This window comes from Myxocyprinus asiaticus, chromosome 6 (assembly GCF_019703515.2).
Source record: "Myxocyprinus asiaticus isolate MX2 ecotype Aquarium Trade chromosome 6, UBuf_Myxa_2, whole genome shotgun sequence".
In the NCBI taxonomy this organism is placed as follows: Eukaryota; Metazoa; Chordata; class Actinopteri; order Cypriniformes; family Catostomidae; genus Myxocyprinus; species Myxocyprinus asiaticus.
The window spans coordinates 21,428,309-21,655,241 of NC_059349.1; the positions used below are offsets into that span (position 1 = coordinate 21,428,309).

At 38.5% G+C, this 226,933-nt stretch overlaps 7 protein-coding genes across 21 annotated transcripts in view; 2 read left to right on the forward strand and 5 right to left on the reverse strand.

Annotated features, from left to right (window-relative positions):
* LOC127442181 (gastrula zinc finger protein XlCGF8.2DB-like) overlaps window positions 1-2,846 on the reverse strand; it is a 4,837-nt gene extending 1,991 nt beyond the window's left edge. Inside the window, exons 1-2 of the mRNA XM_051700024.1 lie at window positions 2,757-2,846; window positions 1,999-2,161 (exon numbers count right to left, since the gene is read on the reverse strand). Coding sequence (XP_051555984.1) covers window positions 1,999-2,083 — 85 coding nt within the window. The 5' untranslated portion in view covers window positions 2,084-2,161; window positions 2,757-2,846. The remainder of the gene's footprint in view (window positions 1-1,998; window positions 2,162-2,756) is intronic.
* A 4,782-nt stretch (window positions 2,847-7,628) lies between these two features.
* On the reverse strand, window positions 7,629-18,799 carry LOC127442561 (arf-GAP domain and FG repeat-containing protein 1-like). Of its 2 annotated transcripts, XM_051700688.1 has the most exons (12): window positions 18,486-18,799; window positions 15,176-15,269; window positions 14,976-15,091; window positions 14,673-14,817; window positions 14,365-14,521; window positions 13,921-14,037; window positions 13,573-13,714; window positions 10,377-10,456; window positions 10,189-10,284; window positions 9,935-10,087; window positions 9,579-9,667; window positions 7,629-8,488 (listed from the first exon to the last, which is right to left on the reverse strand). In XM_051700688.1, exons 1-12 carry the CDS (start codon window positions 18,650-18,652, stop codon window positions 8,429-8,431), a joined length of 1,416 nt encoding a protein of 471 aa, XP_051556648.1. In that variant the 5' UTR covers window positions 18,653-18,799; the 3' UTR covers window positions 7,629-8,428. The 2 variants fall into 2 exon arrangements, with proteins under 2 accessions (XP_051556648.1, XP_051556649.1); XM_051700689.1 differs by lacking the exon at window positions 13,921-14,037.
* An 11,242-nt stretch (window positions 18,800-30,041) lies between these two features.
* Window positions 30,042-39,635, reverse strand: LOC127442312 (probable flap endonuclease 1 homolog). Of its 2 annotated transcripts, none has more exons than XM_051700235.1 (11): window positions 39,484-39,635; window positions 39,150-39,225; window positions 35,325-35,427; window positions 33,481-33,535; window positions 33,187-33,248; window positions 32,934-33,070; window positions 31,418-31,478; window positions 31,116-31,247; window positions 30,768-30,913; window positions 30,433-30,574; window positions 30,042-30,352 (listed from the first exon to the last, which is right to left on the reverse strand). In XM_051700235.1, the coding sequence occupies exons 1-11, from the start codon at window positions 39,563-39,565 to the stop codon at window positions 30,296-30,298; spliced, it is 1,053 nt and encodes a 350-aa protein (XP_051556195.1). In that variant the 5' UTR covers window positions 39,566-39,635; the 3' UTR covers window positions 30,042-30,295. The 2 variants fall into 2 exon arrangements, with proteins under 2 accessions (XP_051556195.1, XP_051556193.1); XM_051700233.1 differs by having other exon boundaries at window positions 33,433-33,535.
* A 105-nt stretch (window positions 39,636-39,740) lies between these two features.
* LOC127442574 (uncharacterized) lies at window positions 39,741-64,291 on the forward strand. 4 transcript variants are annotated; one of them, XM_051700712.1, is made up of 10 exons: window positions 39,741-39,970; window positions 40,091-40,164; window positions 42,723-42,888; window positions 43,149-43,397; window positions 45,080-45,268; window positions 45,539-46,060; window positions 46,153-46,385; window positions 47,156-47,968; window positions 51,825-54,577; window positions 62,171-64,291. In XM_051700712.1, exon 9 carries the CDS (start codon window positions 51,841-51,843, stop codon window positions 54,559-54,561), a length of 2,721 nt encoding a protein of 906 aa, XP_051556672.1. In that variant the 5' UTR covers window positions 39,741-39,970; window positions 40,091-40,164; window positions 42,723-42,888; window positions 43,149-43,397; window positions 45,080-45,268; window positions 45,539-46,060; window positions 46,153-46,385; window positions 47,156-47,968; window positions 51,825-51,840; the 3' UTR covers window positions 54,562-54,577; window positions 62,171-64,291. The 4 variants fall into 4 exon arrangements, with proteins under 4 accessions (XP_051556672.1, XP_051556673.1, XP_051556670.1 ...); XM_051700713.1 differs by having other exon boundaries at window positions 43,149-45,268; window positions 46,153-46,677; XM_051700710.1 differs by having other exon boundaries at window positions 43,149-45,268.
* A 735-nt stretch (window positions 64,292-65,026) lies between these two features.
* Window positions 65,027-207,031, forward strand: LOC127441883 (rho guanine nucleotide exchange factor 4-like). 9 transcript variants are annotated; one of them, XM_051699417.1, is made up of 17 exons: window positions 65,027-65,745; window positions 68,977-69,006; window positions 145,402-151,920; window positions 155,979-156,302; window positions 157,281-157,410; window positions 159,036-159,089; window positions 187,689-187,834; window positions 197,509-197,685; window positions 197,981-198,175; window positions 198,757-198,936; window positions 199,032-199,264; window positions 199,671-199,800; window positions 199,884-200,015; window positions 200,230-200,473; window positions 203,792-203,869; window positions 204,115-204,362; window positions 206,059-206,205. In XM_051699417.1, the coding sequence occupies exons 1-16, from the start codon at window positions 65,566-65,568 to the stop codon at window positions 204,354-204,356; spliced, it is 8,994 nt and encodes a 2,997-aa protein (XP_051555377.1). In that variant the 5' UTR covers window positions 65,027-65,565; the 3' UTR covers window positions 204,357-204,362; window positions 206,059-206,205. The 9 variants fall into 9 exon arrangements, with proteins under 9 accessions (XP_051555377.1, XP_051555381.1, XP_051555378.1 ...); XM_051699421.1 differs by lacking the exon at window positions 155,979-156,302; XM_051699418.1 differs by lacking the exon at window positions 68,977-69,006.
* Window positions 207,032-207,489: 458 nt separating this feature from the next.
* LOC127441888 (endophilin-B1-like) lies at window positions 207,490-218,960 on the reverse strand. 2 transcript variants are annotated; one of them, XM_051699434.1, is made up of 11 exons: window positions 218,536-218,960; window positions 217,981-218,122; window positions 215,934-216,062; window positions 214,223-214,356; window positions 214,021-214,113; window positions 213,551-213,637; window positions 210,927-210,950; window positions 210,200-210,289; window positions 208,489-208,589; window positions 208,023-208,248; window positions 207,490-207,884 (listed from the first exon to the last, which is right to left on the reverse strand). In XM_051699434.1, exons 1-11 carry the CDS (start codon window positions 218,596-218,598, stop codon window positions 207,777-207,779), a joined length of 1,197 nt encoding a protein of 398 aa, XP_051555394.1. In that variant the 5' UTR covers window positions 218,599-218,960; the 3' UTR covers window positions 207,490-207,776. The 2 variants fall into 2 exon arrangements, with proteins under 2 accessions (XP_051555394.1, XP_051555393.1); XM_051699433.1 differs by lacking the exons at window positions 210,927-210,950; window positions 213,551-213,637 and having other exon boundaries at window positions 218,536-218,950.
* Window positions 218,961-219,480: 520 nt separating this feature from the next.
* Window positions 219,481-226,642, reverse strand: LOC127441889 (crystallin J1A-like). The gene is made up of 10 exons (XM_051699435.1): window positions 226,535-226,642; window positions 226,287-226,353; window positions 225,830-226,006; window positions 225,604-225,702; window positions 223,170-223,262; window positions 222,737-222,893; window positions 222,387-222,502; window positions 221,429-221,506; window positions 221,162-221,301; window positions 219,481-220,928 (listed from the first exon to the last, which is right to left on the reverse strand). Exons 2-10 carry the CDS (start codon window positions 226,351-226,353, stop codon window positions 220,827-220,829), a joined length of 1,029 nt encoding a protein of 342 aa, XP_051555395.1. The 5' UTR covers window positions 226,535-226,642; the 3' UTR covers window positions 219,481-220,826.
* Window positions 226,643-226,933: the final 291 nt, after the last annotated feature.

Sequence of the window (226,933 nt, forward strand, 5' to 3'; positions counted from 1 at the left end):
TCAAACCAATATTAACAATTGCAAAATTTGCACTAATAACATTAATAAATTAATAAATGTATTAATTAAATGCATTTAATGTATTTAATAAATAGTAACATTGATACACTTAATAATGGCCATAAAATATATAAATAAAATACAACCACATAAAATAAAAACAAAGGATCAGATGCCATTAAAAAAATATTTTTTATACTGTACTATAATTCACAATTTTCTGTCCTCCTGCTGAGCCCAGGTGTAGTCTACCTCCCTAATGATCAAATTTTTATGACGAACTGTCCTTGGGCTGACGGTTTGTACTTGATGGATAATATGTGAATAGAGACGCAGGGCTTTCTCCCCTTCATGTATTCTTGTTCATTGTATTTTATGACTTTTTTTGCCATTGACACCCAAGTTCCAGCTTTACATCTCACATACAGAGTTTGTGCTACAAATATCTGACGGACTCGGAGTTGTAAAATTTCTATCACGGTCTATTTGTATCTGTCATACTAGTTTATATATCTCTGATATGTAGTATATTTGATGTTGTGTCAATATTGTCAACATTTTCAGTTAAACATGACTGCATAGTAAGTGAGAGTCTGATAAAACAGGTGTTATATTTCATAATTTGCAGAGCTGGGAACCTACTTTTAAAAGTGTACTTAAGTTATTAATGTTTCTGACTGAGAGTGGCAGAGCAGGTCTGAACGATCTCTTTTTCATGCACACATAGAATGCGCGCAAGCAAGAGAGAGAGAAAAGTATACTGAAGATTGTCCGCTCTGATGATCTGAGCCAGAATAATCACATAAGAACACGAATACGTGTGAAAACTGATGCACAGTATCAAATACACAGATTGTATGATAGTCCTAACTGTGGAGAAAACAACAATATATAGACAAAGCCAAATCCCAGCATTTAGAGGCAATTTTGAAATCCCAGCCGGACGTTTTTTTCAGGTCCAAAAAAAAAGAGGACATGTTTGGGGAAAAAAAAGAGGATGTATGGTCACCCTATAAAAGATAGTCACATAATAATACATGCCATAATAAATTATTTCTTTAACCAGACATTTTATTTAACATGAAAATAATAGTTAATTAAATGCTAAGAAATGGAGAAAATGTGTTATCATGTAGTTACGCATAATATGAACTATTTCTCTCGCTGCTCCCATACACAGATAATGAGAAATGAAATAAACATATTCAGAACAGAAAATAAATCCCTTAAAAGGCAATATTAACTTATTGAATAATTTTATTATAAAAAAATAAAAAAATAAAAATAAAGGTAAATATCCTGCTGTGTTGTCTATTAACAACAAAGTGTCTGAAAAATTCTTTGTTTCATAGAATAGAATGGTGTTCTTTTATAATTTTCAGTTTTACCAATCTTGTAAAAGTAAACAAACTATGGTTGGTCACTTCACATAACAATCAGACAGTCTCTTCTTATCCATGTGAGCCGTAATAAGCTGCCTGACATAATAGTAGATGGTGGTAATGCACTATTTTCATTTGTGGTCTGCCGTTTTAAAAGAAGACGCTGCCTGATTCTGAGCAGGAGACAGAATATGCTGCATATTCGTCAGACGTTTTGCCGGTAGAAATTTGGCTTCTACGCCATAAAGAAGGTTAATAGTTATAATCTAACCAAAACATGATAGCGTTTGGTCGCGCTACACCGCTTCCTGCTGGAAAAAGTAATTTGCTACTGCAAAAACTACACTGTTTTAAAAGCAGCTGAGCTACTGTCAAGCTACTGAAATATGTAGTTAAGTTAGTAGCGTCGCTACTTGTAGTTAGCATCTCCCCAACACTGTATCTGATATAGTAAATATTAGTTCTGTCTTATTGTGATATTTTGTTTTTGTAACTGTATTTTTAAATTTTACTGCAACGATTATCCAACTACAGCTGCCAGATCTAGAGAACTGTTTAAAAAGTTGTCCTTTTAATGTTCCTCAACAGTCATTATGAATCAAGAATGGACACCAACCTCTTTGTTCCTCTGTATCTTCATGTTTTATTATCCGTGGCTCTGGATAACTCGAGTCTTCTTTCTCCTCTTTAATAGACATCATTTTTGCAATAGTATGTCAGTAGACTTCAGTTGTTAATCTTGAAGTTGTTGCTCTTTATATGCCACCCTATTCCTCTTTCTTCACATGTAGGATGATGGAAATATTTCCAGCATTTATAAGTCAATTGCAGTGGGAGGGGCTTCACTGAAGGTGTTATTTGTTATTGCTATGTGTGACTGGTGATGTCGTATGCTTATTTTTAAAATGTGCTACTTATTTGCTTTTTTGTTTATCATAAGCAACAAATAGCAATTTTTTACATTTAACCTGTTATTTCACTGAATTGTGTTTAAATATTGGTTTTCATTTGGTTTAAATGTACAATATCAATAGGTTTTAAAATATATTAAAATATATTTAGCTTTCCTCACAATGTGTTACTTTGCACAGCAAGAGAGCAAGCTAATATTTTGAATGGGATTCCAATAATCCCTCAAGACGTGATTTGTCTTGACATTTTTTGTTTTTGCTAGACTGCAAATACTGAACTAAACAAAATACACTAATAAATCTACATGCATAAGGAACATGTAGCACCCAAATAAGACATCATTTGCAGGCAGAGTACTCTGGCATTTTTCTTCTGAAAATAACACTTTTAAAATACAAATGTTTGTACTCTACTGAATAAAATTGTGCTTGATGTCAAAATGATCAAATTTATATTACTTACAGACGAATAATATCTCAGGCAAGGCGTAAAAGACAATATTTCATAGGCAGCTTTATGCTCTGCATACTACTTCCTGCTGAACTAAACAAAATGATGGCAGCACAACTGGTCAAGAAAATTATTTCAAAATAAGAGTCCTCAAGGAAACGCGCAGTACAGATATCAAAAGTGGTTATTGGTGATCAGTTATTTAATTTAAATGGCTTTCTTTTCACTTATGAGTTTTTGACTCATTATAATACCCCCGTAACATCAGGGGACTTTGCAAAGTTTTTGGTGCAATATGTCCTGAAGTTTGTATGCAACAGACAAGAACTTGTAACTGTGGTTCATTTGTTTTGGCAGTGCCCATTTGTAAGGCCTTGTATGTGATTTTAGTGTATATTGATGATCAGTTTGTCTTATTGTGGAAACATATTGTTTGGTCTCCTGTAGAATCATAAAAACAAACATAGTCATGTTTATAAGATAACCCTTATTTATTTTTTTTACTGGCAAAATTTCACATTCACAAATGTTGTTCCCTGCAAAAAAAAAAAAAAAAAAAAAAAAAAAAAAAAACTGCCTTATATATATATTTTTTTTAAAGGAAATGGAGCATTATATTGAAAGAGATTAACAAATAAAAAAAATGGTTCACACATAAATGTAAGGAGTTTGGCAAAAATGAATGAATTCACAAATAAAAAGAATAAGATGTACAAATATATGTAAGGAGTTTCAGAAAAATAAAGTGAATTCACAAATAAAAAATGAGATTTGCAAATTATTATTATTATTTTTTTTTTTTACAAATATATGTTTTAACTCACAAACACAACTCTGTCCAGCATTCATTTGTGGATCGCTTGCCTTTGTGAATTCTGAAACATTTCTTAGTTGTAGGAGAGCTGTAGGCAATCCACAAATAGATGGACTCCACCCATCTTCTACTCAAGCCAATCAGATAACGGCAACATTATTCGGACCAATCGTAGCGTGTTCTATCTTCAACCAATTACGCTTCATTTTACTATCAGGGCGGGACCAGAGTCACAGCGCTCTCACGAGCATATGTTCTAGTCAGTTAGTGTTAGTGTGTTTCTCTTAGGTCTCTGGACTACTCTTTGCTTACCAGTACATTTTATTAAAATATGACAAGACAAGTTGCCTGTTAGTTAATGTATGATGTAGTGGCAACACATTTTAGTAACCACCAGGTGTATGGTATCACAATTATTTTATTTCTGTCAGAGCAAGAGTCCATAATACTTATTTAAACAGTCTTTGAAAACAATCCTCCACATCAATAATGATCTTGGTTATTTTACATGTGACAAATGAAGCAGCAATACATTGAAATGTATACAGAAAATTACATAGCATGACCTCACACATATGTAGGTATCACATTGTGATAAAAGTAGAATGGAATGGAAATGACCAAATTATACACTGTATGCTTGCATTACATTATTTTATGCTTTTTCATGTAATGCAAAAGGGGAAAACATCTAGCAGAACTGTACCTGATTTAACAACAAATTCCTTGGATTAGTGTTTCTTCTAATTACTTCTAAAGCTAGATAAATGCTTTAATTATGGAAAGCCTTTTTGCTACTAAAGAACATTAATGGTAAGACTTTACAATAAGGTTCCATTTTTTAACATGAGTTAACGTGAACAAAAAATTAACAATACTTTTACAGCATTCATTAATCTTTATGTTAATTTCAACATACAGGCCTAGTAACACATTTTTTAAATCAAAAGTTGTATGTTAACATTAGTTAATCCACTATGAACTAACAATGAACAAATGTATTTTTATTAAAGGGATAGTTCACCCAAAAATGAAAATTCTCTCATCATTTAATCACCCTCATGTCATCCCAGACATATATGACTTTCTTCTGCTGAACACAAAAGAGTTTTAGAAGAATATCTCAGCTCTGTTGGTCCTCACAATGCAAGTGAATGGTAATCAAATTTCTCATAAATGAGGCATAAACATAATCCATAAGACTCCAGTGGTTAAATCCATGTCTTCTGAAGTGATGTGACAGGTGTGGGTGAGAAACAGATCAATATTTATTTACTATAAATTCTCCTCCCTGCCCAGTAGGTGGCGATAGGCACAAAGAATGCAAATCACATGAAAGTTGAGATTTATCGTAAAAAAGGACTTAAATATTTATCTGTTTCTTCTGAAGACATGGATTAAACCACTGAAGTTTTATGGATTACTTTTAGGCTGCCTTTATGTGAATTTTGGAGCTTCAAAGTTCTGGCCACCATTCACTTGCATTGTATGGACCTACATAGCTGAAATATTCTTCTAAAAATCTTCATTTGTGTTTAGCAGAAGAAAAAGTCATACACATCTGGGATGGCATGAAGGTGAGTAAATGATGAATTTCATTTTTGGGTGAACTATCCCTTTAACTAACTAAGATTAATAAATGCTGTAAAAGAATATATTGTTCATTGTTAGTTCATGATTCCTAATGCATTAACTAATATTTACAAATAGACCCTTATTGTAAAGTGTTACCACATTAATGGCTGTACATACAAATATTAGAAGGGCTCCCAGTAATTGATAAGCACTAAAGACAATAGTTAGGTGTCATTCAGCTTGTGGTTATTAAATTGGTTAGTTTGCACCATCTGTTTATATATGCTCCAATAGGTATGATGAATCTGTTTTGATTTTATAGTGTCACAGATGTTTTCTCCCTTTTATGTTCCTACTTGAAAACTTTAAGTTACAATACATAATACATACACTGATCTGCCACAACATTAAAACCACTGACAGGTGAAGTGAATAACATTTATTGTCTCATTACAATGGCACCTGTCAAGGGGTGGAATATATTAGGCAGCAAGTGAACAGTCAGTTCTTGAATTTCATGTGTTGGAAGCAGGAAAAATGGGCAATTGTAAGGATCTGAGCGACTTTGACAAGGGCCAAATTGTGATGCTAGACAACTGGCTCAGAGCATCTCCAAAACGGTAGATCTTGTAGGGTGTTCCCGGCATGCAGTCAGGGTTGGGAGGGTTACTTTTGAAATGTATTCCACTACAGATTACATGCTGTAAAATGTAATTTGTAACATATTCCGTTAGATTACTCAAAGTCAGTAACGTATTCTAAATAATTTGGATTACTTCTTCAGCACTGGTAGATTTTTTCACGTTTTGACTATAAAAACTCTGCCAGTACAGTAAGACAAATTACACGTTAAAAATACATTCTCTGAAAAACCGAAATATCTTATGCAGTGTTGTTTCTAAAACAAGATCAATGTAATTGATCTTGTTTTAAGGATTTTTAGATATTTTTACAGGAAAACAATAAAAAAATGTGCATGTAAAATGGCTTGAAATAGCATTTTAGCTTAGCGTAAAGCTGACAATTTACACAAGGTATATTTCTATTTCTTCTGCTCCAAACTTACTTCTCTGTCTGCTCGTATGAATGTAACACATCATAGAATGTGTTTCACTGCTGTTCAAATGCACTTTAGATCGCATCATTTATATGTATAAATGTTTTCCATCTGAAAGGACTAAATATTAAATGAAACAAATGACAATAAAATGCAAAGTAATCTCTTCAGTAATCAAAATACTTTTTTAATGTAACTGTATTCTAATTACCAATTATTTAAATTGTAACTGTAGTGGAATACAGTTACTTATATTTTGTATTTTAGATACGTATTCCCATTACATGTATTTCGTTACTCCCCAATCCTGTATGCAGTGGTTAGTACCTACCAAAAGTGGTCCAAGGAAGGACAACCGGTGAACCGGAGACAGGGTCATCATGGGTGCCCAAGGCTCATTGATGCGCGTGGGGAGCGAAGGCTAGTCCGTCTGGTCCAATCCCACAGAAGAGCTACTGTAGCACAAATTACTGAAAAACTTAATGCTGGTCATGATAGAAAGGTTTCAGGACACACAGGGCATCACAGCTTGCTGTGTATGGGGCTCTGTAGACGCAGACCGGTCAGAGTGCCCATGCTGACCCCTGTCCACCGCCGAAAGCGCCTACAATAGGCATGTGAGCATCAGAACTGGACCATGGAGCAGTGGAAGAAGGTGACCTGATGAATCAAGTTTTCTTTTAGATCGTGTGAACGGCTGGGTGTGTCTGCATCATTTACCTGGGGAAGAGATGGCAGCAGGATGCACTATGGGAAGAAGGCAGGCCGGCGGAGGCAGTGTGATGCTCTTGGCAATGTTCTGCTGGGAAACCATGGGTCCTGGCATTCATGTGGATGTTACTTTGACATGTACCACCTACCTAAAGATTGTTGCAGACCAGGTACACCCCTTCATGGCAATGGTATTCCCTGATGGTAGTGGCCTCTTTCAGCAGGATAATGCGCCCTGCCACACTGCAAAAATTGTTTGGGAATGGTTTTAGGAACATGACAAAGAGTGTTGACTTGGCCTCCAGATTACCCAGATCTCAATCCGATTGAGCATCTATGGGATGTGCTGGACCAACAAGTCCGATCCATGGAGGCCCCACCTCACAACTTACAGGACTTAAAGGATCTGCTGCTAACATCTTGGTGCCAGATACCACGGGACACCTTCAGAGATCTTGTGGAGTCCATGCCTTGACAGGTCAGAGCTGTTTTGGCAGCACGAGGGGAGCCTACACGATATTAGGCAGGTGGTTTTAATGTTGTGGCTGATCGGTGTATATTGTTAGGTGGGAAATATTAACATTCTGCTAACTAAACTGGATAGTTAATATTGTTCGTCCACCAATTGTTTAAATGGACCAAATATTATCCTTAATTTATAGACAACTAAAAACCCTTGCATGACTCACTCGATTATGTGAAAAAACACACAAACAAACACATGTAACACAGTAGTTAAAAATCATTTAATATTTTATACATATATTTATATATGTACACATTAACTTGTATACCTGTCATGGTAATTTTGATGTGGTCAAAAATCCATTGATGGACAACACTGCAGGTCAGACCTGCCATTTTCCAAGGTGCGCCTATAGAACCCGAAGGCAGATTATAGAAAAGCGTTCTCTACCACTTACATCAACTCGTTTTGTGCTGTAGACACCTGCTTTATCTACATAATTGCTTGTGCGGAGATCATCTGCCCTTACAATAGGTGTCAGGTTTAAATCCAAACCATGTTTTCCTTACCTCCTTGAGGTGGTTAGTGGTGTATATTCCTTACAAAGTGTTTTCACCCTTACAGAATGAAACATTTCTGCTTGAGCAGGTGCTAAGGACAAACTTGGTTGTTTGGACAGCTAATCACAGCATCCCTTGACACCATTTTGTTCTGCCATTCTGTCACAGTTTCTCTTTGTGAATAACATGTTTTTTAAAAGAATAACAAATGCTGATATGCACGAGGAACCTACTTTCTAGGCATAAAACATTACTTATTGAATCAAAGGCATATATGAGGAAGGACAATCGTGGACTTTTGCTTCAGTTCCAACAATTTTTGCCAGATGGGTGAGGAAGCCTAGCATCTGCAGATCCATAGCTCTTTCTCTAGAAATGTCGAAGACTCAGTGCAGTGAATACAAAATCTGAACACTTTCAGATTCTTAAAGACAATGTTTTAGAGCATTGGTGATGCGGAATGTGTGCATGACGCTGCCAAGATGTGGTGTCAAAAGCGCTCTAGAGAAAGGGGTTGGTAGAGGAACCTCCTGTGGGGTACGGTCCTGCTGGGCCTCCACCCTGAAATGAAGACAAATGTTAAGGCAAATCAGCACAGGTTATTAATTATTAATGGTTTCATGCGTAATTCTTGCCACCCAGCAACCTCTCCAATTAAGGACATATTAGAAGTACTGTTACCAACCATTACAAGGCAATTCAGTTAAATTAAAAGTAATTTAATAAGAAGAGTTGAGAATGCAATAAGACAACTGGAATGTGACATTCATTATTGTTCCATTTGGCTAATGTTTGCAAAATTACACCAACATAAAAAGTAATTAACTGAAGTGTGTCATTTTTTCATTGTGAAAATACTTATTCTATTAACTTCTTCAACTCTGGGGCATTTTTGGGCTGCCGCCTGCAATTTCTCACACTCAAATTTAAAAGCTCACAATTTACACATACTGTGGCCTAATTGCCAATTAAAAAAAAATTAAAAAAAATTATTTTCTTTTTTTAGAACCCCCATTCACTCTAATTTTTAGTTCATGCACCACCCCCCTTGTTTCATCTAATATCTTGGCCTCTGAGTGGACAGGAATCTCAATCTAGGTATCATTAGACAGCTGAGATCCTCCCCTTTGCAGTGATTTTATTTTTTTTATCACCAACAATGGATACAATTTTTCTGATGATTTGTTTAGCATGCTTTTCCTGCTGGACCGCATATTTTGTTCTGGACATCTAAATTCATAATTGATAGTTATCTATGAAAAGTTCAGATTTTAAGCATTCAAACGATACCACATATGCCTGACTTATGTATTCAGAGACTCGAAAATTTTAAGCATAAACTTTTTTCACAACATAGCACCACCTTTTTGACCTGCCGATGGGTCCGCAGAGTTGAAAAGTTTAATATGCAGAAATAACTCAAAACAAGCCAACATTGCTCTGATTGTCTAAGCATCCAGACACAGCAACATCTGGCTCATCCAATGGCTTGAGTTTGGGGCTGGACTATCTGTAATTGCATTTGGTGATGCTAGTGGCACACAAACTACACACTTCAAAATCAAATTAAGTTTAACTATGGACAAAGCAATGGATGCATATCTTTAACATCCATAATTGATATTTAGTTTCAAGCCAATGGCTTGCTTACCATGAATGGGTTGCTAGAGATCCCAGGCGCTGTGACTGCCTGACCATAGGTGCCCATAGGTTTGGCCTGTCCATAGGCAGGAAAACCACCTGAAAAGGGCCATATAAGAAACAAGGCCATAGAGCTGGTGTGTTATATTAACAGGCATTGAATTTTGATCACATTGCCAAAAAACACTGAACCTGCTACTCCAACACATACAACACCAAAAGTCACATCAAAGCATAAAGCACAAGAGTTGATAAACACACTCAAAGCCTTTCACATGACTTAAAATTATGCATAAAAGAAAGGCATAAGACACTGGGGTTTTGGGCCACCGTACACTCACAAAAACACAATGTAGTCACACATACCATTGGGCTGTTGGTGGTAGGCTGCAGGTGGGGGAAAGGGACCTTGGCCAGGGAATTGCTGCTGGAAAGTCCCACTAAAACTGGTTGGCAGGCAGTAACTTGTTGTGTTCCCAAAGCCAGCTGGCATGCTCATGGAGCCAGTGCCAAATGAGGCTGGTGTAAATAAAAGGGAGACCAGAGTAGGAGTAGCATCTACTCATTCCTTAAATGGACCGACACATAGCGAGCATGCTGATCTGATGGCTAGATTTTACCTGTGGCTGAAGCTCTTCCATTGGTTTGGAAAGGATTTGTTGACACTGGCTCATGAACCATCCCAGCAGCTACAAATGGGTTTGTGGAAGGAGCAGCTGGACAGTTAAAAAAATGTGTTGAGTCAATTTGTGTAAAAACTAAGTAAAACAACTAAATGAAATACACTTAAAAGTGCTGTGACTTTCACCTGCAAATCCCTGTTGCATGTTTGGTAGTCCTGGCTGAGTTGGATGTTGAGCAGATCCTGGCACAGCTCCAAACACATTTCTGAATTCACAAGTAATGAATGCACACACAAAGAGATGCACACAGATAAAGATTAAAAGCTAAAAAGCAATTTCAGTCTGGCACAGGGAACTTGGTATATTTGATATCATCTAGATTGGGATTCTGAACATTTACATTATCAGAAACATGGGTCACCAGTTGATACCAGGGCTGAGAATCGCCAAACATTTTTTAACGAATCGCACAGTTTTCTGTGAATTAACGCGATTAATCATGGCACATCATACTTTAAAATGAACATTAAAATATAATCATAAAAAATATGTTGTCTCAAAGAACTTACAAGAAATGTGTTAGTCATAATTTATTTTAATTTAAATATAAAAATATTGTAATATGTTAATTAGACACATTTTCTAATCTTTGATACAAGAACATCAGTTGACAGGCCGTAATTAAAAGTTGGGCAAAATCTTCTCTCATTTTCCAGTGGACTTTAATAATAGGATCAAATGAGCAGATTCAATTCATATCAAGCTTTAATGGCAAGACAAGCTTAAGTGTACATTGCCAATGCATTATTAGACACTATACATACAGATACAAAACAAATTGGGAAAAAACCTGAAGTGGGAGACCCACATTGACTCCATTGTGAAAAAGGCCCAGCAGAGGTTGTACTTCCTTCGCCAGTTGAGGAAGTTCAACCCGCCACAAGCGCTGCTAATCCAGTTCTACTCAGCAGTCATTGAGTTTGTCATCTGCACATCTATAACTGTCTGGTTTGGTTCAGCAACCAAGTCATACATCAGAAGACTCGTTCGGAGTGCTGAGAGGTTTATTGGTGCTCCCCTACCCATCCTGCTAGAACTGTACACACCCAGAGTGATGAAAAGTGCTGGTAAAATTATTCATGACCCCATTCACCCAGCACACTTCCTTTTCAAACTGTTGCCCTCTGGCCAGCGCTACAGAGCACTGAGCACCAGAACAGCCAGGCACAGGAACAGTTTTTTCCCTCAGGCCATCCACCTCATGAACAGTTAAAACGGCCCCCAAATACTTTCCTTTGGTCAATACAACCATGTGCAATGTTCAATCCATCCATTCCTACTTATATCCATATTTCATTTATATTCTTTAACATATCCTACCTCTAAAATACACTACACCACCTGCACATAACTGCATATCTGTATATAAAATATTCTAACAACATTATTGCTCTATTGTATATTTCTCTTTTATCTGCTGTATCTTATTTTTTTATTATAATTTTTATGTCACTATATGTTTAAATGTATATGTTTGTATGTATGTATATACGTTGCATTCTCTTGCACTGGAAGCTTCTGTCACCATGACAAATTCCTTGTGTGTGTGTGTGTGTAAGCATACTTGGCAAAGCTCATTCTGATTCTATATATACTTATATATTCTATTAGCTTTTTAAAATTAATATTATCTCTGTCTTGTTGTATTGTTTGTGCAGTGGAAGCTTCAGTCGCCAAGAAAAATTCCTTGTATGTGGAAGCATACTTGGCAGTAAAGCTCATTCTGATTCTGAAATTGAATGCTGAAATTTAGTTTGCTGAAGTTTTAAATCTGTAGCTGTTATAATAGCTAAGAAAATTATAAATTTACTGCCAGGCAAGTGCACACATGTAACTTATCAGCAAAACTGTGTATCTGCAAATTTAAAACAAGAAAATAAATATACAGCAATACTGTGCAAGAGTTTAAGGCATTTGTGAAAAATGTTGTATAGTTAAGATGTTTTCAAAAATAATGCCATAAATAGTATTATATATCAATTTACATCTTACAAAGTGAAGTTAACTAAAGGAGAAGATGTAAAATAATCATCTTAAGACAAATGTTTTGTTATTACAAGAATGACTGGAATTACGTGAGAATAAAGTTCTCATAGCACTTCGCATTCTCAATGCACGTTAGAAGCAAAACGCACCACGGAGTAAAAGCGAATCAAACTCAGAACACTCCTGAGATAGATGGAGTTTACATGGGATGTTAACTTTTTGCAAGCCGCTGTGAGACACCTGAAATCACAGAGCCTGGTGTGCCTTAAACCATGTGTATGCAGACTATATGTACAGTACATTTATTTCATTAAATTGCAGCCTTTTGGGGGTAAACTGAACATATCACACTTGTTAACTTTCTGCCCTACTGATAAGTATCCATGCGACTTTACATATTGATTGTAATTTTATAAAGTAAATTCAAGGTTCGACAAATCTTTGTCTCGGCTTAAACCTTTAGAATGGCCAACGAGGACTGATAAGTGAAAAAATGTATTTTGTGCTAGAAGTGAATTCCTTGTTGGTGATCTCCCCTCGGTATAGCCGTATTTTATGTCTCTTCATACCATCTGTCATTGAAACAGGCACTGAAGCAGAACATGCAGGTATATGTTCTCAGACATGCCACATCAAAACAAGATGCGGAGAGGCACAGGTGTGCTCACAAGATGGCGCACACACACACACAACGATTGACATATCGATTTCAAATTAGAAATATTTTTTTACCTTTTATAACAAGAAGAAAATCAAGCATTTTCAAGGAACATATTTAAATGTAAACATATTTCAAACATCAAGCATTTTCCAAACTTTCAAGTATGAACCCTGCACAGGAAGTGAGGAAAAACATTAGTGAAGTTTTAGGAAATAAAAAAAATACAGCTTTAGTTTTTTTTTTTTTTTTAACACGTTAAACAGTCAAATTAAATTACTTAGCAGAAGTTAACGTGTTAAATTTCACAGCCCTAGTTGATACATTTCAAGTTTTTGTGCTTACAATATTTGAAGTTATCAAATTATAAAACTGATTTATAAGGTATTTGGCAATACCTTTGTTATGGATTTTTGGAAGTATGCATGTAGCTGAAATGTCGTCAGAACTTCAAATGGTGGATATCCGTTAATGTCCAAGTTAACTTTTTTCTAGTCAATTAGGACAATGTGTAATTGGCTGCCTTGACAGCTTCTAAAAAATCTATTTTGAAAGGCTGGTTTGAGCCATGTATTTACATTTTATCAATATGCAGTTATTGTTTATTCTCATTCTGGAGTACTCCACAGCCTGACAGCAGATCTCTGTACTGTATGTAGAATAAAGTGATTGCTCACCCTTGAGGACCTCCACCTGAGACCGAGGAACTGAAAGCACTGTCAAGCTCAGCCAGGGCAGCGTAACGGTCCTCCCTTGATAAACCGCTCTGAGGTGGGGCAGGAGCCATACCAGGTAGTGGAGGAACTGATATGCCTCCTCCTGAATCCCCAAACAAATACAATTATTCCTGACTTATTGCATTAACAAAAGCAAAACCTTTCTAAATTGATCAGTAACAGTAATAACAATGTCTGTTTTATATAAACACATGATATAAATAAAATATGACAAATGACAGGAAATGGAAACATGAGGGTGACGGAACAAACACACAATGGATGGCCTCATGGGGCAGAGTATGGTACCTGTAGGGGGTTGCTGAATGGAAGGCTTTGAGGGGGGTGATGTGCCAAAATGTGAAGGTACACTGGTGTTTCCAAAAGTATCAAAGTTGGCAAAGTCTGTAGTGGAATTACTTTGTGCTAAAGATAGCATAGGGTGAACAAAGTTTGTTAATGAACATGACTGATGAGGAAAATTAAAGTCTGAAATCATGGTGCTGACATAAAATAAGGTGAACAAAAACACAATAGTGAGAGTTAAAGGCTGACTGACAGTGATCAAGCACACATATCTCTAAAACCAGGGGGTCCACATACAGGATTGTCTTTAAAAATATTAAAATGTTCTATTTATATTGTAAAATATATTTATAAATGTAGTACATTCATGATCTGTTATGAGTCTGGATGAGGGGTCACTGGGTCTGTTCTAACATATTAGTTTTAGCACTTATTCAGCCAAATTACCTGATGGCCTGTTAAAATGTGCAAAATTAGCAAAGTTTGAAGAGCTGGCAGTTTGAGTTGTAGGGGCAGCAAAAATATCTCCACCCAAATCAGACAAGAGGTCAAACTTCTTCTCCTGGCCAGCAGACTGGGCCTGAATACGACTTGTCACTGGGGACTTAGAGAGAAAAAACAGGATAAGGAATCAAGAGAAACATAAATGCAGAAAACTGAGGCACAACCTGGTATTAGTGAGAACTAACAGTTTTGAGATACCAAAAGAAAGCAAAACATAGATCTGGTTGTAGAAGACCTTGGTGCAAAGTTACCTGATTAGATGGAGTCTTGGTGAGATGCAGGGTTTTGAGGGGCGCAGGAAGAACCTCTGGGGTACTACTGGTACTGCTAGCAGATGAACCAGATATTGAGGCCTGAACTGAGGCTATCACCTTGGCCTGCTCTGGGGGAACGTACCTGAAAATGACAGTAACAATAAAAACACTACAGAAACAACAATTGTCTGCTGAAATTCTGATCTCAAAAGTCAAAAGATCACTCAAAGCAAAACAGCATGCAACACAGAAACACACTGAGGAAAAAGAAGTTGGACCTGACTGCAAACTCTTCCTTACCATCTTTTCTTCTCATATTTCTCCTGTAGAAACTCTTTGACTTTCTGGGGTTCACGGAAGTCTGGGATCACAGAAGTCTTATCATCATACAACCCAAGCCAGATGTGTTTGCAGACCTGAATACACAAAAAAGACACTATTTAAGAGAGAGAGACCTCAATATGTTCATATGTTGTGGTGAGCCCCTATTAAAGGAGTACCTCATTGCTGTGTTTTTGTAAGAACTCGATTTCCTGTTGGGTGAAAGTTGTCATTGAGATGGACTTCACTCTGTGTGGAGGGTTGAGTCCTCGTCTGAAACACAAATAACAGCATATGTTACATTGTCTCTGAAAGATGAGGCAGTTTAATCATAACTAAAGTAAACACAGAATGGTCACTGTATAGACAAATTAAATTATGTTCCATGTGAATGTTCCTTTATTATATTATAATACCTACAACAATGTCCACTGTCCCTGTCGTGAGGCAATGAGCACGTTTACATGCACACTTACAGCGTGCTTAATAAACCGACAATGTGTGTGATCATGTAAACGCATTAAATGGCTTTCCTTTATCAATGTAAAGTCAAAAATGGCGTAAGAATAAACCAGTTGACGCCCTTTACCCCGATGTCACGATACCTTGCATGTAAACAACTTTACCGGCGTTCTTCCTGGCTGATCCAATGCGCCCAAGTGTTGTACGCATGCCTCTTCACAGTTTTTCTTTGTCGGATTTTTTAAATAAGCTGATTTTTGGGAGTTATCAGTGTATTGGTGTGCATGTAAACGGGCTCAATAAAAGCTTTTTTTTTGTTCTGTTATATTTCATTCTTTAATGGAGCATGCAAACGCATGCGAGTCCAGCATTGCCGATATTTACAGTAAAGTGCAGAGCGGGACAATTCGCGTTGCATCTCCACATAATGGGATGACTTCCAAACAAGTCAAGAAAAGTTAAAAGAGGAGCTTTTTATTAAAACTGGGGTGACATCTGTGGTGTAGGTTTACAAAAGCCGACACAGAGCAAAAAAATGTAATCTGCAAACTATGTCCCACAACGATAATCACTCGTAATGCAAGCAATTTGTTTTATCTCCTCAAATGAAGCATGCAAAAGAATATTATGAAAGCCAAAATATGCGCTCCACATTAATTCGGTAATAATTTTTTTTACAACAAGTGTTTATATTTTTTTATCATTTATTTTCTGCATGAATTGTTTCTTTTTGTTGGATTTTTTATTTTATTTTATTTTTTACTTATGCATTATTTTCTTTGTTGCATTGCTTTGGGAAGATCTTGAGCTTCTTGAGGAATGTTTATAATAATAATAATATTGGTCAACAACACAGACTGAAATCTGGAAAAATTTGATATTTATCAATATAGTAATTGGTAAGAATGATAGAAAACCAAGCTGAGTGTTTTTCTTTTTTTTTTTTACTTGGACTATTGTCAAATTCCAAATAAAGACAAAATTATATAATACATTGTATTTTTAAGTATTTAATTTCCTGACTGAATTATCCAAAAATAGTCAGTACAATATAGTTATTTAATATATTAACAAATTTTTATTGATTTACCAACAAAATTGACTAAATCATGATATATACTAATATATATCTATATATATATATATATATATATATCACACATATACACTGGTGGCCAAAAGTTTGGAATAATGTACAGATTTTGCTGTTTCGGAAGGAAATTGGTACTTTAATTCACCAAAGTGGCGTTCAACTGATCACAAAGTAATGTCAGGACATTACTGATGTAAAAAACAGCACCATCACTATTTGAAAAAAGTCATTTTTAATCAAATCTAGACAGGCTCCATTTCCAGCAGCCATCACTCCTACACCTTATCCTTGAGTAATCATGCTAAATTGCTGATTTGATACTAAAAAAATCACTTAACATTATATCAAACACTGTTGAAAAATATTTGGTTCATTAAATGAACTTTGTGTTTGTTTGTGATTTGCCACAGTATGCAATATACTGGCATGTCTTACGGTCAATATTAGGTCAGAAATGGCAAAAAAGAAACAGCTTTCTCTAGCAACTCATCAGTCAAACATTGTTTTGAGGAATGAAGCCTATACAATGCTTGAAATTGTCAAAAAACTGAAGATTTCATACAAAGGTGTACACTACAGTCTTCAAAGACAAAGGACAACTGGCTCTAACAAGGACAGAAATTGATGTGGAAGGCCAGATGTACAACTAAACAAGAGGATAAGTACATCAGAGTCTCTAATTTGAGAAATAGATGCCTCACATGTCCTCAGCTGACAGCTTCATTGAATTCTACTCGCTCAACACTAGTTTCATGTACAACAGTAGAGAGAAGACTCAGGGGTGCAGGCCTTATGGGAAGAACTGCAAAGAAAAAGCCACTTTTGAAACAGAAAAACAAAAAGAAAATGTTAGAGTGGGCAAAGAAACACAGACATTGGACAACAGATAATTGGAAAAGAGTGTTATGGATCTTAACCCCATTGAGCTTTTGTGGAATCAGCTAGACTGTAAGGTGCGTGAGAAGTGCCCGACAAGACAGCCACATCTATGGCAAGTGCTACAGGAAGCGTGGGGTGAAATGTCACCTGAGTATCTGGACAAAGTGACAGCTAGAATGCCAAGGATCTGCAAAGCTGTCATTGCCGCACATGGAGGATTTTTTTTGATGAGAACCCTTTGAAGTAGTTTAAGAAGTTTCAAATTGTACTAGTAATTTTTCACATTATTAATGTCCTGACTATACATTGTGATCAGCTGAATGCCACTTTGGTGAATAAAAGTACCAATTTATTTCCATAAGAGTAAAATCTGTACATTATTCCAAACTTTTGGCTGCCAGTGTGTATATAGTGATATCAAATTAGTCAAATCGTGATATAAGATTTTTGTCATATCCTCCACCCCTAGTTTAGGTTATTATTGGGATTCTGGTTTCATAATAAACTGCATCTGGTCTCTTGTAGTCTCTGTGTCTGTGCCCATTATAGTACGGAAAAATCCACTATCAGTCGACCTCTATAGTGAGAAGTGCAATACAAATAGAAATATTCTATTCTATTCTGCAGAGACAAGAGAGGTATATTATACCTGACTGTTCTACCAGCCTTGCATTTTGCATAATCTAGTATGCATAAACAGTTGTAATGTTTGAACATGGGTGTGCCACAGTTTGATAAAGAACTTTTATGAACACAAACTTAAAACAGCCCTCAACTAGACATAAAGGATAACGAAAACATTGCAAACCCGCACCGATCCCACACTGATATATTTAAATGGGAGCATGAGGTTCGGCTGTTCTGGCTCTGAATCTTGTCCTATTTTTGTGAATGCTGATGTTATGATGTTAGAGAGGCAGCTGGGACAGATTCTGCAGATGATCTCTCAGATGGGAGGGGTTATTAAGCGTCTGTCCGTACAGATTCTCGCTACATGGGGAAAAACAACAGCTTCATCTACCATCTGTGCGAGGGCCCTGTGTTTATACACTTACAGTATTCCGGAACAAGTGGTACACACAAACGAGCCCACTGTCATGTTGGCGTAGGTCGGGCCGCGCTGGTCGCAATCAAAGCATTTCCTATTGGGAGGCAGGCTGGTCATCTCCCGAAGCATCTTCAGGTGTTTCTCCTCCTGTTTTCGCTTGGCACTCGCAGCCATCTCTAAATAATAAATCAGTCGACTCTAGGGCAGGTAGAGCTGTTAGTTGTTGGTTAATCTAGTGCATAAACACGCCCGGCAGCACTGGAAAACCGCTCCACATAGGACTGCCAGGAATAGCCATAAACGTCCTGTTCCTCGCTGCACTAAATTTGGGGCGCTGTAGTCTGTTAATGAGAATACTGCCACCTACGGCACCGGAGAGAGTCATGCTTTTACTGAGAAGTGAGCTAATATGGTCAATAATAAACAGAGCATCTGTTTTATAAAAGTATTATTTTACTGTTTTAGCCTTATCCCAGACCAAGACTTTCGATATGAAACTATGAAAATCCATTATAGGCTAAACATACAAATTGTTACACGTTTAAATCTATGATAATCAAAACAAAACGTGCATTAAACAAACCATTTCCATATTCAGTAAAATTACGACTGTCCCACAGTTGTGGTGGCAACATTTTCACCACACCGGGCGGAACGGCCTCCCCACTTGTAGCCTACACCTCAGCTGAACTTCGGCTGTCATAAAAATATGCGCACTTCCGACACACGCATTAATAGTATTTTTTAACTTTTTTTTCTCCCCTATTTGGAATGCCCAATTCCCAATGCGCTCTAAGTCCTCATGGTGGCGTAGTGACTCGCCTCAATCTGGGTGGCGGACGACGAATCTCAGTTGCCTCCGCGTCTGAGACCCTCAGTGCACGCATCTTATCACGTGGCTTGTTGAGCGCGTTACCGTGGAGACCTAGCGCGTGTGGAGGCTTCACGCTATTCTCCGCGGCATCTAAGCACAACTCACCACGCGCCCCACCCAGAACCACATTACAGCGACCACGAAGAGGTTACCCCATGTGATTCTACCCTCCCAAGCAACCGGGCCAATTTGGTTGCTTAGGAGACCTGGCTGGAGTCACTCAGCACACCTTGGATTCGAACACACGACTCCAGTGGTGGTAGTCAGTGTCAAATCTCGCTGAGTTACCCAGGCCCCCAAAAGTAGTATTTTTGACTGAACTGACTGAAAAGGAATGACTACTAGCCACTCTGAGTCATTGCTTTCCTGTTCTTGGTAGATAAAAATGATCAAACTGACAGCTCGCTCAAGCAATCAATAGGTCAGACTTCAGCAAACCTAAACAAATGACAGCCGTTTAAGAAACATACTTCATAATGCTTTGAATTTTAAATGAATCAATTGTTTTGAACTAATGCTTCAAAGCTTGTATCACACTGGTAGGGATGGGCGGATCGATACTAAAGTATCGATACTTCCGATACTTACACTGCCGTTAAAAAGTATGGGGTCACTTACTTATTCTTAATTATTATTTTTTCTTCACATTTTAGAATAATAGTAAAGTCATGAAAACTATGGAATATCATAAATGGAACTATAGGAATTATGTTGTGACTAAAAAAATCCAAAATAAATCAAAAAATGTGTTATATTTTAGCATCTTCAAAGTAGTCACCCTTTGCCTAGAATTTGCAGAAATGTACTCATGACATTTTCTCAACCAGCTTCTTGAGGTATCACCCTGGGATACTTTTTAAACAGTATTGAAGGAGTTCCCATCTATGTTGGGCACTTATTGGCTGCTTTTCTTTATTATTTGGTCCAAGTCATCCATTTAAAAAATATATATATATATATTTTTAAAATAAAATTTTAGTTTTATAATGAAATAAATTAATATGGTGGCACAATTATATTTTTGTCTACAAAACTCATTTCAAACATTTAAGCATACGCCTTCAGATCAAAAGATTTTTAAGATCATGAGAAACATTTCAGTCAAGTGTTTCAAAACTTTTGACCAGTAGTGTGTGTGGAATATCAGCCCTTTTTTAACAAGTGATCTTATTATTTAGATTACATGAATATTAATGCATCTCATAAGCTTCGAAGTGGAAAAATTATTATATGAGCGAATTGTTGCATGGCACTGGAACTAATTTTTCTTCCGCTCATCTAAAAATGGTAAAATACACTAGCAGTCAGACTACTGCTCCCTCTTGTTCAAAGAGGTAATGACAGAAAAACAGCATCTGGAGTTATTCACACTAAGTAATGACAAACGTAGACGTGACATGTATTATAATGGGCTTGTTTGACAATTTTTACAGGTTTATTTAAATGCAGAGTGGTTAAAACACTGATAATTATCTGTAATCCTCATTAATAAATGAAACCCTTATGAAAACTTACCATGGCTTTACTGTAGTAATGTTGTAACCATGTTTTTTTTTTCTTTCTTTTTGGCAGTAACCAAGGTTTTGATACAATTAACCATGGTTTTACTACAGCATTACTGTAGTATCCATATGGTAACTTGGTTTTAGTAATAGTAACCAAATAATAATATCTATGGTTAATTTTAGGGTTTTATATGTGGCTTATACTAACTAATTTTTAAAGGGTAAACAAAGCAGCCTAATAATTTTTTGTTTAGGCCCATATATATATATATATATATAAAGTAATAATAAAGTTACTAATTTTATTAAAAATTCAGTTTAATAGAGGTATCAGTATTAGTAGATATCGGCGATATTGGCCTAAAAGTACATGATATTAATTCATATGACCACCCGGTATACACAAACTCCTTACAAACTCAATTTATTTTTGAAGAGAGAAAAAAATATATATTTTGAAGAGAGAAAAAAAAAAAAATTTCTAGAGAGAATTTTTTTGTTGTTGTCTAGAACAGCAACAGCTCCGCCTACTGTACAGGGGTGAAATTGTTTTTCGTTATTATTTTTATGGACTCTGTCTATAAACCTTTCATCGAAAGTTTGTCTCACAAAATTGGATTTGGTGTGAACAGACAGACCTTTAACATGGGCCAAACATTTGTCTCTCGTGGGCCGCCTATTGAGGAACTCTGCTTCAAAGGAATATTCCGGGTTCAATACAAGTTAATCTCAGTCGACAGCATTTGTGGCATAATGTTGATTACCACAAAAATGTATTTAAACTCATTCCTCCTATTCTTTAAAATAGCAAAAAATCTGGTTTACAGTGAGGCACAATGGAACACTTACAATAGAAGTGAATGGGGCCAATTTCTGGAGGGTTTAAAGGTAGAAATGAGAAACTTGTAATTTTATAAAAGCACTCACATTAATTCCTCTGTTAAAATTAATGTATTATTTTAGCTTTGAAGTTGTTTAAATTGTCATTTTAGGGTTTTTTGACATTACATTGTCATTGGCAATGAAAAAAATTGGCTTTAGCCTAACTTAACACAGAAAATGTTAACATGCACATTGCTTATGTCTTGTGGTTATAATTTTGAAATAGTGAGTATTTTAATGTTTTCAGATTGGCCCCATTCAGTTCCATTGTAAGTGCCTCAGTGTTCCCCATATTTTTGCTTTTTATAAAGAAAAGGAGGGGCAAGTCAAAATTAATTTATGTGGTAATCAATATTATACCACAAATGATGTCGATTGAGCTTAACTTGTGTTGAACCCGGAATATTCCTTTAACAAGACATTTTATACAGTGTTCAAACTGAGTCCTTTGGAGGTCCCCTTAACACCCCCCTGATTATTGAATATCAGTAATTTAGGTGTACCAACAATTATAAATCAAATGAGAATTATGCTGCCTTCACATGCTATCGGAATGATCGTAAATACGAGTTTCCCACTCGGAAGTTGCACATGAACGACCCCTCCGAAACTCAGAGATAATTTTGATACCCGAGTTTCCCAGTTGGGGAAGAGATGTAAACTTTTAACATGGCAGAGGAAAGTATGGTTTCTGAAGAGAATGACAGGTTTTATTCATTTTTCTAAATGCAGCTATTTGTTAGCACTTACCGTTTAGGTCATATTCATTTATGTATATCAGCAACCATTTGATGCATGTTGTACATCTCTTTACTTTTCAAGATGGCCCCGTGGATGGCAGCCTTGGTGTGGAGCTCTCCAATTATTTTGTTGTTTTTGTTTGTTTGTCCTGTGGTTAGTAAAACATTTTCCAATCAGTTTTTCCAAGGATGAACTGCTGAACATTAGGCAGCACATACCAGACAATCTTTTCCCGGTTTTTACTCTTCGGAAGTTTTGCTGGACATTTTAGTCGGAGGCGCAGCTGTGTTATTAAAGCGCGCTATGAGGCGCAAGTGAGCCACGCTGGTCAAGGGGTTAAGCCGAGAGTGCGGCTTTCGAAACAATGCTGCAGAGTATTCATCTAGAGAATCTCCGCTCTCTTCTTAACAAAACAGACGAACGACATCTCCTCACCCGTACAAACAAGGACTTTTCAAACTTGGCTGCCTTGTGCTTCACAGAAACCTGGCTGAGTGAAGCTATTCCGGACAGCGCGTTACATTTGCCAGGCTTTTAGCTGTTCAGAGCGGATCGCATTGCAGAGTTAACGGGGAAAATGAGAGGTGGTGGAACGTGTTTTTACGTCAATGAAATTTGGTGTACAGATGTAACAATGTTAAAGAAGATGTGCTGTCCTAATTTGGAAACGCTCTTTATCAACTATAAGCCTTTCTACTCACCACGGGAGTTTTGCTCGTTTATTCTGGTGAGTGTTTATATTCCTCCACAAGCATGTGTGAGCGCAGTGCTGAATCAGCTGGCTGATCAGATCACAGACACGGAACAACAATACCCAGACTCACTTATTATTATTATTATAGGGAGATTTTAATAAAGCTAACCTCACCCATGAACTGCCAAAATACAGACAGCATATTACATGCCCCACCAGAGACAGAAATATACTGGATCACTGCTATACAACATTAAAGGATGCATATTGCTCTGTCCCTAGAGCAGCTTTGGGACTGTCTGATCACTGTCTGGTTCATCTTCTTCTGACCTACAGGCAGAAACTTGAATCTAAAGCTAAACTTGTAGTAAAGACTGTAAAAAGATGGACCAATGAAGCAGAGCTGGAAATACAAGCCTGCTTTGACTACACTGATTGGAGTGTTTTTGAAGCTGCAGACACATATATGGATGAGCTCACAGATACTGTTCCATCATATATCAGTTTCTGTGAGGATATGTGCATTCTTACTAGGACTTATTTAACATACAACAATGACAAACCGTGGTTTACAGCAGAACTCATGCAGCTTCGTCAGGCCAAAGAGGATGCTTATAGAAGTGGGGATAAAATCTTGTACAATCAGACCAGAAACACACTAACAAAAGAGATTAGAGCGGCTAAAAGATGCTACTCTGTGTGGAGAGGCCTGAAAGACAAAACTAACTACAAGACACTATCCCCCAACACTGTAGGAAATTAACAACTGGCTGATGACCTGAATGTGTTTTACTGTAGATTTGAAAAGCCCAAACTCACCCCCCTACACCGGCTCTGACCTTCACTTCACACAAACATCAACACCTCCTGCAACCACCCTCCTCCCCCCTCCTGCTACTCAACCTGCACTTAAGATCAGTGAAGAGGATGTGTGCCGAGTCTTCTGGAAGCAAAAGACAAGGAAAGCACAGGGCCCAGACAATGTTTCACCCACTTGTCTTTTTTTATTTTATTTTATATTGATTCCTATATTAACACATAAAAGCAAGAACATATACAAACAGAATCAATACTTAACCCCCTCTATTACTCTATTACCCAAAAATAGTACAGAGCATGTAGCGCAGCTGTAAATACCTATAAAACTGAGACATGGGAATCCCGATGACCCAAAATCTCAAAAGATCTCAACATTCCACTCTCATACAGGTCGCCGAGTGTAACAACCCCTCTCACAATCCACTCTGACCAACAGAAAGGGGACTTATTGATACATAATTTTTGGTTTAGCCATATGCTTGAGGCAACATTTAAATAAATGTCCGAATTAAATACTCTGGCCACTCTTGTCCAAATCATGTGCAAATGTGAAATAACGGGGTGTGACTTAACTTCTCCGGTTAGTTTAATAGAAAACCAGGGAGGGGCTCTCTCAGGTGGAAGTGACCAATGAGCCAAATGCCTGAGACCGAATGCATAATAAAAAAAAAATCTTGGGTAAGCCTAACCCACCTTTGTCAATCAGCCTATGTAATTTGTTGGAATGTAGTCTGGGACGTTTACCATTCCAAATGAAGGACTTCGCAATTCTATCAAATTGCTTGAAATAAGAGAGGGGGACATCTATAGGGAGTGACTGTAGCAGGTAGTTGAATTTTGGAATACAGTTCATTTTAATAACATTAATCTTCCCAATCATGATAAATGTAATGAAGCCCATCTGTCCACACTTTGTAATTAAAGGGTCAAAATTAACTCTAACTAAATCAGACAAATTTGCTGGGAATAAAATACCCATATACTTAATGCCCTGTTTGGGCCACTGAAAGGCACCCAGCTGAAAGGCCGTTACTGGGCAGTACGCAGTCAGAGCTAAAGCTTCGGATTTAGACCAGTTGAATTTGTATCCAGAGAACTTGGAAAAGGAATTAATAATTCTGTGGAGGCAAGGCATAGATCTAGTTGGGTCGGAGACGAATAATAAAATATAATCTGTGTAAAGCAGAAGCTTATGTGCCACACCTCCCGCCACCACCCCTGGAAAATCATCCTCCTTTTTTATCGTGGCTGCTAATGGTTCCAGGGCAAGACAGAACAATAATGGTGAAAGAGGGCAACCCTGCCGAGTGCCCCTATCCAGAGTAAAATAATCTGAAATTAATCCATTTGTTTGTACCGCTGCTACAGGGTGTCTATAAAGTAACTTAATCCAACCAATGAAAGTACTCCCGAACCCATACATTTCTAAAATCTTAAAAAGATAATCCCATTCTACCATATCAAACGCCTTTTCGGCGTCAAGTGAAATGGCAGCGACTGGAGACTGATCATTCGCTACTGACCACATGATATTAATGAAATGCCTAATGTTATCAGAAGAGCTACGGCTCCAAATAAACCCCACCTAATCTATATGTATAAGAGATGTCATAACCTTACTTAATCGATTAGCCAAAATTTTGGACAACATTTTTACATCTAGCTGGATCAGGGAAATTGGACGGTAACTTTTACACACACTTGGATCTTTGTCCTTTTTAAGAATCAGACTGATCCAGGCTTGTGTCATAGTTGGAGGAAGCTTTCCATTCTTTAATGATTCCGTATAAACTTCTAACAAATGTGGAGCCAGTTCTGTAGCATAAGATCTAAAAAAATTCAGCAGCAAAACCATCTGGCCCCGGAGCTTTGCCTGTAGATGAGGCCTTAATTACCTCGTCAAGTTCCTCCAAGTTTATCTCAAAATCAACATTTTTTTGCTCAGTCGTCAGTTTAGGAAGTTCTAATGGTTACACAAAGTTTCTAATATCTTCATCAGTAGACGAAGACGTAGAACTATAGAGATCAAGATAGAACTCTTTAAAAGCATTATTAATATCAGTGGCCGAGGTAAAAATTTCACCACCAGCAGATTTCGCTGAGGGAATGGTAGAAAAAGACTCTCTCTGCTTTATATATCTAGCCAAAAGCTTCCCTGCTTTGTCCCCCGACTCAAAATATGACTGTCTACCTGAATAGCCAAAACTCCACTTTCCGTGACAAAATAGCATTATATCTGTATTTCAATTGAGTCAATTTTCTGAGGCTATCAGATGACATTCTGCGCTTCAGCTCTGCCTCTGCACTTTTAATATTCCCTTACAACTCCACGAGTTCATGTGCTTTGGATTTTATGGTGAATGAGGCATACTGTATGATCCGACCCCTAAGAACCACCTTAAGTGCCTCCCAAGCCACGCCCACAGAAGATACTGAGGACCAGTTGGTCTCCATATAAACACTGATTTCGCTCTTTAACATTTGTTGGAAATCAGGATTTTGCAAAAGGGCTACATTAAAGCGCCAACTATATGATTTATTTTTCTCCATATGTGGCAACATCTCCAAACTCACCAGGGCGTGATCCGAGACTAAGATGTTTCCAATTGAGCAGTCGACAACAGATGAAATGAGGGACTTCTACTCTAGAATAAATCTTATGGACTGATGAAAAAAATGTATAGTCTCTACCAGATGGGTTCAAAAGTCTCCAAATATCTGTAAGACCAAGATTTTTACACATCCTGTGAAGCATCACTGTTGCTCTAGGGAGCTTACACACTTTTGCTTCACTATGATCAAGGACTGAGTCCATCAAAAGATTAAAGTCTCCTCCCAATATTATATCATGAGGGGTGCCAGCGGCTTGCAGCATCCCTTCAGGATCTTTAAAAAAAGCCCTGATCATCAACGTTAGGTGCATAAATATTAGCCAAAATCAACCTTTGCCCCTGAATTTCTGCTAAAACAATAATGACTCTTCTTAATTTATCTTTAATCTGTTTGAGAAATTTGAATTGTAGATGTTTACTTATTAATGAAATGACTCCCCTGCTCTTATTTGAGCCAGCACTGAAGAAAAAATGTCCACCCCATATCTTACCAAATTTTTCAGCTTCCTGCAAGGAAAGATGTGTTTCTTGAAGAAACACAATATCATATTTCTTACGTTTAAGAAAAGAAATAACCTTCCTTCTTTTTATAGGGTACCCCAACCCATTCACATTCCATGTGGAGAGAGACAACTTATTCATATTAACATTTGACATATTGATATAATAAAAATATAAATTGTGTGTCAAAAACAAGATTACACAGACCACATTCCCCATTAATGCAACAATCAAACCCTGAACTTCCCCCCGAACAAAACAAACAGAAAAAAGAAAAACATGCGCATTAACCCCGCGCACGAGAGCGCCAACCGGCGTCAATCCTTCTAAACTCAAAGAGTCAGAATTACATAACAGAAAATACTTTGTAAAACAGACCCCAGCCAACAGGCAGAATAACAGAAAAAACATGTAGACTCATTCACAGAACCATCTCGAAGGTGTGATCCTCCACAAAACAAACTCCAGCTGATATAAAGCCGTTCACTTTCCTCGGACAGACAAACAATTGTTCAGTGATATTTTGCGGTCATCCATAGTGTCCATTCTCGATCTGGCCGGGAACTTCAGTGTAAAAAACGATCTTCCGTCAATGCAAAAGTTTCTTGGAGTCATGCCACAAAACAAACTCCAGCCTCTAGGCAGAGCCAGCGCAAAAAGAAACAAAAATGGCACCCAGCTTCCTCAGATAATAGAACCGCGAGTCAGTCCACTAATATAAGAAACATCAAATGGCTTACTCCAATGTATTTATGAAGGAGAGTGCCTGTTTTGGACATGTAAATACTTTGCGACCATTCTTCGTTTCTATTCTCAGTTTGGCCGGGAACATCAGTGCAAAAGTGATCTTCTGTTGGTGTAAGAGTTTCTTACATTCCTTGAACCGATCGCGTTTCTCTCGTCGAATTCGCAAAGTTCGGGAACAAGAAAATATTGTGATTCTTCCAAGAAAGCTTTCCTTTGCTTCTTGCCTGGCGCAACACGAGATCTTTATCGGATGATTTCAGAAATTTGGCCGGAATCGATCGGGGCCTTTCTCCCTCAGCAGTTCTACGAGCCGGGACTCTGTGAGTTCACTCGATTTCCAGTTTATGACCTGTTATGTCGAGCAGACTCGGGAAGAGCTCGTCCAGGAATTTCACCATATCTCTGCCCTCTTCATGCTCAGGAATTCCAACAATTCGTATGTTATTCCTTCGGCTCATATTTTCGAAATATTCCAGTTTTTCCTAAATTAATTCCAAATCTGTTTTGGACGCGGGCGGATTAGCAGATAATTCCCTTTCTGATGACTCAAGATAATCGATCCATCTTTCAACTTCTGTCACTCTTGTAACCAACTCAGAGAATTTTGTTTCCATCACCGTAATCGATCATCGACGTATTACAGCAAGATCCTCCAAGTCAGCAACAACCTTTGTCAGCATTACCGAGATGTTGGACAGTTGATGCTGAATTTCATCTACCGACGTGCCATCCAAATCGAGTCCCCGGTCCGCAGGCTCGTCAGAGGCCTCAGCTTGATCACGTAAGTGTCTTTTAATGTCTCCAGAGTCTGAGGATTTTGACTTCTTTGCTATGTTTACATCAAAGAGCAAGTATGTAACTGGGTGTATCGAATCTCACCGGATTATAACATGAAAATAATAAAAAAACTAGCAAAGTTCGCAGAGCTCATGTCTCACACATCTGCTTCTCGCATGGCGTCACCTAATCCTCTTCTCACCCACTTGTCTAAAATCCTGTGCTGACCAGCTGGCCCCCATCTTCACACAGATCTTCAATAGATCACTGGAGCAGTGTGAAGTTTTGTGCTGCTTCAAACACTCCACCATCATCCCTGTCCCAAAGAAACCCAAAATCACAGGACTTAATGACTACTGACCCATCACTCTGTTATCTGTGGTCATGAAGTCATTTGAGGAACTGGTGTTGGCCCACCTGAAGGACATCACTGGACACTTTCTGGATCCCCTTCAATTTGCTCATTGTATTTCTATATACACTTATATTTCCTATTCAGTTTTTATTTTTATTCTGTTTTGTTGTTGTATTGTTTATGCACAGGAAGCTTCTGTCACCAAGACAAATTCCTTGTATGTGTAAGCAGCTCATTCTGATACATTTTTACACCGTAAACATAGTTTGTATTTGACCAAAATTCCATTATCGTCAGCATGCTGAGTAATATTTCAACTGTCATTTAACTCAAGAACGCACATGTGCATTAGTAGACCGGCCTGATTTTTATCCATGATCTGAACTAAAGAAGCACAATTTATGATAGCATTGTTGTCAGATTTTACTGCTAATTTGAAATATTTTCTTTGATCATAATCTTGACCAACCGTTTTGGAGATTTCGGCCTTTCCCCATTCAAGTACATAAGAGCTGTACTTATACTGCTTGTTGTATCCATAGAAAATAGCTGCCTGGGTGTGTTCCAAAGATGGCCTCCAAGTGAACTAACTTTGGTCTGGGCCCCCTCCTCCTTGGGCTCCAATGAGTAGGCTTTAACAAAGAGGACCTTTACCGAATTGTATTATACAACCATTGAACAGTCCATGCCCAAAAAATATCACGCCATTACCATGGTAATACCATGTCCAAAATAATGCAGAATTGGTAATACTATGGTTCTTTGATGCAGTATGTACCATGGTAGTGAGTGATCAGTTTATTCTGCACCATAATAATACACGGTTCTCCAAGATACTTGAAATAATAGAACATGTCTAAAAACACAGTATTATCATGGTGCCATGTCCAAAAAACATGGAAATACCATGGTACTTTTTTGTTTGTGGATCTAAGAAATTCAGAGAAATATACACAAACACACACATAGCATTGTATATAGGCAATAACATATGGAGTCACACAAACAGGAGCAACCATATGACATTAAGAAAACATGAAGCACAGTGTAGTTGTAGAAAAAAAGGGGTATTTTACTGTAATCCAATACAGGTTCCCAAAAATAAAAGTTGTTTCTTAATTGTGCATGATATAGACAAAAATGTAAAATATCTTTTCCTGGCACTGGTTTTAAATTATGTTTGACAAAATCAAAATATTCAGTAGAGAAAGTTAGCATTCAACACAGATCCATGCTAATCTTCATCATTAGATACTGCCATTATATTTCTGACTGTTCGGTTGAAGACATGGTTTAAGCAAAACTGTATTTTATTTAGTCTTTGATCGTTTTGTGCCACTGGATCTTCCAACATCTGCAGACTCAGCCTGGATAAGAAAACCAAGAATGTTTGTTAAACTGTTCAAGCAAGCAGTCCATTTACACAACTACTTAATTAACATCTGACCTTTCTTCTCCGTGTTGCAGGGAAAAATTCCTGAAGGTGTGACTGTCTAGTTGGCCCCATCTTCTCATCCACCTCCCTCTGTTTCCTTCTCTTTAAGAGAGACTCATGAAACTTCTTAATGCGTCCTCGCACTTTTTCTTCCCTTAAAAACAGTAAATAAGGTCACATAATAATTTAATTTAAATCCACACCTAGCAAAACTAAAAAAATAAAAAAATCCCTCAAGTCTCCCAGACAGAATCAGATAACATTGCACATTCTCATACTTCTTCAACTCCAACTTGTTCAGGTCTTGACAGTCAAAGAATGCATTATCAGTTAATATCAAGACCTACTTCAAAGGTTTTTCCTTGCATAGAAACTGCACCAGGCCCTCTTCATCAGGCTCATTCCAAACCAGTACAGGGGCGTCAATTTGTGGCGTTTCAAAAAACAGCTTGCGGGCAGCCTTGTACTCCCAGTTTAAAGGGATAGGGTGTGTCTTTAAGAATCAGAAACCGCAAATTACTCAGGATTATTCAGTAATCCAGGGCACAATTAATAAAATCTTATGTTTGTGAAATAATACTGATCAGTCCTTATAATGTTTACAGAATGTGAAACTTTATCAGTGCTAGACTGATGTCAGCGCTTGATTTCTCTGATGTGTAACATTGTAAATAAGATCTTTTCTGAACAGGCACCTTTCTGTTGACGTGTTCCATCACACCCTCAATTGTATGATGCTCCTTTATAAGCTTCAGTGCTCGACTTGGTCCAAGGCCCCCAATCTTATCACAGTAGTCACAGCCCAGTAAGATACATAGGTCAACAAACTGTGTGAGAGAAACAGAAGACAATTAAGCAAAATTGAAAACACACTTTCCTTACACCAAAGTCCTGTTTTTTAGACGGAATTGCACAAATAAACAAAACAATGGTTGAGCCATTGTTGTTATGTCGGGCAAGATGGTCAGAAGATCTGACAAAAGACTAAATATTTTACCTCTTTATGTGTCAGCTGTAAAGCTTCCAATAGCTTTGGTAAGGAGTACTCTGTCACCTCACTGTGAGATAAATGATATTACATACCAATGATATTTATTTATTATAAGTACATACCAATGATATTTATTTATTCATAATTACACAAAAGAAGTCACGTATCCCTATGCGAGCACCACCATAGCCATTACTCCAATTAATATGGCAGAAAATGCCTATCCATGAGTAGAAATCAAGTGCATGATTTGTGCCTTGTTTTAACTGTACATATGCAGTACTGTATATGCCATAGTATTACATAGTTCAATATTACATAATATATATAATAACAATAATAATATAATATCTGTCATAACATAATTACACATGTGTCGTGTTGGTAAAAAAGGATGGTGACAAACATTTTGGTTCCCAAATCATTTTTTTTGTGTCATTAGGAGGGCACATTACAGGCTCATATTAAAAATGACAATATGATAAAAACAACAATAATAGTCATTATAAGTAGTATTATTAATAAGATAATTTTGTTACAACATGTAGATAAATCAAACTGTCTCACACCAGCTGTGAGTTTATGCTGGTTCAAATATGTCGCCATCTATTAGTTTGTATGGATCTTCATGGACCTTCCATTTACTATTTTGGACAATCGTGGAAAATAAAGTTTTAGTAACTGCATTTAAAAAGAGCACTTTAATGTGATTCCACTTTAATGTGACTTTAATCCTCCACTGTAAAGGGATAGTTCACCCAAAAATTTAAATTCTCTCTAATCATTTACTCACCCTCATGCCATCCCAGATGTGTATGACTTTCTGTCTTCAGCAGAACACCAATGAAGATTTTTAGAAGAATATTTCAGCTCTACAGGTCCATACAATGCAAGTGAATGGTGATCAGAACTTTGAAGCTCTGAAAATCACATAAAGGCAGCATAAAAGTAATCCATATGACTCCAGTGGTTAAATCCATGTCTTCTGAAGCGATTTGATCGATTTTGGATGAGAGACAGATCAATATATAAGTTCTTTTTACTATGAATCTCCACTTTCACTTTCTTCTTCTTTTGTTTTTGGCGATTCATAGTAAAAAAATACTTAAATAGTTTCTCATCCACATCCATATCAAATCGCTTCAGAAGACATGGATTTCACCACTGGAGTTGTATGGATTACTTTTATGGTGCCTTTATGTGCTTTTTGGACTAGCAAAATTCTGGTCACCATTCACTTGCATTGTATGGACCTACAGAGCTGAGATATTCTTCAAAAACTGTTTGTTTGTGTTCAGCAAAAGAAAGAAAGTCATACACATCTGGGATGGCATGAGGGTGAGTAAATGAAGAGAGAATTTTCATTTTTGGGTGAACTATTCCTTTAAACTAAAACAATAACACTGCTTTTATTATTTAAATACATAGCCTCAGTTGTGTTATTCAATGGTCTCCTTCAAAATCTATAATCAGAATCTGTAAGTCTGCAATCTGCAAATTATTTTTTAGACTTTTTCCTCACCTGTCTCTCTTTGCATTAAGCTGGCGTAGAAGAACAGTTCCCCCAAATGCCAGTGTATCCATGTCCTCTGAGGCTACAGCATTAACAGTGCCACTTTTAACCAAATGGGCACAGAGTGCCTCTGCTTCACCCGGAGCCTGAAAGTCAAAATCACAAGAACCTTATGTATGTAGTAGTAAAACATTTAATCAAAATTGGAGAGAGGTTTTATTTGGATTGAGCTCAATTAATTAGGGAAAAGAAAAAGTCATACCATGATACATGGTACACCCATTAGCTGTAGGAGACGGTGACAGTCTTGAGTAAAGGATGAAACTGCAAAAGCATGGGCAGAATGTCATAGTCTTTAGTAAATTGGGAATATTGATGAGAAGCACCATTAGAAAAATGTGAAAAGCCTAACTCATTACAGTACGAGTTTGACAAGACCGAGTAGAATTTTTTTTTTGTGTGTGTGCTAAATTTAATGTAAAATAGAAAGTAATTTAAATGTATTTACTTGGTAGACTCCTTTTTAGCACAATGTTTGGCCAAACATTTATACTACCTGTGTTTGAGCTTGGTGAGCTGCCCCAGCCTGTGCTTTGAGCTCTTTTCTCCAGCTACAGGGATAAAAATACATTGATATTTTAACCTATGTTTATGTGAGAAATCTGTGACTTTTAAAGGTGCACATAGTAAGTTTATGTTCATGTCATCTTAGAATTACACTGACACCTAGCAGCGTGGAAGCAGCATCATTCAAACACACTGGGCTTCATTCATGAAACATGAGCAGAACGAATTTTTGTGTAAATCAAAAATGTTCGTACTTTCAAAACGTTAGTTGGTACAAACAAAATTTACACCTGCTCCCGACCATGTATAAATCGTGCGTAAGACAACCGAACGTGTTGTGTTCTTTCAGCCAAACTGTCACGACTACGTGTTTGATAGAAGTTAAATTAAATAAGTAATGAAAAAATTAACTCATATCTAAATGAGTGAAATTAACCTTAAAAAAATAACATAAATTAGTCAAAAAACAAACAAAAAAAAAACAAAAACAGAAAAAAGCTTTGTTTTCTTTTTAAACCATAGCCTATACTTATTTAGAGATGTTTCTTTGGTGCTTGCATTTATTTTTTGAAGTATATTTTTTCCCCAACTCTGCTTAGCCAGCAGAAGAGCTTAATTTTTCTCTATAAAATTAATGCCCTCTAATGTGACTTTGGACAGTTATTTTTATTTGATCTGAGTTATATATTTTAGGTTTAATAATTTAGTATAGGCATCTGTAAATTGTGTTCAGTTAATAAAATATGGTCAATGCTAATGCTGTTAAATCCATAAATAAACACATTGCGGGCAGGTGTGTGCACAATACAACAGGGAATAAAAATAGAAAAAGCCTGCGCACTGTTGTATAGGTTGCAAATCTGTGATATCTTACAGCGTTTTGGTCAAAGATCTTTTTCAGGCATTCTATTAATTTCTCTGAAGATTCTTCTAGTTGCAATTATATCACTGTTACCTTCATGATTTACTTGAGAAGTTTCACAAATTATGCTGGCGATGTGCTGCAAACTGAACCAGACAAGGTTAATGGTGGTGAACATCCTCCTCCCATTTTTTTCCACTCATGTCAAACCATTTTTATTGATTTCTTGAACTGTTTGATTCACAATAGAGCATCATATGACAGTAAAAACATGTGATGACAGTAAGTCCTCACTTTCTTTGAGACACTATTGTGCTTGTAAATCTAAATTTTACAATGTGAATGCACTGCTTTCATAAAAACTATTTTATTACTGTTCCGCATAGATGTTAACTAGTGAGTCTGGGGCATTCCTTATATGGCATTTTCATGTGCGTGGATCATGATAATTGTGAATGATTATAATTTACTAACACACACACGATCGATTTACTAACAAATCGGGGGAGTACGAAGTGTTTGTGAATCTGGCGGAAAGTTTTCGGGAAGGTCCATTTTATGAGCAAATTACTCTGAATTTACTAATATATTTATGAAAGTTTCATGAATGAGGCCCAATAGTTTTAAGTAATGCAATTTTAGAAATTAACAATTCACAGTCAGTCATGATTTATTTAATTCAAGAGTGAAAGTGTCCAATAATAGGGTGGTTATTGAGATTAAGTGAGTAGTATTTGGCTGGTCATGTGACCCTAACATGACAGCCTCCATGAGGGGACCCTCTCCATGTAGAATATAACAGTTAATTATATGACTAGAGTCTTCATCTCATGTGAGTCATCGCGATTATATACATATGTTTCAAAATAGTAATTTCTTTAGGAGTAAAACTTTTTTAATGAGAAAAAAAATTACTGAATGCACCTTTAAAATTTTACTGGGACCTTTAAATTTGCTAGTGCACATCTCACCACAGCTCTCTTTTGATTGGGAGGCCTGCCATCGAATACAAAGACAGGCTTGATGTCATGCTCCAGGAAAGTAAGCGTGCGGTAAAACAGGCCTGTGAGAGGGCTGCAACATCAGATGATCATAAATCAAGTTCTTAAGTAATTATTCAAGAACAGTAAACAGTCAGTAATAAAATAACAATAAAAAACAGCACTGAATAGAAATTGATTAAAAATAATTTAACAAAAAATACAAAGTAAATTCAGTGCAGCAGCAGTAGGCTATCAAGTATTCAAGTAAACATTCAGAATGAAATGCAACATAAAACTACTACTGGTCTTTTCTGCATGATTATAATACATTAATACTTTTTAATGCTACTAAAGTTACTCAGTCAAGAGCAGTGAGTGTTTCCTCGTTTTCTTGTTATGGTTGTTTGATTATTATGATGACACACTAAACGACAGCAGGTCTATTAGCTTACATTTATTCTTACACGTCCGACATTTTAATACAAATCTGCTTTTTTCTCCGCTGTTTACGTTCACTTTAGACATCACTCTCTGTGTCTACATGAATACCTCACCAAGATGGGCATTTTGGTGGTATTTTGAAATGTATTTGACCGTTCAGGTGCGCATTACCGCGAGCATGTTCAGCACACACACACATATGCCACCTGTCAATCAAACAGGGCGCAGCTGTTACTAGATCGCTTGTAAATTATAAAATTATGTGCTCTGGATTATTTTCAACAGCAGAATAAGAATATTACCTTTCTAATAAGTGACACAGGCCTAGGCTATCACAAATACAGTTATACAATATTTTTTCGTTATTGACGTTTTAATCAGCCTGCTTGTCCTGTTGGACAGATAAAATTCTCTTTCACTTGCCCCTTCAAAAATCCACTTGTCCTGGACAAGCGTTAATTTCGAGTCCTGATTAACTATTGCATTCAACATTCTCCAATAACAATTTTTTCTTCTGCAGTATAGCTCCTAAAGTAAATGTATGTTGTTTTAAAGGAGTTTTAGATATTACAGTGCATCCGGTAAGTATTCACAGCATTTCACTTTTTCCACATTTTGTTATGTTACAGCCTTATTCCAAAATGGATTAAATTCATTATTTTCCTCAAAATTCTACAAAAAATACCCCATGATGATAATGTGAAAGAAGTTTGTTTGAAATCTTTGCAAATTTATTAAAAATAAAAATAAAAAAAAAATCACATGTACATAAGTATTCACAGCCTTTGCCATGACACTCAAAATTGAGCTCAGGTGCATCCTGTTTCCACTGATCATCCTTGAGATGTTTCTACAACTTGACTGGAGTCCACCTGTGGTAAATTCAGTTGATTGGACATGATTTGGAAAGGCACACACCTGTCTATATAAGGTCCCACAGTTAACAGTGCATGTCAGAGTACAAACCAAGCCATGAAGTCCAAGGAATTGTCTACAGACCTCCGAGACAGGATTGTATTGAGGCACAGATCTGGGGAAGGGTACAGAAACATTTCTGCAGCATTGAAGGTCCCAATGAGCACAGTGGCCTCCATCATCGGTAAATGGAAGAAGTTTGGAACTACCAGGACTCTTCCTAGAGCTGGCCGCCCGGCCAAACTGAGCGATCTGGGGAGAAGGGCCTTAGTCAGGGAGGTGACCAAGAACCCGATGGTCACTCTGACAGAGCTCCAGCATTTCTCTGTGGAGAGAGGAGAACCTTCAGAAGAACAACCATCTCTGCAGCACTCCAACAATCAGGCCTGTATGGTAGAGTGGCCAGACGGAAGCCACTCCTCAGTAAAAGGCACAAGACAGCCCACCTGGAGTTTGCCAAAAGGCACCTGAAGGACTCTCAGACCATGAGAAACGAAGATTGAACTCTTTGGCCTGAATGGCAAGCGTCATGTCTGGAGGAAACCAGGCACCGCTCATCACCTGGCCAATACCATCCCTACAGTGAAGCGTGGTGGTGGCAGCATCATGCTGTGGGGACGTTTTTTCAGCGGCAGGAACTGGGAGACTAGTCAGGATCGAGGGAAAGATGAATGCAGCAATGTACAGAGACATCCTTGATGAAAACCTGCCCAAAAATAGGTGTGTCAAGCTTGTAGCATCATACTCAAAAAGACTTGAGGCTGTAATTGGTGCCAAAGGTGCTTCAACAAGTATTGAGCAAAGGCTGTGAATACTTATGTACATGTGGTGTTTTTTTTATTTTTTATAAATTTGCAAAGATTTCAAACAAACTTCTTTCACGTTGTCATTATGGGGTATTGTTTGTATAATTTTGAGGAAAATAATGAATTTAATCCATTTTGGAATAAGGCTGTAACATAACAAAATGTGGAACAAGTGAAGCACTGTGAATACTTTCTGGATGCACTGTATTTTGGAAAACAAGCCAAAAAAAGACTAATCAAAAACATATTTTGTTCCAGTGTATAATGGGCTAAGACTACACTCTCTCACCTTTATGTTCACTTCGATCCATCTTTAACTCACAAAGAAACTAACTTTCTCTTCTTAATAGAGCTGCGTATCACTGATTTTCTTCATGATAAGATACACACCGTGAACGTGACACATATATTATGATTCACTACATTCTAGCTGCAGCAAACGCGCGTCCCACGCCAGAGTGTTCATCAGCCAGGAGAAGATTCAATCTCTTCCTCGGTCGGTTCACGCAACTCAGACGCGGGGCTGACCGCACAGAGAAATGCCAGTGTCGGAGTTCACTTTCATAACCCGCTTCCTTATCTGAACTTTAATAAAGGATGCTTTAAAGATATAATGCCAGGGTGTTTCATTGCAAAACGGAATGCGGCACAATAATCGTTTTATCTCGATTATCTTGTTTTCATAATTGTTGGAAGCCAAAATCGTAATTGAAAATAGAATTTGATTAATTGCCCAGCCCTACCCTATTCTTCTCACCACTATTGTACAGAGCGGTTATCTGAGTTACCGTAGACTTTGTCAGTTCGAACCAGTCTGGCCATTCTCCGTTGACCTCTCTCACCAACAAGGTGTTTCCGTCCACAGAACTGCCGCTCACTGGATGTTTTTTGTTTTTGGCACTATTCTGAGTAAATTCTAGAGACAGTTGTGTGTGAAAATCCCAGGAGATCAGCAGTTACAGAAATACTCAAACCAGCCTGTCTGGCATAAACAATCATGCCATGGTCCAAATCACTGAGATCACATTTTTTCCCCATTCTGATGGTTAATATGAACATTTACTTAAGCTCCTGACCCGTATCTGCATGATTTTATGCACTGCACTGCTGCCACACGAATGGCTGATTAGATAATCACATGGATGATTGTTGGTGCCAGACGGGCTGGTTTGAGTATTTCTGTAACAGCTGATCTCCTGGGATTTTCACACAAAACAGTCTTTAGAATTTACTCCGAATGGTGCCAAAAACAAAAAACATCCAGCAAGTGGCAGTTCTGTGGAAGGAAACGCCTTGTTGTTGAGAGAGGTCAACAGAGAATGGCCAGAATGGTTTGAACTGACAAAGTCTACGGTAACTCAGATAACTGCTCTGTACAATTGTGGTGAGAAGAATATCATCTCAGAATACTATTCTGAGATGTGGGTTGGCGCTGTTTTGGCAGCACCAGGGGGATCTACACAATATTAGGCAGGTGGTTTTAATGTTGTGGCTGATCGGTGTATAAGTAATCAAGAGCCATTTTGAAGCTCATAACATTTACAAAAGATAAAGAACACAGATTTTAATACAACATTTTTAAACAAAGCCATTGACTTAATATTAGTTGAGATGTGACTTTATATGTAGAGTTTTTGTATGCAGATTTCACCTTAGCTTCAGATGGCCGGGGACAGCTGAGCGAAACTGATTCACCACAATAGATGTATCCAGTGCGATTATTTCCCCTGGAACACAAATATATATAACAATAAGGACCATTTAATTTAGTTTGTTTTAATGTCTACTGCATGAAACAGGTAACAAAACTATATTAAAGACAACTATCTTCTGAAGTGTACTTTCGAGATGCATTTTTTTTTAAAGCTTGTAACATTGTTATGTATCTTACTATTTTCTCTTCTTTCATGTTTGTGAATGTATTACTGGAAAACTTAGCTCAATTATCTGGTTCGTTGTATTATAAAACACTGCACTGATCTTACCAGAATAATCGCCGATCTCTTTGTTGCGGACAGACGTTGGCGCATCAAATCGGATTAAATGTGCCAACTTTGAGATCCCCATTTTAAATTACAGAGGACTGTATATCGTGATAGTAGTGCTGCTGTTATTGTCCCTCATCACACGGCTACATTTCCGCATGGTCCCAGTTCTCAGGTGATTGCTATGGTAACGTTCAATTTGCAGAGCGCTGATAGGCCTACGCGACTGCACGTCACAAACTCTCTTTTCGCAAATGCAAACCAACTGCCCAGTTCGCTTGCCGTATATGAGCTCAAAAGAGCGAAAATAGTTTTGAATGTGAGAGAAGATAGACTAGTTTATTTGTGTAAATGTTTTATGAGGCCAACTCGGCCTAAACGACATTTTTGTTTTTGTTTGTATACATTAAAACCTCATTTGCCTAGTAAAGATGGAGCAGGGACTGGAGATGACAGCAATGATTCCTGCTTTGCAAGAACTAGCCAGGTAACATCAATGGCTGCTAACAGTGCTGGACATTCTTCTGTTATATAACGTCAGTAGTTTATTAACATGTCCTTAATATTCAAATTCACGTCAGTAATAACCCACTTTTGTCTTTTCCAGTGCAACCAGGCTGTGCAGAAACCTCGTCAGATCCTGTGTCAGTTCATTGACAGAATACATCTGTGTTGATGTCGGTAAGATTGCAGCTTGCATTTGGTTGGTCTACTTGTGTGTTACCACTTTTAGTATAATAAAGTTTAAAGCAAATGCAGTGGTGCCTAAATTAATTTTGGACGACAATTGAAAATGCTTCAGTTTTGTCTCAGACTTTTGCAGTAAGGGCAGGCTCAAATCGCGGCAGCGGCACTTCCGGTGTCATGCTCAGATGCCACTGACTTTACGGCATGTGCCGCAGTATGTGGCTGGTGCCACTGAATTTAAACGGCATGTGCCGCTGTTTATGAATGATGCCAGTGAATTTCTACAGCAAATGCTGCTGGTTATGAATGATGCCAGTGAATTTCTACAGCAAATGCTGCTGGTTATGAATGATGCCAGTGAATTTCTACAGCAAATGCCGCTGTATATGAACGATGCCACTGAATTTACACGGCATCTTCTCTTGGACTGTTTAAAGGCTCGTTCACCTCTGGCCACTGTCCTTCTAACCAATTCATGTCCGTAACAGAAACATCTTTGCTCACAATAAGGGACTATCCTACTGATTTTATGAATGTTAACATTTTTTCAAAATGCTTTTTTATTGTTTTTATACTTTCACTGTCCTATTTATTACCTTCTTATATTTTACTGTAAATTACTATACATTAACTGCATTCTGGTGAATTTTGAATGCATTTGAATCGTAATGTAACCTATGAACAGCAAATCAAATTTTAGGACAAATATTCTTGGAAAAAAAGTAGCTCTCCTCGAATTGTTTGTGGTAATGAAGATGTTTGTAATATTTTGTACCTGCTTTTAGGAACCTCATCCTGTAAATAATAGCAATAAAAACTTCTTATAAAATAATACTAAGTATGCCAATAGAAAAAGCCTTTTTAATATGATCATATTGCATTATAGGTATGATACAATTAAAATACTACTGTTAGGCCTAACATTTTTATCATAATTGCTTGATAGTCCCTTACAGTGAGTTCTTAAAATTAACGAATCACAGACGTTATTCTCTCATCACTGGGAATACTGCACAAAGCAAACAAAGTCTTAATAGGCTATTGAGTAACTAAACTAAACAAACATCCTTTCTGTATTACCACCTGCTCATTTTGAAAAAAAATGTTAACATTCATAAAATCAGTAGGATAGTCCCTTATTGTGAGCAAAGATGTTTCTGTTACGGACATGAATTGGTTAGAAGGACAGTGGCCAGAGGTGAGCGAGCCTTTAAACAGTCCAAGAGAAGATGCCGTGTAAATTCACTGGCATCATTCATAAACAGCGGCATCTGCCTCGTAAATTCACTGGCATCATTCATAACCAGCAGCATTTGCTGTAGAAATTCACTGGCATCATTCATAACCAGCAGCATTTGCTGTAGAAATTCACTGGCATCATTCATAAACAGCGGCACATGCCGTTTAAATTCAGTGGCACCAGCCACATACAACAGCACATGCCATAAAGTCAGTGGCATCTGAGCATGACACCGGAAGTGCCGCTGCTAGATGCCGCTGCCGCGATTTGAGCCTGCTGTCTCTCGACTTTTGAACTTCTTTGTTTTTTTTTAGTCAGGTTTCTGTAGTCTTTTGCCTAAGATACAGTTATACTAATCTTTCCCACATTGTAGTTGCTCTGGAGTTGTGCAAGAAGACCAGTTCTGAACCAGTGTGTGTCATGCTACTGGACTCTGTGCAGCACATCATTAAATCCTCTTCATTTATGTTCATACACCCACCGTGTCTTTCTGATAACTTCTAAAACACAGAGAACAGCTGTACTAGTAGGCTGATTTGATTTAACCTGTTTATTTTAAAGGAACTGTTCACCTGACAATCAGAAAATGAAAATGCTTTCATCATTTACTCACACTCATGCCATCCTAGATGTGTCTGACTTTCTTTCTTCAGTAGAACACAAATTAAGATTTTTAGAAGAATATTTCAGCTCTGCAGGTCCTTACAATACAAGTGAATGGTGACCAACATTTTGAAGCTCCAAAGGAACATAAAGTCAGCATAAAAGTAATCCAGAAGACTCCAGTGGTTAAATCCATGTCTTCAGAATGGATATGATAGATGGGGGTGAGAAACAGATAAATATTTAAGTCAGTTTTTACATTAAATTCTCCTCACTGCCCAGTAGGTGTTATGCACGAAGAATGCAAATTACTAAAAGCAAAAGAATAAGAATGTAATAGTGGAGATTTATAGTAAACATTTCTTAAATATTGATCTGTTTCTCACCCACACCTATCATATCGCTTCTGAAGACATGGATTTAACCACTGGAATCTTATGGATTACTTTTATGTTGCCTTTATGTGATTTTGTAATTTCAAAATTTTGGTCACCATTCACTTGCATTGTAAGGACCTACAGATCTGAAATATTCTTCTAAAAATCTTTGTTAGTGTTCAGCAGAAGAAAGAAAGTCATACACATCTGGGATGGCATGAAGGTGAGTAAATGATGAGAGAATTTTCATTTTTTAGTAAACTATCCTTTTAAGCAGAATGTTGTGGACTGACAGCTTCAGTCACCAGCAATATTTGGTCTGTTTTCCACAGAGCTGATACGTTTAATGCAAGATCTAGTGCATAAGAATCTCATGCTCAGACCATCTCCCCAATGGCCAGTGGTGGTGGAATGCTTCTCCATCGCTTCTACAGAAGCTGCTGTTTACCTGACCCCGACCATCCTTCAGCTGTCCTCAAGTGCCTCGGCACAGGCGTGGTTAGTAACTTCATTAACAGTTCTGACAGATGTTCTGCAACGCATAATTTTTCTAAGAGAATTGGGCATCTTTGGGATACTACTTGTCAAAGCAGTGTCGATGGTGTTTTTAACTTGCATTGTGACTCTGGGAGGTTTCCCTGAAGACCATTCACAGCCATTTTTCTCTGTTTATTTATTTCTGCTGGAGTGCCTCTGAGGTGTCAGATCTCAGTGTCTATGCTAGGGAATTCCAGAGTCTTTTCCAATTTGTTTTCCAGCCAGAGCAAGGTGCTCATGGCAAGTTTCAGAGAGTTCACCTAAACATGCTGATGGAGAGGCTTGAGAAACTGGTGGTCGGTGAGACTCTTGAGCAGCTGGAGGTGAAGGCTACACCATGTGATGTCTTCTGTTTCATCCTGGAGTTTGTTCCCCCTGGATACGAGTGTGCGGTGCAGATCCGAAAAGAGAGAGTCACAGCAATTTGCAAAGCTCTGATTCAGACCACTGGAACTCAGGGACAGCAGGAGGTAATGACTTAAAGAACAGTTCACTTCAAAATTAATATTCTATCATAATTTTTTTAACCCTCTGGTCATTCCATACCCCTGTCACTTTCTTCCATGGAACACAAAAGGAAAAATTTAGCAGAATGTCCTGGCTGCTTTTTTCCGTACAGTGACAGTGAATAGGAACATGATCTGTTGAGCTCCACAAATGACAATAAAGCACCATAAAAAGATAAGAAAATTGGTCAATATGACTTGTGCGCTGTATTCCAAGTCTTGTGAACTCATACAATAGCTTTATGTAAGAAACAGACAGAAATTTGAATTCTTATTCACTTAAAAATTTGCTCTCCACAAGGGCTGTCAATAGGGCTGAGAAACTAAATTCGAATTTTTTACTTAAATATTATAAAAATTTGAATTATATTTGAATTTTAAAGAGATTATTTCAGGTAGGGGGAAATCTACAAGACTTCTGATTTTTAAATTGTTATGTCTCTTACGTCCACAAGAGGGCGCAACAAATCGCTATAAACCAATCAGCACTGTGTTTTATCTATTGTTTATTGCAAAGAACATATCTGGCTGTTAACAATAGTGCGTAAAATAATATTTTTGAAGTCAAAAGATTTAGCTAGTTCACATTCTCAAATCGTAAGTAAAAAAGTAAAACAAGAAAATAAATGCTTCAATAAACACTTATGTTAACTTGCAGAGTAGCCTAGTTCGGTGCCATATTAGGCCTACTTCCATGGTCTCAAGCTTCATAATATTATAAAAATGTTTTATTGATTCCAACAAAGACAAGAATAGATTTAACAAACAGAATTATACATACGGAATCAATTTATAACCATTTATAAACCCCCCCAAAATCTTGGTTAGACCTAGCCCACCTTTGTCAATCAGCCTATGCAATTTACTGAAATGTAATCTGGGACGTTTACCATTCCAAATGAAGGACTTTGCTATGCTATCAAATTGCTTGAAATAAGAGAGGGGGACATCTATATGGAGAGACTGTAGCAGGTAGTTGAATTTTGGAATACAAATAATTTTAATAACATTAACCTTCCCAATCATAGATAAATGTAATGAAGCCCACCTGCCCACATCGCTTGAAAACCCCAACTAAAGACCCCATTAAAGGGTCAAACAAAACTGATTTTCGCTTGAATGCCCCAACGTCGCAAGGGGGCTGCGTGAACTGTTGCTCTTGTGCCCTATCATGACACAGGAGGTCAACGGTCAGTGAACTTTTTCACTAAATAATGTATGGGATTTCAGTTTGTTTCTCACCAACCCTTATCGTATCCTTTCATAACAATCATGAGTCTCATGGAATAATTAATTAGTTTTCTAATTAAACTTTTGCATCCTTTTGAAGCTTGAAGATGTAGTTAACATAAAATTCCATTGTATGACATTACTGAGCACAACATTTTTTTCACAATTTCTCCCTTTGTGTTAAGAAAAAGAAAGTCATATAGGTTTATAACAACACAGGGGTGAGTAAACAATGACTGAATTTTCATTTTTAGGTGAACTAATTCTTTAAGAGCTGTTTAAGAAAATATCTCTGCATAAAATTTCTTCAGTTGTCAATCTGACTGTGTGCATCCATCTACTGTGTGACTTGATTATTATATTAAATACTTTCTGGGATTTCACAACAGCACTGCTTTACTAATGTTGTGTGTAAGGCTGCACATGCTGTGTGAGTTGGAGCATGCCTTCACTGAGCAGCAGAAAGAAAGCACAGAAGCTGGAGTAGCCAAAAAGCCTGAGGCCAAACTCAAATGGGAAGCCTGCCTACTCATGACCCAGAACTCATTCAGGGCCAAGGAGCTAGTCCTAGCTCTGTGAAGAGCTCTGCTCAACCTTAGCAAGGGGTAAGAGCATGTTACTTAGGTAGATTATTCTATTCATTTGCCCATTTCAGTAGAATGCACAGAATGTTTGTGTGAAAAAACAAAGAAATTAGCTAGTTTCTGTGTGTGCATTCACTGAATCTGGCTTTTGTGTTCTCAGTGTATTGTCTGTATTTCTGAATTATTCTGAATAAATTTTCTTTATATTTTTTTTTACATAGCAAATAACTAAAAAGTTAAATACTTAGACTTTAGAGTAAGTTTGTTATTCTAATGAAGACGTCTTTGCAGGTCTTTATGTGAGGAGCAGGTTGGGGAGTGTTGGCTGCATTGTGCTCATGTGGCCAGGAGATCTGGCCACCACCAGACACCTTTCAACGTCCTGCTCAATGCTGAGAACTCCCATCTCTCTGAACTCTTCATCGAGAAAGCCAAGTGGCTCTGGTCTATTGTATAACAGTTTGACTAAATATGTTCAACTAGGCTTAACTCCATAACCGAAAGTGTTGCTTGCTGTTTTTGCTGCAGGGTGACGTACATCAGGCTCTGATAATCCTGCAGAAAGGTGTGCAGCAATGTTTTCCTGATGACCAGCCACTCACTGACCCCAAGAGGATCCAGATAAAAGGGAATACCATGCTGCTGGTGGGCAGATACATAGAGGAGACAGCCAACTTTTGAGAGCAATGCTATTATGAAAACTTATAAGGTATATCAGACAACTAATAGAGCCTTGCAGTTTAGTAATCAGTACATCTATCAGGACATGCCTAGGATGCTCACCTTTGGAGCCAAAGTTTGAGTTCGAAAAAGGTAAGGCATGAGAATAGACTTGTTTCCCCAAATCCGAGATGATTAACTGCACTAAAATAGAACAGCTAACCAATTTCTTCATTCTGTTTTAGTGGGTTGCTCAGACCGAGCCCAGATGTGTGCAGAACTTACCAAGATCAATTCTGTTATTAGCGAGCACACCAGCAACCTCTCACCCTACTAGTTCCTCACAGCCTTTTCACAGCTGATCTCATGAATTTGCCACTCCAACAATGAGGTCTTTGCTGTTCTGATGGAAATAGTGGCCAAAGTTTTCTTGGCTTACCCTCAGCAAGCTATGTGGATGATGACTGCTGTATCAAAGGTCAGAGACCTTGGCTACAACTACGACTATCAAGTCTCAAGGAACTTTTCTCTGATATAAACTGTTTAAAGGGATAGTTGACCCAAAAATGAAAATTCTCTAATTGTTTACTCACACCCATGCCGAGCACAAACGAAGATTTTTAGAAGAATTTCTCAGCTCTGTTGGTTATTACAATGCAAGTCAACAAGGTCCAACATTTTTAAGTTCCAAAAAGCACATAAAGGCTGCATAAAGTAATTCATACGACTCCAGTGGCTTAATCCATGTCTTCAGAAGCAATATGATAAGTGTGAGTGAGAAACATTTCCCTTTAAGTCCTTTTTTTTTTTTTTTTTTTACTATAAATCTCCACTTTCACTTTCACATGGCATGAGGGTATTTTGGTTGAACTATCCCTTTAAAAACAAACAGAGCAATCAAAGAAACATGTTTTAAAAACATTCCTGCATGATCCTTTGGTTGAGTGGAGTAAACCTGTCAAGGGTTCCTCCATGAATCAAGTTAATGGATCTGGAGATATCCTCAATGAGACGGTACTTTAGCTTAAATGGCAGTGCTCATCTATTACTTTTAAATGCTTGTATATTTAGCTAAGTGGCCTTAAATTATACATAAACACACAACACTTTTGACTGCCATAATTTCAAAGCACTCTGATGCTATTAATGCAACATAGTAAGAATACCCTTGCCTTGTGGACTGTAAGGGCCACCTCTTTACTTGCAATATGAGCTCTAAGCTATAATTTAATCTTTGTTCCTTTCTAGGCTAAGACCCATGTTTTGGACATAGAGCAGCGACTTCAGGGAGTGATCAAGAACAGGAATAAAGTGATGGGTTTGCCTCTGTCCATTGAGGACCATGTACACTACCTCATTCAAGAAGCCACAGATGATAACCTCTTGTGCCTGATGTACCTTGGATGGGGTCCTTATCTGTGATGAACGTGATTGCACTTAAAAGATTTAGAACAAACTTGAACATAAGCTTTTTGTTCGGATCTGTACTTTCCCTCATTTGTTCAGATTCTGTTATGTTTATATCAGTGTTCATTACTATGTTCCTCAAAAGATTACATTTCATTCGTGTTTTCATATTTAATAATGAAATACTCTTAATACAGTTTGTATTGATGTTGTTCCCAGGGGGAAAAAATCTCAGAACTAGAGATTGTTTATTTGTCACAAAAAAAAAAACAAAAAAACATTCCTTATCTCACAACTAAATGTGCATTTTTAAAGTGGTAATATTAATTAAAATGTGCTCTGGTATTGTCTTTATAAAACTATGGTGGAGATTTTTTTCTGATTCAGATTTTATGCAGTTTTCTCCTCAGTGTGAGCTGGAGTCTTTGTATATTTCACAAGGATATTTTTTGAAAGCCCTTAATATCCTCATAGTAGAAATTGTCAGCGCTTCTGGCATATAAATGCAGTTGACTGGTCATGCTGTCTGTTATGAAGGTTCTCCTGGTTTCTGATTGGTTGTCGTAATTATCTTCACACGCGCTCTGACAGCCAGAGTTCCCACCTTGTCACGCGCGTGAAGACCACCAGCTCCCGCCAAACATTCTGATGCAGGTATGTATTAAAATGACGTGTCAGTTTGATCCATTTATTAGACGTATTCTAATGTCTTTTTTTGCGAATAAAATGTTTATTAGGAGGTGTACGTTGCTAAAATATAGTCGAACGTCGAAATGCAAGCCTGAGGCAAACGGCTAAACATGTAACGTCATTGCACATATATGAAGGGATTTTGCACGTTTTCATAAGGTTTTAGGTTTTGCGCGGGATTAAGAATTTTCGTCGTGGTGTTCGATGCATTACCGTATTACCTCTTTTTTTCTTTCTTCCCTTATACCATTTGTATTCTGTCATGTCAGCCAAATATCTGTGACCCATTTTATACGCTGTACAGCCCTTGTGTAATCAGAAATCTGTAACAGTTAAATCATTTTAATTGTAACGAATATGCCTCAGTTTCAACTCGATGAGACAGCTGACTATTTCACTATTCCAAGAAGCAAAATATCGTGGGCATTTGTAACATTTTACTTTCATCACCCACTACTACAAATGTACTAACAATAAGTAGGGTTCCCACTGCAATGTAAAACCTGGAAATATCAGGTAACAAGTTTTTTAAATGATTTCCATGTCTGGGAAAGTCATGGAAATTATTATATCATTTTCTAGTTGTTTAGCTTTAAATGTTTGCTCTCTATTAAAAAACAATTCATATCAAGTAATCATGATGGAAAAGGTGTGGCAACCACAACCATGTAATAATATAAGGGTTGAATTTTTAAATGGTTTTACTAAAAATATGAAGAAATTGCATATTAAATATTTGAACAGTTTTGTACTCTGTGTTAAACTTGGAATTAAATTTGTGGGTTGAGTAATGTCTTGACCCTAATAAATGTCATGTGGTGTGACTTAATATTTATTAAACAATGTTATATTAACATGCATAATATTTGAACAAGCTGTACAGTGAGTGTTTTTGTCATATCATTTCAGCACAGTATCCTTTAGGTGTTTGTGAAATTTACAGATTCATTTTTTATTTAAACCCCTTACAATTTATGGGAAAAGGATAAGAAAACTGTGTATTTTAGCTTATTGTATTAATGATTAATGTTCACTGATTAATCATAAGCAGAAATTAAATATCTAGTTTTGAATTAAATATTTTTACTGCCATAACTGGTTACATCACATGATGTATGGTTGCATCAAATGATGACAGACTGCATGACATTAAATATGGTTAAAAAAGACAACAGCACAATCATGAAACAAAATAAAGTACTTCGCTATAAATAGAAAAAAAAAACTCGTTCTTTCGTGAAACATTTTATAACAGTCCATTATAACAATGGACATCATATATTTAATTAATTTATATAATTCAGTTATAATTCATCTGGTCATTATGCCAAATATGATAACATTAAAGTTCAGTATTTTTTTGTGTGTGTGATTTTAAATAAATTTTCAAAAGAGAAGTTACTGGTGAATGGTCGCACCACATTTTAACTTTTTAAAAGTGAAAAAATGACCTATACCTAAAAAGATTGGAAAATTAAAGTATTACACACATTTTAGAGGAAATACATACTGTATATATGCATCATGCATTTGACCCATAATAGTTTTTGCCTCCATTTGGTACTTATTGTTTTAGCTGTCAAGAATGTAAAGCAAAAGTCTAAATGGAACCCTACATTATAATTATTTGAAATTTGTTTTTATCTGTTTTACTAAATATTTGTCTTCAACTGTATTATTTAATGAAGTAATGTTCATAATGGATTTGTAAGATGTAGAAGCTATAACATTTTTATTTATTTCATAACTAGTGTTACAATTGACCCCAAATTCACAGTCAATTTAAAATCTGGTAGCAACTAGCAGCATTTGTAATTCTTGTTAAATTTGAACCAGTTAGAATATTATAAAAATTCTATATAAGTTTAAATTCAAAGGCATCATCATGTAAAATAAAAGTAAGCCTACTGAACATCTTTAAAATAAAAATATAAAAATACTTAAAACGTCCAAATTTTTCATGAAGTAAAACGATCACACTGTTTTTCTCAGGCACAGAGAAAATCACAGAGGAGCTCGGAGCGTATGCTTAAAATTACATGTTTTATAAAATCTTTTTGATCTTGTTAAAATGTTAGTGATAAATTCTGAGGTTGAGATAGTAGTTGCATTTATGATTTAAGCACACATTAACATAAGTCTAAAATACAGTGCATCCGAAAAGTATTCACAGCGCTTCACTTTTTCCACATTTTGTTATGTTACAGCCTTATTCCAAAATGGATTAAATTCATTATTTTCCTCAATTCTACAAACAATACCCCATAATGACAATGTGAAAGAAGTTTGTTTGAAATCTTTGCAAATTTATTAAAATTAAAAAACGAAAAAAAAAAAAGAATAACATGTACATAAGTATTAACAGCCTTTGCTCAATACTTTGTTGAAGCACCTTTGGCACCAATTACAGCCTCAAGTCTTTTTGAGTATGACGCTACAAGCTTGGCACACCTATTTTTGGGCAGTTTCTCCCATTCTTCTTTGCAGGACTTCTCAAGCTCCATCAGGTTGGATGGGGAGCGTCGGTGCACAGCCATTTTCAGATCTCTCCAGAGATGTTCAATCGGGTTCAAGTCTGGGCTCTGGCTGGGCCGCTCAAGGACATTCACAGAGTTGTCCCGTAGCCACTACTTTGTTATCTTGGCTGTGTGCTTAGGGTCGTTGTCCTGTTGGAAGATGAACCTTCGCCCCAGTCTGAGGTCCAGAGCGCTCTGGAGCAGGTTTTCATCATGGATGTCTCTGCATTCATCTTTCCCTCGATCCTGACTAGTCTCCCAGTTCCTGCCGCTGAAAAATATCCCCACAGCATGATGCTGCCACTACCATGCTTCACTGTAGGGATGGTATTGGCCAGGTGATGAGCGGTGCCTGGTTTCCTCCAGACATGACGCTTGCCATTCAGGCCAAAGAGTTCAATCTTTGTTTCTCATGGTCTGAGAGTCCTTCAGGTGACTTGGCAAAGTCCAGGTGGGCTGTCATGTGCCTTTTTCTGAGGAGTGGCTTCCGTCTGGCCACTCTACCATACAGGCCTGATTGGTGGAGTGCTGCAGAGATGGTTGTTCTTCTGGAAGGTTCTCCTCTCTCCACAGAGAGACGCTGGAGCTCTGTCAGAGTGACCATTGGGTTCATGGTCACCTCCCTGACTAAGGCCCTTCTCCCCCGATCGCTCAGTTTGGCCGGGCGGCCAGCTCTAGGAAGAGTCCTGGTGGTTCCAAACTTCTTCCATTTACGGATGATGGAGGCCACTGTGCTCATTGGAACCTTCAATGCTGCATACATTTTTCTGTACCCTTCCCCAAATCTGTGCCTTGATACAATCCTGTCTCGGAGGTCTACAGACAATTCCTTGGACTTCATGGCTTGGTTTGTACTCTGACATGCACTGTTAACTGTGGGACCGTATATATACAGGTGTGTGCCTTTCCAGATCATGTCCAATCAACTGAATTTACCACAGGTGGACTCCAATCAAGTTGTAGAAACATCTCAAGGATGATCAGTGGAAACAGGATGCACCTGAGCTAAATTTTGAGTGTCATGGCAAAGGCTGTGAATACTTATGTACATGTGTTTTTTTTTCGTTTTTTATTTTTAGTAAATTTGCAAAGATTTCAAACAAACTTCTTTCACGTTGTCATTATGGGGTATTGTTTGTATAATTTTGAGGAAAATAATGAATTTAATCCATTTTGGTATAAGGCTGTAACATAACAAAATGTGGAAAAGTGAAGCGCTGTGAACACTTTCCGGATGCACTGTACCTGGTTTATGAGTAAATAAATATACATCCTTTTATATTTGTATTTGTCTCTATCAACAGTTATGTATATGAAAAAATGGATCTATCAAAAAGCGAAGATTCTTCGGATGACAGTAAGTGTTCAGATAAAAATGCAGCACATGGCCAAAGAAAATACACTGAAGGACACAAACCTCACAACTCCCCAAATACTGGATATGTAAGTACCAGTGAAAGCCCATGCTCACTGCCTATGCCAGACATTCTTAAGACACTCTCTTCAGGGTTTAGTGACACTCTCTCAGAAGGCAATGGACATCTCCGCAGCTCTGTTAAAAGGAGCAGAATGCATGGGTTGCAGCAGACTGAGAGCCCTGGATACAAAGATGGGACCAACCAGCGCCATCACCATAAGCTTGTGACCAGTGTCAGCTTTTCAGGATTTGAGGCGCCTCTACGGCTGCTTCACGAGAATCGAGAAACATCTGGCAGCAGTCATGAAATCATTGATTACCGTAATCTAACACCTCAAGTGCCCTTTGTGCCCTGCATAGCAAAATCTATTCCTAAAAAGAGGATCTCCCTAAGGAAGCCTAGAAAGACTATTAAAGACTTGTTCGTTCATAAAAGACATAAGGATGAGAAAGCTATGTCACCAGGTACACCGTGTGGGGTTGAAAGTGAAAATGTACCAAAATTGATACGGACGAAGAAGTATTTTAAGCACAGAGAACGTGCCTCTGCAGGGAGCAGGTATGATCGTGAACTCAGCGAGACATTCTCAGATTCATCAGGTGAATATTCAGCTGATGTTTGTGAGGATGCTGCCTCATTAAAAAGCTTTGGATCTCAGGCTGGTTGTGGAGAGATATTTGCTGATGAGGAATGTCTTATATCCCCTGATCATGACAAAGCTACATGTGAACCTCAGAGACAAAGTCCTACTGCTGCAGGCTTCCAGGGAGGTAAAGAGTGTCTTGCCTCACCAGCTCACCTCCTGGACATGTTTGGAGTGTGGGAAACCCTAAACAGAAATATACTCTTTGGACAAAGTTCAAGATCATCAGGAAATGCAACAGAAACCACAACACCTATTGCAAAATCTCCTTCCACAACTAAGCCTGGAAATGTCACAACAAATCCACCCAGACCTGTAGAGTCACAGATTGGGGAACCGAATACTGACCTGATAACCCCAAAAAGTGACAACCAAGAGAACTTTAGTGATGAGGGCTACTGTGATTATGTTTCTCCTGGTTTTGAGGACCACAGCAAAGGTTCTCTCACCCCAGATCATTCCAACAAGTTCCCTAGGGACACTTGCAGCGGAGATGCTCTTTACGAGCTGTTCTATGACCCCAGTGATGCAGAGATAACCCCTATCTTTGATCATGAGATAGATCTTACAGACAGCATTGTTGGCCAATGCAGTGACCTTCCATTATCCATGTACAGCTTCCATGTTGGAGCAGAGGAGAATCTTGCCCCACCTTTTGCTAGAGACTTCATTGGCCAAGAGCTTGTGCAGAGTAAATGGATGGGGAAGGATTGTTTACTAAAGCTTTGTGACACAGAGATATCTCTGGCTATGGGTATAGTTAACTGGCTGAAACAGAGGACAGACAAAAGCGACCCAGCGGAACTGAGGTCTTCACAAACTAGCAGTGCGGACACAGGCGATGTATGTCTGAGATACAAAACCCAGTCAGCGGGGGTTAGAAAACCATCAAGAAGAGTCCCTCCAAGAACTGGTAATAGTAGAGAAGATATGCTTAATGTCACAGAGAAAGACTCAACCCAGCAAGGCTTTGTTGTTCCCTTAATAGATTTTCCCTCACAATTTGACGTTAACACAGTGATGTCAAACTTGGCTTCTCCAGAGAGCCTACCCAAAACCCCAACGAGTGGTGTGTGTTTCAGAATATTCAATATCGACTCCCAAATGACCCCAAGTGGTGATTTGCGGTCTCCTGTGGTAAGCTCACCTGGCTCTGGCACAAGATCTTTGTTTGTGCTGGCCATAAACAAGGAATCTCTTTGTGAATCTTGCAGGAGCTCCCTAAGAACTGGAGATAAAGATCTGTACCTGTGCCGTTCTTGTATGTCCCTCATAGAGCACATCAAGACTTCAGACCTGTGGGCCTGTGCCAGCCTTCCTCAGTCCAAGACACTAATTCCACAGCCAGTAACTAGAGATCTTCTATCACCAGCCAGCACCTGCGGGATAGAAAGTGATATCAGCATAGCTTCTCTTGTTGAGCAGTGTGCTTGTCAGTTGTCTTCTATAAAGATTAACATTACTCAAAAGCCCTTACGCTGTGAAAAAAGAGGTGTCCTTGAACCTGAGCTAAAGGAACAAAGGGTTAAAAGGAACAAAGAACAATCACAAAAATACCTAAAGTCAAAGCTCAAGAAAAGACCAATGGCAACTACAGAGAAACACATGCATGCTAGACATTGCTTGAGGATGTCCAGTCTCTCTGAGGATGTTCATAAACCTTCTCTTTTGGAGACTGAGGGACTTGGCTTTGACACTACTAATGGTTCAGATGGTTTGGTGTTGGAAACTTACAGTTCATGCACTGACATAGACACATCTCAAGGTACTAGGCCTACTTGTCTTCCTCTCATGGCCTCTACCTTGTCTGAGTTTTCTTGCAGAGAGGATCACCATATTCACCATTTAAATAAGATGGAAGATGGAAACCCAGCCAAAAAGAAGCATAGATTACGCCATCACAGGAAGTCTGCCGTGAATAGTGAGGAGTCGTTTGTCTTCTCGAGGGAGAAGGTAGAATGCAGATTCAGAATGAAGTAAAGCCCATGTTAAACAGGTGCCAAATTCCTCTATTCAAGCTTTAAAGGAATGTAAAGTAATGTAATAATTTTGACTCATCCCTCATTTATAAAAAAAGAGGAAGCAAAACTTGCAGTTACAGTTAGGCGCTTACTGTAACTGCTTACTGTAATTGTTACCCTAAACCCTAATCTGCCCCATTAACTTCCATTGTAAGTGCCTTACTGTAATTGCAATTTTTGCTCATATAAATAAATGAGGAACAAGTTGAAAATATTTTTTTTGGTAATCAACATTATGCCACAAATGCTGTTGATTGAGCTTAATTGTATTGAACCCGGAAGATTCATTTTACACAGCCTGTATCTTTTCAGTTGATGTCTTGCAGCATTTCTAAATAGTAAAACAGAGTAAACCTATTAATGGATCAATACTAATTCAGGGCTCGACATTAAGCATTGTCATGTGCTTGTCCTCCGGACAAGCAAATTGGTCATTCTCTTGTCTGAGTAAAAAAGTTACTTGTCCGGAGAGAAGAAAGGACATATAAGTTACATGCTCAAGTAACATGGCAAAGTATATATTGTAAACTGCACTGGGTAGGGGAGGAGGCTATTGTCATATGATAATTATTGTATGTTACGTACAGTATGGTAGTCAAATAAAAGAAAGTCTCCATTGCCATCATTTACAGCAGGGATGCTCACACTTCTAAGGAATGAGATCTACCATATACAATAAAGGCTATACATTATCATAATACCAAAATTTCAGTAGTCTGTAGTGAAATTTGATGATTCTCAATACCAGCTTCAAAACCACAACAAATAAAAACACTAACTAATTTGTTGATTATGGAAGAATGGTTTCAAGTTCTTAAGTAATTATTCAAGAACAGTAAACAGTCAGTAATAAAATAACAATAAAAAAACAGCACTGAATAGAAATTGATTAAAAATAATAGAACAAAAAATACAAAGTAAATTCAGTGCAGCAGCAATAGGCTATCAAGTATTCAAGTAAACATTCAGAATGAAATGCAACATAAAACTACTACTGGTCTTTTCTGCATGATTATAATACATTAATACTTTTTAATGCTACTAAAGTTACTCAGTCAAGAGCAGTGAGTGTTTTCTCATTTTCTTGTTATGGTTGTTTGATTATTATAATGACACACTAAACGACAGCAGGTCTATTAGCTTACATTTATTCTTACAAGTCCGACATTTTAATACAAATCTGCTTTTTTCTCCGCAGTTTACGTTCAATTTAGACATCACTCTCTGTGTCTACATGAATACCTCACCAAGATGGGCATTTTGGTGGTATTTTGAAATGTATTTGACCGTTCAGGTGCGCATTACCGTGAGCATGCTCAGCACACACACACATATGCCACCTGTCAATCAAACAGGGCGCAGCTGTTACTAGATCGCTTGTAAATTATAAAATTATGTGCTCTGGATTACTTTCAACAGCAGAATAAGAATATTAACTTTCTAATAAGTGACACAGGCCTAGGCTATCACAAATACAGCTGGTTATTTTTTATTTTATTTATATTTTAATCAGTCTGCTTGTCTGGTCAGGGAGGTAAAATTCTCTTTCACTTGCCCCTCCAAAAATCCACTTGTCTTGGACAAGCAGACAAGCGTTAATATCGAGCCCTGCTAATTCCTGTTAGTAAGGATTTAATGAGAAGATAAAAATAAAAAAATATATTTTTTTAAACATTTAGTCATGTTAAAGACCAGCTCCACAATATCAACAACCATACAGTTTAAGCTCTAAAAAAAATAGTCTCTTTTAAAAAGGCAGCATACTGAATTACTTAGGTCTAATTATGGGATAGTGGCTGAAATTGCATCTCAATGTGGAAAATGTATTATTGTATGTAATCCAATTTGGTGTTTTTAATGGAATATAATTAATATTTGTGATACTTGTGTTAATAATGAAGACTTTCTCTTAATGTAATATTGATTACTGGCAGGAAAACTATTTAAAGCTTATTTATTTTAACAGCTGGTGGGTTTCTGTATTTTGCAGTAGAAGCATTGCTTTTAATACCCCAGATTATCTGTATACAGAAGCAAATGAGTACAAAAAGTGTCCACATTCACTTGCTTCATAGCTTTACAAATTCTTGTTAACTTGCTGCAAGAGAAATAGTGCCTAGTAGATTTTCTTATTAGTCATTAATAATGACCATGGGGGTGCTTCAGAAGCACAAGTGCAAGCAAACCCACAGAGGAAACATATCATTTTGTCCCTCATCCTGCTGTCAAATTATACCATGCCTTGTAGGTACTAGATACTCACAGCAAGCACTTTCTCCTTTAGTTCACTTATAAACAATGGCAAGAGGTGAAGCGGTTGCCACAGTGTACTTTAACAGACACATAACCTGCAGTTAATTGTTTTGTTTCAGAAAACAATTGGAAAAATGCTATTTGATGTTGTTTAACACCAAAAAACTGAATATATCCTACCGCAAATAAACTGTAGTTCAGGTCTCCTTTAACACGGCCAGTCACTATAGCGTAGATATTATCCTACTGCCGATCAGGGCCTTTAAAACATCTTCTTTTAATTACAACATAAGGGAGGGAAAGGCCACTGTGTTTGTGTCACAGCATTTCAGTAGGCTTCAAGGCTTTCTGAGAGTTATACTGTAGCTGGGTCAGCAGCGGTGCTAGAAGGCTCTGATCTACGGGTTTGGAGTGTGCGTCATTGAGCATTGATGAGCCGAGTCTGTAATTAGGATTTCAGGGGAAGGGAGGGAAGTCAGCAGTTTTAGTAATTTGTGCTATTATTAGCAGTCTCAGACAAGGATATCAAAAAAAAGAAAAAAGAAAAAAAAATGCTTCTGTGCTAAATTGATTCTTATTATCTACACACTGATATGAAAATGTACATGTAATAGGAAGAAGATAGGCCACCTGTATATCTGGATTTGTTACTTTGTAAATTACTAATGCAAAATTAAGGTTCTCATTATGTTTGTGTGTGTGTGTGTGTGTGTGTGTGTGTGTGTGTGTGTGTGTGAGAGAGAGAGAGAGAGAGAGAGAGAAATTTTAGTTTAAATTAATGAGAGCCAAGGGAGCCAAGCCTTGAAGCTTCAAGGTCAGGTCCTCCCTACATATCTCTATCTCGTTATATACTGTATTTCAGCCTGTTATCTCAAAACCATAGCAACAGCACACAGAGGGGAAAGCTCTCAGGATTTTGGCAGTCTCCCAGTGTGAGAGTTGAAGTGATTATATGATGTTAAGATTGTCAAGATGCTGATTTGATCCTGCAGTTAAATCTGTAATGTAATAGTTTTGGAGGGTGTTGTGTTTTTATTATAATTTCATTACTTTTTATTGTTTGTTTTTTAACGTTTTTATTATTGTAAGATGTTTTCTGTGATTAGGATTTTAGTGTCTCAGTAAAAAGCATCTTACCTAATTAATAATTTAAAACCAGAACTGTGGAACTGGAAAGGGAGTGGAATTTAAGTAGAATAGCTTGTTAATAATTTAGTAAGACTGTCTGGACCTTTTGACTCAAAGAATGGTATTTAAAGGTGCACTTTGTTTTCTATATTAAAAATGTTTTACTCCTAAAGAAATTAATTGCAATTTTGAAATATTTGTATACTGTATTATCATGTTCACTCATATGAGATAAAGACTAAAGTCATATTGGTAATCTCAGTAACCGCCCTTTTATTGGACACCTTTGCTCGTGGATTAAATTAATCATGGCTGACTGTGAATACAGATTATCTACAATGGCATCTTCAACTGAAAACTATTGCGTTTGAATGATGCTACATCCATACCCCTATGTGTCAAGTAAGAATTATGCATTGCCTGTTTAGTTTCAAAAAATCACTCTACTAATCAGACTAAACTGTATTTTCTTTCACCTTTCAGTCTGCTGCTCTTCTCTAAACAGAGTTGCTTTGGAAGTTAAAGAAGCAAATAAAAGTAGGCCGGTATGACAGTTGTTTGCAATAACCAGGACAACATGTAGTGACAGAGAACACTTTCTCCTTTATAACTGTGAGGCAGTGGAGTACATTGTTTATTTGGTTCTTAAAGGACTGAATAGATAAAAAAAGATTTTGTTTTATCTAAAGATTTAGCTTTATTTCAGTGTTTGAATTGGTATTGGTACAAAAAAGTACTGTCTAGAACCTGTTCTTCATTAGCAGGACATGCATTTGACTGTGGCCTGAGGAAATCATGTTTAAATATTACTTGGCTTGTTTTGGGAGGTAATGTCATGGATACACGGGTGAGACATGAACAGTGAATGATCTATTGACATACTTTTATTTCCTGCTCAGCTCTCAGTGGATCCACACACAGACAGCTGTTTGCTTGCACATCTGGAAAGTGTGAAAGCGTATATTCACTCTAAGCCACTGGCGACTTCCAACACTGTGCGGGGCACAGTTCAGCCAAATATGCATTAAATATATTGTATCTACATGCTAAGGAGTTGTGGAGGTCAGCATGATGTTGTCAGAAATTAACCTTCATCAGAATGACAGGTTTACTGATAAGTGTTATTTTTGCACTGTAATGATAACATTTGACCACTGTGGGGCAGTATATACATTTCACAACCTATGCATGGTTTCCGAGGACACGATCTGAGTTTGCATAGAATGTTTAAACCAGCCGCATTTTTAAAGTCTGTCTAGGTCTGCTTGTCTTTTCTCATACATTATCTTTCATTAAAACAGGACATTTTCTACTCATACTTGTTTATGAGTTGTCTCATCGGCTGCTCCCCCGCAGTTTGGCTTGCAGCCAGAGGGGAAGGGGGTTGTGTTGGCTTTGCTCATGGGAGTGTTCTCAACAACCCAGGACCCGCTAAAAAGCAGATGTGTATAGAGCTGCTTGACTGTTGCCCATTGAGAGAGGTGATGCTGAACAGGACTCTGTTCTCTCTTCTGGTTGGAGGAATAAACCTTATACTGTTAGTTTGGTTGCATGACCCTACTGATGATTTAGTCCAATGACATAGGACACAATGAGGGACTGTGTCAATATTGAGGGGTGGAATTAGCCTTGCGTTGAGGACACTGGTGGAAAGGGAATAGACAACACTTTTGGCAATGTGAGCCCTTGTTGAGTTGGTTAATGCTTGCATGAATTAAAAGAAAACAAAGATCTGTTTTGAAGTATAGCAATGCATCCGATGCAACTGCTCGAAATAGTTAGCAATGACAATATTGTAGTTTAGTTACCAATAATAGGAGTGCATTTGACAGATTTTTATTTATTTATTTTTTTTTTTCATTTTAGATGTTCAAAGCAGTCTAGAATACTCATAAAAAGATTATTAAATAAATATTCCTGGTTCAATACAAGTCAAGCTCAATCTACAGCATTTGTGGCATAATGCTGATTACCACAAAACATTTTTTGCTTTGTCCCTCCTTTTCTTTAAAAGTTGGGGTTACAGTGAGGCACTTATAATGGAAGTGAATGGGGCCAATTTTTGAAGGGTTGAAAGGGATAGTTCACCCATAAAGGAAAATTCTCCCATCATGTACTCACCCTCATGCCATCCCAGATTTTGAAGCTATAGGTGTGGGTGAGAAACTGATCAATAAGTAAGTCCTTTTTTACTATAAATGCTCCTCCCTGCCCAGTAGGTGGCAGTATGCACGAAGAATGTGAATTGCCAAAAACAAAAGAAGAATAATGTGAAAGTGGAGATTGAAGGGGCTGTGTAGGGCTGTGTTCCACTTCAAAAATGTCCCCCTTCCCTCGCTAACTTCCCTCCGTCTCATGGACTCAGATGTACGTCACTGCTTATGTTGTGTGAGTGCCCACTACTGGTGGAACCCGTGCAATGGGTTTAACTGGAACACCCTAAGCCCTTGATCACTTTGAGCACGTTGAAGGCTGATGTCAATTTGTGGAATTATTTTGTGATTTTTGCACCTGAGAAGATCAAGTTTTCGGAAATCGATGTAATCACAGTTTCAGGTAAAGTTTAGTTGTAATTTCAGAGGCGTATGTATAAATCTTGTCTGTTTATAAAAAATATTTTTGGACCCACTTTATATTTGGTGGCATTAACTACTATGTACTTAACCATTTTATACAACGTACGTATTATGTACATACATGTTGTTGCATTGTAATTACATTTAAAGTACATTACATTTGTAGTTACACTGTTAACTTTACCCCTAACCTAACACAACCCTTACCCCAAAACTTAACTCTAACCCCTAATCCTAACCCTAACCCTACCCTTACTCCTTAACCTACCCGCACCACCAACCTCAGTAGCAGCAAATGTGGGAATTTTGCAGAACAACTTGTAGTTACACAATAAATACGTAGTCTTATATTTAGTATTAATACATAGTAGTTAAGGCCACCTAATATAAAGTGTGACCAATATTTTTATTGGAATTAATTATTATAAAGGATTAATAAAGTTTTACAAATACGAAATGGTAACATTACAATGAACATAGGCTATGGCTGTGTAACAGTCAGTTTAATGTAGCTACAAGTATTATGCTGTAAAATCTCACACTGCTTAATTGACCCAACTTTCATCATACAATAGAATTGTTTGGGTATGGGGTAGTTTTAGTGTGATCTGTGCTGTGATGCCACAATCAAGTTGCATTGTGGGATTTGGAGCTGCCTGAAGCATACACCTGAGTAGGCTCGCTTCCTTGGCCAAAATCGAGGTGTTGAGGGTCTGTCAACAGAAACTACCCTTGCCCACTTAACGAAGTGGAACTTCAGAAATGGCGGAAGGGATTCCCCGAGGGGAAGTGCTTAGGGAAGTTAGCGAGTGGATGTTTAAAGTGAAGTGGAACGCAGCCTAGATTCTAGAAGGTAACCCCCCGGCAGTCTAATTCTCATGAGAGTCTATTTCTCTGTTACTAAGGTTTGGTTTAGAGTTCGATTTAGTGGTGGGGTTATGGTTAGTGTTAGGTTTAGGGGTAGGTGTAGGGTTTCTGAAGGACTCTAAATAAACACAAAATCACAGTGTGTGAACATTCAATGCGGCTCTCGCAAGACTTTATGTAACTGGGGGGTTACCTTCTAGACACGACTGATTGAAGGACTTAAATATTGATCTGTTTCTAACCTACACTTATATCGTGTCTGAAGATGTGGATTAACAACTGGAGTCGTATGGATTACTTTTATGCTGCCTTTATGTGCTTTTGAAGCTTAAAAATGTTGGTATCCATTCACTTGCATTGTGAGGATCTAAAAATCGTCATTGGAGTTCAACAGAAGAAAGAAAGTCAAACACATCTGGGATGACATGATGGTGAGTATGAGAGAATTTTCATTTTTCTGTGAACTATCCCTTTAAACCCTCCAAAATTGGCCCCATTCACTTCCATTGTAAATGTCTCACTGTAGCCTCGATTTTAATTTTTTAAGAAAAGGAAAACGAGTAAAATGTTTTTTTTTTTTTTTGTGGTAATCAACATTATGCCACAGATGCTGTAGATTGAGCTACATTTGAATTGAACCCGGAATATTCCTTTAAGGAAGTTAGTGATTAATTTGAGAAATATATTTTATTTAAAGCTGCTTACACATGGAAACTGATATGTTTTCTAATGTCTCTTGTACAGATTCTGGTTTTCCGGATCCTTAAACCCATTTCATTTTACTGTGCAGTACCTCAGGGCAGCTGAACGCTCTACCAACTGTCAAAGTGTCTGTCTTTCATCCTCAAGAACTCTGACCTGCTTGCTCGTTTTACTGTCAACTCAGCGACACTGTGGGCCAGGAACAACAATACGTCTGTTGATCTGTTTGTTGGAAAAGTGACATTTGTCTGAAACCTGTCATATCAGTATTTTTCCTCTTCACTGTGTGGTTTTGCTTTCATTTGCCATTTTTTTTATTTCAGGTTTTCTGCTGGTGTTTTTTAAAACCAAGGATCAATGACAGGACATACTAGTGCAATAACTACAACAACACTTTATTAATGTTTAAGGGAGACATAAACTGATAACTGTTCAATTGTTCTAACAGAGAAAACTTTGTAAAACTGAAGTTCAACTTAAAGGAATTTAAAGTACATTGTGGGAAGTTACACTTTAGGAGATTTTTGTATACAGGATTAAAACAATCTGACAAACTATTTGAAAAGCTCTAAGCTGGAGTTTAGAGGGGAAAAGATCAATTTCTTTTAAGGATTGGGACATTTCAATGGAATCAACTTTGCATTTTCATTTGTCCTGCCATTAGTGTTCAAGACAGAGACGGGTAATGTTTGTCAGTGAATAAATTAGGAAAAGTAGTCCCTTGAAAGAACGCCTCTGATCTGGCTGATGTGACCAGAATTGATGAGTGCTACTAAAAAAAGGGTCCATTCATACATATAGTAGGCCTCCTCAAAAAGCAGGCATGCAGGTGGTGTCGTCTTTGTCCATTTTGGAATGTAATTCTGGCATTTCTGCCCCTTTATTATTCTGTAAATACTCCACTTCAACTCAACTCAACTTGGACTGCAACAGTCCAGCTGGGGCTGTTACATCCCCTTATATGGCTATCTATACCTCTGTCCATACATCTATCTTTGAGAAGACAGTTATCTGCATAAATATAGACGTGGATATGTTTGTGAGCAGACAGTTATCTGTTATGTATGAATATATTATATGATGAATCTTGCAGAAACACTTTACAATAAGGTTCCATTCATTAACATTAGTTAATGCTTTAGGTATCATGAACTAATAATGCACAATGTATTTTTTACAACATTTATTCATCGTTGTTAATGTTAGTTAATACAAATACAATTGTTCATGTTAGTTCATAATGCATTAACTAATGTTAACATATACAACTTTTGATTTGAGAAATGTATTAGTATATGTTGAAATGAACATTAACCAAGATTAATAAATGCTGTAAAATATTGTTCATTGTTAGTTCATGTTAACTAATGTTGTTAAATAATGTTGACAAATAGAACCTTATTGTAAAGTGTTAACCATCTTGATAAAAGTAAGCCAAAGGATAATTTTATTATATTATATTGTATTATATTTCAGGGCCTCAACCTTTTTTCATGAGATCAACCATAACCATTGCAACATTTAAGTGTAGTGCAGTGCACTGTGGTGTCAATGATAAAGCAATGGCATTCTTATTAATAGATTATTTTCTATTTGACAATAAAATTGTTTCAAATTTGGTAATATTACATAGTAAATTCCAAATTTTCTGAATTGAACAGAAGCTTTATAGATAGCTTACAATTTCTCATCACTGTCATACTCAAATCGAGGGGGAAAAAAGTTTCTAAAAATATTCTGAATTGTTTTTTTATCTATGTTCATGGTCTGTATTTCTTGTAAAAAATAAATAAATAAATAAAAGTGATAAGTCTTCTCAGGATAAACTAGAATCAAAATCCAAGAATTAAGAAACTAATATTAGCATGTGAGACTTGAACCACTGACAATAAACTAATAATACGACTTCTATGAAAAAAACAAATGTGTTGCATGATTTTAGGCTGTGCTAACCATAGATATGATCTATGATGTAAACTATGTTCATTAGAAAGTGCATATCGTGTTGGAATGCAGTATTAAGAAGGTTATTTTGTTACCTTTTAGTGCCATTATAGACTATTTAGGACAAGGCAGCTGACAATTATCGTAATTCTGTGCAATATTTCTAATTAAGTGCTTGCCTTTGTCACTAAGAATAAATAAAACCTATTTATGAATCCATGTGCATTTATAGTATCTTTTTTTATTACTGTTGTTGCGTTCTACTTATTGATTTCACCGCCAAAAGTGGACTCTTTCAAAACCATGCAGATGAGCAGAAGTGACAGACCAGTTGAGGTGTCAGCACTGTATGTATCGACTAGCTCAGACATTGCTTAATAGACAACAATAGTAAAGCAAACAACAGAGCGACCGAACAGAGCCCTGTATCAGGCCTGGCGCCGACCGTACTCGATGACTTTCACCTTGCGGAGGCATTGATTTAACAATTTTTCTCTAAGTCAATAGAATCATGTCAGTGCAATAGGCTAAGAGGAGACTTAATATTAATGACACTGTGGCGAACCACTTGACGTTTTACCATCCGTCTGCGCTGTTTTTCAGTTGTTAATGTCTATGGAAACATGCGCTAGAAGGACGTCTTTGACCGTTGCGACGCGTCTCGTTGATTTTTTCACCGTCTCGTACATGAGCTCCGCGTTTTTTAGACGTCGTGTCAAGTTAAAATAACGTAGGCTTATGAAACGCGTCTCGAGACACCTGTTTTCTGTCCCATTCGTTGCGCTGCGTCTAGCAAGTACGTGTTCGGTGAGGACTGCCCCTTAGCGAGCGCGTGAGCGTTTGAGTTTGACGCGTCGCATAGCGCTGCTCGAATAAACAAAGTGTTTGATTGGTCGACTGGATACCTACGTCAGAATTCTATCCAAAACTCTGACGGGCCAGACGCTTTGCGCGCGTGCCCAAGTAAACAACAGTTTGGTTGATAATAATGGAGCATTCCTGTTTGTTCACACTTGCAGTAAGTGTAGGTGGGGTGTAAGAGAATGTTGGATCTTTGAGAACTAAAATTCTCCTTGGAATTTGTTATACCACACCAGAGAGACTTTTGCACTGCATCTTTTTGTGCACCGTTGCTTTAAATGTAAGTACATCGAGAGCGTTTCGCGGAGCTGGAAAATATGTGTGGACTACTGACAGCGTTAAAATAAACATGGCACATATAAGCCGCGGTGGAGTACTCACGAATGTCTTGTACGGACTACATTTGGCACGGTTCACATGCGTTCCGCTGCACTCTCAAACGAGGACTTGACTAAATATATAATTGCCGTTAAACAGCAGCATGTTGGTTCATGTAGACACACTTTCAGAGCCATTGCCTACTTAAACACGTTTAAGACTAACTAACAACCGACATGAAGCAAGCAGATATAGTTAGAGCGAACTTTTCCAATTATAAAGGACTTTAATGACTTGTTGAAATCATTAGAAACATGGAAAAGGGAGACGCTGGGAACGGTACTGGGACACAGAGCGGTGAACTGGAAGCTCGTGGAGACGGAGGACTGGATGAAGTGCAGATGCACCTCGCCTGCTTACCGGAGCGATACATGAGAGCGAAGTTTTCACTCTCAGCTTACATATTTTGTTGGACAGTTGTTAAGTTGTGTCAGGTAAGACATCCACTATTAAGAATGAACAGTTTTAACCTAAATCCTTTCCCTGAAAAGTACAGAGCTGTCGGTCAGGTGCACTGTCTGACCGTTATGGTTGATTGATTGGAGGTCTCCATTCATAAATATAATTTATCTGGAAGATGTTAATAACACCTTCTTAACACCCCTGGAAACTTTTATAGCCTTGGTAAAAAAAAAAAAAAAAAATATATATATATATATATATATATATATATATATATATATATATATATATATATATATATAAATGATTAAATGAAAGATTAAATGGATAAGTACATAAAATTAATTTTAACTATAGATTGAATTCCAGTCAAAACTGTTGCCTTTAGTGGAGTGCCCCCCATCTGCTCCAACCCAGGTAGGGGAGATCAAAGACCTTTTTGACACAGGTCTTTGATACAGTAATGATTATCTCCACAAAATTGGGGGGACAAATATAAGACAAGTACAATGATTGTTAGGCCCATAATTAACTAATTTCTAATGTCATCTCCTTTGGTATTTTAATTTAAACCTTTAATGCATACATCGGGTCTTTAGTGACCCGGGACTTCATTCCAACCCTTGTACAACATACATTTTTTGGAGATATGCCAACACCTCTTTAGTATTCCTCAGCCTTTCTCTTATGAATAGTGTAACAAAAACAACAACAACAAAAGGCGAAATTGCAAAAAATAAAAAAATTAAGTTACCAAGTGTATAGGGTCATTCAAAATCCCTAGATATGTAAAAGTGACTGTTTTTTGTGCTTTCATAAATTATATTTTTATGATTTTTTTTCATATCTACATTAGTTTACTATCACAGGATATACTGTATATTTCTTTGTTTAGTACTAGGCAAATAAGTACTATATTTATACAAATGACTACTATGGCTACGTCCACATAAAACTGGATGCATTCAAAAATGGGGTTTTCATTTTTGAAACGCTCTCCTTCCACACTGCCATTTTCAAACATTTTCCAAAAGTTGCTTTTGACGAAATGCAATGTGAAGGTTGCACAACGTCACTACAATATGGACCGCCATCTTGATTGTTTTGTATTGAATGGCATGATCACATCACATGACTGCGTCACATGACAAGAAATACGTCATCGTTTTCAGGTATATCCGTTTTCCCTGTCCACATAAGAATGCAAAGACGCCGTTTTCAAATGTATCCACTTGGGAGAGCGCTTCCGAAAAGCGTAGATTTCGCTGGACAAAAACGCCATCTCAGTGTGGACTGAAGGCCAAAACGTAGAGAAAAAGATGCGTTTTCAAACGAAAACGTATTAGTGTGGACATGGCCTATATCACGTTGATGTGACAATGGTGAATTATCAATATTCCAAATGCATAAACACACATATTATACATGCTATTTATTACTCAAGGTGGCACTGTTGTGTCAGTGATTGACTTGATTTACATTTTAAAATTGCTATTTGATGAGGAAACAACATGGAAGTAAACTATAGCAAGTGCCTGAGAAAATACATATCTGTAGCTTATGTGTAGATTATGTGTTTTCATGTGTAGCTCAAAATGTGTTTGACAGCCAGTTGCGTCTCATGAAATTTCAGTGTGAAAGTAATGAATCCTGTTCTATAATTGTTGCATCAATTCTTTGATATATGAAAAATAAAACATCAAAATATATCAGAATATATTCTATTCTGTTATTTTCTAATTGTCTTGACAAAATGTTACACTATCTGGGCGTTTTGTAGATCCATTTGTGATAGATATACGTATACATGTTTGGTGAAACACCTATGCATTTAAGGGTTAAAAACAACCCATTTTGATCAAGTCATAAAGACAACAACTGTTTTGTTTGTTTACTGAAGGTAATAAAGCACAGCATTAGAGTTATTATTCAGTCTTACTCTTCTGCCAAGCAGTGTGAACATCATATGCATTATGATAGAAGGATGCCTGTTGCTGTGGTCTCCAGACGATGACTTCTTTACACACCACCAGTCACACATGCATACAAATATCAAAATCCTGTTTATTGGACATGCAAGCAGAGGAAATAGGCCTTTTTTTTAACTCTACTGTCATTATGCTGTGTCCAATTAAGTTTTGTCAAGCCAGTTAACACTTGCTTTTCAGGTAGCCTAAGCTGTTTTTGTATTGTGAGATGTTTCACTCATTAAAGTAGACTGAAACAGGGACAATGCAACCAAAGCCTTGGACCTATTCCAGCAGTGGAGTGTTTCTCAGGACACTGAAATGACTGTAATGGATGTCTGGCTACGTCCATGCAGTAACCCGACTACCAGCTTTTGAACTGCTTCCATTTGAACCTTTCCATGAATATGGCAGCGGTAAATCACAGGAACCTCTTAAGGTTTATGACCTAATAGAGGTTTATCTTCGGTTTAGCATCTTTTATTCTACAAAAGAACCTCTGCATGCCCAAACAACATCAACAAAGTGGTTTGTTGGATGAGTTTAGGAATAAAATACTGCAATTTGTATTATTATTATATAGTAGGCTTCATCTCTTTTGACAGTTGAAGATTGCTAGATATCTTTCCAATGCATTTGGCTTAAAAACTAAAACCAACTTTTTAACAAATTAATCTTGTTTTAAAAAAAAAAGATAGTACAAAACTGTACCTCCACTAATCACCTTCATCACAAGCTATCTTGCAATAAAAAGGAGCCAGCTGCCATAGGTCAGAGGTCAAACTCTGAAAGATACAGCACAACCTTGAAAAGGTTTTAATTGTTTTGAATGGTTAAATAATGCCCACAGACTCTGGAGCCAAGCAGGAGATTTTTTACATAGTAGAAAACCATATGGATATCTGGTAGATCAAACGAAGGTATATATTTGTTAAGGCATTTATGACTGAAAATAAATAGCTCTAGAAAATACCGTACAGAACTGTACAGTATAGACTTAAGTTCTGATTTGATTTTAAGAGACAGTATGCCTCCAAATAGGTCAATAGGTGTTGGCTTTGAGAGAAAATATTGTTTTACCTTACCCTAATTAAACCCCAACATATCTTAGTGTTGTAGTCATGGCTGGAATGATTATGCCATACCAGTTCCCTGTGGTTTGCATTGATGCCAACAATTTGCCATAAGGCTAGTAATGATTGCCTTGCTTGTGCTCTGTTAAGAATCGTTGGTACTTAATTTCAGGACACACCTTGAAACTGTCTTTTAAATATTTTTCTTTTTGTCTTTCTCCAGAGATTAATGTCGTCCTCGGTTCCTCCCCAGGTATGTACAGTCTTTCCTTTTAGTCATGGTGTTTTCAAAACCTGACTGTACAAACTGCAAAATGTAAACAGAATCATAAACAAAATCATAAAAATAAAACACAAGCCTTAAGCTAATAGAAAAAGCACCCAATTGACATGGTAGCAAAACCACATGGACTAAATCTAATAATTCTCATTCAAAGCATTTCATGTAGTTCATTTAATAAGCATTAATTCTTATTCCGAACCGGTTGCATTTAATAAAAAAATACCTGAATCGAATGATTTTCAGGACGCAACACCGCACTACAACCGTCTTTCTGTTTCATGTGCTACCACTCAGCGGCACAGCAACATCGTTATTGAATCTACAGCGCTAAACATACAGCACCACCAGTGTAGTCCAATTCCTGAATAAATGACTCTGTACTTTTCAATCTACACCGCAAAGCATACAACGCTACCTCTCGAACGAATGTCTGTTATCAGCCAGTTCTTTTTAGTGAATGAGAAATGTATTTTCGACTCCAAATAAACAGATAATTGTTACAATGTTATGTAAGGCTTTTGAGACTTAAATCAAAGTAATTACCAGATGGCTGTTGATATGAAAAGGTTTAGAAAGACATATAGACATTAAAGAGTTTTGTTGAAGTTAAAGGTATTTTATAAAAAAAAAAAAATGAATTAAAGGGATAGTTCACCCAAAAATTTAAATTCTCTCATCATTTACTCAACCTCATGCCAGATATGTATGATTTTCTTTCTTCTGCAGAACACAAAGATTTTTAGAAGAATTTTTCAGCTCTGTTGGTCCTCACAATGCAGTTGAATGGATACCAAAAGAAGGTCCAAAAAGCACATAAATGCAGCATAAAAGTAATCCATAAGACTCCAGTGGTTAAATATATGTCTTCAGAAGTGATATGATAGGTGTGAGTGAGAAACAGATCAAGATTTAAGTCCTTTTTAAATCTACACTTTCACATTCTTCTTCTTTTGTCTTTGGCAATTCCCATTCTTTGTGCATATCGCCACCTACTGAACAGGGAGGAGAATTTATAGCAAAAAAAGACTTTTTCTCACCCACACCTATCGTATCGCTTCTGGAGACGTGGATTTAACCACTGGAGTTTTATGGATTACTTTTGTGCTGCCTTTATGTGTTTTTTTGGAGCTTCAACATTTTGATCACTATTCACTTGCATTGTGAGGACCTACAAAGCTGAGATATATTCTTCTAAAAATCTTAATTTATGTTCAGTAGAAGATAAAAAGTCATACACATCTGGGATGGCATGAGGATGAGTAAATGATGAGAGCATTTTCATTTTTGGGTGAACTATTCATTTAATAAAATATCTTAAAGTTGCACTCAGTAATTTTGTTCTCATTATAAAAGTTTAACTCCTAAAGGAATACATTGTAAGTTTGCAATATATGTAGGAAATCATGACCACTCACATTAAAATTAACCTTATAAAAGCTGTTTTATTCTACATGGAGAGGGTCTGTACATGGGGAATCACATAACCAGTCAAATATTACTCGCTTAATCTCAGTAACCGTCCTGTTATGTGACACTTTCACTCACTGATTAAAGTAATCATGGCTGACTGTGAATATTAAATTTCTACAAAGGCATCTGAAACTGAAAACTATTGATTTTAAATGATGCTGCATCCAAGCCGCTAGGTGTCAGTGTAAGTCCAAGATCATACAAAGACAAAAATTACTGAGTGCACCTTTAATTTAAAAAGTCTGTGTAAACACACATTCTGCCAAAATCTGTTCCTTTAAAATATGAAGTCATTTCAACAAACCAGTGCTAATCCCCATTAAGCAGCCTAGAACATCATTACAATTGCAAGATGGTTAAATTGGTCTTTTCAGCAGGGCTGTCATCTAATACATCAGATCTGTCATTTTCCATTTAATATCAGGGTTCATTCATTTGAATTTAATCCCACAAAGCATCTTTCAACTAAAGAGTTTGATGTAATGATCATTGATGTGCAAACATCCATGCTCCATGAGGACATACTGTACTTCTGCTGATATATGCTGCCAACAGCTTATCTATCTTCCCCCTTTTAACGGCTGTGCCTTAACTTGTCGGATGTTGCTGAGGAGTTGTGTAATGCATTGAGATCTGAGACATTCTCTGCTGTTTGGTGTCCGCAGATGGCAGATGTACTCTCATGACACCATGAATAGAAGATTTGCTGTGTGTCGTGTGACTTGTGTTGCTTTCTCGATCAGGCATGAACAGGCTAGTATATGATGTTGGTTTTATTCCATGGCAGTTTCTGCAATGTTCCGTCTTATTACTGTAAATGTGATGATTATTCCAGTCACAGGTTGTTAACGCTCCTCCCTAAATCAAACGTTGTTGATTCCTGTCGCAAGAGTTGCTCACTTGCATACCTGTTGTATTGCAACTTAATGTTGTTGCATAATATTCTTCATTTAATAGGAATTGTACTTCGACCAAATCTGAATCATCATTATGTTGAGGTCAGGGTCAGATTAAATCATCCACCCAGCAGAAACACATACTGGAATTATGATTGGATTTTAGATGTGCACATCTTTCCTAAAGTTATGTTTCCTAGAATAAGAGAGATCTGCATTCACTTGACATGCCTTTACTTGTAGCTTGACCCATGGAATCATACACTGTAAAAAAAAATCAGTTAAATTTATGGTGAAATATTGGCAGCTGTGGTTGCCAGAAATGTACCATAAAAAATTACTGTGACTTTGTTTCAAGCTTTACGGGATTCAATTTTGATGCCCGTATATTTTACGGTTCACTACTGTTTATATTATTAAATTATATAAATGTAATATACTGTATTAAATTTCTGGAACTATGAAAGTCTGCTTTACGCTTTAAGATGTATGGTTAATCTCTGTATTAATTACAAAAGGCCACATGATGGAGCAATAATTAATACACATGTAGAGACAGTGCACATTGTTACTCACATAAACACAAAACACCATCAGGGTAACGTGACACTAAAATAATGCAATAAACATTAACTAAACTACATAAAACATAACACAGAAAATCCCAAATGTACATAACTTATATTAAAAATAAGAAGAAACATAACTATTCCCACAAAATATAATAAAATGTGTTGGGTCACGCAGGGACTTGAATGCCCGATTATTGTTTTTCACAGTAATTTTAACAATAGTTTACCATAGAAAGTACATGTATTCTCTTGTTAAACATATACATTTTAATTATAATTTAATTTTTAATTGATTATACTTTTTACATCTAAAAAAAATAAATTTTGTACAATATTTTGCTGTAAAATTACATGTATTGTTACATATATTTTCATTTTTGAGCGTATATGTTAAGGTAACTCCCCATTTACCAATTAAAGTTTTATTTATTTATTTATTTATTTTTTTACTGTAGCATTTTGACATTCTTTTATTGTTAAAATTATGGATTTTTGTTTTACAGTGTAGCCAATATAGTCCACCTATTTAAATGGCTCTGCTTGAATTTAAAATTGATTACAAATGTCTGGTATTATATTAACAGTTAAATTTCAACCCTGTGTACTTAGCAGTATATTTACAGTTGTGCTCAAAAGTTTGCACAATACGACAATACTTGAACAAATATGAGCTGCATGGTCGAGTTGCCAGAAAGAAGCCAATGCCACAAAAAGCCCGGTTACAATATACCCGACAGCACCTTGACACGCCTCTCAGCTTCTGGCACACTGTAATTTGAAGTGATGAGACCAAAATAGAGCTTTATGGTCACAACCATAAGCGCTATGTTTGGAGAGGGGTCAACAAGTATTGTGCTCCTTGAAACAACCACACCGTCTTTTTCCAGAGCAGCCTGTATTTCTCCTGAGGTTACCTGTGTGTTTTTCTTTGTATCCCGAACAATTCTTCTGGCAGTTGTGGCTGAAATCTTTCTTGGTCTACCTGACCTTGGCTTGGTATCAAGAGATCCCTGAATTTTCCACTTCTTAATAAGTGATTGAACAGTACTGACTGGCATTTTCAAGGCTTTGGATATCTTTTTATATCCTTTTCCATCTTTATAAAGTTCAATTACCTTGTTACGCAGGTCTTTTGACAGTTCTTTTCTGCTCCCCATGGCTCAGTATCTAGCCTGCTCAGTGCATCCACATGAGAGCTAACAAACTCATTGACTATTTATACACAAGCACTAATTGCAATTTAAAAAGCCACAGGTGTGGGAAATTAACCTTTAATTGCCATTTAAACTTGTGTGTTTCACCTTGTGTGTCTGTAACAAGGCCAAACATTCAAGGGTATGTAAACTTTTAATCAGGGCCATTTGGGTGATTTCTGTTATCATTATAATTTAAAAAGGAGCCAAACAACTATGTGATAATAAATGGCTTCATATGATCACTATCCTTAAATAAAAGACAGTTTTTTCATATTTTCAAAATCAATGCCAACATTTCACAATTTCTGCCAGGGTATACAAACTTTTGAGCACAGCTGTATATAAATGCACTAAAATGCTGAATCAACATAACCATGTAATTTGCTCACATTTGAATATTTTGACACCTTTTGTTCAGCAATGACAGCTTCAAGTAATTTGGGGTGAGCATATACAGTACAGTACCATTTTTGCATGGGTGTGAATTTGACTCATTCTTCCAGGCAGATTTGTAGTTGTTCAGGTTAGCTGAGTAGTGAAATAGTGCAACAGATCCTTAATTGTCCCTTCGCAAAGCCCTGCCTTAAAAGCGTTTCTGACCAATCCTGTCATAGCAACTGTTGCCCCGCCGCCATTTCTCTGACAAGCGCTTGCCTTTTTACAGTGGAAGTCTATGGGAGCAATGTGCGTTTGAGCAGTTTTAAGCGGACTTTTATTGAAATGTGAAAAACGTTGTTGCTGAGTCACTTGTAATAGTGACATGGGGTACCTAGAGAGGATACATGCAGTATTTTTTCTTTCTTTTAAAAACAAAAAAAATCATTAAAAAATATTGAATACTGTGGATTAAAGTGTGTTATTCCTCATTCCCATATGAACATATATAACAACAGCAAGCACATCCTACATTTGCTCCAAGGTAAATTAAAGCTAATAACTTAACATTAATTCCTTTAGGTATTGATTCAGGTCTTAGTAAAATTGATACTAAATAAAGAGTTCAAACAGCAAAATTAGTGTGTTATGAGGCATTGTAAGCAGTTATTTTCCCTTACACTAATGTTATGAGGTTGGTAATCACTATCAAATGACGCTTTTCTCTTTTCAAGTGACTTTGATAATCGTTTGCCTCAATTCTGATTCACAGTCTCCACAGTTTTCAATCAAATTACTATGTAATTTAACAGTTTCTTTTACAAAAAATGTCAGATTACATTCCAGCCCATTTGAGAATATTATCCATTCTGTAAATGAGATTATTTTGCCAAAAACCGTGTCGTTCACGGCAATCTCCCATTCTTTCCTTGGGAAGTTATGCAGAGCTTGTCAGAGCGAGCAACCGTAACGGGGGGGGGGTTGGGCGGAGCTTAGCGAAGGGTCAATTGGATTGACTGTATCCGGGCTTCAACTCTCATGTTTTTGTTCCTGAATTTACCAATTATTGTCCTTCTGAAAGAGGTTCTTCTCAAGCGACTGAAACAGGTTTTCTTGCAGTATTTTGTACTATCTATTCTTCCTTCTATTTTTAACAGACCCAATCTGGTATGCTTTTCTTAAGAGTAGGCAGTGAAACACATATTACTTGGAATTTGGTTAAAACATTTCTGTCTTGGCCTCATTTGACCATAACATCTTTTCCCCGTGTCGCAATGGGGTCACTGTTATACTTTATGGCTCTTTTGAGTGCCATACTGCCTATTTAACACTTTTTGAGTGATTGCTTCTATTTTGCCACTCCTATATGTGCTAGTGTTATGCAGAGCTCTTGATATGGTTTAGTGCAAATTTAACAAAAAATATCTTGGCCTCTCTGAGGCTTTTTTCACTGGTCTCTTATTCACTTTCTTGAGTTTTGAGGGACAACCTTCTTAGTGTTTGAGGGGTTGCGTTCTTGATATGATATAGGGACTAAATACTCATGCAAAATATCGGTTTCTTTTGTTCATTCAGTAAAATAGGAGAATTTGTACTGTACATGACAAAACTAATTTTAGTTTTATGAACTAAATAAGCATATTATTGTAAATATAACTAATCATATAAGTAATGTAACTTTAAAGAGAAGATACAAAACAGTTGACTTTGAGGAAGGAGATTTTTGCAGAAGATTAAATCCTGGTAGAACTGCATGCTTTTCCACTGCACAACTCTAATCTGCCTCTTCATGTCTCAGCCTGTACCTATTTAACCACATTAACCCAGCTGTGTCATTCAAATTTTTCCTGGGCGTTAAGCCTGTAAGCAGTGTTGGATAACATTACTTTTAAAAGTAACTCGTTAGAATATTGTTTTACTCCTTAAAAAAGTAACAACATTCATTAAAAAGTTACTTTTTATGGAAAGTAAAGCATTACGTTACTTTTTTCTCACTGCCACTCTCTCTTCTGCTGTGCATTCAGTACAAATACAAGAGATATGTAGAGACTTTACAGGTCATGCTAGCTACTGTACAACACTCATGTCAAAACAACATACTAAACAAACAGATATTTACAACGTAGGTCTTCACATCATATTTATTATAAAGAATCAATAACATGAATATGCATGATTTGTTTTTCCATCAACATGGCAGCCAGTATGAATAATGAAGAATAACCACTGTCTTACATAAAGCAGCAAAGTCCAACACTTGAACCTGCATCATATGTCATCATGTGCTGTGCCCTTCGACAATGCCAGAGTCAACTTGAGATGTTTTTCAGAAGTCAGGGTAAAATTAAGTGGGGAATGCCAGCCTAACACGTTCAAGGAATGTGTCTGATAATAAATGAATATTTTTCACTTAAGTCATCTCAGTGCACGCTTGTTTTGAGCTGATCCACGGTGCGTACAGACACCACTGGTTGATCGCATACAACTGCAAACGCGCACTTTGATACAACTTGAATGGAATCGTTTTTAATGCTACAAAAATGTCATAAAAACTTTGTCTCACGAATCAAATTACATGTTTATTATAGAACAAAAATGTCAACTATTTTAAGAAATTAAGACATTTTCTCTGCATACACAATCGATGTAGAACGTTGCTTGCAGCTGCTGATCCAGAAACAGCTTTTCTCATCCTATTCTCCCTGTTACAGGAGGAGCAGTTCGGCTGCATAAGTCAGTGAATTGAGTGAGTATTTCACCCTGTGTATCACGCCATGGAAGACTAGTCTTATAATCCCTCTGCCTAAACACGGTTACTGATTTTTTTTAATGCAGCGTGTATTTACACATGAATCAATCATGTTTCACTCAACCGAATGTTGAATGTTAAATGCTTTAACACAGAGCAGTTCAGACGCAAACTGATCCTAGAGAAGAAGTTAAGGGCAGCTTTAAAACAAAGCAATATGGATGCACAAACAGTCAGCGATTATTCCACGTATGTATCTGTATAATCATGCCGTGGCCACGGGAAGACTTCTCCGGCTTATGCCTGTGCTATATTATACCACGAAAATGTGTTTACACACTTTTAAATGCAGCCTACATGAATCGTGAGAATCAAAGTATCACTTACCCAAATGTTAAATTCTTGACAAAATGTTGCCTTATGAGAACACATTTCTTAATTCTTGCTGTGATTGTCATGACAATGGCAAAGTTTATGACGGCTGCTCATTTAAGCTCCAGTGCACAAAAAAAAATCCACCGCTGCAAATGATGAGTACAACTGGATTCCACTGAAGCGTTCAGATTTACATTACCAGCAATATTTTGCCATTTTTAAAATATAAATCTCAGGGTGGGCTAAAAGAAGACGTGCTCTTCCCATTGGTGATAAGCATGCTCATACTCTCTAGAACTACAATACCCATCATGTGCACACTACAATGCCCATCATGTACACACATACTACAACTTCATTGAACATCTCTAGTAAGCCTCCCACTCTCTAGAACTACAGTGCCCATCATGCCCCTCCTCGAAGTTTGCACACTTTTGCTCCTGATTAATCACAATACAGGGAAAGGAGAGGTGTACAAAAGCAATGCGTTACTTATTTTAAAACATAACGTCTCAGTTACTTTCGTAACCTCCATTCCCTGATGAAGGATGTAGTGACAATAGGGGTCACTCTTGGGAGCCCCAAACAGCTCTGCTTTTTTGAAGAAAGGCCAATTTGGCGAATTTGTATGCCACTCCCCCGGACATATAGGTATAAAAGGAGCTGGTATGCAACCATTCATTCAGGTTTTGTGCTGAGGAGCCGAGACCAGGTCCCGGCCATTTCAGCGGGTAGTTCAGCGTTGTGGCAAGAGGGAGTAGAGCCCTTTTTTCATCTCGGCTGGAGGGACAGGCTCTATCACGGCCTTGTGCAGAAGGGTAGCGATCTCCGCATGCAAGGTAGCGGCGTTCTCGCCCTTCACCGAGGTGAAGTGGATGCCGCTGAACCTGGGCGGGTGCCTGGCGAACTGAATCACGTAGCCGAGTTGGATTGTCCGGGTCAGCCATCGCGACGGCTTGGAAAGTGCGAGCCACGCGCCTAAACTCCGGGCGAGGGGGACCAAGGGAACGATCACGTCGGCGGGTGGGGCCTCGCGGAGCTCGAGGTTCCACATCGAGGGGGTTTGAGCCCCGTGGCCGTGCTGAGTCCAGGGACATCGAAGCACTTACCTGGCTCCTGCCGCCCATCATAAGATTGGCCGAGGAGGGGGGAGGAGGAGTCTCGGGCATACAGGGGCGGGGGGCCCGCCGCTGGAGCACCATACCTGCAAAGATGGGACGGTGGTCATGACAACGGCCGTGCGCACCGGGCATGTGACCCAGGGAACAAGAAAACCGCTCATTTGTTGAATTTTTGGGTACCGCAGCCTCTTGGACATGCACAAAATTAAATGAAAACGAAACAAAAGATTCTCCTCCCGGGTGGCATCTGCTTCCTGCGCTGGGCTCCATGCCGGGGCCGGGCCACGGGGGCGGGCTGCGGCGGAGCCTGTTTTGCTGTTGCAGGAGTACGCCCTTGGTGATGAGCAGACGGGGTGCGGGGTCTTGAGCCGCGCCGGGGCAGAATGTGTTGCATGGCCTCCGTCTGCTGCTTCTCCGCTGAGAACTGCTGGGCAAAGTCCTCGACGGTGTTGCCGAATAGGCCAACCTGGGAGATGGGGGCATCAAGGAACTGTGCCTTGTCAGCCTCTCGCATCTCAACCAAGTTGAGCCAAAGGTGGCGCTCCTGGACCACCAGGGTGGACATCGCCTGCCCGAGAGGCCGCACCATGACCTTCATCGCCCAGAGAGCAAGGTCGGTCACCGAGCGCAGTTCCTGCATCAATCCCGGGTCAGAACTACCCTCGTGCGGTTCTTTTAGCACCTTGGCTTGGTGTACTTGCAGGAGAGCCATGGCATGCAGGGCGGAGGTGGCTTGTCCAGCGGCACCGTAGGCCTTAGCCGTCAGGGACATTGTAAACCTACAGGCCCTGGATGGGAGTTTCGGGTGCCCACGCCAGGTGGCGGCGCTCTGCGGACACAAGTGCACCGCGAGCACCTTATCCACCTGGGGGATCACCGAATACACCCTGGCCGCTCCGCCATTGAGGGTAGCGAGAGCGAGGGACCGGGCAGTAAAAGGTGCCTCCCACGATCTTGTCAGCTCCTCATGCACTTCCGGGAAGAAAGGAACGGGGGCGGGGCGTGGCCGTGGGCAGTGCCCCGAGCCCAAGAACCAATCATCGAGCCGTGAGGGTTCAGGGGAGAGTGGAGGGTTCCACTCTAGCCCGACACTCTCGGCCGCCTGGGAAAGCATGTCCATCATTTCTGCATCGGCCTGAGACTGGGCGACCATTCCCGAAGGAGGAAGCCCAGTCGAAGCCTCTGTGTCCGACTGGACGAGCCCACTCTCCGATGCTGCGCTCGATAACTCGTCTTCTTTCCGGGCTCCGAACGAGGTTGGGACGAGCCCTGAGACGAGCCGGTGATCTCGTCTGGGCACCCGACTGGGGCAAGCGAGCGTGCTGGGGAATGGGAGATCCGTGGGGGGATACCCGGCGGAGGTGGTCCCATTGAGGTCCCCAAATCACCCCCAGTGCAAACCGGCATGGCCTCATACCAGTAGGTAGAAGGACCGAGGAGCCACTGGGGTGGCTTGCTTTCTTACGAATGCAAGCCGCGATCGCAACGTTGCCATGGTCATGTTCTCGCAATGAGGACAAGACCCATCCACGAATGATGTCTCCACGTGGGCAGTGCCCAGACAGAAGGCCGTCAGAAGTGGAGAGATAACGACCGCAACAAGGAATTACACACAAATGGAAAGGCATCGAAAGGCATCTTTAAAAAGATGTTCTGTGTGTGGCGCTCTTTTAGAAAGAAATTATACTCTTTTTAGAATATACTCTTTTAGTTGTTTCTGCCAAAGCGCCCAGGGGCGTTCTCTGCACTCCATGGGTGCAGAGGGGGAGGAGCCGCTGAAATGCGTGGTAGAGTCCAGCAGATGAGGTGAATGAACTTCGCGGATGAATTCAGCTTCGATGAATAGAACCGCTTGGCTCCGAAGAGAAAATCTGAATGAGTGGTTCCATACCAGCTCCTTTTATACCCATATGTCCGGGGGAGTGGCATACAAATTCGCCATATTCGCCTTTCTTCAAAAAAGCAGAGGTGTTTGGGGCTCCCAAGAGTGACCCCTAGTGTCACTACATCGACACAACTTCGAGTGAGTGACAGATAGGGAACTCAGATATTATGGTCTAAAATAAAAAATATTGCGTTACTTTTCTCGTTACTCGAAAAAGTAATCTGAGTATGTACCACACTTTTTGCGTTACCCCCAACACTGCCTGTGAGTAATAGAGGTGTCTCTGAGATGAATGTTTTTAATGAGTAAAGCCTTTGCTCAGGGATTTTAATTTGCATAAATAGATGCTTGTATATTTGTGTATGTACATACTGTACTATAACTAGTTCCTACACATTTTTTAATAAGTAGAAACTTTTATGAAAGTCAGCACATGAGCTATAGCACTGTGTTTATATAGTGTATATAGTACAAAGTATTTACATGCATATTACATTACGTACCATTGTGTTCCTCAAGGCCTCAAGACATATCCTCGGATTTTGGTCACATACTACTCTGAAGCATTTTCTTTGAAGGGCTGTACCTTACAGGCTTTCAAGCTGTAAGCATGAGTTATAATGCCAAATACACCACAAACATGCAAGCAGTGCTGCATCGTAGTCATAAATGGCCAGATTAGCTGTAATAATTGTCCCTAATTTTCTAAAATCCCAATATTGCCATGTTCGAACTTCAGTTGGTGGACCAGAAGAAAAACCTGTCACATTTTTCCTGACCCAGTGCTGAACCTCAGAGCAGGCTTTAAACTGCCGGCTTGGCTGCGGCGAGCTTTCCTGTGGCGAGCGGATGATAGTCACGGACTGCCAGGGTAAACTTCACCCTGGCTAAAGACATCTATAAAGATTTCTGGGGTTTTTATGTAGGCAAGCTCCATAATTACTCTCTTTCGACGTCTTTAGACAATGGCAGGGGTTAAACACTACTGTACTCACTAAAACTGTCTGGGAACCACAACTCGCTGGAAACAAAACATAGCCTGATGAGAAAAGAGGAGCTACAGAGAGTTGGCAGTCGATGTATTATTTCTCAATAGTCGATTCTTTTATCTGAGGATTAGCTGGAACGGCAGTGTGTTTTGTCTGTACATTTGAAGTTCAGTGTTGCATTTTACGTGATCTGTTAATCAGCCAGGCATCAGAAAAGAGCTCCTCATTACCATGTACCACAAAGAGAGAGATAATTATTCAAGGGTGTTCGTTATGCTCCAAACAAAGAGATCTGGACGTACTTTCTTTTCTTTTCATAATCCCCTCCTTTTGGATAAATCGACTTCTCACGCACACTCTTCTTTGACGGCGGTTGCCTCTGACGAAGGACTGCAGGAGGTGTGCCAGAATTGCCCTGAAAGCTGTTTATTTATTTCCTTTTGCCTCGAAGCGTTAAAACCTGCACAGGTGGAATGCGTAGTTTGCCAGCAGACTTCAGTTATGAATGCTGTTCCGTGGTTAATGACTTTGTCTTTATCAGATAAATGTAATTGGCCTTTTCAATGGGAAATTATGCTTCCTTCCTCTCATAATTGCTTAAAATAATTGAGCCAAGTCAAGTAACACAGAACCTGCCTCTTTTGTCTGAAAAAAGCGGTTTTCAACTCCTTCCTCTATTGTCCACCTGGCCTGTTTTATCTCTTTAAAACACAGTGCTTGTTTGCCTAAATCTCACGAGGATACGCTGCCATGCAAACACATCTGTGTGCACCAACTTTACCTGTCAGGCTGCACTGAGTAATGATTTGTACCCTTCAGGCGAAAAAGGAGGGAAAGCCCTCTACCCTCTGATTGGTTCTCGCTCTCTTTTTTTATTCAGAAGACCTCAATTTCTTAGAGCCATCAGGCTGTCCTGACTGGCCTTTTCTTTTATTCATTTTTTCCCTCCCTCTTTCACTCTCTGTTTTGGGATAGGCTTCCTCCTCCTTTGTTTTCGTGTCACTGGTTGAGCCACAGGCTCTGGAGTGCACTGTAAGTCTCAGTGCCTAACGAGCAGTCAAGGCGATGAATGGACACTGGGATCCATTCCGGCTGAACTCAGATCAGCTTTCTGAGAAGAGTGGCTATTAGGATGCCAAACAGAGGCTGTGACCACAGAGATATGGCACAGGTATGACTGAGAAGCTGCTTCCTCTATAGATTAAAATTTTTGCTGCAGGCAACAAGTCAGTTTAGCAAACAATTAACTTCTCTTTTAGAGTTTGAGGTGATCATAAGGCCATGTTTCTCTGTTTCTTATACTTTTAAATGTCTCATTGGTGTCCACTTTGTTCTCTACAGCACCTGTATAAGGAGTCCAGCACGTTGTGCTTTGTTCAGTCATGTTATTTTACACCACGCTGTAATGGTGGCGCCAACATGTGTTTTGTGTTAGATTGATGATTTATTTGTTTTAGCTTTATGATGTAATAATACATCACCGATAGATCTGTTTTTACAATTGTGTTCAGTTTCCTATGGTTGAGTCAAGTCAAGAATTTGTTAGTTTTAAAAAGTATTTCATATTTGGAGGGATTTCTTAGTAAAACTCCCTTGTTTACTGTAGATGTGAAGCTTGTAAAAATGTCAAAAATTCCATGACTCAGTTCATTACACAGTGCTGACCTTTTGAACTCATTTTGTGTATGTGAATTGTGTATATTTGAGCTCCAAGAGTCATGTATATGTCGTTATTAGTAGAAGATGCATTTTGGGTGATTTGATCACATGTGGTCAGGTTAGACACATAGCTATTTACACCTGGTCGCTTAAATGCAAGGGTCTCCTGTGACCACTTGTGACTGGATTTGGAGAGGAGGGTCTCTGTTTCACGACGACATAAATCACTATGCCAGTGTGTTACTGCATGATATTAAAGCACAGCAAAGTAAAAAAAAACCAAACAAACAAAAAATAAATAAATAAACGGCACACTGTTTCTCCCAGATGTGGTTGAAATTTAATGACATCAGACACACTAAATAAGATCTGTGAAGCTCTCATGACTGTGTATGTATCCACTTTTTTAAATTTTCTGATCTGAAGGTTATTTCCTTTTAAAGCTGCTCGTAACCGGCAAAGTTTAAACTCTTGTTTTAGTGATTGACAGGTGAGGGGTGGTGCTTCACTGCTGCCAGAACACATACAGGACAGATTGAAGTTTACTCCTCAAATACGATGTGGTCACGTGTTTTTGACCACATTCGTATGTGGTTTATGTGATCTGATCACAAAACATTTTAGACCCTGTTTAGACCTGTATTTAAGGCTTACCACATGTGAACGGATCACCTGAAACACATCTTTATACCAGGTGGAAACAGGGTCTTTATGGATAGCACTTTACACAATGCACATTATTTCAAAGCAGCTTTAGAGAATAAATGGGAGAATCTCATGAAAACATGTCCAGGTCACATTTTACCCCAAAAACCCAACCAAAACCAAACATAATTAATTAATAAAAAAAAAGCCTATTTTTAGGATTATTGTTTTTTTTCCATTGCAACATTATTTTCATGACAATTAAGCACATTCCTCCCTAAATCCTTATTACTGTAATGTGTCTGGATGTTTTACTTTGGAGATTTTTTTTGTATTTCTCATTGTTCTCAATGATGATATTCATTAGGTTCTCATTGCTGTTGTACAGTAATTATTTTACTAAATTACAGTAAAGAAAATACTGTAATGCAATGATTTTATTCTATTTAAATCAGCATAAATAAAGGCTGTTCAACCGATACCACCATGATGTATACTTTACCATTTAAATAATTTATCATTAAGATTGCTTGAGATTGTTTGCATTACAGTAAATTGTCACTCTGCAAAACATTTGAATGGTCCTAAACGTTTCTGTAAGGGAAATATTATATCTTATTTCTTAAGTTTGATCTTGAGGTGAAATATGACCTGGGCATGTAATAAAAGGTTATTGTATATTCACCCAATATTATGCTTTAAAAATATTGATTTGTTGTTTGTCCTCGTAACTCATTTCCTATACTTCCTGTTGGACTAGTTGTGCTGAAGCATTCTTTATTTGTTTATGACTTGCTGGGATGTCCTGATGGAGCCCCTTAGTTTTAGACTAATCCGATGTGCCTATTAAAGTCTATTTTATACTGAGTGCAGAGTTATAAGGCAGTCAAACAAAGAAGCAAAGGCCACCACCACCATCTAGCCATAGCAAACTAGGGGTTTTATATAGCCTGTAACATTGATTTAGCATGACATCAGGTACAACTACATAAGTGTTTATTGACATGGTCAGATAGTTTGAGAGTAAAACATGATAATAAATGCTGGCACTTGCATGAACATAAAGAAAGAATGGGGAGAACTGAACTGACTTTAATTCATACATTTTCATAATTTTTTTTTATACATTAGTACAAAACTACTCTTAACATATCTGTTTTCTCCTCTCTTTTGAGAAGTAGCTGGATAGTTTGGGGACCAGCAACCAAAACACAACATATGCTGCTGATACGTTTTTTTCAACAGAGAAATGAACTGCACTGGAAAATGTGTGTTCGCTCATGCTGATGGAATTGTTGCAGTGTCAGGTACAGCAGCATCCTGCAGCTGTTAGTGCCCATCATGAAACAGCTGTTGCTGTTCTTATCATTGATATCATTTTTTCTTTCCTTGCTTGCACATTGTCAATTATAAATGTGCTGTTAAGACTGGGGTTCAGAATAACAAACAAGGCGTGGTGTTGTTTCAGTATTGTGTGGGGCTCTTGAATGTGTTTCATCTGTCCCAGAGGAAAAGAACTGTGGAGTCTCGCCCTGTACTGCATGCCATCTCTTCAGCCCCCGGCTATTTCTGACACTTTCACTACAAGAAGAATAGCCTTTGAGTGGGCTTGATTTACTGTAACAGTCCATCAGGTTTTGCATAAAAGTTTGCTCACAAAAGCCACTAGTCTTCTTGTTGCCAACTGTTAACCATTCTTTTCCCTGGCGAAAGGGGGAAACAGCTTCTAGGGCTCAGAAATATAGTCTGCTGGGCTGAGGCTAGTGTGAGAGAGTTTTGGGTCATTTGACAGAACTGTCACTTGACTTATTGGGCCAGAGCTGCATTGACACTACATGTTGTTATGCCTTGTAAACTTAAACATTAAGTTTTATTTGATGTTTTGAACCAAAGTAACGTTATCTAGCTGGCTGACATAGATGGAGTTTTGTTAAAATTGTGAGAATGATGATAGTATTACAAGCGTCAGTTAGAATGGGCTGAAAACTACAAAACAGTCATGTTTTGCATTGTATGCCATCATTGTCCAGCAAAAATGTGTTTTTGAATGTGTAGCTTTAGCAAGGCAACACTATTACTATTGCGCTGAATTTTGTTTAGGGATTTACCAAAATCCCTAATCGGGCAAAAAAAATCCCATACACTTAACATTGCAAAGTGATCACCGTTATCGTATCTCCAAATCTGAATTTCATAGAGACTTAGGTGGGCTCATTTGACTCGGGCTAGGAAGCAGCCTTTAAGTGTCACCCTTGCAACTGCCTTGCCATGCCCTAGCAACCACCCAAACACTCTAGCAACTGTATAGCAACAGGACCCAGCCATATCTCTGAACCAGGATGTCATAGAGATGGGGGTGGGCTCTTTTGACTTGTGGAAATGTATTGAGGTTTTTGGGACATTGTGGGACATTGTGGCAGTAAATTTTGCCACATCAAGCATCACTCAAACTGGACCTATCTTGTTTATATTTAAAACCTGGTAAAATTGTTAAGAAAATTTAGCATTTTATGAAAAATGAAAAATATTTTTCTGAAATATCTAAAAATACATTGCTGAAAAATAAAATGTATAATTTTTGTAGTGGGGCCAGTGAAAATGTTGACCAAGCTATTAAAAATATGATGGGTCAGTAGAAAAAATCCTTCCAGTTGCGCCTTAGCTTCTGTGGAAACTGGAGATGAATAGTACCAAATTCTAAATAGTGTCCATAGTATCCACAATCCTGCCCGAGCATTCTTCTAGTCTCAAAATTGCAGGGTGGAGGCTTTCCCAGCCAGGATCTGAGGCTGAAGTATTTTAGCTTCTCCGGTCCATGCTGGTTCGTTTGTTTGAGAGCGCACATAGAGTAGCTATAGAACATGACTTTGCCAGAAGCTAGTAGCTCTTTTGTGGGTACAGAAAGCCGAAAAGGCTGATTGGCCATGTCAGGATTGCCCCTCCTTGCAGATCTTTATCTTGACCACAAGGCTGGGCAGCAGCCTGTGTCATGGATGGAGAGCAAGGACAGCTTCACTGCCGTTTGACCTCTTTTCCAGAGCAATGTGTCCTCATTGTCTTTCTATAAGTGCTGAATTAGACATTAGTTTTCATTCATACATCTACATATCAGAAAGTAAATACTGGTGCTAATCTGTACAGATTGTGGTTTAATGTCAGGAATTCAAGTAATTTCCTGAACTTTTCTGTTGCATCTCAAATATATCAGCCCCCATCTGAAGTTATGCAAGCTTTTCATAGGTCCCCTGACCCTCTGTTCTTATTGGCAGTCCTGCAACACTATGCAAGCATGAGAGCGGCACTTTATGTGTTCCAGACCTCTTGTCTTGTGTCCAAAAGTCTAGTCGTTTGAGATATTATTTTTTCATTCTCTTTCTCTCCTTACCACCATGTGAGCTGACCAAACACTTGCGCACAAATGCGTGCTGTATATACCCTAACAGCAGTAGTGTAGTCTAGGGCATATGCAGGCATGCACCATATGCCCACCTATCTTTCTTAGGATTTTGCGTATGCCCACCTAAAATAATAGATGATACATATGGCTGCCAGTACAACGAGTAGGCTTTTGACCCGGAAATTCTTCAATCTAATAACACGATGATGCAGCACTGTTGAGTGAATTGTGTTTATTATTATTATTATTATTTTAAAAAGTGTACAGTGATTCTCTCTTAATGCGCACGGAGCAGCGTGAGGCGGGAGTGCAAATGATGGTTCTGGCAGACAGTCTGACTAAGCTGATCCACCAATCAGAATGTTCATTTCAGACGCGATTGGATATTTGCTAACCAATCATATTTTCTATTTCAGTAAGGGGTGGGACATTTCCAGCGTCTAATGCTGATGCTGAAGTAACCATAATTTGCGCTGTTAATTTATTTCCCTGCTAAACCTGTGTGTATATATATATATATATATATATATATATATATATATATATATATATATATATATATACAGTATTGTGCAAAAGTTTTAGGCACTTAAGATGTTTCACAAAAACATTTGTCTTAAGATGGTTATTTGTATCTTCAAATTGTTAATGTAACATTAATGTTTCAATAGGAAAAATACATTTTAGACTCCTAAACATTACTTTTGCAAATAGAAAAGATTAGAATAGAAGAACAGGGCACTCTGCAAGAGATGGCATTGCCCCCACAGAGTGCCCCACTGAACATCGGGTCAGTCTGATATTACATAAAGAGACAGCCTAAATAGATAGAAGAACTGCGGTGAATTCTACAAGAAGCTTGGAACATCCTATCTACCAACAACCAACTGTGTCCAGGTGTACCTAGGAGAATTAGGGCTGTTTTAAAGGCAAAGGTGGCCACACCAAATATTGATTTAGATTGTTTATATTTACTGGACTTTGTATGATGTTAATTGATTAATGAAAACTATTTATGGCATTATTTTTGAAGACATCCTCACTATGCAACATTTTTCACAAGTGCCTAAAACTTTTGCACAGTACTGTGTGTATATATATGTATATATATATATATATATATATATATATATATATATATATATATATATATATATATATATATATATATATATACACATACATACATACATACATACATACATTTAAATTTAACTTATGCAATTAAACTACTAATACTGCATGTTATTGCACCTATTATGGCATGCCTAATTCCCAATGCGCACTAGGTGGTGGCGTAGTGACTCGCCTCAATCCGGATGGCAGAGGACGAATCTCAGTTGCCTCTGTGTCTGAGACCGTTAATCCGCGCATCTTATCACGTGGCTTGTTTTGTGCGTTACCGCGGAGACCTAGCATGTGGAGGCCCACGCTGTTCTCCGCGGCATCCACGCACAACTCACCACGTGCCCCACCGAGAGCGAGAACCACATTATAGCAACCACGAGGAGGTTAACCCAACGTGACTTTACCCACCCTAGCAAACGGGCCAATTGGTTGCTTAGAAAGTCACTCAGCACACCCTGGATTCGAACTTGTGACTCCAGGTGTGGTAACTGTGCTAGTTTTTGATGCACTTTGCAGATGCTGGACAATTGTGTCCCGTAATTATATCAAATGTCTTTTTTGTGTGCCTTTTACTGCTGTCGGTGGTGCCTTTTTCTCATGGTATCAAATTATTTATATTTCTTAGTAGGAAAACAATTTCACTATACACAGAAAAGCACATTATAGTACACAAATAATAAAAAATAAAAAATAAAAACATTAACTATTACGTAGCCTATATATGGTAATATGAGATAACGTGCTAACGTGAACATTAATAAGACCTATACATTTAAATATATATATAACATCAAGTTACCATACCATGGTTTTTAGTTGTTCTGTACACCATGCCAGCAAGAAAGGAATGTGTTTTCAGACATTACCGGGAGCAACCTTTGAGTGTTTCCAGAAATCCCATTTCTAATCTTGTTTCTTTGTCTTATCTTGCTTTCTGTGTCTGTAATACACAAGTATGTTAGTGCCAACGCTTCTGACTATTGACCGCAAGCTCGATTACCTGCGTTGTTGCATTCCAAAGTTTGCAAGCATGAGCAGACAGTAAATTCGGCAACAGAAGGTCAAAACTTTGGCTGATGAAACCAATCTGTGCTTATCAAACATCGGATCACTGCCCCAAGTGGCTGAAGCTGGAAGTGTTGTTGAACGTATGGGCACATTTGAGCTCCAATTTCCCACAGAGTGATTCCAAAAGTGAGTTGATTATTAGTTTTAAATGATAGGTTGGTGTTTGGGGAGGGATGTTAATGAGTGTTAAAAGTTAAATGTTGATTCGGTGTGTATATGTTGTGTTTTTCTCTGTTGTGCTTTCTGTTTGAATCAATAAATATAAATACACTCAACAGCAATTCATAATTTATTCATTACTCTACACCCTAACCCAAGCCCCGACCCTAAACTTTTGGTTTGAGTAAAAATTTAATTTTAGAGCTAAAATGCAACATCCCAATCTGTCTCACCATTGTTCTTACCATTGTCTCACCACAGTTACTTACTAGTTCCCACAGGACCAGAACCTGTGTCTTGGAAGCTGCTTGCCCAAAGCTATAGCGCTAGAGGGAAATGTGTTCACGCTTGAATTGATGCAAAAATTTCTGATAAGGAATGGTGCTTGTCAGTAATTCTGCCGAGTGGGGTCAATTTCAGTGACCGGCGTGAAGTTGGCCCCCCACCCAACGCAAAACGTCAGCAAAATAGTCTCAATCGTTTGTGCTCCGTTTGTGCTGGTTTGTGCTGTAAAAATTTTCATTTGTGCTACTTCGGTTTTTTAGATATTAAAATAATATTTATAGGTCATTCTGAGGTCACTCAGCCCCCCCACATGCTCCAAATTCACCCAAAATAGTCTCAATCGTTTGTGCTTCGTTTGTGCTGGTTTGTGCTGTAAAATTTTTCGTTTGTGCTGCTTCGGATTTTTAGATATTAAAATAATATTTATAGGTCATTCTGAGGTTACTCAGCCCTTCCACATGCTCCAAATTCACCCAAAATATCTTGTTTGTTTGTGCATCGTTTGTGCTGGTTTGTGCCAGTAAAAGTTTCGTTTGTGCTGCTTCGGTTTTTAAAATATTAGACATTGAATTACAGGCGAATTATAAATGCTGATATTTATTGAATACAATACTGACAGAATAAAATAGATCAATTAATGGTCACAAAAATCAAATGTAGATTAGTAGCAGTCTCGGTCATTCTGATTACTATATATTAGGCTACTATATTATATATTTCTAAAATAGGTCTCTCTTGTTTTGTGTGTAGTCAGTACGATTTATGAGCAATGAGCATTTTATTTCAGGTTTGTCATTTCAATCTCTTACCAAAATGTTGGATGATGATGTTTTAATACAACTCCTTCTTATCAATGTTTTTGTAGTTGCTATGGTGTTTATTAAAAACTTTATTGGCGCAAGTGACACTTCTGTGCAAGATGCTCTTGTGGAAATTAATGTAGAGTTAGTAAAGAAAAAGTCAATATAAATCAAACTACAAAAGTCGTTACTAAATCAAATTTCTGGCCAATGTAAGTACAATGTTTTAACACTGTCAGTTACAATATTATTTGTTAACTTCAAGAATAATGGTACAACATTCAAGAGAGCTAAGATTGTCAATGTTTATTGAACAGAAAACTCATTGCTAATACTAATATATGCTAATTACAGTTGCACATGTGACCCATGTTAGTTTTTTGAATACATTGTGCATCTAGGGGTCAACATCACCATATTGGTCCTAATATAAGATATATTATCCTTATATATTATTACTATATTATATTATCCTTATATTCAGACCAATACAGTAATACATACAAATAAGTTTAAACCGAACATGACATTTTTTGAGTCAGGATTATTTAAGTGGGTAATTATGTTTTGCTTATGCCAGATGCCCAAGAAACCAGCAGTCGACAGAGATTCCATTTTCACTGTCCTGTGTTCATCTAAAGAGGCCATAGTCCAAAATGGCAACATAGCTACTCCTAATCAGAGCATCTGGACAGAGCTTAGTAAGCAGCTAGAAAACAAGATCACTGCAAAGGCTCTATACACTTTTGTTAAATTAAATAGACACAACATCTGGACTGCTTTAGGGTTTACTCATGAATGTGATCATGAAACAAATGGCAGTAGTGATGACAGAGGGTCCCTTTCACCCAGACCAAAAGATTGCTGGACTTTTGATCTTGAAGTTCCATTTCAGAAATGGATTGAATTCATGCCTGGAACGGTTAAATACAACAACAAGTTCTCTAAAACACAAAAAAGGGAATACACAATTTTAAGCCTGGCATCTGGACACGTGATAAATCATCGATAACAATCATTGATGTTCGACAGTACACAGTAATTAAGTTTCAAAAGTAAAATCATTTTGGCTTCATTCTTAATTCATTGAGTCACGAGTTTCCACATACATATATATATATATATATATATATATATATATATATATATATATATATATATATATATAGTACTAGTCAAAAGTTTGAAAACATTAAGATTTTTTAATGTTTCTGAAAGAAGTCTCTTCTGCTCACCAAGGCTGCATTTATTGGATCAAAAATACAGTAAAACAGTAATATTGTGAAATATTATTCCAATGTAAAACAGTTGTTTTCTATCTGAATATATAGTAAACTGTCATTTATTCTTGTGATCAAAGCTGAATTTTCAGTATCATTACTTCAGTCTTCGGTGTCTCACGATCCTTCAGAAATCATTCTAATATGCTGATTTGCTGCTCAAGAAATATTCATTATTATTATCAGTTGTAAACAGTTGTGCTGCTTTTTTTTTTTTTTTTTTGCATGGAAACCATGATATACAACCATTCAAAGGTTTGGGGTAAGTGATTTATATATATATATATATATAGTATATTATGTATTATTTTATTTTATTATAATACATAGACAATTCAATGTCTAATATTTAAAAATCCGAAGCAGCACAAACGAAACTTTTACTGGCACAAACCAGCACAAACAAAGCACAAATGCTTGAGCTTATTTTGGGTGAATTTGGAACATGTGGGGGGGCTGAGTGACCTCAGAATGACCTATAAATATTATTTTAATATCTAAAAATCCAAGCAGCACAAATTAAACTTTTTACAGCACAAACCAGCACAAACGGAGCACAAATGATTGAGACTATTTTGGGTGAATTTGGAGCATGTGGGGGGGCTGGTCACGTCATCGCCTATAATTCAATGTCTAATATTTTAAAAACCGAAGCAGCACAAACGAAACTTTTACTGGCACAAACCAGCACAAACGAAGCACAAACGATTGAGACTATTTTGGGTGAATTTGGAGCATGTGGGGGTGCTGAGTGACCTCAGAATGACCTATAAATATTATTTTAATATCTAAAAAACCGAAGCAGCACAAACGAAAATTTTTACAGCACAAACCAGCACAAACGGAGCACAAACAATTGAGACTATTTTGCCGATGTTTTGCGTTGGGTGGGGGGCCAATTTCACGCAGGTATTTCAGTGTACATGAACTTTCGGAAGCAACATCGGTACTGAATCACGTTGGTCCGAGTTGCAATCTCAGTGTTGGCGCAGAGGGCTCTATAGTGAGCACTAGTCTTCTACGGTCAGTTTTCTCTTTAAGGTCAACAACTGTAATTTAAATGGAGCAATAGTTTGAAGAGAATCTTACGGAATCAATGGCCATGCACAACACCTTCTATGATGCCTTTCTCCTTTTGCCTAATCAGGAAATACAATAGCATACACTCCTCAACTGCCAACATCATAGCTAGCTAATTTGCTAGCTACCTGAGTAATAACATTTCCGGGGATAACAAAACATCGCCCCCTTGAGTATTGAAGTTTGTTACCACCACACAAAAATGTACATAAAAGGGTCTACAGGCTTGCAATGCGTTGGCCAAGCATTCGTGTCTGCGTTTGCTGACTTGTGTAGAGTATGTTTCTGGCCTAATTTTACTAGAGGCCCCATGACCCATTAACATTCACTTAATCTCAGATACACACTCTTTCTCTCTTGTGATGCCCTTTACCAGTTATTGAATATTTATGTAATGATTATTTGCAAGTTCCCTTTTTTTGGTTTGCTCTTTCAGTAAATGACACGTAAATTTTCTAGAAAGCCTAGAGGCCTTCCTCAAATAAGTACATGTCTGTCAGACTCACTTATTCCACAAGAATAGCACATGTCGTATTTCCAAAGAATTTTATAACACTCCTGCCATGGCAACAATGGCAAAGCTAGAATAATGCCAAGATTTTAAGAAAGTGTGCCCTTCTACTCACTCACTGCACCCTTGCCTTCCTGTAACATAGTCACATCATCCACGGTCTACCACACATATAGGCTGACAGTAAAGAACAAAAAGCATGCAGGGACAAGTCTCTATCAACTTTAGATTCCTCATACAGCTCACAAACAGCTTAATTGTTTAGTAGAATTGCACTTGTTATTCAGAGCTGTTGGTACAGGTGCTGTTGGCTTGTGGGTTTGTGGAACAGATACCCCGTGTTCTCCCCACTCTTTGTTTTGTTCAGAGCAAAGCAGATTTATTTAAATGGAGCAGTAAGATAATGCCAGCGATGCAAACTGATCTTCTCCTCTGCATGGGAACAGATTTATAAAGGATCTTGTTTTACTCTCACCTCCTTTGTTCTATTTGGGGTCATCGATTTTGGCTGAACTCAGAGTGTGTTGTTTGATCATTTATGATTTGAGAAGTATTCGATTTGGAAGTTTATTCAGATTTAATTTAGGGATACACCGATCCGATACCTGGATCGGTATCGGCTCCGATACTGACGTTTTTAAATGGATCGGGTATCGTAAATATTTAGTTTATATGTAGGGTTACATTCTACCTAAGTTTAATGGTGCAACGCTGAAATATTTAGTGCGTAAATTGTGATTTAGTGCCCATTTACGCCACAACTAGGCTAAGTTGTAACGTACGTATAGCTGGTGCAACTGGCCCCTGGTGAGTAATATCCAGACAGGGTATAGACACGATGAACAGATAACTCACATGACACTTGCAGGCAATAATGAAGACACAGGTATGTTTGACATAGTAGAAAGGTGTGGAGTCTCAGAGATACTATCGATGAGAACAGACAACGAGTGTGTGTGAAAGCGGGGTATATATGCAGTTCTTGATTAGCCACTAATGATATGCAGGTGCGTATAATCAGAACTCATATTGAAATAGTGTGTAGTTAGAGGTTTGTGTTTCTTTACTTATTAAAGAGTACACCCAATTAGTTCCACACAATAAGGTAAAGATATTCTAAACTGATTATGCAAAAAAACAACACTGGTATCGGATCGGGATCGGTATCGGCCGATACTGAGATTTCCGATATCGGAATCGGAAGTGAAAAAGTGGTATCGGTGCATCCCTACTTTCATTCCTTTATTGTATTTTGTGTTAAAGACCTGTAACGGGGTAAGGGATGGGCAAGGAGGAAGCGGGAACTAGCAGAACATTCAACATAACTTTAATGACATAAAAGAACTTAAAGAAACATAAACACACACACACACAGCAGCTGCATGTGCCTCTTCCTCTTCCAAACTGGTGCTCTGGCTCGTCTTTATCCCCCTCCCAGCTGATTACAACAATTCAATGCCGGGCGTGTGTCGTCATGGCCCGCCCACGCCCTACTCCTCGTCACATTCCTCTGCTGCCCGATTCAGGCCGGGGAGACCTCCGTCATGACGTACTCCCCTCCCTTCCTGGAGGGGAGGTGTTGCCCTTCCGGCTGTCCTTCTGCCGGCAGGTCTTCCCCGCCTCTCTGGAGCCCTGGGAGAGATGAGGGGAGGGAGAGGGGAGAGGGAAAGAGCGAGGGGGAGAGACAGAGAAAGATGAGAGAGAGAGAAAATGTGGCTTACTGGTCCCCGGACACACTGTTGCCTGGTCCTCGGCCAGCTGGGCGATGGCACTGGATATCGCCTCCTGGCAGACGGCAGCTGGCTCCTCCGCCTCCTGGCAGACGACAGCAGCGAGGGCTCTCAGAAAGGGCATCCCTCCTCCTTCCTGGGTTTCGGCACCAATGTAACGGGTAAGGATGGGCAAGGAGAAGGCGGGAACCGGCAGAACAGTCAACATAACTTTAATGACATAAAAGTACTTAAACATAAACACACAGCAGCCGCATGTGTCTCTCTCTCTCCCGAACTGGTGCTCCCGGCTCTTCTTTATCCCCCTCCCAGCTGATTACGACATTTCAGCACCGGGCATGCGTTGTCACGGCCCGGCCACACCCTCCTCCTCGTCACAAGACCAGTGAAATCAAAATGACAGTTTTATGGCTTTTAATACATGTGAATGAATGAACATTACATTTATATGGTGCTTTTCTGACACTACACTCAAAGCGATTTACACAGTGAACAGGGGACTCTCCTCAACCAAAACAAGTGTGCAGCATCCACCTGTATGATGCAACGGCAGCCATAGAGCGCCAGTACGCTCACCACACACCAGCTATTGGTGGAGAGGAGAGAGTAGAGTTATAGAGCCAATTAATGGATGGTTATTATTAGGAGGCCATGATTGATGAGGGCCAATGTGGGGAATTTGGCCAGGACACCTGGGTTACACCCCTACTCTTTTCGAGAAGTCTCCTGGGATGTTTAATGACCACAGAGAGTCAGGACCTCAGTTTAACGTCTCATCCGAAGGACGGTACCTTTTTTAAGGAATAGTGTTCCCATCACTATACTGGGGCATTAGGACCCACACAGACCACAGGTTGAGCATCCCCTGCTTGCCTCCCTAATACCTCTTCCATGTGTTATACTTAAAATATTAAAATGTACAATCTTGCTCTTTCGGGAAAACTGAAAAATTATTGGTCAATCATGTTGAACTACACAGATTTTTGTCCAATCAAATACTCACTAGAATGAGAATGTGTCTTCCCCTAATAATACCACTGGCAACTGACTAATCATGATTCAAGGTTGTGACGTAAATAAAGCCTATTGGCTATTTTTTTTATTTTTTAAAGGGATGAGCCCCTTGGTATGTACCACCCAAACTTTCTGTTTCAATAGAACATACAGTATGTCTACAAAATAATGAAAGCTGTGCTCATTAAGCGATTTCACAGGGCCTTCAAAACGGTGACTGTTGTAGTTGACAAGTCTTATATTTAGATACGTTTTTCCAAAGAGAGGGAACACAATGGCATGATTAAGGGGTTACAGACAGATATAGCAGAGGGACATCAAAGCTCACATGTATGCCCTTTGCCCAGAAGTAAAAGCATGTGGGAGTTCCACAGGATTAGATTTCTCTTCCTGCACCTGCTGGTTGCTCATCACTGTGCATTTTCACCAGTGTGGAGGTTTCTGCTGTTGCGTTCCACTTCGGTTATAACTAATGATGAGATTGATAGTATTTTGGAAGAACCATCTGTAAATATTTGCCCTGACAACGATACAGTTATTATTCTTTACTAAATAATGTAATGCATAATAAAATGTGGTCACAATTTAATTAAATTAATTGTGTCTGAATCATAATTGGGTAGTTGATATGACTTTTCAAACAGTGACAACATTTTCATTTCAAGCAGTGACAACATTTTTCTATTTCTTGTATGACCACATATTCTTTTATACACTCACTGAGCACTTTATTAGGAACACTATGGTCATAATAAAGTGCCCGACATGGTCTTCTGCTGTTGTAGTCCATCCGCCTCAATGTTCAACATGTTGTGCATTCTGAGATGTTATTCTGCTCACTACAGTTGTACAGAGTTGTTATCTGAGTTACCGTAGCCTTTCTGTCAGCTCGAACCAGTCTGTTCTCCGTTGACCTCTCTCCTCAACAAGGCATTTCCATCAGCAGAACTGCCGCTCACTGGATGTTTTTTGGCACCATTCTGAGTAAAATCTAGAGACTGTTGTGTGTGAAAATCCCAGGAGATCAGGAGTTACAGAAATACTCAAACCAGCCCGTCTGGCACAAACAATCATGCCACGGTCCAGATCACTGAGATCAAATTTTTTCTCATTCTGATGGTTGATGTGAATATTAACTGAAACTTCTGGCCTGTATCTGCTTTATTTTATGCAATGCACTGCTGCCACACAATTGGCTGAGTAGATAATTGCATAAATAAGTAGGTGTACAGGTCTTCCTAATAAAGTGCTCAGTGAATGTATATATGACCACATATTAAGAGACTAGATGGAATATTTGTACTTTGTCACACAGCAGAGCTATGTGAGCTAAAATGTAATAAATAATTGTGAAAAACTTAAAAGAAATGGTGACCAGTTAGTGCAGCTAAAATAAAATCTTCCATAATACATTCAAACAAATGTTAACCTAAAATCTTGATGTTGAATTAAAAAAAAGTTAATGTCCTTGATAGTTGTCAACCACACAATTTTATTTAAAAAAATAAAACAGAAGACAAAAAAGTAACTGGAGGGACAATTTACACCATAGTGGAATACTGACAAATATAATACACCAAGTTTTATATTTACAGGCTCAAGAATTTTACTTTGGATAAAAAAAACAAAACACATAATACATTGGGTATTATTATAGTTGGCCTAATTGTAATGCATTGCATTTTCATTGTCACATTGACAAAGGAATAGTTCATCCAAAAATGAAAATTCTGATGATTTACTCACCCTTGTGTTGTTCCAAACCTCAATGAATTTATTTTGTAGAACACAAAAGGAGATGTTGGGCAGAATGGCAACTGCAGTCACAATTCACTTTCATTGCATATTTTTTTAATGGTATCTGGGGCTGTCATTCTGCCAACAACGTGAGTACACGATGACAGAATTTTAATTTTTGGGTGAACTATCCCATTATTGCTGTCAAGAGCAGGGATTCAAAACACTTGTGCCTCTAAATAATACCAATAATTTGCTCTGTTTCGACTGTCTCAGAGCCATGGGTCATTATGGTTTAACAAACTGTCACATCAACTCACAGCAGGTGAAATACAGCAAAATTAAAACAAGAATAACATGTACAGCCAGGAAGACCCAAGTAAGACTATGTTTAGGCTCAATGAAACCAAACCAGTACAGAGTCATGTAAACACGGATAAACACAGACCATACAAAGTGTTATGCAATGCATAGATCAGGTTGCATACATGCAGGAGTGTATATCTTGCTGAAAGGTAAGTTTTCATGGTGCATTTAGTGTCTCTTGTGACATTTAGCAACAGTACCCATAAATGAAGCTCAGTAGAGTTGAGTGTTGCTGTGGGAAAGCTCTAAGATAATTTGTATCCACTTTGACTCTTTGTTACATTGGATTCCTTCCATGTGTGACCTTTCAGTACAGTGCGTCTATCCACACCACTCTGTGAAGTTTCTCTGGTAGGAGAATTGGGCGGCATATTTCTAGTTAGCTTATAAATGTTGCGTAAATGAGTCCCAGAATAACTTGTTGTCAGGTGGACAAGTATATGCAAAGTAGGGATGGGCATATTTGAGTTATCTTGTAGGCAATTATTCTAACACAAAAAACGAGAAATCGATTACTCGTAAATTAAAATGTCTGTTAAAAATATCAAGTGACACGTACGTGAAATGTATCTTTTGTTTTATTCACAAATGTTGCCTAGAACGGTTTCAAAATAAGCTAACTTCTACAAACTGTGCTTTTCTTAATGAATTAGATGAACAATATGCATTCTTAAAAAAAAAAAAAAAAAAAGATTTGAAAATAACAGTAATAATCATTTGCACCCACCTGGAGCTTACATAGAAACCAATACTGATGGCATTAGGGTAATGCACAGATATATATAATCTACATAAAAAAATAGTCTACATAAAAAAGCTATCACATTTTTTTTTTTAAATTTCAGATATTATTATTCAGAAAAACAAGTGGTGGAAGTTGGCTTTTTATAAAATGTGTTCTGCCCGTGTTCAGATATTTAATACATACACTACCGTTCAAAAGTTTGGAGACACTTGCCTGAAATGTTTCTCATGATCTTAAAAACCTTTTGATCTGAAGGCGTATGCTTAAATGTTGAAATTAGTTTTGTAGACAAAAATATAATTGTGCCACCTATTAATTTATTTAATTACAAAACTAAAATTTTATACAAATAAAAAAAATACGTTTTTGAAATGGATGACGGACCGAATAATTAAGAAAGGCAGCCACAAAGTGCCCAGCATATAGACGGGAACTCCTTCAATACTGTTTAAAAATCATCCCTGGGTGATACCTCATGAAGTTGGTTGAGAAAATGCCAAGAGTACATTTCTGCAAAATCTAGGCAAAGTGTGGCCACTTTGAAGATGCTAAAATATAACATAGTTTTGATCTATTTTGGATTTCACAACATAATTCCCATATTTCCATTTCCATATTCCATAGTTGTGATGACTTTACTATTATTCTAAAATGTGAAAAAAATAAAAAATAAAGAATGAGTAAGTGACCCTAAACTTTTGAAGGGTAGTGTATACCGGTCTAACGAGCTTCAGAGTTTCTTGTACCGCTTCGCATTTAACTTTCCACCATAAAAAAGATGCTTGTCCATTGGTTGGCATGACTCCAACAAGAACTGAATACTAATAGAGTAGTATTCAATAAGAATCAAAATATTACAAGTATTGCCACACTTGGCTTTGCTTGAAATCACAGATGCCAAGATATCTCCTTCTCTCTCATCTAGCACCTCGACGACACATTTTCACAATGCCCCTCAGTGGACTCAATTGTGAGATTCAGGGGGAAAGTACTGGATAATTCAGCATTACCCACACCAGGCAAATGCGCAAAGGAAAATACATTTGTTATATTCGAGTATTGTTTTCAATAGTTGACTAGCTGGTGCAGAACGATTACTCGATTACTCATGAAAATCCCTAATGTAGAGTATGATTTTTGTGCCATTAATTGCTCAACTATCGAATTACACCATAGCGTTTTTTAATTCTTGGTTCTGATTGGTTAACAGAAGTTCCAAGGTGTTTATTAATGTTCTGTAACTTCGAGGCTGTGATTTAGTTCCAGGTTTGTTGACCACATAAGAGGTATCTGCGATGTTTTTCAATTGTTTTTCTCTATAAACACGAGCTGGATGGACGTCGTTGACCGTTTCGTGCATCTCTCTGTTTTTTTTTTCATTGTCTTGTGCAAGAGTGCTGTGTTTTTAAGGTGCTCATGTGCCTCAAGACATCTGCGTTTTGTTTCATTTGTTGCTCTGTAGCTTTTTAACTTTTCGCGAAGGAACAGTACATGCTTTAAAGGCCATGCCAAAAAAAAAAAGGTTTTTGGTACAAAGGGATTCTAGGGATTTTAGCTACAAATAAGTGTGATAAGTTTAGTGCTCAAGTCACATGTTTTCAGGAGTGTAATCTGTTCTGGATTCTCTGAATGATTTAGAGTTCAGTGTTGATCTTCCAAGAAACCCTGCGTTTTATGATTAATAATCTTCAGAATGGGCCTGGGTAGCTAAGCAAATAAAGACGCTGACTACCACACCTGGAGTCGCAAGTTAGAATCCAGGGCATGCTGAGTGAATCCAGTCAGGCTTCCTAAGCAACCAGTTGGCCCGGTTGCTGGGGTGGAGAGAGTCACGTTGTGTTATCCTCCTCGTGGTCGCTATAATGTGGTTCTCGCCCTCTGTGGGGCGCGTGGTGAGTTGTGCGTGGATTCTACGGAGAATAGCGTGAAGCCTCCACACGCTAGGTTTCCGTGGCAATGCGCTCAACAACCAATGTGATAAGATGCACGGATTGACTGTCTCAGACGCGGAGGCAACTGAGATTCGTCCTCTGCCACCTGGATTGAGGTGAGTCACTACGCCACCATGAGGACCTAGAGCACATTGGGAATTGGGCATTCCGAATTGAGGAGAAAAGCTGATAAAATAAAAAAATCTTCAGAATCCATGCCATTTTCTTCACTGTTGAAAAATGCAGTTATTTCACAAGCTGTCTGGCACTGGAGACTGTTGGTCTTCTCTTTTCCAAACAGTTGGTAGTAATAAGAGAAATATACTCAGAAAGCTTTTGCTTCTACTCTAAAGGTTGGAATGGAGGTTCCTCTGAGAAGAACACTCCATAGAAGGCCTTTGATTTGACCCTCACAGTCTCAACGAGTCATTGTTGCCTAGACAGCGCTGTGTAATATGCACCAAAAACTTAATTGTGTGTGTGCTTAAGTTGCCATGGGCAGCGTTTTACATTGTCCTTGCTTCTTTCTCACGCTTGGTGTCCTGGGAGGTCATGGTTTGGGTTATAGTCTGGGTACTGGGAATGACATCCCTTGCCACAAAAACGCACATTCTGAGCTCAAGAACAGTCAACCAGATATTTCTTCACCTTAGACGGCTTCCTTGGTTTAAAAGTGTAGGTCATCCTACACTTATTACATAGCTCTCTGGAATTCTTTATTAGGGGTTCAAGCACAAAGTGCTGAAACTGTTGTAATTGTTAAGATTTTTATTATTATTCTTCTGCCCTAAACTGATCGTGCAGACCAAACCATAAGGCCTAGAGACACAAAACTTTTGGGAATGGTAGTACTCCTGCTGGCTAAGCATATGCATGCTCTTGCCCCAATTGGCCTATAGGTGGCGCTGTAGCAAAGGCAAACACATAAACCGTATGTCCTACACTCAAGTGCCTTATATCATTGGAATCCGTTGCTCAAGCTGAACAAAATAACTATCACCAATTCCGGCGTGAAATTTTTTTAAACTTTTGTGAACTAGTCCTAGGCTGTTCGACCAATTGGAACCAAACCAGTGCAGAAATATTATCTGGAGTCCCAACATCAATAATTATCAAAAAAAGTTTGAACTTCTCATTCACCGTCACAACTGTACGCCAAAATGTACCAAAACGTAAGGCCACCGGGAGACGTTATCGCGTTTTACATGCGTGAAAATCGCTGAATATTATGTGGGGTGTCACACAGACACAAGTTAGATATATTATATAATAGATCTCCACTTTCTGAACAACTTTGCCTCAAGGACCATTGGTGTAAATCAAATCGTTCGTTAAACATTTGAGATTATTTAAAAAACCTACTTTTTGCGAACTTTTCCTATGATTTTTTACACAACATCAACAAAACCTATACAGGAAGAATCTTTGGACGGCTTATATTAATAATTATCAAAAAAAGTTTAACTTTTTATTTGGCATGGCTATAACAGGGAAAATGAATTACATAGCAAGTCTATGAAAAGCTGCAGTATTCACACAAATACAGTGAAACTTAATCAAATAAAGCATCTATCCAAAAGTACACCATTCAGAAATATTGTGCAAAGGAAATACATAAGAAGATGGCGATAACTTATATACCATAAAGAAGTCTAGAAATCGTAGTACTTTAACCAGTCATATTAAAATGGGAACTGCTGTAACACAATTTGAGGCTAAAAACAAAACACCTATTTGACTTCTGGCCCCAGAGTCTGGACAAATAAAAAAAATTGGCCACCAGAAGATGCTATCACATTTCACAAGCATGTAAATGGTGTATTATCTATTTTGTTTCACAAACACAACTTTTCCATATCATATGCCAGTCCTCTTCATTCTGAACAACTTACCCTCAGGAATCATTGATGTCAAAAGAATTGTTTGTTACATATTTCACAGTCAAAAAAATTAAAAGCACTCTATCTCTATGGTAAATTTTCCTGATGTTGCTGAACATTTCATTGCTTAATCTACATTTTAGGTGCTTATTTGCTGTCTGAATAATGCTTCATATCTTGTAACACATGCACTCAGAGTTCCTATGCCGCTTGAACCTCGTTAATTGCTGCTTGCAGCTATATTTCTGATTGTTCTTTTTTATTATTTTTATAACGACTGCTAAACTGCACAATTTATCATTGTCCCAGGTAACCAATTTCCTACATACTTGTGCTATTTCTATGTCTCTCATATCACTTTGTGATCTCATAAACAAATAATCATTTCAAATCAATATTTTATGTCCATTTATTTATTTATTTGGTAATTTGTTGTGCAACAAAAGCAATTTTGTAGTGTTGGACAGCTGCAGTTGATGCCACAGTGTCTGAGAGTGGTTTTGCCATGCTCGTCAGTACAGAAGCTAACTGCCCCATTTCCCAGTCCATTTAGACCAAATCTATATTAGAAAGGCAGTGATATTCACTTAAAATGGTTAATCATAAAAGAACAATGATAAAATTAACTCTAAATAAATGAATGTTTTGGTCTGCTCTGTATGCTGATGACGCTGCATTAGTCGATAGAAAGATTGATTAAAGCTTTACTCTAGATTAAATTAGCCATGTACTTTGAGTTAATCAATGGCGTAGTGATTTTAATCAACTCGTGATAATTTAACATTTGAAAACATGCTGTAAACCAGCAATATACAGTAAAAAAAAATTTCATCACGGCATAGAAAAAGGATTCAGCTGATTGAATGCCTCAATGTCCTTTCAGACAGGAACTCCAAAACAGGTTGGTTTTATTTTTAAAGAGGAGACGGCACATAGGCAAACGACTTTTCATTTCATGTGATTGGCCCACACAGGGTTTAAAGGTCATGTTAAACATGCTTGTTGTGTTTTTTGTGACCCCTGTATAGTACTGTGTAGACTTAGAGTATAAACTCTGAGTCTACATAAAGGCTGTCACATTTTTATCATTTCACATGTTATTATTCAGAAAAACAAGTACTAAAAGTTGTCTTTTTATAAAAATTTACTCTGCCCGTGTTCTGAGATTTAATGCACATACACACATAATGATCTGAAAGCTTCTGGGTTTCTCGTACCACTTCGCATTTCCTTTCCACCATAAAAGCAGATCCTTGTCCGTTGGTTTGCATGACTCCAACAAGAACTGAATATCAATACAGTAGAATTGAATAAGAATAAATATATTACAAGTATTGCCACACTTCGCTTTTCTTGAAAGCACATACAATGATGCCATCATATCTCCATCTCTCATCCAACACCTCGACGACACACATCCACAGCATGGACTCAATTGTAACTGCGAGATTTGGTGAGAGATTCAGAGGGAAAGTACAGTATAATGCACAAAGGAAAATCAATTTGCGATATTCAAGTAATGTTTTTAATAGTCGACTAGCTTGTGCAGAAAGATTACTCGATTAGATAATTACTCATGTACACCCCTAGTTTCAAATAAGGCTGTACAATTAATCTAAATAATTTGAAAAATTATATGAACTTGGCTATGATTTAATAAATAAAAAAATAGTCTGTCTGCGCTGTTCTGTTTGTATGGTATTAGTGTATTACACATTCTAAGAGCATGCGTGAGGCTGGTTTCAGTGCAGTTCTGTGCACACTGTACAATTCCATCTCGTGCTCTGAGTTTGGTTTGGTTTGCTTACGTGGGTGTAGAACGTTATAGGTAAAGTGCTCCAGATTCACTTCAGCTTCACTTTTGAGTAATTCCAAATATGTTTGGCCACTACAAGTTAATATAAAAATACTCCTAAAGTCTTCCTGCAGTTTTCCACCAAAATAAAGCTTGATGTTTTACTGCTCCTTGGTTTAAATGAACCCATAGCAATGCCACGTGTTAAGATTTTATTACAGAAATATACAGTATTGCTAATGTATAATAATAATAATTATTGTATTACAATAATATAATATTCAAGTTGACTATGTTGCAAAAAATAAAGATGAAAATTGGACTGTGAGTCTGTGACCCTTTCACAAAGTGGACAAAATTAGGTAACAGTGGACAGGTATAATGTGAATACAAAGATGAATACGTTTGTTTTGTTTTTTAAATATATGTTTCAGTTTTATTTATTTATTTAATTGTTTTTGGCTGAAGTGAAAAAGGTCTAAGTTTGTTTCTTTTTAGGAGGACTCAAGTGTGAACATTAAAAGATTATTCTTTTTATTGGCAGTAGAGCATAGTAAAACATTACATAATTCTGGTCAAAAAGGAATCGCTAGATTTGATGATATTGCAGTTCAAATCGCAATATTTTTCAGAATAATAGCAATTTCAATTTTGTTGAAATAGTGCAGCCCTAATTCTAAATAATAAATGTCAAGTTAAATGTCTTACAATCTTAAAGGCTTACACTGTATGCTAAGCAGTCACAAAGTGACAAGTTTCCAACGACAAGCGATTTTTCTGTCCTCAATGAACATGAAACTTTTTAGCCAATCAGAAGATATGTAATAATATATACTGTAATTATATTCCAACAGTGCCCACCCACTTTTTCAGCCGTCTTGGTTCCGGAATTATTTTTCCCATTATTTTTTTTTTCTATAGCAGTTTCATAAAGTACTCAATAAAAGAGTTCTAAGCCATGAACCAATTCAACCAGCTCCGAGTTGAATCACATTACAGACTTTGATTTGAAGCAAAAAAAAAAAAAAAAAAGACTTTGTACTTACTGTTTTTAATGAGGGCATGAACTACAATCTCATGAAGCACTGAGCTGGACAAATATATAACTATTGATTTAAAGTTATATATTTTAAGTATAGAAACAGTATATTTTAAGTTCATTGCAAACTATTCATATATTTACAAATATATAAGGAGTTTGAGAGTGTAGGGAGTACAATTTAATTGCATCATTAGCAGTGTGTCATAGGACTGGGTGGACGCTGCAGAGCTCTTTTGATGCGCTTTGTTTGCTGCGATTCTCTGATTGTTGGATCTTTTCTCTGCAGGATCATGTTATTCACCACAAATTCCTCTATTAAATACACATAAATAGAAACCAAGCAACCAACAAAAAAGAATCAGATTTACAGAGAAGAGAGCTTTTATCTCTTGGCACCTTATTGCACAGAACCTGGTTTGGACATGGTGTTATATGTATTTCTGTTATTTGTTATATACATTTCTGTTATTTCTGCTAATAACTTCAAGATCCTAAATGTGGAGCATGTATTGCTTACATAAATGTTGACCTTTCACATATAAATTAAATTTGAAAACATGGACACGGGTTGTTGTGTACATTTCCATGTGGGGTGTGTTTTCGTGAGGTCCTTTGTATCTTTAGCCATGCTGACTTGTCAAAAACATGGCGGGAGGCCACTGTTGAGTATTCTGGTGGGGTAGCTGAGTGCTCTCCAACTGCTTTTGTAATTATAATGCATTTTGTGTCGGTTCCCGGCATACTGCCTTCCCACTCCTTTGTCTCGTGACAGAGTTCGTATCCATTATCAGAATATCATAAGCCGCTTCTCAGCCCACACAAAGCAAATGACAGAACCCCACTATCTCAGTCATGCTGTGGAAGTCTTCATCTGTTGAAGTGCGAGAAATCGAGGAGTAGACGCACTCGTTCTTGACTGTCATTCAGTTGCTTTGTTCACAATGGCCTCATTCAGCCAAGGCCTCTGACTAAACAGTGTCAAACTAAATTAGAGAGACAGAAGTGCAAGGGAGAGAGAGGGGTACTGGTCACTAAAGCTGCTGATCCGTTGCCAACTGCCTGGACCTTCTACCTCCCAGAGAGAGCTGACAATCTGAATTGCCCCGAGGGAGGCTGTCGTCACCCAGGGAACAGTGGAGTGTGCGGGCAGAGTGAGAGAGGATGGGCTTGAGGAGTTTGGGTGAATTGGTTGTTGTTGTGGGTAGCAGGCAGTGATTTGCGGTCACATCAGACCATGTGAAAGAAGCCAAAAAGGTGAAAACAGAGAATAAAAGATGTTTACAAGAGCTGAAGGATTTTGCAGTGTAGCTAAGAAAAAAATATTTAACAAAAGAATACGAATTAAATCAACTGTTGTGGATTTTTATAGTCTGGTTTGGGCTTTAATACTTTTTAGTTTTTTCTTTGTCTAAGTAGATCTTGTAGCTCAACTGATAAGGCATAACGCTAGCAATGCCAAGGTGATGGATTCAATTCCCAGGGGAAAGCATAGACTAAAAAAAATGTATAGCTTGAATGCACTGAAAATTGCTTTGGAATAAAGTGTCTGCCAAATGCATAACTGTACATGTAAATTTCCTTCATATCTATGCTATTTTAAGTTGACAGGTGTAAGAAATCAAAGCTATCTGCTGGTTTTTGGCTGACACACTCCAAGCTCCCAGATTTCAGTTAAAATATCAGTTAAATTGCTGATTTGTTTTTGTTTGCTTCTGATAGATATATCTGGTGAATCTTCATCATGGTAGAAAATTCCCTAGCAGGGATTTCTAGACCTTTACTGCCCCTTTTTGTATTTCCACATGCATACAGCAGAGGGCACCCTGCACTGTTAAAAAACAATTTGCAAAAATCCAGCTTGTCACTGGGGCAGTACCCTCAATGATACACCCACTGTTCCCTGTTTTCACCTTGATCTACTAATACTGTTTACCTTTTAGGGACAGATAAGGTACAAATGCATTACAACTGACATGTAAAGGGTACAGTGGGTGTACCTTTAAGGGCATTGCCTTAGTGAAGCTGTTTTTGCACTTTTTTTTTTTTCTGATAATCTGTGTTAAGAGCTAAGTTTATTGCAAAACCTGATTAATGATGAGTGAAATGTTAATATTGACACTGAAACTGTATTAACCCACCTGCCATCATGATGCTATTGTCATTCCAACATACTTTGTCATTGACATTATTCAGCAGGCCCTGTTGAATGTAAAGTACAGTAATTTGGTATATTTGAATAATTTGTCCTTCCTGTGCATTTTCCAAAACATATCTCTCCTCATCCAACCATCCCAGTTTTCCTTTAAAGGGAACAATATCCTGAAAGACATGGTTCTACTACTATCTACTATGTAGATATACTCTAACATTCACAACTCAGAGCTCCAGTCCACCCAGACCATATATGGAAACTAAGCTGCAAAACAGCCTGTTTAATTCTACGGGTCTAAGAGAAGGTGGAAAATCCTTATGTATAAATAAATTACAACCGTTTTTGGTGCAAGAAGCCTTGATTAATTTTAGAAGTGAACCTCAGTGAAAAAATAAAAAGCTACGAACATGTTTCTTGTAAAGGTTGTGTGTGTTATTTTTCCATGTTAAAATACTTTCTCCTGTCCCAGCTTAATACAGTGTGCACAGAGTAGTGTAAGCCATTCGAAGGTTGATTTCCCCCAAAAAGTGTAAACATAGCAGCTCTGTGGCGCTATAAAAAGTTTGCTTTGTTTGAGCATCCTGACCATAGAATATAGAAAAGAGAATATACATAGCGGCACTAGCTCAACCACAGTGTTGGTGTAATCCAATTACAAAGTAATTAGTTTCTGTAATCAAATTACTTATATTACTTTAATTTTAGTATTAAAAAAGTAGTGTAATGCATTACATTTTAAATTCTTGTAATCAGATTACAGTTACTGACTTTCAGTTAATTTAATTACTTTTAAGTACATTATAGGGTTATGCTTATTTCTAATATGTTATTTATGTGGAATACATGGATTATAGCCCCATAACGAGTCATTGTGAAGGAAAATGTGAGGCACTGAGTGTGAAATATAGACATTATTTTAAATTTGAGTGGAAAAGTGTTTTAGAAAATAACTTAAAAGTAAAGTAATTAGTAATCTGAATAAAATTTTAGAGAAATAATTAGTAATTTGTAGTGGATTACTATTTTTAAGTAACTTACCCAGCACTGCTCGACCAATGGCGTGAGTGCCATCTGTTTCTTTGACCAAAGACTGTTTGGTGATGCTAGTGATGCAGAATTATACAGCACCTTTAGGTGTACTTTTTCTCATAGGATAAATGGGAAATACTGCTTTACTTTTTCATCACCTGATAGGTCTGTTATTAATCCTCGGCTTTGAACTCGCTGGATATTTCCTATAATACAGTTTTCACTCTGATGTCCTGCCCTCGGGGGTTCAAACTCACCACAATATGTTTTCCACCACCTCTTATATTCATAAATACACATGATAACTGCAGGCCTTTGGAAAGCATGTGCCCACTTGACCCTACTGAAGTAACAGCCAAGTGTCATTAGAGTCTCTTCACAAAGTGTTTATACAGTATGAATTAAGACATTACACGTTCCTTTGCTGGGTTAGGTGGGTTAAGATTTAAACATTAGCACAGACACTGGGCGTTTCTCAGACATGTGTTTCAACAAAATTAATACTGACAAAAAAGGACAAAATGACCTCATACTCTTCCCCCCACAACACAGTTTTTAATCCGCCTCATCCTGGCTTGCACACTGTTATTGTTACTGTCAGACACTTCACTAACCTCAAACCAGGCCTCACTGCGTAATTAAATAATTTAAGACGTTTGTTCTTGCCCCTATTCTGCCATTGCAAAGCCTTTCTATCAAACTTTTAAGATTTTACATAGATTCTATTGGACCCCCTCTAGATTGTATAGGCTTGGTCTTAAAGACACACCCACCTGCTGGTGATCCCAATCAGAAGATGTAGACACAACCAATGCTTTTTGGGGGTGTGTTAAGATCCAGGAATTTTGGTTGCAAGTTCAGAGTTTTCTGTGTGACGTTTTAGGCACTCGAATTTCACTCTGCCCCTGACTCTGTATTTTGGGTGATACACAAAAAATTGGGTTCTGACCAGCATTATTGTTGGCAGGCTAATTATTTTAAGGGGATGGAAGTCGGATAGGGCGCCCTCATTTCCGGAGTGGTGTGCAGAGATGGTGAGGGTGGTTGCTTTTGAAGGGATGTCAAGCAGAAGGTTGGGGGTTCAGAGTTTGTTTAACAGGAAGTGGGGGCAATTACTTGGTGTTTTGGGGGGACTCTCGGGGAGGGGCTGGGGAGAGAGATGATTAGTTTTAATTATATATGATTATAATGTTTTTCTCTTTTTTTTTTCCTGTTTTTTTTTTGTTTTTTTGTATCTAGTTGTGACCACAGGGGTGTTCGTTGGGGGTTAGGGTGGGTTTGGTGATTGGGGAGGGGTATTGGGGGGGTTAAATGTTAAATGTTGATTCAGTATATATATATATATATATGTTGTGTTTTTTATTTTGTTATATGTTTATGAATCAATAAAAATGTTAATTGAAAAAAAAAAATCATAATAATTTTAGACCTTTGTAGGGGCAGGAGATAAAGACCACATAAAATTGTTTGATGAGTACAGTATTTTCAACATAGAGATGGCAAAATCGTAAAATATCTTATGACTTGGCTCATACAAAAAGGTATGTACGTTTCTAAGTTCGTGGGCAATGGAGGAGTCAGGAGATAGCGAACAGTCAAAGGTGAGTATTTTATTACTCTCTCTCTCAGTGTCTTTCAAAACTTAAAGGAATAGTTCATCCAAAAATGAAAATTTGCTGATAATTTACTCACCCTCAGGCCATCCAAGATGTATCTGAGTTTCTTTCTTCATCAAAACAGAATTTAAGATTTTTAGGATTTCATTTCAGGCCTCCTCCTCTAAACAATGCAAGTGGACGTACTCCATTTATTTAGGGTGCATCAAAATAATCCACACGACTCCAGTCGACTAATAAAGTTCTTCTGAACCCAAACGATTGATTATTTTGAGAAACAAAACAATACTTATATACTTTTTAACTACAAATGTTCGCTTCCGTACATCTCTGTGACGCGCGCTCATGAGAGCGTCATGTGGAGGAAGAGTCAGGAAGCGTGTCATTGTTTACAAGAAAAACTTGCACAGACCACAGACTAAGCGCCGTTCACAAACCAAAACAGTCCAAAACAATTTCAAAAGAATAAAAAATAAAAATAATTTCCAAATAATAATAATAAAAAAAAAAAACATTACTGCAGTAAATAACCATCCTTTATTTCGGAGCAATGCCATTGCATTATCTACTTGTTCTTTTTCTTTAGCAGAAATATATAGGCTATATGACTGTTAGGAATTCAAGCCACACAAGTTGTAGTTAGTGAAATCAAGTGCGAGAGCATTTACTGAGATTCACAGGATTTACAGGGTTTTCACAGTAAGATCAATGGTACAGGTGATATCACACAGAAGAGAAGCTTCACAAACTGAAGAAGGATTCACAGGGTTTAAAGTCCACAGAGCTGAAGAAGAAGTAACAGGCGAAGATCAAGAGCAAATACAGATAGGTAAATATAAACACTGCGTGAGAGCAGCGCTGTCAATCTAGAGTCCTTTGTGTGAGACCTGACAGTGAAGTGAAGGTGAGTTATTTATGCAGGCAGTGATGAGCGAGTGAATTGAGTGTAGGTGCTGTGAATTAGAAATCGGGTGATGAGGAGCGGAGCGCTGAGGGAGGTGCAGAGCTCGAGGGAGGCGTGACAATGACAAAGTTTTCACACATACCTGAGTTCGCTGGAAAAACAGCACGGGCACAGCCGATGAATTCAGATATCGACCCTTTGTTTCTTTCGATGGTCTGAAATCCTCAGTAGTAAAATGTTCACTGCACACCCTCCAATATTTGAGAGAATGTAGGGGTGTACTGATATCCAGGTTCAGCACGATTAGCCAGAGCTTCAGTTGCTCATGATCATGTATATGCAATCGATGAAAAGTTAATATTTTTCCCAGCGTGTATTTTCTTTGGGGTTTCTGAAGGTTGAAGCATCCAGGATACACATGGCAAATGACTATTTTGAACAATACACTTATACAAATACAAATCTACAGCAAAGACAATTAAACATTTGTACAGCACTCCTCTTGTAAACAATGACGCACTTCCTGCCTCCTCCTCCACGTGATGCGTGACATTACCAGCGAGCTTACGTCATCCCTCTCATGTGCTTGCGTCACAGGTGTACGGAAGAGAACATTTGTAGTTAAAAAGTATATAAGTATTGTTTTGTTCCTAAAAATAATAAATCGCTTGGGTTCAGAAGAACTTTATTTGTCGACTGGAGTCGTGTGGATTATTTTGATGCACCCTAAATAAATGGAGTACATTCACTTGCATTGTTTAGAGGAGGAGGCCTGAAATGAAATCCTAAAAATCTTAAATTCTGTTTTGATGAAGAAAGAAACTCAGATACATCTTGGATGGCCTGAGGGTGAGTAAATTATCAGCAAATTTTCATTTTTGGATGAACTATTCCTTTAAACAAAAAGGGCTCTTGGTGGCCAAACACACAAACAGGTCAATCGTATAACATATAGCTTCAGGAGCAGGCTCTGGTCTCTCTCTCCCACTCTGACGCTCTTGGTTGGGTTTAGGGTAGTTTTGTCACATAGCCAAAATTTCAGTAGTTGGTAACAATGGCCATTGCGATACCATAGCAAAAAATGCTAATATTATAATGTGCTATTGAACATACTCCTTTTTTAAAGTTAAATTTCAATGTTAATAATAAATGAAAAGAAATGCACTTTCCCTTCAAATGTTTCTCAATTAAGAATGCATTGCTTAAGTGTTTATAAGTAGGGCCTACTGAAATCAGTTTTTTTCCCCCCAAATTCTTTTTTCCTTTTTTTTTTTTGTATTTATTTATTTATTTATTTATTTTTTTCCAGGATTCCATGTTTTAAAGTTTAATTTAATTTCATCATCAAAATGGTGTCTAATCAAATTAATTCTTAACTTTTTATACTTTTAACAAGTAAAAACTTACTTTTATTCAGCACAACAGCACTCTTGCTTGTGATATATTGCTTAATTTATTATTATTATTATTATTTTTATTATTATTACTACTACAGTGAATATTGCATTTTACTATACAGTTGTAGTACATTTCTTGCGCAATTTCTTCAATTTCAGGCATCTAAATTTTATTTTGAATTGTACTTTTATTTTGACGTGAGCTTTTATTTTGACGTGTGGTTTTGACGGAAGCGTCACTTCTGACGGACAAACATTTTTTTTCACACTGGGCTACATGGCCCAGTGTGATGGTTAAAGTGCAAATGCTGTGATTTAATTATATTATTATATAGTCTACATGTGCTGCATGATTCACAGTTGATTAGTGATCTGCTTTGTCATCTCATACAATGCGAATGATTCTCAATGTCTGTGTAGTTTCCAGTGTATGAGCGGTCTGCTTCACACATTCATTTAAAGCACGCAGCTCATGCAGACTTAGATTGCAGCCTTAGATTGCAGCCTTTCGCAGTTTAATAATCACACTAGGACATATCATGATTTTAATTTGATTAATTGTGCATTTTAGTTTAAAAGGAGTAACAGAGCACATGCTCAAATAAGCGTGTGAGCATTTGAAAGCTGTTGTGTGTCAGTCAGAGTGCGTATTGGCTTGAGTCATGTTGCCAACTTTTAGGTGTACACTAGCATATAGATGGTTTCAAAGATAATAGATATGGACTATAAGCCACAAAACTCCAGTTTTGATTTCATGGGGTCTTTAAATGGTTAAACGTTTTGCCTGGCTAACTCGGTTGTTTTTATATAGTTTTATGTATATATTTGAACCGAGGATTCCTCATTGTTGGCAAACTTAAACCATTGGCATGGCTTGACAGGTTCAGTCTGTCGCTCTGTCTCTATCTCTCTCTCTCTCTGCAATCCCCCCCCCCACAAACTTCTGGCCGTGGCTTGAGTCTTAGAGCTCTCCTAAATAGCAACAAGTAAACATGCTGCAGCAACAGGCTAGGGAAACTCTTCACAGGGCTCATGAATACAGAAGGAGAAAGAGAGATAGAGAGGGAGTTATAGAGGGAGTGAAGGAAGATTGAAGCCGTTGCCGCCTCAGTACACTCACAATGTTATATATACTTCCTATTCCTATAATAATTATATACTTCCTACGCAGCTTCTTTGAGGTAAGGATTCTTCAGCTTGTTTTCATACCTTTGTGTTAGTATGGACTTGCTAGCGGAGTTACATATTGTTGGGATAGATAAACATCAAACTGTCACCCTGTTTAGTTATGGCTTTCATTTCATTTTCTTTTGAACTGCTCTTAATATGCTTGTAACTTCACTTCTTGGAAAGAGGACAGTGTTTAGTTCAATGGAAAATATTTGAAACATTTGCTCAAGTCAAAGATGTGTTGGTGTTTTGACTGAAAAGTGTTGTAACACTATATTAGCATATAAGGCTCTGATACATTTGTGTCTATTAAATCATGTAATTTATTGAGTTTTGATTTTGGGTTCATATTATCAAACATACAGTAATTCTTTTCATTATAAATGTCTTACAAAGTTCCTATAATAGCATTTTAGTGTCTTTGGATTTGTTTCTTGAGACCACATATGTCTCTGATTAAATGAAGGACGCTTGGTTCACTGCCTGGATTTTCTCCCACCTTACACTCACTGAGTCAGTGAAGCTTCACCAGTGGATGTATTAGTGTGTATGTGTGTGTGTGTACTCACATTGGGAAGCAGTATTGGCAGCTCCTATAGTGTTGTCATGGATTTGGGGAGGTGCTGTTAAAAAATGGTTTTTAGTGGCACAACAAGGCAAGTGGTTTTTCATCTTGTTCAGAGCCAAATTTTGAGAGAGAGAGACCTAACTAGCTCACCATACGCTATATCACCTGCAAGTTTTCTTGTTTCTGAATGCATTTATGTCCTTACAAAAACATATGAAGATATACCATGACAGAGATGTATGGTGCCTTGATCCTGCCATGGAAAAAAAAAATTAAAAGGGTAATTCTGACTTTATATTTCACAGTTGCGACTTAACGTCTTGTAATTGCATCTTTATTTCTCGTAATTACGAGATATAATCTCGCAATTGCGAGATATAAACTTATAATGACGAGATATAAAGTCACAAGTGGGAGATATTAAGTCAGAATTACTTTTTACCACATGGTGGGATTAAAGCACCATAGAGAGGTTACAATAAATGTAAAAAAATATTTGGACACTTAAGGTGCACATCAGAATGTATAAATGTCATTATTTTACATAACAAAAATCAAGCCAAGTGGCATTTAATCTGAAGATAGATTTAAAACATGTAAAAAAAATAATAATAAAAAAAGAAAATTATTAAAATGAGGACAAATATTTGGAAACTTTCTGGTTGTCAAACTTGCAACATGTCTGTAGTTAATGTAATGAACTACACATGTGGTTCATCTGCTAGGACACCTGTGTTCAACTTGTGTTGAGGGAAATTTACTTCATTACAACATCCACTAAAAATGACACTGACACCTGTTGGTTTAAAGTAATTTAAAAAATGACTAAGAAAAGTGTAGTTAGTTATGAGAAAACATTTACTTTAGCATAATATGTTTGCAGATTGGTTTGGTAGTTTATCTAATACAGTCAAATTCACAGGGGTGCACATAACTTTTTTTTAGTCTGGTTCTCAGGGGAGCACTAGATTATGTTTGGTACTCACCCTATACGCAGTGTGGTGTGACTAAGCGTCCTCTTCCTCACTGCACTCCTCCTCACTGCCCTCCTCACTGTCTCCCTCACTATCCTCAGTTTCAGTTGTAGTAGAGGATGATGTACTTGCTGCTTCCTGGATGGTGGAAGATGATTCACTTCCCTGGTTGAGTCTGCGATGGGCTGTTTGCATCCATAGGTCTACAGCTGGCTTCAGGTCAAATGTTTCTGTGGTCATCTTTGACAAGTGGATGCTCATCAGGCTGAGAGATGAGTATGTGACAGACGGGATCTGTACTTGTTTTTTATTATTTTGAGATGTGAGAAGCTGCACTGCTCAATGGAAGAGTAAGGGACAATTAAAGTATCTTGTAGATGTTGGAGTAACTGTCTGGAATGCTTGTATTTACTACTTTGACCAAGTCATACACAGAGGAACTGCCAAACATTTTCCTGCTTGCTTTAAATGCATCCATTCTCTTATAGTGAAGTCTCTGTCAATAGGCAAGATGGCCTCATACTTCTGGAGAATGGTGCTGATTATTGTATTGCCAAAACTGTGGAGGTCTTGCATTTCTGGAGGTCAAGTTGAAGGATCAAAGGCTAAAAACTTATCTCATGACTTCAGAGATTCATATTGGTTTTCAAACTCTCCAATTAAACCTCTGAGTAAGTGAGTTTTGTCCCTGTCAGCATCAGCATTGGAAATAGTGTTTTTCCTATGCAGGCCTTCACCATCAAACAAAAGCGTGAACTGTCCAATGAGTTCATCTTTACATTCTCCTATGGTCAGCTGTTCTTGCTGAAACCTTTGAGATATCACCTGCAAAACGTTGCCAATGTCAAGCATACTGGCCAGAAAACACTGGAAATGCTCATTGCAGATATGCTTTAAGTCACTGTCATCCGTCGTAGCCAGCTGCATTTGAATGGCCATCTGATGTTGTGAAACTTTCCTAGTTTTAAAAAGGAGATACCATTCTCATCACACAACTTCTTTAGCACTTAAACTTTTTTTTGATCCACCTTTATTTAAATAAAATTGCAGCAGCTTGACAACGGAGTGATTAAACGTCTCACAATATGAAACCATGCAATCAGCTGATTTCGTACAGTTCTCAAGTGTGTGTGCAGTGCACAGAATTTGCACAAGGGAATCCCCAATCGCAGTAATTTTCCATAGATTTGGTAGAACACCACTGTGCATACCGATGTTGACAGCAGACCCATCTATACAAACAGCGACCAACTTTGTCCTCCATTCATACAACCCTGACTCATGAAATAGATTGGCCAGCCCGTCCATTATGTCCTATGCCATTCTTTTGATGCCCAATTAAATTAATCCAAGGAAATCAGAAGTGAACTCTCCATTGGTGGAAACAGACACAATGTAAACAGTTTCCTGCTCTGTTTTTGTTATGTCTTCCAATCCGTCAAAAAACAGAATCCAGAATTCCGTACTGATAGTCAGTGCAATGCTTTACATTATTCGTGCTCCGCCTTCATGTGAATTATATGCCCCTCCGACAGTCACTTCTAGACTTTTTAATAATGCAATATCCTCAGCATACAAAGACATAGGATGTGCGTGTTAAGCCATATGGAAGGCCAGGAGCAAAACATTACACAGAGCTTTTCGCTGTTTGTTATTCACCTTGTTTTGTCATCTATGAAGCGGGCGACTGAATTTTTCATCTTTACTAGGATGTCTGTTAGCGATTGCATGTGCTACATTTGTATGCTCTTTACTCTTCTCATGCTTATCAAATGCCGGATGACTGAAATTTTTTGTCCCTCCATAGAAAGCAATAGTTATGTCTGCTAGATGTGGATGTGAGCAAAATATCTTAAACCACATTTGGTTGCTCTCATCGTCGGATTCAAGCCATGGCACTTCTTGGAGCCACTTCTCTGAGAAAACTCTCTTCTTTCACTCTGGCTCGGTCTGACGTTTCTTTTGAGGTGGCGGAATGCCAAAGAAGTTACTTAATGTCTGTTGTTTTTTGGACATCTCTCACAGTCTTACATTTGTTCGATCCAAGACGGTAACTATGTAATAACACCTGTCAATTACGTTGATGGTACGCAAATGAGCGGTCTAAAAAAATGTACCCTGCGCATTTTATATTTCCGTCGTGCATGCACACCTGCGCACCAGTTATGTGCACCCCTGCAAATTCATACATTTTAAGTGTGGTTAGATGTTCAAATAATATTCAAGACCACTTTACATATTGTCCATTACTAAAACTGGCAAGAAAAGCAAGCAAAGTCTACATAAGTTTGTTGTTATTATGGGATGTTGAAATGTGTCCTGTAGATCTTACCACCAGACATATGGATCATAGAACACTACAGATGTGAAGTAATGAAGAATCTCCTCCTCTAGTGTCTCTGCAGTTATGGCTCCATTAAGGCACTCCGTAGTGTATAGCAATATGGCATGCACAGCATGAGCCAGATTATGATTGTGAATAAATGCATCCTCACAGCTCAGCTCTTACAGTGAGATTCATTTGAATTCATATGCTGACTTCTCGCACAGGATTTCAAGCAGTTTATGTATGGAGTCAGGCAGAATAACCGCTACTGTCACAGTTGATCATTTCGGCCTTGATTTTGTTGACATACAGTAAACAGTCCGCATAACTTAAAGGTGAAGTGTGTCATTTCTGCGCCACTAGTGTCACCAAACAGAATTGCAAAAATAACACTTTACCATCTTTCGTTGGTCAAACAAGAAGATATTCTTGATCCAAATGTACACACCATTGGTTCAGCCAATGTTTCTGTATTGGGCTGGTTGGGATTCTCCAACAAACAGATCAATGATTTGAAAGTGCTACAGAGTCACAATATTTGCACTTTTCAGGGGAGTCAACCTACGAATGGTTCAGGTACCTATAGATCCTCCCATTTTCTATAGTCGCTTACCCTACTGTATGTAGGATTGCTGGGAGGGTCGGAGCCTATCCCAGCTGTCTCGGGCCAAGCTACTTTTTTAGTGTCTCTGCATATTAAACTGGGAAAGGACAAAGTATTTTAACATCGAGGAAATTACACACATCACTTTAAATCTGTCCATCAACTGAATGTCTGTCAAACTTCATGCTATGAACACAAACAGCCATGAACTTTTAGATCCCTACACTCCCGGCTGAAACCAGAGCCATGAAACAGCACCATTCCCAAACATTTCGAACAATACTGTTCTCCAGCAAAGAACAGTATGACAGAGGATCCCTCCCAGGCTCATCTCCTGCCAGGAATTTCACTGCTCGGATTGCATATGAATGAGAGTTGTTTTTCGCATCTGTGTTTTCCCGAGGTAGATTGATTTTCTGGTTACTCTTTAGATGACAGTGTTTGGCATGTCAGAGCTAGGCATTGTGTGTAAAAGTGTGGGGGTGAATGCATGTATTAGCATGTATGTTGTTGTTTTGTTGTGGAAATGAATTAATCACACAGTGACAGTGGGACTGATGGGTGCTTTTGCTAGTGTGTGTATGTGTTTGTCAGGTTTTGCCTACATTGTAGGGACAAATGTACCCATAAGAAAATCAAAACTTGAATCACCATATTTATTTATTTATTTGTATTTATTTAAAAAAATAAAAAATTAGTGCTGGTTCTGCCTAGCGGCTGGAGTGTGTTTTGTGGAGGAACACACCTTCGGGACAGTTATGTGGATGAATTTACACATTCTTTGTTTATTCCGCCTATTGGCTGGAGTTTGTTTTATAGATGATCTTTTGTTGTGTAATTCTATCTCACAAAATTTGTATAGAAACACCGGACTTGAGCAATCCGACGGCAAAGTTGTCGCGGAGGCTCTCGTGGACTGTTTGAGTTTAGAGGGATGCACACATTTTTATTTTTTCTGTTTGTTTGGTTCTGGGGGAAGTGCAGGGATTGACTGTTGCTCTGATGTTGGAATGTGGTCTTTATAATTTTGTTTTTGACACACAATCTATTTTTTCTCATATGTCAAAATGTCAAATGTTAATATGAGTGGATTGTTTCTCTCCAGTGGAATGTGAATGGGTTGGGGCACCCCATAAAAAGAAGGAAGGTTATTTCTCTTCTTAAGCATAAGAAATATGATATATTGTTTCCTCAAGAAACATATCTTTCCCCGCAGGAAGCTGAGAAATTTGGGAAGATATGGGGTGGACAGGTTTTCTTTAGTGCTGGCTCAAGTAAGAGCAGGGGAGTCATTACACTGATAAGTAAACATCTACAGATTAAAGATAAATTAGGAAGAGTCCTTATTGTTTTAGCAGAAATTCAAGGGTAAAGTCTTATTTTGGCTAATATTTACGCACCTAACGTTGATGATCAGGGCTTTTTTATAGATCTTGAAGGGATGGTGCAAGCCACTGGCACACCTCATGATATAATATTGGGTTGAGACTTTAATCTTTTGATGGACTCAGTCCTTGATCATAGTAAAGCAAAAGTGTGTAAGCCCCCTAGAGCAACAGTGACGCTTCACAGGATGTGTAAAAATCTTGGTCTTACAGATATTTGGAGACTTTTGAACCCATCTGGTAGGGACTATATACATTTTTTTCATCAGTCCATAAGATTTACTCTAGAATAGATTTTTTTTTTTTTTTTTTATATCTAAGTCCCTCATTTCATCTGTTGTTGATTACTCAATTGGAAACATTTTAGTCTCAGAACACGCCCTGGTGAGTTTAGAGGTGTTGCCACATATGGAGAAAAAGAAATAATATAATTGCCACTTTAATGTATCCCTTTTGCAAAATCCTGAATTCCAACAAATGCTAAAGGCTGAAATCAATGTTTATATGGAGACCAACTGGTCCTCAGTATCCTCTGTGGGCGTGGCTTGAGAGGCACTTAAAGTGGTTCTTAGGGGCCGGATCATACAGTATGCCTCATTCACCAAAAAATACAAAGCACAAGAACTCATGGAGTTGGAAGAGAATATTAAAAGTGCTGAAGCAGAGCTGAAGCAATGAATGTCATCTAATGGCCTCAGAGAATTGACGAGATTGAAATACAGATATAATACTATTTTGTCACGGAAGGTGGAGTTTTGGCTATTCAGGGCAAGACAGTCATACTTTGAGTCAGGGGACAAAGCAGGGAAGCTTTTGGCTAGATATATAAAACAGAGAGAGTCTTTTTCTACTGTTCCCTCAGTGAATTCTGCTGGTGGTGAAATATTTACCTTTGCCATTGATATTAATAATGCTTTAAAGAATTCTGTCTTGATCTCTGTAGTTCCATGTCTTCGTCTACTGATGAAGATATTAGAAACTTTATGGAACCATTAGAACTTCCTAAACTGATGACTGAGCAAAAAAATATCTTGATTCTGAGATAACCTTGAAGGAGCTTGGCGAGATAATTCAGGCCTTGCTTACAGGAAGTCTCGGATGGCTTTGCCACTGAATTTTTTAGATCTTGTGCTACAGAACTTGCTTCAATTTTGTTAGAAGTTAATATGGAATCATTAAAGAATGGAAAGCTTCCGCCAACCATGACACAAGCCCAGATCAGTCTGATTCTTAAAAAGGACAAAGATCCAAGTGAGTGTAAGAGTTACCGTCCAATTTCCCTGATCCAGATAGACATTCAAATATTGTAAAAAATTTTGGCTAACCGATTTAGCAAAGTTATGACATCTCTTATGCATATTGATCAGCTGGGGTTCATTTGGGGCCGTAGCTCTTCTGATTACATTAGGCGTTTCATCAATATCATGTGGTCAGTGGATGCTGAAAAGGCATTTGATATGGTAGAATGGGATTATCTTTTTAAGATTTTGGAAATATATGGGTTCGGGAATACTTTTATTGGAAGGATTAATTTACTTAATAGACACCCGGTAGTGGCGGTACAAACAAATGGATTCATTTCAGATTATTTTACTTTGGATAGGGGCACCCGGCAGGGTTGCCGTCTTTCCCCATTATTGTTCTGTTTTGCCCTGCAATCATTAGCAGCTGCGATAAGAAAGAAGGATGATTTTCCAGGGGTGGTGGCAGGAGTTGTGGCTCATAAACTTTTGCTTTACGCAGATGATATTTTATTATTCGTCTCCGAATCTACTAGATCTATGCCTTGCCTCCACAGAATTATTATTTCCATTTCTAAGTTCTCAGGAAACAGAGTCAATTGGTTTAAATCCAAAGCTTTGGCTCTGACAGCGTACTGCCTAGTAACGTTTTTCAGCCGGGCGCCTTCCAGTGGCCCAAACAGGGCATTAAGTATTTGGGCATTTTATTCCCAGCAAATTTGTCTGATTTAGTAGACAATTTTGATCCCTTCATTACATTTATCTATGATTGGGAAGGTTAATATTATTAAAATGAATTGTATTCCAAAATTCAACTACCTGCTACAATCTCTCCCTGAAGATGTCCTCCTCTCTTATTTCAAGCAATTTGATAGCATAGCAAAGTCTTTCATTTGGAATGGTAAACATCCCAGATTACATTTCAGTAAGTTGCATAGACCGATTGAAAAAGGTGGGCTAGGCCTACCCAAGATTTTGTTTTATTATTATGTATTCAGTCTCAGACATTTGACTCACTGGTCGCTTCCACCTGAGAGAGCCCCTCCCTGGTTTTGTATTGAACAGGAAGTTCTTGCCCCTATTTCGCCATTGCAAAGCCTTTCTATCAAACTAATCGGAAAAGTTAAGTTACATCCCGTTATTTCGCATTTGCACTCAATATGGACAAACGTGTCCAGAGTGTTTAATTCGGACATTTATTTAAATGTTGCCTCGAGCATATGGCTGAACCCCTTTCTGCTGGTCAGAATGGATTGTGAGGGAGGTTAATACACTCGGTGACCTACTGTATATTAGAGTGGAGTGTGAAGATCCTTTGAAAATTTGGTTCAACATTTTGGGATTCCCAGATCTCAGTTCTTTAGGTATTTACAGCGGCGCCACCTGCTCTATACTATTTTTGGGAGTAGCATACACCCCCCTAAAGTGGCAGACACTCTGGGAATGGTGATTACTGCTTTTGGAAAAGGTCATGAGGCATCAGTGTATTACTCCCTGCTTCCTGACGGAGCTTCAACTTCTCTCAAGAGATTATGGGAGAAAGATTTAAACTTTGTATTGGAGGAGGGAGTGTGGGCTAGGATTCTAAAAAATGTCAAGTCTGCATCTAAAGATGCAAAGGTGTGCCTCATGCAATTCAAGATTTTACATCGATTCTATTGGATCCCCTCTAGATTTTATAGGCTTGGTCTTAAAGTCACACCCACCTGCTGGCGATGCCAGTCAGAAGATGGAGACACAACCCATGTTTTTTGGTGGTGTGTTAAGATCCAAGAATTTTGGTTGAAGGTTCAGAATTTTATGTGTGATGTATTGGGCACTCAGATTTCATTTTACCCCAGACTCTGTATTTTAGCAGATGGGGTGGTCATCAATATAGGAGATAAACACATAGAAAATTGGGTTCTAACCAGTGTCATGAACGGCAGACAAATTGTTTTAAGGGATGGAAGTTGGCTGGAGCGCCCTCATTTCAAGAATGGTGCACGGAGATGGGGAGGGTGGCGGCTTTCAAGGAAGCATCATATAGAAGGCTGGCGAGTTGGGATTCATTTGATGGGAAATGGGGCAGCTATTTGGCGTTTTTGGAGGGCTCTCGGGGAGGGGCAGTGGAGAGAGAAGTTTAGTTTTAAATCTGTGTGATTATTATTTATTTTTTTATGTTTTTTTCTTTTTATGTTTTTTTTTTCTATAATCATTTGTGACCACAGGGATGTTGTTGAGTGTCAGGGTGGGGTTGGGGATAGGGAGGGGTAATAGTGGGGTTAAAGGTTGATTCTGTATTTATATGTTTTGCTCTTCTTTGTTATATATATGAATCAATAACAAAAATGTCAATCAGAAAAAAAAAAACCTGAATCACCTAGATTGTGGGGACCACAGATTAAAAATGTCTTAACAGGGGCCTGGGTAGCTCAGTGGTAAAATACGCTGGCTACCACCCCTGGAGTTCGCTAGTTCGCTAGTTCGAATCCCAGGTTATAGGGAGTTATAGGGACAGGGTTTTGGAGTTAGGGGGTAGAAAAGATCATTATTTTAGTATAAAAACAATAGAAGTAAAAGAATGTCCCCACCATGATAGAAAAACAAATGTGCGTGTGTTAGCGCTTGGGGCCCTCAATCCCTGTGACACATAAATTTAAGAATGCAGATTACATACCACATTCAGTTACTCAATACATTGGCTTGTGACAGGGAAATAGACAAGCAGAGATTAATTGAAGAAAACATGAGGGGAACAGTGAGAGATTTATGTGCTTCATTTAAGGCAAACAAATCATTTAGTGAGTAATTTGAGTCTCGTGGCATCAGATCCAATTGACTTCAGTGTAACCCTTCTTCAGTTTTCGTTTCATGCCGATACTCTTAGTATTCAAATTTGACAGGATACAGTAATCATGTTTTTTATTTTTTTATTGGTTTTTTTAATTTTTTTTTTTTTTTAAGAAATGTAATAAACTAACTTCACTAAAGTTATAACACTAAACATATGCATTTCTTCTGAAATGTTATGGCATTTAGACCTAATTTACATCTAAATGTCTAAATTACACCATTTATTTTCATATAAAATAAACACATTTTATATGACTTTCACTTAATTAAAAACATACATTGAAAAAAAGAGGAAAATATCAAAATGTGTCATCATTTGGAGCATCTGCTGCCATCTGCTGGAAAAAATATATACAATTACATGAAGTGACAGTTATAACCAGTAGATGCAGTGATCCACACTTGCTGCCTGGTCAGTGTAGACCAATGTTGTGAAAAAAGTTAATTTTTAGATATTAAGTTATGAATTTGTATATATATTTGTCAAAGTTTAGCATTTTTTCTGTGTTTGCAGTCAAACTTTTTTATGTTTGCAGTCAAACTTGACCATGGTGTTACATAGAGCAGACTTTTGTTGCAAACCATTCATTTTGGAAACATGAAAATTCAAATCAAATTCAGTCAGTGAAGTAAATGAAGTATTAAAATCGCAAGATAAAGAACAGAAAGATAATGAACAGCAAAATAATAACTGCATTAAAACAGTAATAAACAGTGAATAATAATAATAATAAAGTCTTGTTTGTGATAAAGTCTTATAATAAATATTAAAGTCTTGAAAATCACACAGACTCATAGAATCTAGTTAACATTTTTTGTGTTTGTATTGAGATGGCAAGTGTAGAAAAAGTCACCAAACCTTGTACCATTTAGAAGAAGGAAGCCATTGTTATTACAAAAACAAATGTTAAATCTGTCAAAAATGACCAAGCAGTAATGTAAAAAACACTATTACATCATTGTTCTGCTGAAATAGAACTGTGAGCAAGGCCCAAGAAAATCACATTTATAACTTTAAATTAAATTTTGTTTTCATAATAGATTAAGTGTTTTGTCTGGTTGGTGTGGCTCCCACACCTAAGTTCTGTATATGTGTGTGTGTGTGTGTGTGAGAGAGAGAGAGAGAGAGAGAGAGTGTTAAAATGTGTTAAACACTAATTCTATGTTTTTTCTTATGCTCGGTCAAATTTGACCGGGAATGTGAAAGGTGTAACATTGTTTGATAAAACCATTTAGATTCATAGAATTGATTCAGAATTTGTTTGTGTGTTCAGATGGCAAATTTGGGAAAAGTCACCAAGCCTTGTACCGCTCCAATAGAGGAAACTATTTATATATATATATATATATATATATACTAGGGATGTGCGCGACTAGTCGACTAAAAGGTTCTGATGCTGCTAGTCGACACTGGAGTTACTAGTCGGTTAATATTTCCCCCCATTAAACTGATAATAATTTTTACACATTTACGTTTGACTTTATATTTTTACAGAGGCTGCACTTAAATTACTGTCATATTAATGTTACATATTTTAAATAGAATTAATAATACAAATATTATTTAAAAAAGAGGATATCTGGAGCAGATAGAGTTTAATTTCACCTCAGGCTGCGCGTGCTTCTTCCCTCTCTCACTCGCAGCGCACGCAGGAAAATGTCCTCTTACTAGACAAGCAAACTCAGCAAAGTAGTTATGAAATCACTTCGGTGGTGCGGGAATCGGCTTTCCAAATGTTTGAAAGTCCCTATGGATGTTTTCACATTTGAGTCTTCTTTACACCTGTGCATGCTTGTACGTTATTTTTCCGCTGTGCAGGCTTTTTCAAGTGCAGGATAGACGCCTCAGGTGAGTCAAGTCCCATCTTTCACTGGACCATGTCGACGTGTTAATTTTACTGTGTTAAAAATGTATGCTTTTTAGTAAGTAGCCTAGAAAATTACTGTTTTAGACTAGGTATGCCATTTTTTTAATCTGCTGATTAAAAAGGCTATTTTCAACGAGGTGCCGACTGCTTAACAGGTTAAACTGTCTTTTATTCTGTGTGCACATCATGTTTAGAATACATTTGGTTTATTGCAGGCTGCATCACAGGCCTATTTTTTGGTTGACGTTCTTTATCGAACAGCTGTCATATTAGATCAATGGTTAATGCGCGACTGCATGTCGTGAAATACGCGCAACTTTTCAGTGCATTTTTCTCTCTCATAGATTTGGCTTAGTCTACCTGTTAATTATTTTCAACAGTGTCCTGACTGTTTTAATATGTTAAGTAACTTTTACTTGGTGATTTCCGTTTAGAACAGGCTTTTAGGGTTGTTCCATTGATCCTGCACTATTCATTCAATTGTTTTCAATAAATATGTCTGTTAAGTATTCGCAAACATTGATTCAGTGAATGTGTGTCATGTTCTATATTTAATGTACAATGATCATAATTCAAGGCTAGGACGTTGCAGATAAATGCCCCTTTTCAGTGGAATTTATCATCAGATTTGGAATAGATTAAGTATTTTAAATGGGTCGCATAAACACATTTTTTTTTTTTTTACTGTTTTCTGAAGGTTGGTTTCTCTTTAGACTAGTCAGTTACAAAACATCCATTTAAACGACAGTCAAATTAGTCGTAGCGCACATCCCTAATATATACACACTGGCAGCCAAAAGTTTGGAATAATGTACAGATTTTGCTGTTTTGGAAGGAAATTAGTACTTTAATTCACAAAAGTGGCATTCAGCTGATCAAAGTATAGTCAGGACATTACTGATGTAAAAAAACAGCACCATCACTATTTGAAAAAAATCATTTTTGATCAAATCTAGACAGGCCCCATTTCCAGCAGCCATCATTCCAATACCTTATCCTCGAGTAATCATGCTAAATTGCTAATTTGGTACTAGAAAATCACATGCCATTATATCAAACACAGTTGAAAGCTATTTGGTTCGGTAAATGAAGCTTAACATTGTCTATAATGTATGGTTGCTGAGATGAGATGGGAGACGCTGGATCTAAATGCAGGCTTTTAATGAAGATGATAATAGTGAAACAAACAGACATGAACTCAAAGCAACAAACAAGAACTGACAAATGAATTCAAAATCTAAAGGGTATTTATACAAACAAGAGCAAATGAGGGAATGGAAAACAGGTGAGAACAATAAGGAACAGATGACAGTGATGAGGGCAGTGCATACTGGGTAACGTAATCCGGGGAAACACTTCAAAATAAGAGTCCTAGGAAACACGAGGGAGAAAGACTGTGACATAAACCCCCCTTTAAGGGGTGACTCCTGGTGCCCCAAAGATGGCTGAGGAGGGCAGGAAGATACAGGTGAGGAAGAGGACCCGGAAGATGACCAGGTGGCCAGGGAGGAGACCCCAGGGTAAGGATTGGGTCCGGAGGTCTGGGGGTGCCGTCTCAGGGTAGAGACTGGGTTGGGAGTTCTGGGAGGCGGCCTCAGGGCAGGGACTTGGTCGGGAGGTCTGGGAGTCGGCCTCAGGGCAGGGACTTGGTCAGGAGGTCTGGGACTCGGCCTCAGGGCTAGGATAGAGTCAGGAGGTCTGGGAGTCAGCCTCAGGGCTAGGATAGAGTCAGGAGGTCTGGGAGGTGGCCTCAGGGCAGGGACTTGGTCGGGAGGTCTGAGAGTCGGCCTTAGGGCTAGGATAGAGTCAGGAGGTCTGGGAGTCGGCCTCAGGGCTAGGATAGAGTCAGGAGGCCTGGGAGGCAGCCACAGGACCGGGACCGGGTGAGGAGGCCTGGGGGGGCGGCCACAGGGCTGGGACCGGGTCAGGAGGCCTGGGGGGCGGCCACAGGGCCGGGACTGGGTCAGGAGGCCTGGGGGGCGGCCAGAGGGCGGGGACCAGGTCAGGAGGCCTGGGGGGCAGCCACAGGGTGGGGACTGGGTCAGGCGGTGGAGCTGCTGGAGGAGAGGTGGGCAGAAACGCTGGAGGAGGAGTCTCTGGGGGAGCGGGCAGAACCACTGGAGGAAGAATCTCTGGGGGAGCGAGTGGAGCCATGGAAGACTCTGAGGGCAGAGCCGTGGAAGGCGGAGCCGTGGGAGGCTCGAGGGGCGAGGCCATGGAAGGCGGAGCCGTGGGAGGCTCGACAAGAGTTGGCAGCGACTGGGAACAGACCTCTGTGGTCGTGAGCACTGGCAGCGACTGGGGAACGACCTCCGTGGTGTATGTTATGTAAAGACCTCCGTGGTGTATGTTATGTAAAGTTATAAGCCTAATGCTGTTAAAATGTCCTGCATTAAAACATATCCAGTGTGTCCCTGAGGTCTCTGTGGGTAAATTTTCTAGATCCCCAGAGCACAGACAGTGCCACAGCATTCAGAAGTAGAGAATGAGAGAGATAAAAGGACAGGAATGTAAACAAACTCAAACAAGATGTACAAGCAACCTAGTGTAAAGTAGAGATATATAGCCCTTCCAATCGAAACCCAGCCCATCTTTTCAAAAAAGCCAACCTGCTTCGAACTACCTCATGTACTTAATATTTAATTACAAGAAAATGTCCTCATAGATTATGGCATTAGGCCATATGTCCTCAATTGACTGCTCTTCTTTCAATGGGCTATACTGTCTTAAGACCATATGTTACATCTAATTTTTACAACCCAAAGTTTTTTGGAGATTTTGTCTAATGCAAATTTGTTTGGGAAGACAACACCAAGGTCACCCGGGGGTCATGATTTTTGATGGGTTCTTCAACATTCAAATTGACATGTCTGCTACCTTTCACATTATAGTTTAAGACAGGGACTTGCCGTCCATATAAGCAAAGCAGTGCTTGCCTAACAGAAGGGTGAAAAGAAAAATTACACTAAAATGTAAATATAATTGTTAATATAAACTACTGTTTTAATTCAAATTTATCATCTTTCATCTCAGTTGAGCAGCACAGACAGTTATTCATTTATTCACTTTGGCGCCACCCTCAGGTATAAGCACTTTGTCATGCTGTCTTTGATTTAAAGCATTGTTTACTGCCATTTCATTCAAATTGAATCACTCCCGCTACTACCAATGGCCAAGGTAAGCATGCTTACCGAAATGAGTAAGCCAATCAGAAGCTCCTTCCTTCAGTCACGCTATCTAATAGGCTAGATTTTAGTTTTGTGTCAACAAGTTCACGTAACGAATGCGTTATTAAGTGCTAAAACTGATATCTGCCGTGTAAGCATCAACATCCTATGTGGATTTGGCAAAGTTAATTTTAATTAAAAATCGAGAAAGAGAGGCTGTTGAAACTTCAACAAGCGGGCGACTTTTACAACAAAGTGACGGAGATGTTCATTCACAAGGAGAGATGCATGGATTTTGTGTTTAAGTAAAAGTTAATATATTTATAAAAAATCTGTGTTATTGATACTAGGTCATAGATACCAGATAATTTTTTCTAGTTAGTCTGAGGCTATGAAGTATTGGTGTGGCAGTCATATCACCCTGTAGCTCAAGACTGGTTGCCTACTGAAGCTAAGCAGGGCTGAGCCTGGTCACCTGTATGGGAGACCTGGGAAAACTAAGGTTGCTGCTGGAAGAGGTATTAGGGAGTCCAGCAGGGGATGCTCACCCTGCGGACTGTGTAGGTCCTAATGCCCCAGTATAGTGATGGGGCTGCTATACTGTAAAAAGGCACTTCGGATGAGATGTTAAACTGAGGTCCTGATTCTCTGTGCTCATTAAAAATCCCTGGTGTCCTGGCCAAATTCCTGCCATTGGCCCTCATCAATCATGGCTTCCTAATAATCCCATCCATTAATTGGCTCTATCACTCCACTCTCTCCTCTCCACCAATAGCTGGTGTGTGGTGAGTGTACTGGCTCATCCAGGTGGATGCTGCACACTGGTGGTGGTTGAGGAGAGTCTGAAATATATAAATATTTGAACTTCACTGTGTAAAGTGCTTTGAGTGAAGTGTCAGAAAAGCACTATATAAATGTAACATTCATTCATGTCCTTCTTGTGTTATGTCTGTTTTATAGTTCTAACGGGGCACAGTGTCTGTTGAAAAAAAATATATATTAAGGAATGTAGACTGCTGTGTCTACATTACATTTGCCTTGTGCATTCAGGTTAATATTGTTGTCTTTGGTGGTCGGATTAGTTCATTGCTGCTGTCCATTCCAGTGTTTCTGAACTGTGGGAAGAGTGACGTGTGAGGCCTATGATGAAACTAGTAACTGGCAGTATTTTATTTTTCTTTTTGTTGTATGCCAAAACAAGCTCTTATGGCACTATGGTTCATTGTATGAGTTAATGGACATAAACATGCTCGGCTCAGTATATGACAATCTTTCATTTGTGTGATATGAGCAATATTATTGTCCTGAATTTAAAACAATTTGGTCATGAAGTTTGCCACTGTAACATAATTGTTTCCATTGACTGGTGGGTTGTAAGGCAATAATTGATGTCTATAACATTTCCACGACATTACACTCACCTGTATAATGTGTTTTGGGCACAACTTTTAATAATGTGTATTAAAAATCTTTGATGCTTGCCCAATCTCAAAGCCCACGGCACATTCCTGGTTTAGGATTGTCGGTAGTGAAGGGCTTGGGACTGTATGCGTTCTTGTGACACCATCAACCAGTCAGCTCTGTTATGATGACCATTTCCTGCATTTCCTGGAGCTCCAGAGTGATTAGGACATGTGTCAATGTGTGAGACCCTCTATGTCTCCACAATCTCAGATTTTGGAGAATATTTGAAATAATGTAGTTATGGGCTATACCATTAGTATATTGTAGCTGTGGGTGGCGGTGTTCCGAGGATCCTATTTCAAACATAACACATCGGAATATGATGAAGTTGCTATTTTCATTAGTGTATGAGTCCCTCTTTGCCACCACGATCTCAGATTTTGGAGAATATTTGAAATAATGTAGTTATGGGTTATGCTGATAGTCAGCATATACTGTACCTGTAGGTGGCGGTGTTCTGAGAATAATTTTTCAAACATAACACATCAGAACAAGATGTCTTTACAAATTTCGTTAGTGTTGGAGTACTTTATGCCACCACGATCTCAGATTTTTTAGAATATTTGAAATGTTGTTATGGGCTATGCCGATAGGCTGCATATATTGTACCTGTGGGTGATGGTGTTCTGAGGACCCTATGTCAAACATAACACATCAGAATATGATGAAATTTCTATTTTTGTTAGTGTGTGAGTCCCTCTATGCCACCATGATCTCAGATTTTTGAGAATATTTGAAATAATGTAGTTATGGGTTATGCTGATAGGCGGCATATATTGTACCTGTGGGTGGCAGTGTTCCGAGGAACACATTTAAAAGATAACACATCAGAATATGATGAAATTGCTATTTTCATTAGTGTATGAGTCCCTCTATGCCACCACAATCTCAGATATGTGAGAATATTTGAAATATTTAAAATTTCGTTAGTCTAATATTTTCTCTATCCCACCACACTCTTATTTTTGAGAATATATTTTACTGTTATGTGCTTTGGATATGCGTGATACTTTACCTTTGTTATATTATGTTCTTGAATCATATTTATAATGATGCAGCAAAAGATGATATAATCTTTAATTTAGTTAGTCTATTATTTTCTCTATCCCACCATGCTTTCAGATTGTCAAGAATATTATTATCCTTAATGTTAGAACGTATGCAATTTGGCGCTAGGTGTATACTGTAATTATTATGTTGTATTGCTCTGCAGCTGATATCTTACGATTCGAGAGTTATACAATACAAGATACATTTACTATATGTGCTTCTCAAATTGGCGCTTTAGACATACAGTCTACTGCACCAATATGTCTGTGTAAGCGCAGCGTAGTTCTAGCGGGAAGACTGGCAGCTGTACATCATCGCACCATTAGTTAGGTAACTCCTAGCCAATCACATGTAAGCCATTGCTTTATAAGTCTGCTCACAAACTATCACATTGCTGTTTCAGTGTGCTAACACGGCAACCTCCACCACTCCACCACCCCCAGTTGAGTCCCGTCCCGCATGGGGGTAGGCTCCTTGCCCCTGCCTCCTATCTCTGGCAGGATATGACAGTTCGGAGTACAACTTCTTCGGACCGCCAGAAGGGTCTTACGCCAAAGAGAGACATTACATTTCTGTTTTATATTCATCAAATAAATGTCATCTTAATTTCACTCAAGTCTGCGAGTCTTCCTGATAGAAATTATGTTCTTGGGTTCATTACTAATGAAAACCACAAGCAAGTGTAATGTTACTATTATCTAGTTTTATCTACTTCCCTACGTCACAGCAGGGCATCATATTTACTACAGTCTTTAAATTTAAAATAATACAATTTTCTATAATATAAAGAATAGCACGGAAGGTCAGAATTACATACTGTTATCACACATGCCACGTTAGAAGATTTGTGTGTCAACAGTGTTTTTAAATACCTGCCGACCACAGCCTCAGATTTTCAGTGCAACTGTACCTTTAAAAAAATACAACCAATGAAAATGAGTGGGAGGCCCTATATGCCACCCACCATTTTTTAAGGTGGAATGGTTATTTCGGCAAATAAGGAGCTGGATTCAGCCTCATGTGATTTGGCTCAAAAATGTCTGTGCCCAGAACGGAATGCTTAAGAGCAAAGATTGTATACTTGCGGGCCGGGCAACATCCAGTCCTAGTTATGTGGAAGTATTTTTGTGTCCATAGTTATCTGCCCCTGCCCTGCAAACCTGATGTGGGGAAAACAGCTCCCTTGTGTCTTGGCGATTGTGTCTGTTTAGGTTATGTAACCACTGATAAAGAATAGAATATGATTCTGTTTTGTAAACAGGATAGTGGAACTGCAGATTAGAACAGCCAAAAGGACAAGAGTAGTTTATAAGGCCTTGCTCCTGTGCATTTTGGATCTCACAGTTTCTGTCCTCAGCACCCCTGAGTGAAAGTTATCAGAGCACAGCCTTTAGGTCTTACTCTCTCAGCAGGGGAACATTGCGTAAGCTGCTCAACACCTTCTCATTAGGGACAAGAAACAAATTGTTGTTTAGTCCTCTGGTTCAGCATGCCGTGCTTCTATATGGGATTCCTAATAGTTTGCAGAAATCGCTGGGATGAGGGTTTATTATCTGCTCGCGATTGAGGGATTTTAGATAAAAGGGATTTTAGATCAAATTGAGGGATTGAGGGATTTTAGATAAAATGACAATCAGATTTGGAAAGTAATAAACAGACCGCTGTCAGACTTCTGTGAGAAAATTCTGATTTAAGGTGAATCAGGTGTTATAAAAGTATGGACTTTCTCAGAGAGGATATCACATGAACCAGCATATAAATATATAGAGATCCACTGATTGTCATTACAATACAGTTATCAAAATACTAGTGGTTGACTGATATAGACTTTTCAGTGGCAGATGCAGATAACTAGAGAGTGTGGTGGTCGATGGCCAATATAATGCAGATGTAGATGTGGTATAGAATATTACAATGTAATGTTACTATATTATTTCATGTGTACAGAATGCGCTGAAATTAAAAAAAAATTACACAGTATTTCTACCTGGTCGCAGAGAAATACGTTTACTGTTACAAGGTCTCAGAGAAACATTTTTGCAAACTGATTTTTACATGGTTCATTGTATTTACTGTGGCAGTTTCCTGGTGAAATCCAGTAATAAGTTGACACGTGATCCGAAGGTTTCAAAAAAGCACCACAAAATGATGATGGTTGCTTGAGCAATTGCATTTTTCATGTCAAATTTGCTTTTTTGACACTAAAGGTTAGGTTTAGGTTTAAGGTTTAGGGTAGAGAGATTTAAAACTAATAGCGCATTAGCCTTAAAAATCTGTTTGGGAGATTTTAGATTGGACAATTCACCTCAGAACTACTGCAATACTTGGATGGAGCCACATAACATCATTTTGAAAAACAAAATAAAAATAAAATGTTCCCACAGTCATATTTTTCATGGGATCAGGCTCCATTTATTTGTAATTTACTAAAAATACTTGAAAACGGGACCTGGGTAGTTCAGCGAGTAATGACGCTGACTACCACCCCTGGAGTCGCGAGTTTGAATCCAGGGCATGCTGAGTGACTCCAGCCAGGTCTCCTAAGCAACCAAATTGGCCCGGTTGCTAGGGAGGGTAGAGTCACATGGGGTAACCTCCTTGTGGTCGCTATAATGTGGTTCTCGCTCTCGGTGGGGCGCGTGGTGAGATGTGTGTGGATGCCACGGAGAATAGCATGAAGCTTTCACACACGCTACGTCTCTGCGGTAACGCGCTCAACAAGCTATGTGATAAGATGCGTGGATTGATGGTCTCGGACGCGGAGGCAACTGAGATTCGTCCTCTGCCACCCGGATTGAGGCAAGTCACTACGCCATCATGAGCACTTAGAGCGCATTGGGAATTGGGCATTCTAAATTGGGGAGAAAAGACCCGAGTGTGTAATAATGTTTGGTGAAACACTCATGTACTTATGGGTTAAACAATGATTTAAATGAAATCTGCCAGAAATACAGGCAGATAAGTCTCATCTTCAAATCAAGCAGGGTCACAATTTAACTTAATGGCATAGGCTTATAATACTTAAAGAACATAATTATAATGAGTAAAGGACTGGGCCTGGACTACCTGGCAATTTTCCATGGGATGCCAGGGGAGTCATTTATGTTCATGATTCATGAGTTAAGTGATAACTGATTGGACAATTCTGTAATATTCATCAGGAAATTGCTACCTGATCAAAGAAACTATAACTCAACACTTAAACCTAACCCTAACAAATGAGGTGGAGCTTTCCTAATTAATATTACCGAGTTTTCCCTTGCCATTCTATGTTTCGGAAATCCGCCACACACTGTATTTCCTACAGACACATATTTAAAATTGCGTAGAAAGAGACTAGTTGACTTCAGGCTGACAGTGTCGACTACATTAGTTAGAGTCAACTTATCTGCAAGCCCTGGTACAGATGCAATGTATATTTTTTTTTTTATAAGATTATATTCTGTCTATCACTATTAAATGCATTAGAAAATTTAAAGTACATTTCACACATGTATGGGGATACACACCTGTGTTTTATGATTGTCAGAATGAAAGCAGGGCTGAAAATGTCTGGGCCCAATTTCAGATCTTGGATAGAGAATGAGTGGGGAACATTCCTTATCTCTCTCTCGTTGTCTTCACTGGAATCTGTGAGTTGGACTTATCTCAAAAGGCAAGCATTGAACTTCCCTGTATTTTAGATTGTGTACACATCTTCTGAAATTTACTAGAGCAACATGGTCTGTATGCAAGTATATTGTGTGTGACACTGATCTAATTTATGGGGTTAAAAGGAATCAAATCTACTCAAATTCTCTCAAGTGCCCGTTCACTCATGTGCCATCTGCAGTGAAAGCCATTCACACATTTGCCCAAAGTAAGATATGCCTCTATCATCATTCTTTTGTCTTTATTCTGCACATTAACACTTTTATACACTCATCTTTGCAATAATATCAGTGTCATCATAAATTGCAATAACAGAGTGTAATCGGCACATATTATGGCTACGTGTTAGCGCTTAAGTGTCATGAAGTCACAATGTACACAAGACAAATTAAAAATTTTCTACAGTATATATACTGCATTACTTTAAACCATCATCGAGTGATTAAAACAACTTTTTTCACTGACATCATATGAATTCTACTCATAGAATGAGGCATAAAGTCATTGATAACACATTTTAATGTCACATTAGTTAAGGTTTTACTGAGCATCCTCATATTTAACTACTCCTTTAAACACCTCCCACAGCTGTGTGTCGGGTGTCTGAATGTTTGGGAACAGTATACTGTTGCTCGGCTGTTTAGAACTTCTTTTTACCCCTGAACAAAGAATGAAGAAGAACTTCTCCGGAAAGCCTTTACTGAGAAGGTTTCAGATTCTCTCTGATGAGAGCCGGTAAGGTTTGGTCTAAGATGACCTCATCATTTGTGGATAAGATCACACTCATGTCGTAATAATAACCCTCATCCTAGATTTGATGGCCTTTATTAGACCTTAGCTATGTTAGAGTGCTATGCATTCATCCACCCATGTGTTTAGGAGTAAAAGAAGTTCCTGATGTTTAGTTGATACAAAATCCTCACCATTCTGTGGATTCAATTTCATATTGTGTCATCAGTTCTGTGCTAGTTCCATCCTCAATGTGATAGAAAATATTTTCAAGAGCCTCCTGCATGTGTGTGTATCTCCTGACAGTGGCCTCCTTTCTTGCGTGTGTTTAGCTATGTATTTGGCTATGTTTGTGTGCGTGTGTTTTCCTCTCTGTGTTTGGCCCGCCTGATAGGATGAGCTAATACTTATGTTGAGAGAACAGCAAGATCCTCTGATTTCAGCACTTTGGTTGCCTGAGTTAACCTATCTACAACACCTCCCTCTGAATCTATACCACCTCCCACTGAATCTACACCTCCCATTGAGTCTACGCCCTCTCCCCCCATAACTAAGCCTCCTCCCCCTCACTCTAAACCCAACTTCAACTGCATCTAAGCCACATTCCTCTGAATCAAACCCACCTCCCTCTGAATCTTAACCAACTACCCCTGAATCTAAACCACCTCCCTCTGAATCAAACCCACCTCCCTCTGAAAGTAAACCAGCTAATCAGCTAATCATGTGGCAGCAGTGCATTGCATAAAATCATGCATATATGCATCAGGAGCTGCAGTTAATGTTCACATCAACCATCAGAATGGGGAAAAAATGTGATCTCAGTGATTTGGAGTGTGGCATGATTGTTAGTGCCAGATGGGCTGTTTTTTTGTTTGTTTTTTTTCTCTCTCCCCTTTTCTCCTCAATTTGGAATGCCCAATTCCCAATGCGCTCTAATTTCTCATGGTGGTGTAGTGACTCGCCTCAATCTGGGTGATGAAGGTCTCTGTGTCTGAGACCGTCAATCCGTGCATCTTATCACATAGCTTGTTTAGCGGGTTACCGCAGAGACGTAGTCAATACTCGCTGAGCTACCCAGGCCCCTAGATGGGTTGGTTTGAGTATTTCTGTAACTGCTGATCTCATGGGATTTTCACGCACAACAGTCTCTAGAATTTACACAGAATGGTGCCAAAAACAAAAAACGTCCAGTGAGCTGCAGTTCTACGGATGGAAATGCCTTGAAGATGAGAGAGGTCAACAAAGAATGGCCAGACTGGTTCGAACTGACAAAGTCTACGGTAACTCAGATAACCGCTCTGTACAATTGTGGTGAGAAGAATATCACCTCAGAATGCTATTCTGAGATGCGGGTTGGCACTGTTTTGGCAGCACGAGGGGGAATCTACACAATATTAGGCAGGTGGTTTTAATGTTGTGGCTTATCGGTGTCAAGTCATTTTTACACACATCGTTTCAAATCAGCTTTACAGGATATCATGCATTAACAAAAAAATTAATCGGTAATATCTATAAAGTCTTCATGAGTTCAATGAGTGATCATTGTGTAGTTTGATTAAATATGATTGTATATTGATTATAAAAAATTTAATAATTAAATAATAATTGTATTTAGAACCCCTGTGAGCAAGCTAAAGGCAACTGCGGCAAGGAACACAAAACTCCATAAGATGTTGTTTAATTTTAGAAAAATAACCTTGGGAGGAACCAGGCTCACTGTGGGGGCCAGTTCCCCTCTGGCTAAACAACATGAATATAATGCCGATTTAAGTTATTTGTGTGCAGTGCAAGTCATGGTTTAAAATGTGTAAGACCTATATCTATTAAATGATAGTCTATGTATTCCATTTCAAGAGTGTAGTCCATCAAAAGACAAAGGTGATGCAGAGATAATGAGTTGCATTGCAGTTCAACTGGCAGGTCATTTCGGTGAGGTTTGGTGGGGTCCATCCTAAGTCCAAGGTTCAGGCAGTGGCATATGAAGTATCTGATGTCTTACAGTTGGAGTTGGCATCAATTCATCCTCTAAAGTCAAAAGACTGAAGTGATGTCTGACTAGCACCAGCTGTAGTTTGTCGTCATCACTCAGCAGTGTATAGTGTAAAACGAAAAACATTATTGTGACAAATATTAAACAAAAAATGTGGGAACAATACTTCCAGCATAATTCATGTAATGGAAAATTGCGATCCTTATTAAAACATTTTACAATATTTACAGTAGTTTGAATATGCTGCCTAACGATGCTCGCTCATAACGTCTGTGCATATGTATAAAAGTACTCACAAATGATCATTCTCTCTAATGAAATGTGAATTAATAAATGAAAATAACTAACTATTCGTTGCAGGAAAGTGTTTATCAAGCTTAACTTGCCCTTAGCACCTCAAACTGGATGGTCATGACTTTGGGAGAAAGAGCTATGAGGCATTTAGCTCTGGCCTGTTGAAATTCTATGGTTATAGCGCCCCTTAGCGGTTTAGAGCTGCTAATGACTAATTCACGTGGTGATCGTGGCAGTACTAAGCCTATTCTGGTTGACTAACAACTGTAGGTGAACAAAATTTTGGCCAATTAATTGTAAGTTTGATGGGTAGAGCCTAGGTGACTAGTTAATCCAGAGTATTTCTTTACAGGCTCTTAAATAACCTTATAGATCACCCCCATTATGAATGAAGCTGCGCAAGTCATGAGCTTATAGCGTTAACAGCTTCATTTATTTTTATGGGAGCGATCCAGTATTCCCGGTCTTGACGCTGGGGAAATAATTGTGATTATCTATACTAAAATACACTTTCGTCGCATCTCTCACGTAGACGGGCTTAGTATCAACAACACGGATATGTTTCTTCAGGTGAACACTTGATGTTTGATGTTCTTTGAGGAAAGTTGTTGACTCTGAGTCAACTTAATTAATTGGTACTTTATGAATCTACTGTAGTTATGTTTATATGCTCATAAAATAGCAGCCTAATATATATAGCCCAATATTTGTAGCCCAAGGAATTTCATAAACACACAAACATTTTCAAACATTACACACACACACACACACACACACACACACACATTTATATATATATATATATATATATAATTTTTATAGTGAGCATTTTTTATATTAAGTACTCTTAATTTCATAATATAATACAGGGGCATAGATCCCCAACCCGAATCAGCTTTATTGCCAGGTATGCTTACACATACAAGGAATTTGTCTTGGTGACAGGAGCTTCCAGTGCACAACAATACAATACAGCAACAAGACAAATGTATTTATTAATAAATAAATAGAAATAGAATAAGAATAAAAATTGGATAGAAAATAAAGTATATATATAGAATCAATAATAAAACAATATATATATATATATATATATATACAGGTGCATCTCAATAAATTAGAATGTCGTGGAAAAGTTCATTTATTTCAGTAATTCAACTCAAATTGTGAAACTCGTGTATTAAATAAATTCAATGCACACAGACTGAAGTAGTTTAAGTCTTTGGTTCTTTTAATTGTGATGATTTTGGCTCACATTTAACAAAAACCCACCAATTCACTATCTCAAAAGATTAGAATACATCATAAGACCAATAAAAAAAACATTTTTAGTGAATTGTTGGCCTTCTGGAAAGTATGTTCATTTACTGTATATGTACTCAATACTTGGTAGGGGCTCCTTTTGCTTTAATTACTGCCTCAATTTGGCATGGCATGGAGGTGATCAGTTTGTGGCACTGCTGAGGTGGTATGGAAGCCCAGGTTTCTTTGACAGTGGCCTTCAGCTCACCTGCATTTTTTGGTCTCTTGTTTCTCATTTTCCTCTTGACAATACCCCATAGATTCTCTATGGGGTTCAGGTCTGGTGAGTTTGCTGGCCAGTCAAGCACACCAACACCATGGTCATTTAACCAACTTTTGGTGCTTTTGGCAGTGTGGGCAGGTGCCAAATCCTGCTGGAAAATGAAATCAGCATCTTTAAAAAGCTGGTCAGCAGAAGGAAGCATGAAGTGCTCCAACATTTCTTGGTAAATGGGTGCAGTGACTTTGGTTTTCAAAAAACACAATGGACCAACACCAGCAGATGACATTGCACCCCAAATCATCACAGACTGTGGAAACTTAACACTGGACTTCAAGCAACTTGGGCTATGAGCTTCTTCACCCTTCCTCCAGACTCTAGGACCTTGGTTTCCAAATGAAATACAAAACTTGCTCTCATCTGAAAAGAGGACTTTGGACCACTGGGCAACAGTCCAGTTCTTCTTCTCCTTAGCCCAGGTAAGACGTTGTCTGTGGTTCAGGAGTGGCTTAACAAGAGGAATACGACAACTGTAGCCAAATTCCTTGACACGTCTGTGTGTGGTGGCTCTTGATGCCTTGACCCCAGCCTCAGTCCATTCCTTGTGAAGTTCACCCAAATTCTTGAATCGATTTTGCTTGACAATCCTCATAAGGCTGCGGTTCTCTCAGTTGGTTGTGCATCTTTTTCTTCCACACTTTTTCCTTCCACTCAACTTTCTGTTAACATGCTTGGATACAGCACTCTGTGAATAGCCAGCTTCTTTGGCAATGAATGTTTGTGGCTTACCCTCCTTGTGAAGGGTGTCAATGATTGTCTTCTGGACAACTGTCAGATCAGCAGTCTTCCCCATGATTGTGTAGCCTAGTGAACCAAACTGAGAGACCATTTTGAAGGCTCAGGAAACCTTTGCAGGTGTTTTGAGTTGATTAGCTGATTGGCATGTCACCATATTCTAATTTTTTGAGATAGTGAATTGGTGGGCTTTTGTTAAATGTGAGCCAAAATCATCACAATTAAAAGAACCAAAGACTTAAACTACTTCAGTCTGTGTGCACTGAATTTATTTAATACACAAGTTTCACAGTTTGAGTTGAATTACTGAAATAAATGAACTTTTCCACGACATTCTAATTTATTGAGATGCACCTGTATATATATATATACACACTACCGAAACACTTGACTGAAATATTGATCTGAAGGCGTATGCTTAAATGTTTGAAATTAGTTTTGTAGACAAAAATATAATTGTGCAACCATGTTAATTTATTTCATTATAAAACTAAAATGTAATAAAATCAGAAGTTTTTGAAATTGATGACTTGGACCAAATAATAAAGAAAAGCAGCCAATAAGTGCCCAACATAGATGGGAACTCCCTCAATACTGTTTAAAAAGCATCTCAGGGTGATACCTCAAGAAGTTGGTTGAGAAAATGCCAAGAGTACATGTCTGCAAATTCTAGATGCTAAAATATAACACAGTTTTGATTTATTTTGGATTTTTTTAGTCACAACATAATTCCCATTGTTCCATTTATGTTATTCCATAGTTTTGATGACTTTACTATTATTCTAAAATGTGAAAATATATACATATATATATAAAATAAAGAATGAGTAAGTGTTTCAAAACTTTTGACCGGTAGTGTATATATATATATATATATATACATACACACACACACACACACACACACACACATATATATATATATATATATATATATATATATATATATATATATATATATATATATATGCATAGTGCAAATACAAATCTGTTATATACAGTGCAAAGAATGTAATGGCAGAAGAGGTAGGATGTGATTTTTCTAGCCTTTTTCCTCACTCTGGAAGTGTACAGTTCTTGAAGGCAGGGCAGGGGGCATCCAAAAATCCTCTCAGCAATCCGAACTGTCCTTTGTAGTCTTCTGATGTCTGATTTCGTAGCTGAACCAAACCAGACAGTTATTGAAGTGCAGAGGACAGACTCAGTGACTGCTGAGTAGAACTGCATCAGCAGTGCCTGTGACAGGTTGAACTTCCTCAACTGGTGAAGGAAGTACAACCTCTGCTGGGCCTTTTTCACAAGGGAGTCAAAGTGGGTCTCCCACTTCAGGTCCTGTAAGATGGTAGTGCCCAGGAACCTGAATGACTCCACTGCTGCCACAGTGCTGTTTAGAATGGTGAGGGGGTCAATGTTGGGGTGTTCCTCCTAAAGTCCACAATCATCTCCACTGTTTTGAGCGTGTTCAGCTCCAGGTTGTTTTGACTGCACCAGACAGCCAGCTGTTCAACCTCCCTTCTGTATGCAGTCTCATCGTCATCTTGGATGAGGCCGATGACAGTGGTGTCATCTGCAAACTTCAGGAGCTTGACCGAGGGGTCCTTGGTGGTGCAGTCATTTGTATACAGGGAGAAGAGTAGTGGGGAGAGCACACATCCCTGGGGGGCACCAGTGCTGATTGTACAGGTGCTGGAAGTGAATTTCCTTTGTCTCACTAGCTGCTGCCTGTCCGTCAGAAAGATGTGATCCGTGCTGTCCAGAATGGCTTCACTCAGCCAGGTTGAAGCACAAGGCAGCAGAGGTTGAATAGTCCTTGTTTTTACAGGTGAGGAGATGTAGTTCGTCCATTTTGTTAGGAAGAGAGCGGAGATTCGCTAGATGAATACTCGGCAGTGCTGTTCGGAAGCCGCGCCGATGGAGTTTAACTAGTGCGCCAGCTCTTCTCCCTCACCTGCGTCTCTTGAACAGCACAGCTGCGCCTCCAGTGAGAAGTCATAAAGATTTTTTCTCCCTTTTTAGCTTTTTGTGGTGAAATAATGCATATCACTAATTAGCATTTGCGTGAAGGCGTCTCAACGCCGTTATTACAGGACAAACTATTATTTTTTCCTGTTATAACTGTTTTCATGACAAGCATATATCTCTGTTAAGCTATTCAAACGATTTTGACAGATTCGCACTAATGAGTGACTCTCAGGTGAGATTGAGAGTGTGCACTCTTGACTGACAGACCACGCATGTGCGCACATACTGTTTCTATGAATGTGCCCACTCACGTACCGCCACTCTCATTGAACATCAGCTGTGCTCATATTCTTCATTACATCCTTTTGCAGTTTATTTCCCTTTCTAGCTGTGCTTCAGCCATTCAGAGAGCTACTGTAAACCCTCTGATAAAGGAACACCTCAATTTAATTCATGCGCATTTGATAGGCTATTGATAAATATATTTTTTATGATGAAATCATAACGTAGGCCGCAAAAGATGTCTCAAGGGGCATGCCGTGTGTTGAGTAGCGCTGCTAGCGCATGCAACGCTACGTAAAGAGACTTTGTCCAAAAAGAATGATTGTTAGCATTTATGGATTATTGTGATTGGACAGCTAATAATTAATAAATAACATCAGAGAAATGCAGCCTGTGACTTACGGTCTTTTACGCAGACCTAGAGATATTAACACGATTCCACAATAAAGGTCACTGTTGCCCCAAACATTGCAATTGTACAGTTCTATCCTTCTAATTGGTAATTTCTACAGAAAAGATCTTGCGACCCAGCAGACAATGATCTGTGACCCAGTGGTTGAGTAACCCTGATTTAAATGATCACACTGCATTGTTTTATTTTCAGTTTTTGCAAATATCTTATTTGTTTTGTTTTGGCTAGACTCTAAAAGTAAGCGCTTGTCATTTTGCCTTAACAGTTAAAAAATGCCGCTACCGGAAGTTCTTCAGGACCAGACATGCGCAGTAGCGTTCTAATTCCTTTGTTGTTGTGTATGTCCTTGAAATGGTGTATAACAGCAGCTTTTGGAAGTGAAATAAAAACAATCACTGACACCTCATGGGGATTTGCTGTATCTTAATGTTTCATCATTGACAATATTTAACAGTCCTTAAATTTCTATCCTTACTCTCTGTCTCCCTGCACCAAATCTTAAATTATTCTGATTATTATTGGGATTTTGGTTGCAAAATAAATGGCATCTGGGATTTTATTCATATTGATATATTCATATTCTATGTCTGTGCCCATCATAGTAAGGAAGGAATAAGAATTTTTTTTTAACGTTCTATAAATCTATTTTAAAAACTATCATCCGATAAAATGGTTATCATCCTTTCCCACCACCTTATTGATCGATATCGGCAAAATCCATGGGTCGACCTTTAAAAAAAATTATGTGACTTGGAGAAGACATTTGGTTAGTTCAGAGGCAATATAGCTATGTTTAATTTAATTTCCATATAAATGCTTGTTATTGGCATAACATCATGTTGTGGGTCAAGTGTCAGTAGCAGCCCCGTATGCACAGTCATATGTTCTTTTTCTTGGCCTCTCTTCCCATTTTTACCTCATACATCTACATACTTAAACTCAACTTGAATACACACCCACTCCCCCTTTCTCCAGCCCAGTCTGTGACATAGCGTTAAGACGTTAAGCCACTTAGGAAACTCAACTCTAATCAATTAAAAAAACAAGCTCTGCTTTCTGAATGGGGGCGAATGACTTGTTGTTGGTGGATATCACTACATTCGCCACTGAGGGCAGGCTTTACTCCTACCTTTTCTGTAACACTATGTGCTCATTCACAATTTTGACACTGATGTTTTGCTAGCATGGCAAGTTTACAGAGAAACAAATCAGCTGTATGTTTAGGACATTTTAGAGAGGATATTGCACATTGGGAAGTTTCTAAATTTACATGAGATTATAAGAAAACAGCAATGTTCCATTCAAATATATTGCTGGACATATTGTTCTAACAGTAACTGGTCTCACTATTTTATATCAGAATACACAAGACATCATGTATATAACAATTCATATTTATATTTGTTTGGCTAATTTTAAGTTATATAGTGCATGGTGCGTTTTTGCTACTCGACTTTTTGATACCTGCTGTTCTTAAAGCCGTTCCTCGTAGTGTCTTACCTCATATAATGTGAAGGGTTTGAAGTAGACTGACCTGTCATGATTAGCCGGAGATGTGTTGTGCCTGCTGACTCCACTGTTCTTAAGTACAGTCAAGTGGTTGACAAGGGGCATTTTGCCTCTTCTCCTTCCCTCTTAATACCTCAAGTTTGTAAGTTACTTGTATTGGAGGCTGAAACAGCTGGCCTAACTTTGGCAGGTGTCTGCTTTCACATTGTACTGAGCTCACTAGATTGGAGAAATGGATACTGGAAGACAGACCATTGAGTTATGATGAGAATGGATTGTATGGAAAATGTAGAATGTGCTGGAAAAGATGATGGGTTGTGGAGGGCTGGTTGGCTGGTGCTCCTCTGTGGGGATTGATGGTATGGATGCTCTATGGGAACTGCTTTAAGCGGGTGACAGCACAACTGTGTACCCTGCTGGAGGGTTCTGACTCTTTCCAAAGCCTCTGACTGTTAGTAGAACTTTCTAAGGTTTCCATGACCTGATTTCTTCTGTTATATATGCAAGTGTAGATACAGTATGTGATGCTTGTGATGTATTATAATAGTTATAGAATGTGCTGAATGTTGTTTGCTGTCATTTAATTTTGATTAGCTGCTTTCATATTGTTGCTTGTTGTTTCTGCTAATATGATGTTAATGACTCATACAATCTGTTATGCTCTCGTGTTTTTGTTGTGTCTGCGTCTTTTCATCATTATGATCTCTACAGAGACTTTACAATTTCGTTGTTAGGAAACTAATAGATCAGATACTCTATAAGCAGATGCTCTCTAAAGGGCATTTATTTAGGTACATAATGGAGATAATGGCTGAGTGACACATTAGTTCCAGGTGCATAGGGGACAGAATTTAAGATGTAATTGAATAATTATCATAGCTTTTTGATTAACCTCACAAAAATATTTTCCTCTTTAGACTGTAATTGATTGCAGAACTGTAAAGAAAAAATAACTCAACAAATTATCTTTACTCTTTACTGGTTTTAAGTGTACTCTCCAGCTATTTTTATTGTATGCAGTCTTCTCATTTTGTGTATACTGTATATTGTATATTATTAGGTGTATATTGTGTTGTGTAACAAGATGTGTAAATTGTGTTATGTGTATATCAGATGTTTATTGTAATTTTCATACTGCTATGTTGCATGGAACTGCACCCAAGACTTTCACCCACTGTTGCACTTGTGCATATGGTTGAGTGACAATAAAGCGATTTGTTTTGATTTGATAAGGGGATAGTTACCCAAAATTCTGTCATTATTTGCTCACCCTTATGTGTGACTTTTATGACTTACTTTTTTTTTTTTTTTTTTTTTTAGAATGGAACACAAAAAGAGATGTTAGGCATAATTTTAGCCTCAGTCACCATTCACTTTCATTACATCTTTTTTCCATACAATAAAAAAAAAATTGTTCGAGGCTGTCTTTCTGCTTAATATTTCCTTTTGTGTTCCACAGAAGAAAAACATGGCGGTTTAGAAATAAAAAGTTGAGTAAATGAAGGTAGAATTTTCATTTCATTAGAACTTTTATCATCTATCCTTTTATAAACAACAAAATAATGCCAAAATTCTCTTTCTCCTCTTAGGCCCCGGCTATAGAGGACTCTGGGAATGAGGCAGGCTGTCTGGAAGATGGGGAATCTCAGCAGGAAGAGTGTGGAGAGCAACAGGACCACCAGGAATGGTGCGAGTCCATTCCTGAAGCAGCACAGGACACAGCAGAGGAATATTTTGACACACACTCATGGCATAGTGACAATTTCTTGGACCTCAGCCATGAAACTGAGGACTGCTGTAGGACATCGCTCAGCTCTGAGACCAAATCTTGCTCTGGGGGTTGTCTGGACTCACATTCTCCCTTTGTCCATCTTTCTACTTCTGTCAAAAAGAGAGGCCACTCTGAATCAGCGAGGCATCACACTGTCTTTGGCAGTCTCCATAGGACAGTGTATGGAGAGCAATCACAAACTGGAAGTAAGGAGATAAGGCAAGTAGGAGTTGATGGTACTGGATTGTATGATGCTAAGGATGTTCCTGAGTGTGAGGAGGCTTTCATTAATTTGCCAGCAGGACCTGGACTTGATTCTTCCTCACAGAATGATCTATCCAATAAAGCAACACCCTTTTCGGCATCAGGGGACTATGTAGAATCACAAAAACTCTCTAAACTAAATACTGAAGAAACATTATTGACATCAACCAACAGTGATGAAGCTAAGTCTCAGCTTGTTGACACTCGTGATGGAAAATCTCAATGCGATAAAATTGGAAAAAATATGACAGACACTCAGCCAACACATAAAGAGCCACATATACAAATTATGACCCCAATTGAGAACAAATTACATTGTATTGATAATGATACAAATAAAACTGAAATAAAGTTGTTTCCCAATGCCACAGTTATAACAAATTCAGACAGTGAACATGAGTTAAACACTCAACAGTATAATACGAGTTTAATTGTATCACGGCTTTCTTCTATTGATGCCACTATATCGGAATCAATTTTTAAGCCTAATAAAGAACAAGGGGAGTCAACAGAGCACAGCCAATCACAGTCTTTTGTAGAACACAGTCAATCACAGGCCTCAATAGAACATATCCAGTTAAAGGCTTTAGTAGAATACAGTCAATCACTGTGCTCAATAGAACAGAGCCAATCACATGCCTCAGTAGGAAACAGTCCATCATTGTGCTCAATAGAACACAGTCAATCACAGGCCTCAATAGAACACAGCCATTCACAGGCTTCTGTTGAACATAGCCAATTACAGGCTTCAGTAGAACACAGTCAATCATTGTGCTCAATAGAACAGATTCAAACACAGGCTTTAGTAGAACACAGTCAATTATTGTGCTCAATAGAACACAGCCAATCACAGGCTTCAGTAGAACACAGTCCATCACTGTGCTCAATAGAACACAGTCAATCACAGGCCTCAATAGAACACAGCCAATCACAAGCCTCAGTAGAACACAGCCAATCACAGGCTTCAGTAGAACACAGTCAATCACTGTGCTCAAAAGAACACAGCCATTCAGAGGCCTCAGAAGAAAACAGTCAGTCAATGTGCTCAACAAAACACAGTCAATTACAGGCCTCAGAAAGACACAGTCAGTCACTTTGCTTAATAGAACACAGCCAATCACTTTCTGAGCTAAACGCTGAAGACACATTATTTACATCAATGGACAGTGATAAGGCTAATTCTCAGCCTGTTGACACTCCTGATGGAAAATCTCAATGCGATAAAATTAGAAAAAATATGACAGACACCCAACCAACACATAAAGAGCTGCATATACAAATTATGACCCCAAATGAGAAAGTGTTAAAGTGTATTGATAATGATACAAATAAAACTAAAATGCAATTGATTTCCAATGCCATAGTTATGGAAAATTCAGACAGCGAACATGAATTAAACACTCAACAGCATAAGATAAGTTTAATTGTTTCAAAGCTTTCCTCTATAGACGCGGCTGTATCTGAATCATTTGAGAAGCCTATTGAAGAGACAGAGGAGTCACTAGAGCACAACAAATCACAGGCCTCATTTGAACACAGTCAATCACAGGCCTCAGTAGAACACAGCCAATTACAGGCTTCACAAGATAACAGTCAATCAATGTGCTTAACAGAACACAGCCAATCACAGGCCTCAGAAGAACTTAGTCAATCGCTGTGCTCAATAGACCACAGCCAATCACAGGCCTCAGAAGAAAACAGTCAATCAATGTGCTCAACAAAACACAGTCAATCACAGGCCTCAGAAGATTACAGTCAATCATTGTGCTCAATAGAACACAACCAATCACAGGCCTCACTGAAACTCAGTGAATTACAGGCTTCAGTAGGACACAGTCAGCCACTTTGCTCAATAGAACACAGCCAATCACAGGCCACAGAAGAACACAGTAAAGCACTGTGTTCAATAGAACACAGCCAATCACTGGCCTCAGAAGAACACAGTCAATCACTGTCCTCAATAGAACAAAGCCAATCACAGCCCTCAGAAGAACACAGTCAATCACTGCGCTTAACAGAACATAGCCAATCACATGCCTCAGAATATTGTCCATCACTGTGCTCAATAGAACACAGCCAATCCCAGGCTTCAGAAGAAAACAGTCAGTCAGTATGCTCAACAAAACAGAGTCAAACACAGGCCTCAGAAGAAGATAGTCAATCACTGTGTTCAATAGACCACAGCCAATCACAGGCCTCAGAAGAATACAATCAGTCGCAGGCCTCAGAAGAAAATAGTCAATCACTGTGCTCAATACAACACAGTCAATCACAGACCTCAGTAGAAGACAGCAAGTCACGAGCCTCAATAGTACACAACCAATCACAGGCCTCAGTAGAACACATAGAGGCAATTTCCATGAACTCTCATTGGCATGTTGTAACTGAGTCAGACTCTGTTTTCATGTCACACTCACTGAGTAGCAACATTTATGAAAATGAACAATTAAAAAAGGACTACAAGGACGTTTACACTGCCTGTGACGTCAACCAATCCTTAGAAACATCTGAAAAGCTGTCATCAATGCACAGGGACAAAGAACTCGATCTGGCCATAGAAAAGAATGACAGTCTGATTTTCGAAAAGGAGGGCTTGAATGAAACCACAGCTGTTCTTACTGAGTATTATGCACCTGGTAGAGGTTCCTCAAATGTGCCTTATTCAATTTTTACTGGAGTGTCGGATTTAGTGCATCCATGTGTAATCAATGACCAAACATCAGTACAGTCAGACTGCACTTATTTCAGCCACCAAAATGGCTCAATATTACAAATTGATACTGAAAAAGATGAATACTTAATGAGCAGATATCACATAGACAATCATGTTTTGCAAAACAGTGAGCAAACATGTTTAGAAGACTATGAGTCTGAGGCAGATTTTTGCAATACCCATCAGTGCCACCCTAATAGAAAAATTCCTTGCAACAAACAGGGTGAATTCATCAAAGCACAAGCTTGTGTTAGCACTAAAAGTGCCGATAATGAAGATGACACTGATGATGTTTTAGAAGAAACAAATAACAACATGCAACGTCATATTGTTATAGAGTGTTCAAAAGAATGTATGATAGTTCCCTCGGTTGAGCAGTCAGTAATTTACTCTGATAATTTGGGATGCATGGAATATACCAAGCACAAGTCAATGAGAGTTTCAGCAGTTGATGGGTGTCCAAGTAGTCCTGTAGACAGTCCTGTCAAGTCTCTGGACGGTCTGTCTGAGATTTTGTCTGACAAATCTCCAGTCAACCCCACAGACATTTGCTTGGAGCTCAGTAACGACCTTCATATGAATTGTAAACAAGTAGAACATTGCATTGTAGATGTTATGTCTGACACATATGAAGAGTTTACAGAAACCTCTAAACAGTTTCATCAACCCGGCAACTTGTTTAATAAACAAACAATGCAAAATAAATCGATCAAGTTTGAAACGTTTGAGCCTGCCAGTATATCAAAGCTTAATATTGATATTTTGTCTAATGCACAGTCAAATCAGTCCACAAACACACAATCCCCCTTTGATTATTCCCAGCTGAACATTAGAAATGAGGCTTTGGGTACAACAGGAGAATACAACTCAGACACAAATAACAACATTAAGACCATTACTTTAGAAGAGAGTGCCTCAGGTCTACAACACTCTTCACCTAGTTCTTTGATAAAATACAATACGTTTACTAACAATACTAGATTTTTAGTCTCAGAAGGGGTTGATCACTTTAAAGAGAATGCCCCTCCTCTTTTAAACAGCTCAGCTACCCCCTTAAAAGCACCTGAAATAAAGACTGCAATGGACTGTAAAGATAATGTTGCAAAACCACCTGACCTTAGCACATGTATCAGCCACAAAGATGTTACACAAAAGCAGCTCTGTGATTGCTGTGGTGGGAAGGAGTGCCAGTGCTTGTCTGCAGTGGAGGGAGAACAGACAGCCGGATCATTTCAGTTTAAGGACACAGACAGCATCAGGCAGAGTAGCACTGCAGTGTTACAAACCTCGAGTCCCTTGCACACAGATGACCAACATAACACACATGGAATTTTTCATGCAGACTCTGCAAACTGTGAATTTTCACATGTTTTCCATTTGCATGCACACATCCAGGAGGCAAGTATGTTACCATTGAGCAGTTCTACGCTCAAGGTCAATGACACTCATACATCAGAAAACACAGAAAGAAGGCTTGAAACTTCTTTCAAAACAAGCTCTCCTGAAAGAACTGGCTCATTATGTGAACCGTCTGATTGCAGCAATTCTCTTTGTACACAGTCTTTGCAGCTTTCAAAGAACTCTGCGACAGAGAGCACATTTGTTGAAGGCTGTCCCATGTTTCCCATCACTAATTTAGAGGCCATTTTGGAGTCTGACAGTTCAATGGAGAGCTCATTCGTGATGGAAAATGGATTGGAGGAACAACAGAGAGGAAGTCCATTATCAGAAGGTGGATTCAATGAGGAATGGAGCTCCTGTGATGACATTACAAACCGCACCGTTCCTCACAGTCCATTTGAAAGCAACATTTCTGCCATACGTACAAATGCAAGGGAGATGAATGCCAGTGTGGCCACTGTTCAAGAAGTAATTACTGTTATGAATCAACCAGATGCTGAAGAGACATTGACACCTCAGTTAAATGGGGTTGATAACTGTGATGGCCATAGTTTGTCCAGTATTGTGTCACAAGATCTCGATTCCAGTACCAACAGCGAGGAGACGGAGGACAGCAGTCAATCACCCTCTAGCCTCCTCGGTTTTGCGAGAGTTAAGAGAAACCAGTCAGGGAAGGGCTCTATGTTTTCTGTTTTCTCTAGAATGCCCTCGTTTCGCAAAACTAAACGAGAACACAAGGGCAATAACAAGGTAGATCCAGAAGTCAAGGACTTTACTGAGGAAGGAGAGGGGCAGGAGGAAGTGACATATACTAAGACACCCATATGTAACAAGGAACACCCTTCTCTCTACAAGAGCCTGATGTCTCAGAGTACAGATCATCTTACAGACATTATGAAGGATGATGACCACTCCAATGATGATATTTTTGAACAGGCCGATGCCCTGAATTTGCGGATCAGAGAGAAATACACACAATCCCAAAATTCTTATTACTCCAGTAATGTCCAACATCAGCATAAAGATGTTGACGCACTGAATTTTACAGCTTCCTCAATGACAGAGGGATTACAGCAAAGGAAAAGCAAGAGTACTGATAACATAAATTTACGCATGAAGCTTGCAATGGCTCATAGGTCTCTGTCAAGCCTGTTTGAGTCCAGATATCCTGAGAAGGAAAACCAGGAGCAGATCCTGCACTCCGAGAAAGAGGAAGGGAAAACCAAGCAGCCCTTGAAGAAGATGAAACGTTCTAAGGAAGCAGAAATTTACAAAAGAACACTATCTATTCCTGGGACAATTTGTGACAAGTCCACACACCAGAGCCAAAGTGTCTGTGCCTACTGTGCTCCTCAGAGCAGGTCTAGGCTTCACAGCTCACCTGGTTCCCAACTATGCTTGAGGAACATGTGCCATTCTGACCCAATGAGCTTGAAAACTGCTCCTCGGGACCAGTTAGGAGATACACTGGAGAAAAAGTGTCTGGAAGGAGGCGAGCTACTTAGTGCAGCTTCCTCTGACTCTGACCAGGCGTCGGTAGAAAGCTTTGAGGCTGTTCGCAATGTGGATGATAGTTCACAGTCTTCTGTACACCCCACCGTTCTTGCTCTTGCAAATCAGATGTCACCCTCCTTGGGGAGGTCTCTGAGCTGTTTCGAAGCCTCTGATACTCCGACGAGGCCCATGAGCCCCAAACCCAACAGTCCAGGGTTGTGGGGACAGAGGAGGAGCTTCCGTTATTCCTCGCGATCTGTGGCATCTTCTCTCTGCTCGCTCAGCCAGGTAATGAGCGTTGAGGGTCTCTCTGACCCGCCTCAAAGGCCGAAGTCTCTGAAACCAAGGACAGCACAACTTACCACAGCCCACTCCTTTGATTCTGAATACTTACTAGAGGACAGCAGTTCAGACAGCCAGTCTCAGACCAGCCTGATATCAGGATCGCAGATCAACAAACCAGAGGTAAGTGAATAGCTGACATTAAATACTTTTGTAAAGTTGACATCAGTGTTTGGTAACTTTATTTTTAAAAGTAACTTGTTAAAATATTGCGTTACTTTTTAAATAAGTAACTTAATTAAAAAGTTATTTTTATGGAAAGTAAATCGTTACGTTACTTTTGCGTTATTTTTGTGTTACTTTTTCTCACAGCCAATTTCTCTTCTGCTATGCTATGCATTCCATACAAATAAGCCATGCATTGCATACAAGGGACATTTCAGGTCATGTTAGCTACTGCACAACACTCAAAACAACATACTAAACAAACAGATATTTAGAACGTAGGTCTTCACATCATATTTATAATAAAGAATCAATAACATGAATATGCATGATTTGTTTTTCCATCAACATGGCAGCCAATATGAATAATGAAGAATAACCACTGTCTTACATAAAGCAGCAAAGTCCAACACTTGAACCTGCATCATATGTCATCACGTGCTGTGCCGTTCGACAATGCCAGAGTCAACTTGAGATGTTCTTCAGAAGTCAGGATAAAATTCAGTGGGGAATGCCAGCCTAACATGTTCAAGGAATAAGTCTGATGAATAAATGAATATTTTTCACCTTAGTCATCTCAATGCAAGCTTGTTTTGAGTTGACCCATGGCTCGTACAGACACCACAACTTCAGAGGCTCATGTTGATACTTAAATGGGATTGTTTTTAATGCTGCCAAAATGCATAAAATTATTTGTTTAATTAATCAAACTACTTGTTTATTATAAAACAAAAATGTAGAATATTTTTTAGAAACTAAGACATTTTCTTTGCATACACAATGTTGCTCGAAGCAACTGATCCAGAGTCTTTTCTCATCCCATACTCCTAGTTACAGGGAGCTGTAACACGAAGCAGTTTGGCTGCATAAGTCAGTGAATTGAGCGAGTATTTCACCATGTGTATCATGTTGTGGCCAGTGGAAGACTAGTCTTATAATCCCTCTGCCTAGACGCGTTTACTGATTTTTTTTAATGCAGTGTGTATTAACACATGAATCAACCGTGTTTTACTCAACTGAATGTTGACCTCATTTTACGCTAAAACACGCAATTTTCCCGGCTTGTATAGCTGATGCTCATGCGCGTTAGCGAGTTGATTGACAGGCGATGTCTGTATCTACAAGGTAATTGACTCTTTTAACGGCAAAGTGGGACTTCCTTTCTACATCCATTGACTGTTGGGTACTAGATGCTTCTTGATTGGGCATTCCAGTTTCTCCCATTAATTTAAATAGAAGTGACTCGTCTCTGCTAAATAGTCTCTGACCTTACATTCTATAGAAATACAATGCCCATCATGCACTATGTCTCCTATCCGAAGTTTGCACAATTTTACTCCTGATTTCTTGAAATACAAGGACAGTAGAGGTGTACAAAAGCAACGCATTACTTTATTTAAAAAGTAACTGATATTATGGTCTAAAATAAAAAAAATATTGTGTTACTTTACTTGTTACTTGAAAAAGTAAACTGATTACATAATGCAAGTTACTTTTATTGCATTACCCCCAACACTAGTTGACATCTGCGGCAACATGGTATACACCATCTAAACCTATTTAAAATTGAGCTAATTCTGTTTTAAATTGCCATTAAACAAGCATGCAACTATTTGTCTTCATATTAATTGAGAGACTACTTGGAATATTTGTTCTTTTAAAAATTAATTTGGACCATTTCAAATTAACTAGTGAAGGCAAAAAAATTTATTTAAAATGGTGACCAGCGCGTGCTGAGTGACTCCAGCCAGCTCTCCTAAGCAACCAAATTGGCCCGGTTGCTAGGGAGGGTAGAGTTACATGGGGTATCCTCCTCATGGTCGCTATAATGTGGTTCGTTCTCGGTGGGGCGCGTGGTGAGTTGAGCGTGGTTGCCGCGGTGGATGGCGTGAAGCCTCCACACGCACTATGTCTCCGTGGCAACCCGCTCAACAAGCCACGTGATAAGATGCGTGGGTTGATGGTCTCAGACGTGGAGGCAACTGTGATTCATCCTCCGCCACCCAGACTGAGGCAAATCACTACGCGACCATGAGGACTTAAAAAAGCACATTGGGAATTGGGCATTCCAAATTTGGAGAAAAACGGGAAAAATCCAAAAAAATAAATAAATAAAAATTGGTGACCAGTTACAAGACCTTAGAATAGGTATGTACCCAAAGCTGAATACCTTATTCGGAAAGGCATGAATAATGTCTTAAAAATGAATAACAAATTCTACCGAATAATAGAAAAAATATTTGTTAGACTGATTATCCAAAGAGCACAGGCATAGAGAAATATTTTAAATAAACATATCTAAAACGACAACAAAATAGTAAGTCTGTGAAGTTAGTATGACTAAAGTATAAACTTTAAATTAAAATGCGCACAGTGTGATTTCAGTTCAAAACAGATGGGTGAGTTGCGTTAACATTAACTAAGCTACCATATCATACACATTTTCCACTTTTTATTTGGGCACTTGATTTCCTAAAGAGCACATAAGACTAATTTGAACGATCCTTCAGGGCTGCACTATTAATCAAAATATCATCAAAATCGTGATATGGTCATATGTGAATTTTAAACCACAAAAAGTTGTGATTAAATGAAATTATATGGTTTGTGTGCACTACAGAGTTTTTTGTGTCATACGGGGCTCGTAATTACGCTCAGAGCAGTTTGTGTGGTAAAAATAACTATTGCATAGGCTAAAACAAATCTAATCCTCAAAATAATAGAATAATATGCAATCATAATTTAGTTTCAATAATATTCAGCTGGGTTAAAAATGAGTTAAGTTCGTTTTTGCACACCTTGTTCATTCAGAGAAAACATGTTTTCGTAAAAATATATGTAGGAAAAAAATACATTTTATTACTGTATTGTTATATATTTGTGCATATAAATGAAAATGATTAAATATTAACCTTCTTTGTGTTTATTCAGTGAAAATATATATATACATACACACAGGATATACTGTATATCGAATAGGCTGAAAAATGATTCAAACGGAATCTTTTTGTATAGAATTTTAGCTTTTTTTTTTGGGTTGTTTGTTTGACAATATGGATGATGAGGGAAAGTAATACACAGTTTCACACATATTCAGCGTTATCTTGTAAAAAAAAATTATATAGTTAAATATAATAATAATAATAAGAAATAATTGTATGAATTATAAAAGGCATAATTGTTATATTGGAACTATAAATAGAAAAGTCCCATTTAAAACTGACTTTTCATTTAGTTTTGACACTCTTCCGGCTTAAGCCCCACCCAAATCCGGTTATATCCGAATACAGACACAGATAATTTTGCCATTGCAACAGATACAGATAACAGCTTTGCTGCACTCCCCTACCCAAGATATACATTTTCCCTTATACATTCATATACATTTTAACCTGAAACCTTGATGTTGGTAAAAAAAAAATCTATAGACATGTTATGTGACAGCTCCCTATGTAAAATGTCAGATATTATTATATTTTATTGTATAGATATGAGATTGTATTGTGTATTTTCTGTCTGTGAATGTTACTCTTGTATTCTAGAGCATTGATGACATCCACATAACTGGGAAGATATTAAAAGCATGGTGTTAGGAGAGCTTAAATGTGTCCTTTGAACATATTGGACAGGAGCCCTCTATAATTTACTCACTTTCTATATTAAGCTTTACAGATTGGACGTAGTAATCCCACTACAGTTTGAGTTTTCCCAAGGCTCTACATGCTTGAAAGAAGTGGATTGTTGAGGTGCATAGGCATAGACAGTCTAACTCATGTCATTATGTCCAGGAAATACAATGGTTGTTAAATGTTCAAAAGTGCTAAAGATTTTTCAGAAACAGTGACACCTAGTGGTTAATGACCATGTCGACCATTATTGTGGCTCAAACATTTATCATGCTAATGCATACTTTTAAGAATTTAACATGACCAAAAATCAACATTTGACAGACTTCATCCTTCAGTGCAACTTTCATCAAAAGATATCTGTATAACCTCCTAAATTTGCACTCAAAGCATGTACAGCACAGTGTTGAGCCAGCCGCCCAGTCATCAGAGAGAAGACAACAAGGACATGGATGTGTGCTTCGGATGAAGAACAGAGAGCAGGGTAGAACTGCACCCAGACCCATCTCAGACATCTACAGCTGGGTGGGGCCTCTCCAGGGCATCAGAGAGGTGGCACTTGACCAAGAGAGGAAGAGAAATTCCACAAAAGAACTTTGTTGCTCATGTTCATATGAAATGTTGGCTGATGCAGAGAACATCTATAAAAAGAACCTTAGCGTACAGAGAAGTTTGCGGCAGCTTAGCACTCCAACATCTGAGATTCATGAGAAAGTAAGGAACTCATCGAAATGGGAGAAACACATTGCCATCAGCATCTCCCACTGCATCCTCTCTTGTCCTGTTCTGCTTTCTTCCTGTTTTACACATCTGGACTCATTATCTTATACTCTGCTTGTAGTGTCTTTAGTATTTCAGACTTCTCTTCTATTTCTTGTGTTTTGCCTGAGTTTTTGAAAGTCTGGCCAAACACTTTCCCCTAAGATGTCTCTCAGAATTTCACAGACTATTTGGAGTTCTTTTAATTAGTTAATAGAGGGACAAATAATTGACACAAAAGGGGCTGTTCACACAGGACACATTCTTGTATTTCATTTGTGCTATTTATTCAATTTTGGTTTATGTACACATGTCCCGGATGGATGTTTTTTGCCATTACTGGTGGCGTGTCTCGCTGCATTTTCGGTGTCTCTGGCCTTTAGTGCCACATTTTTAAGACACAGTGTCAACAAGAGATCAATCAGATGAATCTGGTGATGGGATAAAAGTGTATTTAATGTGTATATTAGCAATTGATGTATGAGAGTTCAAGGGATAATTAACCTAAAAATGAAAATTATCATCATTTATTCACCATCATGTTTTCACAAACCTTTTTGGAATACAAAGGGACAAGTTAGCAGAATGTTTGGAACTGACAGGCTGTCAGTCACCATTCACTTTCATGTATGGAAAGTGCAATGAAAGCAAACATTCTGCCGAACATTTCCTTAGTGTTCCACTTAAGAAAGAAAGTCAAATTGCTTTGCAACAGCATTAGGGTGAGTAAATGAGTAAAAAGCAGAATTTTAGTTTTTGGGTGAACTGTCTCTTAAATGCATCCATAAACATGCATTCTGTTCAATTCCATTGAGCTCTTTACCTGTTATTACTTCAAGAACGAGCCCTGTGAAAATACCCCCTTTCAAAGTGTTTTAAAAAGAATTGTAATTATGGACATGTGTTGTGTCTGATCACTGTTCTCATCCATAGGTGTGCACTAGACTCTCTCTTACGTCTCCTGAGCAGTTCCCTTCCATCTCTTTGAAAGACCACTTATTCTCCCAGAGCACACCTATAGGCCTCGACTGCTTGGGCTGGCCCCACCGTGTGTCGTTTTCAGGTCAGTAACACAAGCTTTTTGAACACAACATGCACTTTATCACTGCATCACAAACTTTTATTAATATGGGAACAAGTTTATTGTCTTCCTAAATCTTTGAGTTCCATAGTGTCCTCCAGGGGGCAATGGTTGCTTTTATTCTAAAACCTTTGCTTTGATAAACCCTGGTGAGCTATTTATAGGTTTGTTTGTGACATTTGGATCCCGGAGACTTGCAAACATCTTTGATGTGAATTTGTAGTCTTTCATTATCAAAGATCGTTTAATTTACGTCCATATACTTGGACACAAACCTGAGGAGGTCTGTGCACAGATGCAAGCAAACATCTGTGATGAGATATTGAAAATGACTTGATTAAGCACTTCCACCTACAGGCATCTGAAATGTGTGATTTCTTAAGAAAAGCTTTATTTAGTCATGTGTGAATGTAGCAAGAGCATAGAGGTTATCTTTGTGCAGTAATGCATGGCGTGTGGAGCTCAGGGGCCCCCAGCGCTGATCCTCTCTCTTTCTGCCAAACAATCCTGCTGATTATTTCTCACCCACTCACTGGCGCCAGGCCTTCTCTTGCTCGCTCTCTCTCTCTCTCTGAACGCAGAGGTAGACCTGGCGTGAGTTTACAGCACCCCCCCCCCCATTTTACATATCACATATAGTAAAATAAACACTAGGGGTGCTGCAACAATAACTTTTATTAACTTTCACACAAATCACATAAACGGCAAAATGGCAGATTATCAGTTCCTAATAGGGTTACAAACTTTCCCCAAGCGAATACGGGAAGCTTCAGCATTTTGAGCACTTTAAAATTTTGAGCGCTGTCCAGGGATCCCCACTGAGCATATAGCCACTAAAGTATGGGACATGTAGCAACCTTAGTTCATAAACACTTACTTTTCGCTCTGTTCCTCATACAGTGCTATCTTAAGAAAACACTTTAACTATAGCGCATGACTTGAAAGGCGACACATTTTAACATTTGCATTACATAACCAACTGCATGACATCATTGGTTAGGTGTAATGTTTGGTGTAGGGAGGTAGGTTTTATTGATTTAAAGCTCGAAAGAGCATTAATCTCAAAAACTTGTTTAGGGGAACCTTTAACTCGCTTTTAGGGCCACTCACTGGACATTTCAAGTTGGAACAGCAATACTTGTTACGTCATTTTGCAAAAATTTTCACCACAGTGACGTAATGTTCATGAGATCAGGCTGGTTTTATTTGTCTCCTCTTAGTATCATGTTTTTACCTCAAACCTGGGCCAGCTATATATTTACATGTGCATTTTTCACTCTCTAATCTAAGCTGTGGCTTCTGCAGAGCTTGTTTACTTTTATTGTTCTCATCAAAATATTCCTCCCACTATTGATGTCTTGTCTCTATGACATGCTCTGTGCTTTTTGCGGGACCTCTGCAAATGCCTTGCCTTATTTAATATGGATTCCTATGAGGAGAAATACACAATGACCTCATTTTGTCCCTTTCTGACATCATGCCCACTCTACGACCTTTCCGTACACTGCATGACAAGCCAGTACAGCATTCCTGGCCGTTATGATAATGTAAAACTTGAGTCTAACTTCATCAGAGAAACTAACACTGTTACATGCTGCTCTCCACAGAATCTAATCTAACCACACCATTACAAGAGGCACATGGACCGACCGCACCTTTGGGTGAGTTTACTTGATCAGGACCACCATATGAACTTCTGCTTTCAAACAGAGCCTGTCTGGTTTATGAATGTATTGAAAAGACATCCAAACCTATTTGTTTCATTTGTAACAGTTGGGTTAAACAGATATTCTTCAGCATGGAATTGTTGTAAGCATATTGTAGATTTAAGACTGGGACATTTGTATAAATACTGATGTGATCATTATGTTATCCTATTTATATTTAGATGGCTTTCATTTTGCAATGACATTTTTAAGTGTGTGTGTGTGATCTGAAACAGTTGTAGATCAGATCTGTCATATACAAGAATGTGAGGAATGTTCCCCTGAGTTTTAACTTTGATCTGCATCCAGTTTCCAATGTTCTTACGTAAAATGTAATCACAGCTGCAAGGTCTAGAGCAAGTCAATAGTCTCACATTTGTGTCTGATGAGAAAGGTCTGCACACAAACCACATTCCTTTCTATTCATAGTTTTCAGAGATAATGAGCATTTCTGTGGAAACTGTGTATTTTAGTATCAGTCCGGCATGCTGCTCAAGTATGGTTTCGTCAAATGCTTTTGTTGTGATGTGTTGTGCACATTTTTGGGCCTGCCATTAGTGTGATATCAGCTAATTAGGGGTTAAATTCTTAGAAGGTGTTTGCAACTCTCGACATCGCTAGTGCTCTCTCCAGGCGCCGTCTTTTGGTTTACTAACAGCTTGGCTTTAACAGTGGAAGAAGGGGGGCTCAAGGGGGGACTGCGGGGGAAGAGAAAGGCAGCCCGTTTCAGTGCCAAACTGAGTGCTTCACATTGAACCATATGAGTCATATCAGTCCACTTCCCCTTAGAGGATCCCTGGTGATGCCAGCCTGTGACTGTATGTGTGTGGATGTGCGTGCGAGAGAGAGAGAGAAAGAGAGAAAGAGAGAGCTGATTGTGTGACTGGGCGTCTATGTTGAGCTCTTTGAGATTGCAGCCAAGAGTGAAGGTAAAAGAGCAGAAAAGCGAGTGAGGAATGAAAGGGGAGAGCTGAGGGCTCGTTGCAGACTCTACAAGCAGTCGCGACTGAGAGCTCGGTGGTTGACACAAGCCCTGAGACGCAGCGCGGTTGGAATTAATACCTGCCAAAGCGACACCACCCTTCTCCCTGTCGGTGTGCGGCCACATGCGCACCCAGCACAGTGCCGGTGAGGTGGGTGTCCCGCTGGCAGGAGGAGGCTGCAGTGGTGGCGGTGGCAGCAGTGGTGGGGGGAGCTCAGGGCAGTCACCTGGCTCTGACTCAGATTGCAGCCCCGCTAAGGGACTGCCTGGAGGGGTCAGGGCAGTGAGAGGGGTCATGTCCCATTACTGGAGTCTGGAGAGCCTTCATTCCACCAATGGTAAGACATTTCCACCTTTGGACATCAGAGATCAAGTTTGTTATTTGCTGGAAATGGAGGGATACTTTGAGCTTACCTGCTGAAAAGACCAACTTAGCTAGCTGGTTTATGCTGGTTTCATGCTGGTCCAGCATAGCTAGGTTAATCACCAGCAAAAAATTCTGGTCAACCAGCATACTGTTCCAGATGAAGCTTGTTAAACTAGTTACGAAACCTTGGTAAGGACACCAGCATCCCATTTTGTGGACCTGCATCCAAAACACAACAAATGCTGGTCTTTTCAGCAGGGCTGATGTGCATGTCAGTTAACACTCATGAAATGGGTGACATTGCCCATCTATGAGGTTTTTGTGACAGCTCTTGTTCATTGTATTTCAGTCTTTTGGTTTATGTGGTTGCATTGTCTTCAGCCCTTTATGGGCAAAAGGAGGTAGCTGAAAGAGCCACTGTCTCTATGCAAATGTAAACACATGCGTTCCTGCATTTTGCATGTCAAAGTAACAGGAGTTTGTTTCTGTATCACACTAATAGGCTTCACATCGGTTCGCATGCCACATAGATAGTAGAAGGTGATTAAAAGCAAGATTAGTTTGAAAGCTGACTAGTTTGCTGCCAGTGATGTTGTAATTCACATTAGATATAATGTTTTACAGTTGAATGAAGAAGTACCACTCTCTTTACTCTCTGCATCCTGCTTAGGTTATTGCAGTACTGTCACGACTCATGGATGTCATCTATTGATTTATGTTCCTTCTGGCTCGTAACTGGTTAAGTGGTAATGTTGTGGAAGGCTCTGTCAAGTGAGCAAATGTGTATTCTGGATATATAGTTGGATGGCTTAAGAGCGAACGCTCAGAGCGATGTGACAATGTTCCCTGCATTCAGCAGCTACGCATTTTCCCTCACAGGATATTAGTGTACAACAAAATGAACATGCAATGAGCTTTTCAACACAAGGTAGCCTTAATGATTGCATTAAACAATGTAGCCATATCACATCAGCTTTGCTATACTGTCAGTCTTCATGCAAATCTCACATACAGTATGTGAGCTATAATCTGTACTCTAATATTCATTCTGCAAAGCTCCTGAAAGCAGAATCTGTGTTAAACATATTTCAGGGGGGAAACCAACACTGCCTGGTTTGCTTTTAAAAGCCCCTTTTGCCTATAGAACAGATATATTGATTAACACAGATTCTTCAGGTTTCCTCTCTAAAAATAGAGCACCTCTCTCTTTCAGTTTTGGCACTACCCGTTTGATCCTTAATACTTGCCTGCGTCAGTGCCTATCTAGAAAATTGTGTAAAATGAGTGAGATGTTTTTAGATGAGGTGCCAGTTTGAGGTGCTCATTATCTTTTCTCAGGGTTGGCATGGTGACAGACAAGCCAATGACCATCAGCCAAGGTAGCACTGATGTCACAAACGACCATCGCTATTCACGTCAGCTGTAATTTGGATGTTTTTCTCATTTTGTGCTTTGTCCTGTGAGAGATAGGATGTGACTTTCTGCAAACGAGGGAAATAAATGGTGCACTGGGAGCCGGCGGCAATAGCTACAGACATTTCAAACAGAGCTGTCACCTCGTCACGGTCCACTGACCTCATTACAGCGCTCATACACTGTCCATAGCTGATCATAGAACAGTGGAGGGAAATCAGAGGAATAACACGTGAGAAATACTCTGAACGGAAACGTTTATATGTTTGAATATTAAAAATATTTAATTTAACACAAATGAGAGTTTTTTTTTTTTTCACACAAAACCCATGGGAATTCTTTTGGCATCTCATAGAAGGGCTGATACATCCAAGAGAGACAGAGATGGTTTTGGTTTGAGCCAGACTGAACCTCCAAAACTTAAACTCTCTCATAGCCCTTTCCCACTGACAGGATGCTGGTGCTAGAGCCTAATCTAGACTGTTCCATGTATTCTCGAATGTTCTGGTCTCAAACCAGGAACCTGGTCTCAAACCTCAAACCAGGAATATGTCAAGCTTCAGGGATGGGATAATGTCCTCACCAAGTAAAGTTTTCAAAACAACAATAACGCTGTCTGGCATGACTAATGCAAAACAAACTAGGTAGCATGAAACTACACTCACTGAGCACTTTATTATGAACAGCTGTACACCTACAGGACTTATTCATGCGATTATCTAATCAGCCAATCATGGGGCAGTAGTGTAATGCATAAAATCATGCAGAAATTGGTCAGGAGCTTCAGTTAATGTTCAAATCAACCATCAGAATGGGAAAAAAATTTGATCTTAATGATTTCGACCGTGGCATGATTGTTGGTGCCAGATGGGCTGGTTTGTGTATTTCTGTAACTGCTGATCTCCTGGGATTTTCACGCACAACAGTCTCTAGAGTTTACTTAGAATGGTGCCAATAACAAAACAAAAAATCCAGCGTGTGGCAGTTCTGCAGACAGAAACGCCTTGTTGATGAGCAAGGTCAACAGAGAATGGCCAGACTGGTTTGAGCTGACAGAAAGGCTACGGTAACTCAGATAACCACTCTGTACAATTGTAGTGAGCAGAATAGCATCTCAGAATGCGCAACATGTCGAACAGCAGAAGACCACGTTGGGCACTTTAGGACCATAGTGTTCCTAATCAAGTGCTCAGTAAGTGTCGATCACTCCTAATATAATCAACAAAGCTGTCTACACTTGAAATGCCCGATGTGGCAATATAACACACTTTCAGTTGATGGACATTCTGTTCCTACGTACTCTGATGCAAACAGTGGCTTCTGCCTCTTTCTGTGTCTGTCTGAAATTTTTTTTTTGTTGAATATCATAGAATTGATTGCTGTAAATTTTTAACTGTTGTCCATTGCATCAAGGCAGTTCATGATTGCACAAACGTTTAATTAAATTACTTTGGATGCTAAAACAAAGTTCTCAAAACTCGTAAGAATCGTTGACAAAGACTGTGAGGCGATATATTTGTTTGTGGCCAGATTATGAAGTTATGTTTTCAGTTGTGTCATTTTTTGACTCTCAAATTGAGCAAAGCAACGGCTCCGGCACAAGAACCAGCACCATTTTAGTGGAAAAGGATGAGGGTAGTTGATGCATAACATGTCCATTCACTTTTTTTTTTTAATCAATATCCAGACTTTAGGTTAAAATGTTTATGAATGTACAGTACTGTGCAAAAGTCTTAGGCACATAAGATGTTTCACAAAAGCATTTGTCTTAAGATGGTTATTTATATCTTCAGCTTTAGTGTGTCAATAGGAAATATTAATGTTAGACTCTCAAACATTACTTTTGCAAATAGAAAAGATTAGAATAGAGGAACAGGGAGCCCTGCAACAGATGTCATGTCCCCACAGAGCCCCCCACTGAACATCGAGTCAGTCTGAGACTACACTAAGAGACAGAAGCAATTGAGACGAACTGTGGCAAATTCTCCAAGAAGCTTGGAACATCCTATCTGCCAACAACCAAGAAAAACTGTGTCCAAGTGTCCCTAGGAGAATTGGTGCTGTTTTGAAGGCAAAGGTGGTCACACCAAATATTGATTTAGCTTTTTTATGTTTACTGGACTTTGTATGACATTAAGTGATAAATGAAAACTATTTATGGCATTATTTTTGAAGACATCCTCACTATGCAGCATTTTTCACAAGTGCCTAAAACTTTTGCACAGTACTGTAGAAGGGAAAGTGTATATTTTAGGTGCTGTGACTGGTCACCGTTTCTCTTAAGGTTTTCACCATTTTTAATCACTAATCAGTTCATTTGAAGTGGTGCTGCGACAAATGTTTTTTTTTTTTTTTTTTTTTTTAGTTTTGAAAGTTACAAATATTCTGTGTAGTTTCTCAATTAATATGGTCAGAAAAATTGCATACATAATTATATAAAATAATTGCCAAAATGCTATTTCAAATTGAGGAGGATGAATATGGGACACTTTTAGAAGTTTTAATTATGATCCAAATGCCATATAACATGATATTAAAAGGGTCATGCTTGCTTCGGCAGCCTGGGCTCTTTATTTCTGGCCACAATAATGGCACTGACGCGAGGGGAGGTGGTCGATTCGAGACCCGTGCCACTTGTGTCTTGTGTCATTTTATCTGTCCTTTTTTCATAAATTATGCTGGCATATTTCCTCAACTTTAAGCTTCAAATCTTTAGTGCTCTTTGCCCAAATTAGTGTCTGAGTATTAATTACTATATTAAATATATATTAATTTATATCAGGAAGGCTTTTAAAGTATGTTCATCATTTCCCAGTTCAATTTCATGTGAAATATACTGTATATTTTCACTAAGGGGACCGATCTATCTCAGTTCAATTTGTCTGCCTAGGGATGTGCTTGAAAGTTAGAAGTGTGTCTTAAAGGAATATTCCGGGTTCAATACAAGTTAAGCTTAGTCGACAGCATTTGTGGCATAATGTCAATTGATTACCAAAAACATTTTATTTCTACTCGTCCCTCCTTTTCTTAAAAAAAGCAAAAATCAAGGTTACATTGGGCACTTACAATGGAAGTGAATGGGGCCAATTTTTGAAGGGTTTAAACAGAAAAGTGAAGCTTATAATTATATAAAAGCACTTACATTAATTCTTCTGTTAAAAAATGTCTATTATTTGAGCTGTAAAGTTGTTTAAATCGTCATTTTTTTACAGTAATTTTTAGGTTTTATGGTTTGTTGACATTACATCGTCATGGCAACGAAGTTGTAAAATTGGCTGTAACGTTACACAGAAAAATTTTATCACACTAAAATCATGTAAACACACATATTGTTTATGTCTTGTGGCTATACTTTTAAAAATGTTAAGGTTCAAAAATTGGCCCCTTTTCACTTCCATTGTAAGTGCCTCACTGTAGATTTTTGTTTTTTGTTTTTTAAAGAAAAGGATGGACAAGTCAAAATTACTTTTGGTAGTAATCAACATTATGCCACAAAATGCTGTCGTGAGTTTAACATGTATTGAACCCGGAATATTCCTTTTACACAGTGTTTCCCAACCATTGTGTCGTGAAAGATTGTCAGGTTTGCCATGTAAAATGATCAAATTCCACAAAATAAATAAATACAGTATTTTCCGGAATATAAGTCGTGAATTTTTTTCATCATCTGAAAGGTCCTGTGATTTATAGTCTGAATCGATTTATAGGCCTAAACATAATGTATACAACTGATGTCGGCTGGTCAAACGCGCACCAAAACAGATGAAAACATTGGTCATAGAGACGGTAGAAGTGTTTTAAAGTTGACAATTCAGAATATTTTGCCTTTACAAAGTATTTTATGCAACCAGATTAAATATTTTGTCCATCTTAACTGTTCTAACAAACTCTTGTCCGCTGACAAATGCAACTCCTCACATGCCCATAAAGTGATGCTTCATCAAACTTGTAGTAAAAACATTCAGTCAGTGAACCGGATAATTAATGTATAGCAAAGAGGGTTGCAAATATCTGAAATATTCACAGACACAAACGTTAATGAAAGAATAGAATTCAACAGGTGTATTGTTTAAAAGCTGTTTATTTTTGCACAGCATAGAGTTACAGATTTTATAAACAGATGTGGATTACTTGTCACGTTTCTCTCATGAAACATAAACAGAATATGTGAAACTGTTGGACACGATTAATTAAAGCAAATTCTCCCATTTAAAACAATCCTATAACCAGCTGGATACAATGTGTAGATTCTGAGGTTCTGTAATCTTCACGGAGTGTGTTTGACATCTGAACCAGTGAATGGAGGCTGGGCGGCTGCTCTCGGGTGCTAGTGCCTTCCGGATCCAACCTCTGTCAGTGCGACTTATACAGAGATGCGACTTACTGTATATGTTTTTGTTTTTCTGTCAACAATGCGATTTTGACCCAGTGCGACTTATAGTCAGGTGCGACTTTATTTCCAGACAATACGGTAAATAAATACATTAATAAAAAAATCTAAATGTATTTGCTGTGGCATTGCAAGAATTAATTCGCAAGACCTCATGTGACCTCATTATACAGCGTACCTATGTTACTTGCGATTTTTGCATAGCCGCATTTCAAACATTACGAGTAACACACTACTAAGAAAACATGGACAAGTTCTTAAAAAGGAAAACTATCGACAATGGTTATGTGGGATAGTGGTGTGCCATGAGCTTTTTATTCGTAAAAAGTGTGCCGTGGCAGAAAAAAGGTTGCTTTAACAAGTGCAAAAATAACATTGTCACTTTAACAACTTGCGCAGGTGCCCCAGCTTATTAACAGAGAGAAGTCACTCTTTTTTTAGCACATCCATGCAATTTGTGATTCCAACTAATATTTTTTTTTTTTTTTATGTGACTGTAAAGAACAGAAAGGATAGTAAAAGACACATTATTCAATGAAAGTGGAGTGCAGGATCTCATCTTTGATGGATACATTACACGGAAGAAATATTCTGTTTTGATCTAAAGCACTTTTCAACAAAAAAGGTGATTTTCTAGGTATTCAAGTACTTACATTTCTAAAAGTAAACTTTAAGCACTTCAAGGACCTTGTGCAAACCCTGTAAACAGTGTAGAAAAAAGTGCAGTAGGGGTGAAATCAAGCAATACAAAGATTATGATGTCTGATGTTTGTTGCAAATTTTGAAATATTGAGTTTTGCCTCGATATGGTTTGTCATTTTTTTGGGTTCGTGATATATAAAAATTTGCTGTATTGTCCCATCCCTAGTAGCTAGCTAGCTAACCCAGCTAACAAGGTAAGTTACTGAACCATAGTTGACATGTAAAAGTTAACAATCATAACATACCTCTGTCTGTGGGTTTTCAGATGCCTCACAAAATTGGACGTTGTTGACAAAGCGTCTGTAATTTTTGAACCACAGGTTCTACATGTTGTAATCCTTTTGTTGCCTTCGATATTGTATTCTTTATATCCAAATGATATTACCTTTGGTATCATTTTGGCTGTGTCGTCCTTGAATGCGTGATCTTCAAACTTGTTCCTACTCTCCTGGAAGTTGATTAGTTGGTTGTCTGATTGGTTGAATGTGGAGCATGGAAATGCAGATTTGAAAATCAAGTGAATTGTTTATCGGGTAAAATAAATCGTTGATTTGCTTCACATTTTTAAATGTATAACTATGATTTTTGGTTTAGAAGGTATCAAGTCTTTCCAAGTTAGAGGGCTTGAGTCCTAGTCAAGTCGCAAGTTATTGTTGTCCAAGTCTAAGTTGAGTTGCAAGTCTTCTTTGATTATGTCGAGTCGACTCACAAGTCATCAAATTTTTGACTCAAGTCCATGTCAGTTCCATTTACATTTATGCATTTGGCAAATGCTTTTATCCAAAGTGACTTACAGTGCCCTTATTACAGGGACAATCCCCCTGGAGCAACCTGGAGTTAAGTGCCTTGTTCAAGGACACAATGGTGGTGGTTGTGGGGAGTGAACCAACAACCTTTTGCTTAACAGTTCAGTGCTTTAGTCCACTACGCCACCACCAATTCCAAGTCATGTGAGTCCACAACCTGTTAAATTCCATAATCAATGTGATGAAAGTTCATCATCACATGGATGCATTTTACATGCCTACTATTATTAAAGGAATAGTTCACCCCGAAATTTAGATTCTCTCATCATTTACCCTCATGTCATCACAGATATGTGTGACTTTCTTTCTTCTACTCAACATAAACAGAGATTTTTAAAAAAATATTTCAGCTCTTTACATTTACATTTATCCATTTAGCAGATGCTTTTATCCAAAATGAGGAGAACAATAGAAGTGATTCATCCAACAAAATGGGCAACAATATAATAAGTGTTGTAATACTCGCATAGTCTCGCATAGCTTAGGGCAGTACACAAGGAAATTGTTTGTTTTTTTGTTTTTTTTAAACATGAATGTAATGTGTTAGTATGAAAGGGTTGAGTGTTCACAATAAAGATTTGTCTTTAGCTGTTTTTTGAAAGAGGCTAATGAATTAGCTGCTCGGGTGGAATTAGGCAGGCCATTCCACCAGCGGGGAACAGTCAAGTTAAAGGTCTGGGACAGTGATTTTGTGCCTCTATGAGATGCCACCACGAGGCGCTGTTAACCCGCAGAATGCAGGATTCTTGAGGGCACATAAGTCTGAAGTAGTGAGTTTAGATAGTGGGGTGCGGAGCTAGTGGTTGTTCTATAAGCAAGCATAAATGCCTTGAACTTAATGCAAGCAACCATTGGCAGCCAGTGCAATTTGATGAAGAGAGGCGTGACGTGCACTCTCTTGGGCTCGTTGAAGTCCACTCTCGCTGCCGCATTCTGGATCAATTGAAGAGGTTTGACAGTGCATGCTGAAAGGCCTATCAGAAGAATATTGCAATAGTTCAGCCTGGATAGAACAAGAGCTTGGATGAAGAGTTGTGTAGCATGCTCCAATAGGAAGGGCCTGATCTTCCTAATGTTGTACAAGGCAAATCTGCACGATCAGGCAGTCCTTGTGATGTGGTCTGTGAAGTTCAACTGATCGTCAAACACAACTCCCAGATTTCTGGCTGTCCTGGATGGTGTTATCATTGACGAGTCTGGTCTTTAGGTCCTCACAATGCTAGTGAATGGGTACCAAAATTTTGAAGCTCCAAAAGCACATAAAGACAGCATAAAAGTAATTCAGTGGTTAAATCCATATCTTCAGAAGTGATATGATAAGTTTGGGTGAGAAACAGATAAATAATTAATTTTATGCTGCCCATATGTCCTTTTTGGAGCTTCAGAATTTTGGTCACCATTCACTTGCACTGTATGGACCTGCAGAGCTAAGATATTTTTCTAAAAATCTTAATTTGTGTTCCCCAGAAGAAAGAAAGTCAAACATATCTGGGGTGGCATGGGAGTGAGTAAATTATGTGAGAATTTTCATTTTTGGGTAAACTATCCTTTTAATCATATTAAAAAAAACAAAAAAAAAACCAGTTCGTTTGGGTGTGCAAGCTGACATTTTGGTTGGAATTTGCAAACTTTTGCACACACGTGGCTACACCACTGATACTAACGATCTACTGCTAGGTTCAGAAACTATAATGGTGGAAAAAATTATTCTCAGGGGAACGTTTTAATCACAGGTTAAAATTTTAATCTCTGATTTGTTAAACTGTATTTAAAATTAAGTGGTACAACATAACTCAATTTAAAATAAAAACAGAGTTTAGGGATCAACCAACCCTAAACTCTACTTAATTTTGTTCTTATTGGTGCAACCCACACTCAGTTTGAGTTGATTTATGTGTGCAGAGGTTATTTGTGTATATCATTTGTGAACTCTTCTTCACAGTATTTACAGTACATGATCTCATTGTATATTCCATATGTGTCATAACTTTCCTGTTTCCCCTCCTTCATGCTAATGCATGCACCAGGACACATTTGATGCCGCGAGGGGCCTTTAGTCTATTTGATCTGGAATGAGAGAGGCGGAGGGTGGGCTGGGTTTAAACACTGCAGGTGTCAGATGCGTTGTAGAATAGGCCTCGTGCAGTGGAAACAGTCTCGCAGGATGTGTCACCACCTCCCATCAACATGTCGTGCTTCTGCAAATCCACATCTCTTCTGCTTTCAGTATGTGTGTAAAATGCACCATCACTTGTCACTGAGCTGGAAATAGAAAGTCTCAGTTCTTCTCAAAAGCTTTTTCATTAAAGTCTTAAGTTTCCATTCTGGAAGTAGAGCAGATGTGTAGTTGTCCATCTTTTCTCTGGGGGGTATTTTGTCTGATAAATGTTTTTTCAGGTAACCTAAAAAGTGTGCCTCATGTGGTAACATCTAAATTAACTGGTCAAAAATATTAACATTTAACAACACATTTAACATGACGGAATCAACCAGAATATCTAAGGTTACACCAACAAAAGTAAATGTTAACGGTTTGATCAAGTAGAAATAAACCCTTAAGGTGACAACTGCATGTTACCACTTTTTAGAGTGTAATGTGCTGACCTTTTTTAAAACCAATTAGTCAACTAGTTGTTCAGGCAACTCACCGTCTATGTTGAAAATATGTAGTTTGCACATTGCTATACTATGAATTTGTTTTCTTCTGTTCACCTAAAATATATACCGTGTGTGGTAACATCTAAATTCATTGATTTTAGTCAAAAAATATTATTTACTATGACCAGATCAACCTGAATATATTGGGTTGTACCAATGAAAGTCTTTTTAAGGGTTGGATTTGGTAGCAAAATCTTTAGATAACAGGAACTTGTATTCACTGTTTTACATTGGAGATCAATCGTTGCCTAATCCTCATACAATCCCCAATTATTGTTACTTATCTACACAAGGGTGAGTATGGCATTTAACTTATAATTTGATCAAATGTATTACACTCAGTAAGCTATGCCTTTAGCTTTCCATGATCCAACAATTGCGCTGCTAATCCAGTTAACTTGCATACAGAACAGCGGGGTCTGCAGCATGTTTAGATGTGCTACTCCTTAGGCATTCTCACAACTGACGGCAATGAGACAGATGGTGTTTCATTCACACCTTTTTTAAACAAACCACCAGCATACAACACAGTTGCACCCTAGCCTGCTTCAAGCAGCAGTTTAAAGTCTGAATAATCTTCCCCCATACACCTCAGTGTCTTCTGGTTTCTGGTATGCAGAACAGAGGTGAGGAGAGAGATAGTGTTTAACAAGATCTGGTGTGTGTTACATCTCTAAATAGACATTCAAATGGCAGGATGGCATCTCTGCAGGTTTTCACCATATGTTTGTTACAAATAAAGGTTAATCAGTTATTCTTTGCAGCATTTTGTTTCAGCAAAACCTAAGCGGGGCTTGGGACATGGAGTACCAAAGAGGGCTGTCACTGCGGAGGCAAATAGGTCGACTTCCACTTTAAAGAACAGTTCCCAAATCCTCATAACCATTTCAGGATGAAGTCTCCATTGCCCTGCCATCGGTCCCTGGCACAACAACCTGTCCGCTCCGCAATTCAAATTGCCCGGGACATATGTTGTGCGCAGGGTGAGGAGATGGCTTGTGCTCCACACAAGGAGGCGTTGCGCCAGGCTCAACATTGGTAGCGATCGAGTGCTGCCCTGGTGATTTATGTACACTACCACTGACATAATGTCTGAATGAGTCAGAACGTAATGATTCACTGTGTTGGAATGGAAAGCTTTCATCACTAAGAAGATGGCTAGCATTTCCAAGCAGTTGATGTGCCACGCTCATTTCGCACCTGTCCAAGTGCCGAATGCCAGGTGTCATCGCACAGTGCGCCCCAAACTGTGTTCTTCTGAAAACCTGACCCAGCATCACACCCTGCTGATAAAGGTTTGGAGCTGTCCATGGTGCTAGAGCAGCCAGGCAGCGGCGAGTCACGGAGTCACGCATGTGGCCCTGATACCAGGCGTAACTCAGTACATGGTGTTTGAGCCAGCACTGCAGAGGTCTCATGTGTAAAAGACCTAATGATATGATGGTGGATGCTGCCGCCATAAAACCCAGCATTTTCTGAAAGTCTTCAGTGGAAATGTTTTTCCCAGTTTGAACTGAGACAGACACTGGGGAATGATCTGGACGTGCTCGCTCTTGAGGTGTGCACGCATGCTCATGGAGTCGAGTCAAACCCCCAAAAAAGAGATTTGTTGGCTGGGGGAAAGTGTGCTTTTCACCCAGTTGTAATTGATACCCAGGCTGTTCATATGGTGAAGTATAATGTCCCTGTGCTCGCATAGCAGAGCCTCTGATTGGGCCAGTAATAGCCAATCGTTGAGGTACTTTAGAATGCGCATGCCGTTCATCTTCAAAGGGGTGAGTGCCGCATCGACACATTTTGTGTCGATTTGGCGGTGCCAGAGACAATCCAAAGGGAAGGACTTTGAATTGAAATGTCATCCCTTCGAACGCAAATCTCAAGAACATCCTGTGGCACGGTACAATTTGGATATGAGTACCTTTAGATCTATTGATGCAAACCAGTCCCATGGGCGGATGCGCGATAAGATCTGTTTCTGAGTTAACAAGCGTCTCAGATCTAGGATCGGCCAAAGCCTGCCATCTTTAATCAGAAAGAAAGGGTAGCAGCTGTAAAACCCTTTGTGGCCGTGGCAGCTCGGAACAACCACTATCGCATCCTTTGTGAGGAGATAATATAGGCACGTCCCATGATGGAACCATCAAGGACAAAACGCTGTTGAAGCAAGGCGGTCTGCATGCGAATTGGATCGAATACCCATGGTCGATCATTTTTAGCACCCAATCTGACATGTCTATGAGCGCCCGCCGTGCATTCACATAACGGGTTATCGGGCACTTTATATTTTACACTAATTGTGATAGCGCGCCGCTCACCATTGGGAAGCGGTTGTGCACAGTGTGTGAAATGGGGAAGCAAGGCAAATTCTCAAGAATGGTCTGAGCCAAAGTTATTAAGTACACTAAGGTATGATTTATGAGCGTGCAAACATAAGAGAGAGAATTGTTTGTATGTGATCATTATGAACAGATTAACAGATGTCACAGGTGCAGAAAGGCCAGAGGCCACTGTCTTTCTGCGTTTTGATGAGAAAATAATGGCTGTGACATTCTTTCTATGCAGGGTATGAGGAATGACCCCATTGCCTCTCTCACCAATGAGACTTTACTACCTCGGAGAGCAGAATGGGCATGTCCTGCACTGTAGCATGGAGGATAGAACGCTGTTGAAGCGATGCAGCCGCGTCACGAACCGGAATGTATAACCGCACACTAATGTTTTTTTAACACACTGAGAAATGCTCTGTAACGCGCACCACACGACCATGTAATGTGCGGGTGGATGCCGAGTTTCACGCATGTGTTGAGGGCAGCTGCCGTTTATAAGACGGGAGCATTTTGTGTGGAGTGTGGGTTGATTTTTCTCTGAGATGCCCGGAAACACACCACGCGATCGCGAAATGCACGAGCGGGCGCAGATAATGGGCACAGATAGCTGCCGCTGATCAGACGGGAGCTTCTCACTCAGAGCACATCACGCATCAGTGTACAGCGCTTATAGTGTAAAGGCTCGAGCGAGCTAACAATAGACGCCATTCACCCGTGGTTATCACGGTGAGTGAGTTTGGTTGGTGAGGAAGAAAGAGCTTTTTCAGCCTTCAGCGCACGTCGAGCAGCCACTATTCGCACATTATTCAAGCAATGCATAGGAAGCGTTGCAATAAAAACTGACTCATTCCCAGCTAGAATAGCGGGGAAGGGCGAGTTGAAATATAATAGAAAAAGGCATGAGATCAAGATGCCTATAAACACTATACTTACAGGGGGATTCTTCCCGCTGGAAACTGACAGCGCTATTTGCATAACAGTACAAAGACGCTGAAATATGCCTGAGGATGGCAGTCCCTCCAATCTGGTCCCAGTAAGCTCCGTGTGAACCTCAGGGAAGAATGACATTGCTTTCATAACCACGGTCTTTTAACGGCAGACAGTGAGGAAGCACGTGGCCCCGCTGTGCTTCCTCATGTGGTCCCTCGAGACTTAACACAGAGGAAGCGGTGAGAAGGGCGCGTGAGGCGGAATCATCCCTCAGAATGAGGACGACCCTAGAGCGGAGTGTCTTGAGACTACATTGATGGTTTTCTAAATAGCTACAGAATAACTAACTTAAAAAAGTTCTCCTGTGTCATCAGGGTGCAATTTTACCTATATCTGCCTTGTGTCATCACTGTTACTATACACAGTGTTTGTTGGCTGTACCTTCTGTGAATCAGTTGCTAACAGTAACATTCTGAGGTATTTTGCTCCATATGTGGGTGAAGTGGCACTGCAGGGTAGCCATACAATGCTGGTTACATCCACAGCGACAATGAACTGAGGCCCACATGGCCAGAGTGTACCGCTGCACCGACCAGAGGAATTCCCGCCATTGTGTGAACGCCTCAGCTTGGCTCTTAAACAGATTCCAATTTGTTAAACCAGGCAGCTCAAAAACTCCTTCTTTTGGCTGGATTCTACCTTATTATAGTGTAATAAATTCTGATGACAAAAGCTGTAATATTTTGTATTGTTATACATTTTGGAGAAGACACAGATGTGTGAAAAGGTGTTGGTGAGTGACTGGTGGGTGTCTCAACTGTAATTCTCTAAAATATGTACGTGCAGTCAGGATATCATGTTCCCACCCTAATTCAATACTTGATAGCCACGGGAAAGAAGCAGATATCAACTCTGCTCTGAAATCATTCTTGAATTTTTCCAATTCCTGTGAGTTCATGGACCTTATTTGGTATTTATTTTTTTCTACTTAAATTGAGAAGTTAGAAGAACTCAGATTATGATCCTTAATCCTTCATGTTCACCTCTCTGTTTACTGGCTGAGCAACACTCTGCCCAGAATTCTGGAATTCTGTCTGGAGTGCATCAAACTATCCTGGTAGCTTAAGTGCACGTCATAGGCCTTTTCAGCTTACAGTGAGGAATATCATGCAGCTTTAATTTGTCAGTAAACGGCATGTGCCTGTTTGTAGTACATACAGCTTATCAGTCCCTCAATCCTGCTCTCAGACAGGCACCAGCGAGACTCCCTAACTGAGCTGTGCATGGCACGGCCTGCTCCTTTCTAGCCCTACTACAGGCCTCGTCTGCTGCTTAGGAAATTAGTTCTGAGATCTTTTGAGCCAGCTACCATAGTGCTTTGTTATACGAACTGAATTAACTGTGAGCATGTGTATAGTGTCTGAGGCACAATAAGAAAATCATGTTCTATTAGGACACTGTTTATGGTGCAGAACCTGCATATAAAGTTCAGCACCTATAGAATATTACCCATTAAACTGGTTACAGAGGTCTGTGTGAATTCAGACAATGCATAATCCACTTAAAAGATTTCTTGCTCTAAAATTCCTTTGAATGCACAGTCTTCAGTGGATTATTGATTTTATTAAACAGTGACAATAATATTTAACAATTGAAAAAAATGAAATAAATAATATATACAGTACCGGTCAAAAGTTTTGAAACACTTACTCATTCTTTATTATAATTTTTTTTCACATTTTAGAATAATAGTGAAGTCATCAAAACTATGGAATAACATAAATGGAACTATGGGAATTATGTTGTGACTAAACAAAATCTAAAATAAATCAAAACTGTGTTATATTTTAGCATCTTCAAAGTAGTCACCCTTTGCCTAGAATTTGCAGACATGTACTCTTGACATTTTCTCAAACAACTTCTTGAGGTATCACCCTGGGATGCTTTTTAAACAGTATTGAAGGAGTTCCCATCTATGTTGGGCACTTATTGGCTGCTTTTCTTTATTATTTGGTCCAAGTCATCAATTTCAAAAACTTTTTGTTTTTTAATTAAATGTTCGTTTTATAATTAAATTAATTAATATGGTGGAAGAATTATATTTTTGTCTACAAAACTAATTTCAAACATTTAAGCAAACGCCTTCAGATCAAAAAAAATTTAAGATCATGAGAAACATTTCAGTCAAGTGTTTCAAAACTTTTGACCAGTAGTGTATATATATATATATATATATATATATATATATATATATATATATATATATATATATAAATAAATAAAAAAATAAAAAATAAAATGTATATATATATATATATATATATATATATATATATATATATATATATATATAGATTTTATAATAATAATTATAACAAACTTTTTTCTGTGAAGTAATATGGTTCATTCATTGAAGAAGCCTTTGGTGTTTGTACTCGGCAACTAGTCGGTGACTGGTCCACGACTAGAAGTCTCAGATCGTAGCCCGTGTCCATCGCTGACAAATATGTATTGTGCACATTTCCGCGACTCACACCAATTGGTTTCAGATGCTAACAGATGCAACCTGCTTGATATCTGAACTGCGAGCCGTCAGGTGTGCGCACTGTCCCGACGAGGGAGAGACTGGAAATGAGCAACAGCCAATGAAATATAAAGAACGCAAGATGAGAGCAAGGCATTGAGAAGCAGGAGTCAAAAAAATCATTTGAAAATAAATAAAACGGCACCCACATCCCCCTACCCTCTGTCTCAATTAATCTTTTAGGCTCTTAGTCTTATTTTTTCCTGTTCTGCGCAAATCAGTGTCACGCAGCCACACAACCTTAATTTCATGTTATCTCGGATAAACTGCTGTCGCTATGTCTGTGATTTTGTGAATGAATTTCTGGATCATAGCTTCAGATCTGACCCAAACACAAAAGTTGTGGACAAAATTGACATTGACACAAATATAAACAAGTATCATAATGTAATTATATTTTATTTACCTACTTGCATTGTAAGGACCAACAGATCTGAGAAATTCTTCTAAAAATCTTCATTCGTGTTCAGCAGAAGAAAGAAAGTCATGCACATCTGGAATGGCATGAGGGTATGTGTAAAGTAAATGATGAGAGAATTTTCATTTTTTGGTGAACTATTCCTTTAATTGTTGAGGAGAATCCAAAGGCATTTTGACCAAATACAACATTAAGATTAATTTAAGATTCACTGCTTTGAACTCTTAAATGGGTCAAAAATGACCCGATCATCTCAAGAGGGTTAAGTTGCTCATCTTATTTTGAGTGTCAGGTCCACCGTAGACACGCATTTGTCCAATGACTTTGGTGTGGAGTGAATGTAAAAGTCTTTAAAAGGATGTGCAGATTCCTTACAGGCCTGCTGTCTCTTCACTGATACTCAGGGAATGTCAGACTCTGATGGTTTGAATGTTTTCCACTGCGGATCTTATCTGTGACCCTCTTGTCTTTTTTTCTCACATCCAGAACAGACATGGCGGTGCATTGATCCAACTCTGTTAGGAAGAGTGTGTGATGAATATAGAATAGAATCTGTATGTATTGCCATAGGCTGTTGCTGGTGAAATTTGTTTCCATGACGTTAATGCAACATCGGCAAGTTAAGTTGTAGCTTCAGTACCCCTAGAACAGGGGAGTCCAAACTTTTTCTACTGGGGCCCAGATGCAAAAAGAAATAAGGTGTTGCAGGCTGGACCATTGTAATAAAAATAACAATAATAAAAAGACAGATGCCACTATTGTATACTTAATATTATGCAAGTTTTAATCACATTTTGTTAATGTGTTAATAAAGGATATTTCTCTCACCAAGAATGCTTGTAAAAGAACAGTGATGCAGGGTCTGAAATTAAGAGGAGCTCAGGGCAAAAATGCCCCAAAAGTGACAAAAAATGCCTTTTTTATTGATATCTGTTTTTTATTTATACCATCTGGTGCCATTCTTAAAATTCTTCATTAAGAGTAGCATTGCACACTATCACAAAATATGTTTTGAATAAAAGAATGGCACAGTCAGTGGTGTAGTAGTGTCTGAAGAGGTGGGCATACCGTGAATTTATATGAAAGACCCAACTCCCAGGAGATCAGCAGTTACCTAAATACTCAAACCAGCCTGTCTGGTACCAACAATCATCCATGCGATTATCTAATCAGCCAATCATGTGGCAGCAGTGTAATGCATAAATTCATCCAGATATGGGTCAGAAACTTCAGTTAAAGTTCACATCAACCATCAGAATGGGGAAAAATGTGATCTCAGTGATTTGAACCGTGGCATGATTGTTGGTGCCAGATGGGCTGATTGGAGTATTTCTATAACCGCTGATCTCCTGGGATTTTCACACACAACAGTCTCTAGAATTTACTCCGAATGGTGCCAAAAACAAAAAACATCCAGTGAGTGGCAGTTCTGTGGATGGAAATGCCTTGTTGATGAGAGAGGTCAACAGAGAATGGCCAGACTGGTTCAAACTGACAAAGTCGACCTACACAATATTAGGCAGGTGATTTTAATGTTGTGGCTGATCGGTGTATATATATTTACGTTTAGCAGGGAGATAAATTTACAGTGCAAATTATAGTTACTCCAGGGATGCTTGTGCATCAGACGCCGGAAATGTCGTGACCCTTACTGAAACAGAAAATCTCTGTTCACTTAAAAAAAAATATATATATATATATCAGTGTTGTGGAAGACATTCTAGCAGAATGTGCTCTGTACACATGTCTCTGTGCGCGCTCAATAAACTTGGTGCGGCTAGTATCGAGACATTTTATCAAGAAAGAGTACATGAGCAAAGCATCTTACCCGATCCCAGTCCTATAACAAATGCATTTTGCGTAGCTCTTTATCTGTGCAAATCTAACAATCCTTCACTTACAAGTCAATATGGCGCCGCGGATGGCAGCCTCAATGTGGAGCTCTCCAATTCTTTTGTTGGTTTTGTTTGTTTGTCCTGTGTTTAGTCATTTTTTTCCCAATCAGTTTTACCAGGGACGAACTGCTGAACATTTGGTAGCACATACCAGACAGTTTCCCAGTTTTGGACTATTCTGATGTTTTGCTGGACATTTTAGTTGGAGGTGCAGCTGTGTTGTTTAAGCGCGCTATAAGACGCAAGTGAGGGAAGCGAGCCAGCGTGCTGGTCAAGCTCCGACAGCGTGGCTTTCGTACAGTGCTGCCGAGTATTCATGTAGTGAATCTCCGCACTCTCCCTAACAAAATGGACAAACTATATCTCCTTAGCCGTACAAACAAGGACTTTTCAAACTCTGCTGCCTTGTGCTTCACAGAAACCTGGCTGAGTGAAGCCATTCCGGACAGTGCGTTGCATCTGCCGGGCTTTCAGCTGTTCAGAGTGGATCGCATTGCGGAGTTAACGGGCAGAATGAGAGGTGGTGGAACATGCATTTCCATCAATGAGAGTTGGTGTACAGATGTAACAACATTAAAGAAGATGTGCTGTCCTGATTTGGAAGCACTTTGTATCAACTGTAAGCCTTTCTACTCACTGCAGGAGTTTTCTTCGTTTATTCTGGTGAGTGTTTATATTCCTCCACACGTGTGCATGAATGTAGCGCTGCAACAGCTGGCTCATTAGATCACAGACACAGAACAACAATACCTGGACTCACTTATTATTATTCTGGGAGATTTTAATCAAGCTAACCTCACCCGTGAACTGCCAAAATACAGACAGCACATTACATTCCCCACCAGAGACAGAAATACATTAGATCATTTCTACACAACAATAAAGGATGCATATCGCTCTGTCCCTAGAGCAGCTTTGGGACTCTCTGATCACTGTCTGGTTCATCTTCTTCCAACCTACAGGCAGAAACTAAAATCAGCTAAACCTGTAGTAAAGACTGTGAAGAGATGGACCAATGAAGCAGAGCTGGAACTACAAGCCTGCTTTGACTGCACTGATTGGAATGTATTTGAGGCTGCAGACACCAATCTGGACGAGCTAACAGATACTGTGACATCATATATCAGTTACTGTGAGGATGTGTGCATTCCTACTAGGACTTATTTAACATACAACAAACTCAGGCAGCTTTGTCAGGCCAAAGAGAATGCTTACAGAAGTGGGGATCAAATTTTGTACAATCAGGCCAGGAACACAGAATTCAGAGTGGCTAAAAGAATCTGCTCTGATAAGCTGAAAAACAAAGCTAACGAACCTGCATCAGTGTGGAGAGACCTAAAAGACTTTACTAACTCCAAGACACCATCCCCCAACACTGTAGGGAACCAACAACTGGCTGACAACTTGAATGTGTTTTACTGTAGATTTGAAAGGCCCAGTCTCACACCCCACACCTGCTCTGACCTTCACTTCACACAAACATCAACACCTCCTGCAACCCCCCTCCTCCCCCCACCTGCTACTCAACCTGCACTTAAGATCTGTGAAGAGGAGGTGTGCCATTCCTTCCGGAAGCAAAAGACAAGGAAAGCACAGGGCCCATATGGTGTTTCACCCACTTGTTTAAAATCATGTGCTGACCAGCTGGCCCCCATCTTCACACAGATTTTCAATAGATCAATGGAGCAGTGTGAATTTCCCTGCTGCTTCAAATGCTCCACCATCATTCCTGTCCCAAAGAAACTCAAAATCACAGGACTTAATGACTACAGACCGTCACTCTGGCTTCTGTTGTCATGAAGTCATTTGAGAGACTGGTGTTGGCCCACCTGAAAGACATCACTGGACCCTTTCTAGATCCCCTTCAATATACTTATCGAGCAAACAGGTCTGTGGAGGATGCAGTCAACCTGGGATTGCATCATATCCTGCAACATCTGGACAGACCAGGGACATATGCAAGGATCCTTTTTGTGGACTTTGGTTTGGCTTTCAACACCATCATCCCAGCTATACTCCAGACTAAATTACACCAACTCTCTGTTCCCATGTCTATCTGCCAGTGGATCGCCAGCTTTCTGACGGACAGGCAGCAGCTAGTGAGACAGGGGAAATTCACTTCCAGCACATGTACGATCAGTACTAGTGCTCCCCACTACTCTTCTCCCTGTATGTCAATGACTGCACTGCCAAGGACCCTTCTGTCAAGCTCCTGAAGTTTGCAGACAACACTACCGTCATCGGCCTCATCCAAGATGACGATGAGTCTGTATACAGACGGGAGGTTGAATGGCTGGCTCACTGGTGCAGTCAAAACAACCTGGAGCTGAACACGCTCAAAACAGTGGAGATGATAGTGGACTTTAGGAGAAACACCCCAACATTGACCCCGCTCACCATTCTAAACAGCGCTGTGGCAGCAGTGGAGTCATTCAGGTTCCTAAGCACTACCATCTCACAGGACCTGAAGTGGGAGACCCACATTTACTCCACTGTGAAAAAGGCCCAGCAGAGTTTGTCTTATTGTGTATTTCTATATATTCTTATATTTTCTATTCACTTTTTATTTGTATTCTATTTTTTTTTAATTATCCTTTTGTTGTATTGTTTGTGCACTTGAAGATTCTGTCACCAAGACAAATTCCTTGTATGTGTAAGCATACTTTGGAATAAAGCTCATTCTCATTCTGATCTGGATGATTCTAAACTCCTGAAATCTTCCAATGGATGAAGCTGGTGGCAACTAGTGGAGACAAATGCGCTGTGAAATGTGGCTGTACGTAATAGCGACACCCAGTGCTCAGAATACAGATTTCATATAATTTCTCAATTGCGGGCCAAATTATGTTCTATTTCCAAAATATCTCGCAGGCCGCATCAGAGTGGTCGGCGGGCCACAGATGGCCTGCGAGCCGTAGTTTGGACACCCCTGCCCTAGAACATCCTTGGGTTGTCTATTGCTCAAAGGCATAATGGTGATAGTTCATGAATTGCCCACTGCAAGGCTCAAATGTTCAACCTTTTGGTATATCTGGCCATTTTCAAAGTTATGCTGGGCCTGTGTCTTAATTAGATCAAACTTGCATGCACACTTTTGAATCATAAAATGACACATGGGACACCCTACAGCCTACAGTCTTCACAGACACATAAGCGAAGGCCACAAGACAGCAAGCCCAGTCAAGTGCAGAATTTGGTTCAAGGCCATAATGTGCATTATACATATATCATATAGTAGTATGGCTGCTTTCATTTTAAAAGAAAATTAGTCTTCTCAATTCAGTTGCGTTAATATATAATGTTCCTTGAAGGAACTTCCTTCTCAGCATTTATTTAAAGGAAGCAAGCCAACCCAAAAACTTTCTTTCTTGCTTAGCTACCAGATAGCATATTGAATAGCATAAACTTGCTCCCTTTTAAAATGTGACAATAAGAAAACCACTGAACCAAAAAAATTCCAATATGTAATTTAAAAAATGCCAAAGTGAACTTCTGGGGTGAAGTGATATCCCACTCTTTGGTATTCAGTGTATTGTGCTACTGTAACTAGCTAATGTACTTCTAGATTTTGATGACTGGTGTAATGGAAGTTAATGTCATTTTAGAACTCTGGGCCTTAATCTGTAATGTTGATTAGGCTGAGTGGAAGCTTTGCTTGCATGGCTCAGTGGTAAATTTGTGCGGTCGGATGACTTTATCTGTGGATGTGGATTTATGAAGAAGCAGGTCAGTGCACATTCACAGACCTGCCTGTTTTACTGGATCCATAAATTACCCTCAGCAAATCGTATATATAGAGAGATTTGTGTGTGTGTGTTTGTGTGTGTGTGTTTAAACTTGCACGAGTTAGCATGCTTCAGTGCAAGACTGTAGTCACTGTGCTTTTCAGGATTTGTGCCTATGCACTCTGAAAGCAAATTTATTAACTGCATTTAATGTATACAGTAGGGTTGTAACGATTTACTCATCTCACAGTTCAGGGCTGTCCATGAGACTGGACTCATCATTCGTTTCGGTTCACGATATTTTAAACTTAAGCATGAATCAAGAAAAGTTAGGATTGAAAGTTTTTTATGATTACTTTAAAGACATATGCAAAACAGTTCTTTTCCTTTAAAATTTAGCTAAAAGTACGGTTCTTAAAATTGTAAAATGATCCATCAGATATGTACTGGGACTAAAAACCATCCCAGAACAGGGCAGTGGTGACACCATATGGAAAAATTAGCTAATAATTCTGCTTACTGAAAATACGTAATTATGTTAGATACATATGCTGCTTACACACAGTCACAGATTACATACATTTAAAATATTTTTTATTTAAATTGTATTTTTCTAAAATATTATTGTCTCTGATTACATCTAAATATTATTTTCAAAAATACATATTTAATGGAAGTGCATGCATATCTAGTTATTTTTATTAACAATTGACTGATAATTTGCTGATGAAATCAAATCAGACATGACATTTTAAATTAGGATTATATTCTCATTGAATTATTATACATAATATTCAGAATTATATATAGTATTTTAATATGGCACCATCATTAAACCTCTGTAAACTTTAATTTTCTCTCGCACAGTCAGAACAGATCATTCTCGTGCTTTAAACGGACATTCGATCCCTTGCACTGAAAATGCGCCTCACTCTCCTGCTCAGTTCAAAAAGGGTATAGCTCCAAAAAGGGGCAGGAGCTCCAAACCGCCAGCAAAGATATAGGGTGCCCCTTACGTATCCCTTTCCCTAAACTTAAACGTGAGTGGAAGTGACGCCCCCTTTTGGAGTTTGCTCAACCCTCTTTTGGAGTAACCCCACTCCCTTCTGGAGTAACCCCACCCTCCTTTGGAGATTCCGCCCCCATTTGGTGGTCTCCGGCCTGCAGCTATACCTACTTGCTTAGTTCGGCAGCATCAGCCGACCTCATCGTACAACTTCTATGGCTGCTAGTGAGCAATCATATTTTAGAGCTCCATGTGTGCAATGAAGTTATTTCCATTTGTATGCCCGCATTACATAGACGTAGGACGTTGCACATATTGGATAGAACAGATGCTAAAATAATAAAAAGTAATAATAAAAAAGTCCCATCTCCACAATGCACATCATCACATTTTTGAACCGCGGTGTACAGTGCCATGATAAACCATTACACCCCTAGTTTACAGATAATGCGCATTACTTTTCATGTCCTGAAGTTGCTCACAACTGCAATGGAATGCAATGACAAGTATTGGCATTAGTTAGTAATAAGAAATGCTCATGGTCTCACCATACTACAGAAACTACTATCAAACTCAAAAGTCACCTCATGAATAATTTCTCCATCAAATATCAGCTTCAGGCAAAATCCTCAAACTTGAAAACAACAGCAAAAAAAAGCCCCACCCTTGTCCTGCTTTCAGTCAAAAGGAAACATAACACTCACTGGAGCACATAAACTCAGTTGGGGAGGCAGTCCTAGACAGAATTGTTTGGGTTACCCCACTGTGACCATCTGACCTGGAGCTGTGAGTGAACTATATTTGATATCACTAGCCCAAGTGGCCCTGGCAATGCTTGACTCCGCTGAGTGCACTAGTCAACATGTGCTGCTGTGCCACTCTGTGCTTTGGGCCACACACTGAACAACAATAAACAAATCAGGGTGATCTGATTTGCCTGTCCGTTTCCCTAATCAATCCACAGGATTTTACAGTTAACCTATACAGAACATGACATGATTAGCAAAAACATTTTCACACATTTTCATTGAGACAGTTCATGTTGTAATGAGAGCAAATCCACTATTTTAAGTGTCATTTTACTGATCTTGCCCGCCAGTTCTGAGTGCACTATAGCAGAGAATGCAGCAGACCACCGCAATCTGGTACACTCTGCCCGGACTGTAATGAATCACTCCACTACTTTGATTCAGACACCTGAATCAGCTCTTTAACATGCCGAAAGTGCACGTGACTACACCAATAGCAATGGATATATGCCTGGTTATAATGGTCTTTTCCATCATTTGATAATTATTTGATTAATTACTACTGCCATGATTGATAGAAAATGTACACAAATCTCTTTTACAATTCTTTTTACTGCCTGCATTCCTCGGGTGGATATAGCATGATGTTAATTGTGCCAGGCAAATAGCACTGAGTTTGTGAATGTAACGCAATCTATAATGAGCCTAATTTACATAGAAAGGAGGCATGTTTGTGCAGAAAGGAATGACAGTGACTTGATTTAAATTTAATTTGCCTGCTTAAACTAGATTGCGAGTAGTTAGTAAATAACATTTAGGTTTTTAAGCTGAAATACTAAGCACAAAAGTGGTGCAACTGTTTGTTAAATCACCTCTGTGGCTCTGTGGTGCTATTAAAAATAGTGGCTCCACCCGTGGTTTGAGTTTGGGATAGGGCTCTTTTTTGTCTGACCAGTGAAAGATGGGGTGATCATTTGGGAAACATGTTTGAAAACAATAATTATTGCAGTTCTTTTTGGTGCTGCTAGTGTCACAGAAAGTACATACTTCAACATTCAATTTGGAAGTAAACCTCCCTCACCACAGTTTCTGCAAGTAACTTAAGCAGATTCATTAGCAGATTCATGACAGTAGCGGAAGAGTTCTTCATAACATCTACCTGATTTAAGATGCTGTTCTCATTTACCTCTATTTCACGGAGAGTCGCCTCATGCATTGCCAGAACAATGGATATTTCAGGGGTGTAAATATGAGGGTAACTCCATTATCTCCCATCCATTCATTATGAATGATACAGGAATTGAGATGCTTGTGTCGGCCAGGTCTGCTCTTCCTCACTTGTTTACTGCATACTAATAAATATTGGCAGTCCTGTTTGTGTAAAAGCCAGCCAGCTATGGCAGCAGAAAGTCTTTCCAGTACTTTAATAACACCAAACGCATACTGCGGCTGGACCACCCATTGAAATGGCCCATTAATGTACCACTGTGGAGCCAGTAATATCTCACCAGAGTTTTAATGGAGCGAGTGTGAGCATTTTGGCAGAACTGTGTATACTGTATACAAAAAAAGTGGAAGTTATGGAAAGTTAGTCGCTGGAAGCTTGTTATGATTCCCTTGGCCAATTAGCCCCTGCTGGTAGATGTTGTGACTACACCATTCTGGGTGCAAAAAGCCCCCTTTTTTTTGCATGCAACATATAGGTTAGGCTGGATTAAACTACACAACTTTAACGCTGATTTTAGCTACGATTTTTAGTCGGGCCGAGTTGGTATTAGTCGGGGCTTGTCGGCTTGAGAAAGTTTTGTAGTGTATGATGGGTACTGACTCTGATTTCTTACCCTCTGACTAGATGGAAACATGTTTTTGAAATTTTGAGCTGACTGTCCACTACACTACAGGGGAAATCTTGTAGTGTATGATGCTCCACAACTCAAATCTGAAGTCATACGGTGGTGTCAATTTAAAAACGTCATATATTTGTAAAACATGATCATTTTCCGCCCTCATTCTGATCCTCTGTCAGAAACGCTGCTTCTCATTTAAGACTTGATAGAAAACACCTGCTGTTGATGTTTGGCTCTCTCCTTGTCATCTTACTGCTCATCTTTTGTGGGTGGGCTACAGAAATGAGATTAGGTCAATTAGGCTTTGATGTGTTGTTGTGGAGGCGGTCAGATGCAAATGTCTACCACAGTGTGACATCACAATGTGGAGGAAGTAGAAAATTAATAGTTTTGGCAGCTTCGTTTCAGCAAATGCTCTTTTTTTTCAGTGAGGAGGAAGTTTTGAGTTCTGAAACTTTCAGTATGTTTTATTGTACAATGACCTCTTATATGTCAAAAGATCAAAGACATTTTGATTCCTCATGTCATGACCCCTTTAATATTTCATTAAATTATAGCTGATGTTTTGCCATTGACTGATTTTGTTTTTGGAGGCCTCCTAAAAGCATATAATGGACTTATATTTTTCCCTGCTGCCTTTGACATCACAGCTCAGCACTGTGCACGTTCTAGTTGTGCCATCAGCTTTGTCCTGATGTCATTTGCCTGCAGCTCCAGTGTGATTTGTTGCATGGCATTTGTGACTCTCAAAAAAAAAAAAAAAAAATATCTGAGTGTCCATGAACAAATTTTAGGCAGTCATGCACCAGCCAAGCAACTGCGAATGAGTTTAATAGGAATGCTTTCGGACAGCTTTCTCCAGGTATTATAGACTTCCATGGTTGAAACAGGTCAGGCTTTTCTGTTGCTAGTTATTATTGTTTTTTTCTTTGACATCTGTTACGTATTTTTTTTTTTTTTTTTTTTTTAATGGGATGTGACTGAAACAGTACAGTCCTTGCTTCAAGCAATGCAACAAAACCAGACAAATCAAACTTGACCAAAAAGCACTTTTGAATGGGACCTCCCATTTGAAACAGGTTTCTAGGTCAAGTGCTTATGAGTTGCTGCATTACCACCTGAATTTCCAACTGTGTGGCACAGGTTTGGCCTGTTAATTGTATCAATAATATTTCAAGCTCCTTTGATCCTCAAATATTCTAGCTGCTAATTAGTGGGATAATCCTCTTATCAACTGTATCCATTCAAGTGGAGGTCATTACATTTCTTGACTAGGAAAATTGTTTCATAACTTCAGGCTCCCAGTGGTAAACATGAATCTTGTCATCTGAAGACCATGAGCTCATTTACATGCTTAATCTGGAGCCTTGACATAAAGTAAGGCAAGGTAAATTAAATAAAAAATAAAAAAAATTGTTGCTTTTGTGTGATACTGTATTCATTCCCATACTGTAGGTGTCCAAGTTCAAGACCACATATTGAGAGAGATTTTTTAGTGCACCTTTAAATGAATAAATCCTACATAAATGTTCACATAGATGGCGTTTAATGTAAAATAAGCCATTTAATATGACTGCTGATCAGTTGCTCTGTGATCAGAAGTATGTCTACAAATAATGCATGTTTTAGCCTTAAAAATTGCTTTCAATCATCTTATCCCACAGAATAACATTTAAAGACTAGGCGCAATCTGTGCTTGAGACACTAGTCCCTAAATGCTCCAGGATTGAGACTGTTTTGTTTTTTACTTTACAGCATTGGTGATAACTGATGGACCACAGGATAAGTCTGGCCTTGCTGATGATATAGGAAGTGAAGATGAGCTGTACAATGAGTTTCGCAGCTCCTCAAACCGTTTTGGACACCCAGGAGGAGGAGGAGAGCAGCTGGCCATAAATGAGGTAGGGCATACAAACTGAGTGTGTGTTACTGTTTGTTTGTGTTTACAGATTTGGACCTTTGTGTCTATCCATTGCAGTACATTCAAAAACCCAGAATGTCCACACAGAAGGACCATATTCCTCAATGATTGTCCAGTCCAATGATGGACTGGACAAGTATACTCTATCCATACTAGGCGCCATCTTGAGTCCTTCGAGTCCTATTCTACACTTTTGTCGAATTTTATTATTATTATTAATATTATTATTATTTGTTTATTTTTACAATAAAAAGCTAAATACCAACTAAAATTATAGGCCCTGTCCCAAATGGCACACTTGATGTGGATTTGTTACAGTCTTGAGACTTTAGTAAGGTGTCCAGTTTCAGCTCATGAGCACCCCTTTGTGGCCACTATACGCCCTCAATGCGACCTGTAGTGAAGCCTGCATTGTTGTGCACTTAACAGCAGACTACTACCCAACAGTGTACACAGAATTTTGTCACCAAAGTGTAGAGGATTTGCAGTAGGACAGAAAGAGCTGAAGGCATCTGGTGTTTCATCTGGTGTTTAGGAATAAGAGCTTTTATCCCACATCTTTATTGCTTAACCATGACTGGATGGGCCAAGTTTGAGAATACTGAATAGCTATTGATATGTACACATGGGTTGACACACGTGCTCATGTTTGTAACATCACAACATGGACATTTTTTAATTGTTGTCATTTAAATGTAATTTAGATGATGAGCTTTGTGAATGGGGAGAGAGATTTTTTGGGAGTGGAGTATGAGTATTTATGAGTATGTTGGAGTCTGTTTACATAGTACATGGAGTATATGCATAGTGTCAGAGTATGATTTATGGCTGTTTGGTATTGCTGTAGAACGCCGCTCAGTAAATGCATTTAGTGTTTCAAAGAGAAACAGCAGAAAAATCTAATCAAGCTCAGGCCTCTGGGAACTCAGTGTGCACTGAACTGCGCACAAGCTCTGTGCTGATGCTGTCGTTGTTGTTTTTAGGTCTTCTGTCCTGATAAAGTATTAATCTAACAAGAGACAGACTGATGGGGCCACAGCAGGACAGATCATGTGCCTTTGTTCTACATGGAAGATACAGTTTAGTACCCAGTTTCAAGAAACTTCTTAAGTTAAGAAAACCCTTAGTTGTAATTGCAAGTGTATTGTCACAAAGGGTTTCCTTAACTTAAGGGGTTTCTTGCAACTGGCTGCAGATTATTAGTGGTGCTCGCCAAGGCAAGCATCACTAATAATACAATTGCTCATGCTTAGGGTTAGTGATTTGAACAAACTTCTAACCATGCTCATTATATGTTACACTTCCTGCACCATTTATGCGATGGACATGAATGATACCTCAGAGGTTGTTGAGGAGAGATGTACTAATATATGAGTGATTGGGATGTTTATAATGTTCCCCTGGCAAATAATAAAATTTGCAAGAAAATCCCATAGACGTATTTTTGTGATGAGGGAGAAAGGTGTTCCAGTTTTGGAGAAAGTAAGGGCTTGTGTAAGGAAGACTTAAAGGTGCTATATGTAAGATTGACAACAAGCATTTGAAATGGGTGCTGCTGTCCAAATTCAAAATATTGGAGAATTGTTTGCCCCGCCCCAGACTCGAAGCTCATGCGGGTTGCCACATTCATTGATTCAGTCACAAAATACAATAAACACTTCTAAAATGGATGTAAGGTTTACATTAGATTAGATAGATAAAAACCGTAGCAAGTAGCTAGGGATGGGCATGAGTAAAGTTACTCGATTTGGACGTCAGTATTCATTAAACGTATAATCGCATTCATAAATTGAGTCAATTTTGAGTCAAGCTTGTGGTTTCTGTCATATTTTTCTGTCACGCTGGTTGTTGCCGAGGTAGTAAACAGCTGTGGCCTGTCCCCTCCACCGCATTAGTCAGGATCACTTCACCGGCTGTGTCTCGCTGCCTTAAAACCAGGCTGCACATGAAACACAGAGTATGAATGCGAGTACTCAGATGTTGAATTTACTCAAAATGTCCATCCCTACTAGTAGCCGAGATAAATTAGATAGCTAATTTTAGGTGATGCTCAATGCTTACCTGTTAAGGAGAAAATTAGCCAACTCAGTATCCATTTTAAAGGATTTCTGGGCTTTAAGCTGTCTCCATCTTCCAAAGGCATCTCCAATATTTATCCTTGTTTTACTACGCCTCTGGTCATGGTGGTTTTTAGACGGATAGCGAGACTTTTTAGGTCAGGTGGTTAAAAATCTGTTATCTCTGTTCCAGTTTGTTTGCTGGCTTCCATGGCTGCAGCACGCAGTGTTGTTTGCCTGCAAACTTGTTCAAATCTGGCAACCCGGCAGTGTAGATATACTATTGGTGAGTGGGCAGTGGGCGGGATCACACAGGCCAAAACAGAAAAAAATTCCGGCCCGGAATGGAAACTTCAAAGTAGAATATACTGGCTGTAGCGTTGTTATCGGAGAAGCCAGTATTTCAACTTAGCATGTTTCCTAATTCTCTAATGACATATTATGGTCATTTTATGATTTAGTACAGTAAAAATATTACGTATAGCACCTTTAACCTTCCTATACTGTACAGTCATTTTTGACTGAAATCACTTTTTCAGATGTCATAAAAATAGTTTCCTTTATCTGTGCAGTACAAGACTTGGTGACTTTTCCTCCACAACCATTTGAACACAAAAAAATTGGACTTGATTCATTAAGCGTAAATGGTCAAAAAAAAAAAAAGTGTAACCTGTCAAAATTGAAAATGAATGGAAAAGACTAAAAAACAGAGATTTTATTTATTTGTCAAATACAATATATAATTCAGCCACAATGCAAAACAAGTACAAAGAGAAATGAAGGGGTGAGACTACACTGCCTGGCCCCCCCAAAAAAAGTCGCCATTTGGATTTAAATAAGCAGATACTTAAGAGCCTTTGATTGGATCATTATTGCAGTGATTAATATGTTTCAGCTGGCAATAATTATTGTAACCCTAACTGATGCAGTGTGTAGCTTCTCATTTCTTAAACAACCATGCCGGAAGACGTATCCCGTGGTCGTGGAAAATATGTTACTGTGTTTCAGAAAGGACAAATTATTGGCCTGCATCAAACAAAGAAAAAAAGGAGATTGCTGAAGTCACTGTAATTGGGTTAAGAACTGTCCAACAAAATATTAAAAACCTGGAAAGATAGTGGTGAACCGTTAGCTTCATGGAAGAAATGTAGTCGGAAAAAAATCTTGAATGGTCGTGATTGGAGATCACTAAAACGCTTGACGTCACATCGTACAAAATCAACAGTAGAACTCACGGCTATGTTTAATAGTGAAAGTAAGAGCATTTCCACATGCACAAGGTGACAAGAATTTACAGGATTGGGACTAAACAGCTGTATGGCCACAAGAAAGCCACTTGTTAGTGAGGCTAATCGGAAGAAACAACTTTAGTTTACTAGGGAGCATAAAGATTGAACTGTGGAGCAATGGAAAAAGGTAATGTAGTCTGATGAGTCCAGATTTACCCTATTCCAATGCGATGGGTAAGAAGGGAAGCGGATGAAGCAATGCGGCCGTCATGCATAGTACCCACTGTACAAGCCTCTGGAGGCATTGTTATGATCTGGGGTTGCTTCAGTTGGTCAGGTCTAGGCTCAGCAATGTTATGCGGCAGTAAAATGAAGTTAGCTGACTACCTGAATGTACTGAATGACCAGGTTATCCCATCAATGGAATTTTTCTTCCCTGACAGCATGGGCATATTCCAGGACAACAATGCCAGGATTTATTGGGCTCAAATTGTGGTTCAGGGATCTAAAAACATAAAATTCCAACAAAAAAGTGCATAAATGTATTGTTTTTACTTGAAAGATAAATGTTATAATTTCTGAAAAAATCAAAAATTACCGCAAACAGTAAAGTAAGCAGCCCTTCTTTAACACAATGGAGGGTTAAAGGAAGTATCGTGCTGTGTAACAGTGTGGCAAAGGGGGTGGGGCTCTGAGACCACAAAAGAATGAGCAAGAGAGAGAGGACAGCAGGTTATGGGAATCAGAGTCCTGCACTAATCCCATTAGCTGTGCACAAATTGATGCAAAGGGAAGAGACGTGTGGGAATGACTGCATTAATCCTACCTTGCAGACACTGGCCTTGATCAGGAAATTAAAGCTCAAGAGGTGTTTGGCACATCACGCAGACTTTAATTAATATCTCAAGCAGCATTACCATCACTGTGGCACTGCCTTAAGGAGACAGGTCAGGGTGTGCTTGCTTTTAGACGGGAAGTGTGTGTGACGGGCAGCCAGAACAGCCAATGAGTGCCTAGAATCACGCCAGAATAGAGAGGATGTATTGTACTGCATTCTCTCGCCTCTCTCCCTCCCCCCACTGCCACCACCCTCCTGCTGACGCTAAGGCCGGCCTCCGCTACTCTGGTATCCTAGATACACTCCACAGCACTGCCATCTGATTGGGTAAAAAGGATAAGAAGAAAAAAAAAAACAGGAGGAAAAACAGAAGTCAATTCAGGCAGATGAATGGATGTTTTTTGCTAGTGCCGCTAAGCACAGATGCAGCAACCATTTGTGGCCCTCAGGTTTTCGTTTTTCCTTTTCATATGTGACAGTATAAAGAAAAAGGCTTTCATGTGCATTAATCGGATCCAAGGGAATTAACACAGCCGTGTATTTAAACAGAGGAGGAGTAGGAGGAGAACGAGAGAGAGGCAGTGAAAGGGAGGACAGAACGAGAAGCAAGAACACCACAGAAGACAAGGAGGAAGGGTCAGAGCAAGTGAGAAAAAAACATAAAAGGAGAAGAAATGGAGGTAGAGAGAAATGTCCACCCCTGCTCCTGACATCAGCAGTGTACGGGAAGAGAATCAAGGCGAGCGACGGAAGAGGAGGAGAAGGAGAGCACACGTGCGAGAGAAAGAGCGAGAAGGGGAAGGGAAAAGGAAGTGAGCAGGTAACTGTGGACGTGGAGGCTTTCTCCCCTCCCCCTCCACATGCTTTTCTTGGAGAATAACTAGGGGATCTGGGAGCAAAACTGTGTGCTGTCAAGTGTTTGTGCACAGATCTCTAGGCAAGGAGGGTTTTGGCGCTATGGCTCGCGGAGGCCAGCGAACAGCATCTCGGCTGAGCCTGAATCACTTTCTTCTGCGCTGTAACCTCAGCCCAGAGGCCCAGAAGGTGGTGGTGTTCGTTATCATGATGTTGCTGATCATCATCAACGTAGTGCTGATGTTCCTGCTGGCCTTTCAGTAGGGCACAGCTGCAGTGAAGAGGACAAGGGGAGGGGAGGGGTGGAAAGGAAGACGACGAGGAGGAGGAGAGAAAGTTGGTCCATCTTACTCACTAGTGGATGGGTTTTCAGGAAGCATACATCACAGTGCAGGTAACAGAAAAAGGTGTGACTATGGATGTGTTTGTGTGTGAGAGGTTGGCAGCATTCAAGCACAAGTAATATGCTGAGACGGCAGTGTTAATTATTTACCTGCCTGTCAGAGTGTGGTAATGCCGTAAACGACTCTTGAGTGGTTTGTGGGGGAAGGTTGGGGTTAGGCTTTTATTACGAGTTATCTGAGGGCTTTTTCAGACACTGGTTCTGTGAGTTCAAACATGTTGTTTGAGTGTTTCTGTGTGGAACTCTTTGAATGCTAATGTTTGTTTTTTTTGTATAAATGTCAGTATGGGTTTGATGTTGGTGCACCTGTCAACAGCTATATTCTGAGTAGCGAGAACCTTGAATGTTTTGATGGCTTGAATGTCAGGCTTTGGTTTATGGCAAACTCTGCAGGGACATGTGTGCACTTGTCCAGAAGGATCTACAGAATCATATGTAATTCGGCTATTAAAGCTGTGCAGTACAGCAGGACTCTGCACATAGAGGTTACACTGGTGAGGTGGATATGACTATGAGGGGTTTTAAACCAGAATGTAACCACATATTCAGGATTGGGGGGTCCAAATGTAGTTATAGAAATATAAATCACTGAGAAATACATATTGGTTGACCACTAATCTAGATGTCGGGGAGAACATCAATAGAGCATTATTATAGTTTTTAGTAAATACCTTACACATGTGTGTCGACCATGTACAAAACAAGACACAATGCGTAATTGAATATTTGAAGGAAGGACGTCAAATATGGCAGGTTATATACTGGTCTGATTAACGCGTATAAATGGTGTAAGTCCAACTTACCGACATACTGCATGTCATGGTTTGGGTAAGCAGAACTGTTTAATTTGTCAATGGCAGCACTGTGTATTTAATGCAATGGCAGCCACAGTTGGATACTAGAAGAGCCAGACTAGTTTCACAAAAATAACAAAACCCTTATGAATTCACGATTAGCATATTTTCTTTCATTTCAGTTTTTATTTCATTTGTGTAAGATGTATGCTATGGCTGTCTCCGGTAGCATCTTTGAAGAAACCAAGAGGCTGTAACTCGTAGGCCGTGAAAAGGAGGCACATGGGAATGTATGTGGGTGTGTCTCTAGGCAACAGGCTATATAGACACAGCTGTGGTGAGATGAGAATGCAGAGCTTTGGATTCAGGGGGTGTAAATTCAGCCTTCTAGTCCATCAATGTTTGTAAAAGTGTGGACAGAGAACTATGTGTGATTATACTGTGTGGACGTTGGGTTATTTTTACATCAGCGCATATAGATCACGTTTAGCTGTGCAGTTGAGATGGTTAGATGGAGACCATTAAGCTTTCCAGGATTTCACTTAATTTTTTCTATAGCCAAGATGAAAATTGTGGCAATATATTACTCTGCTTTTTGTTTTATTTGCAAAAAGCGGAACCTCAAAATGACTACTCAGGGAAAATCCAGACAGCAGACAGAAAAAAAAGGCTTAATTTGGCAACGCTTCCTTCAGTGATACATTGCAGTTTGGTTTTGGTTAAGTGGATGGAATAAAGGGTTGTAAATCGTTACATGACAACTGACTATGCCACTGAAAGGCTGGACTATACTGTGAATTTGAACACTGTGTATTGCTGCACAATGCGTATTGATGCATATATCAGGGTTCAATAACCATTTTGACATGAAGTATACTTTTCCATTATGTCATATCAACCTCTATTTGTATTATTTTTAGGGCTGTCAGTCGTTTAAATGTTTTAATGGTGATTAATCGCACAATTTTTCGCAGTTCATCACAGATTTTGAAAGTGCAAAAAATTTGGCTCTAAATGTAATTCTTTTCCTGTCAAAATGCATGTATTTCCCTCTTATGACAGGAAACAAAACAATGTGTAATAATATAATGCTTTATTAACATTTTCCAATCAAACAAAGCCTTCCACATTATAAAGATAGAAATGCACTAAATAATACCAATTCAAGTAGCATTAAATGTTCCCCAAAGGCTAAGTGGAAGTTTGACTAATCGAAAGAACTAGACTCCCCATAGGTTGGATATTCATTACAATGGGCATTAAATCTCGTAAACTCTCATCCTCCACAATATTAATCAGCCGGCAGACTGTGGCTATCCGCTTTGTTACAGCAATTGTGAAGCCGCATTCTTGATTCGCATCAGGGCGTCAGTGCCAACCTCAAGCGCCGCTTTGAACTCCACATGAAAAGTGCTTGCTGACAAAAAAGTCTCATTCTGCATTTTGATTATAGTTGACACTTGACATGCTTCTGTGATAATTAAAATGCGCCTTACTTGGGCTGAAAAATACTTTCTGTGACAAGTCCCATTTGGGCTTGTTTTATTCAATAAATAGCATTAAGAGCTCCTTGCCCCATCATTTTATCACTGACACGGAATCATTGTTGTGTGTTTTTGTGGTGTGTGAGTCAGTGTACATCGCAAAGGTTCTGCCCTTCCAACCAGCATTTATGCTAGTTTATGCTGTATTAACGGTAGCCGCATTAATCGCGATTAAGACAAATAAGCCTGTTAATCTTTTTTAATTAATCGCATGCATTAATGCGTTAATTTTGACAGCTCTAATTGTTTTACTTACAATATAATACAATATTTATTATATACTATGATGAAGTAATATCCCCTTATTTAATTTTTGATTTAAGAGCAAAAATGTACAAAAGAATAAAGTGTATAACTTCTACAGCACTGCCATGAGTGCAAGTGGGACTGCGCTACCTGACCATACAGAGTCATTCACAGGACAGCGGATTTGTTTACTTGTGCAGCCCACTGTTAATTCAGTGTGGATCAGTTTGTGTTTCACGCTGCACTGTCTATGCAGCAAAATCAGTCGATTGCGAAAGTAAACAGATCTGTTCTCCAGTGGGACGCACTGCACAGTTGGGTCCCACTTTTTAAGTCTTTCCATAAAGCTTAAAACTTAAAACCCTTGGCATACAGGTGAGACCAGGGCTAGTTGTCACACTTTTTACTGAATATTTCTCAGTGAATGTTTCTCAGGATACTGTAGGTTTATTTTTAATAGTCGATTTCTGCTAATCCAAATACCTTGTCACAATTCTTGGCTTCAAAAAACATTTTCAACAGTTTATGAAATATACCTTTGTCCTAACATTACATTTAACCCTTTTGGTTAAAGCTGCCTTCATAATGTAGTTTGATTTACTTTGGAGGGTAGAATTAATCAAAAATATTCTAATATAAGTCTATTAATCTTATATAAAACAAAACCTCTGCTAGAGAAAACACACATTTGCACAACTGGACTTTTGACGCCAAATCTTGTCGTTACTGAGATATTGCCCTTGTAACTAGCTCTGTTCTCCCCTATTATTGCAGAGTGTACTGAACAGGTGTAATCAATTCAATGTACCAGCTAAAGATGTCAATTAAGTAAGGGCTAATGTACAGTCAGACGGTTGTTACTGCACAATAAACCCCGACAGGGGGATCAAGACCCCGACGCAAAGCGCCAATTACACGGCTACTAACCAAATAAATAAATACATGGACATAAAATATTGATTTGTGTTGAAATTATGTAAATTGAGAAGAAAGAAATGGCTGAACAGCTGAAATCAACCTCCGATTTGCATTGGAGTTCTGTTGGTGGTTTCTTTTTGTGAAAATGACCATCTGACTCCTCATTATTCAGCCTTTTACAAGACTACTTGCCAGATAAACAAATAAATAGACATGATACTTTGATTTGCGTTGAAATTGTGTAATTATGTGAGAAGAAATAAATTGCTGAACAGCTGAAATCAACCTCTGGTTTGCATCTGAGTTTTCTGTTGTTCATTTTGCGAAAATGGCCGTCTGCCTCCTCATTTTCCAGGCTATTAAAAGACTTCCTACCAAATAAACAAATAAATGGAAATGAAACATTATTACCTTACTTGAAGAGATCACACAGTGACCAAAAAAGCAGGAGAGACAGCTCGCAAGGACCTAGATGAGCAGTCTGATATGTGGAGCTGCGGTGTTTACAGAGCAATAACATACCACTAGATGGCACCATTGACCAACCAGAATCTAATATTTCAGGCTGCCATGCAATAATGAAATACAACTTTAAAGTAAAATCTACATGATTGACTTAATTTTCTGGTGGATACTGTTATGTTACCTAATCTTACAAAGTTCTAGAAAATGCTTCCTAGAAGATCTGGCAAACTTTTTCTGTTATTGTAATCAGTTATATAGGGAATGTTTCATTGTTCATTTTGCCTTTATCATGGGTGTCTTAATAGCTGATCAGTGATGGCAGTGTGTGTGCGGAGGCTCTATGGGACCACGTCACCATGGATGACCAGGAGCTGGGCTTCAAGGCTGGGGATGTCATCGAAGTAGTGGATGCCACAAACAAGGAGTGGTGGTGGGGCCGAGTGCTGGACAGTGAGGGTTGGTTCCCCGCCAGCTTTGTTCGGGTAAAAGAGAACAGAGTTTCTGCTCATGATAAAAAGAAGATTAGATTACAGTAACAATATGTCATCATTATTACCTTGAAGAGTCATTTTTACACCCATATTCTTTTTGCAAGCACTTCAGCAAAAAAGCAACTACACAATGAATATATGTAAATATATGCATTTTTAAATAAGTATTAAGTGCCAGATATTGATGAATTGACATAGAAACTACTTCATGTCCTACATAGTTTTTAAGTTTCAGTATGATACATTTTGTTGTGATGCACTAAATTAATATTCCTGTTATTGGTAGTTACGGGTGAACCAGGATGAGCCCATGGATGAGTACTTTGCCCATCTGGACGGGGATTCAGAGGGGGGTAGTGCCAGCACGGTGTGCTCCCTAGGACCCGGTCTGCCCTGCAAGGAGCAAATGAGAGCCAACGTCATCAATGAGATCATGAGCACAGAGAGGGATTACATCAAACACTTGAAGGACATCTGTGAGGTCAGTTCCTCTCTCAATTTACCACATGGCTCAAACTGATTAGTTCTCTCTCAGTATGTTTATCGTGTTACATCATATTACAGTGTCTATAGAGTCACTCACCACACTGTTTACATGCTGAGAGAATGACCTGATTCAAACCACAAGGCCTACATCAGAATAATAAGTGTTTCTTCGAGATTTTTGCATTAGAACAGATAAAAATTTAACTTGCGATGTGTAATGGCACTTAAACACTAGTTAACATTGCATTTGAATGCTCTGAATACTTTGATTTTAATGGGGATGGTGCATCGCGAAAGTAAATAGAAAAAAAACAAGGGTTTGTGAAGGTGACACCTAACGTACTGTACTCTGACGTAGATGTCCATTGACCAATGTGAACTTCATAAACCTCAAGTTGTAATCATTCACTTGATTTCAAAATGACTCGGTTCAAATCATGACCATCAAAATAAATCTTCCACATTCCTATCTGTCAAACGCTCCTTCAGAGCTTTCTCTAGTATGTAAGTGCCTTTAGTTTCAACCTTGTAGTGCTTGTAACGTGCTGGGTTTGATACACTTTTCATGACATCCAGGGCTACATAAAACAGTGTCGGAAAAGGACAGACATGTTTACCGAGGAGCAACTGCGCACTATCTTTGGCAACATTGATGAGCTCTACCGATTCCAGAAGAAGTTCCTGAAAGCTTTGGAGAAGAAATTTAACAAAGACCATCCTCACCTCAGTGAGATTGGCTCATGCTTCTTAGAGCATGTAAGCTGACTTTAAATTCATCCATCACTTCCTGATTGGTAAGTTGCTGAGGATTCTTACTCTATTTAACTTCATCTCCCCCTTTCCCCATCCAGCAAACAAACTTCCAGATATACTCAGAGTATTGCAACAACCACCCCAATGCCTGCGTGCAGCTCTCCAAACTGATGAAGATCAAGAAGTATGTGTTCTTCTTTGAGGCTTGTCGCTTGCTCCAGAAGATGATTGACATTTCACTAGATGGATTCCTGCTTACTCCTGTTCAGAAGATTTGCAAGTACCCTCTACAGCTGGCTGAACTGCTGAAGTATACCAACCCACAGCACAGGTACTGAACCTTCTTAGTCTTAGGCCCTGTTTACACCTAGCTTTAATATACATTTTGAATGATCCCATCACAAGTGGTCAGGCGATACAGATAGCTTTTACACCTGGTGATAACATGCGTCTCAAATACATTTTCTCTGACCACTTGTCATTGGTTTTATAGGAGGATGGATTCGTCTTTAAAAATGCAATGTGGTCACATACATTTCTTTTTATCTCTGATCGCTAAACGTGTTGGACAACTGTTCACAACAGGATGTTAATACCAAATGTAAACGGGGTCTTAGATATCCAGTAGGTCTACGACAGTTTGTCTAGATGCTATGCAGTTAACATCCATGTAGGTCCAAGCTTAATGAGTACCAGATTAAAGAGACAAATACAATTTAGTATGTTTTGCTTTTCAGAGATTATAAGGATGTGGAGGCTGCCTTAAACGCAATGAAGAATGTGGCCAGACTGATCAATGAGAGAAAGAGGCGTCTGGAGAACATTGACAAAATTGCTCAGTGGCAGAGCTCCATAGAGGACTGGGAGGTAACGTACAGGCCTCATTATGGGCAGAGTTTACACTGATTCACTCCAGATCTGGCTGGTCTTATATCTTTCCCTCTCATTAGGGTGAAGACATCTTGAGCAGGAGCTCCGACCTTATTTTCTCTGGAGACCTGACCAAGATCTCCCAGCCACAGGCCAAAGGCCAGCAGCGAATGTTCTTCCTCTTTGACCACCAGTTGGTTTTCTGTAAAAAGGTCAGTGTCAGTCAATCCATCACTTTGAACTTCATTTTGGCATGTCAATGTTACTTTGAGAGCATTCTTTCTATTATATCTGGAACCCAGTGTTGTTACTATGTAATTGTGCAGCTAATATTATTATTAATTACTAATCGTACAGTATTTAATACCTTATTTATGTGCATGATGTTCTCAAAAAAGATGTTTTGCTGTCTGATTGGCACCACAGGATCTGCTTCGGAGAGATATCCTGTACTACAAGGGTCGGTTAGACATGGATCAAATGCAAGTGGTGGATGTAGAGGATGGGAAGGATAAGGACTTTAACGTGAGTGTGAAGAATGCCTTGAAACTCTGTTCTCCTGGTGGAGAGGAGGTCCATCTTCTATGTGCCAAGAAACCCGAGCAGAAGCAGCGCTGGCTGCGAGCCTTTGCAGATGAACGGGAACAGGTTCAGCATGACCTCGAAACAGGTGAATATCATTATAATCTAGTCAGACTCTTGGAAAAGCAATTACTGTAGAAGCACTGATTTTATTTTCTTTAAATAGTTTCATAATTTTTGGTAACACTTTATAATAATTTTAATTAAAGACATTAACAAACATTATTTCACAGCTCTGTGGAATATTTGACTGTTTGGTCAATCACAATGTTTTTGTGTAATGACCGCTTAAAGGAATAGTTCACCCAAAAATGAAAATTTGATGATAATTTACTCACCCTCAGGCCATCCAAGATGTATCTGAGTTTCTTTCTTCATCAAAACAGAATTTAAGATTTTTAGGATTTCATTTCAGGCCTCCTCTAAACAATGCAAGTGAATGTCCTCAATTTTTTGATGGTTCAAAATGCATATTTAGGGTGTATCAAAATAATCCACACGACTCCTGTCGACAAATAAAGTTCCTCTGAACCCAAATGATTGATTATTTTGAGAAACAAAACAGTACTTATATATTTGAACTACAAATGTTCACTTCCGTACATCTGTGACGCGCGCGCATCAGAGGGATGATGTACGCTCGTTGGTAATGTCACGCATCATGTGGAGGAAGAGGCAGGAAGTGTGTCATTGTTTACATTTTATTATTATTATTATTTGGAAATTATTTTTTATTTTATTTTATATTGTTTTGAAATTGTTTTGGACTGTTTTGGTTTGTGAACGGAGCTTGGTTTGTGGTCTGTGCAAGTTTCTATTGTAAACAATGACGCGCTTCCTGACTCCTCCTCCACGCGACACGTGACCTTACCAACGAGCTTACGTCATCCCTCTCATGAGTGCATGTCACAGAGATGTAGGGAAGCGAACCTTTGTAGTTAAAATTCTATAAATATTGTTTTGTTTCTCAAAATAATCAATCGTTTGGGTTCAGAAGAACTTTATTTGTCGACAGGAGTCATGTGGATTATTTTGATACACCCTAAATATGCATTTTGGACCGTCACAAAATGGAGTACATTCACTTGCATTGTTTAGAGGAGGAGGCCTGAAATGAAATCCTAAAAGTCTTAAATTCTGTTTTGATGAAGAAAAAAACTCAGATACATCTTGGATGGCCTGAGGGTGAGTAAACTATTCCTTTAACTATAAAACTGACTGTTGTCCCAGGCAACAATTTCCTACATACAGCTGCTGTGCTACTTTCTTAGTAGAAGCTTTAAGATAATCTACAAGCTATTAAAATAATTTCTACTCAATATTTCATGTCCATTTATTTATTCATTGTGTAGGAAGCCATGTTATAATGGGATAATGTACAGTCAGCAAGTAATTATTGGACAATAAGCCCTTTCAGGGTGATATAAGTTCCTAATCAGTGACTGAACATTATCCTTTACACATTACCTGATAAATTGAATAAATGATTATCTTATGTATATTTAATCCATATGCGCTCCTCTGGTCATTTCTGTTCCTTTTCATTTTTGTTAATTTAATATCTTTATCTGATTGGTATGAGACTTGGTGACTTTTCTTCCACTGGCTATTTTAGCACATAAAAAATAAATAAATAAATAAGATAAGTCTTAGTGGTCGTAAAAAGTGTTGGTACTCCTGTCATTATGAGGACTCTCTATAGACATAATGATTTTTATACTGGACAAACTATAGATTCTATCCCCTAACCCTACACCTAAACCTAACCCTCATAGAAACCTTTTGGCATTTTTACATGTTCAAAAAAATCATTGTTTAGTATGTTTTTTAAGCTGTTTTATTACAGGGATACAAGGGGTGTCATCATAAACCACATTTATAGCATAATACCCTCGTAATTACTAGTTTGTAACCTAAAAACAAATGTCCTCATAAACCACAAAACCCAACTCAGACACACACACACACACACACACACACACACATACAGATCAAAGGCTGTGTTTGAGACAGTTTACCTTATCGATGGTGGGAAAGTGTTCAGGTTTGACTGTAATCATAATGTGGTATCATTGCAAAAACAGACACTTCAAAACAATACTTTTATTAGTCGCGTTCACACATACAGTTATTCCAGAAAATAACTTACAATTTCCAGTTTAGAGGTCATGTGTGAACACTGCCCTTTTGAAAATACTGGTACATTTTGCTCTAGCAATTGTATCATCACCTATACATTTCTTTATTGATGGTATGTGTGAACAGCACATTTGGTACATTTACCAGTAAAGGCAACCCAATGGTTTTCCTGTGATTTACCTGGGGCCGGTTGCATAAAACTGTTTTAGACTAGTCTTACTAGTTAGTCGTCAAAAATGTTGGTCTTAATTTTTTCATTCAGTTGCATAAAAACTTATATTTGTCTAATTTAAGACTAAAATGTAAGACAGCACGCCCATAGGCTAACTTTTGTTTACATTCTATGTTGCCATGCAAAATAACTGTCAGCTGAGCCAGTGGGGGCTTGAGTTGAGACTTTGTAGAAGACTTTGACTTCAACGATGGTAACAAAATGTCATGTGTTTTTTATTATTTGGATTAAAATCTCTAAACTTGTTCATTAGAATCAATTTTGAAGCACTGTAGTCCTCTAATAAGCAAATATTTTCAGCGTGCTTGCGATGGTGGTTCGGGCTGATCTTCCAATGTATCACTATCGGACTCGGGCTCAAATTGGTAAGGTAAAACAGACATTTTTTTCAGACGGAGCTGAAACTCAGATATGGTAGTGGCGTTTCCTTTCCGACACGCGCTGTAAGTGGTAGACCAATCACAACAAACTGGAACATCTGACCAATCAGAGCAGAGTAGGCTCTCTGAAAGGAGGAGTTTAGAATGAATCCTTTAGAACGGATCATTGAACGAGTCATTTTTGACACTGGGGGAAAAAAAAAGGTAATGCTGCAATTTGAATTATGAGCAATTGAAAGTGTTTTTTGACCTTGGATGCGTGTAAATCTATTGTATGAGACCTTTAAAACAAAATTAGGCATGTTTAAAAACCATAATAGGTGCACTTTAAGTTAGTGGCTATGTTTATACAACCGGCCCCTGGTTGCATGTGTGAATGGGGCTATTAAAGTTAGTGTTATTACATTTCTTTTATAAAAATAAGAAAATACTCGTTTATTGTGTTCGGGTCAAATTTGACCTGAAGAGCACAAGTGTGATTCTAAAACGAAGAGTGCCAAAGGGTTAAACATTTAGAAATATATATATACTGTATATATTCATATTTGAATGCATTATATAATGTTTGTTTGAGGCTTATTAATGAAAGTTATTATAAAGTGCTAGCCATTTTAGATAGACGCTTATGAATGTTCTCGTTTCTCCTTCAAACCAGGTTTTACAATTACAGAAGTCCAAAAGAAGCAGGCCATGCTGAACGCATCTAAAAGTCACCCAACAGGGAAGCCCAAAGGTACCTTTCAGCTGACTTTGACATTTGTATTCCTCATAATCACTGAAATTCAATATTATATGTTTAGTGAAAAGAGACACACATTGTAGTTAGTAGCACGGATGCTGAAATCATTCCAGTTTAGCATGTTGCATGTACTAAGAGTTCTGTCTTGTGTGGTCACTTTTCATCTTATTGCAAAAATGTCTTTGATCTGATGTTGTGTGTTTGTGTTTCAATATTACCTCTGCACTGCCTTGGAAAAGTTTTAGCTTTACAGCACTTGTTGGCACTCAGAACTCCTCCTCGTCTACACCCAAAAACGTCCAAGTGCCTACGTTTTTCCGAACCTTCAGGACCTCTGGCTCCCAGGGCCACCTTAACTTCACCTCTCCTCCCTGAAAGCCCACAGCGGAGGCAGGGGCGGGGGGTTAGGGTGCCCCCTGGGGTCCTGCGCAGGGCAATATCCTGGGCAATATCCTCTCAAAGTAGAGAACCGATCGAGTAGTCCAGGGTAATTCCCGAGTGTGTTAGTTTGATTTTCGCTTCTAAGGCTTGACTAAGTTAGGCTTCTAACTCATACCTGCCAACACTCCCGATTTTACCGGGTTTCTCCTGTTTTTCACCCCTCCCGCTGTACTCCCAATTTGCAATTTCTCCCGATAAACTCACGATTTTCCACATCCTTACTTTGCTAATGAGAATGTATTAGACCTCCAGGTAGGGTTAGTTGCTGACCATCCTGTAAAATACGGAATCAATCTATATTTAAATATGAAATGATGCGTCCTGTATCGAATCAATACAGGATGCGATTTGTCCCGTAAGCTGGTCAGATGACGTCCTGGCGAAATTGTTCCAGATCGTTAAATGAACTTTGCTATAAGTTGGACATTTTTCATACGGTAAAGAGTCGTCTGAAAAATTGAAACATTGTGCTAAAACGGTGGATATTTTATTGAAAAAAGAAGGTTAAATGTTCAAAAAGATGTACAAATATACACAGATCCATTAATTTATGAAAACAATCACTGAGTCATAAAGACAAGTACAGATGAAGGAAAAAATAAATAATAAAAAAACATAAAAATACATATAAACCAACACAGATGTATACATACTGTAAATAAGATAAGAAGATAAATAATCGAAGAAATACATTTTTATTTTTTTTTTATAAGTCAACTTTTATAAGTTCTCAGCATATAAGAAAGGATATACACTTTTTATTATTAATAACTCAAAATGAATTTATTGCTAAAACTGTCAAGGATGTGATATGGGACCATCTGAATACATTTCTTAGTATTATTCATCTTCAGGGGTATCGCTGCTCACCGGTATTGCCGCTCCCTATACGCATATTACGCAGTCTGCTCCCTACAGGAGCACCATCTTACCCTATAGGGGCACCAGAAACTCCACCGAATACCGTTCCTCGCACATACAAACCACATACCCCCACCCCCACCCCCCAAAAAAAACAACTCCCTATTTTTCACAATCAGATGTTGACAGGTATGTTCTAACTTGACTGTTCTAGTCTAAATAATTCACTGGCACTCCATACTTTCCTCATAATTGGACAATTAAAAATGCTTTTATAACACTAAAACCATTACAGCATAATATTCCATAATACTACAATACTTAGAACTGTCCCAGCTCAATGCTAGCCAACTGAAACAAGTTTATCACTTACTAAAACCATACAGTGCCCCCAAAAAGTATTTGGACACTTAATCCACACTTTAAAATGTATAAATGTCTTTCAGTTATATAGCAAAAAAGCAAACCAAGTTGCATTTGAAATAAATATAAACACACTTTTCAAAACAAATTATTTGAACACTTTCTGGTTGTCAAACTCTGTGCAAGATGTCCATAATGTGCTGAACTGCATCTGTGGTTACTCTGCTACGACACCTGTGTGAACTTGTTTCTGAGAAAAGCATCTAGCATCATATGTTTGCAGATGCCAATGTTATTTTTTTAATTTAATGCAATGACATTCAAACATTTTTAAATGTGATTTAGGTATCCAAAAGTGTCCAAATACTTTTTGGGGCCATTTTTACTGTATGTCTACATCTTTTTTCTTAACCTTGTTATCTAATCAATGAAAGAGGATAAGAGAGATGGAATGTTAAGAGAAAATGGGTGCCTGTTCCTTGGGTTGTGACCTCTTGTTTATGTCTTCCACCCTGCAGCTGTGACCAGGCCCTACTATGACTTCCTGCTGCGTCAGAAGCATCCCACGCTTCCCACCTCTTTGCCCCAGCAGCAGGTCATCATGTTGGCTGAACCCAAACGCAAGACCTCCAATTTCTGGCACAACATTGGACGCTTGACACCGTTCAAAAAATGAGGGACTGCATAGACTTAAGGTTGTGCCTGAACTTGTGTTTCTATCCCAGTGTACATTTTTACTGTCCAATTGCGAAAGCACTTTATGGGTTGGTTACAATCACAGCGTCACTCCCAAACATTGTTGAACATTGTGGGAGGGCATTCCTGCTATGTTATTAACAAACGATGGCTACTACTGCTCATCCGCTCCAGCTGCAACTCCACTTTCCAGCACTAACACGACTACTGCTGCATCATATGGACATGCTTCTTTATTGAAAGAGCCCTTCTTGAAGAGATGACTTCTTTATATGTTGGTTAATTTATTATCAAATTTTCAATGTATGCCAGCTATCCACAGTGCCCAACTACTAGCTTTTGTATGTAATTTGATACTTTTGTGTGGCCCATGATGATGTTTAAAGTTTAAAAGGGTTTCGCTCAATATATAAGGAGACTGTGTTGAGATTTATTACTGTATAAAGTTCCTCTAGGCTGTCATAAGAAGTCAGTTGATATCACGTCAGTCTGTGTATGCAACTTATCCGAACTTTCTCATCTCTAAATTATACTTACACAAATGAGTTTCATGTATGCGCTCATTTGATTCTGCTGCCTATTAACTCCTGTGTAACGACCTTCTCTTTGAAGTGCCATTCGAAACGTAACCCAGATATTATGATGGGGGTTGCATGAATTTGCTGTGAAACTCGACCCAAATAATATTCTGTCATTCTTATAGATAATTGTACTATTAAATTAAGAGTATGTTTGACATCTGTGTTAAATATGTATGGTTATCTTTGAGCACAAACAAAGTGTTTATAAAAAGCATTTGTAAGTGTAATGTTCCTGATATTTGGAAAATTTAAAGGGGATGTGTTATTTTTTCTGTTAAAATATTTTTTATGCCAGTTTAATATGCAGAGACAACTATAAGTCGTTTTTAGGTTGATTTACCAAAACCCGTGTTTTGTGTGTAGCGAGAGAGAAAAAAAAAAGCTGTTTGGAAAATTATTTTTGCACTTCCACTTGGTGCCGTAGTCTACAGTAGTAGCCACTTTTTGTTTCCATTTTATCTTCACAGAAAGGAAATATTGCCACCCATCGGTTAAGATTCATGTCAGCTTATCAGTTCACTTTTACCATTGACTTTTTCCACAATTAGTATCCAGTGTGAATAGCTTGGTCTTTGATGGAGAGACAGTTGAAAACAATACATAATCGTAAAATTAAGATTAAAAATATTTTTAAAAAGTATGAAAAAAATATATATAACAATAAATAGCACCTAGATTGTTTGTATAATTTTTATTCAAGCACCATAGCACAATCAATTAGTTTAGCAGTGAAAAGAAGACAAAATCCATTGGCACATAAATCAGAGTAGTTGGCAATCTCAGACTGCTTTAAGTTTATGTAAGGCTACTATGAAACTCCTTGAGGAGGCATTCACACATTAACACATGGCAGTGTAGAAGACATTTCTATTGCTTTGTACTACATTAACTGTATAGCCATCTGATCCCATCTGGAGTGTTACTGCAGTCAAACTCATATATAGTGGTTTTCACTGATCTTAATTGAGCAGCTCCAGGTAAGTAATTGGCACTTTGCCTTTTTGATTCCCCCTCTGCCCCATCAGCCAATCAGAATCCATGCCTGGAACACTGCTCACTGTGATCACCTGGCAAGTAAATAACCACACAAACATACACATTAAGACCAGTAATAACTTGCCAACCATTCTAATTTGACTCAAGTTCATCGAGTGAACGCATGTCTCTGTTTCATGACAATCTGAAAACATATGATTTAAGCTCACCTCATCAGCAAGTAAAGAGAGCTCCTTGCTGCTGGCGGCATCGTAGTCGTACAGCACACGGGCCTTACGTGTGCCAGAAGTGCTGCGGAGCTCGTTGAGTGCGGGTGAGGCCTGGCTGGGGGGAGGAGCGGGCAGTGAGGCGGCCACTGGCACAGTGGGAACTGAGATACTGGCAGAGGAGCTCCTGGCTGGCTGATTGTTATTAGGGCAGAATGTGGAAGGGAAGCTGGAGGAAAAGAGGGATTGGTTACTAATGGTCTTCTACACTGGTGGATTAAATATAACAACCAGATTTATATATCCTACTCAGAAATAAAAAATAAAAAAAACCTTTACATTGCAATTTGACTGTTTGTGAGAACAGATGTTTTCCATTGTGGATGCATGTAGAAACATTAATGTAAAGTTACACACTGATGTTACAAATATATGCATAAAAATATAAAACAAAATATACAAATCCAACCTTCCCAGCTGTTTCTGCAGATTGACCATGTACTGATAACACTGTGCATAATAAGCGGCTTGAGCATCCACAAAATCGTTCAGACAGTGCAAGTGATGGGCCTGAATAGACAGGAAAGCACGGCCATCATAACATATACAGTACATACATATAATATACATACATTATATTTAATCATCCTTGATTCTGATTGGTCAGTCACTGCATTCTGCGGTCAAATGAGCACTCAACTGTGTAATTTAAAGTTGTCCAAGGAACTGATTTACTACATATTTGTGCTAGTTTCTCTGCCGTCTTTTTTTCTTCTCACATAATTTCAATTTAGTTTTTTTTTTTTTGTGTGTGTGTGATAATGACAGTCTGACTGTACATCTCTTACATAATATCCATCATTTTCATGGATATACACTGGGAGCCAAAAGTTTGGAATAATGTATAGATTTTGCTTTTATGGAAAGAAATTTGTACTTTTATTCACCAAAGTGGCATTCAACTGATTTCAATGTATAGTCGGGACATTAATAACGTGAAAAAATACTATTACAATTAAAAAAAAAAAAAAAAAAAGTTCAGATCTTCTTAAACTACTTCAAAGAGTTCTCATTAAAAAATCCTCCACGTGCGGCAATGACAGCTTTGCAGATCCTTGGCGTTCTAGCTGTCAGTTTGTCCAGATTCTCAGGTGATATTTCACCCCGCGCTTCCTGTAGCACTTGCCATAGATGTGGCTGTCTTGTCCACTTCTCACGCACCTTACAGTCTAGCTGATCCCACAAAAGCTCAATGGGGTTAAGGTCCTTAACAATTATCTTTTCCAATTATCTGTTGTCCAATGTCTGTGTTTCTTTGCCCACTCTAACATTTTCTTTTTGTTTTCTGTTTCAAAAGTGGCTTTTTCTTTGCAATTCTTCCCATAAGGCCTGCACCCCTGAGTCATTTCTCTACAATTATACATGAAACTGGTGTTGAGCGGGTAGAATTCAATGAAGCTGTCAGCTGAGGTCATGGGAGGCGTCTATTTCTCAAACTAGAGACTCTGATGTACTTATCCTCTTGTTTAGTTGTACATCTGGCCTTCCACATCTCTTTCTGTCCTTGTTAGAGCCAGTTGTCCTTTGTCTTTGAAGACTGTAGTGTACACCTTTGTATGAAATCTTCAGTTTTTTGACAATTTCAAGCATTGTATAGGCTTCATTCCTCAAAACAATGATTGACTGACAAGTTTCTAGAGAAAGCTGTTTCTTTTTTGCCATTTCTGACCTAATATTGACCTTAAGACATGCCAGTCTATAAAATACTGTGGCAAATCACAAACAAACACAAAGTTCATTTAATGAACCAAATCTTTTTCAACAGTGTTTGATATAATGTTAAGTGATTTTTTAGTATCAAATTAGCAATTTAGCATGATTACTCAAGGATAAGTTGTTGGACTGATGGCTGCTGGAAATGGGTCTGTCTAGATTTGATTAAAAATAGCTTTTTTCAAATAGTGATGGTGCTGTTTTTTACACCAGTAATGTCCTGACATTACTTTGTGATCAGTTGAACGCTACTTTGGTGAATTAAAGTACCAATTTCCTTCCGAAACAGCAAAATCTGTACATTATTCCAAACTTTTGGCCACCAGTGTGTGTGTAATATATATATATATATATATATATATATATATATATATATATATATATATATAATGCAGATTGAAACATACATGAGTGCTGCTGATGCCCTCTAGTAGAAGCCTGGTGATCTCTGCTTGCCGGTCAAACTCACTCTGTGCTATCCTCAGTTCTGTCTCTGCCTGAGGGAAAAAACACAAACACACATACACAAAAATGACTACTACTGATATTTACACATATTACCAGTGGCGAACTGGCCATAGGGAGAACCGGGACTTTTTCGTGAAACGGGGCCGGTTTTTAATTAAAATCCAGGGCTGATTTGTCTTCCCAGTCCGCCCCTGCCCAGCACCATGAAAAGCCTCAGAATAAAATGGACGTTTCGCCTGTTTTACTTGCTGCGCTATAGTGAACGAGACATTGACAGGAGGAAACAAACAACTTTGCAGCTCCCTCTGGTGGTCACAAGTATGATGTTTGATCTGTATGTAAAAAGAGCGGTTTCTCGCTCATCAAACCATACAGGAAAATTACTATGACTGAGATGCCCTACTATTACCAATATTACATAGACACATTGCTTAAGTTTGCTTTCTGTGCAACAAAGTAAATGCAACATTAAGCGCAACAGGAATATAAACAACTCTATAGCTTCCCCTGGTGGACACAAATATAAACTGTATGTAATAAAGCAGTTCTTTGTTTCTCAATCCATCTTGCAGGGTGAGCTCATGTAAAAAAGTACTAGCGCAAAATACCAAGGTAGTTTTTATAAAGGTGTGTGTTCCTCTATATGGTCAGGTGAGGAAAACTCACCTGCTTGACTTCGTCAGCCCACATCTGGCCAGCATTCAGAGACAATGACAAACTCATCAGGTAATGGATGAAGACTACACCCAGACCAAACAAACTAATCACTACACACAAAACAATCCACAACATTCATAACTGTCTGGATAAGTTATGCAAGAGGAGGGTAATGATTTCACCACTTATGCACAAACACATTAACTGGAAGTAGCATAAATGAGGAAGCGGTTTACTTTTAAAAAGGAATTATGGCAGCTCAATAGTTAACATGAATTCATTTGGTAAATGTTAATTTCTATGTATAAAAACATTAACTAATGTTAACAAATAGAACATTATTGTAAAGTGTTAACGGAAATACATATGAAGCACACAACAAAGGATTAAAACATCCACTGTCAAAGCGTGAGCACAAGATAAAACATGCAAAACACTGAAATATGAGTCAAACTGCCTAACCGGACAAGTTTGGACTTACCAAGTTTACTTGGGTATTAAATCTTGCATTCTATATTATTCTATTTCATTTCTTAAATGCATTTTGTAAATTGCACATTATAAATTATGAAACTGCCAAACAATGTAATATATATACAGGTGCATCTCAATAAGTTAGAATGTCGTGGAAAAGTTCATTTATTTCAGTAATTCAACTCAAATTGTGAAACTCGTGTATTAAATAAATTCAATGCACACAGACTGAAGTAGTTTAAGTCTTTGGTTCTTTTAATTGTGATGATTTTGGCTCACATTTAACAAAAACCCACCAATTCACTATCTCAAATTAGAATACATCATAAGACCAATAAAAAAAACATTTTTAGTGAATTGTTGGCCTTCTGGAAAGTATGTTCATTTACTGTATATGTACTCAATACTTGGTAGGGGCTCCTTTTGCTTTAATTACTGCCTCAATTCGGCGTGGCATGGAGGTGATCAGTTTGTGGCACTGCCGAGGTGGTATGGAAGCCCAGGTTTCTTTGACAGTGACCTTCAGCTCATCTGCATTTTTTGGTCTCTTGTTTCTCATTTTCCTCTTGACAATACCCCATAGATTCTCTATGGGGTTCAGGTCTGGTGAGTTTGCTGGCCAGTCAAGCACACCAACACCATGGTCATTTAACCAACTTTTGGTGCTTTTGGCAGTGTGGGCAGGTGCCAAATCCTGCTGGAAAATGAAATCAGCATCTTTAAAAAGCTGGTCAGCAGAAGGAAGCATGAAATGCTCCAAAATGTCTTGGTAAACGGGTGCAGTGACTTTGGTTTTCAAAAAACAGAGTGGACCAACACCAGCAGATGACATTGCACCCCAAATCATCACAGACTGTGGAAACTTAACACTGGACTTCAAGCAACTTGGGCTATGAGCTTCTCCACCCTTCCTCCAGACTCTAGGACCTTGGTTTCCAAATGAAATACAAAACTTGCTCTCATCTGAAAAGAGGACTTTGGACCACTGGGCAACAGTCCAGTTCTTCTTCTCCTTAGCCCAGGTAAGACACCTCTGACGTTGTCTGTGGTTCAGGAGTGGCTTAACAAGAGGAATACGACAACTGTAGCCAAATTCCTTGACACGTCTGTGTGTGGTGGCTCTTGATGCCTTGACCCCAGCCTCAGTCCAGTCCTTGTGAAGTTCACCCAAATTCTTGAATCGATTTTGCTTGACAATCCTCATAAGGCTGCGGTTCTCTCGGTTGGTTGTGCATCTTTTTCTTCCACACTTTTTCCTTCCACTCAACTTTCTTTTAACATGCTTGGATACAGCACTCTGTGAACAGCCAGCTTCTTTGGCAATGAATGTTTGTGGCTTACCCTCCTTGTAATGATTGTCTTCTGGACAACTGTCAGATCAGCAGTCTTCCCCATGATTGTGTAGCCTAGTGAACCAAACTGAGAGACCATTTTGAAGGCTCAGGAAACCTTTGCAGGTGTTTTGAGTTGATTAGCTGATTGGCATGTCACCATATTCTAATTTTTTGAGATAGTGAATTGGTGGGTTTTTGTTAAATGTGAGCCAAAATCATCACAATTAAAAGAACCAAAGACTTAAACTACTTCAGTCTGTGTGCATTGAATTTATTTAATACACGAGTTTCACAATTTGAGTTGAATTACTGAAATAAATGAACTTTTCCACGACATTCTAACTTATTGAGATGCACCTGTCTATATATATATTATATATATATATATATATATATATATATATATACATATATACACACACACACACACACATACATGCATGCCTTGACATCACATAAGACAACAGACACAGACAGTGATTCATATTCTGTCAAAGGGCAGTAAAAAATCTAAACCAAAAAAATAGACACTCAAGAACTGCATTATGTTGCCCTCAAAGTTAAATAAATTCAATGAATGGGGTGTCAAGGATATTTCACAAATTAAGATGCATATTTATCAACTATGAGGTTTTTGAAGATATGAATGAAGTCAAAAATACATGCTAAATTGACATAGCTATTTCTGTTCTATTACTTTGGACAGATATACAAGCAAAACAATGTATTTTTAACCATGTTCTATCCAGAGAATGATTTCTCCAAAGATGGCAGGTTTTGTTAAGGGCAAGAGGGCAGATGTTTTATTAGACACAGCAGACAAACCTTTAGCCACCTGACATGCAAGAAGCTGAGCATGTAAGAAAAGTGAGCCACATACTCCTCTCCCAGTGGAGGGGTTGAGTTCAGCTCCTTCAGACGGAGGCAGGCAAGCAGACAGAGAGAGATATAATGAGAGAGAACTGGGGAAAATAAGAGAGGTTAGAGATCCACAGACAGTAAGCACACAAGCATAGGGAAAGTACAGTCGTTAGCATACACCAGTTGCAATGCAAGAATCATGAGCATCACCTGTGTTAATTATACTGCGCTAAGAGCAAAAGATAGCCGGCAGCCAGCTTGGGAAAAGATGACAGGTCATCTTGTACTATTTGAGTTTCTCTTCTCTATGGCCACATCTCATATGAACAGACTAAAAACAAAGTATGGTTAAACTTGAAATTCTACTGAAGAATGAAACTGCTGATCATTCAGTTCTCTGTGTGTGTGTGTGTGTGTGTGTGTGTAATACTAACTGCAGAGCGAGCATCAGCCACTCTAGCCTTCTTCAGTCTGTTTTTGGCCGAATCCAGATCCAGACGCTTGTTCTGAAGCAGTTTTCGCTCTTTCTGTAAAGAAATGCCAGTTTCTTAACATCAGCTATGGACGGTAAAGGTATAATGCTGCTGTATGATATATATAGCGGTATGACTGGTGCACTAGAACGTCGATACTTACCGCTATGGTTTTAAAATCGCCCTCGATGAAGTTCCTAAAGGGAGTGAGAAAATTGATAGCTGAGCTCTGGATGAATTCTTTCTCTGCACTGCCTACCAGCTTCTCAGTTTCCCCACATTTAATGAGAGCACTCCCTGCAACACATCAGAGAATGAGAGGACATGTTTGACATTGCATTTAGCTAAAAAAAGACATGTTTTAGCTCTGAACTACAACAGATGAGTTTAACTTACATAATTATGTGGTACATAATATTTTAGGGACACTTCACCCAAAAATGAAAATTCTCTCATCATTTACTCACCCTCATGTCATCTCAGATATGTATGACTTTCTTTCTCCTGCTGAACACAAATAAAGATTTTTAGAAGAATATTTCAGCTCTGTAGGTCCATACATTGCAAGTGAATGGTGGCCAGAACTTTGAAGGTCCAAAAAGCACGTAAAGGCAGCAGAAAAGTAATTCATAAGACTGCAGTGGTTAAATCTATATAATCAGAAGCGATATGATAAGTGTGGTGAGAAACAGATCAATATTTAAGTAATTTTTTTTCTATAAATCTCCATTTTCACTTTCACATTCTTCTTTTGTTTTTGGCAATTCACATTCTTTGTGCATATCGCCACCTACTGTGTAGGGAGGAAAATTTATAGTAAAAAAGGACTTAAATAATGATCTGTTTCTCACCCACACCTATTATATAGCTTCTGAAGACAATTATTTAACCAATGAACTCTTGCTTTTATATGCTTTTTGGACCTTCAAAATTCTGGCCACCATTCACTTACGACTGGACCTACATAGGGGAGATATTCTTCAAAAAACTTCATTTACGTTCTGCAGAAGAAAAAAAGTTGTACACATCTGGGATGGCCTGAGCGTGAGTAAATGATGAGAGAATTTTCATTAACCTAGTTTCCATCCACTTTTCGCGCTGTTTTGTTATCAACAAAGTGAAAATTCGTAAAAAAAAAAAAATGTCTTCAGCTTGTTTCCATTCCAACTGCCTTTTTTCGATAAAAATTGTGTGCGTGATGACGTCACTCTTAAAAAAACACTTTGTCGCATAAATTTTGGTTTATCACAAAAGAAATCTGCCCTTAAGCCGTTTCCATACAGAAATGTTTCGCCTCCCAGATGTCCCTAATATTTTTTTCCACCAAAGTTTTGGTAAAATTGGGAGAGTATTGAGACAATTAATTGAAATTAACCAGCTAACTGTCATTTTAATTTCACAAATAAATGCAATCAGAAGATGAGGAATTGCAATCAAAAGGGAGCTGTTGCCCTTCTGATAGGACTGTAATATCGGTCCTGATGTTGCGCCTATTGCAGGTTGCCACCGGTTCCGACCCGAAAGTGCATCATCATGGCCCTGTTCAAGCTGGCAACCTGCACCAAGTAGTGGGGGAAACAAAAGGACATGTTAATTGTTAGCCTCAGTCACCCTTCACTTTCATTGCATTTTTCTCTATACAGTGAAAGTGAATGGTGCCTGAGGCTAACATTTTGCATAACATATCTTTTTGTGTTCCACAGAAGAAATGGGTTAAGAAGTAAGTCATATGGGTTTGGAGTACCCTGAGGGTGAGTAAATTTGTATATCTCTAAGTATGTTCTCACAAAATGTAAACACAAAATGGCAACTGATAATGCCATGACACTGGTTCCACTGTGCATGGGACAACACGCAATATGTAATAAACTTACCGTATGCTGTTCCAGGTCCAAACTCGTGCCCAGAGTCGATCATGCACTCCCCCAGCAACTCGTGGTTGTTGGCACGTGTTGGGACTTTTTTGTCCAGCATCTCATAAAGGAACTCCTCCATCCTGACATCTACCCACATCACACAAATTCAATTAAGACCAGCGAGAGTCAGATGAGACCACATGCATCCACTTAAGCAAGGCCTATTAACCACAAGCACACATTATTGCTGCTAAATATCAAAAGTACTGTATCTTACAAAGTTTAACTGTGGATACTTGTGATTGTCATGGGAAAATTATGAGCCTTTGCCTTTATGTTGTCATCAAATGCAGCCATTACAAAGTGATATTTGTCTGTAAGAAATTGACTAGGCCATGGGGACTAAACTCTATGACACTGAAAAAAATTATATATATATATGTATATACAGCTCTGGAAAAAATTAAGAGGCCACTGCAAAATTATCAGTTTCTCTGGATTTACTATTTATAGGTATGTGTTTGAGTAAAATGGACATTTTTGTTTTATTCTATAAACTGCTGACAACATTTCTCCCAAATTCCTCAACCAAATTTCACAGTGGATTTGAGACACTGTAGCTTGAAGGCCTCCGTCTAACCATTAGACAACCAGGTGGAGTATCGGTGATGATCTGGGGGTGCTTCAGCAAGGCTGGAATCAGGCAGATTCGTCTTTGTGAAAGATGCATGAATCAAGCCACGTACAAGGTTATCCTGAAAGAAAACTTCTGCTCTGACAATGTTCCCCAATTCTGAGAATTGTTTTTTCCAGCAGGACAATGCTCCATGCCACACAGCCAGGTCAATCAAGGTGTGGATGGAGGACCACCTGGTTCAAGACCCTGTCATGGGCAGCCCAATCTCCAGACCTGAACCCCATTGAAAACCTCTGGAATGTGATCAGGAGGAAGATGGATGGTCACAAGCCATCAAACAAAGCCGAGCTGCTTGAATTTTTGTGCCAGGCGTGGTATAAAGTCACCCAACAGCAATGTGAAAGACTGGTAGAGAGCATGCCAAGACGCATGAAAGCTGTGATCTAAAATCAGGGTTATTCCACCAAATATTGATTTCTGAACTCTTGAAGTTAAAACATTAGTATTGTGTTGTTTAAAAAAGAACTTGTTTTCTTTGCATTATTCAAGGTCTGAAAACACTGCATTTTTTTTGTTATTTTGACCAGTTGTCATTTTCTGCAAATAAATGCTCTAAATGACAATCTTTTTATTTGGAATTTGGGATAAATGTTGTCAGCAGTTTATAGAATAAAACAAAAATGTTCATTTTACACAAACACATACCTATAAATAGTAAATCCAGAGAAACTGATAATTTTTGCAGTAGTTTCTTAATTTTTTCCCATTGCTGTATATCTATCTTGCATTTGTGATCTTACATTTTTCTTCATATAACAGAGAAGAAAAAATTAAGATCACAAATGCAAGGGGGGCCTGGGTAGCTCAGCGAGTAAAGATGCTGACTACTACCCCTGGAGTCGCGAGTTTGACTCCAGTCAGGTCTCCTAAGCAACCAAATTGGCCCGGTTGCTAGGGAGGGTAGAGTCACATGGGGTAACCTTCTGGTGGTCGCTATAATGTGGTTCGCTCTCGGTGGGGCATATGGTGAATTGTGCGTGGATGCCGCGGATAACAGCTTGAAGCCTCCACACGTGCTAGGTCTCCGTGGTAATGTGCTCAACAAGCCACGTGATAAGATGTGCGGGCTGACGGTTGACACTGTTCTCATTTCCTGGCTACAGAAGTAAATCATCATTAAGACTAAGACTCTACTCACCAACAGGTTGCAAACCATTGCAAGTAACAGATGGGGAACCTAACACTCTTCTCAAGCAGTTAGCTCTTGTTTACAACATTAGCAGCATGACTAACCAAACTATCAACCTGACTTGCAGAGTTCACTTCCTCTGTACCAAAGATACAATGAGCATTTTTTTTTTTTTTTTTACAGTGACCATCGATATTGTTGACATACAGTCCTGTTTGAACAAACGTATTTCTTCTTACTGGGGTTTGGCTGCAGCAGAACTTCTGTCTGTTTCATGATCTTCTCTGTCCAGTGTTTGGTGGACTCTGCCCGGCCCATGAGGGTCTCCAGGTGGGCATCTAGCTCAGTCCTTTCCGCCTGCCCAAACTTCTCCTCCGTTAACTGCAACACATTGTCCAAACAATTACTGAACAACATTTGGTGTCAAACGCAAAAGTGACACATTTCTGACACACTACATTTGAGTGTTTTCAGTTGACGTATATTACTTCACACATTACATTTGACAGTGTATACATTACTGTCGTGTTTCAAAACCTGCCTAACCACACAGCATTTTACAATCAAATGCTGCCCAAATTTGACTTTATAGTTAACACATAGCATTAGACTTGCAAATATGATAAACTCTGCAACAAACAGACAATAATCGATATATTTAGTATATTACATTATGTATTTCATTACAGTGTTTATAACATGCTAAAAACAGGTAAGGTAATATGTAAATGTGAAAAACGACAAAAAACCAAACGGGACGTCTTTTGTGTTTTAAAGACATTTAAATACATTACCTGTACAGCACGGCTGAGGAAAGTGCCAGCATCTGCTGCCAGTCGTCTAACGTTGAACTCCATGTCTGTATGTTTATGAATACACTGATGTTTAAGAGTCACTACAGTATGTTTGCAAACGCAGATTAGCCAGCTACAGCCTCTCTCCGCCCTGCCAAAACACTTAATAATTCAGCTCGCTTTTCCGTGATAAGCGTGTTGTCCATGTAAAAGTCGAGACTGGGAGTAAAATGACCAAAAAATTACAGTCTAAAGCTGTCGTTTCAGCTGTCCGATGTGAGTACTGTGGTGTATCTATAGTGTAGCTGCTAACGTTGAGCAGCAGCTCTTCTTCTTCTTCTTCTTCTTCTTCTATTGTATGGCGGATCACAGTTTAACAGTGCATTACCACAGCAGCAGCTGTTGGGAGTGTGAAGAGGAAGACGGGTCAACGGCTGTGTCAATCCCTAGTGTACTGACTACCTAGGGTGTGTTCCATTCAGAAGTAATCATCCCTATTAAGCCCTATTTCCTTCTAAGACGAAAGCCTCATTTAAGCCGTTTGGATCGCAGTGCTAAACAGCAGTTTTGGGCAACATAGGCGTGTTTGGAATTAAATAAAAAAATGTAGACAACATTTTTGTTATTATTAGGTTTTGAGATTTTGAGCCACAGCCAAAGAGTCTGTCACCAGAGGAAGAAATAAAAAAACTACAGTGAGACCAGATGGAGACACATTCTCAGCCTGACATACTAACAAAGTGAAAAAGAAAAAGGAAATAAATAATATAATAGGAATGTATAATATATATTAACCCTTAAATGCATGGGAATTTCACCAAACATTCTTACATATTCAGCTCTTTAGAGACCTGGCACTAACAGCTATCATAAATGGATCTGCAAATAGAGTAACATTTACAATATATTTTCAAGACAACTAGAAAATAATACAATACAATAAAATATATGTTGATGTTTTATTTTTCATATAACAAAGAGATAATGCCACAAATTAGGACAAATCTAGAACAGGATTAATTATTTTCACACTGAAATTTTATGAGATGCAACTGGCTGTCAAACACACACTGAGCCACACATAACACACAATCTACATATAAGTATTTTATCAGGCACTTATTGAGTCTAAATAGATGTACAATTCACATATTTTCCATAGTAGGCCTAAACCCAAATGACAATAGTCATATCATACTGTCCATGTTGTATCTTCATCAAATACTCTCAAATGTAAATCAAATAAATTACTGAAACAACTGCGCAAACTTGAGGAAGAAATAGCATATATAATATTTATGTATCCACACATATGGAATACTGATAATTCATCATTGTCACACAGAAAATCAATGTGATATAGTATTTATTTATATGAATAGATTACTAATTTATATTTTAATAAACAAATAAATAGATATCCTGTTATAGTAAACTTATATATTAATGAAATAATCATAAAAATATTATTTATGGAAGTGCAAAAAACAAACAAAACAAAAACAAAAAACAACTATTACATATCTAGTGACCTAATGACCCTATGCATTTTTGGTTCTTAAGCCATTATATATATAATATATATATATATATATATATATATATTGGAATTTTACATACACACACACACACACACTATTTATAACAGAAAGATTGAGGAATTAAAAGAGGTGTTGGCACAACTCTAAAAGAAACTGATGAGGTACAGGGGGTGGAACGAGGGTCCCGGGTCACTTAAGACCCGAGGTATGCGTTTAAGGGTTAAATTGATAGTCATCAAGTATTAAGGGTTAACAGATACTGAAATAAGTCAAATGAACATGTTATACAATAAATGTGGTCATATTACACAAAGAAATAACAACTGTCTTCCTGACCTACAGACATTATCCCCTATATTAAATTGTGTCTGTGTTTACATTTTTAAAAATGGTTAAAGGTATTGTATGCATCTGTGTTTCCTATAAACAATTGCATGTTTGGTGTAATGAGATCAGTTTTCCTAATGTCCACTAGATGACGCCAACATTCAAAACAGGTACTCTATCTATTGAGTAGTAGAGCAAACTGTGTTCTCAGTTAAACAGTTGTGTAATGCCACAATGTATGTTATTTTCAGCATGCCATGCTGTGATTTAACAGAGCAAAGGTATCAAGTTCTAACCTTACATTGTTTCGAGCTAAAACTTTCATGAACTGTCTTATCAAATCACAACAGCAATGGAAGATGAGACAAAAATCAAGAAAACATGTATGATTTTATATTTGTCCACTAGTTTGCTTTGAAAAGTTTAGGCATGCTGGAGACAAGCAACTTTCTTTGCAAGATCTAGCAAAGTGTTGTATCGCAGAGTCTTGCTTTTCCATGAACTTGGGATTCCTTCAAGTCCAATCTAAGAACATATGTTCACAGTATTAGATATTTACAGCCATTACATAACAGCTGCAGAGTCATTCTGTCATGTATGACATAACCATCAGATGAATGATTGGGATAGATTGCTCAGACAAATGTTCAACATCAGACAACAGCATCAACAAAAAGAGTTTGACCTTGTAGTAACACAGACTGTATAGGACAGATGTGCTCAAACTGATCACAAGGTAATTTTGTCTATTGCATTACCTGAGCCCCAATGCAGGCCCCAATGAAGGAGCTCCTGCTACAGGTGCATCCCCCACAGCTCATGGTGTCCCGGATAGACTGCTCATACCCACTGGCTGTCAAAACCCCATGCAATGCTGCCTGGAATGCACCGGGCAAACCTGATCGACATGATATAACTGCTGAGACAACAGTTCTCGAAAAATAACATCAGCGAAACATACATGATCCTATAATGTGTGGGTCAGATCAAAGAGCTAAAAGAATAATACTTGCTGAAGCACTAACCTCAGGTGTTTGGGAACACAGTAGGAATGAGCTCTTTGGGTTTCTTGTTCAGATTCTCCTTTACTTGATGAATGTGCCCTAAATTAGAAAATGCATAGGACAAAAATACGATAATGTCTTTTTTTCCTGACATTGTGATACATGCAGTTCGACATGAATCCCAGATGATAAAGACAACATGATCCAGAACTAAACTGTAGACTGAGTCAGGGGTGATATATCCTCACCAATCATACTATTGGCAACAATAGCTGGGTTTCCATACACTTATTTTTATGCCCATTTTGGGATATCGCATAAAAACGGCTGGATGGAAACACCAAGATGCAAATTAAATCTACAATGTGCATTAAAAAAAACGTATACGCTCGCTTAAGGTAGATACATTTTTTATTCGATAAGAAGAAATGTGCATAAACTAGGATGGAACACATTTACCAAATAAACTCTTATTGAATTATAAGAAATGCAAGATGCGCATCAAAAAAGTCATGTGACTGAATAACTAGTTCATAATTGGAATAACCAGCAGACCAGTCATCACATCTGAAATGTAAATCCAAAGCCTGCAAAGAGTTTGCAGAGCAAATAAGTCGAATATAAGCGTTAACTGTGTCGAAGAGCAGGTTTATTGACATTTTTGAAAAATATATTATAGATCATCACGGCAAAGACATAAGGAAGAGGGAACGCATACAAATAGTGCACCCAGAACTGTGTGACACGCTGTCGATCCCAGATATGAGAGAAGTCTTTCTAGAGTGTTTTGTCTGCGTCCTTTAAACCGCAAGTTTTTTCTTTTTTTATAAAAGTGGTTAAAATTTTTCCAGATGTGGCAATTTTGTTCTTTTGAACACAATGTATGGAAATGCTGCTTTTATTGCACATTGTTTGGTTTTTTGCATGAATTAAATTCGACACTTGGATGTAAACATAGCTATTGTCAAGTAGCTCATACCAGCTACAGCTTTGTCCAGCTCCTGAGGGTTTTTTCTATTCGGGTCACTGAGCTGTTTCAGCACTGCATCCAGCGCTTTAGGATCAGGACCATTCAGGATGAAATGCTCCAAGAACCTGAAGAAAGAGCAACTTTTAGCACCTGAATTTCCCTTATGGAGTGAAACATTTTAATAAACTGTTCTCAGTCCAGCCATCATTTACACACACATTTGAAATTGCCACCAACAAGTATCATATTGAAAACCAACTAAAATGGCCTAGTTTCTGAAGCAAACAATATACAGAGTAGCTGTTGTGCTGCACGTGTACGTCTGTCAAATTTATTGTTGTCAATCAGACACTACTTACCTAGCAGCAGCAAGAGTTACTGCCACACACATGTCGTTGTTCTGAGTGACACGGATGGCTTCCTCAACTCTCTCCAACATCTCTGGCTTTCCACCATAACATGCTACAATGGGAGCCAGCTTTGAAACACCATCAATTTGATTATCAGTTTCACAACCTGGAAAGAAGCACAATGCAGATTTATTGTAGTTTCACTCTCTCTCTTAAATTACAAAAAATGACAAAAAATATTAATATAATTTGAAAACACATTAAGGACAAATCTCAAAACAGATTTCAAAAAGGTTTTAAAACTAATTAGTATTCAATAACAAAATGGCTATGTAAAAAAAAAAAAAAAATTAGGATTCAGACTACACATGATAGTTAGGAAAGAGTAATCTCACTCTCTCTTTCTCTGCAATAGAAGTGACCATGTCCAAAAGGACAGTACCTGTCTCTGCATTGCCAGCATCCACATTTTTAATAAAGCTCTTAAGGCTTGCCTGTCTCCAGGGTCCCTCAATGGGTAGTTGAGGCCTGGGAGCTTGAGAAAAACAAATGTCATGAATAATTCAGGAAAATTCATATTTGAAAACAAAGACACCATCTGTCCAGAGTTCCACCAGAGATGTGCAGGTTTGGTTTAATGTCCAATTAATTTTTTCTTTTTACACATTTTAATAGGAAAGGTTGTCTTCGTGTATACAAATACATACAACATGAAATATATGTTTAAAGAGAAACTAATGAAAACCTTGCTGAAAACAAAAAAAAAAAAATGTTTCAACTGATTTGCTGGTCTCACATTCTGGTTAGGCTGGACTGCTGGCTAGGGATGGGTGATACCACTTAATTTCTTTTTGATCAGATACAAATCAAGGCCAATATCGCCAATACCAATACCGATATATCTATAATTTTTTTTTTTTTTTTTATCTGTGCAAATTCTTGTGATTCTAAAGGAATCATTTTAAAGGAATATTCTGGGTTCAATATAAATTAAGCTCAATCAACAGCATTTGTGGTATTATACAGATTACCAAAAAAAAAAAAAAAAAAAAATTTGTTTACCTGTCCCTTCTTTTCTTTAAAAAATAAATAAATATGGGTTCCAGTGGGGGTCTGGCTAGCTCAGTGAGTACTGACGCTGACTACCACCCCTGGAGTCGCGAGTTCGAATCCAGGGTGTGCTGAGTGACTCCAGCCAGGTCTCCTAAGAAACCAAATCGGCCTGGTTGCTAGGGAGGGTGGAGTCACATGGTATAACCTGCTTGTGGTCGCGATTAAGTGGTTCTAGTTCTCAGTGGGGTGCGTGGTAAATTGTGCGTGGATCGCGGAGAATAGCATGAGCCTCCACGTGCTATGAGTCTCCGCGGTGTCATGCACAACGAGCCATGTGATAAGATGCGCGGATTGACTGTCTCAGAAGCGGAGGATTCTGAGATTTGTCCTCCGTCACCTGGATTGAGGTGAGTAACTGCGCCACCATGAGGACCTACTAAGTAGTGGGAATTGGGCATTACAAATTGGGAGAAAAGAGGATAAAATTAAAAACATTTATAAAAAAAAAAATATCTGGGTTCCAGTGAGGTACGTACAATGGAAGTGAATGGGGCCAATCCGTAAATGTTAAAATACTCACTATTTCAAAAGTATAGCCACAAGACATAAACAATACTGTATGCATGTTAACATGATTTTAGTGTGATAAAATTGCTTGCTAACCTTTTCTGTGTAAAGTTAGAAAACTTTTCAACCTCATTGCCATGACGATGTTATATCAACAAACCCTAAAATGACTGTAAAAACGATGATTTAAACAACTTAACAGATCAAATATAACATGATTTTATCTGAAGAATGAATGTAAGTGCTTTTATTAAATTATAAGCTTCACATTTCTGCCTTTAAACCCTCCAAAAATTGGCCCCTTTCACTTCCACTATAAGTGCCTCACTGTAACCTCGATTTTTGCTTTTTTTAAAAGAAAAGGATGGCCGAGTTGAAATTATTTTTTTGTGGTAATCAACATTATGCCACAAATGCTGTCGATTGAGCTAAACCTGTATTGAACCCAGAATATTCCTTTAAAGATTATTTTTTAAATCCAGATTTATTTATTTTTTACATTTATAGGCCTAAAATTTAAAATTATTAAACTTCTGATTTGTTTAACCTTACGAAAATTACTTATGGTTTATTATAGAAAAGTGACAGTAACCATAGTTGTAGTAAAACCATAGTAACCACAAAATTAACCATGATTACTACAATATTATTATATAAAAACATGATTAATTTTTATAAGGGTATCATTTATTAACAATAGTTACAGAAAACATTATCAGTGTTTGAACAACTTTAAACAGACTTACAAACAAACCCATCACAATAATTGGCAGATTTAGATTTGTCCTTATTCAGTGTGAATTAACTTTAGATGATGTTTGTTTTTCTGTCATTACCTCAGCAAAGCACTGCTCCCTCTTATTGTACAAGCACTGAAAATCTCGAGCGCTGTATGTGACTACTTGCGTATTTCAGCAGTTCTTATAGTTATATAAAATAGTTCCTCTCCTAAGCAACCATGCTAATATTAGATACTTCTTTTTCAGTTTGAAGCTTGTGATATGCATTCATAATGGTAACTAAAAATAATATCACTAGTTTAAAAACAAAACTTTAGAATCAATATTGTTTTGTGAGGATCGATATTCTTGATACAACATCAGAATCGGAAGAGTCGATTCTTTAGGATCGACCTGCCCATCCCAACTATTGGCTGGTTTAAGCTGTTTCTTTCTTTCTTTCTTTCTTTCTTTTTCTGTTTTTGCAGGGAATGTAAACAAAGATTAAAACTTCCTGGTCCAAAGGATTTAGTTTACCTCCTTTGTCTCGGTAAGGATCATTGACTGGTGTGTCATACTCAGATCCAGGCCCAAAGAACTTGTAGGTACGCTGCTTCAAATCTTCCACATTCAGACCTGTTCAAACAAACAAACAATTGAATGATCACTGCCCCAGTACTTTAACTACATTCTGGGGAAATAATGGAGGCATGAGACATCATCACATTCAGGCCTAATTACTAATTTCACAAACATTAAGTACCTCCATTCTCAGACAGGGATTCCAAAAGCACAAATGCTTGATCTCCATAGCAGCTCTGCTGTCCAGTGTTCCTCCTGTAGAACGGGTTGGCAGAATCTGGACGAAACTCTGGCTGAGGAGTTTCAGAGAGTAACACGCTCAGCTTCTGCAAGTCATAGACCCAATGGAGTGGTTGTGCTGTATTAAAGAAAACACATGAAGAAATATCGCAACATTATATATTAAATTATAGGGTAATATCCATATTTTGCTCATTACATAATAATTACTTATTACAGTAATGACACTAACAATGTGAGACTACTCATCTCCACACAATAATTACCCGTTACACATGTTCATTAATATTACTCTTATTAATAATCTTATGTAAATACACAGTAATGTGAATTGAAACTGTGTGAACAATAATACATTGTGACTGTTTTCTCCAACTCTTACTGGAACTAATGCAAACCTGCAGCATCGGCAACAGCTGAACCAATGATTGCTCCAATCGCCCTGTCAGCCTGGGCAAAGGCCATCTGTGACACCAAGATAAAAACATGTCTTCAACGCAAAAGAAATACTGAATCTAACAACAACTGTACATGCACACTTTAGCTTAGAATATATACAGTGCAGTGTCATTTGTAATTTATAGCTCCGTGCATGACTGAAACTTTTACTAATAGTTAATATCGTTCAAAACGAGGGTTTTCTCACCTTGAATCCTAAAATTCTTCAGACGGAGTCTTGTTTACAAAGTTACACAATGGAAGCGCTTGTGTAATGGAGCTTGAATTTCCTTGCTGCTGATTGGACAGAAGTAAGCACGTGACAACACGACGCGACTCTGCGCATGCAACTTCGGATGTTTTGTTTATAATGTGTTGACTGCAAATCATAATCACTCTCACTATATTTGCGTATTTAAATTTCATTCATTGCCTTTCACAAATTATTTGTACGCAAGGACCATGTAAATGTCTTACTAGTTTGATTTACCCTAAAAATACTCTGACCTAACTTGTCACCAGAACATTTCTCATTTGCATAATTATTTAATTCATTCATTCATCAAATCACACATGATACGTTTTAAGTTTTAAAGAATTTTAATTT

Excerpts from the sequence above, each read along its gene's own strand:
- LOC127441883 (XM_051699417.1), top strand. The coding sequence starts at position 65,566 with ATGGAAAAGGGAGACGCTGGGAACGGTACTGGGACACAGAGCGGTGAA. Across the intron at positions 69,007-145,401 it reads CGTCCTCGGTTCCTCCCCAG|GCCCCGGCTATAGAGGACTC; the intron begins GTATGTACAGTC and ends TTCTCCTCTTAG. Across the intron at positions 199,265-199,670 it reads TATACCAACCCACAGCACAG|AGATTATAAGGATGTGGAGG; the intron begins GTACTGAACCTT and ends TTTGCTTTTCAG.
- LOC127441888 (XM_051699434.1), bottom strand. The coding sequence starts at position 218,598 with ATGGAGTTCAACGTTAGACGACTGGCAGCAGATGCTGGCACTTTCCTC. Across the intron at positions 214,357-215,933 it reads TGGACCTGGAACAGCATACG|GGAGTGCTCTCATTAAATGT; the intron begins GTAAGTTTATTA and ends GATGTGTTGCAG. Across the intron at positions 210,951-213,550 it reads TGCATGTCAGGTGGCTAAAG|ATGTGGGCTGACGAAGTCAA; the intron begins GTTTGTCTGCTG and ends AATGCTGGCCAG.
- LOC127442312 (XM_051700233.1), bottom strand. The coding sequence starts at position 39,565 with ATGGGGATCTCAAAGTTGGCACATTTAATCCGATTTGATGCGCCAACG. Across the intron at positions 33,071-33,186 it reads TGGGTGTACCATGTATCATG|GCTCCGGGTGAAGCAGAGGC; the intron begins GTATGACTTTTT and ends TTTGACTTTCAG. Across the intron at positions 31,479-32,933 it reads CTTAATGCAAAGAGAGACAG|TGAGGTGACAGAGTACTCCT; the intron begins GTGAGGAAAAAG and ends TTTATCTCACAG.
- LOC127442574 (XM_051700713.1), top strand. The coding sequence starts at position 51,841 with ATGGATCTATCAAAAAGCGAAGATTCTTCGGATGACAGTAAGTGTTCA.
- LOC127442561 (XM_051700688.1), bottom strand. The coding sequence starts at position 18,652 with ATGGCTGCGAGTGCCAAGCGAAAACAGGAGGAGAAACACCTGAAGATG. Across the intron at positions 14,522-14,672 it reads CCAAGACTCCATCTAATCAG|TCCCCAGTGACAAGTCGTAT; the intron begins GTAACTTTGCAC and ends TTTCTCTCTAAG. Across the intron at positions 10,285-10,376 it reads CATGCAACAGGGATTTGCAG|CTGCTCCTTCCACAAACCCA; the intron begins GTGAAAGTCACA and ends TTAACTGTCCAG.